We start from the raw sequence: 279,493 nt of genomic DNA on the forward strand, positions 1-279,493 counted from the left end.
AGTCCTGCCATTCCCCGTATTACCCTGGTTGCCCGTCTTTGAACCCTCTCCAGCTCCACTATATCTTTCTTGTACACTGGTGCCCAGTACTGTACACAGTATTCTATGGGTGGTCTGACTAGTGATTTGTACAGCGGTAGAATTATTTCCTTATCGTGGGCATCTATGGCCCTATTGATGCACCCAATGATTTTGCCTAACAGCAGCTGCCCGACACTGGTCACTACAACTAAATTTACTGTTAACTAAGACTCCTAAGTCGTTTTCCACATCATTCCCCCCCCCCCCCACCCCATAACTTAACGCACCATGACATACATTTACGCTCTGTCATGACCGCGAGCACCGAAGAGGTGCTCGTGTCATGCACGGCAGGTCCTGGCTGTTATCAGCAGTCAGGGACCCGCCGGTAATGGCAGACATCAGCGATCGTGCTGATGTCCGCTAATAACACCTCAGATGCCGTGATTAATACAGATCACGGCATTTGAGGCAGTGCGGTACTTTAAATGGATGATCGGATCGACTGCAGCCCTGCCGCGAGGATCCGATCTACGAGCATGGCGGCCGGAGGTCCCCTCACCTGCCTCCGGCCGTCTCCAGGGGTCTTCTGCTCTGGTCTGAGATCGAGCAGACCAGAGCAGAAGATAGCCCATAACACTGATCAGTGCTATTCTCTATGCATAGCACTAAACAGTATTAGCAATCAAATAATTGCTATAAATATTCCCCTATGGGGACATAAAAGGTAAAAATAATAATAATTTAAAAATCCCCTCCCCCAATAAAAAATGTAAATTGGCCCTTTTTCCCCAGTTTACCCCCAAAAAGCGTAAAAATAAAATAAAAAAATTAATAAACAAAGTCCAAACTATCAAACTATATTGTTAATTATCCCCTACGGTGAATGGCGTGAACGTAAAAAAAAAAAAAAGTATGTCTAAGCGCCAGAGTACCCCTTTAAACTCACTGACTTATAAAAGCTGATCAGGTTAGTATGACCGGACCATTTCCTCAGTCATACATTTATTTTCATTGAGATACTTCAGTATAGCCTCTCTTAGAACGCCCTCAATTTACACACAATGGAGGTTAAACGAACAGGCATAAAATTCCTGTTGAACGCTTTTTGAATATTGGCATCACAGAAAAAAAAACAAAAAACTTTAAAACAAAAAAGGAAATTAAAATGATGTGTTGTGACTTTGTTCCTCTAACCTTAAGAGGAAAAAGGGAACAGAAACAAGAAGCATGCTGTAGTTTTAAACATGGTTAAAGAGAAGCAAACTAACGACTAAAAAAAAAAAAAAAAAAAAAAAAAATTAGCATTTGTATTTGTGATCCACTGACACATTAAGTTGTTCCCCAATGTCTTACCGTATTTAAAATGTGCACCATAAAAGTGTGCCTACAGTGTTTTTTTTCAAATACTAGTATGCAGCACTGTGCAATAATTGATCTAAATTACATTAATTTTAAATTCTGCACCTAAATGACTCGGCGTGAACAAGCAGATCTCCTGCGAAACGATTCGTCGCTCCTGGTCAGCTCTACGGAGCTGTTGCCCGCTCCCTCCTCCCTTCCGTTCTACCTGTATGTACAGCACGCATGAATAAACCCCGCTTTTCTTTAACACTTAACGTGGTGAGTGCTACGATTTTTTTCTATTTCATGTTGCTTGGATATACCTCTTTATTCCAGCCGCTGCGCATTCCAGCAGCTTGGTCCAGCCGGATTTCAAAGACATCCTTTTTTCCAATAATTGTACTGTATTTTTTCTTCATCGCAATATAATTTTTGCGCATTGGCATCCACTAACTCTTTTTGCTATTCAGTGCTGGTTTACTTTTTTCTATATACCCATCATTAGAGGTGCCATTCTCACTCCGCTTTTTGCTTTGCAATAGGAGATATAACTTCCCACTCAGTCTCCACAGCACCTGTCTCAACTGTGGGACGCAGAATAATGTCTACAGCACAGGGAATCGCACTGGAGATGGGTGATGTGGAGACTGAGGATGAAGCTCTGTCTTCTAAAGCATAGTAATATACTGCGGGAAGATGGGTGCTCCGAAAGCTATTTAGGTGCTAAAATCTAAATCAATTAAAAATCTAATCTACTAACATGTATGTCATAGGTCGGGTGAGGGAAATATTATGGTGCAGGCCCGCAAGTCAGGTCCACGTCATAACCGGCAGATGCCCACTAACGATGATTTTTGGAGAGGGGGGGGGGGGAATTAAAAAGGGTAAGAAAAAAAATTCTATTTTTTTTAAAATAGAAACTTCCCCCTATAAAAAAAAGACTGTAAAAGAAAAAAAATCTAATACACATTTGGTATCTTGGTGTGTGCAATTGTCCAATCTATTAAATAATCACATTCCTGATCCTGCACGGGCCAAAACATTTTTTGTCACGTCACATCCTGGAAAAAAAAATGGAATAAAAAAAGTGATAAAAAATTCAGACCTACACAACACGTGGTACCACTGAAATCTACAGCTCATGGCATAACAAAAAACCCTAAGGCCATGTTCACACTATGGAATTCTTGCGGGCTGAATTACGCGAGCGGAGGTTCCGCCTGGCGGCCACCGCCGGGTGTTCTTCGGCGTTAGAGCAGCGGGGCACTGAGCCGTCACCATTGACCGCTATGCAGTGCTCGCGGAATCCGCGCAAAGAATGAACATGTTCTTTCTTTGCGCGGAACAAATTCAGCGGCGGAATTGTCTGCTGCAGAAATTCCGAAGTGAACGGGTCCCATTCACACTAATGGTAACTTCACACCGCGGAATTCCGCGAGAATTCCGTAGTGTGAACATGGCCTAACACAGGGTGGAAAAATATAGGGGTTAACCCATGGTAATAAGTTTTTTTCTTTTTTTCAAGTTTCCTATTTTTTTTTTTACCATAATATTATAACAAAAATGATCCAACTCATCTGAATGGGTTGTTTCTGATGCACGTGCATGCATTTCTTCAAGCCTTAGTCAGATGAACAGGACAGATGGAGAAAGTATGCAACAAATCTGAAGCTTGTAAATTTACCCCAAAGCTTCTGGCACTTGTTTAGCAGATCAGTAGGACCCAAGTTCATGGAGTTTATTGATGCTACTTTATCATGTTTCTATGACACATAAGATAACTAAAAGGTGTTATTTTCCCTTGAAGCTTATTCACAGTTACGACATATACATTTTTAGTTTATGCTCCACTGGCAAGCTTAGTCCCTTCCACAGTATACAGTAAAGGTTTCATTCACATAGTGTTTGAAAGCTACATCATTGCAATGCCAGCAAAAAAGAGCTATTTCAATGTAGTTTTCTGGTCACATCAACATTTTCCCCTGGAGTTAAAAAGGATGGTAATCTACGCTTTTAAGTCCCCAAGTCATCAATTTAACGATAGTATCTGTAGGGTTCGTGAAGTTTATAAAACTTACACACCTAAAGATACTACCGTTACATAGATCACACTTTATTGTTTGAACAGAAGGAAAAGAAAAACAAACGTTTCATGGACTTCTCCACAGAAAGTGTGAATTTCCTGGGCACTACTGTTACAATAAATAAGGAAACAGACATCTGTGTACAGATCACCCACAGACCGATCAGGCTATCTAAACAAATCAAGTTTACATCCTTCCCACACTGAGAAAGGCATCAAATACAGCCAAACTGCCAGGGACCATTACTTCTGCTCCAACACTGGCGACAGAGACGTGCACCTACAAACGCTATCCGAGAAATTCAAACAAAAGGATACAAACCAAGGACCATTAGTCAGAAAATACACTAAGCTCGTCAACCACCACATGAACACCTAATACAATAGAAGAGAAACAAACATCCCATACACCACTCGTAGAAACATACAATCCTGCCCGTGAAGAAAATACCCAAAATTATAAAGGACCTGCAGCCGAAGAGGTGTTAAAAGAATCTTGGCCTTCAGACAACCACCCAATTTAAAAAAACAAAAGCTGGTTAACAGGAAATTACCTTCAGAAACAACACACAGACAATGGGACCAAACCATGCACCAAACCTCACTGTAAACTCTGCCAACCCATCTGCCTAAAGTCTGAGGTCACCCACAACAACAGGAGACGCAACATTAAATGGGTACTCTGGTGAAAACTGTTTTTTTTTTTTCATATCAACTGGCTCCAGAAAGTTAAACAGATTTGTAAATTACTTCTATTAAAAAAATCTTAATCCTTCCAGTAGTTATCAGCTGCTGAAGTTGACTTGTTCTTTTCTGTCTGACCACAGTGCTCTCTGCTGACACTTCTGTATGTCTCAGGAACTGTCCAGAGTAGGAGCAAATCCCCATAGCAAACCTCTCCTGCTCTGGACATTTCCTGAGACAGACAGAGGTGTCAGCAGAGAGCAGTGTGGTCAGATTGAAAAAACAACTCAGCTTCAGCAGCTGATAAGTACTAGAAGGATTAAGATCTTTTTAACAGAAGTAATTTACAAATCTGTTTAACTTTCTGGAGCCAGTTGATATGAAAATAAAAAGGTTTTTTTATTGGGGTACCCCTTTAACCTGTTCAGGACGTAAGGCGTATGCATACGCCCTGCATCCCGAATCCTTAAGGACGCAGGGCGTATGGATACGCCCAGGGGAATTCCGGTCCCAGCCGCTAGCCGGTTGGGGACCGGGATGCCTGCTGAAATCATTCAGCAGGCATCCCGGCACATCGCCAAGGGTGGTCCTGAGACCCCCCCCCCCCCAGGGAGGGAGTTAATGAGGGGAGCAGATCGGCCCAAAGGTCTTCTGTGTGTTTTAGGTAAGTGATACATTGTGTGTTAGGCTGCATTCACATCTCTTTTTTGCAATACGGTTCCCGTATAAGGTTTTTTGTAAAAAAAAAACGTATGTCTCAAAACCGGACTGAACCGTATACAACCGTGTCTGTACCGTATACCTCTGTACGATTTTAAACCATATATGATTTGAAAACGGATGTCCGGTTGCATACGGTTTAATAAGTTGTTTTTTGTTTAGTAGGCACACTACAGGTATACCAAGACTATAGGACACCGGCAAATGTGAATGGGACCAGAAGTTGACCTAGTTGTAGCACAAATTGCGTTTCTGTTGCTCTAATACTTAGATTAAATCATTAATAAAAATACAAATGAGTTAAAATACTGTTCAGAATTTGAAAAATAAATTTAATTTTGAAAATATAATTATTTTGGCAGCATATTTGCAAGGTAACAACTGAAAGGTCACATTATAAGATTCAAAGTTGTGCAATTTCCCAAAATTATTCAGTATGGACTCAGGCTGGCATAAATATACAAATCATGCCTGTCCATTCCCCAAGCAGCGATTCCTGCTTTCTTCTCGACCGCAGGAAATGCCATCAGCCAATCACTGGCCAAACTGGAGACCCACCTCGGCCAGCGACTGTCTGAGCGGTTATTTTCTACATCACCAAGAAACAGTGATCAGAAGGGACTATACACAATCAGCATAAATGTTGTGGGGGGAGAACAGGGCAAATAAGTATAATTTTTTTATTTTTTTTTATTTTTTTTTTTTTTACACTTTTGTGGCAGCCAAGAATAAAGATTTTATTTGTGCCTGACAACTCTTTTAATCTGATATATGGTAGCGACTACTGCTCAACCAATGTCCTTTCTCGCAGCAACAAATAAGTTGAGGTACGAATGGCAAGCGGCAAAGAGGAAGATGGATCACAGTGGAAATTTGGCTTGAAAACTTCAGGAGGAGGAGTAAGAACAAACTGCGCCACACTGGGCACCTTCAACAAGTTTAAAAGTTCTGTAGCACGTATTAGAATCTGTTCACTGTCTTCCTCTCCATATGTAGAGATCATGGCTGAACTTTGCACACATGACCTCATCTTGGATAAGTATAGAGAAACCCTTGGAATGAGATCCTGGCTGCGGGATGCCAGTTTGGCAAGTGTAGTCATAAGAGTTGTTATAACACGAGGAGAAGATATGGGTGCACTAGAGGAGCCACGGAGCTGTGTGATCTCAAACAGTAATGCTTCTAGGACCTCAAAGAACCTATTGATTTGTTCTACTGTGCATCTCTTGTCATAGGACACTGACAAATATTCTCCCATAGCCCAAACCACATGTGCAAATAATGGTTCCTTGCTCTGGATATTACCAACTGTACTTATAAAATCTAACAATTCTCGGGAGAGTTCTACAATAACAGAGGGGTATAGACGGCACAGGTAAGGAAGCTGAGCACCAAGAACACTCTGGACCTCAGTTCTGAATGAAGGGGAATCATACAAGAGACCACTGCGCTCCAGGAATGTTAGGACAACTTTGTTCATAAGAGGACCATTAGCAAATTTTAAAATAACACGGACATAGAGCTGAAGGAGGCATGGAACAACCTGGGAACATTGATAGACACGGGGAGAATTGTTCCTGTCTTCAAGTATCTGGTGAAGTTCAATCAACCCTACTGGAGGAGGCCCATTCCAAGCCTCACTGCGTAACATATATTGGAACAGAGGGCTGTAAAACGGATGACGATAGGCCTCGGTAGAACATGAGGGTAACACAGAAGGGTCTATGCTGTGCCTCTCTGCTGATGACCCAAGAAGCTGGACTTCCATTGCTGCTGTAAGGCATGGTAGATCCAGGAAAGCATGAAAAATCTCAACAGCAGAATCTGGAGTGATAAGCATAGGAAGAAGAGCTAAAAATTCTGCGATCAATGATGGAGCATTCCAAGCCAGAAGCTTCATGATACTGGGAAAGCTGCCTCTGAAAGCCTCCACATTCTCTGCCAAAAAGGAGCCATTAGTCGTGCAGAACCGGACAAACTGAAACACAAACAGAGGCTGGTGAAACATGTCAGAGGGCACCTTGGTGAAGAGATGTCTGTACACCGCCTCGGATTCCACTGCAGCAGCTTCACTATGGTTTAAATAGAACTGAGCAACTGGTAGGAGCACAGGGGATAGCGATGGATCAGCACAAACCCGAGCATGCAGGATCTTCATGAGAGACAATGTGCGGTACAGGAAGGCCCCATCCTGCTTACACAGAACGTCTATCAAAGAAACCGCCTCCACCAGAGAGGCCTTCTGCAGCTCCAAATCCCACTTCTTCAAGGGTTTTCGGTTGCATTGCTCAATAAGTCTCAGACAGTATTCAAAGCCCTTCTCTCTCAGGCGTTCCCTTGGAGGCAAGAAGCGACTTGACGTTGATGAAGCAGAGACCATGGAGACCACCGAACCCTCCACCTCAGATCTGTCTTCAGAGCCGGCATTACCACACGTCCCATAATGGAGGAGCCACTGCCGCAGGGCAGAGAAGCCCTGGATATTCATCCACTGGTCCTCAGTATAGTTGGGACTGTGGTTGAGCACAGTGAAGAAGTCTGTGGCAATGGCGCCATCCACCTCAGTGATCAGGCTTGGCTGCTTCACCCGGGGGCTGGAGAAGAAGCTGGCAGGGGCAGGGGAGCCCACCTGTGGTATGGTGGCATAGCGCAGCCAGTCTGTCAGCTTCTTGTTGACAATGTTGACATGTTCTTCCTGCAAGCTCTCAGCACAGACACCAACTACCCTCAGCAGTGCCGGGAGAAGGGCTCTCAGGCTGTGGCCCTCAGGGGTCCGCATCTCCAAAGTCCGGCTAATACGTGGTCCTAGCTCCATAACGTCACAGGGAGAGGCCTGGGCCAGGAGGATGGAGAACAAGGGGCCACATGGCTGCTGTGTAGTGCCCCAAGATACAGTCACCAGTGGGGAGGGACACAGGAGGCACAAGATGGCAGCACACAGCGTCTGCACCTGAGCTGAAGTCTGCGGGCTATTCACAGCTTCTTGTAGCTGCACCACCAGGGCAGGATCCACACTGCGGCGCCCCCTACTGGCAGAGAGGATAAGGTGCAGTCTCCGCAGACTATCTAAACTTTCGCCGTCCGCGCTGAGCAGCTGACTCCGGGTACGTGAGCAAAACTTCTCCAGCTCCCCATCACCGAGCTCCCGGGCCTGCCGAAGCAGACTTTCCGCCGCTGAGCTGAACATCACCCCTTACTCCAGGTCTGTGCCGTTCTGCTTCCTTGTTTGCACATAAAGCTGTACAGTTTGACAGGAAGTGACGTTGGGTCTAAACAACCAATGAGCTCCGGTCTGCTCTAGACGCGCCAAATCTGTCACGTGGGGAGTGTTGTTATTGCGGGGCCGCCGTCTTCTTGTCATCCCTGTCTCTATCCTGTAGCCATCACCATGCCCGGCCTGCTGGACAGCTGCGAGCGACACTTCAGCACCTCCGACCTGTACAACGTCCTGGGAGTGAGGAGGACGGCGGGAGAAGCGGAGATCCGCCGGGGTTACCACAAAACCTCCCTCAAAGTGCACCCCGACCGGGTCACCGAGGAGGAGAAGGAGGAGGCCACGGTCAAGTTCCAGGTGAGTCACGGGAGGACGGAGGGAGAAAACGTGGGAGAGATTTATCAAAGCGTGTTCCCAAAACGGCGGAGCAGCTGTCTATAGCAACCAATCAGGTTCCAGCTTTATACATAAAAAGGCTTAGTTATTGTACTAGGTATAACAAGGCCCATGTGACCCATATAGATTATCAATAAGAGATATAATGCACAGATAAAATCCTACATTACCACCTTCTGAATAGACCCATATAGAATGCCATATAGTGGACTGTTATCAGCACTGATCACAAGGTAAAGATGAACCAGTTTACACCATAAAGTCTATTTACACAGAAAATCACTGTTTATGACTAATAATTCTAAAAAGAAAACAAAGTCTGCTCCCCACCATCAGTCTGAATAAGGTGTAATCTTATCAATGGAGTAACCCGCAAGCGCAAGTAATCTGGAAGCACGGATGGTTGTGATCTCTATCCCATGCTGGTAATGAACACTGGTGAGCAAAATGTGAATCCAGCTCCAAAAAAATAAAGTGAAAGATAAAAACTACAAAACCTTAATATTATGCATTAAAAACTTGGTAGGGACGGCAACATGTCACATAAGATACGTGAAATGCCGGCGTGTTTCTGACTAGATATTAGCCCTTAAAGGACAACTGTAGTGGAACACTTTTATATATTCCCGTGCCTCAAAAATAAACAAAGTAAACTTCCTACGAGCCCACATTGGTCCGGCAGTGCTGAGCTCATTCCACTTCCTGGGGACGCCGCAGAGCTGTCGGCGTATCACCAGCCACAGCAATGTCCCGCCCCGGCCTGTGATAGGCTGAGCCCACTGCCATGTAAAAAGCTCTGGCCGGCCTCTTACATGACAGTGGGCTCAGCCTATCACAGGCCAGGGCAGGACATCGCTGTGGCTGGTGATACGCCGACGGCTCTGCGGCGTCCCCGTCCCCAGGAAGTGGAATGAGCTCAGCACATATTTTTTGCTCAGTGTCTAATAATTATAGTGGTTCATATACGGTGGGAAATGTTCTGCAAAAATAAAGCTATAGCACCATATATTTTTCAAGCATAATCGGCACATTAGAAGAACTTCTGCCCCTAATGGACCTGTAACAGAAACTGTTCTCAATACTGTGCACCTCACTGCAACACAGTATGTCTTATTAAATAAGCACTCCTGTGTGTGTGTGTGTTTTTAACCCTATGTGCCCGGGCTGCCAAGCGAAACAAAACAAACTTTAACTCCCCTTCCTATGTTCCCCCGTTGCGCTTATATCGATGTCCCGTTTTCCGACCTACAGGAAGCGCAAGAAATCGTGGACCGAAGAGTCACATGACTCTCAGCGTATCACCGGCCGCAGGGAGACATTGCTGTGGCCAGTGATTCGCAGAGCGTCACGTGACTCTTCGACTTACAGGAAGCGCAAGAAGTCGGGAATTGAAGAACGGGACATCGATATCAGCGAAAGGGGGAATGTAAGAAGGTGAGTTAAAGTTTGTATTGTTTCACTTGGCAGCCCGGGCACATAGGGTTAAAGAAAACACACCGGAGTACTTCATTAATGTTCTCCTGTCAACTTCAACCCCATAGAGTGCTTGCTTTATAGCAGTGGTGTCCAAACTTTGGCCCTCTGGATGTTGCAAAACTACAATGCCTAGAATGCCAACGGCTGTCAGGGCATGCTGGGAGTTGTAGTTTTGCAACATCTGGAGGGCCACAGTTTGGACGCCACTGCTTTATAGCCTTACTGCGCACCACGGCATACATGTCCTCTAGGTGTCAAAGGGTCCTGATGATTGTATATGGGACCAGTTCAAATCAGTGCATATAATTTATTTTTTATTCCTCTGACCTAAAATGTTATCTTTCTCAATACAGGTACTTGGAAAAGTATATTCAGTTCTAAGTGACAAGGAGCAAAGAGCTTTGTATGATGAGCAGGGAATTGTGGATGAAGAGTCGGACACAATCTCCAGAGACATGGACTGGCAAGATTACTGGGGCCTGGTGTTTAAGAAGGTATTGTTAGATGTATTTACATGTCCCCATGTAAATGTCACTCTTAGGTTAGGTTCACACTGCAGAATCTCCGTGCAGAAATTTTCCGCCCGAAGATTCAAAGTGGAGCCAGCCTCCAATAGACTGCAATGTGTTCTGCGAGCATTTCCGCCTGAAGAATGAGCAACGCCATTCTTCAGGTGGAAATTTTGTAGCAGATTTTCCGTTCACAAATTCCGAAGTGTGAACTTGTGAACAGAAACCCATTCACTATACTATACATTTTGGTAGGCAGAATTTCTGCCTGCAATTTCAAAGTGGAATTGTAGGCAGAAATTCCGTAGTGTGAACCTAGCCTTATAGTGATGCATTTACGGCATCATTATACTAAACTACATGATTAGCTGCAGTACTCAGACCTGTCATTAGGTGGCAGTACACTTTTTTTTTACACACATGGGTAACACTGTCATGGGACCCTCTACATATAATAAGCCTAGTTATTTAAAATGACAAAGCCTATACCAAAATAATAGACAGTAGAGATACCTAATAGTAACAAATGGTTCGGTATAAATAGGGTAAATGTTATACAGTCATGGCCAGAAGTGTTGGCACCCCTGAAATTTTTCAAGAAAATGAACACATGCTTTGCTATACACGTTTATTCCCTTTCTGTGTATTGGAACTAAACCAAAAAAGAGGAAAAAATCTAATTGGACATAATGTCACACCAAACGGGGGGGGGGGGGGGCGGCGCCGCCCTTCCAATAAGAGAGACCTGGAGCAGTTTGCAAAGGAAGAGTGGTCCAACATTCCGGCTGAGAGGTGTAAGAAGCTTATTGATGGTTATAGGAAGCCACTGATTTCAGTTATTTTTTTTTCCAAAGGGTGTGCAACCAAATATTAAGTTAAGGGTGCCAATAATTTTGTCCAGCCCATTTTTGGAGTTTGGTGTGACATTATGTCCAATTAGCTTTTTTTTTTTTTTTTTTTTTTTTCCCCTCCCTTTTTTTGGTTTTAGTTCCAATACACACAAAGGGAATAAACATGTGTATAGCAAAACATGTGTTACTGCAATCCTTTTCTGTGAGAAATACTTCATTTTCTAAACATTTTCAGGGGTGCCAACATTTACGGCCATGACTGTAAAATGGTGAGTGAACTAGTCATTCATCCATTCTTTGACTAATGAATAGGGGAACTTTATCATTAGTGGTAGAGCTATTTTGTAGCCTATATGAGGTGCAAATTTGAACAAAAATTATTTGCGCAAAACTTCTGTGCCTTTTTACATGGTGTAGTTGTAAGTGCTTTAATATAACGTGTTGGAGTAGAACTTTATCTAGACGGGATATGCAGTGGTAATGTATTTAAGAACTGCACCTTTCAACATTTAGGAGCAGTTTTTTTGTGTGAAGTATGTAATTTATGCGCAAATCTATCATTGGGCTGGCTTACAGTGCTTTCAGCAACAATTTTGCATGACACCTTTGAACTTGCCGCCAAATTTATTATACAGTGGTCCCTCAACATACGATGGTAATTCGTTCCAAAGGAGCCATCGTTTGTCGAATCCATCGTATGTTGAGGGATTCGTGCAATGTAAAGTATAGGAAGCTGTACTCACCTGTCCCCACCGCTCGAGATGGTGTCCCCGCCGCTCCCGATGGTGATCCCGGGCCTCCGCTGGGCTCTCCGCTGTCTTCTCCGGTCCTCTTTTTGTCTTCTCCGGTCCTCTTTTTGTCTTCTCCGGTCCTCTTTTTGTCTTCTCCGGTCCTCTTCTGTCTTCCGCAAGGCCTTACTGGGCCTGTGTAGCGACATCATTACGCTGCTGCGTACGCCATTCCTATTGGATGGCGTGCGCAGCAGCGTATTGACGTCATCGGAGAGGGCCGAGAAGACACCGGAAGACCAACGCTGGACCCGGAGGGCACCCCCGGAGCATCGTGGAGGGGTAAGTAATACTTACCGCACCACACGGGGAACATTAACCTGCTATCCGGCAGCAGCTTAAGCATTTGGCGCTGCCGGATAGCACTTAATGCGATGGCCCCGACATAAAAAAGCATCGTATGTCGATGCTGACATCGACATGGGATGGCCTCTGAGAGGCCATCGTATGTCGATTTCATCATATGTCGGGGCCATCGTAGGTCGGGGGGGTCACTGTACTGTGTGTACCTTTTGTAAACTAAATCTTTAAAACTACAAACAGTGCGGAAAATCACATCATTGAATGAATTCCCCTTACAGCATAGGGGATACTGCTGAATATTGAATGTTATATGCCTGTTTGAAGGGATGCCTCTCTAGGGCACATCTTACTCCTTAAGGACCAAGCCCATTTTGGCTTTAACCCCTTAAGGACAGAGGGTTTTTCAGTTTTTGCATTTTCGTTTTTTCCTCATCCCCTTCCAAAAATTAACACTTTCAATTTTGCACCTAAAACTACTACTTTCTAATGACATAAGTAATTTTACCCCAAAATCTATGGCGAAACGGATTTTTTTTTTATATAGGTTTGATTTTGTCGTACTTCTGGGAAAAATCATAACTACATGCAGGAAAATGTATACGTTTAAAATTGTCATCTTCTCACACCTATAACTTTTTATCTTTCCATGTACGGGGCGCCATTTTCTGCACCGTGATCTGAAGTTTTTAGCGTTACCATTATGTTTTGATCACTTTTTATTCGGAATTTGGAATTTTTTTGCGCGTACGCCATTGACCATGCTGTTTAATTAGCGATATATATATATATACACACAGACAAAGAAGAAGTCAGCCAGCACTTTAGTTGATACCAAACTATTATATGGACCTGGCCTACAGGTGCACGCTACTAGGCTAGATATACAGCAACAGAAGAATGCAGCAGCACACTGCCAGCACAAAGATATAGGTGCAACATGAATATGCAGTTAAAACATGGAGAGCTATACAGCTATGGTGTAATAGATGCAAATGTGAAACTATGAAATAGTGAGCCTCACTATTTCATAGTTTCACATTTGCATCTATTACACCATAGCTGTATAGCTCTCCATGTTTTAACTGCATATTCATGTTGCACCTATATCTTTGTGCTGGCAGTGTGCTGCTGCATTCTTCTGTTGCTGTATATGTGTGTGTGTGTGTGTGTGTGTGTGTGTGTGTATGTATATATATAATATATATATATATATATATATATATATATATATATATATATATATATATATATATATATATATATATATATATATATATATAATAATTTTTTTTTATAGTTCGGACATTTATGCACACGGCGATACCACATGTGTTTTTATTTACAGGTTTTTTTGTATGGGAACAGGGGGGTGATTCAAACTTATTAGGGAAGGGGTTAAATGATTAACTTTTTTTTTTTTTTTGCAGTGTTATAGCTCCCATAGGGGGCTAGAACACTGCACACATGATCTTTTACACTGATCCCTGCAAAGCCATAGCTTTGCATTGATCAGTGTTATCGGCGGTTGATAACTCAAGCCTGGATTTCAGGCTCGGAGCAATTTCTTTAAATTTTTTTTCCCTCCTTTTTAAAATCCATAACTTTTTTTTTTTAATCTACAGACCAATATGAGGGCTTGTTTTTTGCGCAAACAATTGTACTTTGTAATGACATCTTTCATTTTACCATAAACTGTACAGTGCAACCAAAATATTTGCAGGCAGAAATTTATAAGAGAATTGCAATTTTGCAATTTTTTTTGGGGGGACGGACAACTACTCTGGACAGTTTGAGACAAGCAGAGGTGTCAGCAGAGAGCACTGTTGTCCGACAGAAAAGAACATCTCAACGTCAGCAGCTGATAAGTAGTAGGATTGAGATCTTTCAATAGAAGTAATTTACAAATCTAATACACGGGTGCACGCTGCTGTGGCAAATAGAGTATACAAAAAAAAAAAAAGGTTGCTGCAGCACTCTTGGTCAAAAAATGGAGGCTCTTAGCGCACTTTTTGATCAAAACATGTCCCCCCCCCCCCCCCCATCCACCATGCGGAGGTGGCCTCATTTCGGATCGGACCCTAACACACATTCTGAGCCTAACACTTACCTCTGCTGGGCATATAGCCTCTGACTGGCCTAATACACAGGTGCATGCTGCTGTGGCAAATACAGAGTATACAAAAAGAAGGTTGCAGCAGCACACTTGGTCAAAAAAAATGGAGGCTCTTAGCGCACTTTTTGATCAAAACGTGTGTTCCACCACGTGGAGGTGGCCTCATTTCGGATGTATTTGTTGTATACTCTGTATTTGCCACAGCAGCGTGCACCCGTGTTTTAGGTAGTTGTGCTGGCTTTTTTTTTTTTTGTGCAACTTAGGGGGAATGGCACCCTCTAGCCGTGCACCACTCCCCTTTTTCACAGGAGGTATTTTAAATTGATAATGGATCCAGCAGGTCACCCAGTCAGAGGCTATATGCCCAGCAGAGGTGAGTGTTAGGCTCAGAATGTGTGTTAGGGTCCCATCCGAAATGAGGCCACCTCTGCATGGTGGATGGGTGGACACGTTTTGATCAAAAAGTGTGCTAAGAGCCTCAATGTTTTTTTTTGACCAAGAGTGCTGCTGCAACCTTCTTTTTTTTTTTTTTTCTTTTTTTTTTGTATAATTTACAAATCTGTTTACCTTTTCGGAGCCAGTTGATGTTTAAAAAAAAAAAAAATTTTCCCGGAATACCCCTTTTATGTCTGAGTGTTCTAGGTATTGTTTTCCAGAGAAGTGGTGCAGCACGAGCAGAGTTTTGGAGACTGAAGTGAGAGGTCTGGATTTTGGAAAATGTTAGTTTCAGATCATTAGCAGAGCGGAGAGCATGTGTAGGAGGATAGACAAAAATCTAGGAAGGTGCAGCTCTGTGGAGAGCTTTGAGGAGAGGAAGATTCGTTTGACTGTGGCATTGAGGATGGACTGGAGAAAAGAGTCTGGGCCCAAGACGTCACACTGCAGCTCAGCCTAGAATTGGCTGAGGTGGAACATCGCAGTGTCTGGCAACTGGTTGAGCAACAGTATGACATGTTGACCACCAGCAATACTGAACCGGAGGATGGGAGCAGTGATACTGGGTCCCCGAAGGAATGGCTGGAGTTAAGTCCAGGATTTTGTTTTATATGCTGGCAGCCTGGGAGAGAGAAAAAAAAATCCACACCGAATAACCCCTTTAAGACCAATGGAGCCGAGACTGCTGTGAAGTTGGTGATTTACAGTGTCCGATGCTGCAGAGAGATCCAGAAGAATTCTTACAGAGAAATTGCCTTAAGGTTTAGAAGATTTGGCTGTCAAGAGACTTTTCTGTGGAGTGTAGGAAGCGGAATCCGTACTTCAAGAGGTTTCAAGAAGCAAGTTCTCAGAGAGATAGCAGATTAGGTGGAAATGGACCAGGTCTTCCGGGCGATTAGAGATAAAGAGAGATTATTCTAAAACATATCAGACTAATTTGCAAGGCCTGCAGTTTTTATGTTGCCCGCAGGTTAGACAGTGTAAAACACATGATAGGTTGCCTTTAAGAGATTGACAGCAGGGGAGAGAGACTGGATAAGGAATAGGGTCACTAGTGCTGGTAGTGGGTTGAGAGGAGGAGAGAAGTAGTAAAATGAAACCTATATAAGTATTGTCCTACAAAATGACGATAAGGTATCATTTTTACCGAAAAGGGCACTGCGTAGAAATGGAAGCCCCCAAAAGTTACAAAATGTGTTTTGTTTTTTTTGCCGCAGATTGTTCTAAAATAAGTGATGTAATTACAAAGTACAATTGACGCAAAAAACAAGCCCTTATATAGGTCTGTAGGTGCAAATTTGAAAGGGTTATCATTTTTAGGAGAGGAGGAAAAAAGTGCAAAAACGAAAATTGGCCTCATCCTTAAGGTCAAAATGGGCATCTTCCCCAAGGGGTTAATGGCTGTTCTCGTCTGGGTGCAACGGCAATGCGAAAGTAGCCTGTCAAGTGTATACCCTTCCTTGTGTGTGGGAGAGTCAGTAAGCTGCAAGGTTAAGAGGGTTATCCAGGAAAAAAACTTATTTTTCTATATCAACTGGCTCCAGAAAGTTACAGATTTTGTAAATTAATTCTATTAAAAAATCTGAATCCTTTCATAATTTGAGCTGCTGAAGTTGAGTTGTTCTTTTCTAAGTGCTCTGATGAGACCTGTCTCAGAACTGTCCAGAGTAGAAGCAACTCCCCATAGCAAACCTCTTCTACTCTGTGTAGTTCCCGAGACAAGCAGAGATGTCAGCAGAACGCACTGTTGCCAGACAGAAAACAATCATTCTTCTTCAGCAGCTAATAATTATTGGAAGGATTAAGATTTTTTTAATAGAAGTAATTTACAAATCTGTTTAACTTTCTGGAGCCAGTTGATATAAAAATTTTTTTTTTCCTGGAATACCCATAATGACCACGGACATAAATGTATGTCCTGGTTTGGCGGTACATCGCGCACCAGGACGTACATTTACGTCCAGTGTGGCCGCGAGCATCGGAGCGATCCCGCGGATGTCCCCCATTAACCCCTCGGATGCCGTGATCAGTACAGATCACGGCATCTGCGGCAATGCGCATGTTAAAATAGATCGGATCGCCCGCAGCGCTGCTGCAGTGATCCGATCATTTGTAATGGCTGACGGAGGTCCCCTCACCTGCCTCAGTCTGTCTACCGGCGTCTCCTGCTCTGGTCTGAGATCGAGCAGACCAGAGAAGATCACCGATAATACTGAGCAGTGCTATGCCCTATGCATAGCACTGAACAGTATTAGCAATCAAATGATTGCTATAGATAGTCCCCTATGGGGACATAAGTGTGGAAAATAAGTTGAAAAATTTAAAAATAAAAAGTAAAACAATGTGAAAAAACCCCTCCCCCAATTAAAATGAAATTTCCATTTTACCCCTAAAAAGGATAATTACATGATTAAATACACATTTGGTATTACCGCGTGCATAAATGTCCGAACTATCAAAATATAATGTTGTTGATCCCGTACGGTGAGCGACGTAAACGTTTAAAAAAAAGTCCAAAAATGCAGCTTTTTTGTCCCATTTTATTCCCTAAAAAACTAATAAAAAAAAATCAAAGTTTTATATATGAAAATGTGGTATCGGTAAAAAGAACAGATGACGGTGCAAAAAAAAAATGAGCCCTCATACCACCCAATATACGGAAAAATGAAAGCTATAGGTGGTCAAAATGTGAGATTTTAGATTACTGATTTCGTACAGAGTTTTTTAGAATTTTTATTTTTTGATTTTTGCGGTACATAATAAAGAACACATGTCATTTTTACCATAAAGTGTACTGTGTGAAAATGAAACCCTCCAAAATGTGCAAAATTGTGATTTTCTTTTAAATTTCTTCCCTAAAAATTTTTTGGGGTTCGCCGTACATTTTATGGTAAAATGAGAGGTTTCATTACAAAGTACAATTGGTCACACAAAACAACAAGCCCTTATATGGGTCTGTAGATGGAAATATAAAAGTTATGGATTTTAGAAGGAGAGAAGGAAAAAAACAAAAACGCAAAAATAAAATTGGCCTGGTCCTTAAGGGGTTAAAGATAGAAGTCTACGATGCAGATGTGAAAATTGGGGTGTCAATGGGGATAGTAAAATTACCCATGATGAGTTTGTGTTTGAGGATAGGAAATGAGGAAGCCGGGTGGCAAAATGATAAAAAAAAACTTTTAAGGTGAGCCAGGGGATCGATAGAGGCCTGCTACACTGAGAGGAAATGGGAAAGAGGAAAAGGAGAGTAAGGATAATGAAGGAATAACCTGGAAAGTGCAGTGTGGGGAAAGAAGAGCTAGGGGTATGGGAGAAGTAGAGACAACCCTAAGAGCAACAGGAAAAGTGGGTTGTTGCCATATTTCTGTGAAAGCTAGCAGGTTAAAGGGGTACTCCGCTGGAAAACACTTTCTTTAAATCAACTGGTGCCAGAAAGTTAAACAAACTTGTAAATTACTTCTATTAAAAAATCTTAATCCTTCCAGTATTTATCAGCTGCTATTTGCTCAACAGGAAGTTTTCTTCTTTTTTTAATTTCCTTTGTCTGATCACAGTGCTCTCTGCTGACACCTCTGTCCATATAAGGAACTGTCCAGAGTACAAGCAAATCCCCATAGCAAACCTCTCCTGCTCTGGACAGTTCCTGATATGGACAGAGGTGTCAGCAAAGAGCACTGTGCTCAGACTGAAAAGAACTCCAGAGCACTGTGGTCAGACAGAAAGGTCATTTAAAAAGAAAATAACTTCCTGTGGAGCAAATACCAGCTGATAAGTACTGGAAGGAGTAAGATTTTTAAATAGAAGTAATTTACAAATCTGTTTAATTTTCTGGCACCAGTTGATAAAGTTTTCCAGTGGAGTACCCCTTTAAGAGATTTGGTGATAATCCCCATGTATTGATATTATACCCCTATTCTTATCAGAAAGCAGTCAGATATGTTACTGATCATATGTAACCATAATACTTCATCCATAATCCCCATGTAGAAAAATAACTACACCCCTATTATCAGAAACCAGTCAGATATGTTATTTGATTTATGTAACCATGGAATTCCTCCCAAAACCCCCATTAAAAAATAAATAAATAAATCCCTTGTTTCACTAAGAAATCAGAAATCTAGCCTTACAAATGTATTGACATATATATATATATATATATATATATATATATATATATATATATATATATATATATTATATACACACACACACACACACACACACACACACACACACACACACACACACACACACACATACGTACGTGTGGGGAAAAAAAAACTACTTGTCCAAGGGACTAAAGCGGAACACAATCTACTTGTCCCTCAAGAAAATCCACTTGTCCTGGTAGATGAAATAATTTCTACCAAAATAGTCTGATTCACCCCACTAGACCACCAGGGATGGATATAAGGTTCCTTTAGACACTGCTGTCAACTTAGACAGAGGTGATCTAATGGTTTAATAGCGGCCACAGTGATCGCAGCATGCCAGGATATTAGCGGAGGGAGAGCTGTAGATAGCTCCTTATACACCCGAGGCAAGCCGTGCATCCGTAGGGCTCTTGGTCGGCGGGCGAGTATGAAGGGGCGGGATTCTGGGGGTGCAATTTAGTGCGGGTGGCCAGAAACCACTAAAAATACATAAAATTAGATAGCACAACTGGCAGCAGCACTTGTCAGTCTGCCCCTGTACAAAACATACATGCATACACATATCATACATACACACATACATACACCGGCCACTGCCCCCTATATTATGTTACATACATACATCATACATAGACACATCATACATACACTCCGGTCACTGCCCCCTATATTATACATTACATACATACATCATACATACAGACGACACATACATACATCTGCCGCTGCCCCCCCCCCACATCATACATTACATACACACATCACACATATACCATACACACATCATATATACACATACACTCACACCATATACACCATACATATGCACACATCATACATTACATACATTACACAGACACCATACACACATCATATACACATGACACATACACCATACATATGCACACATCATACATACACCTGCCGCTGGCCCTCCCAAATCATACATTACATACACACATCACACATACAGACACCATACCGACATCATATATACACAGACATCATACATATGTACACATCATACATACACCCGCCGCTGATACCCCCCCCCCCCCCCAAATCATACATTACATACATATACAACCACCCTTCCCGCCGCCTGCTTGCTCGGCCTCCTCACCTGAGCCGGTGTGAGGTGAAATCCCCAGCCCGTGCAGTGCAGCCTCCTCACACACATCCTCTCCCCGCTCTGTATTTTCCCTGTGAATACTTGAAACCTCCCCGTGATAAATGAGGTCCTGTGTAGACAGAGCAGGGGGAAGGGTGAGGCTGTGTGTGGGGGAGGGAGGAGCTGTGTACGTCCTCATTCTCCCCCTGTCTTCTTGTATTATGCAGTGCTGCGCTCTCCATCCTCTGGGAGGGGGGGATGAGGGGGCGTGGCTTAATCATCTCCTGCAGACGGTGACCTTGGGCTCTGCCCTCACACCGGCTGGGGGGCTCTGAGCAGCGGCCCCCGGCTACTGAAATCAGCTGGGGGCCGCCACTGCCCCCTCCATACACTCTGAGCGCCGGTGGGAGGTGCAGACTTGTATCCGCTCCTGCACCTCACAGCGGCATTAAAGAAAAATAAGGGAGAAGTCTCTGTCCCTGCTAGCCCGATACAGGGCTAAATCTATGAACAATTCACCTGCCCCGCGCCCAAAACTACTTGTCCCAGGCGTCGGGCGATAGGATTTCCACATCCCTGATATATATATTTTTGTTCCTTTTTATACATCTGTATATTCACCAGCAAAAAATAATTTTGCAACAGTTTATTGCAAATTAGTATCAAGCACTGCAGAACATACTTTGTTTTCAAGAGTCAATAGTTTCTGTGATAGTGCTGAGTACTGCAGCTAATCATCTGAATATGCAGTTTGTCCCTTTACAGTTCCTTCTTCCTCTACTGGTTATCTTTGTATGACTCTTTAGTAAAGTTGTCTACTTTATGTATGTTTTTACATGTATCATTCTCTAGAGCAGTGGTCTCCAACCTGCGGACCTCCACATGTTGTGCAAAACTACAACTCCCAGCATGCTGGGAGTTTAGTTTTGCAACATCTGGAGGTACGCAGGTTGAAGACCACTGCTCTAGAATTTAGATTTTTATATTGTACTTTTGCATTACTGTATACTCATCAAGAAGATTTATCAAAACCTCTGAGGAAAAGTTAACCAGTTGCTGAAAGCAACCAATCAGATTGCTTTTCATTTTTCAGAGGCCCTTTTCAAAAGTGATCTGGTTGCCATGGGCATAAATCTCCCTTTATGGTTACTGAAACATGTGTATGTATGTGTATATGTATGTATGTATGTGTGTATGTATATATATATATATATATATATATGGATATATATATGTGTATATATATATATATATATATATATATAATATATATATATTTTTTTTTTTTTACTTAAAGGCTTACAACAACACTGCTTGAATCGAGAGTTGCATTACATATTGTACATCTTTTATTTTATTTTTTTCTCTAGATAACTGTAGAAGAGATAAAAGCATACGAAAAGAAATATAAAGGGTCAGAGGAGGAAAGAGCTGATATAATACAAGCATATATGGACTTTGAAGGAGACATGGATGAAATCATGGGTTCTGTTACACTAGCTGTCATTGAAGATGAGCCAAGGATAAGGGGTACTATTGAAAAAGCTATTAAAACAAAAGAGGTTCCAGCTTATGATGCCTTTGTGAAAGAATCTAAAAAGAAGCGTGAACGGCGCAAGAAAAGGGTGAGACAATATGCCACATGGTTGCGTAGATGGAGGTGGTTACGTTTCCTCCTACATGATTAGGCTTTTAAATATGTTGTCCATTACTTGCTGAACTTCTACAATTCTGCAGAATTTACCATCAAGTGAGACTTTAGTAAATTAAAGCATTTTAGTGTTTTTTTTTTTTTTTTTTTTTTTAAGAAAGTCAGCTTATGACTGTATCTTCTGAAAAATGGTGCCTCTTCTGCAAGTAGCAGATGTCAGGACTGCAGAAGTCACTTGTCACATTCTTGCTTTGGACTACACAATATGGGGCAGCCAGTGTAGTCAAATGCAACTTGCACCAGTGTTGTATGATACAGCTGTACACAAAATTGCAGTTCAGTAGACTGCTGTAACGTGTTGTTTTTGCTAAAGCTTGGGAATGGCACCAATTTGGAAGAAACATTGAATTGTTAATCTTTAGGCCTGTGTGACGACCTCCTATAAAGTCTGGATACGCTGTAATAACTTCATTAATTTATTGTTTCAATCCTTTATGATTCTGATTTTAATTTTAAATTTTTTTTTTTTTTGTATTAAGAATTTTATTAAGGTTCTCAAGATAAACATATCATCAAAAAATCTAAGACAATATAGATTAGACAAGTAGCATGGAAATCCAATGCAACGAACAATATAAACATCTAAGTTCCTCATAACACATTACAGATGCAACATGCCTGCAAGGACCCATGACAACTGAGAGCGTCAAACCAAAGCGGCGTACCATGTCATAGGCTCCTGTGAATGCTCGGAGATAGGATATTTATCATTATCGGTATCTGCTAGGCTGTGTAGAACATTATCACATCCTATAACCACATATCCCACTCCGTAGAACTGGGCGGTATACCGGTTCATACCGAATACCCAAATTTTTGTGCTGCACGATATAAATTTTTCCCATACCGCAATACCGGTTTGGCCCCTCAGGAATGAATGAATTATCAATCCAGCGCTGCGCTGTCCTCACATTGGGGAACTAATCATATGTGACCCGCGAGCGCTGTTCTGCTCCCCCCAATTAATGATCAGCCCAGCGGGGTACTACTCACATAGGTAACCCGCAAGTACTGCCCTCCTCCTCTTTGTTGCGGGCCGCCGGTGCTGGAACTCTATACTGTACGCCAGTGGTCTCCAACCTGCGGACCTACAGATGTTGCAAAACTACAACTCCTAGCATGCCCGGAAAGCAAATGGCTGTCCTGGCATGCTGGGAGTTGTAATTTTGCAACAGCTGGAGGTCCGCAGGTTTGAGACCACTGCTGTACGCTGTATCCGTATGCCCGAGCTGCAAAAGATAAACAAAATAAACTTTTACTTTCCTACGTCGGCCTCACGCTGTTCCTGGGGACTGGAACGTCCCAGAGCCGCCAGCCTATCACCGGCCGCAGCGATGTCCCGCCCCGGCCAGTGATAGGCTGAGCCCACTGTCATGTAAGAAGCCGGCTTCTTACATGACAGCGGGCTCAGCCTATCACTAGCCGGGGGGGACATCGCTCCGGCTGGTGATAGGCTGACGGCTCTCAGACGTTCCAGTCCCCAGGAACAGCGTGAGGCCGACGTAGGAAAGTAAAAGTTTATTTTGTTCATCTTTTGCAGCTCGGGCATAGGGATACAGCGTACAGCAGTGGTCTCAAACCTGTGGACCTCCAGCTGTGTTGGGAGTTGTAGTTTTGCAACATCTGGATGTCCGCAGGTTGGAGACCACTGGCGGACAGTATAGAGTTCCAGCGCCGGTGGCCCGCAACAAAGAGGAGGAGGGCAGTACTTGCGGGTGACATATGTGAGTAGTACCCCCCTGGGCTGATCATTAATTGGGGTGGGAGCAGAACAGCGCTGGTGGGTAACATGATTTGGGGGGAGGGGGGGGAAGAAATACCATGGAACCGCCATAAGTTACAAAAATACTGTGATACACATATTTGGTCATACCGCCCCGCTCTACCCCTCCGGGGTCTGCTGTTAAACACAGGCATATAGAGCACTTCAGGAACAATAACGCTCAAGTAGGGGGGTGAGGAGGGAGGAAAAGGGAAGGAAAGGGAGAAAGTGCATGAGTGGGAGGGGGAGGAAGAGTAGATAGAAAGAGCGAGCAAGAGGGAAACTGGGGGGGGGGGGGAGAAAGGACAGCAATCAAAAGGGGTTAGTGCAGGAAGATATGGCTACAGACATTATGCTGCAATCACAGTAGTATTGAGCGAACTGACCTTTAGGAGGGAGACGCGGACGGGACCCTCGGGCGCAGCCGTAGAGAATGGCATCAAGGATCACATGTCTCCGAGAGTTCAGGAGGTGGGGGCACTATTCGATTCGGGGTGAATGGTTCTAAATTCATCAGTATCAGTGAAGGCAAGCCAGGGACCCCAAATAAGGTGGTGTTTTTCTACTTGGTTTCTGGAGTCAGCAATAAGTTCCTCCATTTTATGTAGGTGAGATATTTTTTCAAGGAACCAGGATGTGATTGAGGACGGGGTAGTTGATTTCCAGAGCCTAGGTATACTCGTACGCGCCGCCTGAATCATGAATCCCGTCAGCCTTGCAGCCCATTTAGGAAGGCCTGGGGGGAGTATCGTTGGAAGCAATGGGGCAGGTGCTTTGGGGAGACGGATGTTTGTGTATCGTGTCCAGAACCTGGGACCAAAAGAGGTCCAGTCTTGGGCATGTCACCCATATATGTGAGAGCGTACCACCTGACTCACCGCATCTCCAGCAGGTGTCAGGAATTCCAGGATAAAATTTAGCCAGCAGGGTAGAGACACGGTACCACCTGGATAACAGTTTGTAGTTGGTTTCCTAGGCTGTAGTAGAAATCGATAATTTATGACACCAGCGCATTGCCACCGCCCACTCTCCATCCTCAAGTTCTGTCCCCAACTCTCTCTCCCAGCCACATCTGAAGGGAAGAGGCTCAGATCTTAACCCCTTAAGGACACATGACGTACTGGAACGTCATGTGTCCACTCCCGATCTATAACGCGGGGCCACGGCGGGTTGGGCCCGGCCTCTAACAACGGCCGGGACCCGTGGCTAACCCTTTAGACGCAGTGTTCAAAGTTGAACGCCGCGTCTAAAGTGAAACTGAAAGCATGCCGGTTAGCTCAATGGGCTGTTCGGGATAGCCGCGGCGAAATCGCGGCATCCCGAACAGCTTACAGGACAGCGGGAGGGTCCCTACCTGCCTCCTCGCTGTCCGATCGCCGAATGACTGCTCAGTGTCTGAGATCTAGGCATGAGCAGTCAAGCGGCAGAATCATCGATCACTGGTTTCCTATGAGAAACTAGTGATCAATGTAAAAGATCAGTGTGTGCAGTGTTATAGGTCCCTATGGGAGCTATAACACTGCAAAAAAAAAGTTAGAAAAAAAGTGAATAAACATCATTTAACACCTCCCCTATTAAAAGTTTGAATCAACCCCCTTTTCCCATAAAAAAAAAAAAAAAACACCGTGTAAATAAAAATAAACATATAGGGTATCGCCGCGTGCGGAAATGTCCGAATTATAAAAATATATAGTTAATTAAACCACACGGTCAATGGCGTGCGCGCAAAAAAAGTTCTAAAGTCCAAAATAGTGCATTTTTGGTCACTTTTTATATCATGAAAAAATGAATAAAAAGGCGATCAATAAGTCCTATCAATGCAAAAATGGTACCGTTAAAAACTTCAGATCACGGCGCAAAAAATGAGCCCTCATACCGCCCCATACATGGAAAAATAAGTTATAGGGATCAGAAATGACAATTTTAAACGTATTAATTTTCCTGCATGAAGTTATGATTTTTTACAGAAGTGCGACAAAATCAAACCTATACAAGTAGGGTATCATTTAACCGTATGGACGTACAGAATAAATATCAGGTGTCATTTTTACCGAAAAATGTACTACGTAGAAACGGAAGCCCCCAAAAGTTACAAAATGGCGTTTTTTTTTTCAATTTTGTCTCTCAATGATTTTTTTTTTTTCCGTTTCACCGTAGATTTTTGGGCACAATGACTGACGTCCTTACAAAGTAGAATTGGTGGCGCAAAAAATAAGTGGAGTGAGTGTCTGTTATATCTGACAGGGGCTTTAGAGAGGTCGAGGTCAAGAGGTTTAGAAATGTGGGGCCCGTATTCTTTTTAAGTCCAAGGAAGGAGGACCCGGCAAAAGCGGGTGCAAAAAGAGAATTGTGGAATATAGGGGTCAGTGGTCCATCAGGTGTGAAAAGATTAAGGCTGGGTAGGTAGGTACGTTTGATGTGGAGTAGAGTGGCTATCGCAGGATTGTGTGTACTTAGAGCCTTCACTGGGGGGGGGTTACATTTACGAGCATAGTATATTGCCGAGAAGGCACGCAGCGTATTATCCCTTGCCTCCCTACCGCGTATGAAACCCACTTGGTCCGGGTGAACCAGGGCACTCGTGAACAGCCAGTCGGTTCGCCAGCAATTTAGCAAAGATTTTAGTGTCGATGTTCAGGAGTGAAATGGGTCTGTAGTTTTGGCATAATGTTGTGTCCTTACAGTCTTTGGGGATTACTGTAATATAGGCTCTGAGGAAGGAGTCAGGTATTGAGGTAGAGTCTGAAATGGAGTTAAAGGCTGTCAGCAGTGTGGGGGAAAGTTCTGTCCGGAGCGCCTTGTAGAACTTAGCCGTATAACCATCCGGGCCCGGGGATTTCCCAGCCGGGAGATTTGAGATAACTATTTCAAGCTCCTCCGGAGAGAACGGCTCCTCTAGGGCAGAAATTGCGTCTGCAGAAAGAGCGGGGAGCGCCGTAGAGGCAATATATTGAGTTAGGGAGGGCTTATCTGTAGAGGAGGGAGGTGGAAGGTTGTAGAGGGAAGAGTAGTATTGCCGAAATTATGATTCTGATTTTCATCGTAATTGTGAATTTGACTTTAACTCTGGCAAGTGAAGGAGGCAGTGGAATGGCTGTGACCAGGGAGCGGGAGATGGGGAGCTGCTACTCTGCATGAAGCCCTAAAAGAGCTAGAAGAAAAATAACATCTTAATATACAGCAGGGGAAATAAGTTATTAACATGTCAGCATTTTTCTTACTAAATATTTATACAAAGGGGATATTGACATGACCTTTTCACCAGAGATAATCAACCCAAATAATCCATACATAAAGGAAACCAAAACAAATAAGCTTGGAAATTATGTATATTGTAAAATGACACGGAAAAAGTGTGGAACACACTTAGGCTGCATTCACACTTCTTTTTTACATTACAGGTGCCGGTCGGCTCATTTTTGACCCATATGCAGTTTCCTGACCGGATCTAAAACCGTAGTAAAACCGGATACGGGTCAAAAGAATGAGCAGACTGGAGTCACCGTTTGACTCCGGTCAGCTCATTTAAAGTAAATGGAGTTCAGCGCTGGTCCGGTTAGGGTACAGGAGAGCCCGGTTTGCCCCTCCCCCAGCCGGATCCGGCACCCGTAATGTAAAAACTAAGTGTGAATGCAGCCTTACTGATATTTAATACTCTGTACAAAAGTTTTTGTTGGTAATGACAGCTTCAAGACTCCTCCGGTATACAGAAGCTAGTCTCGTGCATTGCTTTGTCCCATTCTTCCACACAGTCTTTAAATCTTAGGTTCTGTGGGCCTCTATAAATCATGATGTTCATTTCTTATAGATTTTCAATGGGATTTAAGTCGGGTGATTTGGCTGGGCCTTTCTAGCAGCTTTTTACATTTCCTTGACTGTGTGTGGGATCACGGTGTTGCTGAATTGTCCACCCTTGTTTCATTTTCATCATCCTGGTAGACAGCAGCAGATTTTTGTCTGTCATTTTACCCATTCATCCTTCAATTATGTGCAGTTTTCCAGTAACTGAGTTGCTGAAAAGCAGCCCCGCACCATCATGTTCCCACCTCCAAACTTCACTTAGTATGGTCTTTTTAAGGTGATGTGCAGTGCAATTTCACATCCATACATGGTGTGTATTATGGCATCCAATAGTTCCATTTTGCCCTCAGACACTATGGGGGAGATTTATCAAAACCTGTGCAGAGGAAAAGTTGCCCATAGCAACCAATCAGCTTGCTTCTTTCATTTTTAACATGGCCTCTGCAAAATGAAAGAAGCAATCTGGTTGCTATGGGCAACATTTCCCTGGCTTTTCCAAATGTTGTGCAGCAAACTTTAAACAAGCTTTAACATGCGTTTTATTTAGCAATGGAGTTTTGTGTGGTGAGCGTGCATACAGGCCATGGCAGTGGAGTGCATTACTTAGTTTTCTTTCTTTTTGTTCAATACTTTTTTCCTTGTCATTTCACATTCTACATAATTTCTGAGCTTCTTTTGTTTTGGTCTCTTTTTGTATGTATGGATTAATAAGGTTGTAACCAACAACTGGTGAAAACTGTGTCATTAGCGCCTTTAGAAATATATTTTGTGACAAAAATGGTGACGTGTTCAATACTTATTTCTTTAACTAATTAAAAAAAACATACTATAACTGTAGAAATAGGCTTTACATGCTGAAGTTGCTGGCAGGCATTGAAACAGGATGTTTCCTGAGGTCAGTCCAGGTGTGTAAAGGTTCAATGCTCCCAGTTTTTAGGGAAACTACAGCCTAAGCAGGAGATGAAGAGGGCAGGCAAGTGCGTTTTCCAGAACTGATTGACTAACCGGCGAGCCTCCAGTGCCTATGGGATGACTGAGGAGGGTGATGAAGGTTTTATAATCTACACCGCATGCTGTCTGCATTACTGATATGCTCTGTGTAATGACTACAGATACCTAGGCTCATACACTGCCTGTTCATAGCATGTTTCACCATTTTTGCAGCAGAGCGGAGTTTGTCCTTTCACACTTCTATTAATGTGATGTTTTTTTTCATGATGATTATTGCAGCCCATACCGAATTCAGCCCTGCTACATATGTGCTGTAATGAAGTTTTAAGTTATTGCCGTCTTGATATAAATATATTGTAGGTAAACTGACAGGCTGTTCACCCGCACTATAACTAACTGGGTTAAGCTCTTTAGTGCGCAATGAAGGTGGGATCCAGCTTGCTGAGCTTCCTTGCCTCCGTTCTCTATGCTGCACTAGGCACGTCCATAATATGCATAATTTTTTCTTCACTCACGTCCTAGTACGCACTAAAGAGATTTAGCATTATAGCAACGGCCATATCTTCGACTCGGCCAATATCAGTAATTGATGATTTTCTTTTTTTTCTTTTATTATACCACCTTCACCTGTACCATAACCCAGTGTATTAGGTTTAGTTCGGTGAACAGCTTGTCAGTTCTCTTTTAAAGGTGAATGCTGTCTGTCTGCACCCCTAATGTGCTTTAAAAATCTTATTATTTGAGGGTCTGACTGCTAGTTCTCTCAGGTCCTAAAACCTGTTGGCCTGTTCTATGCTCTGTCTTGGCATGCTGGGAGTTGTAGTTTAGCAACAGCTGGAGTCTCCCTGTCTGGGAGGACACTGCCAGAAGGGTCTGTTCACATTATACAAAACTTATGTGTACAGAGCCTCACACCCTTACCAGCCAGGCTCTCGTCTGTAGCTCCGCCCCTAATGACGTCATCACTAGGGGCAGGGCTACACTGACCCAGCCAAGACTGGAGGGAGGTAAAGGGACTTCATGTTCTGTATACACTATATACAGCTATTCATAGATAGCTGTATATAATGTATACTGCCCAAAGGGTTAACCTACACTGTCCAGCAGTGCAAGTTTACTCTTTCCTTGCTGGGCTGGCACATAGCACACAGTTCAGCAAGGGGTTAAGTGAGCAAGCAATGTGTAAGTTCTTGCTGGGCAGTAGATAAACGACTATCTACTGCTCAGCATCAGCTGTTCTCCCAGCTCTGTAGCCATGGATACAGCTGAGTCCCGAAATTCACATCAGGATGATCTCAACAGCTATCAGGAACGACACTTGCTGCGATCTGTCCCTTACTGCAGGTACTACTGCTCCCAACATGGAGCACACTCTCCTCCATGCTGGGTGCTGTAGTATCTGTACTAATAGACAGATGGCCCGGTTGTCACTTCTGACACCCGTTGTGGTCTATTAACCCCTTAAGGACAAGCCCATTTTCACCTTACAGTACTACCAAAGGCCACGCGCCTTGCGCTTTGAAAAAGCCAGACAATGGCGAAATACCCCATTATAAAAACTGCACCCCTCAACGTATTCAAAATGACAATCAGTAAGTGTTCAGGGATGTGGAAATTCGGAGCGGATGCAAGTCTCCACCTCACACCGGCGCTCAGTGTGTATGGAGTGGGCGGTGGCCCCCAGCTGACCGCAGAGCCCGAGGTCGCACGTTCGCATTACATAATTGAGCCACGCCCCCTTATCTAATCCTCCCGGAGGATGGAGGACGCAGCTACACATAACACAAGAAGACAGGAGGAGAGAAAGGGTGTCCACAGCTCGGCACACAGCTCCTCCCCTCCCCCACACACAGCTCCTCCCCTCCCCCCGCACACAGCTCTATCCCTCCCCCTCCCCCTGCTCTTTCTTCACAGGACCTAATCCACCACGGGGAGGCTGCATGTTTGCACGGGGAAAACACAGAGCAGGGGGAGGGGAGAGAGGAGAGGACGTCCGGTGTGAGGTGAGATTTTCAAACCCATGTAACCTCACACCGGCCGGGACTACAGCTCTGATGTCCACTCATGGCAGCTCAGGTGAGGAGGCAGAGAATACAGGCGGCGACAGGAAGGGTGGTTGTATATGTAGGGTGTGAGTGTATGTGTGATGTGTGTGTATAATGTCTGTGTGTGATGTGTATGGAATGGTTAATGTGTGTATGATGTGTGCGTAATGTATAATGTGTGTATGATGTCTGTGTGTGATGTGTATGTAATGTATAATCTGTGTATGATGTCTGTGTTTCTGTATGTGATGTATGATGTGGGGTGGGCAGCGGTGTATGTATGATGTGTGTGTGATGTCTGTATGATGTCTGTATGATGTCTGTATGATGTCTGTGTGATGTCTGTGATGTGTGTATGTAATATATGATGTGGGGGGGGGGCAGTGGTGGGTGTATGTATATGTATGGTGTGAGTGTATATGTGTATCTATGATGTGTGTATGTGATGTATGATGTGGGGGGGGGCAGCGGTGGGTGTATGTATATGTATGGTGTGTATGTGTGATGTGTGTGTATATGTATGGTGTGTATGTGTGATGTGTGTATGTAATGTATGATGTGTGTAAGTATATGATGTGGGGGGGCAGCGGTGGGTGTATGTATGATGTGTGCATATGTATGGTGTGTATGTATGGTGTGTATGTATGGTGTGTATGTATGGTGTGTATGTATGGTGTAAGTGGATGTGTGATGTGTGTATGTATGTGATGTATGATGTGGGGAGGGGGGGCAGCGGTGGGTGTATGTATGAGGTGTGTATATGTATGGTGTGAGTGTATTTGTGTATGATGTATCTGTGATGTGTGTATGTAATGTATGATGTGTGTGGGGGGGGGGGGGGGGGCACTGCCGCCGCCAGTTGTGCCATCTAATTTTATTTATTTTTAGTGGTTTCTGGTCACCCGCACTGAATTGCACCACCAGAATGCCGCCCCCTTCATACTCACCCGCCGACCAAGAGCCCCACGGATGCACGAAAACACACCCGAACCAAAACTACAACTCCCAGCATGTTGCGCCATAACCTAAACTGTAGAACTATAAAGTGCAACATGCTGGGAGTTGTAGTTTTGGTTCGGGTCAGCTGCAGAGCAATAGGCTGCATCAGGGCATGCTGGGTGTTGTAGTTACTAACTGTAATTCCCAGTATTCTTTGACACAGACTATGGCTCTGCAGATGACACAGAACAAAACTACAACTCCCAGCATGTTACACAATAACCTTAACTGTACTACTATACAGTGCAACATGCTGCAACACCCACACAACCATAGGCGGTATCAGGGCATGCTGGGAGTTGTAGTTATCTAGTAACTTCCAGCATTTTCTGACACAAAATGCACCAAATAAACAGGAGAAGCAGAACACCCCCCAGTAACACATAAGTCCCTATGAAGACTGAAAAATAGTTTTAAAATATTTTAAAAAGTGCGTATACATGTGAATAAGCCCCTTTCCTAATAAAAGTTTCCAATTTTCTTTAAATAAAAATAATGTACAAAAATAAACAAGTGGTATCGCTGCATGTGGAAATGTCCAGACTATTAAAATATGATGTTAGTTAAACCGTACGGTGAACGGTGTAAATGTAAAAATAGTCCAGAATTGCTCATTTTTGGTCACTTCATATTAGAAATTTTTTTATGGTGATCAAAAAGTTACATCTAGACTTTTCTGGGCTTACCTCGGGTGTAAGAGGATCTACAGCTCTCCGGCCGCTAATAGCCTGGCATACTGCGATCACCTATTAAACCATTAGATCATCGCTGTCTAAGTTGATAGCAGTGTCTAAAGGATCTTATATCCATCCCTGGTGGTCAAGTGGGGGGGGGGGGATCAGACTATTTTGGTTGAAATTATTCTGTCTACCAGGACAAGTGGATTTTCTTGAGGGACAAGTAGATTGTGTTCCGCTTTAGTCCCTTGGACAAGTAGTTTTTTTTTTAAATTTCCACACCCCTGGTGTTAACCCTTTAGGTATTTCACAGGAATAGCAGCAAAGTGAAGGAGAAAATTCCAAATCTGCATTTTTTTTTACACTAGTATGTTCTTGTAGACCCAGTTTTTGAATCTTTATAAGGGGTTAAAGTAGAGAAATCTCTCCCAAAATGTGTAACCCAATTTCTGTCGAGTAAGGAAATGCCTCATATGTGTATGTCAAGTGTTCGGCGGTCGCAGTAGAGGGCTCAGAAGGGAATGAGCGACTATGGGATTTTGGAGAGTGAATTTTTCTGAAATGGTTTTTGGGGGGCATGTCCCATTTAGGAAGCCCCTATGGTGCCAGAACAGCAAAAAAAAAACTCACATGGAATACTATTTTGGAAACTGCACCCTTCGAGGAATGTAACAAGGGGTCCAGTGAGCCTTAACACCCCACAGGTGTTTGACGACATTTCGTTAAAGTCGGATGTGTAAATGAAATTTTTTTTTCACTGAAATGCAATTTTTTTTCCCCAAACTTACCATTTTTACAAGAGGTAATAGGAGACCATGCCCCCCAAAATTTGTAACCCCGTTTCTTCTGTGTATGGAAATGCCCCATATGTGGATGTAAAGTGCTCTGTGGGCGAACTACAATGCTCAGAAGAGAAGGAGCGCCATTGGGATTTTGGAGAGAGAATGTTTGGAATGAAGGTCGGGGGTCATGTGCTTTACAAAGCCCCCCGTGGTGCCAGAACAGTGGACCCCCCCCCCCCCCCACATGTTGCCCTATTTCTTTAACTACACCCTTCAAGGAATGTAATAAGGGGTGCAGTGAGCATTTACACCCCACTGGCCTTTGACAGATCTTTGGAACAGTGGGCTGTGCAAATGAAAAATTAGATTTTTCATTTTTGCGGACAACTGTTCAAAAAATCTGTCAGACACCTGTGGGGCGTAAATAAAACCTCCAGCTGTTGCAAAACTACCACAACCAGCATGCCCTTTGGCTGTCTGTGCATGCTGGGGGTTGAAGTTATGTAACAGCTGAAGGCACACTGGTTGCAAAATACAGTTTGTTACTTAACTCTGTGTTTTGCAACCAGTGTGCCTCCAGCTGTTGCAGAACTACAACTCCCTGCATGTACAGTCTCAGTGCATGCTGGGAGTTGTAGTTTGAAACAGCTGGAGACACACTGGTTGCGAAACACTGAGTTAGGTAACAAACCCCACGGCACAGTGGTCTCCAAACTGTGGGCCTCCAGATGTTGCAAAACTACAACTCCCAGCCTTTGGCTGTCTGGGCTTGCCGGGAGTTGTAGTTTGACAACTCCTGGAACGCAGCAGTGAAGATCACTTACCGCTGATCTTCACAGCTCTGTCCGCCACTGCCTCCGCCGGTCCCGTGCTGTCTGTCCGGTACCGCCGCGGGTCCCGCTGCGATCGCTGGTCCCGGGACCCTCTGCCATCTTACCCACCCCACCCCCACCCCCGCTCTGCCCCGAGATACAGGGGCGGGGCAGAGCGGGGATTTCCTTTAACCTCCCGCCCCCCTCCTGCCATTGGTCGCTAGTCCTAACGACCAATGGCAGGGGTTTAGGAGCGAGGTGGCAGCTGAGACCCGATCAGCCCGGAACCCCGCAAGTCCTTGTCATTAGTCAGTCACTAACTGACTGACTAATGACAATGATCTGCAGCAGGGGACCAGTCTGGTCCCCAGCTGCATAGTGTCATCGGTCAGCTGTCCAGGACAGCTGAGATGACGTTTCTATCACCATGCCAACGGACATGGTGATAGAAAATGTATTGGACGTGTATACACGTCCATTTGCGGGAAGGGGTTAGGGACCAGGCCAATTTTATTTTTGCCCTTTCGTTTTTTCCTCCTCGCCTTCTAAAATCCATAATTCTTTTATATTTCCATCTACAGACCCATATAAGGGCTTGTATTTTGCGTGACCAATTGTACTTTGTAATGAAACCTCTCATTTTACCATAAAATGTACAGCGAACCCCAAAAATTTTTTTTTTTTTTTTTTTTTTTTTTTTTAGGGAGGAAATTTAAATGAAAGCCACAATTTTGCACATTTTGGAGGGTTTTGTTTTCACACTGTACACTTTACGGTAAAAATGACATGTGCTCTTTACTCTGTGGGTCAATACGATTAAAATGATACCCATGGCTAGATACTTTTATATTTTTGTACCGCTTAAAAAAAATCTAAAACTTCATGTACAAAATCAGTAATCTAAAATCGCCCTATTTTGACCACCTAAACTTTTTTCATCTTTCCGTATATAGGGCGGTATGAGGGCTAATTTTTTGCGCTGTCATCTGTACTTTTTATTGGTACCACATTTGCATATATAAAACTTTTTTATCTTTTTATTTTTTTTTTTATTTTTTTTATAAAATGTGACAAAAGCAGCATTTTTGGACTTTAAAAAAAAATTTTGTTTACGCTGTTCACCGTACAGGATCATTAACATTATATTTTGATAGTTCAGACATTTACGCATGCGGCAATACCAAATGGTTATAAAAAAAAAAAATTTAGCTTTTTGGGGGTAAAATGGGAAAAACTGACAATTTTCATTTTTTGGGGGGAGGGGATTTTATTCCTTTTTTTTTTTTTTCTAAATGTATTTATTTATTTTTTTTACACTTTATATGTCCCCATAGGGGACTATCTATAGCAATCATTTGATTGCTAATACTGTTCAGTGCTATACATAGGACATAGCACTGATCTCAGACCAGAGCAGGAGACGCCGGGAGATGGACGGAGGCAGGTGAGGGGACCTTCGTCTGCCATTACAGATGATCGGATCGCCGCGGCAGCGCTGCGGGCGATCCGATCATCTATTTTATCGTGCGCATTGCCGCAGATGCCGTAATCTGTACAGATCACGGCATCTGAGGGGTTAATGGCGGACATCCGGGTGATCGCGGATGTCGGCCATTACTGGCGGGTCCCCGGCTGCTGATAGCAGCCGGGACCTGCCTTGTATGACCCGAGCACCGCTCTGATGCTCGCGGCCTTACACAGGATGTAAATGTACGTCCTGGTGCGTGAAGTACCGCCAAACCAGGACGTACATTTACGTCCGTGGTCGTTAAGAGGTTAATGCAGGTGCTACAGCTCCCAGAATGGAGCAGAGTGTGCTCCATGTTGGGAGTAGTTGTACCTGCAGTTAGGGTCAGATCACAGCGTGTCACTGACACCTGCTGCGATCATCTGGTATAAGCTATAGAAGCGGGTGGCAGCCGCACTTGTCTGGTCCCCTGCCTGCACTATACTCCGCTGTGATGTGAGGTTCTCTTCACATCACAGATTCGTATATGCCGCTGAGAGTTGTGAGTGGCCAACACTGTCTGGCCAATCGCAGCTCTCAGGAAATGAAATGAAGAGAACTTCACATCACAGCAGAGTATAGTGCGGGCAGTGGAGCGGAGAAGTGCGGCCGGCTTCTATAGCTTATACCAGAGGATCGCAGCGGGTGTTAGAAATGACACCTGCTGCGATCTGTTAGCACAGGTACTACTCCCAGTCTGTTCCATGCTGGGAGTAGTAGTACTACCCAAAAAAAAGTAAAAAACACACATTTTATTAAACATATATTTAAAATACATTTACTAATAAGTTTTACAAAATTATATTTTTATAATTAAATGGCCCCTTCATACATTTTTTTTATATATTTTTTTTTTATATTGTTGGCTAGATTTTTTAGTTCTCTGCCCGTCCACATAAATTGATTCCTGTTTAAAAATTAATACATTTTTGTTCTAAAAATAAATTTTGTTAAATACTATTTTTTTCCATTGCTACTGTATCTTATTATTTTTTAATGGTTCCCTATGAAATGTAACAAGTCTCTCCATCACTTTTTTGGATTGCTAAAGTCCAAAAAAAGAATAAAAAAAATGCCAAAGTTAAAACCCACATGGCATTTTTCTTTGCGTTTTTTCACTCCCATAGACTTCTATGGGAGGAAAATGCCAAGATTTTCCCGGGGGAAAAAATGCCATACTCTGAATTTGAGAACGTTTTTGAAAACCAGCTTCTGAGCCCAAAAGAGCTGAAAAACGCTCAAAGGATTTAAAAAATAAAAATAAAAAAAAGCCAAAATGAAAAAACGCCAAGTGGATCTGGGATTTTGCAGTTCACTATTGACTTGCTAGCTGCCATGGCGTTTTTTCATGAAAAACCTCAGAGATTAGTGCAGCCTCCTAAAGGCTAGAAATCCACTATTAGCGGACAATAAAGTGTCCCTGTCATTTCAAAATACTCTTGACATGTCAGATGAGCAGATAAAAATGTCCCATGTAAATGAACTTCTTTATTTTAGGCTCACGAAGAAGCTGCAGAAGCTGAAGCAATGAAGGAGGAATTTGGGCTGGGTGATGGGGAGAATGACTTAAAAGCTTTAATTCAAGTAAGAAAGCCTCCATATCTTCAGAACTGTTACAATTACATACCTTATTTTTACCCTCTTCTCCCCCCGATTGTTTCTCCTTTCAGAAAAGACAGCAGAATAGAGAGAAGAGCATTGATGACTTCATGGCACAACTGGAAGCAAAATACTGCACCAATACCAAAAAGGGAGGAAAAAAGTCAGCAGCATCAAAAAGAGGAAAAAAATGACCTGATGAATGAAAGCATCAAGATAGACCATTCCCTGTGTTCTGTTACCAATATTAAATGGCAGCTTTGTAAAGGGACCTGATGACCTCCACGTTTTCTATGGTCAGCAAATATCTACAGTAAATATAATTATTTTGCTGATGTAGCTACTATTCCCAGTACATATAGAGAAGTTATGAGGACACAATTTCATTATAGCGCTTGTTTCTTAAATTGCACTTTTTTTTTTTTTTACTGGTTCTGGTATAGATGTAGCCTTGACTGGTTCCTGTGGCGTCTACAGACAGAACTTTGGTTTTAGTCAAAGAAACTGTCTCCTAAATGTTTTGCTGTGTTCCCTTTTTAGTTTGTACAGACAGTTCAATAAAATAGGTAAACTGAATGTTGAAGAGTTTTATTTTCTTACAGAGCTTTGTATCCTTTCCAGGTCCATTAGTACAAATCATTTGGCATATATAGTGCAAAGGTAGTTAGCCATGGCAGCCAATCAGATTTTTAGCCATTGTATGAGGCTATTTAGAAAATGAAAGCAGTGACCTGATTGGTTACCATGGGCAAATACTACACAAGACTTTGCGTTAATATTGGAAACTCACTCCCAGTATTAGTAGTTGCGTACAGTAGCCCAGATTTACTATTGCAAATGTGCCAATATTTTAACAGTGCCAATTAAGAATCTTTATTCACATGAAGTGAAGGATAAAATTGCAGCAATCTTTCAGGGATGAATCAGCAGGACGCTACAAACGCTGAGCTCAGTATGACAGCTGTTTCACCCGCATGCGCAGGCTTCGTCAGACCACACCTACCGGTGACGCTTGTTCTGCTATATACCTCACAGGAGAACGACGACATCGGTCCGGTGTTTACAGTTAATCATGTGACTTAAAAACAAAGTGGATTAAAACAATTATACCAAATTCATATAGCAAAAAATATTATTGTATAGTAGATAGACGGCCTATAAAAAGATACCTAGGTCGATCTTATTGATTCCTAATTTATCTTGTGTCATAGTACGGAATATCCAAATGGCTTCGGCACGTATCTATACAATCTTTAATAATTTTATATGTTGGATCACCCAAGGGGGGCCCTCTGCTTAGGGCTGGGTGGTATACCAGTTCATACCGAATACCGAAGTTTTTGTCCTGAACGATATGAATTTTAACCCATACCGCAATACCGGTTTGGCCCCCTCCCCCTCGGGAATGAATGATCAGCTCTGCGCTGTCCCCCCCCCCCCCCCCCCCCCCAAATTATCAGCCCATCACCCGCAAGCGCTGCCCTCCTGGTCCTTCTGTTTGTTGCGGGGCGCTGGAGCTCTATACTGTGTGGTATCCCTATGCCCGGGCTGCAAAAAATAAACTTTAACTCCCCTCCCATTGGTCCGGTATCGGCCTCACGTCTGAGAGCCGTAAGCCTATCACCGGCCACAGCGATGTTCCGCCTCGGCCGGTGATAGGTTGAGCGCACTGTCATGTAAGAAGCCGGCTTCTTACATGACAGTGCGCTCAGCCTATCACAGGCCGAGGTGGAACATCGCTGTGGCCGGTGATAGGCTTACGGCTCTCAGACGTTCCCGTCCCCAGAAAGCAGGGGAGGTGAGTTAAAGTTTCTGTTTATCTTTTGCAGCCCGGGCATAGGGATACCACACAGTATAGAGTGTCAGCGCCGGCGGCCCGCAACAAACAGGAGGGTGTGGAGGGCAGCGCTTGCGGGTGATTTGTGAGTATTTACCCCGATGGGGACAGCGCTGAGCTGATAATTAATTTGGGGGGGGAATACCGTTATGTACCGTGGAACCGCCAAGTTGCATACCGTGATACACACATTTGGTCATACCGCCCAGCCCTACCTCTGCCTGACCTTAGTGAATAAATATGCTCTTGGAAACGAGTGCATACGGTGTGTGGTGCTACCCACATAGAATCGCATGTGAGTGCATAAACAACAAAGTGCGTGCGACAGCATATAAAATCATTGACAATGGCATCTATACCTCCTATTTTATGGTGAATATCTGCATATCTGTGGGCACCATTTACAATCACCGCACCTGTGATTGCCCTTGAGAGTAGAACTTTGGAGCCAATCTTTCTTCCTATTTGAATACTTCTAGTAAGGATGTCCCCTATGTCTGGTACACATATGAAAGTAATAATGGGTTTATTCTAACTAATATTGCTGAGAACAGGATCTTTTTTTAATAAGGTACCAACTGTTTTGAATTGTACTAGACAAAAAGGATTTTTGAGGCTCAAGGTCTTTGGATAAGGAACAAACTTGTTGGTTAAGATATATGAAATATTTATTAATTAATTACTATCAACTGATAGTCCGGGATCACAGGGCCCTTGTAAGTCCACGGAATCAGAAGATTCATAAAAGATATAAAATCATAACATTCATATGTATATTCATAAAAATAAAATTATATATATCTATAGATGTATAAGACCACTGAAAAGGATAGCAGCTATTTCAAATCGGCACTCTGGATAGTATTTGTCCACATTATCCACATACAAATACTATCCAGAGTGCCGATTTGAAATAGCTGCTATCCTTTTCAGTGGTCTTATACATCTATAGATAAATATATTTTTATTTTTATGAATTTACATATGAATTTTATGATTTTATATCTTTTATGAATCTTCTGATTCCGTGGATTTACAAGGGCCCTGTGATCCCGGACTATCAGTTGATAGTAATTAATTAATAAATATTTAATATATCTTAACCAACAAGTGTGTTCCTTATCCAAAGACCTTGAGCCTCAAAAATCCTTTTTGTCTAGTACTCCCTTTTCAGACACCTTGGGTACAGGTGTTAGTTTGAGTTGCCCGGGTCATTGTAGTGAAACTTTCCGCAGGAGCCTCTCCGCTCTTCTTCTATATTGTTTTGAATTGTATGTCTAATGATATTTGAAGTTGGACTGTGTGTAAAAGAAAAACAATCTAGAATTGGGGTTATCTTGTAATGTGGTTTTATTTCTGGATACACGGGATCTAGATAAAAGATTTCTGTTTTGGTTATTAGCTCTATTATATGCTTTGTCTAGGACTGCCTGAAAATACCCTCTATCCAATAAGCGTTTTGTGAGGTCAACAGCTTGTTGCTCAGATGCGGCCTGAGTTTTTTTTTTTTTTTTTTAAGTATTTATGAATTTTACATAACAAGCAAAACACTGTACAAACGAGACCTGCCAGGGCAATCATAAAGACCCCAGAGAAACTGCCCAACACACTGACACACAGGAACCCTAGACCACCAATTGAGGGTAAAATATCAAACACCTTTACTGAGAAGAGCGAACACGTTTAGAGGGGACAACTGACTCTCCGAATATCAACCATGGGAAAAAAAGAACAGAAGCGGCGCTAATAGTGCAGTTAATCCCAGATATGGGAGGCTGGTAAGTATGTAAGTGTAAATTTGCTCACCTTGGTATGTTGTGTGGGCAGGCACAACACTCTTTAGCGCTTGTGGAAAAAAATTCCAATGTTGTGAGGCAGCCGGCTGTCGGTCCCACTGTGGCAGCGGTGCGAATGCAGAGAGAGCTGGAGAGAGGGAGGAGCCTGGCAGGGCTGACCTCTCTGGACCAGGAGGAAAAATCCAATTATTGGCTCTAAGGGCGACCTCCAGATGGGTAAATCAGTGCCGTCTTTATTATGTCCTTGCTGTAAACTGCCATCCTTGACAACGCATTTCAAAAGTTACACCTTCTTCTTCAGGTCCAGTTCCATGTGTTACATAATGCACACTATATATACACTGAGATAAAAATAAAAGAAAAACGGCAGGAGAGGGGCCAGTGGTGACATCACATGGCCCTGTGGCTCCCCTCCCAGTGCCATTCTGCTGGTGGTTCACTGTATAGCATTCTTAACACCATTTCCCCCCCCATTGAAATGAATAGGCTGGTTAGAGCATATGTACTTGCTATGGTTGAGCACCGATGTTTAGAAGCAGGGTGCACGGCTGTAGTCCGTATGGGGGGCCACATGAGGGGGATACAGAGTATATAATGTTACAATGTAGTTACACAGAGGCAATGAAAACAGAGATTGTTACTGTGCATGCAGGGTAATACAAGAAATAGTCAGTAAATTGCAGCAGAGGGTAGTGTTTGAGGCAGTGGATGTGAATGGAAGACATGAAGAAATTTCCAGTGTTTCTGTTAATACATTTTATAAATATTGGGTTGTTGATGCGGTTGGATTGGTGTGAAATTGCAGTTGCCAGTTGTGATGTTAGATTATCAACCTGATTTTTGGTGATGCATATCTGCTCCTTATGTTTTGCATACACATAGGGATAAACATGATGGTAGGGTAGAGAGGGATGGACGTTGGTTGGTTGGTTTGGGAGATGGGGGGGCGGGTTCAAATCAGTTCAGTAGCTTTGTGGGGTCCGTGGGGCTGGAGTGTGCCCAATTTGAATATCCAATACGTCATGTCTTCCATTCACATACACTACCCTCTGCTGCCATCTACTGACTATTTCTTGTATTACCCTGCATGCACACAGTGTAACAATCTCTGTTTTCATTGCCTCTGTGTAACTACATTGTAACGTTATATACTCTTGGGAAGATTTATCAAAACCTGTCCAGAGGAAAAGTTGTCCATAGCAACCAATCAGATAGCTTTTTTCATTTTTAGGAAGGCCTGTGAAAAATGAAAGAAGCGATCTGATTGGTTGCTATGGGCAACTTTCCTCTGCACTGGTTTTGCTAAATCTCCCCCTGTATCCCCCACGTGACATCTTTGCTTGTTTTCCCTCGCCAATTGACACACTTCTGCCTGTCTCAATTAACCCCTTAAGGACTGAGCCCTTTTTCGCAATTCTGACCACCGTCGCTTTACGAATTAATAACTCAAACACTTTTACCGAATATTCTGATTCTGAGATTGTTTTTTCGTGGTATATTATACTTTATTCTACTAATTTTCGGCGATACTTGCATCCTTTTTTGGTGAAAAATCCCAAAATTTCATGAAAATTTAGCATTTTTCTAACTTTGAAGCTCTCTACTTGTAAGGAAAATGGATATTCCCAATAAATTTTATTTTTATTCACAAATACAATATGTCCACTTCATGTTGGCATCATAAAATGGAGATATTTTTGCTTCTTAAAAAAATTAGAGGGCTTCAAAGTAGAGCAGCAATTTTCAAAAACCATGAAAATTGCTAAATCTGAACGGACAGATGTTACAGAACTACAACTCCCAGCATGCCTGGGCAGTCTAGGCACGCTGAGAGTTGTAGTTTGGCAACATCTGGAGGGCTACCGTTTGGGCGCCTCAGCTGGGGACGTGAAGAACAGTGTATTCGCTCCATCCACTACACGATGGCTAGCTGGAAACAGCATGACATATCGATATCCTTTCGTACAGACGTGCAGTCGCTCTTAAGTAAACTTAATCCGCTGCTTACATAGCTCCTCAGAGAAATCAGGGTAGAAGGCAACTTTACTGTCATTAAAGCGCACCTCCTCTTTAATGCGGACAGCTCACAGGATAGCCTCCCGATCTTTGAAGTGAAGTCGTTTTGCCAGAAACTGTCTCAGAGGAGCTCCAGGAGGAGGAGAGGGCTACCTGGCACCCTATGTGCCTTCTCCACAGTGAAGTATGTTGAGAAGGTATCAGCCGGCAGAATGTTCTTCAGCCACGACTCCAAGAACGCCACAGGATCCAAACCATCCGCTTTTTTGGTAAGGCCCACCAGGTGAATATTATTGCGCCTGAGATGATTTTCCATGTCATTGGCACGATCAAGGACACTCCGAACTTGCCGCTGTAGGGAAGCCATCTGCTCCAGCATAGGCTGAAGAGTATCCTCAACCGTCGAGATCCAACGCTCGACCTCCTCAGTACGCTCCCGTATTTTTTGCGTCTTGTGGCGAAGAATCACAAACTTGTCTAAGTTCATCCACCTTAGAGACCATCAAAGTCTGGCAGGAGGTGAAAGCTGCTAGTAATTCTGTGAACTTCTGGTCAATGGAGGCAGCAGTACAAGCAGTAGGGTGAGAAGAACAGTCTCGTCCAGAGCTAAGAGAGCCAGAAAACGTGGAGGGAGAAGGTTCCGGAGACTCCTGGCCCAGCGCCTCTGGAGGCCTGGAGAATTGACTGAGAGCCTGGGCCGCATGAGCAGAAACCTTGGTAACAAGAGGCGTAGGTACACAAGAATCCCTTCTAGAGTGGCCGCTAGCATGAGAATAACCCTCATGCGAGGACACCTCATCCTCCATGGTGTGCCTGGCAGCCTCAGTGGCTGGTTTAGATTTCTTTCTGTTTCTAGAGCCTCCGATGATGACAAGTAGTAACATAAGGGATAGTCACTGGGCACACCACAGTCATAGTCCTTTCATGAGACTCAGTAGTACACACTGACAGGTGGCCGCAGATGGGATATTTACAGCACATATGTTCTTCTTAGTAAAGCACCACAAGTCACAGCAGTAGTCACAGACGAGTAGTAGTAAAAGGAAGCTGTAGAGCACACGCCACAGGAGAATGCCGGGCAGGTGTAGTACCAGAAGGCTCAGCAGTACATGCTGACAGACAGCAGCGGATGGGATATTCAGAGCACACGGCACAAATGCAGTCAGCTCAGGTATAGCGCCACAAGTCGCAGTAGTACTCGCGGTCAAGCGTCAGCAGACGGGATATTCACAGCGCACACCACAGACTCAGTCCTTTAAAGGTGGAGCACCAGAAGTCACAGCAGCACTTGTGGACAGGCAGCGGTAGATATCATATTCCCAGCACACACCACAGATGCAGTCCTTTCAGAAGTAGCACCACAAGTCACAGCAGCACCCCCAGGCAAGCGGCAGCAGATGGGATATTCAGAGCGCACACCACAGATGCAGTCCTTTCAGGTGTAGCGCCACAAGTCTCAGCAGTACTCACGGCCAGACGGCAGCTGATGGGATATTCACAGCGTACACCACATATGACGGCTTCTTAGCTGGAGCACCACAATTCTCAGCAGTATGCAGTAGTATTCAGCTGTAGAGGGATGGCAAACAGCTGCACTCCAGCAGGTAATATTAGGAGGCAGAGTACCAGAGGGCCCAGCAAGCCCAGTCAGCAGTACAGAGTCCCTCAGGAGTGGATCACCTCTCAAACAGAGGGCAGCTGTCAGTGGCTACAACAAGTGACACCAGTGTGGCACCACAAAGTCCAGTAGCTCACACAGTGCTCCGGTATAGCAGACAGCTCTGGCAAGCCAGGTCCTAACTGAATAGGTCTCCGTCCCGCTCCGACCACTCAGCTTGCCATGCAGGCCACGCCCCCCTGGCCTGAGTACTATTGATCCTCCGGAGTCTCATGTACTGTCCATATGGGATTGCTTTTTTATTTTTATATGTGTTGACTGCGGTGGGCTTCCTGTAACAAACCATCTGCAACTCATCATTTTGCATCTTAAAAAGAACATCCAAAAATTCCAATTCAATACTACTCGTTTTAAACGTGAAATGCTAATTCATATTGTTGCTATTAAAGTAATTCATAAACAAAATGAAGTCTGTCTCTGGTCCTGTCCATGTAATTAACACGTCATCAGCAAATCTTAAACATTGTTAGAAATATAGCTACGATATGGATTGAGTTTGGAAAAGATACATTTGGTTACATATAAGTTTGCTAGTGTACAGGCCACCGGTGTGCCCATGGCCACTCCACTCCTCTGAATGTACCATATGTCGTTAAATTGGAATACATTATTTCACAGGACCAGAGACAAGGCTTCAGTAACAAAATCAATGCATTCAGAACTTCTATCAGCAACTCCCTAATGCCCTGGATAGCAAAACTTGGTTAATGTTAGTGAAAAGACTTTCGACATCGATCGATGCTAAAATGCTACCCGTCTTCCATTTAATAGTACTAATAACATTCAAAAACTTGTTTGTATCTTTTACAAGGACTACAGTGCAAAGGTACTGCTCTATCCCCGTATCCTGGCTTCTGTGCTGCAGACCGGCAGGGTGGCGTTCCCTTCCACGTGCAATCAGTAGAAAACGGAAGATGTCCAGCACCAGGAAGGCAGGTAAAAACTTGTTTATTGAGGTACAAAAGTAACAAACAGCATATCGAGGAGCGTAGAGCCTACGCGTTTCAGGCTAAAGAGCCCTTAGTCATGGCATAAAAACTTTACAGCACTGTGTCCTTTTATAATAAAACACATTAGAATCACATGATCTGAGCAGCAAAGTGGTGGATCATCTAAAAAATCCGGCATGGAATTGATCACAAAATACTATGACTGTTATACATAGATAGACATGGTGTTCAATACACGAGTATACAAGAAAACCACAAAATTCAATTGCACTAATACTTTTAGTTTCACAAGCAAAATTGTAGTCTGGCTAAATAGATAGACCATATTAACTAGTTACTTCCATTATTAAAACGTTAGTATAAGGTCTTGTCTCAAATTTAACCCATGAGGCTCTCTCGTGCCTAACATGAATATCCAGAACGATTCCCTGTTGAGAACCATCCTCCTTAGATCTCCACCCCGTCTCGGTTTTCTGACTTTTTCTATGCCCATAATTTGTAGTGTACTCGTGTTGCCTCCATGAACATCCCTGAAATGTCTGGACAACGCAGAAATATTACTATTAAATGACAAAATATTCCTTGCATCAGATATGTGCCTGCGTATCCGAGTTTTCAGGGAGTTCATGGTGCAACCTACATACTGGCATTGACAAGATGTGCAGGACGCTAGGTAAACAACACTTTTTGTATTGCAATTGACATAATCCTTCAAAACAAAAGTTTTAGTATTTGAATATGATTTAAATTCCTTGTTAACCTGCATGTAACTGCAAGTGATACAGACATTGTGCCCACACTTCCAGTTACCTGCATGAACCAACCAGTTCGTGTTACGCCGAGCGCTCCGGGTCCCCGCTCCTCCCCGGAGCGCTCGCTACACTCTCGCTACTGCAGCGCTCCGGTCAGATCCACTGACCCGGTGCGCTGCGATCCTGCCTCCAGCCGGGATGCGATTCGCGATGCGGGTGGCGCCCGCTCGCGATGCGCACCCCGGCTCCCGTACCTGACTCGCTCTCCGTCGGTCCTGTCTCGGCGCGCGCGGCCTCGCTCCCTAGGGCGCGCGCGCGCCGGGTCTCTGCGATTTAAAGGGCCACTGCGCCGCTGATTGGCGCAAGTGGTTCTAATTAGTGTGTTCACCTGTGCACTCCCTATGTATACCTCACTTCCCCTGCACTCCCTCGCCGGATCTTGTTGCCATTGTGCCAGTGAAAGCGTTTCCTTGTGTGTTCCTAGCCTGTGTTCCAGACCTCCTGCCGTTGCCCCTGACTACGATCCTTGCTGCCTGCCCCGACCTTCTGCTACGTCCGACCTTGCTTCTGTCTACTCCCTTGTACCGCGCCTATCTTCAGCAGTCAGAGAGGTTGAGCCGTTGCTAGTGGATACGACCTGGTCACTACCGCCGCAGCAAGACCATCCCGCTTTGCGGCGGGCTCTGGTGAATACCAGTAGTAACTTAGAACCGGTCCACTAGCACGGTCCACGCCAATCCCTCTCTGGCACAGAGGATCCACCTCCTGCCAGCCGGCATCGTGACAGTAGATCCGGCCATGGATCCCGCTGAAGTTCCTCTGCCAGTTGTCGCCGACCTCACCACGGTGGTCGCCCAGCAGTCACAACAGATAGCGCAACAAGGCCACCAGCTGTCTCAACTGACCGTGATGCTACAGCAGCTACTACCACAGCTTCAGCAATCATCTCCTCCGCCAGCTCCTGCACCTCCTCCGCCAGCTCCTGCACCTCCTCCGCAGCGAGTGGCCGCTTCAGGCCTACGACTATCCTTGCCGGATAAATTTGATGGGGACTCTAAATTTTGCCGTGGCTTTCTTTCTCAATGTTCCCTGCACTTGGAGATGATGTCGGACCAGTTTCCTACTGAAAGGTCTAAGGTGGCTTTCGTAGTCAGCCTTCTGTCTGGAAAAGCTCTGTCATGGGCCACACCGCTCTGGGACCGCAATGACCCCGTCACTGCCTCTGTACACTCCTTCTTCTCGGAAATTCGAAGTGTCTTTGAGGAACCTGCCCGAGCCTCTTCTGCTGAGACTGCCCTGTTGAACCTGGTCCAGGGTAATTCTTCCGTTGGCGAGTACGCCGTACAATTCCGTACTCTTGCTTCAGAACTATCCTGGAATAATGAGGCCCTCTGCGCGACCTTTAAAAAAGGCCTATCCAGCAACATTAAAGATGTTCTGGCCGCACGAGAAATCCCTGCTAACCTACATGAACTCATTCATCTAGCCACTCGCATTGACATGCGTTTTTCCGAAAGGCGTCAGGAGCTCCGCCAGGATTGTTCGCACAAGGCGTTTTTTCTCCCCGGCTCCTCTCTCCTCTGGTCCCCTGCAATCCGTTCCTGTGCCTCCCGCCGTGGAGGCTATGCAGGTCGACCGGTCTCGCCTGACACCTCAAGAGAGGACACGACGCCGCATGGAGAATCTCTGCCTGTACTGTGCCGGTACCGAACACTTCCTGAAGGATTGTCCTATCCGTCCTCCCCGCCTGGAAAGACGTACGCTGACTCCGCACAAAGGTGAGACAGTCCTTGATGTCAACTCTGCTTCTCCACGTCTTACTGTGCCTGTGCGGATATCTGCCCCTACCTTCTCCTTCTCTACTATGGCCTTCTTGGATTCCGGATCTGCAGGAAATTTTATTTTGGCCTCTCTCATCAACAGGTTCAACATCCCGGTGACCAGTCTCGCCAGACCCCTCTACATCAATTGTGTTAACAATGAAAGATTGGACTGTACCATACGTTTCCGCACGGAGCCCCTCCTAATGTGCATCGGACCTCATCACGAAAAAATTGAGTTTTTGGTCCTCCCCAATTGCACTTCCGAAATTCTCCTTGGACTACCCTGGCTTCAACACCATTCCCCAACCCTGGATTGGTCCACTGGGGAGATCAAGAGTTGGGGTACCTCTTGTTTCAAGGACTGCCTTAAACCGGTTCCCAGTACTCCTTGCCGTGACCCTGTGGTTCCCCCTGTAACCGGTCTCCCTAAGGCCTATATGGACTTTGCGGATGTATTTTGCAAAAAACAAGCTGAGACTCTACCTCCTCACAGGCCTTATGACTGTCCTATTGACCTCCTCCCGGGCACTACTCCACCCCGGGGCAGAATTTATCCTCTCTCCGCCCCAGAGACTCTTGCTATGTCTGAGTACATCCAGGAAAATTTAAAAAAGGGCTTTATCCGTAAATCCTCCTCTCCTGCCGGAGCCGGATTTTTCTTTGTGTCCAAAAAAGATGGCTCCCTACGTCCTTGCATTGACTACCGCGGTCTTAATAAAATCACGGTAAAGAACCGCTACCCTCTACCTCTCATCTCTGAACTCTTTGATCGCCTCCAAGGTGCCCACATCTTTACCAAACTGGACTTAAGAGGTGCTTATAATCTCATCCGCATCAGAGAGGGGGATGAATGGAAAACGGCATTTAACACTAGAGATGGACACTTTGAGTATCTGGTCATGCCCTTTGGCCTGTGCAACGCCCCTGCCGTCTTCCAAGACTTTGTTAATGAAATTTTTCGTGATCTCTTATATTCCTGTGTTGTTGTGTATCTGGACGATATCCTGATTTTTTCTGCCAACCTAGAAGAACACCGCCAGCATGTCCGCATGGTTCTTCAGAGACTTCGTGACAATCAACTTTATGCCAAAATGGAGAAATGTCTGTTTGAATGTCAATCTCTTCCTTTCCTAGGATACTTGGTCTCTGGCCAGGGACTACAAATGGATCCAGACAAACTCTCTGCCGTCTTAGATTGGCCACGCCCCTCCGGACTCCGTGCTATCCAACGTTTTTTGGGGTTCGCCAATTATTACAGACAATTTATTCCACATTTTTCCACCATTGTGGCTCCTATCGTGGCTTTAACCAAAAAGAATGCCAATCCTAAGTCATGGCCTCCTCAAGCGGAAGACGCCTTTAAACAGCTCAAGTCTGCCTTTTCTTTGGCTCCCGTGCTCTCCAGACCTGACCCATCTAAACCCTTCCTATTGGAGGTTGATGCCTCCTCAGTAGGAGCTGGAGCGGTCCTTCTACAAAAAAATTCTTCCGGGCATGCTGTTACTTGTGGTTTTTTTTTCTAGGACCTTCTCTCCGGCGGAGAGGAACTACTCCATCGGGGATCGAGAGCTACTAGCCATTAAATTAGCACTTGAGGAATGGAGGCATCTGCTGGAGGGATCAAGATTTCCAGTTATTATTTACACCGATCACAAGAACCTCTCCTATCTCCAGTCTGCCCAACGGCTGAATCCTCGCCAGGCCAGGTGGTCTCTGTTCTTTGCCCGATTTAATTTTGAAATTCACTTTCGGCCTGCCGATAAGAACATTAGGGCCGATGCTCTCTCTCGTTCCTCGGATGCCTCGGAAGTAGAGGGGACTGAGGTTAAAAAAACGACCTACTAAAGTCTTTTCACAACAATTCCAGAATAAATGGGATACAGCTTTATCTGAGTGCTCTCAAAAATTGATCTCCTATATCATGGAGGAAGAAGAGCTGGAGCTAAAAGCTATCGAAACTGAGATGCGAGATGTGAAAAGTAAACTTGAACCATTCCAAAACAACGATAACTATAAAGTGTTGGAACTAAAAGTTACACAAAAAACTACAGAATTGGAAAATAAAATCATGGACATTAAAAAAGGAAAATTCAACCGAGACACCCTGGATTATCAGAAAGATGAAATATACACATGGGCTATGCATAAAACATCGGACTATGAACACAATGCACCAAAATCCATTTTGAGAAATGGGAATAAGAAGAGGAGTTACCGGAAGAAAAACTGCAAGGTAAAACGCAGAGTGAGGTTTACCGATGTGGATAGCACCCAGGAAATATCCTCATCAAATGAAAGCTTGTCTACCTCGTCCCGGAAATCCAATCCAACCACATCTGGTGTTAATCGCGAGCAATTGGGGTTTCGTCACGCAAACGTACACGGAGAGGAGGAAGGAAGTGTGGATGCAAGCGGCTATGCCCTCCGGTCAAAGACACCGCACAAAAAGTGAGTGAAACCGTACTGAATCTCTCTGCATCTATCATCACCTCTGCACAATTATCTGCCCTCAGTAAGGGACTTAACTATGTTCCAACGTGTGACTTTAACCTGTTTGCCACTATACTGGATGTAAACAGGTGGGCACGGAAATTGACTTTGCGCAAACATTTTTCCCTTATACCTAAATCTCCAAGATATGAGCCGGACACGGACATTCACAGTGATGATACACATGTTTATGAGGGTGTAGTTGGCAATGATGTTGGTGCGTGTGTTGATTTTGCTGATCAAAGAAATATACTTACATTAAGAGCATTGAACATTGAATCGTCTACATTTTGTGATGAGGGACAAGGAGTCACTACTTGTAATAGGGATTTCTATCCTGTAGCGTCACGCCCTCCTGCCCTGGACAGATTTCAGGAACTAGTGGAAAAAGATTTAGTGGAATTACACGAAGAGGTTAAAAGTAGAAAAAATACACATGGTTCCAATCTGTCCAGGGCAGAAAAAGCAGCCGTACAGGAATTAAAAAACAACAAAAATGTGATCATCCGGAATTCAGATAAAGGTGGATGTATAGTGGTTTTAGATGTGGGTCTGTATGAGAAATTAAATATGAATATGTTATCAGACCAATCCACATACAGGCAGCTCAAAGGTGATCCTACTAGTAGTTGTCAGGCTGCATTAAACAGATTATTGGAGGAAGGTCTCCAAATGGGTATCTTGGATAACAAAATGAAGGAATATTTGATGGTCAGGAATCCTGTCACCCCGGTCTTCCACTCTCTCCCCAAGGTCCACAAAGGGTTTTTTCCACCTCCCCTTCGCCCTATTGTGGCAGGCATTGGATCTCTTGGGGAGAGACTGGGGGACTGGGTTGACAGTTATTTACAACCCCTCACTAAGGTCACACCCAGCTATATCAGGGATACTAAACATGTCTTACAGGTAATGGAGGGTATTAGGTGGGATTCCGCATGTGCATGGGCCACATGTGATGTGATCTCCCTTTATCCATCCATTCCCTGGCCAGAGGGCATTGGAGCGTTGGCAAAACACATGGATACATATAGCCGATACTCCCCTGGTTTGAAGGAATTTATTTTAATGGCCACGGAATTTTTGTTGAAAAATAATTACTTTATGTTTGATGGCCGATTCTTTCTTCAAACCAGGGGAGCATCGATGGGGGCAAAATACTCCCCATCTTTTGCCAATATTTTTATGAGCCAGTGGGAAGAGGAGGTGATCTTTTCAAACAATAATCCATACCAAAAACGGATAAAATGGATGGGGAGATATATAGACGATCTCATTTTTGTGTGGGAAGGTTCGGAATTGGAGTTTAAAGAGTTTGTACAATACATTAATTATAACAATCTGAACCTTTCCTTCACCTACAATTTTTCACAGAGAAGCATATCCTTTTTGGATGTGTGTTTTTCTGTGGAAAACAATGAGATTGTGGTGGCCCCCTATAGAAAGGAGAACACGGGAAATTCAATCCTACAAGCTACATCGTGCCATCCCCAACATGTTCTCCGCAACATCCCCTATGGGGAATGGTGCAGATTAAGACGTAACTGTAGCAAACAAGAAACGTTTATACATGAATCGGATCTGCTCTTTAATAGATTACGGGAAAGAGGATATCACCCGGAGACACTCAACAAGGCTAGAAATAGAGGGGCCAAATTGGATAGACAGGATCTTATTGCACATAGTACAAAAGATAAGGAACAAACAACGAGACAGGACAGGGCTCATCCCCCTTTCTTTATCACACAGTATAGCAAACAATTTCATAAAATCAGTAATATCATTGAGAAAAATGTACCTATACTGCATCAAGACACTGTGTTATATAATCTTTTACAGGACAACTTCAAAATGGTGTCCAAAAGAGGTCCCTCTTTGGGATCCATTCTATCACCTAGTATGTTTTGTGGTGCTGACAACAAACACACGGGTACGAACTGGTTGGTTCATGCAGGTAACTGGAAGTGTGGGCACAATGTCTGTATCACTTGCAGTTACATGCAGGTTAACAAGGAATTTAAATCATATTCAAATACTAAAACTTTTGTTTTGAAGGATTATGTTAATTGCAATACAAAAAGTGTTGTTTACCTAGCGTCCTGCACATCTTGTCAATGCCAGTATGTAGGTTGCACCATGAACTCCCTGAACACTCGGATACGCAGGCACATATCTGATGCAAGGAATATTTTGTCATTTAATAGTAATATTTCTGCGTTGTCCAGACATTTCAGGGATGTTCATGGAGGCAACACGAGTACACTACAAATTATGGGCATAGAAAAAGTCAGAAAACCGAGACGGGGTGGAGATCTAAGGAGGATGGTTCTCAACAGGGAATCGTTCTGGATATTCATGTTAGGCACGAGAGAGCCTCATGGGTTAAATTTGAGACAAGACCTTATACTAACGTTTTAATAATGGAAGTAACTAGTTAATATGGTCTATCTATTTAGCCAGACTACAATTTTGCTTGTGAAACTAAAAGTATTAGTGCAATTGAATTTTGTGGTTTTCTTGTATACTCGTGTATTGAACACCATGTCTATGTATGTATAACAGTCATAGTATTTTGTGATCAATTCCATGCCGGATTTTTTAGATGATCCACCACTTTGCTGCTCAGATCATGTGATTCTAATGTGTTTTATTATAAAAGGACACAGTGCTGTAAAGTTTTTATGCCATGACTAAGGGCTCTTTAGCCTGAAACGCGTAGGCTCTACGCTCCTCGATATGCTGTTTGTTACTTTTGTACCTCAATAAACAAGTTTTTACCTGCCTTCCTGGTGCTGGACATCTTCCGTTTTTTACAAGGACTGGTATCTCTGTCAATGTACCGGGAGAGCAGTTCCATTAGAGACCCCACCCCGGAGACAATGGCTCTTCCGGGTGGGGTCTGCAATGTTTAATGTACTTTGGGCAAAAAGTACCACTGAGGAAATTTAGGGTTAATTGGAAATAATTTTGTTGCAGTGGCATTGGAGATAACTTCCCTTTCCACGCTCCTCCTCAAAAATGACTGTAATTGTGCTGATATTTTTTTCATAGGGTTACTAGCGAGTTGTTCACAATTAATTTGGTTCAATAACTGGCAGAGGGCTTCCTTAACATAGTACTCTTCTGTCATGAGTACTATGTCGCCTCCTTTATCAGATTTTTTTATGATTACATTTTTCTGAGACTTTAGCCAGGTAAGTGCTTTTTTCTCTTTGGGCGTGAAGTTAGGTTTGTCAACCGGGTATTTTTTTGCTCTGACATCCACCATATTCCTCCAAATACCCGGTTGACAAACCTAACTTCACACCCAAAGAGAAAAAGGCACTTACCTGGCTAAAGTCGGATAAAGGAGGCAACATAGTACTCCTGACAGAAGAGTACTATGTTAAGGAAGCACTCCTCCAGTTATCAAACCAAATTAATTATAAACAACTCGCTAGTATCCATATGAAAATCTATTAGCACAATAACAGCCTTTTTTGAGGAGAGCGTTGAAAGGGGAGTTATCTCCAATGCCACTGCGACAAAATTATTTCCAATTAACCCTAAATTTTCTCAGTGGTATTTTTTGCCCAAAGTACATAAAACATTGCAGACCCCACCCGGGAGACACATTACCTGTAAACACCGGACCAATGACATTATCCTGTGAGGTATATAGCGGAACAAGCGTCACCCGCAGTTGTGGTCTGACGAAGCCCGTGCATGCAGGTGAAACAGCTGTCTCAGCGTTTGAAGCGTCCTGCCGATTCATCCCTGAAAGATTTTTGCTATTTTATCCTGCACTTCACGTGAATAAAGGTAAAAGTCTGCAAAACTGACAAACATGGTGAGTGCTTCCATATGTAAAAAAAAGAAAATGGCAGCAGCACACTTGGTCAACTGCTTCCATATATCTTCTTGTGCAGAAGGCAAGCCAAAGCTACACCCTTGTTTCTGTAGCCTTATACAGTTTTAAGCGGAGCGTATTGTCCAGCTCTCATAGTTGTAAACTGTAGGTACATCTACATGGTGTAGTTTTTTTTTCTTCCTGAAAAACTAATTTTTTGCCTAGTTACAGTGAAAGGCCAGCCAAAGCTATCCACATGTTTCTGTAGCCTTATACAGTTTGTAGTGGAGCGCATAGTCCTCCGCTCATAAGTTTAAACTGTACATACAGCTATGTGGTGCAGGTTTTTTTTTCTCCCTGAAAAACTAATTTTGGCCTAGTTACTGTGGAAGCCCAGCCAAAAGCTACTCACTTGTTTCTGTAGCCTTTTACAGTTTGTAGTGGAGCGCATAGTCCACCTCTCATAAGTTTGCTCATTCCAATTACCAGGCTCTCTCATTGTGCTGCCATGTAATCTCCTCATGCTGCTGGGACGTTATACTTGTGAATCTATTCAACATCTTCTATTTAAATGTAAAAAAAAAATCTATGTAATCTTTTCAAGACTGAGACCCCATGGTCGTCGTCATACATTACCTCTGGAATTACCACAAGAATCAAATGAAACAGGTTGGAGCGATAACAATGAACCATAAATGATTAAATTAAATATTTGCAGTTCCATACAGAGTAAGGACAGTCGAAAAAGGGGGGGGGGGGGGGTGTCGCTGAGAGGCACATCCAGACGCTGTGCGGCAATGATTCTAATAGCGATGCCTGTAATCTGCATGTCCTACTGAATAACAGTATTATTTCACTAACACAGCACATTCCCTATGCGTATTACAACAGGGCATTTGAATCTCTCTGTATCCCAGAAATAGCGGTTTTTAATAGCGATTCCCCGTGAATAAATTTGGACCAAACCAAATTATTTTATTTTTTCATTTGATTCGGCCGAATTCTCCGAAAAAATTCGCTCATCTCTATCCACCTCTTACATTTTTGTGAATATTTTAATATTTAATGTGATAACACTAAAGAAATGAAACTCACTGCAACTGCTACACTAAGTAGTGAGTGCATGGCCTGTATTATAAGCCCACACAGCCATTAATGTCTAAACCTTGGCAATAAAAGTTAGTACACCCCTAAATGGAAATGTCCTTATTGGGCCCAATTAGCCATTTTCCCTCCCCGGTGTTACAAGGTCTCAGATGTGCATGGAGGACAGGTGTCTTAAATTTGGTGTTACTGGAGCGTGGCGAGGCGCCGAAGAAGATGGCCGCGCGGTACTAGAGCTCCGTCACCACTAGGTCCTCTGCCCTGCTGAATAAGCCCTGACCGCCGCCAGCTTTATGGGGGAATCCTCTCTGAGGTCGTCTAGAAGACCCCCTGCTGCTACACACCCGTCCCCCAGCGGTATTCGTAAGTTCCTCTGCCTGTCTCCGGCCCCTGGTCCCACCGGCCTGCACGCCGGCGAGAGTCCCGCCTACAGCTTGCACTCCCAGCCGGGACCTCCGGCAAATCCCTGGGTGTCTGCTGAGCATGAATGGCTGCGTGTGCACCCGCACCTGAACCCCTCTGCTCCTCACCTTCCTGCTCCGGCCGCTCCGGTGTCCTCCGGTCCTGTGGTGAGGGATCTACGTGCGCAGCTTAAGGAGCTGGCTGCAGCAGAGGAAGCCCTGAATTCAGCGCAGTATCCTGTGAGCGATCAGGTACGGACCGCTGCCCCTGTGATACCGCTGTGCTCTCCTCCTCCCCTCACTGATTCCCCTGCCCAGGCTCTCTGTGCCCCCTGCCTCTCTCCACACCTGCTGTGCCCTCACTATAAAGGGCCCCTGGATGCTCTCCAGACCACCTGAGCCTCATCCCCCCTTCCATTAGAACTGCCTACCTCCCCTGCTGCTCAGGGATCCCTGGGTGCCTCTCTGGATCTCCTGCTGGCCTCTAAGGATTGGGCCTCTCCCCCTTCCCTCCCAGCTCCTGGGGACTCTGTGGACATTTCTGCCTCCAAACCTCCTAGGGTACAACACCTGCCTGTGGATCCCTCTGTACCTGCACCCCTGGCAGCTGCGGTATCTCCTGCACCGATGCCTGGTGCCCATTCATCCCCAGATGGAGGGGGATCACCGTCCTGGGACGGTGTGCTGTGTGAGTGTCTGATTTAGCATAGCTAGAATCATGATGAATTGTATAAAGAATAGTAATGGCTCTTGTTCTCTATGAAACTATAAATATAAGGGTTACTTAAGTTCAGAGCAACAAGTTCTGGGACTTATCTGCACATGAGGAGGATGGATGGTGATTGGTTTAACAGTACTGATCCCACGCCACCCCTTCTGGTAAACAACTACTGGGCATGCGTGATATGTCACACTTATATAACATGTTGTGTAAAAAAGCGCATAACCGTAAGGGCGCACAAACAAGACTTAACCCTAACTAGTAGCACATGTGATCACCATGTCCAATTATTGAGCATATACGGGACAAAAATTCTGGAAACTCCCCGAATCAATGGGATTTCCAGCCACAGCGGACGCATTGTGTGGTGCAGACATAGACGGGTACCTCCTACGATCGATGATGAGTCCCCCGATCACGGAGTGATGATCCAATATCCGGTAAATGTATTGATTCTTACTTCCATGATTCATTGTTTATTTTTCATTATGTTTAGATTTTTAGCAAATAGGTAAATAAAATATGTCTTATGCTTAGAAGTGTGCCTGTTTTGTATAACAGTGTGCGTTTTGAGGAATTTCAAACTAGTTAGCAAGACAGACGGTCTATCTGGCATGGATCTGGAGTCCTCGGGTCATCCTGCTCCTACACCGAAACCCTTTGACTTCTCCCAGCTTTTATCGCATATCCCTTCTAAAGAGGATTTTCGCTCCTTAATTGCTGAAGTCAGGGACGCCAGTCGAGTGGAAATTGCCTTCATCCGTCAGGACTTCCAACATGTTTCTGACCGGGTTGAGACTTTGGAGGAGTCCCATGATTCTACCAGGGACTATGTTGCTCAACTCCAGTCCACAGTGGCTGCTCAGTCGGAATTCCTTAGGGACATGCATAACCATCTAGAGGATCTCGACAACTGGTGCCGTCGCCATAATATCCGTGTGCGAGGCATCCCTGAGGCCACTCGGGATGAAGATCTCCCTGTTACGCTAGAGGCTATTTTTAACCTTCTCCTGGGCGAATCCCCACCCCTCCAGATCAAGCTGAATAGGGCACACCGTGCCCTTCACCCCAGGCCATCCAACGGCCCTCCTAGGGATGCCATCTGGTACGTTAATGACTTTCAACTTAGGGAGGCTATCATGGCTAAGGTGCGCACCCAGTGGAATTTTGACTTTGATGGGGCCCCTATCCAATTGTATCAAGATCTTTCATGGATCACCCTCCGGAAGAGGCGCATGCTCCAACCGCTTTTGGCTGTCCATCACATCCCTTATCACTGGAACTTCCCTTTTGCCCTACAGGCTCGCAAGGATGGATGCTCTGCTGTTTTGCGTTGCCCTGGACATTCCTGCTCCTCAAGTAATGGACTGGGGCCTCTCCCCTCCCCCTCCACCACTCCCTCCTGTGTGGCAGCTATTCCGCTGCCGACGGTCTGGGGGGAATAAGAAGGCAACCCCTCCTGGCAGACTTTGTACTCCTCCTGTACCTCCATGACCTGAGTACTGGATGCCTGCTGGTGTCTACCTACTGCTTGCGGACTATGATGTTTTTTGGTGTTACTCCTAAACTGCCCTCATTGTTATTGTAGTTTCTAAGTTACTGGGCAGTTGTGGTTTTCCTATATCCTTGCTTCTGCTGGTTATGGCAGTCCTTTTTTTTTCTTGCTGCCTTAGGCATGACCTCGTGGGGAGGTCTTTTTCTGAGCTGGTTTTATCTTCCCAGATGGTGTCTTCTCATCTCCCTACTGAGGCCTTCCCAAATGCTGTGATGCTCTTACAGTGCCTAAGCACTCCGGTACTGTTTCCGGTCCGTGCCTCCTCTTTGACACTGCGGTCAATGGTTTATTCCTTAATTTGTTGTTTCTTTGTACTTTTTCTTTATCTGTCTTGTTGTATGTCTTGTTTCCCCATTTCCCTCTGTGTCCCCCCCCCCTCTCCCTCTTTCTCTTTTAGGCTCCTGGAGACATCTGTGCTTCCTCCTGACTCTTGTTCTCTTGCATGGGACTCATGGTCTTGGGACTCCCTCTGCCGCATTTGGGTGAGTGCATTCTCCACATTGGCTTCCTTGTCCCCCTGTATTCTTGGCCATGGCTAAATGTGTCTCTCTGAATTTTAAGGGCCTCAACTCTCCCCCTAAGAGGCGCCTCCAGCAACGGGAGTTGGTTACGCAGAGGGCGGACATACATGGTGGGCCATTTATATGGATTCACCTTAATAAAATGGGAATGGGTGGTGATATTAACTTCCTGTTTGTGGCACATTAATATATGTGAGGGGGGGGGGAAACTTTTCAAGATGGGTGGTGACCATGGCAGCCATTTTGAAGTCGGCCATTTTGAATCCAAATTTAGTTTTTTCAATAGGAAGAGGGTCATGTGACACATCAAACTTATTGGGAATTTCACAAGAAAAACACTGGTGTGCTTGATTTTAATGTAACTTTATTCTTTCATGTGTTATTTACAAGTTTCTCTTTGTTTACAGCCATTGACATGTCATCGAGGTTAACACGTGAGGAGCAGATAGAAATTGTGTTGATGTCTGGTGAACACAGTAACCGGGTCATTGCAGCAGATTTCAATGCAAGACACCCTACGAGACCACCCATCTCCCATGCAACAGTTAGCAAACTGCTTGCTAAGTTTTGTGAAACTGGTTCAGTGTTGGATTTGCCAAAATGTGGACGCATGAAATCTGTCACTAATGAAGAAACATCAGTGGCTGTCCTAGCTTCATTCAGCAAGAGCCCACAGCGTAGCACTCGCCGCATGTCCCTGGAGAGTGGCATTAGTCAAACATCCCTTCGGCGGATATTAGCTACTCACAAATGGCACCCTTACAAACTCCAGCTACTGCAGCATCTCAACGAGGTGACCCAGATCGGCGCACTGAATTTGCAGAATGGGCAAAATAAAAATTGGAACAGGACCCTCAGTTTACGCAGAAGATTTTGTTCAGTGATGAGGCAAACTTTTATGTGAATAGTGAAGTTAACAAAACCACCGCTATTGGTCTGACACTAACCCATATTGGATAGATCCCTCCAAGACTGTTGGAACACAAAAATTTATGGTATGGTGTGGTATATGGGGTACAAAGATAGTGGGGCCATTCTTCATCAATGGAAACCTCAAGGCCACTGGATATGCAAAATTGCTACATGATGATGTGTTTCCCTCTTTATGCACTGAAGCTGGCACGTTCCCTGAGTTTTTCCAGCAAAATAGTGCACCACCACATTATGGGTGTCAGGTCCGAGCATTCCTAGATGAACAGTTTCCTGGAAAGTGGATTGGTTGTCGTGGGCCAGTTGAATGGCCCCCAAGGTCTCTTGATCTGACCCCCTTAGACTTTTATCTTTGGGGTCATCTGAAGGCAATTGTCTATGCTGTGAAGATACGAGATGTGCAGCACCTGAAACTACGGATACTGGAAGCCTGTGCTAGCATTTCTCCTGCGGTGTTGCTATCAGTGTGTGTAAAGTGGGAGTAGAGGGTTGCATTGACAATCCAACACAATGGCAGCACATTGAACACATTTTATAAGTGGTCAGAAACTTGTAAATAACTCATGAAAGAATAAAGTTACGTTAAAACCAAACAAATCATAGTTTTTTGTGTGAAATTCTCTATAAGTTTGATGTGTCACATGACCCTCTTCCTATTGAAAAAACAAAAGTTGGATTCAAAATGGCCAACTTCAAAATGGCTGCCATGGTCACCACCCATCTTGAAAAGTTTCCCCCCTCACATATACTAATGTGCCACAAACAGGAAGTTAATATCACCAACCATTCCCATTTTATTAAGGTATATCCATATAAATGGCCCACCCTGTAGTTTTTCTTCAGGAGACACATTTTGACCATTCTGGCTCCTTTCAATTCCTACATCATCTCTATCCGCTTGCCTTTTCGGCCTCTTCGGGTAAGAAAAAGGCTGGAGTGCCAATCTCCAGATCTTGCCCTGTCCAGGTCTCCTCCTCCTATCTTGATCCCCATGGGCGGTATGTGGTGGTGGAGGGCTCCTTGGGTGGTAAACCTCTGCATCTGTGTAATGTATGTGCCCCTAATACGCCTCAGATCCCCTTTTTACGTCGGGTCCTTGCGCGGTTACATAAATACTCGCCATCGACTTGGCTTTTTGGCTGCAACTTAAACCTTATTTTCTCCCCTTCCATGGACCGTCACTCTGCCCTGGGTAGCCCTGCCCCAATCCCCTCCCCCCGCCTGCTCGGTTGTGTCTCGCTTCCTTGTTCCGACGGCTGATTCGCTCCTCTTCCCTGTACGACTTACGGCGGATCAACCACCCTACTGATAAGTCGTTCTCGTTTTATTCTCACCCGCATAAGCTACACACTCGCATAGACTATTTTTTTTGGTAATTTGCCCATGGTGAGCATTCTTTCTTCTGCTTCCCTAGACTCTATTTCTTGGTCTGATCATAGTCCGGTGCTCCTGTCATTTTCACCTTTCTCTTCCTTTCCTCGGCGCTGCCACTGGCGTCTCAATGGCTCTTTGCTTAAGTCTCTGCCCTCCCGGGACTCGATCCAGGCCTCTATAGCTGAATACTTTTCTCTCAAACAGGGGTCCATCTCCTCTCAAGCAGTCCTCTGGGAGGCTCATAAATCGGTCATCCGAGGGCACTGTATTGCCCTGGGCTCCCATTTGAAACGCAATGCCTTGGCCCGGTCCCAGGAGTTGCGGACACGAATTTTCACACTAGAGGCGGACTTGCTTGCTACTCCCTCCCTTTCGGTCCTGAGGTGTATGGTTGCAGCTCGTGCCCAACAGAGTGACCTTGCTCTCCATAAAGTGGAGCGGCAGCTTCTTTACGCCAAACAACGGATTTATGAGAAGGGTAATAAAGCCCACTCACTCTTGGCTAGACGTTTGAGGGACCGTACCGCTGCCCAGATGCCCTCGGCTCTGAAGGATCCTTCGGGTAATCTTCACTATCACCCTGATGCTATTTCTCGTCTTTTCACGGACTACTATTCCAAACTTTACTCTCTTCCTTCCCAGCTCCCCTCGGATCACGGGGAACAGGACTCCCTACTGGATTCCTTTCTTTCGTAATGCCATCTCCCTTCCCTTACTTCCACTGATCGGGCTACTCTTAACGCTCCGATCACGCTGGAAGAGGTGACGGAAGTTCTTAATTGTTACCTTCGGGATGTTCCCCGGGACCTGATTGCTTTACTTACCTGTATTAAAAAACCTTCTCTGCTTTGCTTCTTCCCCATTTTGTTTCTCTCTTTAATTCTCTTTTTGGGGGGGAGGGGATCCCACAGTCTTCTCTACATTCCCTGCTTACCCTTATTCCCAAGCCGGGAAAGGACCTGCATGACTGTTCTAGCTATAGGCCTATTGCCTTGCTGGACACTGACCTCAAGCCGTTCTCTAAAGTCTTGGCAGCCAGTCTCGGTTGTCTCCTCCCATCCCTCATACATAAGGACCAGGTGGGCTTCATACATTGCAGACGGGGGGGGGGGGGGATGATAATACGAGACGGTGATTGATTTAATAGACTTGGTTAATCGACGGTCCGAACAGGCTGTTGTCCTTAGTTTGGATGCTGAAAAGGCCTTTGATAGGCTAGGCTGGCTTTTTCTTTTTGCCACTCTCCGAAAATGTGGGATTATGGGTGCCTTCCTTATAGCACTGCGGAGTCTCTATTCTTCCCCCACGGCCTCTCTTAAGCTTCCTCATGCCTCTTCTGCACCTTTCCCTATATATAATGGTACTAGACAGGGATGTCCGCTGTCCCCTCTGATCTTTGCTCTATGCATCGAACCCCTTGCTGCTATGATCCGTGGGTGTACGGACATCTCAGGCGTTACTCTTCATGATAGGGAATTTAAAATTTGCCTTTTTGCTGATGTTCTTCTTACTCTCACCAATCCTATACTTTCTCTACTTAGCCTTTATCGAGTGTTGCGCTCTTATGGTACTGTTTCTGGCTACAAGGTTAACCTCTCTAAAACTGAAGTTCTGCTTTTGAATCTCCCGCCTCCCGTCTGCTAAACTCAGGGCTGCCTTCTCCTTTCAATGGTCCCCTTCTGCTATTGCTTATCTTGGTGTCCGTCTTACTTCCAGCTACTCTTCTCTTTACTCTACTAACTCTAACCCCCTGTTCCAACAGTTGCGTGCGCTCATGGACAATTGGCGTTCTCAGTATATTTCTTTTTTCGGGCATATAGCGGCGGTCAAGATGACTATACTCCCAAAGTTGCTCTACTTTTTCGAGACGCTTACAGTACAGGTACCATTGGCCGCTCTGAAGGCTTTTCACTACGCTATTTTTCACTTTATTTGGGATAGTAAGATGTCGGTAATGCTAGCGGGTCGGGATATGGGGGGGGTCTATCGGTACTGGATGTCACTAAGTACTATTGGGCCGCCCATCTACGCCATCTTCCTGCCTGGACAACGTATCGTGCTTATAGTCGCTGGATGGAACTGGAGAAGCTGTGGTTAGCTCCGATCCACCCTAATACATTTCTCTGCAGTCGCTCCCCCCCCCCGCTGCCTCCATCGGGCCCCTTACTAGGCCCTATGTCCTTCTCTCGATATGTCTGGGAGTACGGCTCTAGGAAATTTCAGCTTTTCACCCGTGTTTCTCCTCTGCAATCTTTTCTTTATCATCCGACCTTCCCCCCGGGTCTCACTTCTCCTATGGTCAGGGAATGTGGGGGGTGCTAGAGGGCTTTTCTGTTGGGCGGACTTGAGTCGTTGGGAGGAGGCCTTGAACACCACTATCGCCCTTCCCCAGTGGCGGATTATTTGGCAGAGTGCTTCCCGGGCTTCCATTTGTACAACTTATAAGGAAACGCAATATAAGATGTTAATGGGCTGGTTAATGGCCTCTACTAAATAGATTGAACCCCAGTATCCCGCCTCAATGTTGGCGCAGTGGTGTGGGGTTGGGAACGGTTTATCACATTTTCTGTTCCTGTCCTCTAATTGTTCCCTATTGGAAAATGGTGAAGCGACTGGTGGGGGGGGTGTGCTGTGGCGTTCAGGTCCCTTTAGACCCTCAGGTAAAGAACGAAAAGAGAGAAACAGTAAATATACCAAAGAAGCCCTTACAGCTCTTTATAAAAATGGTCTTAGCAGCCAAAACTCTTATTGCTAAGCACTGAAAGTCCCTCTTTCCTTCATCTGAGATGGATCTCATAGCAAGAATTCGGGAGATACGTTCTCTCGAGTCCCTTACCGCCTCCCTTAACAATGTCCTGCCCCTCTTTCTGTCAGTCTGGGAGCCCTGGGATAGGTTTGTGGATCGACAGCCTCCTTAGCTTTTTCTTTCATTCCATCTCATTCCCCCCTCCTGTCTTGTGCATTGTTCTTCAGTAGTTATGTATATATCCTCGTCTTAGTATGTTTTATCGTGTGGTGGCCTGTTGTATGTACGAGCCCGACGGTGGGCCTTTTTGGAGTTGTCCAGGTGATTGCCATAATTCTTTGTTTTGCTAAACTCATTAACTGCCAATCTCCTGGACCTGGTTTAGACTTATGCTGTTATTTGCACTTTCTTTGTGTTCTCTTGTTGCTATATTTTTTGTGTTTGAAAACTTTAATAAAAATTTACAGTTAAATAAAAAATAAAAAAATTTGGTGTTACTGCTCTCACAATCTCTCTGGTGACTAGTAGTTCCACATTAAAGGGGTACTCCGCCCCTAGACATTTTATCCCCTATCCAAAGGATAGGGGATAAGATGTATGATCGCGGGGGGGCCTGCCGCTGGGGAACCCAAGATCTCTCCTGCAGCACCCCTTTTTTTCAGGTGCACAGAGCGAGGATCGCTCTGTTACTGATGATGGGCGATGCAGGGGACGGAGTATCATGATGTCGCAGCTCCACCCCTCGTGACATCACGCCCCGCCCCCTCAATGCAAGTCTGTGGGAGGGGATTAGATGTCTAGGGGCGGAGTACCCCTTTAAACCCTCATGGCAAAGAGCTCTGAGGATTTAAAAAAAAATTAAAGGGTTTCTCTGCATAAAGGTGGCCTAGGCAATAAGAAGATTGTCAAGACCCTGAAACTGAGCTGCAGCACAGTGACCAGGACCCATGCAGGGGTTTCACAGAACAGGTTGCGTATTGGTTGACCAAAGAAGTAAAGTACACATGCTCAGCGTCATATCCAGAGGTTGTCTATCGGAAGTAAACGTATTACAGAGGTTAAAGGGGTAAAGGGTCAGACTTTGCTAAGGGGGGAGGGGAAGACTGATGATCCATTAGTCCAATTCTCAGAACATGCCAGCAGCACACAGAAGATGGGGTACTCTGCTGGAAAACATTTTTTTTTAAATCAACTGGTGCCAGAACGTTAAACAGATTTGTAAATTACTTCTATTATAAAATCTTAATCCTTCTAGTAGCTTCTGTATACCCCACAGGAAGTTCTTTTCTTTCTGAATTTCCTTTCAGTCTGCCCACAGTGCTCTCTGCTGACACCTATGTCCATTTTAGGAACTGCCCGGAGCAAATCCTCATAGCAAACCTCTCCTACGCTGGACAGTTCCTGACATGGACAGATGTGCCAGCAGAGAGCACTGTGGTCAGACAGAAAAGAAATTAAAAAAGAAAAGAACTTCCTGTGGAGCATACAGAAGCTGATAAGTACTGGAATTAATTTACAAATCTGTTTAACTTTCTGCCATCAGTTGATTTAAAAAAAAATATGTTCTCCAGTGGAGTACCCCTTTAAAGTACAGACTCTTGTCTAGAAATGCTCCCAGTTTAGGGAATAAAATCAATATTCATAGGTAAAACCTGTATGGATTTGGATTTACTCATGTAAAAAGAAGTGAAGTGCAGTTCTGCTTTAAAGCTCCCATTAAAGTTGGTGGAAAAAGCTGTGCAGATAATCTACATAAAATCAGCACCAAAAGCCCCACAACAAATTCCATTTTAATTTTGACATTGTATTTTCAGCATGGGTTTAGTTTTTTTGCTGTAAAAATAAAAAATAAAAATACAGACTGGAATGTAGCAAATTGTAAATAAAAGACAAGTCACATATCCTGTATTGTACAATGAATTATAAAGTATTTATTATATCTGTAAAAATACATATTTACACAAAGGCTGCAAAAGCCTTCAATGAACAAAACCTACATACATTTGTATATTGCACTGGCTGACTTCTTACTACTGCCCTGAAAAGGTTCTGATGACTCTGTGGTGAGAACGGAGAGCATAGTTATACGTACAGTGTCCATACAGCATACAGCTGGATTTCTGGGACTGCATTACAGCATTAGATAAATGGTAAACTACAATGATGCCTACACATGTTAATAGTACAGTCAACTCTAGTTTTTAGTACAGTTCAGTTTCCAACAGAAGGCTTTGGGCACATCAGAAGTATTGATCAGTGGCATTTCCCAGTGTACATGATCATATATCCTGTAGGATGGGGACACAGCCTTAAAGGGGTATTCTGGCTTTATACATCTTATCCACTATCCAAAGGATAGGGGATAAGATGTATGATTGCAGGGGTCTGTGTCGGGCACTGCCTCTGAAAAGGGGATGTGACGTCATGGCCACGCCCCCTCCATTCATGTCTATGGGAGGGGGCGTGATGCCCCTCCCATAGACATGAATGGAGGGGGCGTGGCCATAACATCCTCGTCTCGGAGGCAGCTCCCGTCACAGAATGCGGCAGGACCCCTGTGATTATACATCTTATAAGATGTATAAAGCCGGAATACCCCTTGAAAACGAGGATGAATAAAAAAGAACGTTGATCCATCTAATTTAGTGCAATTGATCCCAGCAGAGTTTTGGGGATTTTTGTTTGTGACTTTGGTACTTAGCTGTGCTTGAAAAAAACATAGCTTAGGAAAATGCTGAAACGAAGATGAAGTTTTGTCTTGATATTGTGGAGATTCTTATACATGCAGCTATAAAGTAAACTGGCAGAATGCTTGCAATACGTTACTTACTGATAAACCCTGTCACCGGTCTAACTTTACAAACATTTGCTTCTCCTTCAAGTACTGTATAGGCAAGTGAGAACATCCATCCATTCCTGATGCTCGTTGTTAGCTGAGGAGTGTGGTCACAAAAGGTACCAACAAACTGTTAATTGTGATCGAATGTATTACAAAACCCACACATTAGTCTTTGACATTGTCCTTATAGGCTGAACTTAAAGTCCATGTCTGCTTCTGGTAAGAGGTCCACCTCGACTATGTGACTTCATCATAAAAAGCAGTGGGGTTCCTTAACACAGAAAAAAAAAAAGATTAAATTGGATTTGTCATTTCAACATACTCAGCATAAATCAATAGCACTATAAGAAAATGTTATATACAAGTGGTCCCTCAACATACAATGGTAATTCGTTCCAAAGGAGCCATCATTTGTTGAATCCATCGTATGTTGAGGGATTCGTGCAATGTAAAGTATAGGAAGCTGTACTCACCTGTCCCCGCCGCTCGCGATGGTGTCCCCGCCGCTCCCGATGGTGACCCCGGGCCTCCACTGGGCTCTCCTGGTCATCTCCGGTCCTCCGCTGTCTTCTCCGGTCCTCTGCTGTCTTCCGCAAGGCCTTACTGGGCCTGCGTAGTGTCGTCATTACGCCGCTGCGTAAGCCATTCCTATTGGATGATGTGCGCAGCAGCGTATTGACGTCATCGGAGAGGGCCGAGAAGACACCAGAAGACCAGTGCTGGACCCGGAGGGCACCCCGGAGCATCGTGGAGGGGTAAGTAATACTCACCGCACCACACGGGGAACATTAAGCTGCTATCCGGCAGCAGCTTAAGCATTTTGCGCTGCCGGATAGCACTTAATGCTGACATCCACATGCGATGGCCTCTGAGAGGCCATCGTATGTCAATTTGATCATATGTCGGGGCCATCGTAGGTCGGGGGGGTCACTGTATCTTGCTATTTATCTTCTCCTCCACTCTGCTTTAAGCAGGGATCATTTAGTCTCAATTCATTGCTAAAAAATTTTTGGGGGAGATGGATTAAAATCTCACTGAAGGATCTGGTAACATGTTGCCCATAGACATCTATTGAGAGGGGAGGGGAAAAAAGGAGAATGATGGAGGAGAATGAATTACGAGATCAGCTAAGGAAAAGTAGAGAAAGCCTGCAAAAGGAAAAACTGGTGAAAAAATGCCATAATGCTTTCCATCATCCGATGCCTACAGGCAGGGTTTGGGGTGAAAATAAGCCCTGCACTTACTCCTCCGCCTTAAGTTCTGCGTACACTGTGCATACTGAGTTAAAGTTTGACTTTTTAAAAGTAGTACAGTAATAAAAAAAACTAAATTGTCTGGGGTTTTTAATAGTTTTGACCCCCAGAATAAAGAGAACATGTCATTTTTACCATAAAGTGCACTGTATAAAAACAAACCCCCTGTCCCTATATACCATGACTCAAGGACCTTTGACCGGAAACACGTCGGTATGTTTTGGGGGGTTTTCCACGCTGTACCCACTTTTGATGTCCGAATGTGCTTTCTTAAACCTGCCTTCTATGTATGGATTTCTAAATGGATTACAATACAAGACAAACGTTTTAATCAGTGTCAGCTGAACACTCCCTTTTTCTCGTTGTTCATTTGAGGATTTCTGGGCCTGTTACTCTCAGGTGAGCTGAAATCACTTTTTAAGTTTTCCACTATAAATACGGGCATATCAAATGACACTAAATACACTTTCTTTTACAAGAAAAACATGTTCTTTAGTAAAACTAATGTTTTGATAGTGATCCTTTGGCCATTATTAAGGATTTAAAGGTGTTATCCAGTCAAAGAGCAGCACCCACATTCTATGCAGGGCTGCATCTCCAGTCTCAGAAAGCTCTTTGTTTCCAGGACTGGAGATGTGACGTAATGCCTCGCCCCTCGTGATGTCACGCCACACCCCCTACATACATGTCTATGGGAGGGGGCATGACAGCCATGAATGGAGGGGATTCATGTCCAAGCTGACCAAGGTAGCGCTTCAATGCCATGATTCCGCCATTTCAGCTAAAGAAACTCCAAAACGCATCATGTTTGGGTGTTTGGGTAATAAAAATTACTCAAAGGATATTCTGCTTTGCCTGCTTGGTGGATTGCGCCAAAAATCCGGTAATATTTTTCTTCTATCCTTAAATATCATGATTCATAAGAAAAAGAGTGTCATTTTATGCCCCTAGAGACATGGGGCACCATTGTGCATGAAGATACAGACTCCAGTCTATGTACATCCCCGACAAATTTACTCGCTGCTCAGAACACTGGATGATGCTTTAGTCATTGAAACCTGAACATCAAGCATAATCCTTACAAATAACGAAAATACACAAAAAGACATTTTGTTTTGTTAATCTTGTTTTTGCTAACCAAATCAAACTATTTATTTTAATGAAATTCTATTCTATCTTTCAGCAAAATTTAAGTTTTAGCACACTTTTATGGTGTTACTGTATCTTCATGTCACAAGGGTTGTGAAGTGTTACCTTGGCCAGGACACAGTTCAGACATGAATCCAATAAATTATGGGCAGTTCTAACATGAGAAATAATAAAACTGATGGAAGAACATATCTCAGCTGGAGCACGCAATGCCTGTATAACTAAACACTGTAAGGAACTTTGTTCATCGTATGCCCAAATGGGTTTAATCCTTAATATTGGCCAATGGGTAATTTACAAAACATTATTTTACTAATTTTTCGATAAGACTTAGTAAAACAATGTGTATTCGATTGTGTTCGATAAGACTTGTAAAACATTGTGTATTTAATGTTATTGTTCATGCTTTTATTGTCATGCAAGGCAAAACAACAGTCACAATGCATTTTTTTTTTAAACGTTTCTATTTTGGCCAACACTATAGTATGTTTATATTCTTTAGTTCTCATAGAGCAAATACAGTGCAGAGATCGTGACTGTACTGACCTGAGTGTTGATCATCTCTGTCCTCTTTCTTCTCATTTATGGATTGGCCCCATTGTAAAGAACTGGCAGAGGAGCTGGCAATACTTAAACCAATACCAGTTACTCCAATACTAATGGAATCTATAGGCAGAAGAAGAACAGAACCACATTATTATAAACAAGTGATCTATAGTAGCTTCATGAGCTAGAGCAGGGGGCCGCTCTGGTGGACTAAAACTGTCCACGGATTTAAATGGACTGAATATACTACTTCATTTCCCTGCAGAGGGGTGACATGCTGTCTGCTCAAAAGGGACTAGCTGAACCCACAATGATCAGATGGCTGCCGTAGTGAATAATGATATTTTAAAATATTGGCAGCTACTGTAGTATCTGTAATTCCTACTTGTGACTTTTATTGGTTTTGCTAATACTATAGTGTTATCTACAGATCTGACCCAACAGGAGACAATGTGACACTCGCTTTCCTAGCAGAACACTTTGGTTTAGCAATTGGAGGGGGACACAGCGGTCCACAACAACTTCTTTAGGGTAACCAATTCAGTATAGAACAGTGTTAAGCCTAGAGAAATCTGAATTTTTTTTTACACTACCTATTCCTTCAGAACTTCTTCTGTAGCGAAGTGGATGTGACTGTTCAGAAATAACAAAGGATCTTCCCATTTGATCATCTGGCTATGGAAACAAATAACATGTTACCGCCTGTTGACAAGGAAAATGTTTAAAAGGATGGAAACACGGCAATGGCAGAACATCATAGGCACGACATGCACATGTTTATAAAAGGACACACATGCAGACAACTTAATGGACTCCAAAATGCAAAAGGTATGACCATCAGCCAGTGAAAACATTATCAACTCTACCCATAATCCATATAAAAATTATGAAAAGATCACAAATTTTCATGTCCAGTAAAAATGTGACCTGACAAGTGCTAGATTATCAAATATGTATCACTAGTCAAGGAAAAATCTATAAAATTTACAGTGATCATACATTTATACATCTTTTGTGTCAGAACATTTAATACCGTATATACTCGAGTATTAGCCATTCTGAATATAAGCCGAGGCCCCTAATTTCACCCCAAAAACCTAGGAAAAGTTATTGACTCGACTATAATCCTAGGGTGGGAAATACATCATTCCCCCCATGTCATCATCCCCCCCTGTCATCAACCAGACCCCCATCATCATCACCGTGTCATTATCACCCCGTCATTATCCCCCTCCATCATCACCGTCTGTCAATCCCTCCGTCATCATCCAGACCCCCCTTTTGTTTTCTATTCACCTCCCCAGTTGTTGCTTTCTCGGTGGGAAGGAAGGGTGAGCTGGTCCGGGCTGTCCATCTTCGGCCATCTATGCTGCAGGGACCGTCTGATGGGGAGGGTTAGTCATTCCGGGCTGTCCATCTTCACCGGGAGGCCCTCTTCTCCGCTCCGTGACGTCTCTGCGCATGAACGTCCCTGCACGGTGGCGTCAATGCAACGTCACTAGTTTGGGGCCGGCCCGGAGTGGAGAAGAGGGCCTCCCGGTGAAGATGGACAGCCCCGAACGACTAACCCTCCCCACCGGACGGTCCCTGCAGCATAGGTGGCCGAAGATGGATGGCCTGGCCCATCCCCTCACAGCTAAGCCAGCTAAGTTTTTGTTCACTCGACTATAAGCCGAGGGGGGCGTTTTCAGCACGAAAAATCATGCTGAAAAACTCGGCTTATAATCGAGTTTATAAATATGGTAGTTAAAGTCTATATTAAAGGGGTATTGTCATTTGAAGAAGTTCTATCTCAGCTTGTTATTTTCTATCCTGTGGATAAGAGATATCTTCTTCAGATGGAATGACCCCTTTAGGGCCTATTTACACACACAGTCTCCTGCACATATTTGATACACAGGATTTATGAAGCTGCAGATTTAACCTGTTCAGGACGGAGGGCGTATCCATACGCCCTCCATCTCGAGTCCTTAAGGACTGAGGGCATATGGATACGCCTGTGGGAATTCCGGTCCCCGCCGCTAGCCAGTTGGGGACCGGATCGGGATGCCTGCTGAAATCATTCAGCAGGCACCCCGGCACATCGCCCAGGGGGGTCCTGAGACCCCCCCATGTCGGCGATCAGAGAAAATCGCATGTCAATTCAGACATGTGATTTTCTCCAATTCCGGGCTGATCGGGTCTCTGGTGACCCGATCACCTGGAATGTCGGGCAGAATGGGGGGGGGGGAGAAGATGGAGTCCTGTACCTGAGGAGAAGATGCATGGGGCCCAGCGATCATTGCAGACATCCAGCGGAGATCACGGCTCAGGTAGGGAATCGACAGTGGGGGGGAGAAATTAAAGTGAAAGTAATGTGATCTTTACTGTGGCAACCACTAGGAAGGCCGGACTGCAACTCCCAGCATGCCCAGACAGCCAAAGGCTGTCTGGGCATGCTGGGAGTTGTAGTTTTGCAACGTCTGGAGGGTCACAGTTTGGTGACCACTGTTACAGTGGTGCCCAAACGGGAGTTGTAGTTCTGTAACATCTGTCCCTTCAGATTTAGCAATTTTCATGAATTTTTTGAAAATTGCTGCTCTACTTTGAAGCCCTCTAATTTTTTCAAAAAGTAAAAATATGTCCATTTTAGGATGCCAACATAAAGTGGACATATTGTATTTGTGAATAAAAATAAAATGTATTGTGAATATCCATTTTTCTTACAAGTAGAGCTTCAAAGTTAGAAAAATGCTAAATTTTCATGAAATTTTGGGATTTTTCACCAAAAAAGGATGCAAGTAACGCCGAAAATGTACCACCAAAATAAAGTAGAATATGTCACGAAAAAACAATCTCAGAATCAGAATATTCGGTAAAAGCTTTTTCGCGTTATTATTTCGTAAAGCGACGGTGGTCAGAATTGCGAAAAAGGGCTCAGTCTTTATAGGAGTAGTCTGGCGCGCACTTTTCTCATTTTATCCCGTCCGAGCTGCAAAATAAAAGAAAACACACTCTCTCTTACCTGCCAACGAGCCCCCGGAGCTCCGGTACACTCCGGTACAGGTGTTCGGTCCCGGGCTGTATTCTTCTTACTTCCTGTTAGCCCGGCACGTCACACGGAGCTTCAGCCTATCACCTGCCGAGACGGGACATCGCTGCGGCCGGTGATAGGCTGAAGCTCCGTGTGACGTGCCGGGCTAACAGGAAGTAAGAAGAATACAGCCCGGGGACCGAACACCTGTACCGGAGTGTACCGGAGCTCCGGGGGCTCTTTGGCAGGTAAGAGAGAGTTTGTTTTCTTTTATTTTGCAGCCCGGACGGGATAAAATGAGAAAAGTGTGCGCCGGTTTACTCCTTTAAGGTGAAAAAGGGCTGCGTCCTTAAGGGGTTAAAGGTGTGTTCATTTAATTTACATTAAAATCTGCAGATTTAAATCCTGCGCATCAAATATGTGCAGGATACTGTACTTGTAAATAGACCCTTAAGGTACATTCACATGTACAGGATCTGCAGAAGATTTGATGCAGCAGATTTGAAGCGGTGTTCAATCATTTAGTGCAGCCTCACATTTACAGCAGATTCTGTGTGACTACACCTCCCTGTGCAGTAAACACATACTTACCTTCCCTCCAGGTATCAGATCTTCAAGCCCCCACTCATGTACTATTCTTTCTGCAATGACATCCTGGTGCCTGCTCAGCCACTCACAGAGCAGGGAGCAGGGGAGTCATCAACAAAAGACAGAACAGGATCAGAGCAGGAACTGGAAGATCTGATAGCCGCAAAGCTAAAAAAGCAGGGAAGGTAAATATGCAGTATTTTATTGTTTTTCTGCACAGGGAGGCATATACAGTGATCCCTCAACTTACAATGGCCTCAACATACAATAGTTTCAACATACAATGGTCTTTTCTGGACTATTGTAACTTGAAACCAGACTCAACATACAATGCTATGGAATCTGCAAAACGTGTCAATGGCTGGAAGAACCGACCAATCAGAATGGCCATTCACTGGTAAAACCCCTGTATTACTGAAGTGCAGGCACTGACTGGTGTCTGATAGCGCCCCCTACAGTACAGGGAGGTATTACATGTTCTGTACTCTTTACCTGGGTCAGAGTTAGCTGCTCCTTTGGACACCAGGTGAGGGTGACTCCATTTTCCTTTTTTTAAGGACATTGCGTGTTCTGTATAGGATCCTGAAGAAGCTTCTGTCTTCTACATAGACCAGTGTTTCCCAAAGAGGGTGCCTCCAGCTGTTGCAAAACTACAACTCCCAGCATGCCCGGACAGCCTTCGGCTGTCCGGGCATGCTGGGAGTTGTAGTTTTGCAACAGCTGGAGGCACCCTCTTTGGGAAACACTGAAATAGACAGTGATTTACAGCTCCCAGCAGATCTTTCTTACTTTTATATGTAAGGATTTGCTTTATCTCTATTAGTTATCTACTTAATTTTCTTTAATCCTCACTTTTTCCTATTTTTGGATGACATTTTGGGGCTTCAGAACCAATTACCAGGTTTCCATAGAGTTATGGTCTCAACATACAATGGTCTCAACATACAATGGTCGTCCTGGAACCAATTAATATTGTAACTTGAGGGATCACTGTACATAACTTTTAATTTCCCTGGAAAACCCCTTTTAATATCCACATCAAAAGTGATAGCAAGAATTCTGTTGATTCTTTACTTGTAATCTGTGGGGTATCTGAATTCTGCAGACAAACTTAAAGGAGTAGTGCAGTAAAAAATAACTTCTAGATCAGTTAATGATCGCGTGGGGTCTGAACGCTGGGACCCTCCGCAATCTCCTGAGCATGGCCCCAGCAGTCTGCTGTTCCAACCATCGCAGGAAGCTTCGGCAACACTCCCCCTTCATGTATCTCTATGGGATACATGGAGGGGGAGTGTCGGCCGCCGCTCCATGGGGGGGGGGGGGGGTCGGCACGCCCCCTTACAGCAGACTGCTGGGGCCCAGTTCAGGAGATCGCAGGGGTCCCAGCGGTCGGACCCCCGCAATCTATAACTTATCCCCTATCCTTTAGATAGGGGATAAGTTATCTTTCACTACAGAACTCCTTAAACAGCTTAGATCTAACTGTGCATGTGAGCTCCCATGATGGTAAGAGTAACAGGAAAAGAACAGAAAGTTTAGCTTAGCTTTCAGAACAGCAGATAAACTTATGTATTATTAAAATGTAGCAAAAAAGAATAAGAACAGTGGTTTGCAAACATCAGTACGTAACATTGTTTTTTAGGGTTTAAACGTTGATGGCCTATCCGGGCCAACAAAAGCGCTATGGTCGCCCATGTTGCTATGCTGGGTACAGCAGCTCACTCACATTTAGATGAATTGCACAGAGATGCAATAACCAATACAAATTTGGACATTTGCGTGGCTGTGTCTATTGTCGCAACTCTAATTTAGCTGAATTTGAAGACATGGCCACATGGAGAAAAGCAGCACTGTTATTAGCCTATACTCATCTGGTCAGTCATAATAGAATGGGGTCAGATCCTCACAAACAGACATTGATAACACAGAAAACTATTTATTGTTTACATCATCAGCCATGCACGAAACCCAGACAAACAGTTGTGGTAGCCTTACACATCAGAAAAAGGTTGGTCTAATGCTCTTATCGAGGGGGCATCTGACAATGTCATGTGTATGGAGGCTTATCAACTATACCCTAATGGCAGAAGAAAGGGATCAGCAGTTGCTTATTGTTATTCAGTTCCTTCTCCTACTGATATAAACACGCACTTGTGGATGAGCTGTGCTTCCATGGAGTTGGGAGAAAGTGCCGTCAACCAAACTAGCAAGTGTACAGCCAGTTCTAGTGGACTATATTGTTGGACCCTGAATAAACATAAGGGTTTCCCAACTATGAGAAAATATGTGTCTTTAGGGTCATATACTGATCACAATAGTTATACAGTAATAAGAAGTAAAAATATAAGATGTAATGTAAAAATCTAAGTGTAAAGAAGGCAAAACAATCATGAATAGTCACAAATACACAGATGGAGTGAGTTTAAATGTTATATACATTTTGTAACCATTTTATTGTTCCAATGCATCTAAGGTACCGTATATACTCGAGTATAAGCCGACCCGATTTTAAGCCGAGGCCCCTAATTTCACCCTAAAAACCAAGGAAAAGTTATTGACTCAACTATAAGCCTAGGGTGGGAAATACATCATCCAGACCCCCGTCATCATCACCCAGTCATCATTCCCACCGCCTGTCAATCCCTTCAGTGGTCTTCAACCTGCGGATGCTGTCCGGGAATGCTGGGAGTTGTAGTTTTGAAACATCTGGAAGTCCTCATGTTGAAGACCACTGCGGCCTCCGTCATCATCCAGACCCCCCTTTAATTTTCTACTCGCCTCCCCTTGGTGGGAAGGAAGGGTGAGCTGGTATGGGCCATCTATGCTGCAGGGACCGTCTGGTGGGGAGGGTTAGTCGTTCCGCGCTGTCCATTTTCACCGGGAGGCCCTCTTCTCCGCTCCTGGCCCGGAATAGTGACGTTGCCTTGACGACGCACAGGGATTTTCATGCGCAGGGACGTCCCTGTGCGTCGTCGTCAAGGCAACGTCACTAGTCCGGGTCTGGAGCGGAGAAGAGGGCCTCCCGGTGAAAATGGACAGCCCGGAACGACTAACCCTCACCACCGTACGGCCCCTGCAACATAGATGGCCCGGACCAGCTCACCCTTCCTTCCCACCAAGGGGAGGTGAGTAGAAAATTAAAGGTCTGGATGATGACGAAGGCCGCAGCGGTCTTCAACCTGCGGACCTCCAGCCGATGGCTGTCCAGGCATGCTGGGAGTTGTAGTTTTGCAACAGCTGGAGGTCCGCAGGTTGAAGACTACTGAAAGGGATTGACAGGCGGAGAGTTCACTCGAGTATTAGCTGGGGGGGCGTTTTCAGCACAAAAAAATCGTGCTGAAAAACTAGGCTTATACTCGAGTATATACGGTAAAACAAATGAAGCAACTTTTTAGATAGAACAGAAATCCTACTTTATTGTGTACGTCAATGACAACTGCTGCAATCCTGTGGTACTCCGATGTGCCACCTCATATGTCTGTAGATTAGCAATGGGAAAGAGGGAATAACACATAACTGCAGGGTCAGACTATACACAAGATTTGTTTGTAGTCAGTAACCGTGAAGACATATAGGTCTGCATAACAGCTGTATACATTTTTATTTTAAAATCAAGGTTGTTTGCATGAATATTTTTTATTTTAGATGCATTGGCGCAATAAAACTGTGGCAAAAGTGTATATACCTTTTAAAATGAAACCAGACAATGCTGCACATGACAGTATCACACGGTATTGTACTCACATGCCTGTGCAGCATACCTAAGAGAACTTGCTGCTATACTTGACCACTTATTGTGTCACAAATCAATTTAAACCATCTGTAGAAGTAAAATAATTCAGGGGCTTAAAAGAACTGAACTTACAGCAGGCGCACAGTAAAAATCTTAACATCAATAGTAATGTGACATAACAGACTCTAATGTAACATCCATCTGGCTTTTACAATACCTAACGGACATGGTATTATGGCATTTGTTAAAGGGTACCTCTCATCAAATACACTTTTGATATATTTTAGATTAATGAATGTTGAATAACTTTCCAATAGCATGTCAATGAAAAATATGCTTCTTTCTATTGTATTTTTCCCGATCAGTCCTGTCAGCAAGCATTTCTGACCCATGCTGGAGTCCTAAACACTCAGAGCTGCCAGCCTGCTTTGTTCACAGCCAAACAGGCTGTGAACAAAGCAGGCTAGCAGCTCTGAGTGTTCTCCTTTGTGAACAAAGCAGACTGGCAGCTTGTAGTGTTTAGGACTCCAGCATGAGTCTGAATTGCTTGCTGCCAGGACTGGTAGGGAGACCCCTAGTGGTTATTTCTTCAAAGTGGAAAATTAAATAGAAAGAAGCATATTTTTTAATAACATGCAATTGTAAAGTTATTCTGCATACATTAATGTATAATATATGAAAAGTTTTTTTGATGAGAGGTACCCTTTAAAAAAAAAAAAAATGATTACCTTGAAATCAATGGGTAGCAACATTGGTAAGCTGCCTACCCATCATTTTTCCAGCGAGGACACATGAACATTCAACAAGGCTGAATGATGATGTTTATGGGAGATCTGGAAAGATAGCTAACAGCTTTTGAAGGTGTATGTCTACCTTTATACCGTGAAATAACATAGGGTAGCTTTCAAAAGTGTGAGGTTTTCTTAAAGGGGTTATCCAGGATAAAAAACATGGAAACTTTCTTCCAAAATCACCACCACACCTGTCCTCAGGTTGTGTGCGGTATTACAACTTGGATAAATAATAAACTATTCACACCTTCCAGCTAACACAACTATCAAATAAACATAGTTTCCCGTTTCTTAAATCACATCACATTTCTGCATATCCAACATTAAAATCTAGCTTAAACTAGTTATGAAAAATTTGTGTAGCTAACAGAGCTCTTATTAAAGGAGACCAATGTAGCAGGTTGGCACATATATACAAAAAGGCTGAAGATAGGAAAATCTAACAAATACTAGCTGTCCAGGCCCCTTATACTACAGCAGCAAATGGAAATAGGTTGGACAACATTTAGTATATTCATTTTGTAGCCTTCTTGAATTCAGAATAAATATACTAAATATATCTACTAACCTATTTCCATTTACTGCTTAAATGGGCCCTGTCAGATTCAAACAATTTTTATATGTTGTACATCTTGGCAAAACATTAAAGGGGTATTCCAGGCAAAAACTTTTTTATATATATCCACCACTGGCTCCAGAAAGTTAAACAGATTTATAAATTACTTCTATTAAAAAATCTTAATCCTTTCAGTACTTATGAGCTTCTGAAGTTAAGGTTGTTCTTTTCTGTCTAAGTGCTCTCTGATGACACCTGTCTCGGGAAACGCCCAGTTTAGAAGAGGTTTGCTATAGGGATTTGCTTCTAAACTGGGCGTTTCCCGAGACAGGTGTCATCAGAGAGGATTTAGACAGAAAAGAACAACCTTTACTTCAGAAGCTCATAAGTACTGAAATGAGTTTTTTCATACGTCACATGCCGCCGGCCCGATGGTCGCCTGTAATCAGTCCCGGAGCGAACACGCTCCGGAGACTGATTACAAACGGGGTGCCGCGTGCATAATCCCGGGGGTCCCCAGCGGCGGGACTCCCACGATCAGGCATCTTATCCCCTATCCTTTGGATAGGGGAAAAGATGTGTAAGCACCGGAGAACCCCTTTAATATTTTGCCAAGATGTACAACATAAAGTTTTTGTATCTGACGGTGCCCATTTAAGTATAAGGGGCCTAGATGAAATATTTCCTTTTAAAAAAAAAGAAACATTAAAACACCAGTAGTACGCAGAGTTTCGCATGTGTAAGTCATATGTCTTGTAGAATGTATATTCTACAAGATATATTTAGATAAGATGTTAATTTCAATATAAAAAAGAAGCCCTTTCCCCTACCTTCTAAGAGGTTATGGAAATCAAAAAAGAATTGCAGCTTTCTTCCAGAAACAGCGCCAGAGTTGAAGCAGAGTTGTAATACCACACACAGCAACATTTAACCCCTTAAAGGGGTACTCCCCTGGAGAACATTTTTTTTAATCACCTGGTACTAGAAAGTTAAACAAATTTGTAAATTACTTTTATTTAAAAATCTTGATCCTTCCAGTACTTATCAGCTGCTAAATGTTCCACAGGAAGTTCTTTTCTTTTTGAATTTCCTTTCTGTCTGACCACAGTGCTCTATGCTGACACCTCTGTCCGTATCAGGAACTGTCTGGAGCAGGATAGGTTTGCTATGGGGATTTGCTCCTACTCTGGACAATTCCTAAAATGAACAGAGGTGTCAGCAGAGAGCACTGTGGTCAGACAGAAGGGAAATTCAAAAAGAAAAGAGCTTCCTCTGGAACATACAGCAGCTGATAAGTATTGGATGGGTTAAGATTTTTTAAACAGGAGTAATTTACAAGAATTTTTTTTTTCCAGTGGAGTACCCATTTAAGGACCAAGCCCATTTTGACCTTAAGGACCAGGCTAATCTTCGTTTTTGCACTTTAGTTTTTTCTTCCTCCCCTTCTAAAAGTCATAACGCTTTCAATTTTGCACCTACAGATCTTCTGACCCCTATAACTTTTAAAATTTTCTGTTTACAGGGATGTATGAGGGCTCATTTAGTGGTCTGTAGTTTTTAATCGGAACCATTTGTGTTTTGATGGGACTTTTTGATTGCTTTTTAATAAATTTTATATGAAGTTCAAACTTTTATAAGGAAGGGGTTAAGCAGAGGACCGATAGGATGGCAAGGAGGCAGGTAAGGGCCCTTCCGCCATCCTCTCAGCTGATCGGGACATCGAGGTTTTCCCTGCATTGGTCCCAATCAGCTCCGCTGAGCTGCCAGAATCATTTTACTTTCGTTTTAGATGCCGCAATAAACTTTGATCACGGTGTCTAAAGATTTAATGCCGGGCATCGGCCCGATTGGCGCTGTCCGGCATTAACCCTGGGTCCTGGCTGCTGATAGCAGTCAATACCCACCAGGTTTGATGCGTGCTCAGCCCGTGAGCATGCTTCACACCCCGGTAACGGGACCAGGGCGACCTTGGTCCTCAAGTACCAGGACACAAGGGTGTACCTGTACCCCCTTGGTCCCCAAGAGGTGAAAGGGGTTATCCACCATGAGGTGATTTTAGTATGTACCTGTCAGACAGTAATGGACATGCTTAGGAAGGATCTGTGCTTTTCTTGGGGCTAAATGGCTCTATTGTGAGATTACCATAACACTGTGGCTATCTTTTTGTGAACTGGGTATTTCCTGTTGGAGTTTGTTCTCTCAAACTACACATCCCATAGTTCCTTTCTTTGTAAGTGTCAGGTCACTTCCCTCCCTCCCACATATCAGCCACCTCACCCATATTGAAACACAAATGAGTTGCATTCCACTTAAAAGACCAGTGATTTCTAACCAGGGTGCCTACAGCTGTTGCAAAATGATCTCTATCTCACCCAGCGGTCCCTCCACCTATTAAAACAGGACAGGCTCCCTTTGCACACCTGACTAGTGAGGTCATGTCTCAACGCACTGCAACCTAGGAAAAACCAGAGACATGAGTAATTTTGTATGCTGTTAAAAATAAATATTAGGGCGAAAATCACAGAAGAATTACGAGACCACCGTCACCGTACAGACACTATGTAATGAACTACACTAAGTTTACAGCTCCTGTGGCATAGTGATATGAAAAAATTCCTGGAATACCCCTTTAAAAAGACCAACATTACAATAGAAAAAAAGATTTAATTAAAACATTTGTTTGCAAACAAACTTATAACAACATGTAATGTCAAGGCAGATCAGACCATCAATAGTTACCGTTTGTCTCTGCGATCCGGGCAGGTTTTGGTATTCTGTATCTGTAGTACCAATTGGTGGAAGGAGATTATTTCGGTTAAAGGGAACAGGAGAGCAGGGCATCTGGTCATTTGCAGTCTGACTATTCTCACCAAAAGACAAAAAATCTTGTCTCAGTTAACAAGTACATTACAAATGACAGGCAGGCTTACCAGCAGAATTACATACAAGAATCTGAAGTGTAGTGTAGAATTATTCAGAAATAATTGTTCTTTCTGCTGCCCCTGGGCAGATGTCACTGCATGTACGGTGGACTTATTGTTGAGTTAAATGAGAGATGTAAAAATCCTTATATAGTTAGCTCCCCTAATGGTGGCTTGAGACCGCCAGAATCATTATTGAATCTATATAGAATAAAAGGAGTTAAAATATATTTACAGTTTCCTGCCTTATTTCACATTTATTGACCCATGCATTAGCCTTGAAGGAAACCTGGCATCCGTTTCATGCTGCTTAAACCACAGGCAGAATTAAACACTGACAGGATCCCTCTGAATGATCGATCTCTCCCTATACCCAACTAGGGAGAGATCTATCAATCAAGGAAAGATGGATCCGTCTGGGTTTGGAGAGGTTTAGTTATTCACAGCCGGCTTTATAACTAGGATTCCTCTGAGAGTGGGTAATACATCATTGTACATAGATAGTCAGTCACCATCAAACTGATGACAGGTTTCCTATAACCACTAGGAATATTAAGTGTTAATCCCTAAACCACAATAGCCCCAGAGGTATATTCAAGGGATAGTCATGCACCCACTAACTTATCCCCTATCCACAGAGCAATGTACGCTGCCACCTCCACTGGCTCTATAGAAAATTATTGGAACAGCAGTGCGCTTGATCGTCTCACTGCTCTATATAGTTGAAAGAGTCATGAACCCATTCAGGAGATCAGGGATAAGTTAATGGGGGCTGGAATACCCCTTTAATCCATAACTACCCAGTTTCACTATGGATATGTCTATTAACCCCTTCATTACCCTAGACCACCAAAGAAATTGGGTATTACACATTAAAACCACCCTAAGAGCAACAGGAACATTACAGGAATACAATAAAGGAATCACTAAGCCATAAACCATCCAATAAAAAAAAACAACTGTTATGCATTCATCTTTGATAAATGAAGTATAAATTAGACTTACAGTCGTGTTCCTCTGATGACTTCTTCCATCTTTGGTGTTCCTGACCTAGAGGGATTGTTATTGATGGGATGGAGTGTACGGGGAGGATTCCGTCTTCTTGCAGAAGGAACATTGTGAGACAGTGATGAGGAGCTGTGCTCCAGTGAGCGGCCTGGCCTTGGTTTCCCAGAGATCAGTGCAGCAGACGTTGGTCTCATAGGTGATTTATCATCGGAATCTCTTAAGGACAGGAAAAAAGTTTCTTTGGTCAGGTTTAAGCAACATCTAGTTATAGTGATCTATGCACTGTCCTGGACCCCAGCGATCAGTGTTTCTATTCCATGCAGCCCTACCATCAAAATGGTTTCCATTAAAACTGATAGTATGAAGATTTATGTCCATCACCGTGTCTTTATGTACTGTAAAGTCAATTTATTTTCCTAAGTAAAATAATATAAATCATATAAGTGTAATGTAAATATAAGAAAGGCAGTGTTTGTCACACTGCACAATATTCTAGACAGAAAAAAACCACAATGCTCCCTAAAATAAGTTGAAACTGAAAAAAAGTAATAAATAAAAATTTACAGAAAAATTAACTGATGGAAATCAGACATTGCTTTTAGATTGTGGTTCAACAGAATCATTAAAAAAAACTAAATATTAAACTGGTCTGAACAAAAATGATGAGACAAAGAAAAGGAGGATTATGTTTTAACAATAACGCTGTGTCAGTGACCCAGCTTGGTTAGCTATTCACGTGCCCAAGCTGCAGCAGGGCATCGGAACTAACTAGGTAGAAAAGCCTCAACACGAGTCTGTATGACAGACAGCTAACAAATTAAAGGGGTACTCCGGTGAAAACCTTTTTTCTTTTAAATCAACTGGTGGCAGAAAGTTAAACATATTTGTAAATTACTTCTATTAAAAAATCTTAATCCTTCCTGTAATTATTAGCTGCTGAATACTACAGAGGAAATTCTTTTCTTTTTGGAATGCTCTCTGATGACATCACGAGCACAGTTCTCTCTGCTGACATTATTATAATAATAATAACGCTTTATTTATTGTTGTCCTTAGTGGGATTTGAAGCCAAGTCCCCAGCACTGCAAGGCAGCAGTGCTAACCACTGAGCCACCATGCTGCCCTTAGCATACATCTGCTATGCATGGTTGCTAAAATGGACAGAGATGTCAGCAGAGAGCACTGTGCTTGTGATGTCATCAGTGTTCCAAAAAGAAAGGAATTTCCTCTGTAGCATTCAGCAGCTAATAAGTACTGGAAGGATTAAGATTTTTTAATAGAAGTAATTTACAAATATGTTTAAAGAGTACCTGTCATCATCTAAACTTTCCCTGATCCCCCTTCCCATCTGTCCCTTTCTCTAACTATGCCTATCCCTGTGTTTATTGAGGTTTAAAACGCTGTGGAAATACCTTTTTTTATCCCTCTTCATTAGCTCAGGAACAGTCTTTCTGAGGGGTGGAAGGAGGCGGGTCCTGGCAGGTATGATGTCACATGAAGCTTGGCTGGGACTCTGCTTCTGCCAGTCTTCCTGTATGCTGCTTTCCCTCTGCAGCAGTGTTTCCCAACCAGGGCACCTCCAGCTGTTGCAAAACTACAACTCCCAGCATGCCCAGGCAGCCAACAGCTGTCCGGGCATGCTGGGAGTTGTAGTTTTGCATCAGCTGGAGGCACCCTGGTTGGGAAACACTGCTCTGCAGTGTGCATACAGACTAAGTACAGGGGAGGGACGGCAGCCTGTCTCTCTCTCTCCTGTGTCTCTCTGCACTAAAAAGTCAATGCTGAGAACCAGGGGCTGAGGGAGCAATTACTAGAGGCAGTGATTAAGATGAATGTCAGGGGGGGGGGGGGGGGGCACAGAGCAGGGAGTGCAGTGAGATAATACAATATATAAGATAACGTGTGGTGAGGGGCAGGGAGAACACAGAGCAGGGGGGGAGGGGGAGGTGACTGGCTGTTATATGAGAGGCATGTGCAGGCTTGTAGCTCACAGGCTGGGAGCGAGTCCTGAGCTGAGAGTACTGAACTTCCGGTGGAAGGACCAGAGCCCTTCAGCATTAGTCCTAAAAGCTGTACACTTACTATGAAAAGAATAGGATGCTGCTTGCAGACCAGGCATAGAAGAGTGACCCCTAGTGGCCAAAAGTATAAAATGAAAAAACTGGTATAAATATTAATATTTTTTAATGAAGATATATTACAATATCTCTTCATTAATGATTATGAACAACATATTAAAAGTTTTTGTTGATGACAGGTACTCTTTAACTTTCTGCCACCAGTTGATTTAAAAGAAAAAAGGTTTTCACCGGAGTACCCCTTTAATAGCAGGGAACTAGCTGAGCCCAGCGTTTAGATTTTAAAACACCACTGCCATCTTGTGGCAACAAATGTGAATTACACAAGACAATTAAAGGGGTTCTCCGGTGATTAAACATCTTATCCCCTATCCAAAGGATAGGGGATAAGATGCCTGATCGCGGGAGTCCCCGGGATCCCCGGGATCATGCACACGGCACCCCGTTTGTAATCAGTCCCCGGAGCTATCACGCCCCCTCCCGTAGGCTTGTATTGAGGGGCGGAGCGTGACGTCACACTCCGACGCAGGTGTGACGTCACACGCCGCCCGCACTGTAGTTCAGTTTCAGATTTCTAGACAACTGCTTAGAAGAACCCATGGTGCTGATTGTTGGGGCAAGGTCAGATGAGTCTGGGCATTTAAAACCTTTGAGATTGACATCACCTGGTCTTCCCAGATGATGACTGAGAACAATCCATGACACTGGCAGGTCTCAGCTTTGCAAAGGGGGCAGTGCATGCTATAAATTCTGCAGGGTGCCCAAACTTTTGCAGATGCCACTTTTTTGTTTTCTGTTATTTTGAAAGTGTAAATGATGGAAATAAAATCTAACTTTTGTTGACATATTATAAGAATGTCTAATCTGTAATTTGATGCCTTTTGGAGATTTTTCCATCTTTCCTTGGCTTCTTTATGCACATTAATACAAATTTTTACCTGGGGTGCCCAAACTTTTGATCCTCACTGTATTGCAGTGATACAAGAAGAAGTGGTGGGAGACCCTAATAACTGGTGACACAGGAACAGCACTGACTTCTAAGGGTAAGTATATTGTAAAGGTTATGTTTGTTTAGATTTAAAGCACATATGGAAGTAGGGCTCAAAGCTAAAAACATCTTTATGGAAGTACCAAACATGAAAAAATAAAGAACACTGGAACTAAGGGTCCATTGAGGTAAGAAGACTGCTGGTCAATAAAAGTGCCAATCTATCCGATCTCTGTTCATTAAAATAAGCCTTATAGAATATCAATAATATCATGCAGGCAAAGCCACATGGATGATCACAAGATCATTTGTAATACTGGCCTGTGTTAAAAGCCCTCATGGACAGCATGTATATCAGTGTTTCCCATCCAGGGTGCTTCCAGCTGTAGCAAAACTACAATTCCCAGCATGCCCAAACAGCCAAAGGCTGTCTGGGCATGTTGGGAGTTGTAGTTTCGCAACAGCTGGAGGCACCCTGGTTGGGAAACACTGATGTATATGATAGATGAAAGTTTACATTATCTTATCATACTCACAAAACTTTCTCCATCAGATGTAAGTTCCTTTGCTGTAATGGTATTCCATGAATCAACATTAAGTCGCTCAGGTTCCGTTGATTCATAATACTTCCTACTTGAGAACGGTTGGCCTACAAAAAGATCCAAGTAACCATTTAGTCCTAATAAGACTCAAATGTGTTCTTGTAGCAGACTATACCAGTGCTAGTTTAAAGCAAATTTCTAGTTATTATCACTTTATTATGTTTAGGCCCAAAATTCTGTGAATCTTTATATCTTTATAGCAGTAGAAGCTCTAAATACCCATCCATAGACACAGACTTTCAACATGCTGTCTTCTTTTGTCCGCCGCTAGAGGAGACTGCCCATTGTTATATTACTGAGATAAATGTATGCAACAGTATGCAGTAAGCTTCTAAGCTCCCTCCACTGGTTGCTGTAGGCCAAATTTCTTGAATAAGCTTATATATATTCAAAGGGGTACTCCCGTGGAACTGGTGCCAGAAAGTTAAACAGATTTGTAAATTACTTCTATTAAAAAATCTTAATCCTTCCAGTACTTATTAGCTGCTGAATACTACAGAGAAAACTGTTTTCTTTTTGGAACACAGAGCTCTCTGCTGACATCATGACCACAGTGCTCTCTGCTGACATCTCTGTCCATTTTAAGAACTGTCCAGAGTAGGAGAAAATCCCCATAGCAAACATATGCTGCTCTGGACAGTTCCCAAAATGGACAGAGATGTCAGCAGAGAGCACTGTGGTCATGATGTCAGCAGAGAGCTCTGTGTTCCAAAAAGAAAGCCATTTCCTCTGTAGTATACAGACCCTAAAAAGTAATGGAAATATTACGATTTTTTAATAGAAGTAATTTACAAACCTGTTTAAATTTCTTGCACCAGTTGATTTAAAAAAAAATAATAAAAATTCCACGGGAGTACCCCTTTAAGAAATTTGGAGCTCTTTATAAGTAAACCAGGACGTCTGACATATATAGATTGAATTTTTTTTAATTAAAAAGTGGATATTTACTTTGAAGGTGCCACTCCAGAACATTAGAAAAACTAATATATCTGGAAAATAATGAGTCTGTACATGGGTAGATTTTCCTCTCTTTTTGTTCTTGGGGAGGAGATTGCATTTTTTTGCACTACCACAGTTTTTAAAGGGTACTCCACTGGCCAGCATTCGGGACATTTAGGTAAGTCGCCAAGCCCCCTCCCACAGATGTGCATTGAGGGGGCGTGACCAACCCCCACAGCGTTCAGAACAAAATGTTCAGAATGCTGGCCAGTGGAGTACCCCTTTAGGATGTAAAAACAGATAGCATAGATAGAATAAGAACAGAAGAGCGTAGCGGGTAATAGACTAATGGTCAGGATACAAAGGAAAAAACTACAAAATAAGGAGCTTTTTTACACTTACCGTAAAATCTTTTTCTCAGAAGCTCCATTGGGGGACACAGGAACCGTGGGTATATCTTGCTGCCACTAGGAGGCTGACACTAGGCATACAAAAAAAGAAGTCGGCCCCTCCCAGCAGGGTATACCCCACCTCCTGTCTTAGAGACACTCAGTTGTAGTCCCAAAGCAATAGGAGGAACCGAAAAATACAGAGTCCAGAGGGCGCCCTGTCAAAAACAACGAAACAACCAACTGACAGGCGACTGACTTTCAGAACACAACTAACAACACAGGGTGGGAGCTGTGTCCCCCAGTGGAGCTTCTGAGAAAAAGATTTTACGGTAAGTGTAAAAAATCTCCTTTTCTCATTCAGCTCCATTGGGGGACACAGGAACCGTTGGACATACCAAAGCAGTCCCCGGGGGTGGGAAAACTATGTAACCCAGAATCAAGCAGACAGTCGAACCACCGCTGCCTGCAAAACCTTACGCCCGAAAGAGGTGTCAGCGGATGCAGAAAGTGTGCACTTGGTAAAACTTGGTGAATGTGTGCACCGAAGACCAAGTCGCCGCCTTACACACCTGTAGGGCCGAAGCCTTGTTAAAGACCGCCCAAGAGGCCCCCACAGAGCGAGTGGAGTGAGCCGTAACCCGGAAGGGAGGATCCTTCCCCTTGGAACGGTATGCTTCAGACATGGCGGACCAGATCAATCTGGAGATGGTAGCCTTAGAAGCCGGCAGACCCTTGCGCCGGCCCTCCGGAAGGACAAACAGCGACTCCGACCGTCGTAAATAAGAAGTGGCCTTGAGGTAGACTTGCAAGGCTCGCACCACATCCAGATTGTGGAGAGAACGCTCCTTAGGATGAGATGGAGCAGGGCAGAAGGAAGGGAGAACGATATCCTCGTTCAGATGAAAAGACGAAACCACCTTCAGTTGAAAAGAAGGAACCGGCCGAAGTACTGCCTTGTCCTGATGGAGAATCAGGAAGGTTGACAAGAAAGAGCTGCCAATTCCGACACCCGATGGATCGAGGTCACAGCAACCAAAAAGGCGACCTTCCAGGAATGGAACCGAAGAGAAATATCCCGGATAGGTTCGAACGGGGCAGATTGCAGGCACTGAGGACCAGGTTCAAGTCCCAAGGGGGAGTAGGAGACCTGACGGCAGGAATCTCTTGAGCCACTCCTTGAAGGAAGGTGTGAACCGAGGAATCAGAAGCCAGATTCCACTGAAAAAGAACAGAGAGCGCCAACACTTGACCCTTGAGAGAGCTAAGGGCCAGGCGCGTCTCAAGACCCGACTGTAAAAACGCCAGAAGGTTCGGTAGAGAGAAACGAACCGGTGAAAGAGCATGGGCCTCACACCACCGAAAATAAGCCCGCCAAGTCCTATGGTAGATCCTAGCCGAGGACCGCTTACGCGCCTTGAGCATAGGGCAACGACCCTAGATGAAAAACCGCGAGCCTTCAATACCGCGGTTTCAACCGCCACGCCGTCAAACACAGTGGCTGTGAATTGGGGTGGCAAAAGAGGACCCTGAGACAGAAGATCGAGGCGATCTGGCAGTCCGAATGGAACGTCCGCCACGAGTCGAACCACGTCGGCGTACCAAGATCGGCGAGGCCAATCCGGAGCCACTAGGATGGCCTGTACGCTTTCCGCCTTGAGTTTCCTGAGCACTCGTGGAAGGAGGGGAATCGGCGGAAACAGGTACAGAAGAGTGACCAAGGAATGACGAGGCTCGCATCCGTCGTAAGAACCAGCCAGTTTAATGGGAGAAATGAGCGGCCGCTCTGAAGGAGGGGAGAGTGGAGCCACCAAAGAAGAGACTGGCGAGCCGAGGTGGGCAGGCAGATCTGATGGTCCGAGGACAGAGGGGATCCGTCCCACAGAGACAGAATAGCTCACTGAAGCGGACGGCAACGGAACTGTGCAAACGGAACCGCCGTGATGGCCGCCACCATCCTGCCCAGTACTGCCATGCATGTCCGAACGGACACTGGATAAGGGCGTCTTAAGAGACGAACACCTGACAACAGGGCACTCCGTTTGTCCGGAGGGAGGAAGATTCGGGCGCTCTCGGTGTCGAACCGGAGGCCCAGAAAGACCAGATATCGGGAGGGAGAAAGGTTGGATTTCTCCTCGTTGATCAGCCACCCGAAGCTGCTTAGGGTCAGCAGAGTGATGTGGAGACTCTCCTCATTCTGGATCCGGGACGGGGCCTTGATAAGCAAGTCGTCCAGGTAAGGAAGGACAGACACACCCCGGGACCTGAGAATGGCCATGACAACCGCCAGGACCTTGGTAAAAACCCGGGGGACTGTAGCCAGGCCGAAGTGCAGAGCCACAAATTGAAAGTGACCCTGCGGAACGGCAAAACGCAGAAAACGTTGATGAGGAGGAAAAATCGGAATGTGAAGATACGCATCCCGAATGTCCACTGAAGACAGGAATTCGTCCTGATCCATGGATGCCACGATCGACCGCAGGGACTCCATACAGAAGTGGCGAAGGCGAAGATGCCGATTGAGAAGCTTTAGGTCCAAAATCGGACGGACTGAATCCTCCTTTTTGGGCACCACAAAGAGGTTTGAGTAGAAACCGCTGAAACTGTCTTGGGGCGGGACAGGCACGATAACACCCTGATGCAGCAGAGTGCGGATGGCAGAATGAAAACCTTTTGCCAGAGTAGGTGAACGAGGAGGCCGGGATCGAAAAAAACGATCCCGGGGAAAAGAAGCGAACTCGATTCGGTAACCATCGGAGATGACGTCCTGAACCCAGAGTCCTGGACTTGTGCCAACCAAAAGTCCCGAAAAAGAAGTAAACGACCGCCCACCCAGGACGGAGTCCCAGGTGGGGGCGCCCCTTCAGGTCAAGGCGGGTTTACGGGTTCCTGATTTAGCGGGAAATCGGTTGGAGGGATTATACTGCTTCCAGGAGGAGCAAAGTTTGAAGGACAGGCCCTACCTACCTTGCGAGGGGCTCGATTTTTCCTGGCGCCCTTCACCCAAGGTGCGAAAAGGACCGAAAAGAGGTTGACTTACGAAACCCCCCACGAGCTGCAGTGTTGCGAGCCTTGTTCTGGGGAAGCAAAGAACTTTTACCTCCTGTAGCCTCAGAGATGATGTCATCTAGTCGCTTTCCAAAAAGGCGACCGCCAGTAAAGGCCATAGCCGTCAGAGATTTCTTGGAAGCCGAATCGGCGTTCCAAGCTTTGAGCCACATAGAACGCTGAATGGCTACCAGGTTGCCAGACGCGACAGCCGCACAGCGAGCAGACTCCAACGAAATCTGGCATAAATATTCGCCTGCGTCCGACACCTGACGGGCAATATCAGCCAGATCGTCCGGGGAGGCGCCGGACAACAGACCGTGACGAAGCTGAGAAGCCCAGACCACTAAGGCCTTCGCCACCCAAGTGGAAGAAAAAGCCGGAAGCAGGGAGGATCCCACAGCTTCAAAAGCGTATTTGGCCAAATTTTCTACCCGCTTGTCCGCTGGATCCTTAAAGGAAGCGGCATCCGCCAACGGTAGAGTGGTGGATTTGGACAAACGGGAGACCGGAGAACAGTCCATTTAGATATAAGGTCGTGAGGGAATGGACACAGAGTCAGTTTTTTAGAGCCTTGGAAGCACTTCTCTGGAAGTTTCCAGGCTGTCTCCAGAAGCACATCAAACTCCTTATGAGACTGGAAGTACTTAGGAGAGCAAGGAGTGCGGGCAAAGGAGACCTCAGGAGCAGGGTCCGAGGGTCCAGGGTCCTGTAGACACTAGGCCATCCACCAAGTTAGACATGGAGGACAGTTCCTCAGAATCCGAATGAGGTTCTGCCAGTTCACCCGGGGATCGGGAATGGGTAGTGGAGGCTCCTGATCTGGGTGACCGGGATCTAGACTGGCGGTTCGGAGAACGGCCCCTAGGAGAGCGGTCGCGTGACCAGGAACGCCGCCTAGTAGCGGAAGATCTGGAGCGCGAGCGGCACCTATGATCAGGAGAGGAGTCAGGATACAAGACCCATGGGCGTCTTTGGGAGCGCCTGCGGTCCGAAGAGGCTGAACTCGCTTCCCAAGAAGGATGCAGGGAAGACTGCTTTAAGGCTGTAGCCACATCCTTGGAAGCCTGCGTCAGGTCTGAAATAGTCTGGGAGAGGGAAGCCACCCAAACCGGTGTCGGTTCAGGAGCCACGGTCCCCGAAGGAGCGTCTTGGGTGGGGGTAGTAGGGCGTGAGGAAGAGCAGGCAGAACAAGTAGGCACAGCCGAAGCCCCCGAAAATTTAACCCTACACACTGTGCAAGCATAGTAAGTGACCAAAGCAGGGGCCGCCTGTCTGAGGGAAGGTTCTAAGCTGGGGGCAGACATTGCCAAGTACAGCCAATTAGTGACAGAAGAATTGGAATGAGCTCACCCAGGTTCCTGGACGTCCCCACACCCACGGATATAGGACAGCCGGCTGGAATGGATCCCACAGGAGCAGCATGCAGCAGCGTGTGAAGGAGTGAGGTAGGCTCCAGTCACGTGACCCGAAGGAGGAGAAGGAGGAGCTACCATTTGCGCGCTTGCACGGGAGAGGCTGAGACAGCCTGTATCCTGATAGGCTGAATCAGCCCTCTCTGTGCTGGCGCCAAGAGTTGGCGCTCAGAGAGCGTGAAGAAGGGGTGGAGCTACACTCGGCCGGGACCAGGCTGAAGCCGCGGAGTAAAGTGTCGGCATGGTACCTGGCCGAGATGGACGCGCAGAAGTTGGTAGCTGTCACCCTCTGCTGGGACGGCTGCCTGATCAGAGGATTGTCCGCGGCGCTGCAACCCAGCCGGGACCAGTGCAGATGCTGACAAGCAGCGGCCTGGTCCCGGTCATCATGCGCCGGAGAAGCCCGCATTGGAGAACGCCCGCAGGGCGGAGCTAACTCCGGCCGGGACCAGACCGGAGCCGCGCGCTAAATTAGCGTCCCGGCCACGCGCGCCGCCCTGACATGGAAGAACCGGCAGCCGCCGCCACTGCAGGAGCGGCAGCCGGACTCTGTATGGCACACACTCTCTGGGGGGTCTGCAGCTGACTCACTATGTGTGAGGAGCTGCAACCCCCAGACGAAAACGCACTGTGATCAAAGTTACTACTGTCCCTACCCCACTTATAAGGGGTCCCCCCCCCAATAAAGACTGCCTCCCCTTTGGTAAGCCCTATACAGAAGAGGGAGAGGGGATTAGGGGCGTAAGGAACTTACCTGAACATGGAGGTATACTTACCTCCAGAAGGTCTGTCCCCAGAAGTCTTCACCAGACTAAGCCTGCTGCATCATGCCAGGCTTCTTGAAGCGGGGCGAGCAGAGGCAAAAGGTGACCCGGACCCAAGGTACAACCTGGTGCTGGCCGGTGGCGAGGAAGGGTTAACGATCCATACACTATGGTACCGTGCCCTTCAGTCGCATGTGGGGAAACAGGCAGCGCCATGCTCCTGTTGCCCCTACCTAGAAAAATAAAAAAGAAGAAAAAGTCTAAACACTAACACTAAAAAATAATAAAGACCAGACCTGGAGCAATCCAGATCCGTGTTGCCTCCTATGACACTAAGCTAAAACTGAGTGTCTCTAAGACAGGAGGTTAGGTATACCCTGCTGGGAGGGGCCGATTTCTTTTTTTGTATGCCTAGTGTCGGCCTCCTAGTGGCAGCAAGATATACCCATGGTTCCTGTGTCCCCCAATGGAGCTGAATGAGAAAAGTAATTTTAGGATTAAAAATGTGTCTATAAAGTAAAGTACAAAACCCTGCTACCAACTGAGATACTGAGCTGGATCACAGATTTCTGCTATTTGTTAGTTAGTAGAGAGGGAAGTAGTCCAGCGAGGTCAGGAAATGCAAAACTTTTCTTCTTAGTAAAAAGCACATACACAGACTGAGTGGCAACACCACACTATACACCAATGCATTTGGACTACGAGTCAATGGAAAGGCGTTGGTGTATAGGATAATGTTGCTGCTCAGTCTGTATATGTGCTTTTCATTGAGATTTGAGCAGAACATTTGTAGTAAAGTGTGGTGCTGGATCTAACATTCTTTTGTGCCATCCATCAGGTAACTTGTTTAGACAAAACTGCAGTCATAGATATCCATTACACCCTGAACAAGTGTTACAAGTATTGATGCACTTAGCTTTCCTGGGTGCCTGATCAGATGCTCAAAAATGGCTTTCATACACTGCTTAAAGGGGTTATCCAGGAAAAAAAGAGTATATATATATATATATATATATATATATATATATATATACTGGCTCCAGAAAGTTAAACAGATTTGTAAATTACTTCTATTAAAAAATCTTAATCCTTTCAGTATTTATGATCTGATGAAGTTGAGTTGTTCTTTTCTGTCCAAGTGCTCTCTGATGACACGTGTCTCGGGAACCGCCCATTTTAGAAGCAAATCCTCATAGCAAACCTCATCTACTCTGTGCAGTTCCCGAGACAAGCAGAGATGTTAGCAGAGAACACTGTTGCCAAACAGAAAACAACAACTCAACTTCAGCAGCTGATAATTATTGAAAGGATTACGATTTTTTTTTTATAGAAGTAATTTACAATTCTGTTTAACTTTCTGGAGCCAGTTGATATACAAAAAAAAAGTTTTTCCCTGGAATACCCCTTTAAGTGTTACTTACCCCTATATACTATTGCATCTAACTCCTTTTGAGGCCTCGGTCTTAGATTCTGCTAAAATAACCGGACAAAAAAAGCAAGCATGGTAGAAAGAGCGTTGTGGTCAGCTCACCCAGTACGACCCACCGCAGCGCGGACCGATGTGGACCTCACCAGAAGTATATTTAAAGAAAAGAATGGAAGTCTAGCGCGGTATTCCAGAGCAATTTGTGCAATTTATTTACATGAAGCACGCGTTTCGGACGGTAGTGCCTGGCTTTACTCATACGCATGAGTTAGGCCAGGCACGACCGAACGAAAAGCATTACCACCACGCATCTTTGTTGTACTGTGTGCTCCATGTAAATAAACTGCACAAATTGCTCTGGAATACTGCGCTAGACTTAAAAAGAAAGCTGTATTTTTTGGCCAGTTAAGATCCACTGAAAATAAAATCAATGGGGTCTGTCGGGCACTGCTGTGTAGTGCACCAGCTGGCTTTATTTACTGCTGCTGTATGAAATCTGTTTCGAAGGCCCCTAACAGAGCCTATGACACAAATGAGAACCTAACCTTAAATAAAAACCTGCAAAACCAGACTATTTGGGTGGGATTATTTAACCATCTTGGGTACGTTCACACGTACAGGATCCTGCGCAGATTTGATGCACAGGATTTGTAATTGCCGATTAGAAGCTGTGCTCAGTCATTTAGTTTACAAGGAAATCTGCAGCAGAAAATCCTGCGCATCAAATCTGCGTATGTGTGAACGTACCCTAATGTGTATGTTCACAGCATGAATGATGGATTTTATTCCATTATTCCCCTATGACTGGGTTTCCCAACCAGGGTGCCTCCAGTTGTTGCAAAACTACAACTCCCAACATGCCTGTTGGGAGTTGTAGTTTTGCAACGGCTGGAGGCACCCCGGCTTGGAAACAGTGCCCTACGAGGTAAGTTCTCTTAGAGATGTCTGTAACTGCCTTCTCTTCATTTCCCTATTAAAATAAACACACAACTCAAGGATGTCGACCAACAAGTGTTTCATGTGTATGGCCATTTTAAGGCTTAGACGTCCTTACCAGATTAGGGGAGATGGGGGGGATTTTAGAATGTGAGACAGGAGGTAGAACCAATGGATGACGCTGAAGAGGAGCATAGGGGTTGAGCGTTTCTAATCTTGTAGTTTTAATGGCTATATCCTGTCTGTCGTCATCTGAAAAAAATAAGACAATTACAGTTACAATGTGGGTATAAGATCAAGTCATTATATTAAGATGTAATACTAGAATAAGATTACATTTCAAAATACATATAATTCTAGAATACATCATTTTAAATAAAACAACAGTCATCCATCTGCATAGACAAAAAACATGTCTGTCCTTTGCTCCCTCCTTCATCTGCCACATTTGCAAAAAATTTAATACATTGCAAAAAATAAAATAAAAATAAAAAAAAAACACTGCGGATCTGTTGCGGGTTTTCTGCAACTGATTTACAACTGAATTTAAATGGGTACTCCCGTGGAAAACTTTTTTTTTTTTTTTTTTATATTATCAACTGTTGTCAGAAAGTTAAACAGATTTGTAAATTACTTCTATTAAAAATATTAATCCTTCTAGGGGGCTATATACTACAGGGGAAATGCTTTTCTTTTTGGATTTATCTTCTGTCACAACCACAGTGCTCTCTGCTGACTTCTGCTGTCCATTTTAGGAACTGCCCAGAGTCGGAGAAAATCCCCATAGCAAACATATGCTGCTCAGGACAATTCCTAAAATGGACAGCAGAGGTCAGCAGAGAGCACTGTGGTCATGACAGAAGAAAAATCCAAAAAGAAAAGCATTTTTTCTGTAGTATACAGCCCCCAAAAAGTACTGGAAGGATTAAGATTTTTTTTAATAGAAGTAATTTACAAATCTGTTTAACTTTCTGGCACCAGTTGATTAAAAAAAAAAAAAAAAAAGGTTTCCACGGGAGTACACCTTAAATATAAAGTGATTTGTCTCATGCAAAAACACTGCACATTTTCTGCAACTGATCTGCAGCAGATTCACAGCAAATCTGCAGCATGTGGCCATACCCTTTATATGTAGGATCTCCTTGTGTTAACCCACTCTAGCAAAGACATTCCCTAATAGGCCACTATTTGGACTGCTCATTTTAGAAGCAGAATCATACAATTTCTTTACACTTTTTTTTCTCTCCCATTCAAGTCAATTAGACTCTGGTTGCTCTCACCAGTGATGGATTCCTCCCAGTGTCGACAAATGAGTTCCTCCAGACATGCCACTGTTTCCTTCCACACATCATCAAAGAGACAAGCCAGCACTGCCTCTTTTTTACAGTACTGTGGAGAGATTGGGGGGTAGCCCATCTTTAAGCTGTCCAGGGACATCGCTCTGTTCCACTCAAAGAATTCATCATCCCTAAAATGTAAAATTACAATCTGCAAAAGTGTAGTTTCTTTTGGAAATGTCACATTGTAAAGAAATCATTTTTTTCTTCTGTTTCTTTTATTACAGCAACTGTAAGGCCACATTTTTCAATTTGTAATATTGATGGAAGTCCTAGCAAGGCTGTGGTTCTAATAACCTTAAAAGGGGTACTCCCCTGGAAATAATTGTTTTTAAATCAACTGGTGCCAGAAAGTTAAACAGATTTGTAAATTACTTCTATTAAAAAATCTTAATCCTTCCGGTACTTATCAGCTGCTGTATGCTCCACAGGAAGTTCTTTTCTTTTTGAATTTCCGTTCTGTCTGACCACAGTGCTCTCTGCTGACAATTCTGTCCATTTTAGGGACTGTCCGGAGCAGGATAGGTTTGCTATGGGGATTTGCTCCTACTCTGGACAGTTCCTAAAATAGACAAAGGTGTCAGCAGAGAGCACTGTGATCAGACAGAAAGGAAATTCATTTAAAAAAAAGAACTTCCTCTGGAACATACAGCAGCTGATAAGTACTGGAAGGGTTAAGATTTTTTAATAGAAATAATTTACAAATCTGTTTGTACCTTTCTGGCACCAGTTGATTTAAAAAAAATGTTTTCCAGTGGAGTACCTGGAAAACTTTCTTTTTTTAAATGAACTGGTGCCAGAAACTTAAACAGATTTGTAAATTATTTCAGTACTTTTTAGCAGCTGTATGCTACAGAGGAAAATCTTTATTTTTTGAATTTCTTTTTTGTGTTGTCCACAGTGCTCTCTGCTGACACCTGATGCCCGTATCAGGAACTGTCCAGAGCAGGAGAAAATCCCAATAGCAAACTTATGCTGCTCTGGACAGTTCCTGACAAGGACAGAGGTGTCAGCAGAGAGCACTGTGGACAATACAAAAAAGAAATTCAAAAAGTAAAGAATTTCCTCTATAGCATACAGCTGCTAAAAAGTACTGAAAGGATTAAGATTATTTAATAGAAGTAATTTACAAATCTGTTTAACTTTCTGGCACCAGTTCATTTAAAAACAAAAAAGTTTTCCACCGGAGTACCCCTTTAAGAATCCCTATGAAGCTGCCAATTCAGGTGATCAGAATGTGCCCTGTTATGCTCTGTTCAAAGGCTGATATTTTTTATTTACTCCCATTTTTTTTTAACAGCTTTATTATTTAAAGCTTGTACTGCTATATTGTTTGCTTTAAATGCTCATTTAAAAAGGAAAAAGGAAGGAAATTACACAGGAAAAATATTTTCTATTTTTTATGTTATTTTCCAAGGTACTTTGCTCAATGAACAGTAACCACATACAAAATCTTTTATTCCCCAGTACATTGCAATGCCAAATATGTGTAAGTTGCATAACCTATGACTTGTTACAGGCTAAACCCTTGTTCAGATGAAAGGTGTCCCTCCTGGTTTCCATATATGTGCATGCTTAGTTTTAGGAAGAGGGGGATAATCTGCAGCCAGACACATTAGTCAGTGGCTTATCTTCCATCAGAATTAGGGATCAGGCGTGTTCAATTCTTCTTAATATCATCTGTAATGGGAGTGTAAGCACATCCCACATACAGAAGATAGTGTGGTTGGAAATGGTTAAAGGGGTACTCCGGTGAAAACCTTTTTTCTTTTAAATCAACTGGTGGCAGAAAGTTAAACATATTTGTAAATCACTTCTATTAAAAAATCTTAATCCTTCCAGTACTTATTAGCTGCTGAATGCTACAGAGGAAATTCCTTTCTTTTTGGAACACTGATGACATCACGAGCACAGTGCTCTCTGCTGACATCTCTGTCCATTTTAGCAACCATGCATAGCAGATGTATGCTAAGGGCAGCATGGTGGCTCACTGGTTAGCTCTGCTGCCTTGCAGTGCTGGGGACTTGGGTTCAAATCCCACTAAGGACAACAATAAATAAAGCATTATTATTATGATAATAACGTCAGCAGAGAGAACTGTGCTCGTGATGTCATCAGAGAGCATTCCAAAAAGAAAAGAATTTCCTCTGTAGTATTCAGCAGCTAATAAGTACAGGAAGGATTAAGATTTTTTTAATAGAAGTAATTTACAAATATGTTTAACTTTCTGCCATCAGTTGATTTAAAGAAAAAAGGTTTTCACCGGAGTACCACTTTAAAATCTCTTTGGAGCAGGATGTACCTGTCTTAGAAATGTTGAAAAACTATTTTCTACATGATCTGATTCTTGGCAGGTCCTCACATTGTGCTAAATATAGGACTATGTTAATCCACAATCAGCTTCATCTCTGTCTTTTGTTCTTTTTATATAATGGGGGTTTCCCATCCTCATCGTTTTTTCTAGGCTTGGTAAAAATATTCTTGGTACAAGGTGTGTTCACTGGCCTGATGCAAGGATTTTTGCCATCCTTGGCAAAACCTCATTTTTCCACTCACTTGGTCTCACCCCTTTTTGCACCGTCCATTTTTTTGATAATAGCAGCCGTCACCTACCGTCTATGAAATAAGAACGACTTCTGCAGTCACTTCATAGACTGTTCAAGCTCCATGACGTAAATATACATCATTCTACATTAAAGTGGTATTCCAGGCCAAAAAAATTTTTTTATATATCAACTGGCTCCGGAAAGTTAAACAGATTTGTAAATTACTTCTATTAAAAAATCTCAATCCTTCCAATAGTTATTAGCTTCTGAAGTTGAGTTGTTGTTTTCTGTCTAACTGCTCTCTGATGACTCACGTCCCGGGAGCTGTCCAGTTCCTATGGGGATATTCTCCCATCATGCACAGCTCCCGGGACGTGACATCATCATTGAGCAGTTAGACAGAAAACTTCAGAAGCTAATAACTATTGGAAGGATTAAGATTTTTTAATAGAAGTAATTTACAAATCTGTTTAACTTTCCGGAGCCAGTTGATATATATAAAAAAAGGTTTTGCCTGGAATACCCCTTTAATGAATATCTGTCCATGATACAAATATAGGTGAAGGGACACGAACATTCACCAATGACCATCACGATTCTCTAGTTTTAAAGTAAACGTATTGATAAACAGTCAATGTCAATCGATGGCACAACCACATAGACCAGTGGTCTCAAACCTGCGGACCTCCAGATGTTGCAAAACTACAACTCCCAGCATGCCCGGACAGCCAACAGCTGTCCGGGCATGCTTGGAGTTGTAGTTTTGCAACATCTGGAGGTCCGCAGGTTGAAGACCACTGACATAGACCCTTCCGACAAAAGGATAAACTTGGTCATTCAGGAATTTCAATTTCCACAGTGGAATCAAGTCCGCCATGTGCATAGATGGGAGTTTGCTGCAAGTGAAATTCTGTTAGTAATAAATCAGACCAGAATTTCCATTATGCATCATATCGCCAATTGATATAGGCAGTATATGTATTATCTCTCCAGCCAGAAATTCTGCTAAGTGCATGGGCCCTTAGGCTATGTTCCCACTTGCCAGGTTTTTCTTTTTTTTTGGGGGGGGGGGGGGGGAGGGGGGGGGGGGGGAATTGTCACTGCAGTTATTTAGCCAAAGCCAAAAGTGTATTCATAAAGAATGGAAGTTTTCTTCTTGCTTATGGATCCACTTCTGTGAGAAACACAGCCTTAAGGGTTGTCTGAAGAAAAGGAACAACCTGTGTATGGTATCAAAAAGTATAATAAAGCAAATTACTAATATAATGTTATTAGCATAGTGCACAGATTTTCCATTATCAGCTGAGCTGTCTGGCTTGTAGCTGTGATGTCCTGCGAAACTCTCTGAATACAGTCTATGCCCTCCTCCTCTCCTGTCTGCTCAGGGAGAGACCATTGATATAAAAAAAGGGGAGCTCATAGTACTGCTTATTAAATTTTCCCCACAAAACAGTGCTTACTACTGCCTTATCTGAGAAAAGCTTCCTGATGTCTTAAAATGAGCAGTAATATGAGCTCCCCTTTTCATATCAAGTGTCTCTCCTTGAGCAGATAAATGTGTATATGTTAGGGTGATTGCTTCAACTTAATGCCGATATCAAGCAGCCTGTGCTAGTCCATACAGCAAATAAACATAAACCCTGACTTCAACTAACCGAATGGTCTTCTAGTCTCCATTGCATATTGGAAGTCTATGGATACTTTTACTACATACACTGGGAGATTTCCAGGCACATTCAGCAAATGGGCACCAAAAACGCAATATGTAAACTGGATTAGATGTGGCTATCCAGTCAGGACAACTCTCTGTAAGCTAAACACATAAACAACAGAGAATAATCTATTTAAAGGGGTTATCCAGGAAAAAACTTTTTTTTATAAATCAACTGGCTCCAAAAAGTTAAACAGATTTGCAAATTACTTCTATTAAAAAATCTTAATCCTTTAAGTACTTATGAGCTTCTGAAGTTAAGGTTGTTCTTTTCTGTCTAAGTGCTCTCTGATCACACGTGTCTCGGGAACTGCCCAGTTTAGAAGCAAATCCCCATAGCAAACCTCTTCTAAACTGGGTGGTTCCCGAGACACGTGTCATCAGAGAGCACTTAGACAGAAAAGAACAACCTTAACTTCAGAGGCTCATAAGTACTGAAAGGATTAAGATTTTTTTAATAGAAGTAATTTACAAATCTGTTTAACTTTCTAGAGCTAGTTGATATATATAAAAAAAAAGTTTTTTCCTGAATAACCCCTTAAACTCTTGTCCTGAGTTTTCTAAAATGTAATTGTAGTTTAAATGTTTCAGCCTGTAGCGACACAGAATCGTCTTCACTGGACATATTTGTAGACATATTAGATCTGTACAGGGATGTGAATACGAACATTGTAAACAAGTTATTTTCAAAAGTCAAGAAATTGAAATACAAAGTATAATAGAAATAGCAGTAAAATTATTTATATTTGATTTACATAAAACGGGAAACACATTTATTTAATTAAACTCCTCTATTCTAGCAGGTTACTTACATACCAAAATAAAAATACTAATGCCAAATGCACTTCTTCTTCTTCACCTACATTACGGTATCTTATTCTGATAACTACTCACTTATTTCGGCAGTCAAAAGCCAAATATTCCTCCATTGTACCGTCTGACATGATAACCCCTTCATTATCTTCATCCTCATTCTCTTCAGCATAGAGAGAAAAAGACCCCGGGGCAGAGGTGTCACTATGGGTGGAGAGAGGAAACTTTGTACCAAAAATACCCAACCTGGAATACACAAAATACATATATCAGAAATGTAGACATGCAGGAGCAGAGGGATCATTGTATGATGTCACAATTCAGAGAAAATACTAAATATATCAGATTGATATGTTATCATACTAGAATAACAATAAAAGTGTACATTTGCTACATTATTTTAATGAGAAGTTTTATTGAGCATTTTACTGTACCCAACAAAAAACAGCTAAATAAACATATCCCTCCCTACCTTTTCAAATTGGCTATTATTTACATATATCCGATGAATAGGGTGCTCCAATATAACAAAAAAAAAAATAATAATATATATATATATATATATATATATATATATATATATATATATATATATAAAATAACAAATTACTCACCTGTTTGCTGCATGCCTTAAAGGGGTATTCCAGGAAAAAACTTTTTTTTATATATTAACTGGCTCCAGAAAGTTAAACAGATTTGTAAATTACTTCCATTAAAAAATCTTAATCCTTTCAGAACTTATGAGCTTCTGAAGTTAAGGTTGTTCTTTTCTGTCTAAGTGCTCTCTGAGGACACGTGTCTCGGGAAACGCCCAGTTTAGAAGAGGTTTGCTATGGGGATTTGCTTCTAAACTGGGCATTTCCCGAGACACGAGTCATCAGAGAGCACTTAGACAGAAAAGAGCAACTCAACTTCAGAAGCTCATAAGTACTGAAACGATTAAGATTTTTTAATAGAAGTCATTTACAAATCTGTTTAACTTTCTGGAGCCAGTTGATATATAAAAAAAAGTTTTGGCCTGGAATACCCCTTTAACTTATGGGATAAAACACATATAACCCTAACTTAACCCATACACATTTATTTCTCCCTCATAGGATAATTTGACCGCAAAGTACTTGCCAAGGCGAGTGGATATTAATAAAAATCCTCTTGTTTTATTACTCTTATTGCACTCTATACGTATCATAGCATACATATAGACTGCAATAAGAGTAATAATAGGAGTGGATTTTTATCAATATCCACTCGGCTTGTCAAGTACTTTGCGGTCAAATTATCCTATGAGGGAGAAATAAATGTGTATTGTTAAGTTGGGGTTATGTGTTTTATCCCATAATTTAATAAAAATTTTATTTTAAACTGGTATGTCTCACTTCAGAATTTTGTAGTATAAGTTTTGCATCAAAGGTGGGGTCTGTGTATAGCCAAAATTTTTAAAATTCCATAGGTTAGTATTATGATATAATACAGATTGTCCTATCATGTGGACTGGTGGTCATAAGAACAATTAAACTCGGTTTCCATATACTGCTGTAGATAATACAAAACTTTTTACAAGCAATTTATACTTACTCACTGGACTCTTTTGTATGGGTGGCACTGAAGGGTATGGAGGCAGCAGTTTCAGAATGACTAGAGTACCAGCTGTATCCGTCAACGGCAGGTGGCACTACCTGTTTGCCTTGTACTCTGAAATTTGGACAGTCAAGCAACAGCTATTACCAAATGTTTTTCCATATTCAGTAATCAATCCAAATGGGTTGGATATTTTTAAAGTGTACGAACTCCAGCCCTTTCTTTAGATGTAGGGAAATACAGTTTACATTGTGCACGATTCCTATTGATTAGAAATGGGCTCAACACGAAACTCACTTGGCTTTACATGGTTGCCAAAGCCACTGTACGCTTAACATGGAATGTGTCTCTCCAAGCCGATCTGAAGAAAGGGTGGGAGTCCAAGCTTACAGGTATACTTTAGGAAGCTTAAGGACCCTTGACACATTGGGTTTGAGATAGAAAAAGATATTTTAGCACAGATTTTTGCTGCCACTGAGGAAAAAATTGGCTGTCTGAATGCCTAACTATTTCTGCAGATTCTACATGGGAAAGCTGAGAATAAACCCCACTGACAATGGGGCTAATCCTAGTGTGATCCATTGGCAGTGTGATCCAGGGATCAGTCTAAAAAGTTTAAAATTCTATGTTGATGAATTGTTAATCTATCTTTATTGCAGTTGGAGCTTTGTTTTTCTGGTACTGAGCTACTGGCACCTTCAGCAACCCGAAGGTTGGAAGCTTAGGAGCTTACTGCATATATATTAAAATCAATGGTAATACAGTAGCTTTCATGCTCCTTCTAGTAATAGTTGAAGAGAGCCAGCATGTTTTTAGAAATATATCCCCATGAGCTGAAGCTCTGTATTTGAAAATGGAGATTAAAGGGAATGTATCATCTATATTTTTATAAAATTTTTAGTGATGTTTTTTTTTCTAATTGTCCCATTTACTATCTATTATTATTATGAAATAATCATGTAATCCTGCAGTTTTCAGTCTAGCCATTAGGCCTTATAATAAACTGAGACTTTATGTCTCACTTTTCGGCAGTGTCCTTCCTATCATTACAGACAAGATTACAGTGAAAGGTGACACCAGCATAGATAAGACTGGTTCAACCACTGTTCAGAATAGCTAAAGATCAAAGGTCAGCCCCCCGTGGAATTAACCCATGGACAGGTCCCAGAGCATGCCTAGGAGATGCTCCCATTCACATAATTACGGTCTGGGTTAGTCTATTGTGTTTATGTCCAAGTCTCAAACTCATTTAAAGGAGTAGTCAAGTGCAAACTACTCCTCCTTCATCGTGCACGGGGCTGCAAAAAATAAAAATAAACTATCACTCACCTTCCTGCGTCCCCCTGGAGCGCCACTACAGCTGATCAGTCCTTCGATCCTGTCTTCTTCCTACTTCCGTGTGCAAGGATCATCACACGGAGCTCAGCCTATCACTGGCCGAGGCAGGACATTGCAGTGGCCGGTGATAGGCTGAGTGCAGTGCGACGATCTGTGCACACGGAAGTAATAAGAAGACAGGACCGAAGAACTGATCAGCTGTAGCGGCGCTCCAGGGGGACGCAGGAAGATGAGTCATAGTTTATTTTCATTTTTTTGCAGCCCGGACAGGACAAAGCAGGAATAGTCTGCAATAGACTACTCCTTTAAGGGACATTTGGAAATACTGCAGCAAAATGCAATGTGTAAATTTTGCTTCAAAAGGTTTTATTTCTCTTTGTTAACTATAAGTTTGCCACCTTATCTTTCTTGGATACATCACACACAGACAGGAGAGAGCACAGAGAAGTCCTATCAGACAGGAGAGAGCACAGAGGGGTACTATCAGACACAAGAGAGCACAGAGAAGTCCTATCAGACAGGAGAGAGCACAGAGGAGTACTATCAGACAGGAGAGAGCACAGAGGAGTCCTATCAGACAGGAGAGAGCACAGAGGAGTCCTATCAGACAGGAGAGAGCACAGAGAAGTACTATCAGACAGGAGAGAGCACAGAGGAGTACTATCAGACAGGAGAGATCACAGAGGAGTACTATCAGACAGGAGAGAGCACAGAGGAGTACTATCAGACAGGAGAGAGCACAGAGGAGTCCTATTAGACAGGAGAGAGCACAGAGGAGTACTATCAGACAGGAGAGAGCACAGAGGAGTGCGATCAGACAGGAGAGAGCACAGAGAAGTACTATCAGACAGGAGAGAGCACAGAGGAGTCCTATCAGACATGAGAGAGCACAGAGAAGTACTATCAGACAGGAGAGAGCACAGAGGAGTCCTATCAGACAGGAGAGAGAACTATCAGACAGGAGAGAGGACAGAGGAGTACTATCAGACAGGAGAGAGCACAGAGGAGTCCTATCAGACAGGGGAGAGCACAGAGAAGTACTATCAGACAGGAGAGAGCACAGAGGAGTCCTATCAGACAGGAGAGCACAGAGAAGTACGATCCGACAGGAGAGAGCACAGAGGAGTGCTATCAGACAGGAGTAAGCACAGAGGAGTGCTATCAGAAAGGAGAGAGCACAGAGGAGTCCTATCAGAAAGGAGAGAGCACAGAGGAGTCCTATCAGACAGGAGAGATCGCAGTGGAGTCCTATCAAACAGGAGAGAGCACAGAGGAGTGCTACCAGACAGGAGAGAGCACAGAGGAGTGTTACCAGAAAGGAGAGAGTACAGAGGAGTGCTATCAGACAGGAGGGAGCACAGAGGAGTGCTATCAGACAGGAGAGAGTGCAGAGGAGTACTATCAGACAGGAGAGAGCACAGAGGAGTCCTATTAGACAGGAGAGAGCATAGAGGAGTACTATCAGACAGGAGAGAACACAGAGGAGTGCTATCAGACAGGAGAGAGCACTATCAGACAGGAGAGAGGACAGAGGAGTACTATCAGACAGGAGAGAGCACAGAGAAGTAATATCAGACAGGAGAGAGCACAAAGAAGTCCTACCAGACATGAGAGAGCACAGAGGAGTCCCATCAGACAGGAGAGAGCAGAGAGGAGTCCTATCATACAGGAGAGAGGACAGAGGAGTCCTATCATACAGGAGAGAGGACAGAGGAGTCCTATCAGATAGTAGAGAGCACAGAGGAGTGCTATCAGACAGGAGAGTGCACAGAGGAGTGCTATCAGACAGGAGAGTGCACAGAGGAGTGCTATCAGACAGGAGAGTGCACAGAGGAGTGCTATCAGACAGGAGAGAGCACAGAGGAGTACTATCAGACAGGAGAGAGCACAGCAGAGTACTATCAGACAGGAGAAAGCACAGAGGAGTACTATCAGACAGGAGAGAGCACATAGGAGTATTATCAGACAGGAGAGAGCACAGAGGAGTCCTATCAGACAGGAGAAATCACAGAGGAATACTATCAGACAGGAGAGAGCATAGAGGAGTGCTATCAGACAGGAGACAGCACAGAGGATTGCTAGCCCACCCTCACTTTCTGGACTTTGTCCATGCCTGTGCTTCAGCTTGGACAAAGTAATGATTTTATAAACATCTAAAAAGTTTTTTTTCTGACAGTGCCCATTTTTCTTACAAGCACATACATTTTCTAGCACAATGTAGTCAGATTTTTATTTATTATTGTTGATTTGTTTCCTAAATGTAAAATAAAAGCAACATGTTTAATGATAACCTATGAAGAAAATGTTTTTGTACCATAATAGGTACAAAGCCAGAATAATGAAATTGCTTTTCAAAAGCTATCAGTAAGTGATATACCGCAGATGGGGGAAGGATGATGTCCATTGCTGGCACTCTTCCTGCAGACCTTCCACCAGGGTACTGGCTTTTTGCTCATACAGCAACTCATCAATTTGCTTAAATATCTTCTGCACTTGTCTTGTTGCAGCCTTGTCAAACTCCTACAACAGAACATATGATTAGAGCTCCAGTGCAGCACCATAGCTTTATCACTGTGCGGTTTACAGCATAATAAATAGTAGCCTTAAAAATTAAGTTCTCCACATTAAACGGTATATGGTTGAGTCATCATTCATGAGTACGACAACCCTAAAAAGGTCATCCAATTTGCCCATAACTGCATGATGTTTTCAATAGTCCCTTGTAGAAAATAAAGGGGAAGCCCCATATTTTTACTTTCCATCCTCTATCCAAGGATAGGGGATAAGTAACTAATCACAGGAGATCTGACTGCTGCAACCCCCTGCATGGTACCCTGGCTCTCCTCATGTACAGAGCAGAGGTTGACACGCTCCATATATGCATACTAATGAAAAGTCAGAGATACTCGAATACAGCGCTTGTCTATCTCTGGCTCTCCCATAGAGATGCATGGGGCAAGTCGCCACCCCACCCCCCCCAGATGAATCTTTATTTATGGTACAATTTGGGGTGAAATGTTTTAGCACTCTATGGATTGTCCAGATCTTGCTTAGGCATAATTGTTGATAATATCTGTAGTGGGGTAAAAGGAACACTATGCCCCTGAAGGTGTAATGTGATGGGAGATAACCTAAAAATGATACACTCGGTACACACAAAGGTTTTATTTCTTACATCAAAGCCCCAAGATAAAACTGAGCTGTTGTCCGTCGACAGGCCGGTGCAACTCTGAAACACTGACCATGAAACCTCCGTGTCATTCCTTGGGAATCCTGAATTTTCCGAAACATCTGAGATGCTGAAAATACGAATACAACAGGTTTATATTGTTGCATTATGATATACATTCACAACTTTTATTTAGTCCAAAGTAATTATTCTCAGATACATTAATTCACAATTTAATAATGCATGAATTCATAATAAATACATTCTCTGGGCACTAGTCTTGAGGCGGACCCGTCTGTAGATCATAAATAGTATTTGCCCATAAAGGGAGGCATATTATCAGCAACAGTACTCAGAATGTGCCATTTAACATGTGACATCACATCCTTCCTCACATGAAGCATTTTTTCCCCATTTCATAGTTAAACTGTACTGCATATTGCTGTCATTTTATATGGTTTTGTGATATCCTGCAGATTGTTGTGAATTTATAGGTATTTATACCCAAGATAGTTATCGTATAAAACGGATATTGCAAATATGTGTGAAATTAAACGCTAATGTTATTTCCATGGTTCATGATTATAGGTTTTGTTGTTTTTTTAATTAACATTTGTATCTGCATTTTATTAGTCTGTGAGCAATGGATAATTGGCTATAAAAGACATTTAACATTTTAATGTTGCCTTGCAGCACTGAGGTCCTAGATTTAAATCCCACCATGGGCAAAATCTGAAACGAGTTTCTATGTTCTCCCTATGTTTGCGTGGCTTGCCTTCAGGTACTTTGGTTTCCTGATACACTCCAAAATGTGAATTTTGATTGTGAGCCCCAATGAGGACAGGAACTAATTTAAGTGAGCAGTGTGCAGTGCTGCGGAATCTTTGTGAGCTATATAAATAAATAATTATAATAATTATATTATTATTATTAATAATAATAATGCTTCTTATCTGAACCACATTTTAGTTCTCTTTCACACTGCCATTGGGCCACGCTATGAGGAGCTCCGTAGGCAATTCCATCAAAACAAAGGGAGTTCAGTGGAGATAAAAATAGTGCATGCACTATTTTTTTCTCCAATAAACTACAGGATCGCCAACAGACCCCATTCAAGTCAAAGGGATCCGACGGGACATGGTGGAGTCAGTTGTGCTCCAACCCGTTGAGGGGCCGTCTGGCGCAAAAAATAAATAAAAAAAATAGCCAAACAGACCGGAGCACAACGGCAATGTGAACATTGCCTAAACAAGCATGGGATAATGATTTATATATATTTTTTTTTACTAAGTAATTCACTTATATCGTCTCTGGATGCTGCTGAAATGAGATGACAGCATTCCAGACCCTCCTCTACAAACAGATACTGAGCAGAAGAAAAGAACTGGCTGCAATGGTAAGCTTGTACTTTATGTGATGAAACACATACCTATGTTGCTGATAATAAAGACATGTATTGCCTATTAAAACACTATTTTAGGAAACTGCTAATTATCCACTTCCATATATTTTCATCATTGATCCTATGTAGCATTTGTGACTGCTGTATTGACTCATAAAGGGGTACTCCGGTAAAAAAACATATATTTTTTTTTTTAAATCAACTGGAGCCAGAAAGTTCAACAGATTTGTAAATTACTTGTATTTAAAAATCTTAATCCTTCCAGTACTTAACAGCTGCTGAATACTACAGAGAAAGTTGTACAGTTCTTTTCAGTCTGACCACAGTGCTCTCCGCTGACACCTCTGTCCAAATCAGGAACTGTCCTGACACGAACAGAGGTGTCAGCAGAGAGCACTGTGGTCAGACAGAAAAGAAATTCAAAAGGAAAAGAACTTACTGTGCATAATACAGCAGCTGATAAGCACTGGAAGGATTAAGATTTTTAAATAGAAGTAATTTACAAATCTATTTAACTTTCTGGCACCAGTTCATTTTAAAAAAGATTGTTTTCCACCGGAGTACCCATGAAGAGTTATCCACAGTCCGTCCCATATATTATATACCTTTCACACTCGGAAGCCTCGTCATATTTGTGACCGACAAGAGAGCCAGGAAATCCTTCTCCTTTGTCTGGATGGGGACGGTTTTCTGCAGCTTCAGAAAGGGTCTGAATACTAGAGAGAGAAAGATTTCTGAGCCGATAATGATATTGTACTTTCATCTCATGTGATCCTCCTGCATTATATTTGAATATGTCTGGTGACATGTTTCTGCCTATCATCTGAGGGATGATCTATTATAATGCCCTGTATAGTTTCTAACATGATTTTTTGTTTTTTTGTTTACCGTATAAACTCGAGTATAAGCCGAGTTCTTCAGCACGATTTTTCGTGCTGAAAATGCCCCCCTCGGCTTATACTCGAGTAAACTCTCTGCCTGTCAATCCCTTCCCTTCGTCATCATCCAGACCCCCCTTTAGTTTTCTATCACCTCCCCTCGGTGGGAAGGAAGGGTGAGCTGGTCCGGGCCATCTATGCTGCAGGGACCGTCCGGTGGGGAGGGTTAGTCGTTCCGTGCTGTCCATTTTTACCGCAAGGCCCTCTTCTCCGCTCCGGGTTGGACCCAGCCTAGTGATGTTGCCTTGACAACGACGCACAGGGACATCTGTGCGCAGCAGACGTACCTGCGCATGAACGTCCCTGTTCGTCGTCATTAAGGCAACGTCACTAGTCCGAGGCCGGAGCGGAGGACCTCCCGGTGAAAATGGACAGCCCGGAACGACTAACCCTCCCCACCGGACAGTCTGTGCAGCATAGACGGCCCGAACCAGGTCACCCTTCCTTCCCACCGAGGGGAGGTGAGTAGAAAACTTAATGGATGATGACAAAGGCCGCAGTGGTCTTCAACCTGCGGACCTCCAGATGTTTTGATGATTGACAGGCGGTGATGATGAAGGGGGGGGATGATGATGGGGGTCTGGATGATGACAGGGGGGGATGATGACAGGGTGATGATGATGGGGGTGATGATAACAGGGTCATGTTGACAGGGTGATGTTGACGGGAGTGTTAATGACGGGGGGATGAGGACATGGAGAGATGATGTATTTCCCACCCTAGGTTTATAATCGAGTCAACAACTTTTCCTGGGTGTTTGGGATGAAATTAGGGGCCTCGGCTTATATTCGGGTCGGCTTATACTCGAGTATATGGTAATTTGTTGTGAAGGATGGAGTGTGTGTGTGTGTGTGGGGGGGGGGGGGGGTGTTCTGTGTGGGTGGGATGGGTTTTCTGGGTTTATGTCTTTCAGTTTTTCTTTGTTTTTGTATGATGTATGTTTTATTTAAAAAAAAGAAAAGTTTCATAAAAAATTTCTGATTTAATGAAAAAAAAAAGAGAAAGAACAATAACAATGTGATGAACACACATATATAGGAGGTTTGCATTCATGTAGATGGACACAGGACTTACATCTGTGATGTCTGCGATACTGGTTTCCTTTTGTATCTGGAAATCATCCTAGTACACGTCACTGTGACATTTCTTCCCGATATCTTCTGTCAACAAAAATGTTATTATTAGGATATTGTCCGGATCATGTAGACACCCTGACTAGGACATGTGAATGACAATTCTGTACATCTGAGCCAAGTATACCAGTGTGCCTCCAGATGTTGCAAAACTACAACTCCCAGCATGCCCGGACAGCCAATGGCTGTCCGGGCATGCTGGGCGTTCTAGTTTTGCAACAGCTGAAGGCACACTGGTTGGAAAACACTGCTGTATATATCATGACTCTATAAAGCAAATACAAAACACAACAGATACATCTGGGATACATGAGGATTTCACACTCCAATGTGGAACTAGACTCAAGTGAGCACATACCCTTTAAAGGGGTACTCCAGTGGAAAACTTTTCTTTTTTTAATGAACTGGTGCCAGAAAGTTAAACAGATTTGTAAATTACTTCTATTAAAAAATCTTAATCCTTCCAGTACTTATTAGCTGCTGAATACTGCAGCAGAAATTATTTTCTTTTTGGAACACAGCTCTCTGCCAACACCTCTGTTCATTTAAGGAACTGTCCAGAGTAGGAGAAAATCCCCACAGCAAACATATACTGCTCTGGACAGTTCCTAAATTGTCAGAGATGTCAGCAGAGAGAGCTGTGGTCATGATGTCAGCAGAGAGCACTGTGGTCATGATGTCAGCAGAGAGCTCTGTGTTCCAAAAAGAAAATAATTTCCTCTGTAGTATTCAGCAGGAGTAAGATTTTTTTAATAGAAGTAATTTACAAATCTGTTTAACTTTCTGGCGCCAGTTGATTAAAAAAAAAAAAAAAAGTTTTCCACCGGAGTACCCCTTTAAGCCTTGTTCACACAGTTATAATCTGCACTTCATTTTGACACAGAATTTTCATTAAAAAAAACATTGTTCCTTGTTTCCGGTGGGAAATTCCACACTGAAAACCACACTGAAAAACCTTCAAGTGTTTAAAAAAAATAAAAATAAAACAAACACATTGCTTTGCATTTCTACATAGATATCAACGGGCGCTTTTAAAATATTAATTGTGGCTTCTAAGACATGAATTTTCCATGCAGATCTTATCTGTGGGAACATACTGTAATACACGTTCATTATTCGTACCAATGCCAAGATCATACCCCAGCAAGGGCCATAACAGTGCCCAGATAACAGTGCCCAGGTAACAGTGCCCAGATAACAGTGCCCAGGTAACAGTGCCCAGATAACAGTGCCCAGGTAACAGTGCCAAGATAACAGTGCCCAGGTAACAGTGCCCAGGTAACAGTGCCAAGATAACAGTGCCCAGGTAACAGTGCCCGGGTAACAGTGCCCGGGTAACAGTGCCCGGGTAACAGTGCCCAGGTAACAGTGCCCAGGTAACAGTGCCCAGGCAACAGTGCCCAGGCAACAGTGCCCAGGTAACAGTGCCCAGGTAACAGTGCCCAGATAACAGTGCCCAGATAACAGTGCCCAGGTAGCAATGCCCAGGTAACAGTGCCCAGGTAACAGTGCCCAGGTAACAGTGCCCAGATAACAGTGCCCAGGTAACAGTGCCCAGGTAACAGTGCCCAGGTAACAGAGCCCAGGTAACAGAGCCCAGGTAACAGAGCCCAGGTAACAGTGCCCAGGTAACAGTGCCCAGGGAACCGTGCCAGTCCCACCTAAAGCCTACCAATAATGTATACAGTACTGCCACAGAATAGGGAACCAAAACAACTACTTAACACGTTCAGCCTACTGGTAGAGAATCCTGTGACTTGTGGTTCTACAGAGGTTCCGAGCCAGTGCTCCTCCGCTCAGTTTTTATGATATCACTCCTGAATACTTTGCTCTCTACACTTACGCTAACCACTACCCTGCCGCGATCGCCTTCAGCCCCTTAGTTCACACCTGCGGTATAGAGGCTTGCGGTTCTCAGCAGTCAGGCCGCCGTAAGGACGCTCTGTAGTCGTCATGACTCCCGCTTACGTCACTGCGGCTGCGACAACCTCCTGTCACATGTTCCCGCTGTAGGCGCTGAATGGTGACGTCACTCTCATCCTGGATTCACTGGAAGTTTGACAGAACTGTTTATTTTGGACATAAAGAAACGGAGGACTGTTCACACTGAGGTATCCGGTAAAATTACAGGGGATTCTTATATACCTGATCACATACAGAGGGGGTGAGCTCACACTGACTTATATACCTGATCACATACAGAGGGGTGAGCTCACACTGACTTATATACCTGATCACATACAGAGGGGTGAGCTCACACTGACTTATATTCTTATATACCTGATCACATACAGAGGGGTGAGCTCACACTGACTTATATTCTTATATACCTGATCACATACAAAGGGGTGAGCTCACACTGACTTATATTCTTATATACCTGATCACATACAGAGGGGTGAGCTCACACTGACCTATATTCTTATATACCTGATCACATACAGAGGGGTGAGCTCACACTGACTTATATTCTTATATACCTGATCACATACAGAGGGGTGAGCTCACACTGACTTATATTCTTATATACCTGATCACATACAGAGGGGTGAGTTCACACTGACTTATATTCTTATATACCTGATCACATACAGAGGGGTGAGCTCACACTGACTTATATTCTTATATACCTGATCACATACCGAGGGGTGAGCTCACACTGACTTATATTCTTATATACCTTATCACATACAGAGGGGTGAGCTCACACTGACTTATATTATATTCTTATATACCTGATCACATACAGAGGGGTGAGCTCACACTGACTTATATACCTGATCACATACAGAGGGGTGAGCTCACACTGACTTATATTCTTATATACCTGATCACATACAGAGGGGTGAGCTCACACTGACTTATATTCTTATATACCTGATCACATACAGAGGGGTGTGCTCACACTGACTTATATTCTTATATACCTGATCACATACAGAGGGGTGAGCTCACACTGACTTATATTCTTATATACCTGATCACATACAGAGGGGTGAGCTCACACTGACTTATATTCTTATATACCTGATCACATACAGAGGGGTGAGCTCACACTGACTTATATTCTTATATACCTGATCACATACAGAGGGGTGAGCTCACACTGACTTATATATTCTTATATACCTGATCACATACAGAGGGGTGAGCTCACACTGACTTATATTCTTATATACCTGATCACATACAAAGGGGTGAGCTCACACTGACTTATATTCTTATATACCTGATCACATACAGAGGGGTGAGCTCACACTGACCTATATTCTTATATACCTGATCACATACAGAGGGGTGAGCTCACACTGACTTATATTCTTATATACCTGATCACATACAGAGGGGTGAGCTCACACTGACTTATATTCTTATATACCTGATCACATACAGAGGGGTGAGTTCACACTGACTTATATTCTTATATACCTGATCACATACAGAGGGGTGAGCTCACACTGACTTATATTCTTATATACCTGATCACATACCGAGGGGTGAGCTCACACTGACTTATATTCTTATATACCTTATCACATACAGAGGGGTGAGCTCACACTGACTTATATTATATTCTTATATACCTGATCACATACAGAGGGGTGAGCTCACACTGACTTATATACCTGATCACATACAGAGGGGTGAGCTCACACTGACTTATATTCTTATATACCTGATCACATACAGAGGGGTGTGCTCACACTGACTTATATTCTTATATACCTGATCACATACAGAGGGGTGAGCTCACACTGACTTATATTCTTATATACCTGATCACATACAGAGGGGTGAGCTCACACTGACTTATATTCTTATATACCTGATCACATACAGAGGGGTGAGCTCACACTGACTTATATTATATTCTTATATACCTGGTCACATACAGAGGGGTGTGCTCACACTGACTTATATTCTTATATACCTGATCACATACAGAGGGGTGTGCTCACACTGACTTATATTCTTATATACCTGATCACATACAGAGGGGTGAGCTCACACTGACTTATATTCTTATATACCTGATCACATACAGAGGGGTGTGCTCACACTGACTTATATTCTTATATACCTGATCACATACAGAGGGTTGTGCTCACTCTGACTTATATTGTTATATACCTGATCACATACAGAGGGGTGAGCTCACACTGACCTATATTCTTATATACCTGATCACATACAGAGGGGTGAGCTCACACTGACTTATATTCTTATATACCTGATCACATACAGAGGGGTGAGCTCACACTGACTTATATTCTTATATACCTGATCACATACAGAGGGGTGAGCTCACACTGACTTATATTATATTCTTATATACCTGGTCACATACAGAGGGGTGAGCTCACACTGACCTATATTCTTATATACCTGATCACATACAGAGGGGTGAGCTCACACTGACTTATATTCTTATATACCTGATCACATACAGAGGGGTGAGCTCACACTGACTTATATTCTTATATACCTGATCACATACAGAGGGGTGAGTTCACACTGACTTATATTCTTATATACCTGATCACATACAGAGGGGTGAGCTCACACTGACTTATATTCTTATATACCTGATCACATACAGAGGGGTGAGCTCACACTGACTTATATTCTTATATACCTGATCACATACAGAGGGGTGAGCTCACACTGACTTATATTCTTATATACCTGATCACATACAGAGGGGTGAGCTCACACTGACTTATATTCTTATATACCTGATCACATACAGAGGGGTGAGCTCACACTGACTTATATTCTTATATACCTGATCACATACAGAGGGGTGAGCTCACACTGACTTATATTCTTATATACCTGATCACATACAGAGGGGTGAGCTCACACTGACTTATATTCTTATATACCTGATCACATACAGAGGGGTGTGTTCACACTGACTTATATTCTTATATACCTGATCACATACAGAGGGATGAGCTCACAGTGACTTATATTCTTATATACCTGATCACATACAGAGGGGTGAGCTCACACTGACTTATATTCTTATATACCTGATCACATACAGAGGGGTGAGCTCACACTGACTTATATTCTTATATACCTGATCACATACAGAGGGGTGAGCTCACACTGACTTATATTCTTATATACCTGATCACATACAGAGGGGTGTGCTCACACTGACTTATACTCTTATATACCTGATCACATACAGAGGGGTGAGTTCACACTGACTTATATTCTTATACCTGATCACATACAGAGGGGTGAGCTCACACTGACTTATATACCTGATCACATACAGAGGGGTGAGCTCACACTGACTTATATTCTTATATACCTGATCACATACAAAGGGGTGAGCTCACACTGACTTATATTCTTATATACCTGATCACATACAGAGGGGTGTGCTCACACTGACTTATATTCTTATATACCTTATCACATATGGAGGGGTGAGCTCACACTGACTTATGTTCTATATACCTGGTCACTAACAGGTTCACTTACCTATTCAGTCTCTGCCAGGATGTGACTGTACTGGAAACAGATGGGGCCTACATGTGTCAGCAGAGAGCACTGTGGTCAGACAGAAAAGAAATCCAAAAAGAAAAGAATTTCCTCTGTAGTATACAGCCGCTAATAAGTACTGAAAGGATTAAGATTTTTTTTAATACAAGTAATTTACAAATCTGTTTAACTTTCTGGCAGCAGTTGCTTAAAAAAAAAAAGTTTTCCACTTGAATACTCCTTTAATGCTAACTGTCCTGAAGCTCTAATCGCTGAAGTGCCAACCTCTTTGATGCCAACATACTTAAGTTGTTGGTCTAGAGCAGCGAAAGTTTTTTTTTTATTATTATTTAAAAAAAAAAAAGAAAAGTTTTCCACCAGAGTACCCATTAAGACTCATGTTCCTTTTAATCTTAGAAACCTTTTCACACCATGGAGAAGCAGAGGAAAATGATGGTTGTGGAAGATTTTGTGGAATATCATCTTTATCTGGTATCCAATGAGCCAAGAGACCCTGCAAAGCTCAAACAGGTTTTGCAGCAGTACATAGAAGAGATACTTGCTAAACTCGCTCCCTTACTGGCAGACTACATATGGCAAAACCAAGCTTTCACTCTCAAGTATAAATCCAGTAAAGGTAAGAAATAATCGCACACGAGACCACACTTCATACTTTTATATGTTTATATGTTAAACTGGCAGAGTCACTGGTAGAGAAGGACCTGGGTGTTCTTGTAGATCACAGACTACAGAATAGCATGCAATGTCAGGCTGCTGCTTCCAAGGCCGGCAGGATATTGTCATGTATAAAAAGAGTCAGTTCTCCCCATCTAAGAGAGCTGGGCCACCAGGGAAAAGAGCTAATATAGCACCTCAGGGAGCAGGAGCTCATCACCTACGCGGCCATCTTCCTTTTTATAATTATTAATTATTATTTATATAATTATATGTAATTATTAATTACAATGACATCGTCCTTCACAATTACATTAAATACATACATACATTATTGTCCAGGCCATATGCCTCCGCAAATTACAATTTGAAGTATCTTTGATTTCTGATAGAAGACCTCTGTAAATTTATGGATTTTTGGTAAATTAGGGATACTCAGCCTTTTTCTGCCTACTGTATTATACATATTACTGATGTCCCTGTCCTCAGCTCGTCTCTGACCCCCGCAATTATTCATGGCAGCACATCTAAATGCCCGAAAAAAATTAATTAAATAAATGGGGCTAAAAAAGTGAAGTGGAAATAAAAAAAAATTATGATTTAGAACGAAAACTAGAAAAAAAAATATGAAATGCACTCCTCATTCATTTTTAATATTGAGCAATGAATTTTCTGGTCCCTGCTACTCCTGAAAATTGAAAAACAAACAAAAAAAAATGTTAATGTAAATTTTGAAACAGGAATCAATTTATGTGGGCGGGCAGGGACCTAAAATAATAAAAATGTAGAAAGGGGTCATTTAAATGTAAAAATAATATATTTTTTATAATAATTTTTTTACATTTTTTTATTAGTAACTAGCTGAGTACCCGGCGTTGCCCGGTTTTTCCTTCCTCATCCTTGTTGGGGAGGAAAATCAACAAAGGAGGAAGATTTTGACTTCATATCCCATCCCCCATGTATTGTTGTCATATCCCAACTCCATATTCCGTCCTCATATCCCGTCCTCATGCCCCGTCCTCCTATCCCGCCGTCCTCCTATCCCGCCGTCCTCCTATCCCGCCGTCCTCCTATCCCGCCGTCCTCCTATCCCGCCGTCCTCCTATCCCGCCGTCCTCCTATCCTGCCGACCTCCTATCCCGTCTTCCTATCCCGTCCTCCTATCCCCACCTCCTATCCCATCCTCCTATCTCAACCCCCTATTCCGTCCTCCTATCTCCACCTCCTATCCTGACCTCCTATCTCAACCTCCTATCTCAACCTCCTATCTCAACCTCCTATCTCAACCTCCTATCCCGTCCTCCTATCTCGACCTCCTATCCTGACCTCCTATCCCGTCCTCCTATCTCCCCTTCCTATCTCCACCTCATATCCCGACCTCCTAACTCGATCGCATATCCCGACCCCTCTATCGCTGAGGCTGGTTATTAACCCTTTGGATCGCCGCTGTCAAAGGGACATGCGGATGCTTGCTCTCTGGTGGGCTAGTGGGGTGGGTCGCCTTCCCCCCCGCAGCGTGATCGCGGGGGGGGGGGGGGGGCGAAGAGATCCACTATAGAGGTTGCCGGAGGGCTTACCTCAGCTTCCCTGGTTTCTGTGGCTCTGTCATTGATAGAGCCTGGCTGTACTACGCTCTATCAATGGAGCGCAGAGCACACAGATCAATGGAGTTCAATAGAACTCTATTTATCTGTATGAGGACTCTAATGATTCCTCCTAAAAGTCTAATAAAGTGTAAAAAAAAAAAAAACATTTATAAAGAAAAAAACATTTATAAAAATAAAAAGTTTAAAAGACACACATTAACCCCTTCCATGTTAAGTTCAAATCACGCTCCTTTCCTATATAAAAACATGTAAACATATTTAGTATCGTAATTGTACGAACTATTAAAATATAACATTATGTATCCCATACGGTAAATGACGTAAATGTAAAAAAAAATACCAAACCACAGAATTTCAATTTTTATAATATCCCCCCCCCCTAAACGAAAAGTTAAAAAGTGATTAAAAAGTCATACAGCCTGGTATGCAGAAAAAAAATGACAAAAAGCTACAGGGGTCAAAAAATGGTAATTAAATATATTTTTTTAAATTAGTAAAACGTGACGGAAACTACACAAATCTGGTATTGCTGTAATCAGTCCGGCCTAAAGTATCAAAATAACATGCTATCTCAACTACAAGGTTAATGGTGTAGAAAAGAAAACCACCAATTTAGCAAAATCATCTGTTACTATTTCAATTTCACTTCACCGATTAGAGATATATATATATATATATATATATATATATAATTATTATATATTTTTTGGGGTTCGGTGAATATGTTATTGAAAATTAAAAGACATCATTATAGTAGGTAGTTATGGCTATTATAGGGCGAAGAGGAAAAAATTTGTGTGTAAAAGTGAAAATTGGCCCGGACAAGTGAATCGTCAGGAGGTACAAGTAGATTTTGCTCCGTTTTAGTCCCGTGGACAAGTAGTTTTTTATTAAATTTCCACACCCCTGTGTTTAATAAAGTGTGTGTGTGTTTCACTTTTTTCCTCTCTATTTTTAACATTTTTTAGGTAGTACTACTACTCCCATCATGGAACACACTGTTCCATGATGGGAGCTGTAGTACGTGTACTAATAGACAGATTGCCATGGGTGTCACTCTTGACACCCGATGCGATTGTCCTATCTATTGCGATTGTCCTATCTTTTTCCTGCGCTCGCATTTCTGCACTATACTCCGGCCAACCAGTGATGTCAATGGAATTTACATCACTTATCCATATTTCCCACAGAGAGCTGTGATTGGCCAGATTTTTCCAGCCAATCACATCTCTGCGGGAAATATGAATAATAGGTATATATACGGCATATACTCGTACTACAGTGAGACCAGAGAAGAGCGGCCGGCCGCCTGCCCACCCACATCTATACATTATACAGGACGATCGCATCAGGTGTCAGAAGTGACACCCACTGTGATCTGTCTATTAATGCAGGTACTACAGCTCCCAGCATGGAGCAGAGCATGCTCCATGTTGGGAGCAGTAGTACCTGCAGTTGATGACAGATCACAGCGGGTGTCACTCCTGACACTCGATGCAGAAAGCCGCCCGCATCTATACATTATACAGGACGATTGCAGCGGGTGTCAGGAGTGACACCCGGGGCGATCTGTCTATTAGCACAGGTACTACTACTACCATCATGGAACAGTGAAACACACACTTTATTAAACACATTATTAAAATACATTACTAATAAAAATTTGCAGATAATTTATTCGGATCAAATCGATTTTTTTTTCTCTATTGGCTCCATTGGGGGACACAGACCGTGGGTGTATCTTGCTCTCTCTAGGGGGTGTGACACTATGGTGATAAAAAAAAGTCAGCTCCTCCCAGCAGGATATACCCGCCTTCAGGCTCTGAGCTAGTCAGTTTAAGCTTAGTGTCTGAAGGAGGTGGACGTGGTCTGGGTTGCTCCAGACCAGGTCTTCTAATTTTTTGTTTTCCTAGTTAGGGACGTGTTAGTTTTTTAAAAATTCCTTTTCTTTTCTGTTTTCAGGTGGTGACTCAGGGACTGCGGTTCCCCGTTTCCCCATTGCGAGTGTGGGGGCACAGACATTGCGTATATGCGCTGTTAACCCCCCCACGCCAATGGTCAGCGCTTGGGTGGTACCTCACGGGTCCGGGTCCCCCTATTTCCCTGCTCACCTCGCTCGCGCATAGCTGCTAGGTGTGATGCAGGTAACTAAAGCTGACTGAAGACTTCACTGAAGACTCCATTAGGTAAGTTCTTCTGACTGAGGTAAGTACTTTCCCCCTTTTCTACATAGGTACGGACTCGCAACAGCTGGAGACCCCCTGTTTTAGCCACCTTCTGTTTTTTGGGGCTAGCTTTCAGGGGCTGCACTTTATTTTTGGGGGAGCAGTGTCACCATGAAGGGACACCGCGGCGCTTTGCGGCAGTGCCTTATCGCGGCTTATAGCCGCGGCGCTGCTATGAGCCGGGCGCTTTCAGTGCCGGCTTCTTTCTTTTCCCCGTCAGTTTCTGCCGGCGTTGGCCGCCCGCTCTATTCCACCGAGCGGTCGGGACAAGGTGCGGTCGGGACAAGGAGCGGGTGCCATGACAGTTCTCTTCCGCGGTCTGTAGCTCCGCCCAAGGGCTAGGGAGCGCTCAGAGGCGAGAAGCAGCCTCCAATCAGCGCCGTGGGCGCGAATTTCAGTGGGAAGGGGTCAGTTAGCTAGTGCCTTGCTTCAGGCACGCCCCCTTTTCCTATTGGCTGACCTGTTTCTCTCTCTAGCTGCACAGAGCGAGTCTCCTCACTGCAGCTGACAGGGGACACAGACTAGGGTGAGAAAGTTCCTATCTCCCTTCTTTTCCCTCATTATGTCCATACCCAGAGCTGTTCCTCCCTCTAAACAGAGACCTGGAACTTCAGTGACTTACTATCTCTGTAAGCACTGTAATACCAAAATGTCTGGCTCTGCTGAGCCCACTTTTTCTGCCTGCTCCACTGCTCCCCCTGATGCCCCTTCGGTTCCGGTGGATCCAGCCGCTCCCCCAGCCTGGGTTTCTTCCCTGCCCAGTATATGGCTGACTTTAAAAAAGTCTCCCGCTCGGTGGCTGAGGCCTCCCGGGAAGTGGTGTCCGCCTTGAAGGGGTCTTCCCTGTGCAGGACCTCTGGAAGGGCTCGTTCCTCGTCTCCACATACTTCACGCTCTCACAAGCGTCCTAGGGGTGCCTCGTCTGACTCTTCCAATGAGTCTTCAGGTAGACGTGAGCGTTCCCCTCGTGGGTCCCGCCCCCCCCCCCCCCCCCCGTCATCTGGGCACAAACGTCGCTCCTCCAGAGGACGTTCTCGGATTCGCCGCTCTGCCACTCCAGAGCCGCGTTCTCGGTCAGAGTTGCCCCCCTCCAGGACCTCCTCTACTCATTCTCATTCCCCTGGTGAACTGGTGGACGAGGCTTCCGAGCCGGCATCTGACTCAGAGGACCGCCCGGACTCAATTGCAACGGTTATTTCTTTGGTTACAGCCCTAAGAGACACCTTTCACTTAGAGGAACCAGGATCTTCAGATGTCAATCCAGGAGTATCCTTTCATCGTGCTAAGCCAGCACCTCAGAAGTTCAGCTCTCACGCTGACTTTGACGACATTCTGGAAACCGCATGGAAACATCCAGACAAGAGGTTCCCGGGAATTAAGACAATTCAAGATCGTTATCCATTTGACAAGGTCTCCCTCAGTGGACCCACCAGTTTCCCGGATCAATAAGGCGACTACACTGCCTCTGGCAGATGCCGCTGCCTTCAAGGATATTTCTGCTTTGGCTCTTCAATGCTCTAAAGCCGGGGATTTTCTGTGTGCAGCTTCCATGCAGGCAGCCCGTTGTTCTGCCTATGCTGTGGGTCATCTAGCGTCTCTCCGCCGCTCTATGTGGCTTAAGGCTTGGAATGCGGATGCTGCTTCCAAAAGATCTCTCACTGAGCTTCCCTTTACGGGTGGCCGTCTTTTTGGCAAATGCCTTGATGAGATTATCTCCGAGGCAATGGGAGATAAGAGTACCTTGTTACCTCAAAATAAGGCTCACCTACTTGCCATAGGAAGGCCTTTTCCTTTCGGTCCTTTCGGACCTCCAGCTCCAACAAGGGATCCGGGCAGGCGCCCTCGCGGGACAAAAATGCTCCCTCGTTCCGGGCTCGCCAGTCTTGGAAGTTGGACTCCAACCGGTCCGGCCGTTTTGCGCCCAAATCAGGCAACCGCAAGCCCACTTCTGAATGAAGTGAGGCCCCCACCCACGGTTTCTTCTCGGGTAGGAGGTCGTCTCTTACTTTTTCAAGACATTTTGACCTCTCACATTCAAGACTCTTGGGTCAGGGACGTAGTGTCCAACGGTTACCGGATCGAATTTGCATCCCTTCCGAGGGATCGCTTTTTTCAATCCCGGGCCCCCCGGTCTCCTCCTCTGGAGAAGCAGTTTCGAGTGGCTCTCCAGTCTCTGCTTCTCCAGGGGGTTATCGTTTCTGTTCCACCAGGGGAACGTTTTCGGGGTTTCTATTCAAATCTTTTTGTGGTCCCCAAGAAGGACGGTTCTATGCATCCAATTTTGGACCTCAAGCGTCTCAATCTTCATCTTCTCATCTGCCACTTCCGAATGAATGGAATCTCTCCGTTCGGTAGTGGCATCCCTGGAACAAGGGGAGTTCCTTTCATCAGTGGACATCAAGGATGCCTACCTCCATGTGCCAATATTTCCGAGCCATCATCGGTACCTCCGCTTTGCGGTTCCGGAGGGGCACTTTCAATTTGTAGCCCTCCCCTTCAGTCTAGTCACGGCTCCTCGGGTCTTTACAAAGGTCCCTGCACCTGTGATGGGCATGTTACGGTCGAGGGGAATCTCGGTGATACCCTATCTGGACGACCTTCTCATCAAGGCTCCAACCAGGGCCCAGACTCTGGAGAATCTGGACATCACTCTCCACACTCTGACTCGCTTCGGGTGGATGGTCAACCAGGACAAGTCAGTCCTCCGTCCTTCCCAGTCTCTAACCTTTCTGAGATTTCTCTTCGACACGGCCTCTGCCTGAATTTGTCTTCCGCCGGACAAGCGTCTGGCGCTCTGGTCGGGGGTCCACTCCCTTCAGACCCAGGTATCAGTCTCCATCCGCACTTGTATGGAAGTCCTGGGTCGGATGGTGGCAACTATGGAGGCCGTACCTTTTGCCCAGTTTCATTACCGCCCCCTCCAACTGGCGATTCTCTCTCGGTGCAACAGGTCTCCTCTGTCCCTCGATCGTCAGATTGTTCTCCCTCTCAGGGTCCATCAGTCTCTGCTCTGGTGGCTCCGCTCCCCCCTTCTTCTCCAAGGGCGGTCGTTTCTTCCCCTTCACTGGCAGGTTGTTACAACGGATGCCAGCCTGTCGGGCTGGGGCGGCGTGTTCAGGTATTGGACGGTTCAGGGACTCTGGTCCCCCCCCAGGAGACCCTTCTTCCGATAAACATATTGGAATTACGGGCGATTTGTCTTTGTCTTCTTCATTGTGAGTCCCATCTTCAGTCCCGTCCTGTCCGTGTTCAGTTGGACAATGCCACGGCCGTGGCGTACATAAATCGTCAGGGCGGCACTCGCAGCTCCGCAGCCATGGCCGATGTGACCAAGATTCTCTCCTGGGCGGAGAGCAAGGTTCCGGCCATTTCGGCGATTCACATCCCGGGGGTGCTCAACTGGGAAGCGGACGAGTGGTCACTAAATCCAGAGGTCTTCACGCACCTCTGGGGCCTTCCGGACGTGGACCTCTTCGCGTCCCGGCACAATCGGAAGATTCTTCCGTTTGTGTCCAAGTCCCGGGACCCTCAGGCTCTGGCCGTGGATGCCCTAGTGATTCCTTGGGCGGGGTTTACCATACCCTATCTGTTCCCTCCTATTCCGCTTCTTCCCAGGGTGCTGAGGAAGCTCAAGGGAGAGGGCGTCCCCGCCTTTCAGGTAGCTCCAGATTGGCCCCGAAGGTCGTGGTACGCCGACGTAGTCAGGCTCCTGGACGACGCTACACTGCGCCTTCCGCTCCGTCCGGACCTACTCTCTCAGGGTCCTCTTTGCCACCCCAATTTACAGTCGCTGCATTTGACGGTGTGGCGGTTGAGACCGCGGTTTTGAGGGCCCACGGGTTCTCTTCCCAAGTCATTCGCACCATGCTCAAGGCTCGTAAGCCCTCCTCTGCAAGGATTTACCACCGTACTTGGAGGTCTTACTTTCATTGGTGTGAAGCACAAGACTTCTCCCCGGTGACCTTCTCTGTTCCCCGTCTTCTCTCCTTTTTGCAGTCGGGGTTGGAACTAGGGTTGTCTCTCAGTTCCCTTAAAGGTCAGGTTTTGGCCCTTACTGTTCTTTTCCAGTGGCCCCTGGCGCCTTCTAATCCTCATGTCCGAACCTTCCTGCAAGGAGTGGCGCACGCTGTTCCTCCTTATCGGTCTCCCTCTCCTCCTTGGGACTTGAATTTGGTCCTGAGTGCCCTCCAGGGTGCACCCTTTGAGCCCCTTAGAGAGGTGTCTCTCCAACATCTTTCTTGGAAAATGGCGTTTCTGGTGACTATCACCTCCATCCGGAGGGTGTCTGAATTTGCAGCTCTTTCATGCCGTTCTCCGTTTCTGGTGATCCACCAGGACAAGGTTGTTTTCCGGCCAGACCCTTCCTTTTACCTAAGGTGGTCTTGGCCTTTCATCTCAATGAGGACATTGTCCTCCCGTCATTTTGCCCGGCTCTTTCTAATCCTAGGGAGTGCTTACTGCACAAGCTGGACGTGGTTCGGGCTGTTCGGGCTTATCTCTCCCTCACTTCTTCGTTTCCTCAGTGTGATTCCTTTTTCATCCTTACGGAGGGTCGTCGCAAGGGACAACCTGCTTCCAAGGCCACCATTTCTAGGTGGATTCGGTCTACCATTTCGGAAACCTATCGCTTTAAGGGGAAGATTCCTCCTTTCAGGGTTGTGGCTCATTCCACACGTTCTGTTGGGGCATCCTGGGCTCTCCAGAATAGAGCCTCGGCCTCGCAGATTTGCAAGGCGGCTACCTGGTCATCTTTGCACACCTTCTCGAGGTTTTATCGGGTTCATACTTTCGCATCGGATGATGCTACCCTGGGGCGTAAGGTGTTGCAGGCGGCAGTGGATCAGATGTCTGCCTGATTTCTTATCTGCCCACCCAAGGGATGGCTTTGGTACGTCCCACTGTCAGTGTCCCCCAATGGAGCCGATAGAGAAAAGGAGATTTTTTTAACACTTACCGTAAAATCTCTTTCTCGAAGGATCCATTGGGGGACACAGCTCCCACCCTTTTTGGGGTTTTTCCTTGGTTCTCTGTCCGAGGGTGTGTTCAGTTATGTTTTTTCTTCTGGTTCTCGGGCAGTTTTGGGTTTTTCCTTGACCTATTGGTCTTCTCCTATTGCTCTGGAACTTAAACTGACTAACTCAGAGCCTGAAGGCAGGTGTTTCCTGCTGGGAGGAGCTGACTTTTTTATCACCATAGTGTCACACCTCCTAGAGACAGCAGGATACACCCACTGTCTGTGTCCCCCAATGGATCCTTCGAGAAAGAGATTTTACGGTAAGTGTTAAAAAATCTCCTTTTTTTTAATTCGGCGAATCGGCCGAATCGAATTTTTCAAAAATTCGCTCATCTTTAATCTTGGAGATAACTATGCAACTTTCTCTGAGTGATACACATTGGCATTAATAGCTTTATTTGCTTCATGGGGTCTATAGGACTCCTAAAGCAGGGATGTGGAAATCCTATCGTCAGACGCCCAAGACATGCAGTTCTGGGCGCCAGACAGGTGAATTTTTCAGGCCTCTAGCAGGGTGTATGGAGCGGGCTCCGTACTCGAGTACGTCCCACCCCCTGACGGCCTCCAGCTGATTTCAGTAGCTGGGGACTGTCGCTAATAGCGGGCGATCTGCTGCAGAGGTAGCTGGAGGGCTTACCTCTCCTTCTCTGGTGTCCATGGCTCTCATTCATAGAGCCTGGCTGGACCAGGCTTTATCAATGGAGCGCAGAGCAAACATATCAATGGAGTTCAATAGAACTGCAGTGATCTGTATGAGGAATCTTATGATTCCTCCTAAAAGTCCCCTAAATGTAAAAAAAAAAGTTGAGTGATAGTTTAAAAGACACACATTAACCCCTTCCATATTAAAAGTTCAATTCACTCCCATTTTCCTATATAAAAAACATGTAAACATAATAAAAATAAAGATATTTGGTATCGCTGAGTGCGTAATTGTCGAAAGCATTAAAATATAACATTATATATCCCGTACGGTAATTAATTAAAAACTTAGATCAATACCAAAATGGTTCTGATACAAACAACTGATTATGGCGCAAAAAATAAGCCATCATACAGCATGGTATACCAAAAAATAAAAGTTACAGGGGTCAGAAAATGGCAATAAGTAAAATGTGATGGAAACAATACAAACTTAGTACATTTGGTATTGCTGTAATCAGGCCAACCTAAAGTATCAAAATATGGCATAAAAAAGAAAACCACCAAATTTGCTGTCTTTTTTTTATTTCAATTTCACCTCAGCAATATATATATTTTTTTGTTTCGGAGCATATGTTGTATAAATTACAAAGTACAATCGGTCCTGCAAAAAACAAGTCCTCATATGGGTCTGTAGATGGAAAAGAGTTATGGTTATTCTTGGGCAAAGAGGAAAAAACGGGAGTGCAAAAACTAAAATTGGCCTGGACAAGTGGATTGTCGTGAGGGACAAGTATATTGTGCTCTCGTTTTAGTCCCTTGGGCAAGTGGTTTTTTTTGTTGTTGTTTTTTTTAACTTCCACGCCCCTGTAAACGTATGTATGATAGAGAGGTAAGGACAGAATCTTATACATGTGATGTGATCTTGAACCACCCTGGAATGCTTTTGAAGGGGTCTATGGACATAATGGCCCTGATATACTACAATATTGTAAACCTGACATGTTTTGTCGGGTTGTGCACCAGAAATTCTGTCTGCGCCAGAATGGGCAACAGAATTTGCACCAGAATCGAAAAAAAAAAACAACTAGCTCTCCATTTTACTGGGAAAACCTGAAAAGGGGGCGTGGTCACGTACAAGGGGCATGTCCAGACATTTTCACAAAATCCCAACATATTTACTAAGGTTTCCACATAAAATGAAGTGGATTTCAGCTGAGGAAAACCCCACAGATCAGAGCATGTGTAAAAAAAAAAAAAAAAAAAAAAAAAAAAAAAAAAGCAAAATGTAGGGAAAAGGGCAAAATCTAGGGAAACCTTAGTAAATACTGTGGAAAAAAAATTGTAGGGAATTAAGACCCACAAAGAAACCTACACAACACTCTTAGTAAATGAGGGCCAGTGTTGTGGGTGTATCAGGTCTCCATTGATCTTTCTCCTCTGGTTTGTGTATTAACCTATTGGAAGATTTGAATGTAACTGATCAGTATAAAGTGGGGGTGCTAGAATGCTGTTAATGATATGTATTTAAAGGGGTATTCTGGCCATAGACAACGTATCCTCTATCCAAAGGATAGGGGACAAGATGTGTGATTGCAGGGGGCCACCACGCAGCTCCCGCATTCTATGCCAGGTTTCTGCTCCAGTCTTGGAAACCTTTGTATTTCCGGGACTGGAGACGTGACGTCACGCCACGCCCCATTGTATGACCAGAATACCCCTTTAATTGCGCTGCATTGGCTGGATGGGGCTCTACCAGCAGTTGCTTAATAGCCAGAATAGTTGGCTAGTTAATATAGATAAGGGTATTTAGGGTAAACGTAAATCCCTGCACAAATGTGAAAAGTGGGAGGTGGGGATTCGGGTGTTGCTTCCATAGGATTACAGATATTTTAGCTTGTTACCCCTGTTCTGTTTTTCTTTTTTTTTTTTCCTTTCCTTTAGTTGAGTGATAAGATCCTCCTCTACATAGGATTCTTTCTGAGCCTCTTTCTTTACACATTTTTTGTGCATATGTTAGTGTATATATTTGGCTATTGCATATGCCTGGGAACTTGTACTGGTAAAGTGTAGCATGGGCCAGTACAGGCATTAACTGGATAGGATCTCAGCCATTGGACATAAACAAGAATGTTTATATTCACTGCAATCCATTTGAGGACAGATTCACATGTTTTTTCCATGTATTTGTTTTGAAAAGTATTTTGTAATATAATTTTTTTTTAAATTATTTGTATTTTGCAATTGAATACAAATGTAATGCAACTACATACCATGTCTGATTGTTTTTAGTGGAAAATATGCACTATTGTTTACATGTTGCATTTTTTTACAATTTTTCAGTGTGAAAAAAAGAATCCACTTGTAAATCATGTAGATTTCCGAAGAGATTCTGCCTTGAAGTACACATGTATTTCTCTGTGGATTTTCTTTACTGAAAACATTTACTAGCTTTATGCTCTGTGAATAAGCTGCTTGTGGTATGATTGTCTTTACTATTTGTTATTGTACATTGCTATATTTCCTTTTGATTAGGTGATGTTCCAGCCCATATTGAAGGACTAACACATTTTGGTGATAACATAGAAGATGAGTGGTTTATAGTTTACCTGATCCAACAGATCACAAAGGACTTCCCAGAACTAGCTGCCAGGTATGGTGATCCCTGCGACATCTTTATAATGGGACTGCACTCCTAGTAAATGCATGATATGAAGACAGAGGAACACCATGGAAAAAGTACCATTTATTAGTTCAGACGTTTGGTTATTTGGAATTAGACATTTTATAATGCTGAAATTCCATCAGATATACACTTGCACACGTTTTTACCTTTTTGTCTTCAATAAAGTTGTATTTACGTATACACTTCCATATAGAGAATTAGTTACATAACACTATATATATTAGGCTGAGCCCCACTTTTTTCTTTGTTGTTACATAACACTACTAGCTGCAAAGTTTTCTCGAGTTGTGGACTGAAATGCGTTTGGTTGTCTTTACTTCCATTCAGTCAGATGACTGCTAAGGTAGGCTACCAGAAACTACTCTTCTGTGTATAGTGCCACCTGTGAGTGCAGCCCTGCTATTGTAAACCCGACATGTTTTGTGGGGTTGTGCGCCAGATTCTGACGCATTACGCCAAAAATTCTGTGCCGGAAAATGCACCAGAATTGAAAAAAACCCGACCAACTCTCCATTTTACTGAGAGAACCCGAAAAAGGGGTGTGGCCATCAGGGCTACCGAAAAGGGGTGTGGCCCCGACATTTTCAGGTTTTCACAGAAAATAGGCCTCATTTACTAAGAGTGTTGGGTGTTTACTAGTGTGAAATGTTGTTTCAGACTTGCAGGATTTCCCTCTTTACTATGGGATCACAGATTTACAAGTCGGAAACATTTTCTGACCAGCTTTTTCTAGGTGGAAATTTCCAGCCTTTTATTCACAGGATTTTCTGTGAATTCAATAGTAAATCGGTCGGGTTGTGAAAGCTCACCCCATTTTTGGACCAGCCATGCCCCCTTTGCGACCACACCCCCTTTTAGGCTTTTCACAATGCAGTGTCGGGTTATTGGATTTTCCTGATGCACACTGTCGCAAAGTGTCTCAGACACTATGCAACAAAAAAACTTGGAAAAACCAGACAAAAATTAGTGGATTTTAGCTTAGTAAATGAGGGCCAACGTGGTGGATTTGAGCTCTGAAAAACCCCACAGATCAGAGCATGTGTAAAATAAATAAAAACGATAAGCGAAATGTAGGGAAAGCTTTGTAAATATGTGGGGAAAAAAAATGTAGGGAGTTAAAACCCACAAAGAAAACCACACAACACTCTTAGTAAATCAGGGCCACTATGTTTGTTCGTCCTGTCCTTTCACCATGTTGATGTATTAGTAGACCTGTCATCTAACTGGTTCCACCATTTTTGTAGTATTATTAAAACAGATTCTTCTAGTTAGTGATTGCCACCATAAATAAATATGCACACATATGCAGTCATTGTCTGAAGTTTTTATGCCTCTTCCTTGTTTATTACAGTGTTGAAGACAATGATGGAGAGTTTCTGTTGATAGAGGCCGCCGATTTCTTGCCCAGGTGGCTTAAGCCAGAGAATAGCTCTAATCGGGTAGGTACATTTTTTTATGTTCAACCCCTTTAGTCATTTTCATACACTAAAGCCCTATAGGTACCCTTTAAAGGAAATCGGTCACCAGTGTCGCCTGCACTAACCTTTTGGTACCGACGGATAGTGCAGGTGACACTGATTACAACAGCACTTACTTTGTCCCGTTTCGTGGCGGGGATCTCCGGTAATCTTGGCCATTAGCTCCAGCTCCGGACACCTTACTTGGGGAATGGGCAGAGCTTAGTGACATCACCACTGCTGTGAGACCCAGCAGAGAGCAGTAACGTCTGGGGCATGGGCGGAGCTTAGTGACATCACCACTGCTGCTCCCTGCCAAGGACCGCAGTTACAGAACAGCAGCGGTGACGTCACTAATCTCCACGCGTGCCTCAAGCCGGGTGCCTGGAGTGGAGCTATTGGCCAAGATTACCGAAGATCCCCGGCACGGGACGAGATGAGTACCATTGTCATCAGTGTCACCCGCACTACCTGTCCATACCGACAGGTTAGTGCAGGTGAACACTGGTGACAGATTTCCTTTAATGGGTTTAAATGTACCCAGAATGTGCGATAAAAAATAAAAAAAAATACATATCTCCTTCGATTACCACCACAGCCTCCAGTATCAGCTGCACTTCCTGGAGCTGGAGACTGTACGTCACATCGCTGTTCATCCAATCTCTGACTACAACGGTGTACTGCCTTTTGGCCATGTGATGTGCAGTCTGCAGCTCCTTGAAGTGCTGCAAACAATGGGCGCCAATAACAGAGAATGGACAGGAGGTAGATTATGGCTTTTCTTTGTTTTATTACACATTCTGGGTACAATGCTGAAAAGAAAAAAAGATTTTGCTGGGAAACCCCTTTAACACGACACAGTAGATTTACAATTTATAACCCAAATATGGGAACCAAACCCGGCCAGCCATACAACACTGCAGAGATTCTGTTGAGTTTCCCTGATTTTGTTTCACCAGGTCTTTTTCTATCATGGAAAGCTGTGCCTCATACCAGTGCAGCAAGATGAGGGAGATCTGCCAGATCCAGCATCCAATATGAACATATCACAAGCCCTCATGTTACTCTCTGCACATCCAGAGGCCTTTACAGCAACAGAGTCCATAACTAAAGCTATTGAGCGGAGAATTAAAGGGTAAAAAAAAAATCATAATTATATCTATGTTTAGTTTTATTTGTCTTGTTCTGTTGATATTTTACACCATATGGACTTTTGGGGGGATATATCATGAGAGCAGATTTTTGCGCAGTGCTTAACTTTTTGTGCAAGCGCATGCGTTCTCAGTTGCTACACAGAATTCATCACGTGGTGCCCATCAATTCATACATTTTGTGCAAATGACAGGAAGCAAAAACATGGTGCATTTACACACTGTTTATGTTTCCGTTTATTGTATATGTTTTTTTGGGGGAAAAAACATACGTTAAGAGATGCTAAAAGTGGAGGCTGCTGTATGCCATCAATTTTACATTATAAAAAAAGACCATAACATATGTTTTTTTTTTTGTACACAATAGCATAGTTGACTACAAAAACATTGTTGAAATGCAGTCTATAAAGGATTATTTAGTCAAAATAAAGTGCAGAATATCATTGTTTGTTACATTAAAGCATTTTTTTTTATTGAATAACTTATCAGGCTTCTATAGTCATCATTACGAGCTAGTTGTAGGTAAGCAATGAAGGAAAATGTATGTTAATAAAAGAATCACTTGAAGAAACCAAATATTAGAAAAAAGCAGCACCCAATAGAAACATAACTTTAACAAATCATTTAGAATGCACCAACAATCCAACCTTATTGGTCTTATGAAAAACATGCAAGTGCTACTGCCATTCTGGCAGACTCACTGCACTACAACTCCCAGCATCACCACGCAGCCTTCAGCTGTCTGGGCATGCTGGGAGTTGTGGTCCCATCAGCTTAACTACAACTCCCAGCATGCCTGGGCAGTCTTTAGCTGTCTGGGGATGCTGGGAGTTGTAGTCCTTTTGCTGTCTAATCTAAGCTAAACTACAACTCCCAGCATGCCCTGGCAGCCTTCAGCTGTCTGGGCATGCTGGGATTTGTGGTCCCATCATTTCACTACAACTCCCAGCATGCCCGGGCAGCCTTCAGCTGTCTGGGCATGCTGGGAGTTGTTGTCCCTTTGCTGTCTAATCTAAGCTAAACTACAACTCCCAGCATGTCTGGGCAGCCTTTAGCTATCTGGGCATGCTGGGAGTTGTAGTCCTAAACTACAACTCCCAGCATGCCTGGGCAGCCTTTAGCTGTCTGGGCATGCTGGGAGTTGTAGTCCCTTTGCTGTCTAAGCTAAGCTAAACTACAACTCCCAGCATGCCTGGGCAGCCTTTAGCTGTCTGGGCATGCTGGGAGTTTTAGTTCTTTTGCTGTCTAATCTAAGCTAAACTACAACTCCCAGCATACCCTGGCAGCCTTTAGCTGTATGGGCATGCTGGGAGTTGTTGTCCTAAACTACAACTCCCATGCTGGGAGTTGTGGTGCCTAACCCCCTTTCACTTTTAATACTAAACTATACTAAATTACAACCTACACTAATGTACGGCTACGCTACCTACCTACGCTATTTGCGTAGTGCTGCGTATGCGTAGTACTACTTTAGCTGCGCCCGCTGCTCTACTTTCTGTTCCCCGTTCCCTGAGAGTTAACAGGGGACGGGAAGCAGAGCAGCGGGCGGGGAGGCAAGCGGTTGTCAGCGCTATCGGGCATAGGGATCCCGATAGCGCTGTCGAGTGATCGCGCTGGCGGGTGACAAGCTGATAACGCCACTATCGGGCGTAGGGATCCCGATAGCGGTGGCGAACGAGCGCGCAGCTGATAATGCCGCTATCGGGCATAGGGATCCCGATAGCGGTGGCGAACGAGCACGCTGGCGGGTGACAATGAAACAGTAAAAGTATTAGCTTCTGTGGCCCGATACTGCTCTCGGAATCTGGCCACAAAGGCCATGAGAGCTCCGTGCAGCTTCGGGCTATCATAGGGAGAGATCCTCTCCCTGTGATAGCCCAAGCGAGACTGCCGTGAGCTGCGATGCCTGATGATTAAATATGTCACGTGACACTCGCATCCCCCCCCCCCCGCAGTAACCAATGGTTGGGGGGTGGTGTGCGAGGGTCAGCCTATAGAATGTAATGGAGGCGGAGCGCTTGAGCAGGGAAAACTGCTGAGTCACTACATCAAAATCTATGGCAAATCACAATCTACGGCACTGCACCGACACTCACCATAATTCTTCAGCTTTTTCTTTATTAGAAAATTATACTCACATATTACAAAGCAGGTAGATGCAAACAGGGGGGCACCACAAGGCTACAGCAACCGCTTCACCATTTGCGAAACAGCTGCTGTAGCCTTATGGTACCCCCTGTTAAATTTGTGAGTATCATTTTCTAATAAAGAAGAAGCTGAAGAATTATGGTGAGTGTCGGCTATTTCAATCTTCATGAAAAATTTGGTGATAAATTGGTAGTCATTTATTCGGTAATTGATATTTTTCAGGTACCCCGAACAAATTAAGGATTCCTTCCATCGAGCCCATTGTTTTGTTCCTGCTGAGATTGTCGTTGTATTAAAGGAGCGTCCACAGTTGGTTTCAGCAGCAGTCCAAGCATTTTATCTCCGAGACCCTATTGACATAAAATCCTGTCGCACATTTCGTCATTTTAAACCTGAAAGGCGTTTGTTGACATCGGTAAGAACGCTTCGCTCATTCTATGTTATGCTTCATTTATACATTTATCTCATTGCCCACCATGCTTCAGACATACTTTCATACGTTAGTACTGAATAATTGGAAATATCTTTCATTTATAGGTGACTTTTACAAAGTGTCTATATGCTCAGCTCAGTCAGCAGAAGTTCCATCCTGACAAGCGCAGCGGATACACCGTTCCTGCTCTCTCACATCCTAAGTACAAAGCACATGAGCTGGGAATGAAGCTGGTATAAAGTCTTTATGTTATTTTAATTTTGAGCAATGGAAATAAGAAGAGTACCTTGAACTGATCTAACTCATGTAGCTGTTTACATTACTATAGGTTTTCTCACCTAGGATCACCTATGTGCAGTATAGATGATAAATAGTAGATTAATGGGGGGGCTTCCTGTAGGAAAAATCAACATGTATGCTAGACTATCGCTTCAAACTGGTCTACCATCCTGGTAGAGAGGAACAGGGGTCCACCTAGCCTGTGGGTAAGATATAAAAAAAATTTGGATCCTAAAACACAAATCAAAAATTGGTCCGCACATCTGACCTGTCACTATATTCATGTGGCCCAAACCATGAGCAACATGAAACACTGACCTTCAGACTTAAAGGGGTACTCTGCTGCTCAGCGTTTGGAACAATTGCAATTGTTCCGAATGTTGGAGCGGGCGCCAGGAGCGTGTGACGTCATAGCCCTGCCCCCCTTGACGTCACGTCCCACCCCCTCAATGCAAGTCTATGGGAGGGGAGGGACGTCATGAGGGGCGGGGCTATGACATCACAAGCTCCCGGTGCCGACTCCAGCGTTCAGAAAAGTTTGCTCCAAATGCTGGGCAGCGGAGTACCCCTTTAATGGGAACCATGCCAATTTTATATGATGCTCAGAGCTCAAGTGTCAAGAAGGCTGTGTTGAGCCGCAACATTCATGTCTCCTCTTTATATTCCTGTTCCTGCCTTGGCTGATTGACATACAGGGCTCAGTGCTGGAAGCCAAACCCTGTACATCAATCAATACATCAGGGCAGGGAGGGGTGGGGGAGGGAGAAAGTGTGTTGCCGCAGCTTGGCACCACCTCCTTGACAATTGTGTTTTCAGCATAATCTAAAACCAAAAGATTTTCTTTTAACACATGATGCACACTGAACAGCTGGGCCTTTTCAGAATAAGCATAGACTTATCTTTGGCCTTGAATCGGGCTCCGCAAGATTGTGACGATCAACCAGTCACGACCGATAGATCTCTCTCTGTACACAAATAGGGAGGGATCTGTTAATCTGAGAAGGGGATCACCCTGATGACTTGGGGCTCCATTCCTGGGCAAGTTACAGTGATGATTACTCTAAAATGGTACAGTCATTCATAGTGACTTATATTATTGTGATAAGGACGCCTGTCAGTATTTCATACTGCCTATGGTTTAGGGAGGATGAAACTTACAAAACGTTCCTTTTAATTGTGACAGGTAAAGTTCTTATATTTTATGTGTTTCTGATCCTCATTATTTCTATGGAGACAGTGGATGGAAAGAAATACTGTTCTTATCTAGAAGCAGAAAACTGCCACAGGTTCAAGTGTATTCAGCTTCATTTCACTCTTCGTAAACAATGCTCATAAAAAATATATTGGAAATATTCTCATTATAGTATATATTTCCCTCTATTATACACTTGTGAGATGATATTGCAAATTGTTACGGTGTCCACTTTTTCAGACTGTAGGGGCCCATGCATACTACTGGTATTCAGCTCGGAATTAATTCAGTTCAGACTCTAATCTTGATGGGATTCTGCTGCTCAGTGTACACCAGGGCTCAGGTCCTGCAGGAACGCATAGGAAAGGTGTTCCTGCACTTTTTCCATGACCGGAACACTGTTCCCATTAGCAGGAGTCCTGCAGGAGTTCCCACAGTTTTTTCCCCAGGACTTGACCCCTGGTGTACACTATGGAAGTTCCATTGCGGAACCTTTAATGCAGATCTGGATTCCGCCCATAAAATAACCTTGTTTATTATTTAGGAGAAATCCGCCTGGAAAAGCTCATTAGTCAAGGGGACTTTTATTTCAGCTCTTATTTCTGCTAAATAAATTTCATGTGAAATAAGTGCTGATTTCGTACAGAAATTTCTTGTTGAATTTCCATAGTGTGCAGGGGCCCTAATGAGAATAGATGGGAGAGTCATTAAAATTTGTAGATACGAAAGAAAGGACTTCAGAGAAAGACAGGATCACACACCGCTGATCGGAACAGGAGAAGCAGAGCCACGGAACCTTCAGGTAAGTAACTTTATTGATCCAGCATGTAACGCGTTTCTCTGCACATGTGCAGCTTCATCAGGAATATCACATGGGTAAAATACACCTGGTTATATTCCGGATAGTGTTAACCCTTTAGTAGAAAAATTTGTTACAGCTTGGTCACAAAAAACATGCCAATGACTGACACATCACATTAAGATCACAATGAACAAGAACATAATAATATAACAACATATACTTGAAAGGGACCATATACTCTATAAAAATGCAAGATCTCAAAGAACAGTAGTGAAAAATCTGTCACTTTAAAAAAAAAATCTGATAATCTGACCCCTATTGAGAGAACTGCTATCAAAACCTTGCAGGATAATGGCAAAATTATTATTCATCCTGTTTCCCCCCAAACTTCATAAGAATTTTATGAATTCCCTTGGACACGCTATTATTTCCGGTATTGGTTCCATCACTACTAATTTGTCCAATTTTATAGATCTGTTTTTTTACAGCCTTATGTGTCAAAACTTCCCTCATATTTCAGAGATTCTGCTCAGATTATAGATGAATTAAATAATTTACCATTACCCTTTGATATTCATTTTTCATTTTTTACGTTGGCTGTATGCTCCCTCTATTCGAATATCGACACTGATCGTGGCCTTGCAGCAATGCACAAAACATTTATTGAAGACAGCACTTTTGGTGAAAATCTGTCAGATTTTTTACTTGAATCTATTGAGTTTATTTTAAAACTTAATGCTTTAGTTTTAATGGTATTGTTTATAGACAGACCAGGGGCTGTGCCATGGGGACTCGATTCGCCCCCAGTTATTATGGCACAGACCCCTGTTTTAGTTCTTTTGTATATTTTTTTCCCGTCGTTATATTGACGATCTTTTCATTATATGGCTTGGTACAGAATCTGAAGCCAGAGATTTTTCTAGGGAATTGAGTTGCAATACATAGGAATTGCAGTTTACTATGCATTTCTCATCAGTATCTATTAAATTTTTAGATTTCAAGATTTTTAAAACCCTTACTGGGCATATATCTACGAAAACATTTTTATCTGTTGACGTGAACAGTTTTTTTTTTTTACATTTCAACAGTGCTCACTACCCTAGTTGGCTTAAGGGAGTACCATATGGGCAGCATTTGCGTATATGCAGAAACTGCAGTTCTGATACTCATTTTGAAAAGCAAGTTGCAATTCTGAGAACACGTTTTTGTGAGAAAGGATACCCCCGAGCTTTGTTAACAGGTGCTTATAAGAGAGTAAAACACAGGAAACAATCGGAATTAACAACAGTAAAAAGTAAGAAAGATAGAGAAAAAATAGCAGGAAATACTGATCAGAATTTTCGGTATAATTTTGTAGCCAATTTTAATAGTGAGGTGACTCTGATTAAGAAGATATTACAGAAAAATCTGGTGCCAGAATTTCCCATGATCACCTTCCGACGTTCCAAAAACTTGCAAAATCTTATTGCTCCTAGTAGGCTAAAAATTGTAAACACAGTTCAAACGAGGTGTGGATGCGTCCTGTGTGAGAAAATCGGATGTCTATGCTGTGACCTTATTCCCCTTCCTATTATCAGTTTCACATCTACATAGACCAAAAGAACATTCCCAATTAAAGGTGTTTACTCCTGTGATACGACCTATGCTATCTATTTATTACATTGTGGCTGTAATTTACAGTATGTCGGCCGTACTGTTCAAACAGTACAGGCACGCATGAACAAACATAGATTTAATATCAAACACAAATTCATGTTCCATAGTGTAAAACACAAAGAGAAAAAGAAACACAGCCGCACATCCACCATTTGTAATTTGATCTACTTGCTTCTCAGCATAAATTCAAAACTAACAGGTTGTTAGTATACATTTTGATCAAAAAGTACAAGCCCATACGCCACATCATGGCCACCTATTTAGATGGGTCCCTAACCTAACACTGGCATAGTGCCGGGCGGCAACCACCACCACTGCGACACCATGCCCACAAGGGGAATAACCCATTGGCCTGGCAGCCCCACTGCTGCCCGACCAAGCCCCTGGCTCCGGGCCACTCCAACCCACAGACAAAGCACCACAGTAACAATGATCGCCGCAGAGCACCACACCAGTGTGAACACCTACCATGTGCTCCCTGTTTGAGGGTTGGGAGAATGTTAGGAGGAAACCCTTATGCAGTCTCCTGCTGATTAAAATCGCCTGGGCTGAATGGGTGGAGCAGAGTGCTGGCTATGAAAGAGGAGGAGAGACTACAATTGTAAAACACAAAGAGAAAAAGAAACACAGCCGCACATCCACAATTTGTATTTTGATCTACAGGTTGCAGGAGACTGCATATGGGTTTCCTCCTAGCTTTCTCCCAGTCCTCTGGCAAGAATTACTTGGTAGGTGTTCACAGTGGTGTGGTGCTCTGCGGTGGTGGTTGTTACTGTGTTGCTTTGTCTGTGGGGTGGAGTTGCCCAGAACCAGGGGCTTGGTTGTGCAGTAGTGGGGCTGCCTGGCCACTGGGTTGCTCCCCCCTGTGGGTCTGGTGTCGCGGTGGCAGTGGCTGCTGCCCGGCGCTACGCCAGTGTTGGATTAGGGGCCCACTCGGAATAGGTGGCCTTAACGTGGCGAGTGGGCTTGTACTCGCCATGTCAGTGAGCTTGTATACTAACAATCTGTTAGTTTTTGAATTTATGCTCAGAAGCAAATAGATCAAAATACAAATTGTGGATGTGCTACTATGTTTCTGTTTCTCTATTTTTGTTTTATAAATGCTCCACAGTGTGTCTCGAAATTTTTCTGTGATACATCAGGGCTGCCCAGATACCTTGAGATTGACAATTCTTGAATAATTTCCTTTGTAAGTGCATAATAGATATCAGCATCTTATAAACTTTGAGCCTTTCTGTATACATAAGCTGGGAACATTGGTTCCCCAGGGTTTAAACAAAACAATTGTTAATGTTTGTTTTTATGCCGAATTTCCTTTTATTGTGTGCACCTTTTTCTATGCACCTGTCTATGGGTTATCTTGCGAAAAGATTTGTGCGTCTTTATATCCATATATTTTTTTGTATTTTGTATTTTTTTCCATTTTATTTTTATCATATTGTTTTGAGTGGGCTGTATAGTATAATCGTGGCATTATTTAGTCTTTCTTCTGATAATATGTGAAATGTTATTATTCTGGAGCACATATTGTGCTGTTCTTTGAGATATTGCATTTTTAGAGTATATGGTCCCTTTTAAGTATATGGTTTATTTAGTTATTGTTTGTTGTGATCTTAATATGATGTCATTGATTGGCATGTTTTTTGTAAACAAGCTGTAACAAATTTTTCTACTAAAGGGTTAACACTATCCAGTATATCACCAGGTGTGTTTTACCCATGTGATATGCCTGATGAAGCTGCACAGCGAAACGCGTTGCATGCTGGATCAATAATGTTACTGACCTGAAAGTTCCATGGCTCTGCTTTTCTTGTTCCGATCAGCGCCGGGTGATCCTGTCTGTCTCTGAAGTCCTTTCTTTTGTATCTACATCTTGATAGGACGGCTGCAGATGGAACTTATCTACGTGCTCTTCCCATTGTTGTGTATGTTACACAACCAACTTTGGTAAGCAGCTGTCTTCCTCCTCTCCCCCCCCCCCCTTGGGATTACTTGGAGTCCTGCACATGAGAGCGCCTTCTCCCCTTTCTTGCTTCTCAGATTAAAATTTGTAGGAAAGGTTAACCAGTTTCTAAGAGCAACCAATCAGATCGCTTTTTTCATTTTTCAGAGTTCTTTTTAAAAAGGAAAGAAGAATTCTGATTGATTGCTATTGGCAACTGCTCCACTTTTCCTCTGCATGGGTTTTGATATCTCCACAAGAGGTTTTGGAAATGTCTCTTTATAAATTTTCTGTTGTTTTATTGTTTTTTGACTTTCCTCATTGATCTGTTTTTCCATCAGGCACATGGTTTTGAGATCTTGTGCAGCAAGTGTACTGGGTCTGACGCATTGGCTACAAGGCATCCTTCACAGAGCCCGCTCTGGACTGGATTTTTAAGCAACTTGAAAAAGAATGATTTCTTTAAGGTAAGACAAGTTAAATTATGTATCCATATTAAATCACTACAGTGCATTTACTACATGTGTCTGGTAAGCATCATCTTCATCCAATACAAAACAATATAAAAGATAAGCCAATATGCCTTTTCTCTGTACTATGAGTCTTTGTTTTGATGACTGGTGTTCATGATATCCAGGCGCTCATAGCTTTCTTGTAACTATGACAGAAAGCGGCCATTGCCTGGTATACTGGTGTGCTTGGTCTGTTAAGGGAGGTGGTAAGTGTCAAAGTAACATCCAAGTGAATGCTAGAATGCCAGCAGAACATTGCATGCCTAGACCAGGGGTCTCCAAACTTTTCAGTATAAGGACCACATAGTATATTTTTCACACATGTTTGAGGGCCAAAGTAAGAATACATATACTCCCACCATCGTCTATTTGCCTCCTGCAAATTCATATTATCTTCTAACACTTTTTTTTCCAGCCCCAATTGTAGCTCTGCTCCACTCTCTTGTTCTCCCACACCATGTCTCCCGTTGCGCCGTGCACTCACCACCATGACATGGAGTCCCATGGTAGAGCATGTGACCGATACACGCCACTCTGTCTCTACAATGCAGGGGGCAGAGAGATATGTATTGTTCACATGGCTCCTTCATAAGACTCCATGCAATGGACGGGCAACATACAGCGGGGAAGTGACATATTGTTGGGTGACGTTGGTGATATGGGGTCTTGGCATTCCCCAGGTTAGTGGCACCCGCAGCAGACCTCCCGCTCCTCTCCTGACGTAAGATCTGCAGGCTAGGAAAAAGCTTCTGGCGGGTGACCGGAAGTGGCCCGTGGACCATAGTTTTAAGACCCCTGGCCTAGACTATTAAAGTGCCCCAGGTAAGCAACACATTCACTTAGCCGTCCACATGATGCTGGGTGAAGAAAACAGATTACATTTATATATATATATATATATATATATATATATATATCAGATAAAGGGTTGCAGAAAAAGCATTTGTACTTGTATGGAGGTAAACCCGTTGCTTTATAGGGTTCTTAAATATAACCCATCATTCTAACAGTTCCGCGAGCGGAGATTCCGCCTTTCGGCCGCCGCCGAAAATACTACGGCGCTAGGGCCACAGGGCACTGAGCCGTCATCATTGACGGCTATGCAGTGCTCGCGGACTTCCGCGCAAAGAATGAACATGTTCTTTCTTTGCGCGGAACAATTTCAGTAGCGGAATTGTCCGCCGCGGAAATTCCGCAGTGTGAATGGGTCTCGTGGAGACCCATTCACACTAATGTTAAGTTCACACCCCGGAATTCCGTGGGAATTCCGTAGTGTGAACGCACCCTTATAATAGAGAAAGGTGCAGAATAATAAACAACTGTATCTGCTGGAGCATTCACAAATCAAACTTGTGCAGAACTGGTACAGTGTTACACCGAGTGCAGGGTCTGAGTTGGTTGTGCATGACACAGTGATTCCTTTTTTTTTTTATGCCCCCTTCAAATCTGCACTTGGCATAACAGTGGGTATATGCATTGCCTGATGGACCATATAATATTTATGAAAATAAAAAATGTTTATAAATAAAAATGGTTTCTTAAAAATGGTCATACATATCTAAATGTAACGATCTTTTAAGTTTAAGAAATACCTTGTTATTCTGTGATGTTTCGCGTTTGTATCTACTTTTTTTTTTTTTTTTTTGTGGTTACTGAGACCCCCAATAATTAGTAAACTTATAGGGGGAATTTATCATTAAAGGGGTACTCCGTTGGAAACTTTTTATTTTTATTTTTTATCAACTGGTGCCAGAAAGTTAAACAGATTTGTAAATTACTAAAAAAAAAAAATCTTAATCCTTCCAGTACTTTTAGCTGCTGAATACTACAGAGGAATTCTTTTCTTTTTGGAACACAGAGCTCTCTGCTGACATCATGACCACAGTGCTCTCTGCTGACATCTCTGTCCATTTTAAGAACTGTCCAGAGTAGGAGAAAATCCCCATAGCAAACATATGCTGCTCTGGGCAGTTCCTAAAATGGACAGAGGTGTCAGCAGAGAGCACTGTGGTCATGATGTCAGCAGAGAGCACTGTGTTCCAAAAAGAAAAGAATTTCCAATGTAGTATTCAGCAGCTAATAAGTACTGGAAGGATTAAGATTTTTCAATAGAAGTAATTTACAAATCTGTTTAACTTTCTGGCACCAGTTGATGTAAAAGAAAAAAAAAGTTTTCCACTGGAGTACCCCTTTCAGTTTGGTAGTTTTTGAGAGTGTACATGGGTCATTTTACTACTGTGTTGTGGAGTGCGCAGAATGTATGATATTGGTTTTATCTTCTCCAAAAGCCATCAGCCCTATACAAAATATACTTTTGTGTTCTTGCATCATTATCTTTCATTCCATGTCTGCAGCTTATAACATGCAGATGAGCTGACATTCACTTTAAAGTATATAAAATATAGCACACAAATAATAAAAAAAAACACCAAATTAAATAAAAATATGAACTTGCCTATCTAGCACCAAACAGTACACAGATAAAATGTGTATATGTACACATATCATGATACACCATGATTGTGAATCCTGGAATTTTTACACTTAAAGGGGTTTCCAGTATTTTACTTCTACCCCTATCCAAAGCGCTGTACTCATGTATGTCCGGCTCTCCCATAAAGATGCATGGAGAGATACACTTATCCTATATGCTGGACTACCCATTTAAATTTCACAAAAACAACATGATAAAGTCTTTGTACTCTACAACATAGCCGTGAACTAAACCTTATACACTTTCAAAAACACTCAAACTGCATGACACAGTTTCTCAATAGACTTTCTAGAAATCTGTACATGGCCCATTCTGCCTTATGAGGAGAATGGAAACAAACTTCTTCTGTCTTCTAGTTTTACCGATCGGCAGGGATCTTAGCACCTGGACCCTCACCAATCTAAACTTCTGACATATCAGAAGTTTGTTTAAATGATAGTTCCTCCTTTATACATTATCAATGACTCTGTTTTACTTTTAGGGTGAATTAGAGGGATCAGCACAATATTGTGAACTTATGAAGAAAGCTGAGATTTACTTCCAGCAGTCAGTATTCAAGTCAGAGAGGTAAGAGGTTTACAAAAACAAATGGAAAAGAAATGATCTGATAATATGGAATCTTTTGGGACTAGACAGAGGCCAGATTATCAACTGTGACAGGGCAGATACGAATCCAGCATACAACTATTCTGCCCCCAGGAAGTCTATGGTAGCAGAAGATCATGGGGAAGTCCCTGGACATGGACTGTTGTATTATGATGTGCTTTGGGGTATTTTCCCTGATAACACTAACACTTGCTACCTGCACAGATAACAGCTGATTGTTGTGTGTCCCCTGTCATCACGTTATCATCTGTCTAGCTAATAGTTTGTCTAAAGCTTCCCTGCTTCCCTCCCACTACACCCTAGTGTCTATACTGCAAAATAGAATCCAAACGAGATTGCACTCACCATCCACGGACTTTATTCAACAGAGTGTAGGCATGTATGGGAGGCAGGGGCACACCGGTGTATCCCTGCCTCCTCCTGTACATGCCTACACTCTGTTGAATAAAGTCTGTGGATGGTGAGTGCAATCTCGTTTGGATTCTATTTTGCTTTATTTTGTTGCTCACGCTGAGGTGCACCGCCAACATCCACACTTTGCCTCGTCTGCACTTACAGCATTCCCCGCTCCAAAATACTGCCCTAGTCCTGCAAGTGCCGGATCCCTATCACTCCGGTTTCCAGTGTCTATACTTGGATTCAGCAAGTGAGAGTGCTAAAGAACACATGAGATAATAGAGATTACACCCAAGATTTATTTGACTTTACCTAGTTCAGCAAACCTGAGTCCTGGTGAAGAAGTCCTGAGGTTACTTAGCACCCTGACTGTTAAAATGGATGAGCTGAAGAAAGAAGAAGATCATCTCTCTCCAGATGAAGGTAAATCTTAAAGGAGTTATACATTACCAAAAAACGTATCTCCTATCTGCAGGAATAAGTGATAGGTGTCAGATTCCGGGGGGGGGGGTCTGACGGCTGGGACCCCCCTGCGATCTCCTGCTCAGCGCCCCGGCTCTCTGCATAATTGCCGTGTGTGACCACAGTTAAAAGCAGTGACCGACATCCCCTCCATGCATCTCATCCCTAACGTTGTTTCTCCGGCTCTCTTATAGAGATGCATGTCGGCCATAGCTTAGTGCTGTGGTCACACACTGCACTGAGTTCACTTACCGTGCTCCGTGCTGTCGCTCCTATACTGCAGCCAGCCATGGCAGGCAGTAGTGAAGGGGTGCAGATAATACTGACCAATGCTATGCTATGGCATAGCATTGATCAGTGTATGCAATCTAGAGATTGTATGTAATAGTCCCCTATGGGGACTAAAAAATAGTGGGGGAAAATGTGGGGGGAAAAAAGAAACAAATAATTAAATAATAATAAATGTGAATTAATCCCTAATAAAAGTTTGGATCACCCCCTTTTCAAAAAATGTAAATACATTTTTTTTTTCTTTTATAAAATAGCCCTTCCTCTACTAAAAACTAAAGACACACCCATTTTTCCTATTTAAGAAAGAGCTTAAAAATAACCTTAAAAAAACCCTGTCGCGTGACATTGAAAAAAGGTATCGCTAATTGGTATCGGCGAGTACCTAAAAGAAAAAAGTATTGGTACTCGGGACATCCCTACATAGAATAGAGGAAGATATCCTGACGCCAAGGGCACACTGGAGGTGGGGGGGACATCAGTTTCACACAGCAACCGTGCTCCCTCCTGTCCCCCCCTCAACCTTTGTTTTAGAGCACCCCTAGCATCTGGATATCCTCCCCTATTCTGTGTTTTTATGCTTTAAAGAAATCTATGAGACCTCTGTAGATAAGTGCTGCCTATCTCTTCTGATGATCAATTGTGATGTACCTGGTGCCGTGATCTGTGATGTTTGGCATTAGCCACAGATCCTAGCTATGACGCACGCTCAGCTGCTGAGTGCGCTGCATAGTTTGGTAGCGTGTAAAGGGCACCTCCATGATACCTGACAGCGGGGGTCCTGCCAACAGGTATCGGATAAGGTATTGGGGACATTTGCACAAGTACAAGTACTCATGCAAATGTCCAGTATTGGTCCCAATACCAGTATCAGTATATCCCTAATTCTATGTTTTATGCTTTTAAATAAAGCTATAAGACTTCTGCAGATCAAGCAAGTGTCACCTATCTCTTCTGATGATCAATAACTATATGCATCACTAGTCCAGTCTATTGTTTCTGTTTGCCACAAAGAAAATATTCTGTCGTTTTTGCTACTAGGAGTACAGACCTGTAGCTGTACTCTAGCGTATTCAGCGGACAGATCAGTTTAAAGTAGTTTCAACTTTAAGGAACCTGTATTTATTTATTAAGGAACTATGTTCCAGATTTTTTATATATATATATATATATATATATATATATATATATATATATATATATATATATTACAACTTCCCTCTCCATCTAGCTAATGTGGTTCCATAGACTGGGTTGAAGATTAGGGATGTCCCAATACTGATACTAGTATCAGGGCCGATACCCAGCATTTGCATGGTATCGGGGACTTGTTTAATGTCCCCGATACCATGTCCAATCCCTGCTGCAGTGTGGCCATCCTCTCCTTAATGCCCCGCTCCTCTGCCCTGTTCTCCCGTCCGCATCATGGCGTTCTATGGAGGAGCATGTGGCACACACGTCACTCCACCTCCTCCACTGTGCAGAGTCTAACGCTACGGAGGAAGCAGAGTGACATGTATGTCCCATGCTCCTCCATAGGGCGCCATGATGCGGACGGGAGAACAGGGAAGCAGAGCGGCAACACCCGAGAGGGGACTGCCGCAGGTGAGCAACTACCAGTGGCACTACCGAGGGTGGTGGCTTGCTGTGTACAAGAGGGGGGGGGGGGTGTTATGTACAACTGGGGGCCTTCCGTCGACAAGGGGGGGGGGGTGCTGTGGACAAGGGGAGCCTGCTGTCTACAAGGGGGGGGGACGCTGTCTCCAAGGGGGTGTGTGAGGGCTGTGTGTGTGTGCTTGGTGCAACTACTTCAGCACCTTATATGCGGCTGTCTGCCGTGGCGCTGTTCGGGCCGGGCGCTTCCAGCAACGGCTTAGGCTGGGTTCACACTACGTTTTCTCCCATACGGGAGCGCATACGGCAGGGGGGAGCTAAAACCTCGCGCTCCCGTATGCCTTCGTATGCGCTCCCGTATGTCATTCATTTCAATGAGCCGGCCAGAGTGAAACGTTCGGTCCGGTAGGCTCATTTTTGCGCCGTATGCGCTTTAACAACCGGACCTAAAACTGTGGTCAACCACGATTTGAGGTCCGGTCGTGAAAGCGCATACGGCGCAAAAATGAGCCGACCGGACCGAATGTTTCACTCCGGCCGGCTCATTGAAATGAATGACATACGGGAGCGCATACGAAGGCATACGGGAGCGCGAGGTTTTAGCTCCCCCCTGCCGTATGCGCTCCCGTATGGGAGAAAACGTAGTGTGAACCCACCCTTACTTTCGTTTTCCCTCAGCGCCTTATCCGCGGCTTACAGCCGCTGCGCCGATTCGAGCCAGGCACTTCTGCGCCGGCTTACTTTCACTTTACTTTCACTTTAGGCCGCCCGCTCTGTTCCCCCGATCACTATGCGGACTGGACATGGCGCTCGGGACAAGGAGCGGGTGCCATTACAGTCCTTCTCGGCCGGTCTTAGCTCCGCCCACAGGGCTGGGAGCTTCCAGGGGCGCGAAGCAGCCCCCAATCAGCGCCGTGGGCGCGATTTTCACAATGTTGGGGGGGTGCCTTACTTCAGGCACGCCCCTCCCTTTCTATTTTCTGGTCTTTTTTAGTCTTCTTAGCTGCATGGAGTGAGTTCTCACTGCAGCTGACAGGGGACACAGACCAGGGTGAGAAGGCTAATACCTCTCTCCATCTCTTTTTCCACCATTATGTCCGCTCCCAGAGCTGTTCCTCCCTCTAGTCAGAAACCTGGAACATCAGTAACTTATTATTTTTGTAAGCACTGTAATACCAAGATGTCTGGTTCTGCTGAGCCCCCTTGCCCTGCCTGCTCCACTGCTCCCCCAGACCCCCTGATGCCCTTTCGGTCCCGGTAGGTTCAGCCGCTCACCACCCTGGGTTTCTCCCTGACCCAGTATATGGCTGACTTGACCCAAGTCTCCCGTTCGGTGGCTGAGGCCTCCTGGGTAGTGGTGTCCGCCCTGAAGGGGTCTTCCCTGCGCGGGCCCTCTGAGAGGGCCCGCTCCTCGTTCATGCTTCACGCTCTTACAAGCGTAATAGGGGTGCCTCGTCTGACTCTTCAATTGAGTTTTCAGATAGACGTGGGCGTTCCCCTCGTGGGTCCCGCCCCCCTGTCATCTGGGCACGAACATTGCTCCTCCTGAGGACGTTCTCGGATTCGCCGCTCTGCCACGCCAGAGCTGCGTATCCGGTCAGGGTCACTCCCCTCCAGGACTGCCTCTACTCATTCACTTCCCCTGGTGAACTGGTGGACGAGGCTTCCGAGCCGGCATCTGGCTCAGAGGACCGCTTGGACTCAATTGCAACGGTGAATTAATTGGTGACAGCCATAAGCCCTTCACCTAGAGGACCCAGGATCTTCGAATGTCTATCCAGAAGTATCCTTTCATCGTGCTAAGCCAGCACCTCAATGGTGCAGCTCTCACGCTGACTTTGACTACATTCTGGAATCTGCATGGAAACATCCAGACAAGAGGTTCCTGGGAATCAAGACAATCCAAGAACGTTATCCATTTGTCAAGGACCTTGTCGCTAAGGTGGTTTCCCCTCCCTCAGCGGATCCACCAATCTCCCGGATCTCTAGGGCGACTACACTGCCTCTGGCAGTTAACCGCTGCCTTCAAGGATCCCACAGACAAGAAGGTAGAATCCTTAGCGAGGTTTGCTTCTGAGGCAGCTGGCTCTTCTCTTCTTCCCATCTTCGCCTTGACAAGGCCCTGTCGGAGTGGTGCCAAAAGCTCCATCAGGATATCTTAGCGGGATCCCCCCATCAGAGGATCTATCTGCTCTGGCTCTCCAATGCTCTAAAGCTGGGGACTTTCTGTGCGCAGCTTCCACGTAGTCAGCCCGTTGTTCTGCCTTTGCTGTGGGTCACCTAGCGGCTCTCCGCCGCTTTATGTGGCTTAAAGCTTGGAATGCGGATGCCGCTTCCAAAAGGTCTCTCTCTGAGCTTCCCTTTACGTGTGGCAGTCTTTTTGACGACCGCCTCTAAGAGATTATCTCCGTGGCAACTAGAGGTAAGAGTTCCTTCTTACCTCAAAATAAGGCTCGCCCTTCTTTCCAATGGAAGTCCTTTTTCCTTTCGGTCATTTCGGACCTCTGGTTCCAGCTAAGGGTCCGGGCAGGCACCCTGGCGGGACAAGAAGGCTCCCTCGTGTCGGGCACGCCCGGCTTGCAAGTCGGACTCAAGTCGGACTTGCAACCGCTCCGGCCGTTTTGTGCCCAAATCGGGCAACCGCAAGCCCACTTCTGCTGAAGTGAGGACCCCACCCGTGTTTTCTTTCGGGTGGGAGGTCGTCTCTTGTTTTCCGAGACATCTGGACTTCACACATTCAGGACTCTGGGGTCAGGGATGTGGTGTCCAACGGTTACTGGATCGAATTTGCCTCCCTTACGAGGAATCTCGTTTTTCGATCCCGGGCCCCCCGGTCTCCCCCTCTGGCGAAGCAATTTCGAACGGCTCTCCAGTCTCTGCTTCTCCAGGGGGTTATCGTCCCCATTCCTCCAGGGGAACGTTTTTCGGGGCTCTATTCAGATTTTTTTGTGGTCCCCAAGATGGACGGTTCTGTACGACCAATCCAACCGTCACCTTCTCATCCATCACTTCAGAATGAAATCTCTCCGTTCGGGGGGTGGTGTCCCTGGAACAAGGGGAGTTACCTTCATCGGTGGACATCAAGGATGCCTACCTCCATGTGCCAGTATTTCCGGGCCATCATTGGTACCTCCGCTTGCGGTTCCGGAGAGGCACTTTCAATTCGTGGCCCTCCCCTTTGGTTTGGCCACGGCTCCTCTGGTCCTTACGAAGATCCTTGCGCCAGTGTTGGGCCTGTTTGGTCGAGGGGAATATCGGTAATATCCTATCTGGACGACCCTCTCATCAAGGTTCCAACCAGAGCCCAGACTCTGGAGAATCTGGACATCACTCTCCACTCTCTGACTCGCTTCGGGTGGATGGTCAACTGGGACAAGTCAGTCTTCTGTCCAACCCAGTCTCTAACCTTCATGGGACTTCGATTCGATGGCCTCTGCCCGCATTTGTCTTCCGCCGGACAAACGTCTGGCGCTCTGGTCGGGGGTCCGCTCCCTTCGGATCCAGTTGTCAGTCTCCATCTGCACAGTATGGACGTCCTGGGTCGGGTGGTGGCAACTATGGAGGCCGTACCCTTTGCCCAGTTTCATTACCGCCCCCTTCAACTGGCGATTCTCTCTCGATGGAATAGGTCTCCTCTGTCCCTCGATCGTCAGATTGTTCTCCCTCGCAGGGTCAGTCAGTCTCTGCTCTGGTGGCTCCGCTCCCCCCCTTCTTCTCCAAGGGCGGTCCTTTCTTCCCCTTCTCTGGCAGGTTGTTACACCGGTTGCCAGCCTGTCGGGCTGGGGCGGCGTGTTCAGGGATTGAACGGTCCAGGGACTCTGGTCTCCCCTGGAGACCCCCTTTTTCCGATAAACATATTGGAATAACGGGCGATTCTTCTTTGTCTTCTTCATTGGGAGTCCCGTATTCAGTCTCGTCCTGTCCGCATTCAGTCAGACAACGCCACGGCCTTGGCGTACATAATCGACACACATTCCGGGAGTGTTCAACTGGGAAGCGGACTTCCTCAGTTGGTCCTCACTCGACCCCGGCAAGTGGTCTTTTCATCCAGAGGTCTTCGCGCAGCTCTGCGACCTCTGGGGCCTTCCGGACGTGGACCTCTTTTCGTTCCAGCACAATCGGAAGATCCTTCCGTTTGTGTCCAAGTTCCGGGACCCTCAGGCTCTGGACGTGGATGCCCTAGTGATTCCTTGGGTGGGGTTCGCCCTACCTTATCTGTTCCCTCCTCTTCCGCTCCTTCCTAGGGTGCTGAGTAAGCTCAAGGCAGAGGACGTCCTCGCCTTTCTGGTAGCTCCAGATTGGCCCCGAAGGTCGTGGTACGCCGACGTAGTCAGGAGAGCGCTCCTCTGCGCCTTCCGCTCCGCCCGGTCCTACTCTCTCGGGGTCCTCTTGCCACCCCAATTTACAGTCACTGCATTGGTTGGCGTGGTGGTTGAAACCGCAGTTTTGAGGGCCTGCGGGTTCTCTTCCCAAGTCATTCACACCATGCTCTAGGTTCGTAAGCCCTCCTCCGCACGAATTTACCACCGTACTTGGCGGGTTTTATTTTCGTTGGTGTGAAGCTCAAGACTTCTCCCCAGTGACCTTCTCGGTTCCCCGTCTTCTCTCCTTTTTTTGCAGTCGGGGTTTGAACTGGGGTTGTCTCTCAGTTCCCTTAAAGGTCAGGTTTCGGCCCCTGGTTTCTATTCTCATGTCCGGACCTTCATGCAAGGAGTGGCGCATGCTGCACCTCCTTATCGGTCACCTTCTCCCCCTTGGGACTTGAACTTGGTTCTGAGTGCCCTCCAGGGTGAACCCTTTGAGCCCCTTAGAGAGGTGTCTCTCCGCCTCCTTTCTTGGAAAGTGGCGTTTCTTGTTGCTATCACCTCCATCTGGAGGGTGTCTGAACTGGCAGTTCTTTCCTGCTGTTCTCCATTTCTGGTGATCCACCAGGACAGGTAGTTTTCCGGCCAATTCCTTCCTTTTTGCGTAAGGTGGTCTCGGTCTTTCATCTCAATGAGGACGTTGTCCTCCCGTCCTTTTGTCCAGCTCCTTCTCATCCTAAGGAGCCTTTACTACGCAAGCTGGATGTAGTTTGGGCTGTTCGGTTTTATCTCTCCATCACTTCTTCGTTTCGTCAGTGTGATTCCTTTTGTCTTCCTTACAGAAGGTCGTCGCAAGGGACAACCTGCTTCAAAGGCCACCATTTCTCGGTGGATTCGGTCCGCCATTGCGGAAGCCTATCGCTGTAGGGGGAAGATTCCTCCTTTCAGGGTTGTGGCTCATTCCACATGTTTTGTTGGGCTTCCTGGGCTCTCCAGAATAGAGCTTCGGCCTCGCGGATTTGCAGGGCGACTACCTGGTCGTCTTTGCACACTCTCTCTCTCGGTTTTTCCGAGTTCATACTTTCGCATCAGCTGATGCTAGTCTGGGTAGTAAAGTGTTGCAGGCGGCAGTGGATCGGCCATCTGCCTGACTATTTATCTGCCCACCCAAGGGACGGCTTTGATATGTCCCACGGTCTGTGTCCCCCAATGAAGCCGATAGAGAAAAGGAGATTTTTTAACACTTACCGTGAAATCTCTTTCTCGAAGGATCCATTGGGGGACACAGCTCCTGCCCTTTTTGTTTTTTTTCCTTTGGTTCTCTGTCCGAGGGTGTGTTCTGTTGTGTTTTTTCTTCTGGTTCTCAGACAGTTTTGGGGTTTTTCTTTGCCCTATTGGTCTCCTCCTATTGCTCTGGAACTTAAACTGAATAGCTCAGAGCCTGAAGGCGGGTATATCCTGCTGGGAGGAGCTGACTTTTTTTTGTTACCATAGTGTCACACCTCCTAGAGACAGCAAGATACACCCACGGTCTGTGTCCCCCAATGGATCCTTCGAGAAAGAGATTTTACGGTAAGTGTTAAAAAATCTCCTTATTCTGGCCAATGGAGAAGAGAGAAATCTTGGCTCATACTACAGCAGCCGCCTCCATTGCACACAACAAGGAACCCAAATATCGGTACGGTAAGCAGCGCCAGAAACCGGGTCACCCTGATGTCAGATTCCCTTTAAAATAAAAGTGCTCATAATTTATATCAGCGAGTACTAGAATTAAAGTATCAGTACTCATACTCGGTCTTAAAAAATGGTATCGGGACATCCCTATTGAAGATGGCTTCCCAATAGTATCGGAAGCTTTTTATTGCACTATAGCTCCTTACTCGTATGCATTTCTTCACACTACTTAATGGATCAGCTCATCTTTTGGGACCTTTTTATTGGGATAGGACACGGGATGGTTTTAACTGGGTAACTTTCCTCATAATGATTAGCATACAAGAATGACAAATATAGTGATTATAAGAAGAATACCTGACTTATAGTGTAACACACTTGTGTGTTTAAAGATGACAGCTGGCTGGACTTGTCACCAGAAAAGTTGGAGCAGATCTTGCAGAATGCTGCTGGTTCAAAGGAACTTGGTGCTGAGAATGAGGAGCAATACAACTTGTCTGAAGTGACTGACAGCATGAAGGCATTTATCGCAAAAGTGTCTTCACACGAAGGAGCAGAGATGCCTTGGTTAGTATATTTATTAAATATTCCTTACAAGTTATTCTCCCATGAAAGATAGTAGACATGGAATGGCACTTTTATAGTGTAGCTGAATTATTCTATAACAAGTAAAAGCTATTCGCTAATAAATAAATGTTATCCAAGTTCAGAGGGACCATAGACAAGTCACACTGGGACTAAAGATGTGGCTGTGGTTGTATATATCAGTATCTTGTTAAAAAGGTATGTTGATGTATACTCAAGCATACTCCTGTCAGACCCATCCAGTTTAATGGCCGCATATCAGTGTGTGGCATATGTTTTTATATTGTTTGAAGTAACATAACTACTGGGCAGAGCCCCTGCTGTCTTTGGATCATCCTAGACTCTGACCTTTCTTTTACACCCTATATTCAGTCATTTGCGTGCTTTTGTCACCTGTATTTCAAAAACATCTCCAGAATCTTCCTCCTTTCATTCTGTTAATACAGCTCTGATTTATTCTTTTCTTGTTTACTGTAACTCTTTACTAATCAGTCTGCCCTTCTTTAATACTAAATGCAGCAGCCAGACTCCTCTTCCTCTCCCATACCAAAACACCTCCGCAGGTAGAGATTTCAACTGCAACTGTTTACTAGCAAGTGTAAACCGTAATAACTTGGGTCTGCCCCCTTCTGCTGGAACCACACTATCTTTCCCTGAAACCATGCCCATTCTACGAGTGTGGTGCATAATGGAGAAAAATCACAAAAATAGCACGCAGCTCGACTATGTTTAGATAAGTAAACTGAATGGGTCAACTGCAAGTACACTTCAGTATACGTTTGCATCCATTTTTGACAGAATACTATCACACATGGACTTAATAAATGCAGTGTGAACCCAGCTTTACAGAGCATCTTTTAATCCTATTTTTTAAGGCTGGTGCTATGTACAGACCTATATTACTGGACAGGTTTGAGCCACTCTTAATAATATTGGTGCATGCTTTTTCTTTTGTACCATATGCAGGAATCCTGCAGAAGCACCAATCACATTTGATGTTGATTCTTTCACAAGTGCTTTGGAAAAAATCCTTGGTAAGTTTTCTTTTATTGGGTTATTATTATATTGTTTGTTGTATGCATAGCATAGATCAGATAAAGCCCAATGTTAAATTACTAAATATTTTACTTAGTATCAATAAGCTGTAGTGCTTTTTGGCTAACAACCATAAAAACTAGTTGAGAAATGTCTTTTAGGGTGCATGTATCAAATAATTATGTATCCTTCCGGTAGAAGGCTTATTTCTTTTAAATCTAAATACTTAATAACAAATTCAAAATGAAAATTGAAAATATATCTGACTGTCAGGCCATTTATATAATGTAGATAATAACATGTATTGTCCCTGCAGCTTTTGCCATTTTGTCTCTGTGCAAAGACAAAATGAAGAAAGTGTGGGTAGGAGCATGTCACATAGCCTTAGTGTACAGAGCCCCGCTTGTCCTCAGGGCGCAGAGCCCCGCTTGTCCAGAGCGCGCAGAGCCCCGCTTGTCCAGAGCGCGCAGAGCCCCGCTTGTCCAGAGCGCGCAGAGCCCCGCTTGTCCTCAGCGCGCAGAGCCCCGCATGTCCTCAGCGCGCAGAACCCCGCTTGTCCTCAGCGCGCAGAACCCCGCTTGTCCTCAGCGCGCAGAACCCCGCTTGTCCTCAGCGCGCAGAACCCCGCTTGTCCTCAGCGCGCAGAGCCCCGCTTGTCCTCAGCGCGCAGAGCCCCGCTTGTCCTCAGCGCGCAGAGCCCCGCTTGTCCTCAGCGCGCAGAGCCCCGCTTGTCCTCAGCGCACAGAGGACAAAAAAAAACACAGGTACATTTTAAGAGGACACTATGCTCAGTCAATTCATTCCACAGGTCCCAGTCCAGAGGAACTTGATTCTGATGATCTAGACTTGGAAGAAGAATTTGAGTTACTGAACAGTGATGATGACGACTTGGATGAAGATCAGGCAACACCAGATGCCCTACAAAGCCTACAATCTTACATGGACTTAATGGACAGAGAACTGGCACATACACATATTGGCAAAAGCTTCACCAAGAAAAAAAATATGGTAAGGGTTCAATCAGTCAGGTAGCATGTATATTCATGTATAGAGGTCACTATTAAAGATTAGTTCTAATTTTCCTTTTTTTCCCCAAGCAGGGAGGAGTCCATCAAAAGACCAGTAAAGCTGATGAAAGTAGCTACGAGGAAGAGGTGAATGCCGACCAGTCTGATTTGGCTGCAGTTGATGTGGACTTAAATTTGGTCACAAATATTCTTGAATCCTTTAGCTCTCAATCTGGTCTGGCTGGACCAGCTTCCAATTTATTACAAAGTATGGGTGTGCACCTTCCTGACAATACTGACCAGGAGACAGAAGATAGAACTGAACCGCACTAAAATAAACCCAAGGTCTCTGAGATCACCAATATGGTACTTTCCTTTGTATTACACATTACATATCTGCTAATTCCGGATTTAAGTGGATTCTGTGCTCTGCAAGATTGATGGCAAAATCCTAGTGTATGCCATAGAAATGTGATCCATCCACTGGGACCCCAACCAATTACAAAAATGTGATTTCCCTAGGCAAAGAGCCATGTCAGTGTATTGCAGCATAGACCATTCAACTACAGTGGATTAAGACCAATGATATATTAAAGCCAAATCCTCGATATGCTAGCAATCTTGAAAATTACACATTTTCTATATTATTATTGTCTACAAAGTCAATCAAGAAGTGAAAGTCATGTGTTTCCTCCTATGTTAAACTGCACTTACTGGTGGCCTGAGCGGAAACATGGAACAGACTTCTGACAATTAATGTACCGCCCAAGGAAATGCTAGATTTACAGTTCGGTGGTATATTTTCTGTAGGCAACAGTATTTTCTGTTTATTTGGTTTCTTATTGTTTGTATGACATAGCACATTTATATATCCTGGGTTTTAGTTCCCCTCTACACAGGTAGCTGATCCTTATGATAATAACAGATGTTTTATTTATGCACATGCATGGATAATGTTGTTCAGAGGCTATCCATAATGCTTGAAAGCAGTTAATCAACAATGGTCTTTATAATGTTTTCAGTGCCTTAAACAGTGGAGACACACAGCATATCAGTGGTACCAATCATATAGTTATAGTAAGAAAACAATTGCTAATACAGGGGTGTGTGGAACACTAGGATAGAATATACAACAGAGCCTGATGTGGCATGCTATATTTGTAGTATTTAGGTTTGTTTTGTGCCTAAATTGCTGAAACATTCTGGATCTATATGTGTGTATATATATATGTGTGTATACACTGACATTATTTGTGACGGTTTACTTTTTTAATGTATATTTTTTGTAAATGTACTTTTCATGATGAAGAAAAGTTATCAAAATGTTCTACAATAAACAATTGAAGATATTTATCATAAAGTTCTGCTTGGTTCATATAATATATGATAACTGGCAGTCCTTAATGGTATAGTCCAGCTGTTATATAAGGGACCAAACCATAAGTCACTCCCTCTTTCTTTGCTGCTTTGTCAAAGGTAAATACTGCTCAATTTTCTCCCAGTCACTTACCACATATAGTTTATTCATTTATTTTATTAATTTCATACATAATTCATTATCCATTTATTTCATCAGATATATTTCATTATCTATTAATTTATTCATACATTATTTAGTCCATTTCATATATATACACTTAGTTCATCCATAGTAGAATACATTTTTCCACCCATATTGAATTATTTTCTTCATTATCATTATAGATTATCATAATTTTCCCTGGTTTCGGTACATTGCCGGCAACCAGTCACTTCATTTTTCTCTCAGACACGGTCTCTCCCGTTCTAAGCTGAATTTCCCGCTCTCTAATCACCTCAGCATCTTCGCGGCATCTCCTGTCAGCGCAGGCTTCTCCTCTGCAGCGGTGCCGAACGGAGCTGTATCTCCACTACAGAGTATCTCCTCACCTATATCTCGTTCCTATTCTATTGCTGTATCCCTTTCCTAGCTTATATATTTGGTGTATTAGTATATATATGTATTTATATATACATAAATATATGTATGGAGATATATTGAGACGCATCACTCACTGTGTATGACATCTTTCAGTCATTATCTGCTGCATATATCACCACTTCTGTATTAATTCATTACTAATTCATAATTAATGTATTATTAATTCATAATACTATTAGTTAATTCCTTATTATTACTCATGATTCATTATTATTATACATGATTAATTGTTATTAATATATACTAAATTCATATATTATAATTTTTATAATTCATTTTATTTATATATTTACATTAGTTTACTAATTCATATTTATTAATTCATATATTAAATTAATATTTATTTTTCAATCTATTAATTTATCTACCATATTTTCCGGCAGATAAGACGACCCCCCCAACTTCTACAGTTAAAATATAGAGTTTGGGATATACTTGTATAAGACTACCCCTCCGGGATGTATGGTACCTTACCAGTGATTGGCTGCTTGGATTGGTCAGCTCTCCCTGCCTACCCAGCCCTCCTTGTCTCCCCAGCCTTCCCTGTCTGGAAAGGCTATCAGAGTGGTACATGCCTCTTTCACCCATCTGGCCCGGCCTTGTATCTTATTACTGTACCTCCTTCTCTGCCTCTCTAATCTCGCAAATGCGCACCAGCGCCGCCTGTCAGATTTCGCACATGCGCACCTGCGCTGCCTCAGATCTCGCACCTGTGCAGTGTCACTGCAGTCCTCAGGAGCGAGATCTGAGAGGCAGAGAAAGAGGTAAGGCAATATGATATATACAAGGACGGGCCGGATGGGCGAAAGATGTGTGTGTTTCTGGGCACAGCGCCGCTCTCTCTCTATCCATACCTTGGGGGTCCCAGCCTATAAGACGACACCAGGCGTATAAGACTTTGGTAAAGTATTTGGCAAAATCAGGGAAAACCCCCAAAAAGGTAGATAGATCCTTTCGTACAGTACAAGATAGATTTTTAGACCTATGTCCTTTGACCAAAATACTAGACTTAACAGAGGAAGCATCCTCATCTGGTAATCCGGTAGATTTAACAGTACTGAGAGGTTGGGCCCAAAGGGCTATATGTCTGTTTGTAAATGCAAATTCATCCCTTTGTATTGAACACAAAAGGGCAATACTTATAAAACTTGACCCTCAATTAGTAGATCTGGCCTCATCTGAACCCAATGTTTCTACAGATGGCTCTTTTATTAAAGAGATTAATAAGTACGTAGAACTTCTCTCTACGTTAGATAAAGCCCAATCCTCATTAAAAAAAAAGTTGTTTCAGGGCCGTGTTTTTTGGAAGGGCCGGGAAAAGAAGGGGTCGATTTTCCCGCCATCAGTCCTGTGAAGGACATACAGAGGCCCCTCCCTTCCTCCCCAAGACCAGACAGATATTCACATCCATCAACCTCATATACACCAACACCATTCTTTCCTATCAGAGGTCAGCACTGGAGGGCAAGATGTTCCAGAGGATTTAAAAAATCAACACCCTCTACAGGTGAGTGCATATCTTCAACATTCTTCCTCTATACCCTTGGGAGGAAGAATAATACATTTTTTCCACATCTGGTCTATGATAACATCAGATTCTTGGATCCTCAGTACAGTTCAGCGTTATCAAATAGATTTTGTTTACCCTCCAGTTCAATACCAGAGTCCACAGCCAATGATATTTTCATATCAAATATCAAAAACTCATTAAAAAGGAAATCAAGGAACTATGTTCCAAGGGCGCAATAACTCCAGTACCTCTGAATTCCCCAGGTTTCTAGTGAAAAAGAAAGATGGAGGTCACAGACCTGTGATGAATCTAAAAAGCCTCAACAATTGTGTTTGTTATCAACACTTCAAAATGGAGGGTATCCATCTATTAAGAGATTTATTACTACCAAATGATTGGTTAGCAAAGAGAGACCTAAAAGACGCCTATCTCATGGTGCCTATGCACCCAATATCACAACCTTACCTCCAATTTTTATGGAAGGGTCACAAATGGCAGTTCACCAGTCTGCCTTTCGGTTTGTCCTCAGCCACATTAACCCCTTAAGGACACATGACGTTCTCATACGTCTCCATTTCCGAGTCCTTAAGGACACATGACGTATGAGAACGTCATGTGTTTTACCGGCCCCCCGCAACCATCTGGAGCGGAGCCGGTCCCCGATGCCTGCTGAAATCGTTCAGCAGGCATCGGGGCATATCGTCCAGGGGGGTCATTATGACCCCCCATGTCGGCGATGGCCGCAGATCGCTGGACAATTCAGTCCAGCGATCTGCGGCGGATTCCGGGTCAATCGGGTCTCCAGTGACCCGGAATTATTGGCTGATCGGGGCCGTCAGAGACGGCCCCGAACAGCCAGAGCCAGCAGGGGTGAGGTGGCACTGGTGCCACCTCACGATCGCCCTGATTCGTCGGACGGATTACCGGCCGACCAATCAGGGCGCCTGCTGCGGGTGTCACTCCCGCAACCCGCTCCGCCCCTCTTCCGGAGGACGTGAGCGGGTGCGGGACGTGCACCCCGGGTGCTGGGGACCCCGATCCCCGGCGCCCCTGTTGGGATCGGGGCCCCAGGAGCAGCGGCGGCGGCAGAGACGACGAGGGACTGACCTGGTGCGGCGAGGATCGTTGGAGGTGAGTGACAGCCTCCTGCTGTTGCTTAGCAACAGCTCCCAGCATGCAAAAAGGGCATGCTGGGAGCTGTAGTTATGCAACAGCAGGAGGCAGACCACCACAACTCCCATCATGCCCTTATGGGCATGCTGGGACTTGTAGTTTTGCAACAGCTGGAGGCACATTCTTTCTATGGAAAAGTGTACCTTCAGCTGTTGTGTAACTACAACTCCCAGCTTGCACAATCAGCTAAAGTGCATGCTGGGAGTTGTAGTAGTGCATCTGGTGGTTGCATAACTACAACTCCCAGCATGCCCGTTGGCTGTCGGTGACTGCTGAGATTTGTAGTTTTGCAACAGCTGAAGGCACACTGAGTTAAGTAGTAAACCAGTGTGTCTCCAGCTATTGCATAACTACAATCCCCAGCATCCCCAGCCAAAGTAGTATGCCTCCAGCTGTTGCATAACTACAACACCCAGCATGCCCTTCCGCTGTCCGTACATGCTGGGGGTTGTAGCTTTTGCAACAGCTGAAGGCACAGTGGTTGCAAAACACTGAGTTTGTTACCAAACTCGGTGTTTCACAACCAGTGTGCCTCCAGCTGTTGCAAAACTACAACTCCCAGCATGCACTGATAGACCGTACATGCTGGGAGTTGTAGTTTTGCAACAGCTGGATGTTCCCCCCCCAATGTGAACGTACAGGGTACACTCACATGGGCGGAGGATTACGGTTAGTATCCGGCTGCAAGTTTGAGGTGCGGCAAAATTTCTGCCGCAGCTCAAACTGCCAGCGAGAAACTACTGTGAACCCCCCGCCCGTGTGATTGTACCCTAAAAACACTACACTACACTAACACACAATAAAATAAAAAGTAAAAAACACTACATATACACATACCCCTACACAGCCCCCCTCCCCAATAAAAATGAAAATGTCTGGTACGCCACTGTTTCCAAAACGGAGCCTCCAGCGGTTGCAAAACTACAACTCCCAGCATGCACTGATAGACCGTACATGCTGGGAGTTGTAGTTTTGCAACAGCTGGATGTTCCCCCCCCCCCCCCAATGTGAACGTACAGGGTACACTCACATGGGCGGAGGATTACAGTAAGTATCCGGCTGCAAGTTTGAGCTGCGTCAAATTTTCTGCCGTAGCTCAAACTGCCAGCGAGAAACTACTGTGAACCCCCGCCCATGCGACTGTACCCTAAAAACACTACACTACACTAACACAAAATAAAATAAAAAGTAAAAAACACTACATATACACATACCCCTATACAACCCCCCTCCCCAATAAAAATGAAAAACGTCTGGTACGCCACTGTTTCCAAAACGGAGCCTCCAGCTGTTGCAAAACAACTACTCCCAGTATTGCCAGATAGCCGTTGACTGTCCAGGCATGCTGGGAGTTTTACAACAGCTGGAGGCACCCTGTTTGGGAATCACTGGCGTAGTATACCCCTATGTCCACCCCTATGCAAGTCCCTAATTTAGGCCTCAAATGCGCATGGCGCTCTCACTTTGGAGCCCTGTCGTATTTCAAGGCAACAGTTTAGGGCCACATATGGGGTATCGCCGTACTCGGGAGAAATTGGGCTTCAAATTTTGGGGGGTATTTTCTGCTATTACCCTTTTAAAAAATGTAAAATTTTTGGGAAAACAAGCATTTTAGGTAAAAAAAATATATTTTTTTTTACATATGCAAAAGTCGTGAAACACCTGTAGGGTATTAAGGTTCAAATTACCCCTTGTTACGTTCCCCAAGGGGTATAGTTTCCAAAATGGTATGCCATGTGTTTTTTTTTTGCTGTCCTGGCACCATAGGGGGTTCCTAAATGCGGCATGCCCCCAGAGCAAAATTTGCTTTCAAAAAGCCAAATGTGACTCCTTCTCTTCTGAGACCTGTAGTGCGCCAGCAGAGCACTTTTCACCCCCATATGGGGTGTTTTCTGAATCGGGAGAAATTGGGCTTCAAATTTTGGGGGGTATTTTCCGCTATTACCCTTTTTAAAAATGTAAACATTTTGGGAAAACAAGCATTTTAGGTAAAAAAAAATTTTTTTTTTTACATATGCAAAAGTCGTGAAACACCTGTAGGGCATTAAGGTTCACGTTACACCTTGTTACGTTCCCCGAGGGGTCTAGTTTCCAAAATGGTATGCCATGTGTTTTTTTTTTGCTGTTCTGGCACCATAGGGGCTTCCTAAATGCGGCATGCCCCCAGAGCAAAATTTGCTTTCAAAAAGCCAAATGTGACTCCTTCTCTTCTGAGACCTGTAGTGCACCAGCAGAGCACTTTTCACCCCCATGCGAGGTGTTTTCTGTATCGAGAGAAATTGGGCTTCAAATTTTGGGGGGTATTTTCTGCTATTACCCTTTTTAAAAATGTAAAATTTTTGGGAAACCAAGCATTTTAGGTAAAAAAAATATATATTTTTTTTACATATGCAAAAGTCGTGAATCACCTGTGGGGTATTAAGGTTCACTTTACCCCTTGTTACGTTCCCTGAGGGGTCTAGTTTCCAAAATGGTATGCCATGTGTTTTTTTTTTTGCTGTCCTGGCACCATAGGGGCTTCCTAAATGCGGCATGCCCCCCAAAAACCATTTGTCGCTCCTTCCCTTCTGAGCCCTCTACTGCGCCCGCCGAACAATTAACATAGACATATGAGGTATGTGCTTACTCGAGAGAAATTGGGTTTCAAATACAAGTAAAAATTTTCTCCTTTTTATCCCTTGCAAAAATTCAAAAATTGGATCTACTAGAACATGCGAGTGTAAAAAATGAAGATTTTGAATTTTCTCCTTCACTTTGCTGCTATTCCTGTGAAACACCTAAAGGGTTAATACACTTACTGAATGTTTTTTTGAATACTTTAGGGGGTGTAGTTTTTATAATGGGGTCTTTTATGGGGTATTTCTAATATGAAGACCCTTCAAATCCACTTCAAAACTGAACTGGTCCCTGAAAAATAGTGAGTTTGAAAATTTTGTGAAAAATTTCAAAATTGCTACTGAACTTTGAAGCCCTATGGTGTCTTCCAAAAGTAAAAACTCATAAATTTTATGATGCAAACATAAAGTAGACATATTGTTTATGTGAACCCAAAAAAAATATATTTTGAATATCCATTTTCCTTACAAGCAGAGAGCTTCAAAGTTAGAAAAATGCTAAATTTTCATTTTTTTCATCAAATTTTGGGATTTTTCACCAAGAAAGGATGCAAGTTACCATTAAATTTTACCACTAAGTTAAAGTAGAATATGTCACGAAAAAACAATCTCGGAATCAGAATGATAACTAAAAGCATTCCAGAGTTATTAATGTTTAAAGTGACAGTGGTCAGAATTGCAAAAAACGCTCCGGTCCTTAAGGTATAAAATGGCCTGGTCCTTAAGGGGTTAAGGGCTTGAGGAATTTGTCTAATAATATACCTGGACGACATTCTTATCATGGGTGAATCTTTGGATCTGACCCATTTACATATACATTGGCCAATTACTCTGCTCTCCAATGTAGGTCTCCTCAATTACAAAAAATCAGTATTAGTACCTTCAAGGGAGCTAGAATTTGTAGGATTCCTAATAAACACTCAATCAGCTATTCTGGCTTCCATCCAAGAAACTAAAAACAATTCGCAGAGAGATCCGATCAGTTTTGAACAAACAGTTGGTCTCTCTACGAACTATAGCCGTCTAGTTGGATTCCCCTCAGCATCAATTCAAGCCTTTTTTCCCTGCACCTCTACATTACAGGGCTCTCCAACGTCTCAAAGCCCAACATTTGAGACGGGTTAGGCTATTCAGACGTCTTACCCCAGACACCAAAGAGGAACTTTTATGGTGGCTCAATCATATCCAAGCCTGGAATGGGAAAACAATCTTCAATGTATCCCCAGATTTAATCATAGAGTCCGATGCCAGCCAACTAGGTTGGGGAGCTCGACGTGGCCCTCTTTCAACAGGAGGGAAATGGTCAGAAAAGGAATCTTCACTACACATCAATTGCCTGGAACTTCTTGCGGGATCCTTTTGCCCTCAAAAGTTTTGCCAGACACAAATCAAATTGCTGTATTCTTCTGCGGATGGACAACATTTCCGCAGTTCAATATGTCAATCAATTAGGAGGCACCAAATCAAAATTATTAACCAACATCGCTAAAGAATTCTGGCATTTCTGTCTGGCCAAAGATATTATCCTGAAGGCAGACTATATCCCAGGGTTGTCCAATTCCATAGCAGACTGGAACTCTCGATATTTAACCCCTTAAGTTTTTAAAAATAACCCTTTAAATTTTCCACCTAAAAAGCCATATTATGGCTTATTTTTTGCGCCACCAATTCTACTTTGCAGTGACATTAGTCATTTTACCCAAAAATCCACGGCGAAATGGAAAAAAAAAAATAATTGTGTGACAAAATTAAAGAAAAAACGCTATTTTGTAACTTTTGGGGCTTCCGTTTCTACACAGTGCATTTTTCGGTAAAAATTACACCTTATCTTTATTTTGTAGGTCCATACGGTTAAAATGATACCCTACTTATATAGGTTTGATTTTGTCGTACTTCTGGAAAAAATCATAACTACATGCATGAAAATTTATACGTTTAAAATTGTCATCTTCTGACCCCTATAACTTTTTTATTTTTCCGCGTATGGGGCGGTATGAGTGTTAATTGTTTGCGCCATTATCCGAAGTTTTTAGCGGTGCCATTTTTGTATTGATTAGACTTTTTGATCGCTTTTTATTCATTTTTTCATTATATAAAAAGTGACCAAAAATACGCTATTTGAATTTTTTTTCGCACGTACGCCATTGACCGTGCGGTTTAATTAATGATATATTTTTATAATTCGGACATTTCCGCACGCGGCGATACCACATATGTTTATTTTTATTTACACAAATTTTTTTTAAATGCGAAAAGGGGGGTGATTCAAACTTTTATTAGGGAAGGGGTTAAATGATCTTTATTCACTTTTTTTCCACTTTTTTTTTTTTTTTTTTTTGCTCCCATTGGGGGCTATAACACTGCCCTCACTGATCTTTTACATTGATCAACGGTTTCTCATAGGAAACCATTGATCGATGATTCTGCTGCTTGACTGCTCATGCCTGGATCTCAGGCACTGAGCATTCATTCGGTGATCAGACATCAGTAGGCAGGTAAGGGGACCCTCCTGCTGTCCTACAGCTGTTGGGGACGCTTCGGCAGTCCCGAACAGCCCCGAGCAAACCAGCATTAGTTTACTTTCACTTTAGACACGGCGTTCAACTTTGAACGCCGCGTCTAAAGGGTAAATAGCACGCAGCACCGCGTTCAGTGCCACACGCTATTAGCCACGAGTCTTGTCAGACCCACTATGGCCCCGGTACAGGTATGCCCTCCGTCCCCAACAGGTTAATAAAATCTATATTTTCTGTCACCAAGGATAGGAAAATCTATTCTGCATTATTAAATGATCATAGTAAAGTATATAACATTTGCTTTTAGAGATAGTGAACTAGCAAAAATGAACCTTTCCAATAAGTGAATTACCTATCATGAAGCAACATTTAAACCAAAACTATTGTTTATGAAACACAATTTTTTTTTTATTAGATTAACCTTAGAGCCATTGTTGCTGTTATTTTGCCCCTGAGAGTCCCCTCCCTGGTACTCGACTATTTTTTATTCTCTTCATTTCAGGGGACAGGACCAGAGTTGGGCTGTTACTTCTCCCCTTACTTTTCTGGCCAGTCACCATAAAACACAACACATATTCCTCACTGCTATGCAATGACAGAGCACTAGTAATAGTGCACAGAAAATGCTTAAACTGGGCTGAAGATTTACACAGTTCAATATTATAGATGGAAAGAGAAGATTGAAGGAGAAAGGGTTACTGATACACTGGTTTTTTTTGTAAGGTGCTATGTAAGCAGATACAAGAGAAACAGCAGGACAGCACTTAATAAACTGGCAGTATGGTGGGGAAAGATTTATACAGTACACTACTTCATATCGCGTGTGGGGAGAGAAAGAGTTACCAATGCACTTGCTTTGCAAGGTGCTATGAGCAGAAAGAAAAGTAACAGCAGCAGCAAAGCAAGTGAAAGGTTTCATTAACCCCCTAATGACTCATTCAGCCCCAAATCATTCAGCAGGCATCCCGTGACAATGCCTGGGGGTTCCTGATCCATGGTTTGCAGCAATTCCTGGCTGATAAGGTTTCTGGTGACCCGATAGCCCGGAAAATAGGGATGATCGGAGCTGTCAAAGACAACCCCGATCATCCTAAAGGATAGGAGTGAAGTGGCAGGGATGCCACCTCCTCCTATCCCCTGCGATTGTCCGATCTGGAATGACCGTCGAATCGCAGGACGCTGGAAGCCGGGACAGAGCGGGGTAAGATGACGGCAACAGCCGGAGGCACATGGGTTGGGAAACACTGAGTTAGGAAACAGACAGTGGTGCGGAAACACTGCGGTAGTCTGTTACCTAACTCAGTGTTTCCCAATCCCAACCAGTGTGCCTCTAGCTGTTGCATAACCACACCTCCCAGCATGCACAGTCTGCAGGCACCCTGTTTGGGGAAAACTGACATACAGTATTTTTGGTGGAGGAGCCAAGTATAACGCTTGCATCCGGGTACACCCCAATGGAAATCCCTAATTTAGGCCTCAAATGCGCATGGCGCTCTCTCACTTTTGGAGCCCTGTCGTATTTCAAGACAACAGTTTAGGGCCACACATGGGGTATCTCGGTACTCGAGAGAAATTGCGCTACAAATTTTTGGTGGCTTTTTCTCCTTTTACCCCTTATGAAAAGGTAAAGTTGGGGTCTACACCATCATGTTAGCATACAATAAGTTAATGGGTTTGTTATTTTAGTCTATAGATCTTGCCCGCTTCAGGTCTCCTCTTCCTTCCTTGATCCTTGTGGTGGTATCCTAGGGGTGTGTCACTCCTGCTCTGTAATCTTTATGCTCCTAATACTTCTCAGATTCCGTTCCTCTGTAGGGTACTTGCTAAACTTCATAAATATCCCCCTTCTGCCTGGCTTCTTGGGGGAGACTTTGATCTTATTTTCTCTTCTTCTCTGGGCCAACACTCCCTAGCTGCTGCCCCTCCTGCTTCCGCTCAATCGCGCTTGGCCTCGCTTTTTCGACGGGTCATCAGGCTTAGTCTTTGTACGATCTCTGGCAGAATAACCCCACAACGGATTGCTCTTTTAGCTTCTGCTCCCATCCCCATAAATTGCATACGTGTATTGACTATTTTTACGGTAATCTTCCCATGGTGCGCATGCTCTTAAATGCCTCTCTTGAGCCAATCTCATGGTCTGATCACTGCCCTGTTCTCCTTTCTTTTTCCTCTTCCCCTCTTTTCTTTGTAGCTGTCACTGGCGTCTTAATGACTCTTTACTTAAGTCCTTGCCCTCCTGGGAATCGATCCAGACATGCCTGACTGAATATTTTGCTAACAATGAAGGATAGGTTACCACCCGGCCGTTTTCTGGGAAGCTTAAAAGTCAGTCGTCAGGGGGCATTGTATAGCTCTGGGTGCACGACCTAAACGTGATGCTCTGGCTCGATCCCTTGATCTTAAGGCGCAAATTGCCCGACTGGAAACCCTTTTACTGTCCTCTCTCGGTGCTGAGGCGATTGGTGGCAGCCCGGGCTCAATTGGGTGACCTTGCTCTCCGTCATGTTGAGCGACAATTGTTGTATGCTAAGCAGCGTTTCTACGAAAAAGGGTAAAAAGGCTTGATCGAGCGGTCGCCCAGTCTCCTTCAGCTCTGAAAGACTCTTCGGGTGTTTTTCATTCTCACCCAGTTGATATTTCCCACCTTCTAGTTGACTATTAATCTGGTCTTTATTCTCTTCCTTCTCAGCTTCCCTTTGACCTGGTGAAGCGTGCAGCAGACCTGGATGCTTATTTCTCTCGAAGTGGCGTGCCGACTTTGTCGGGGGCGGACCGTGAGGTTCTTAATGCTCCCATTACTAGTGCGGAGCTCCAAGATGTCCTCAAATCTCTTCCTACTGGTTGCTCCCCCGGCCCAGACGGATTTACATATTTATATTATAAGACTTACTCTTCTATCCTTGTACCTTAACTTGTTTCTCTCTTTAACTCTTTCTTGGGGGGTGATATCCCGCAGTCCTTTTTACACTCTTTAATTACTCTGATACCTAAACCCTGTAAAGATCCTCACAATTGCTCCAGTTATAGACCCACTGCTCTTCTCAACTCTGACCTGAAACAGTTTTCTAAGGTTTTAGCTATCCGCCTTTGCTCCTTCCTCCCCTCCCTTATCCATAAGGACCAGGTTGGGTTGATACCTTGCTGTCAGGGAGGTGATAATACTAGAAGAGTGGTGGGTCTTGTTGATTTGATCAATCGGAAGTCGGAACAGGCGTTTATTCTCAGTTTAGACGCAGAAAAGGCCTTTGAAAGGCTGGGTTGACCGTTCTTTTTGCCATTCTCCAAAAGTTTGGTATCAGAGGTAATTTTCTTACTGCACTGCGGGGTCTTTATTCCTCTCCTACTGCCTCTCTTAAACTGCCTCATGCCCCCTCTCCTATTTTCCCTCAGTTTAAAAGTACTCGTCAGGGTTGTCCGTTATCCCCCCGATTTTCACATTATGTATTGAACCTCTTGCTGCTATGATCCGGGGGGATCGGAATATTACAGGCATCTCCCTTAACCTCTTCAGGACCAAGGACGTATGAGTACGTCCTTGGTCCCACTCCCGTGATATAACGCGTGGTCCCACGGTGACCCCGCATCATATCACGGCGGGCCCGGCGTCCTAGTGAAGCCGGGACCCGCCGCTAATAGCTGCGGCACTGATCACGGTGCAACGCGCTATTAACCCCTTAGCCGCGCGCTCAAAGCTGAGCCACGCGGCTAAAAGTGAAAGTAAAAAGTGCCGGTTAGCTCAGTGGGCTGTTCGGGATAGCCGCAGCAAAATCGCGGCATCCCGAACAGCTTACAGGACAGCCGGAGGGTCCCTACCTGCCTCCTCGCTGTCCGATCGCCGAATGACTGCTCAGTGCCTGAGATCCAGGCATGTGCAGTCAAGTGGCAGAATCATCGATCACTGGTTTCCTATGAGAAACCATTGATCAATGTAAAAGATCAGTGTGTGCATTGTTATAGGTCCCTATGGGAGCTATAACAAAGCAAAAAAAAAGTGAATAAAGATCATTTAACCCCTCCCCTATTAAAAGTTTGAATCACCCCCCTTTTCCCATAAAAAAAAAAAACACAGTGTAAATAAAAATAAACATATATGGTATCGCCGCGTGCGGAAATGTCCGAGTTATAAAAAATATATTGTTAATTAAACCGTACGGTCAATGGCGTACGCGCAAAAAAATTCCAAAGTCCAAAATAGTGCATTTTTGGTCACTTTTTATATCATGAAAAAATAAATAATAAGCGATCAATAAGTCCTATAAATGCAAAAATGGTACTGTTAAAAACTTCAGATCACGGCGCAAAAAAATGCCCCATACCGCCCCATACGTGGAAAAATAAAAAAGTTTTAGGGGTCAGAAGATGACAATTTTAAACGTATTAATTTTCCTGCATGAAGTTATGATTTTTTCCAGAAGTACGACAAAATCAAACCTATATAAGTAGGGGATCATTTTAATCATATAAACCTATAGAAAAAAGAGAAGGTGTCATTTTTACCGAAAAATGTACTACGTAGAAACGGAAGCCCCCAAAAGTTACAAAACAGCGGTTTTTTTTTCAATTTTGTCTCACAATTATTATGTTTTTCCGTTTCACCGTAGTTTTTTTGGCAAAATGACTGACGTCATTACAAAGTAGAATTGGTGGCGCAAAAAATAAGCCATGATATGGATTTTTAGGTGCAAAATTGAAAGTTATGATTTTTTAAAGGCAAGGAGCAAAAAATGAAAGTGCAAAAACAGAAAAAAAAACAGTCCTTAAGGGGTTAATGATAGGGAATTTAAGATTTGACAGTTTGCTGACGATGTTTTGCTTACCCTCTCTCGTCCTTTGCTTTTCTCTTGCTAGTCTCTACAAGGTACTTCAAGCTTATGGGGTGGTTTCTGGTTATAAAGTTAATCTCTGAAAAACTGCAGCGCTACCTTTGAATCTTCCCCTGCCTCTGTTTACCCTCTTGCATGCTAACTATTCTTTTAAGTGGTCAGCCCTGCGATTAAGTACCTTGGAGTTCTCATTACCTCTCACTATTCTTCTCTCAATTCCACTCATTTCTTTCCCCTTTTCCGTGAACTTAGGGCCCTAATGGAGAAATCGCAGTCACAGTATATCCAATTTTTTGGCCCTATTGCAGCGGTTAAAATGATGATTCTTCCTAAGTTGCTGTATTTTTTCGAGATGCTGACAGTTTGTGTACCGCTATCTGCCCTTCGCTCTTTTCAGTCGGCCATTTTTTGGTTTATCTGGGATCGGAAGAGGCACCATCTCCCAATGTCGGTCATGATGGCTAGTAGATCTATGAGGAGTTTAGCGGTTCCTGATGTGACGAAATACTACTGGGCAGCTCATTTGCGCCATCTTGCAGCGTGGTCTACGTACCATGCGTTTAGTCGCTGGATGGAGCTGGAGAAACTATGGTTAGCCCCAGTAAATCCCAATACTCTCCTCTGGTGTGTCCCACTGCCTGCTGTCTCCTTTGTTGGGTCCCATGTCTTTTTCTAAGTATGTTTGGGGATATTGCTCTAGGAAGTTTAAACTATTTTCTCCCTCTTCTCCTATGCGGTCTTTTCTCTATAATCCGAATTTACCTTCTGGCTTGTCCTCCATGGTGCTAGAATGGGGCTCCCAGGGCCTCTTCTGTTGGGCTGATGTAGTTGACCCCCTGTCACACTCACTCTTGTCTTTTGAACAGCTAGTAACTCATTGGGACCTTCTAAACAGTTTAACTTTTTGCAGCTACAGCATTTTATGTCCTCCACGCTTGGATCTGTGGTAGTTTCCCAGTCTACCAGCTTTGAAAGATTAGGCCGTGGTGGACCACAGACGAGGGGGCTCCTTTCTGATATCTACTCCCTTCTTCTTCATCCCCTGGATAACGATCCTCCTTCGCACCTCTATATGGGTCGCTGGGAAGCTGTCTTGAATATTACTATCACTTTACCTCAATGGCGTGTCATTTGGGAACGGGCTTCCAAGGCCTCAATTTGCACTGCTTACAAGGAGACCCAATACAAAATGCTTATGGGGTGGTATCATACCCTGGAGTTACTGAATAAGCTGAACCCTGATATACCCCCCCCCCCCCCCTCAGTGCTGGTGCAATGTTTACTGTCTGATGTCTTGGGTGTTTCTGTTCCCTTGGATCCCTACTATCAGACAAGAGAGCCAAGAGCCGTTCAGAGTGAGATGAGCTATGATTAGCTAAGGCTGCACACACACCCCTTCAGCACTCCAGACTGCATTTCCTGATTTTGTACTTCTTCCAGGCCAGCAGGAGTCCAAAGTCTGTGCAAGAGAAAGGGGGAAATGTGCTCTGGACAAGTAGGGAGACACCCAGTGGCAGCCTTTTTTTTAAACACAAATAAAACATAGAAAACTTCATTTATTTTTAAGCAAAGTACATTAGTGTCACGCACCTGAATGTGGGCTGTCACGAAACTTGATGCGGATCCTCTACCTGTGTGGCTGATGAATCGGACCGTATCGGGGAGCGGAGTCTAAGGTGCCGCTGGTCTTCACCAGTGCCCACCGCAAAGCAAGATTGATTTGCTGCGGCCGGCTCGACCACACAGGTAACTGGGCAAAGCGGGGTACCAGAGGATGAGGCAGAAGCGTAGGATGAGGCAGAAGGTCTAGGCAGGGGGCAAGGGTTCGGAGTTAAGACACGTAGCAGGAAGGTCTGGAAACACAGATAGGCAAAATAGACAATGGGATCCGTCAGGGGGGCGTGGGAGGTGCAAAAAACTTATAACATGATTACAGGTGGATACACTAATTATGTGTGCACTGGCCCTTTAAATTTCAAAGCTCCGGCCTGCGCGTACCATAAGGGACGGGGACGCGCGTGCCGGGGTTGAGAGGAAGCAGCAGCAGGAGTGGAGCAAGGTAAGGGACGGGACGGCATTCGCATGCGGGGGCGCGTCTCGGAATGCAAATCCCGGCCCCGCCGGGAGTCGGGGACGCTGCGCTCACGGCCGGTGACAGAGGCCGGAGCGAAAGTGTGTTACAATTAGAGTACACCATAAGGAATTAAATAGCAAACATTTTTTTAATGACAGTGTCCATTAAAAGCTAGTTTGTTTTTTTTTTGTTTTTTTTTTAATGGGCACTGTCATATATAAAAACTTTTTATGTTGTACATCTTGACAACATTTTCATATGAAGTATATTAGAAAAGATAATGTTTTATCAAATTTTATCAAACAGGAGAGAGCACATAGGAGTACCATCAGACAGGAGAGAGCACATAGGAGTCATATCAGACAGGAGAGTATATATGGAATAAAGAACAGAAGAAAAAGAGCAGGTGCTCTCCAAGTGCAGCAATTTCCAATAAAAATGATAGCGGAATAGAAAGCTAGAAATTAACCAAATGGAGCAAAGGATGGTGAGATTGCAAACTCACCTCTTGGTGTTGAACTACAGGCACAACACTGTTAAAGGGGTACTCCGGTGAAAAACTTTTTTTTTTCAAATCAACTGGTGCCAGAAAGTTAAACAGATTTGTAAATTACTTCTATTAAAAAATCTTAATCCTTCCTGTACTTTTTAGCTGTTGAATACTACAGCGGAAATTATTTTCTTTTTGAAACACAGAGCTGTCTGCTGACATCATGAGCACAGTGCTCTCTGCTGACATCTCTGTCCATTTTAGCATATGTTTGCTATGGGGATTTCCTTTTACTCTGGACAGTTCCGAAAATGGACAGAGCCCTGTGCTCATGATGTCAGCAGAGAGCTCTGTGTTTCAAACGTTAAATCATTTCCACTATAGTATTCAGCAGCTAATAAGTAAAGGAAGGATTAAGATTTTTTAATAGAAGTAATTTACAAATCTGTTTAACTTTCTGGCACCAGTTGATTAAAAATAAAAAGTTTTTCACCGAAGTACCCCTTTAAGTGCATGGATGAGTGTATTAACTCAGGTAGAATCCTCGTGGCAGCCTTGCGTCCTTTTCCCGGTCATCTGTGATGTCAGTCAAGTGTATGGAGAGGAGTTCAGGGTTTTCCACTCACTGGTTAGGATCGCGGTTTGGCACCTCAGAGTAGCTGTCCTTTTACAAATGCACGGAGGGCGGCAGAAGTATATCCAAACAGGTTTATTGGAATAAAAGCATAAAATGGAAAACGCGTTTTGCGAGGAACCCCTCACTTCGTCAGGTCTGGAGTACCATCACATTGTGGAAACAAATAATAATAATTAAAAAAGCGTGGGTAGGAGCCCTATGTAGGGCCTTTTGAGATTAACCCAGGAGATTTTTCAGATATACGCAATAACTGACAGTTGAGTATAATGTAAGCAATATTTTTGCACTTGTTTACCTAGATATCTTTACTGCCTGTTTTTTTTTTTTATTATTATTTCCTTGGAATTTTATTTTGGCTAACACATTGTCCTACTATATATCTTGTGTTATTCTACCTTTATATTGGAAAAACCTTAGTAAAAATTTACAGTTAAAAAAACGGGGAGTGACGTCATAGTGAAGCCGAAAGCATGTACGCTGTCATACAAATATGTACATTTATGTTTTATAGCGGAAATAACAGATCAAAATCAAAAGGTGGGCATTTGCAGTACTACAATTGATATTTTAGATAAGACAATGCAACATAACATTTTAACAGCTCTGTGTGTGTATTATTGTGTGCGTGTGTGTGTATTATTGTGTGTCTGTCTGCGTGTGTAACAATGTACAGAAATTATCATTCATATCAGTGCCTTCTCACATTGGGGTGTACAATAACATTTTCTAATCCTACACATACTCACACATTAAATAGAATGCCAATGAACTTAACAGTATGTTTTCAGGAAAACTGGAGTACCCAGTGGACAGCCACATGTATACAACCTCCATGCAAAAAGTGCTCTTAGTTAAATCTCAAAACACCTGCATGGCAAGTAACAGTGCCAACCACTAAGCCACCATGCTGTTTAAGTAGGCAGAAACAGAGATCTGTATTAGACTGACTTCACACCACGGTTGCAGTGCACGGCTGCCGGATCTGTCTGGGGGAAATCCGTGCACTCCCGTACCCCAAGCCAGACCGGCACCGAACTCCATTGACTTTACTGAGCCGACTGGAGTCAAACAATGACTTCGGTCGGCTCATTTATGCCCTGTATCCGATTTTGTGACCGAACCTAAAACCGTAGGATAACATGTTTCCAACTAAGTACCCCTTTAAAGGGGTACTCCAGTGGAAAACTTTGTTTTTTATTAACTGGTGCCAGAAAGTTTAACAGATTTGTAAATTACTTTTATTAAAAATCTTAATCCTAAATCTTAATCCTTCCAGTACTTATTAGCTTCTGAATACTACAGAGGAAATTCTTTTTTTTTTGGAACACAGAGCTCTCTGTCCATTTTAAGAACTGTCCAGAGTAGGAGAAAATACCCATAGCAAACATATGCTGCTCTGGTCAGTTCCTAAAATGGACAGAGATGTCAGCAGAGAGCACTGTGTTCCAAAAATAAAAGAATTTCCTCTGTAGTATTCAGCAGCTAATAAGTACTGGAAGGATTAAGATTTTTTTAATAGAAGTAATTTGCAAATCTATTTAACTTCCTGGCACCAGTTGATTTAAAAAAAAAAAAAAAGTTTTCCACCGGAGTACCCCTTTAACTTCATGTAACAGAATTTCCTAGCTGAATTTTTCCTTAGGATTCTGCATTGTAATTCCGTGGGGATATAGTTTTATAAAGATCAACTTCATCTTGCCTCTGCAGTAAAAAAATAAAGTGAAAAGCCACCCCGCCCATTCTCATAACAATTCCTTCACTTCTGATCATTGATTTGTTAGAATGATTAAATCCATTTCACTTGACTGAATCGCACTAAAATAATCCAGAGTAAATAGATGTGAATGAGCTTGAGGATTCCTGCCAGTAATAAATATTCTACTGACAGAGCAGTGTTCTGTCCCAGACTCATTCATCTACAGTAAATTGCTGCTGATGCTGTTTAAGCTTTGGAATGGAAACATCAGCTGGATTTCTAGTGATAAGCTTATATACAGTATACTCACCACAGTGCTGTATTATGCGGAATCTAATTATAGTAGTAGCACTACAACTCCTAAATAACATGGGAGGCGGATCTATTGGGGGGTAAAGAGTATGGCTGTATACAAGGAGTCCAGTACTATACATACAGTATACATATATGTGTGTGTGTGTGTGTGTGAGAAATATGAAGTTACCAACAGTAAACAATAGACAGTGTTTTACTTTTTCCATTGTAGGTCATGTTATTGTACTAACAAGTAAGGATATGTCTGCATGATCCAGATCTGCTATGGACTAGCTGCAGAAAATCTGCAGTTTTCCTGCACCAGAACCCACCAAAATATCAGTGTAATTAAAATCTAATGCAGATCAGTTGTAAAAATCCCTGGCAGATCTGCATCATGTGAACATACCCTATATGGACATATTGCCACACGTGTATAAAATCCAACATCTACAAATGCAGTCTATGTTTACCAATAGAGATGAGCGAAGTTACAGTGATTCGATTCGTCATGAACTTCTCGGCTCGGCAGAGTCTCCTAGGACTGTATCCACCTTTTCCAGCCCACCGGAGCACCTGAAAGCTGAACTAAATTATGCAGGCTAACGTCAGCAACTGCCGAGCTGAGAAGTTCGTGACAAATCGAATCACTGTAACTTCGCTCGTCTCCATTTACCAACATTTGTGAAAGAATAGGTCTTCCAAAAATGTTCACTGAATTCCAGCATAGTACAGGAATAGGATGCCACTGAAAAAAGTGGAAGCATTTAGGAACCACTGTAACTCAGCTCGAAAATGGAAACACATAGCGTTAGAGTTTGTGCTGACTTTCATTAAAGGGGTATTCCAGGCAAAAACTTTTTTTATATATCAACTGGCTCCGGAAAGTTAAACAGATTTGTAAATTACTTCTATTAAAAAATCTTAATCCTTCCAATAGTTATTAGCTTCTGAAGTTTTCTGTCTAACTGCTCAATGATGATGTCACGTCCCCGGAGCTGTGCATGATGGGAAAATATCCCCATAGGAGCTGCACAGCTCCTGGAACGTGAGTCATCAGAAAGCAGTTAGACAGAAAAGAGCAACTCAACTTCAGAAGCTAATAACTATTGGAAGGATTACGATTTTTTAATAGAAGTAATTCACAAATCTGTTTAACTTTCCGGAGCCAGTTGATATATAAAAAAAAGTTTTGGCCTGGAATACCCCTTTAACCCCTTAAAGGACATCTGTAGTGCAATATAACTTATCCCCTATCCGAAGGATAGGGGATAAGTTATATTGGTCAACATTAGTGTCTGACCTTACAAATGTTCTTATGGATAATTGGGCAAAAAATGCCACAGACACAGTCCAAAATAGTGTATAATGTCTTCCCAGAAGAGAGGAAGCTGCATAATAACACCTATGGGTTTTGAATAGGATATCCTAAAAGCTCCTATAGGTGTAATGTGTAGTCGTCCTAATACTTTTGTCCATATATCTTACAGTGGGGATCAAAAGTTTGGGCACCCCAGGTAAAAATATGTATTAAATTGCATAAAGAAGCCAAAGAAAAATCTCCAAAAGGCATCAAATTACAAATTAGACATTCTTATAATATGTCAACAAAAGTTAGATTTTATTTCCGTCATTTACACTTTCAGCATAACAGAAAACAAAAAATGGCGTCTGCAAAAGTTTTGGCACCCTGCAGAATTTATAGCATGCACTGCCCCCTTTGCAAAGCTGAGACCTGCCAGTGTCATGAATTGTTCTCAATCATCATCTGGGAAGACCAGGTGATGTCAATCTCAAAGGTTTTAAATGCCCAGACTCATCTGACCTTGCCCCAACAATCAGCACCAAGGGTTCTTCTAAGCAGTTGTCTAGAAATCTGAAACTGAAAATAGTTGACGCTCACAAAGCTGGAGAAGGCTATAAGAAGATAGCAAAACGTTTTCAGATGTCAATATCCTCTGTTCGGAATGTAATTAAGAAATGGCAGTCATCAGGAACAGTGGAAGTTAAAGCAAGATCTGGAAGACCAAGAAAAATATCAGACAGAACAGCTCCCATGATTGTGAGAAAAACAATTCAAAACCCACGTTTGACTGCACAATCCCTCCAGAAAGATCTGGCAGACACTTGGAGCCATCAGAAGAAAACCTCTTCTACGTCCTCACCACAAAAATCAGCATTTGAACTTTGCAAATGAACATATAGACAAGCCTGATTCATTTTGGAAACAAGTTCTGTGGACCGATGAGGTTAAAATTGAACTTTTTGGCCGGAATGAGCAAAGGTACGTTTGGAGAAGAAGGGGAACAGAATTTAATGAAAAGAACCTCTGTCCAACTGTTAAGCATGGGGGTGGATCAATCATGCTTTGGGGTTGTATTGCAGCCAGTGGCACAGGTAACATCTCACGAGTAGAAGGAAAAATGGATTCAATAAAATTTCAGCAAATTTTGGATGCTAACTTGATGCCATCTGTGAAAAAGCTGAAGTTAAAGAGAGGATGGCTTCTATGATCCTAAACACACCTCGAAATCCACGGGGGATTACATCAAGAGGCATAAAATGAAAGTTTTGCCATGGCCTTCACTATCTCCTGACCTCAACATAATTGAAAATCTATGGATAGACCTTAAAAGAGCAGTGAGTGACAGACAGCCCAGAGATCTCAAAGAACTGGAAGACTTTTGTAATGAAGAATGGGCAAAGATACGTCATACAAGAATTAAAAGGCTCTTGGCTGGCTACAAAAAGCGTTTACAAGCTGTGTACTTGCCAAAGGGGGCAGTACAAGATATTAACTCTGCAGGGTGCCCAAACTTTTGCAAATGCCATTTTTTGTTTTCTGTTATTTTGAAAATGCAAATGATGGAAATAAAATCTAACTTTTGTTGACATATTATAAGAATGTCTAATCTGTAATTTGATGCCTTTTGGAGATTTTTCCATCTTTCCTTAGCTTCTTTATGCACATTAATACAAATTTTTACCTGGGGTGCCCAAACTTTTTATCCTCACTGTATGTAGGATAAGTCAGTCCTGAGGGATAAGCATTGAAATCTAGTATTCTATACATTAAAGTGAAATATAAACAGCCGGAAAGATCAATCTATAAATCTCCCCTAAAAGTGTCCCGATCCCCTCTGGCCTATTTTCGGCTGCCAGAGGTATGTAACACCTGGAGTTAAGTTTTCAGTGTAGCCTAATAGGCTATGCAGTTTGTGCAACTCCCATTAATGACAATGGGAGCCACTTCCAGTTTTCGGCTTACTGACTACCTCTGACAGCTCCAAAAAGACTAGAGGGAGCTAGAAAGCCAGTAGAGATACATCTTTAAAAAAACAACAACAACAACATATTTTTTACCTTTTAAGTCATTTAATAATATATTATGTTTTTGAGCCTCCATTGTCTTGGTTAGCACCTATTTCAGTTCTAAAATGCAAAATACAGCAGTCGGTACAATTAAAAATGTTCAGGGTTTACATCATGTACAGGTATTTCTAAATACAAACATAATAAAGAATAAAAGTAATATAATACGCAATAAAATATTAGTTTAGCACCAAATAATCCAGAGCATAAAGAATAGCACCAGTGTCTATCCTATTTTAATCCACAGAGATAACTTCTAATGCCAGTAATGTTAGTAAAGATCAGCACTTTCTAAACTGGGAGGAGACTTATTGTCTGGTGATGAGCTGCATGAGAGGTATTTGGTATTGCATTGCAGTGTTTAGCGCTACTAGAAAGGTATTTTACACTGATGCGGAATTCTGTGGTGTTTGGCACTGATAAAGAGGTATTTTCTGCTGCACTGTAATGCTGGAGAGGTATTTTGTACTGCACAGTGATATTTTGCGGTACTAGAAAGGTATTTTACACTGATGCGGAATTCTGTGGTGTTTGGCACTGATAAAGAGGTATTTTGTGCTGCACTGTAATGCTGGAGAGGTATTTTGTACTGCACAGTGACATTTTGCGGTACTGGAAAGGTATTTAGTGATGGACTGTTGTGATTGATGCTACTGAAGAGTTATGCTGTACTGTTGTATTTGTTTGTCACTGCTAGACAGGTATGTTGTGTACAGTTGGAAGTAACATGGTCAATACAGGTTGGCATTTGGCTCTATTGTTGGTATTGCTGGCTAGTGAAAAACTACCTGTGTTAATTAAATTAAAAATGGGCAAACTCATGAGTATCTGTGAGACAAAAGAACTGTACTGTTCACTTCAAAAATCTGATCGTCCGAAAGCGATGAAACATGGAAATTATCCCCGACCTTGCAATCTTTAATGCATATTGCTATATACTGTACTGTATTTATACTGTACAATATAGTGATATTGTGCATATCATGTTTCCAGGTGAAATTTTATAAAAAGGTCACAGATATCTTTCAGCTGGATACACCAGCCCAGACAGCCACATATGTAAAATACTGTCTTGTGGCATGCTGTATAAATATTATAAAAGACAGACAACAGTAGGAAAGTAGGTAATGCAACTGCAGTAATAAAAATCTCACTAATTTGTTCTGGACACTGCTGTATAAAATGTAAAGGCCCAATATGGTTTACAGTTGTCTGAATGAGTGAAACTTTCACTTGTGGTGCCTATGTAGTGTTATTTTGTACATGCGTACAGGCATTTTTTTCAAGGCCTACAGAAAAGCCTATGGGAAAAATGGCAGACAAAACAGCATACCCAGAGAAAGCTGTGTTTGAAAAAAAATAAATAAAAAAAAGGCCAATGACCCCACCCCCAACACAAAATGCCACAAAATACTTTGTACGTAGACTGTAGACTTCAGTGTAACATCTAGCCACACCATTTTGTCAAAATAACTTCAAACAAAAGTATAATGAACTGGGTTGTTTTTAAACTTTTTATATGTTGTTACTAATGAAAATGAAACACCTTTTGTAATGTGGTTGTTAATTTTTTTTTTTTTATATTTAATAAAGAAAACGGCTCCAGAAAATCCCACCACTAGGGGTCCCCATATCTACTGGGACACTAACCTGTCCTGTGGCAGCATCAGGCTTGTCCATGAGTCATGGAAAAGAGATGACTCATGGACTAGGCTGTATGAGCCGACACACCAATCACCTCCCACCACCATAAGGGAGGGACACACCCACTACTGATGAGAGGATTTCTAACACTGTGAGCTAATGAAAAGAGGGACTTTTATAATAAATATAGGTGATAGATGCATAAAAATGAGATGTACATGGTCAGGATAAGGTACCGAGTGACATATTATATTTATTTTTTTTTTTTTTGGGGGGGGGGGGGGGACCTGACAGGTACGCTTTAATTGAGTGTTTTGACACAGAATGTAATTCGGGTTAGTTCTATTCCATAGAGGTAATCCATTTGCTACCTTGCAAATGCATATATCATGCATAATATGCACAAATAAGTGATGTGTATTTGATCTCTACATCAAAAAAAATATGGGCCACAGTTTACTATGGGACATATATTGCACATTGTTTTTAATGTGTATTTTACCACATAATAAAAGTATATAAGGTACATTTCTGATTTAGTCTTCTCCTCCAGGATCTAAAATTTTGCTGAGAAACCAGCCCACAACAATGTAGTGATACATCAGGTCTATAGGCTTCCTGTCCTGGTCACCGGTAAGGTTTAATAAAATGTTACTATAAAATGCTTTCAATAACCAAATATGCAAATAATAATTAATAGGCTTATTCAATCCCAGGATATGGTAACACCCAAGCTACTTACACTTCAATGAGTGCATTTTAATATATTATAATTATTATTATAATTATATAATGACATGTTAGGTAATGCTAAATGTTGTTCGATATTCTTGCATGTTAAAGGGGTATTCCAGGATTTTTTTTTATTTGACAATGCTACAGTGGCTGTAATTAGTGTAGTTCATAATATAGTGTCTGCACCTGTGTGTGACGGTTTTCTCACAATTCTTCTGTGATTTTCACTCCAATATTTATTTTTAGCAGCATACAAAATGACTGTTGTCTCAGATTTTTCCCAGGTTGCAATGCGGCCGAGACCTGACTCACTAGTCAGCTGATGACAGGGAGCCTGTCTGCTTCAATGGGTGGAGCGATCGCTTGGTTGGAGAGAGATCAATCTGCAACTAATGCAACATCTGTAGGCACCCTGAATTGAAACACACAGGTATTTTGAATGGATGCAGCTCATTTATGTTTCAATGGGTGGGGTAGCTGATGTGTGGGAGGGAGGAAGATGAAATTATGGGATTTGTAATAGGGATCGACCGATATCGATTTTTCAGGGCCGATACCGATAATCTGTGGAGGTTAGGGCCGATAGCTTATACCGATATTCCGGTATAAATTATCGGAAATACCAGTTCACAAAAAGCTAGCCACTATGTTATGTTAATCACATGACATAGCCATTTAGCCCCAAGACAAGGGCAGATCCTTCCTAAGCATGTGCATTACTGTCTGCCAGGTACATACTAAAATCACCTTATGGTGGAAAACCCCTTTAACTTTGTAGAGCTTTCTGTTCTTGTACCCATTCCTGTATGAGCTGATGAGCTATGGCAAACTTCGGAGGCAGCCAGACTGGCAAAGTACCGTCTGGTAATTTAGAAGGCATCATCTTCACTTGTAGTGCTTCAATCACCTCTTCCAATGTAAACCATCGGGCATCTTCTATCTCTGCTCTGTTGATCTCAAGCTGTAGAAAAAAATGTTATACACACACTGAGTCCTCGATGTTTGACAAGTTCTAGAGCAATCTAGCACAAACATTCTACCATTGTAGTATGTCCGTTTCCATTCCAACTTGTAATAAATAAATAAAAATTTTTAATTTACTTCCTCTGATCTTTACTGTAGTCACATGTGTCAATTGTAAATAAGAAATAGATGTAAAATCATGCAGTCATCCAACAAGAAATGGTGATATAACAAGTAATTCACTCAATGACATATCCTCATTAAAAAAAGGCATATAATTCTTACTTTGTCATCCTTGACTGTAGCCTGGCATGCCAACATCAGTGAACTGGTAGGAAATGGCCAGTGCTGGGACCCCGAATATCTGATAGTATCCACCACCAAACCAACTTCTTCTGCTACTTCTCTCCGAACTGTTTCTTCCAGCATCTCCCCTGAACAGAGCCATTGAACAGTGACATTTCTGTTTTTCAGAGGAAGACATCTTGGAAATACACTATATAAATACTTTGCACAAATCAGTCTGGCTCTTTTTCTGCTCCTCCTAAGCATATTGTACACAAAAAATGCACAAGTCCATCCCAAGGTCATTGAAGTATCAATGTACAGCTGCTCATGAAAGTTTATGGAGTGGGGAGCTGTAAGTGGCTGAACAGTGACAAAAGATACAGCAGTGTGTTGTTCCCCACCACTGCTGGACTCACATATCTACTCAATACTGCTCTATAATGTCCTTGCTGCTGTTTCTGAGAGTATGGGGAGGATCTGAGATGATGCATGGGGATCAGGATGTCTTTTTCTGTGTGTCTGCAGCGTATGGGAGACATTATAGCAACTACTCTCTACTGACTAATTCAGAGACAACTCTAAATTAGAGCTGGAGCCTGCAGGTGTAAAAACTAGTGTAAAATGCCATATACAAGTTATATAATGCCTAGAAATAGCGCTACTCCTCATGTACACACACATAACAGTGTATCCTTAAAATTTACAAATTTAAAAAAGATAATCCAACTCCCATGACTTGCTGTCTTTTTAAAAATGGATCAATAAAGCATTAAAGATTTTATTTTGTCTAGGAGCTGGATTTTTTCTGTTTATCTATGATATTGCCTAATTGATTCAGAGGCGTTCCATGGTATACTAAGCCATACTAAGCACTGGGCACTGGAAGTAGGTAAGCAGGGGTACCTTGCTTTTTCTGTATCTTAACAATTTACCTGAAACTGCATATATGCTTTTAGGCCACTGCAATTTTTACAGTATTCCGAGCAAATCATATTTAACAAAAACTGAGAATAAGTCATACATACAGTGGACAAATTCAGCTACTGGACAGTTGACTTTGCTGGGAGACATTGTTATTATCCAAATGCCCAAATAGTAAAATCAAAACCGAATGACCATGGATTCAGGAGTTTGTCTGGCGCAGAGAGGAACCATCAGGCAGCCAAGTAAAATCAATGGATTTATTAAATGCAACGCGTTTCGCTGCGCATGCGCAGCTTCATCAGGCATAACAAGAAAAGGCTGGTAACAGATATATATATACCTCCAGGAATTAACCATTAGAGTACTTTTTGAAAGAGTTGTTGCATAAAATTACATATCCACATATGGATGTGACAATATATAAAAAATATAGAAAAATATAAATAAATATAATTAGACAGACAACAATCACAAAAATAAAACAATAATGTAAAAGCACAATGAATTCACATAAACATATATATATAATATAATTATCGCATGTGGTGTGAATATACCCCACATGCGACTTAAGCAATCACACCGCTTGGTCACCGGTGCGGCATTCAACAACGCAAGTTGAATATTATTTCAAAATATATAGTATAGAAAAATATGGACCTATAAGATGCTATGTGTGTTAGTTCAAAGAGCAAAAAATTTAATTGTATATCGCTGCATTATCTAAGTGAGTAATGACAGTACAAATAATGTAAAATGAACAGTGCGGTATTACAAATCGCAACTGACCAGAGGGTGACATGTGAACACTACTTAAAAAAGAAGTGGGGAAAATGAACTAGAATAACTAGTGCGGTATTGAATACAGCACCCGGCCAAAACGCAGGGTGTGAATACTCGTAGAAGGATCAAAATTTACAGACAACAAAAAATAAATAAAAAATACAGAGGTTTCTGTATGCAAAAAAGAAAAGAAGAAAAGAAAGAAAAGAACCTGGATAATAAAGCATAAATGATAATAGATAAACAGTGGGACGCTCCAGGATGAACAGCACAGAAGGAACAACGAAAAAAACGGGTAAAGATGTAATATTTTGGAGATTAATCCATTAGAAGAAATGAAATATTATAGACCCTAATTTATCAGATTATTTAACTGTATCGATACATTCATTAACCCCTTAAGGACCGGAGGTTTTTCCGTTTTTGCATTTTCGTTTTTTGCTCCTTGCCTTTAAAAAATCATAACTCTTTCAAATTTACACCTAAAAATCCATATGATGGCTTATTTTTTGCGCCACCAATTCTACTTTGTAATGACGTCAGTCATTTTGCCCAAAAATCTATGGTGAAGCGGGAAAAAAATCATTGTGCGACAAAATTGAAAAAAAAACGCTGTTTTGTAACTTTTGGGGGCTTCCATTTCTACGTAGTACATTTTTCGGTAAAAATGACACCTGATATGTATTCTGTAGGTCCATACGATTAAAATGATACCCTACTTATATAGGTTTGATTTTGTCGGACTTCTGGGAAAAATCATAACTACATGCAGGAAAATTAATACGTTTAAAATTGTCATCTTCTGACCCCTATAACTTTTTTATTTTTCCGTGTATGGGGTGGTATGAGGGCTCATTTTTTGCGCCGTGATCTGAAGTTTTTAACGGTACCATTTTTGCATTGATAGGACTTATTGATCTTTTTATTCATTTTTAAATGACATAAAAAGTGACCAAAAATGCACTATTTTGGACTTTGGATTTTTTTTGCGCGCACGCCATTGACCGAGCGGTTTAATTAATGATATATTTTTATAATTCGGACATTTCCGCACGCGGTGATACCACATATGTTTATTTTTATTTACACTGTGTTTTTTTTTTATTGGAAAAGTGGGGTGATTTAAACTTTTAATAGGGGAGGAGTTAAATGATCTTTATTCACTTTTTTTTTTCACTTTTTTTTTGCAGTGTTATAGGTCCCATAGGGACCTATAACACTGCACACACTGATCTTCTATGTTGATCACTGGTTTCTCATAAGAAACCAGTGATCAACGATTCTGCCGCATGACTGCTCATGCCTGGATCTCAGGCACTGAGCAGTCATTCGGCGATCGGACAGCGAGGAGGCAGGAAGGGGCCCTCCCGCTGTCCTGTCAGCTGTTCGGGATGCCGCGATTAGCCGCGGCTATCCCGAACAGCCCGACTGAGCTAGCCGGGAACTTTCACTTTCACTTTTAGCCGCGCGGCTCAGCTTTGAGCGCGCGGCTAAATGGTTAATAGCGAGCGGCGCCGCGATCGGCGCTGCACGCTATTAGAGGCGGGTCCCGGCTTCACTATGACGCCGGGCCCGCCATGATATGACGCGGGGTTACTGTGTAACCCCGCGTTATATCAGAAGAGCAGGACCAAGGACGTACCGGTACGTCCTTGGTCCTTAAGGGGTTAAAACCTTGAGGGTGCAAAGTATGTAATTTGTGAATCCAGAAGTATTCACGATTATTTAATCTTTGTATTCTGTTAGGTTAAAACATGTTTTATGTTCCATCTGTGCTTGTTCATCCTGGAGCGTACAGTTTGTGTGGTGCGGCTGACATATTGGCGGTCGCAACCACAGGTTAATAGATAAATAGCAAAAGTGGTGTCGCAATTTAATGAATCTTTTATTTTAAATGTTTGTTGTGTGAAATAAGAAGAAAAAGTGTCAGTTTGAATGATCCATACACAGCAAAGGCAGCGACTTTTTTTACAGGGGAAACAGTATGGTTTAAAGGAACGGATATTCTGTGGTGTCAGATGTTCGGAAAATCTACTGGGGGCTAACAAATTGCTAAGATTTTTAGAACGTCTGTAAGTGACATTGGGAACTGCCGCACCGGTGACCAAGCGGTGTGATTGCTTAAAGGACATCTGCAGTGCTGGGCAAAAAAACTTTTTTTTACCTCATTTAATAGGTCTTTGAAAGACCTTTCCAACGATGTCTCCCCCATCAAAATTGGCCCAGTCGTTCTCCCGTTATCAGCACATGAATTACGGAGGAGAAGTGAAAATAAAACTACATCTCCCATCATGCCTTGTGCTTACTTCCTGTAAGCTGCTGCCCTCCCCCTGTTCTATCCCCCCGAGCAAATTATTATATTGTAACGCCCACATCTCCCTCCCCTATGCATACACCCTCCCCTTCTGCTCATCTCCCCCTCCCCATGCTGCTCCTGTCCAGTGATGAAGCAGCTGCCTCACTGTAGTGTGGACACTGGAGAGTGGATAGTGAAAGTAAAAATGGTTAAAAAAAAAACATAATTGTTTGTCTATAAAACTGTCCTGATATTGGTCCCTCCATCTTTTTCACAACTACAACTCCAAGCATGCCCAGTTATTTTATATGCTGTTCGGGCATGTTGGGAATTCCAGTGGTGCCTCCAGCTGTTGCAAGACTACAAATCCCAGCATGCCGTGTCAGCTTTCTGCTGTTTGAGTGTATAAAGGAGTTGTAGTTCACCAACACCTCTATTGTATCTCTGTAGTCTCCTGGGAGTTGTAGTACACCAACACCTCTATTGTATCTCTGTAGTCTCCTGGGGGTTGTAGTTCACCAACACCTATATTGTATCTCTGTAGTCTCCTGGGAGTTGTAGTTCACCAACACCTCTATTGTATCTCTGTAGTCTCCTGGGGGTTGTAGTTCACCAACACCTCTATTGTATCTCTGTAGTCTCCTGGGAGTTGTAGTTCACCAACACCTCTATTGTATCTCTGTAGTCTCCTGGGAGTTGTAGTTCACCAACACCTCTATTTTATCTCTGTAGTCTCCTGGGGGTTGTAGTTCACCAACACCTCTATTGTATGAGTAATCTCCTGGGAGTTGTAGTTCACCAACACCTCTATTGTATCTCTGTAGTCTCCTGGGAGTTGTAGTTCACCAACACCTCTATTGTATCTCTGTAGTCTCCTGGGAGTTGTAGTTCACCAACACCTCTATTTTATCTCTGTAGTCTCCTGGGGGTTGTAGTTCACCAACACCTCTATTGTATGAGTAGTCTCCTGGGAGTTGTAGTTCACCAACACCTCTATTGTATCTCTGTAGTCTCCTGGGAGTTGTAGTTCCCCAACACCTATATTGTATCTCTGTAGTCTCCTGGCTGGGAGTTGTAGTTCACCAACACCTGTATTGTATCTCTGTAGTCTCCTGGGAGTTGTAGTTCACCAACACCTCTATTGTATCTCTGTAGTCTCCTGGGAGTTGTAGTTCATACACCAGTGTTTCCCAACCAGGGTGCCTCCAGATGTTGCAAAACTACTACTCCCAGCATTCCCTGGATGGGAAACACTGGCATACACATACACACACACACACTTGTCATTCAGTAGTCCCCCCCTCACACACAGAATCATCTCCAGTATGATATTTATTCCCTGTATACACCACCAGCCCGTGCAGTGTAATATGTCTCCTTCACACACACGTCCTCCCCTCCCTGCTCTGTGGTTTGCTCTGTGTTTCCCCCATGAAAACTTGAATCCTCCCGGTGATAAGTGAGGTCCTATGTAGACAGAGCAGGGGAGGGGGGAGGAGCTGTGGACGTCCTCATTCTCCCCCTGCTTGAATCTTACAGATAGGGGCGTTTCTGAGGATGAGCCTATGGCTGCCTCAGAAAGCACCCGCTCATGCATATGCATAAGCAGGGAGGACCTGACAGAGGCTAGGGGGGGGAGCACAAACACTGCTGGGAGGAAGAGATCTCCGTCCCCAAGATGGCGGCTGCAATGTAATGAATAGGGGACGGACGCAGGACTACTGGGCTATGCTGGCAACTCTAATATCTCAGAAACGGCTGCATATAGGTAAAAAGAACTAATTGACTGAATTGTATAACTTTTGTTTGGGGAACATTTGGGCAGGGATTTTTGACCACTATAGTTGTCCTTTAAGTCGCATGTGGGGTATATTCACACCACATGCGATAATTATATTATATATATATATGTTTATGTGAATTCATTGTGCTTTTACATTATTGTTTTATTTTTGTGATTGTTGTCTGTCTATTTATATTTATTTATATTTTTCTATATTTTTTATATATTGTCACATCCATATGTGGATATGTAATTTTATGCAACAACTCTTTCAAAAAGTACTCTAATGGTTAATTCCTGGAGGTATATATATCTGTTACCAGCCTTCTCTTGTTATGCCTGATGAAGCTGCGCATGCGCAGCGAAACGCGTTGCATTTAATAAATCCATTGATTTTACTTGGCTGCCTGATGGTTCCTCTCTGCGCCAGACAAACTCCTGAATCCATGGTCATTCGGTTTTGATTTTACTTTTACCCAGGAGGGCTGCAGTGGACCTTCTTCTACATTTCTTCTGCATTTTACCTTGTTGTGTGTGGGCGCACAACCAACTTTGGTAAGCGGCTTGGGAATTACCGTCCCCTACCCCCACTAACAAGATCTGCTGATCCCGCACATGAGGCGCCTTCCTCCCTCTCTCTAAATGCCCAAATAGGGAATAAGTAACTGGGTAATCTTTCTGAAAACAAATCTTTGATGCAAATGTGCACCAAAGTCTTATTTTAAGGGACTGAATTATCATTGGCTTTATAATACATCATACCTTAACAAACAGGAGAACTTCAGGGGAGGCCAGTCCTCCCCTCTCTGTAACGACAGCAAAATATGGCTAGTTCTCCATAAAGGGGGAGATTTATCAAAACCTGTTGTGATCACTCGCTCTTGCATACAGGTGCGGCACGGAAACAGGGTTTTCAAATCAAAGTTCAGTGTTTTATTCACACGTGGCACACAGCAAACAGTCTTAAATGCCGAACAAAGGAAAAAGTAACAGAAAGTCCACATGTATTCCTTAGGTGTTTGTCCACACCTGAGTTCATGGCATGCGGCATCAAGCAAGTCTTTTCCAGGCCTGCAGGCAGACTGTTCACCAGCTTCCAAACTCTCAGGGACCATCTCCACTCTCAACTCTCTCTGGTAGTGTGAGCTGCAACTAGCAAATCCCCCTCAGCTGGTGAGGCAGCCTAGCTTTAAGGCCAACAAAAGACGGCCTGGATTGTGGGGAATGGCCCCCATCTTACACTTGACCATCCCCAGTAAGAGCCGTCCCGGATTGGCCTTCCAGCCATACTACGGCCACAGTGTCAGTCTGCATCGCAGCACAGACCCTGAATAAATACCGGCTCTTACTTCCACAAGGCCAGGAGCCTTGATGACACATATCGCCCATCAACCACCATGTCTTTCACCTTCTCACACTGTGTAGAAGAAAAGATGACCAGTTGCCCCATAACTACTAATCAGATCGCTTCTTTCATTATTCATTATTCTTTCATTATTCAGAGGCCTTTAAAAAAATTAAAGAAGCAATCTGTGGTATGGGCCACTGGTCAACTTTTCCTCTACACAGGTTTTGATAAATCTTCCCCAATGAATTTTGACAGCCTATATAGTAAAATATGAATACAAATTGTCCCAAGACTCGATGAATTGCTTTAGATTGTAGCTAACAAGTATGGGCATCTGCCTCTCAATGTCGCTAGGAAAAACTAAAAGTTAAAGCACTGCTCAGTTGTGTAAATTGCTTGTCACTACACTACTGAGCCGTGCGTCAGTGTCTACTGTCATCTAACGGCAGTCACATGATCAGGTTAGCTGACAGTTAGGCTAGTTTCACACGTCGGAATTTCCGTGCAGGATTGAGCTTGGAATGTCAGCATGAAAATTCTGCTGCACCACAGTCCTGTTGAATTTAACAGGATTCTGCTGCACTGTGCACACAGTGGAATTTCTGTGCCAGATGTTTCCGGCAGGGAAATTACGATTGAGACAGCCCATTCCTGTGCGGTCCTAGCCAGCGCCCCCAAAGTGTACGGAATGTCCGCACAAGATTCTCAGTGCGGATATTCCGACGTGTGAACATAGCCTTAAGGGGGTATTTCAGTAAAAAAACATTTTTTTTTTTTTATCAACTGGCACCAGAAAGTCAAACAGATTTGTAAATTACTTCTATTAAAAAATCTTAATCCTTCCAGTACTTATCAGCAGCTGAAGTTGAGTTGTTCTTTTCTGTCTGACAACAGTGCTCTTTGCTGACACCTCTGTCTGTCTCAGGAACTGTCCAGAGCAGGAGAGGTTTGCTATGGGGATTTGCTCCTACTCTGGATAGTTCCTGAAACAGACAGAGGTGTCAGCAGAGAGCACTGTTGTCAGACAGAAAAGAACAACTGAACTTCAGAAGCTGATAAGTACTAGAAGGATTAAGATTTTTTAATAGAAGTAATTTCCAAATCTGTTTAATTTTCTATGAAAAACTATTTTTTACTAGAATACCCCTTTAAACTGTGGTTTAGTGTAATGCAGTGGTATCAAACTGTGGCTCTCCAGATGTTGCAAAACTTCAACTCCCAGCATGTCCGGACAGCCAACGGCTGTCCGGCCATGCTGGGAATTGAAGTTTTGCAACATCTGGAGGGCCACAGTTTTAGACCACTGGTGTAATGAATGGTTGTTAAATACTATGTATAGATACTAACAGGCCTATTTAACAAGGTAAACAATCTCTTGTTTGCTTTTAAACACAAACAAGTGATGGGTCAATCAGCTAAATGTCCTAGCTATACAAAAGCGGTATGTACTGTGCTTACCAATTTCACAGAAACCTGCAAGTGCGGTATACATCCCAGCTGGAAAGTGCTCCTGGTGAGCAAGCAAGCATCGGTTTCCGCTAGATAAAAGTGTGATAACCACTGGCGAAATCTAGTAGATGTAAAAATAGATGGTTAGACTCACAAACAGAGATGAGCAGATATAAAATAAGTTTGGATGACTTGTTTTGTCTGAGAAAAAAAAGTAGTGGAAAGTCAAAGTGGTCGGTGCTATCGGAACACACTGATTGTAGCCCTACTTTTTTAGGCAAAACAAAGGCTTGTTAGTAAAATCTAGATGAATCTGAACTTCCTGTGTACTCGCTCATCTCTACCTATAGCATTGCTGAAAGTAGGTCTATATTCCACATGCTAAAAATAAAAGTGAGTTTAAGGTGATTGAGTCCATTCAACAAGTCATATAGTAGGGATCAAACCTACATTCACAGCTTGATATACATCTGGGAAGACAAGCCCATAAACTGTATGTTGTGTAGAGATTACACAATATATATCACTAACTTATAATCTATTAAAACCCCTTAAAGGGGTTCTCCACTGCCCTGTCTTCCGAAGCTCCGCTCGCAGCGTCCAGAAGTTTATTACTCCGGACGCAGTGTGCGGGCTTCCGTGTTCGAGGCCGCCCCATCGTGACGTCACGCCCGCCCCTTCGTGACGTCACACCCGCCCCCTCAACGAAAATCTATGGGAAGGGGGCGTGACAGCGGTCGCGCCCCCTTCCCATAGACTTTTGTTGAGGGGGCGGGCGTAACGTCACGAGGGGGCGGCATCGAACATGGAAGCCCGCACACAACGTCCGAAGTAATAAACTTCCAGACGCTGCGAGCGGAACTCCGGAAGACAGGGCAGTGGAGAACCCCTTTAACGACCACAGATTTACATCCATGGCCGGCTTCCGTTATGTGAAGCGTGCTCAGGAGCTGAGTGTGCTTCGTACCTGCTGGGTCCCGGTTGATATCAGCAACCAGGACCAGAGGCTTATACCGGACATCGCCAATCGGGCTGATGTCCGGTATTAACCCTTTAGATGTCGCAATCAAAGTTGATCGCGGCATCCAAACTGGAAGAAAATACTGCGGATTAGCTCAGCGGAGCTGTTTGGGAACGCCGCGGTGAAATCACAGTGTCCCGAACAGCTGAGATGACAGCAGGAGGCGCCTTACATTGCTCCTCACAGTCCTGTCATCGCTCCATTGCTCCAAGACTGAGATCCAGGATGAAGCAATCGAGCACAGATTACACTGAAAAATGCTATGCTATGGCATAGCTATTGTTCAGTGTATGCAATCAAAGGATTGCATGTAATAGTCCCCTATGGGGGGCTAAAAAAGTGTAAAGAAAAGTTTTTAAAAAAAGTGAATAAATGTGATTTAACCCCTTCCTGGATATAAGTTTGACTCACCACCCTTTTCCCATTTAAAAAAAAATATATGTAAACAAAAATAAAAATAAACATATGTGATATTGCCACGTGCATAAATGTAAATGAACTATAAAAATATAATGTTAATTAAACCGTATGGTCAATGACGTACACGTAAAAAAATTCCATAGTCCAAATTTGTGTATTTTTGTTCACTTTGTATACCCTAAAAAAAAAATCTCTAAAAAGCGATCAAAAAGTCCCATCAAAACAATCGAGGTACCAATAAAAAAAAATTAGCCCATACCGCCCCGTATAAGGAAAAATTTAAAAGTAATAGGGGTCAAAAGATATAAATTAAGTAACCTTGTAACCGTATGGACCTACAGAATAAATATATGGTGTCATTTTTATCAAAAAATGCACTTTGTAGAGTCGGAAGCCCCCAAAATGTACAAAATAGCGTTTTTTTTCCAATCTTGTCCCACAAATATTTTTTTTCTGATTTCGCCATAAATTTTTGGGTGAAATGATTCATGTCATTACAAAGTACATTTGGTGGTGCAAAAAACAAGCGCTCATATGAGTCTGTAGGTGAAAAATTTTAAACCTTTAGATTTTTAGGTGAGGTGGAAAATACAAAAGTGCAAAAACGAAAAAACCTGTGGGTTTAAGTAGCTTTTTCCAAGCCAAATGTTGACAGTGATAAACTACAGTAGTCTTTCTCCTGCTAGACATATTCTGCCTGGGACCAAAACCACTGTCAGCACATGCAAAATACAATAAAATACTTATAATAAAATTCTTATCCCATTGATTTCAATGGGATTCTTCTGCACTGTGCACACGCGACAGATTTCCGCGACAGATGTTTCTTTTAAGTCACCTGTGGGTAGTAAATGATTCCATTAGAATGGCACACACGCTTACTTCCCGACACATTTTTTTGTGTTGGCTCCCCTGATTTGCTGCAGTATTGATGACAATCATGCCAACGTAAAAGGGATTGTGCCTACAACAGAGAAACACAAGGTAAAGAAGATGTAAATCCTATGCAATATATTATATATGTTTATATAAAGCTTTGTTGCAGATATGGGCTTTAGTTCACATTTTGCTATGACTAACATGCATTGTAAAGTCTTATTCTTGTATATTGAATGCCTAGGGATTTGTTCTCTCACAGATACGTTATGCAATACATTGATATTGAGATACCCTTCTTGACCTTTTTGTGCAGTTTTACAGAAGTCTTCTCATAGATTTGGAGCATAGATAATTCTTTCCTCTCCATTATAGTGGTCCTTGTCATTTACTCATGTTTTCCCCCATCCTATATACTCAGGGAATCCAACATGCGGCCCGGATGCGAACATGGAGGTGCGGCCCGCTGGAGATCTTCGCACTAGCACATCAGACCGTCTTAGCATTCCCAGCATGATGGTCTAGCTTTGCCCACCAGCATGGCCGCAGTAAGCGTGAAGAGGTCTCACGCGGGACCAGTCACTGGTCAAGGACACTACATATGATGTGACATCATGTGCGTTATCCTGCCCTGCACAGTGCTCCTAAGTGGCTGATCCAAAACAAAGAACAACAGCAAAGGGCAGCTAGAATGGAAGCTTGAAAATCGCGCTGCCACTCATTAAAGGAAAATCCAGATGGAGAAAGTCTAAGGTAAGGGTTTTATTCAAACACAAATAACTACACGCAACGCGTTTCTGGGCGACTGCCCTTTCATCAGGCGTGACATAAAACAAATGAACTAACAATAAATAAACCTCAAACACCAAGCATCATGGTAAAACACAAAGCATCATGTTTTGTGTTCGAGGTTTATTTATTGTTAGTTCATTTGTTTTATGGCACGCCTGATGAAAGGGCAGGCGTGTAGACCCTTACCTTGGAGTTCCTCCAATTGGATTATCTGGAGTGGCAGCACGATCTTCAAGCTTCCGTTCCAGCTTCTCTTTGATTTTATTCTTTGTTTTGGATCTGTCTTTGTGCCAGGATTGACGGCGTGGGAAGCCGCAGAAGCCACTCTTGGTCTCTGTCATGCATTTGTGAGCGTTGTGCCTACTCATTGCACAATGCTGTCAGGTGAGTGTGACACTCACCCTTGGATCATTCTTGGATTCAGTGAAAACTATTGGTACACACATGGGAGCGCTTTTGTGTTTTGTTTGCTAAGTGGCTGAGGAAGGCAGAATCAGTGCGCAGTGACTGTGTGAGAAGCTACTACCCTCTGCAAGCACCAGCAAGTGAGTCACCAAGTTTATGAACAATAAACTTTAAATGGGCAGTTTCAGATCCAAAAGCTTTTTGTTACTGATGAAAATGATAGACCTTTTGTAATATGGTTGTTTAAAAAATTTGGAATATTTAATTTTAAAAACGGCCCCTGAAAATCCCACCACTAGGGGTCACCATACACCCTGGGACACTAACTAGTCCTGCAGCAGCATCAGGCTTGTCCATGAGTAATGGACAAGAAATGACTCATGGACGAGGCTGCATGAGCAGACACACCAATCACCTCCCACCACCACAAGGGAGGAACACGCTCCCTTCCCCTATGAGGATTCCTAACACTGTGAGCTAATGAAAAGAGGTATTTTTATAATAAATATAGATGTTAGAGGCATTAAAATGAGATGTAAATAGTCAGGATTAGGTACTGAGTAACATATTAATTAATGTTTTTTGTGGGATCTGATAGGTACACTTTAAAAATGACCATATCCTTTTTTTTTTTAAGTGAGTGCCCTAATAATCCTATTTTACCCAACAGAAGACAGTCCTATATATGTACAGTATTCGGTAATGTGCTATGTAAATCCAAATACAATAAATTAAATGGGTGGACTACAGTCCCCAGAAATATTATCAAAGTTAGGATTATGTAGTTTAAAAAAATATCTCTGAGGGACAACCTAATAACTATGTACAATAAACAGAGATTTCTCCCATGATCTACCGTATTTTTACCTAGGGCTGTATCTATAACAAGGGGGCAGCCTCTATATCTAGAGGAAAGAAGGTTTCTACACACCACAGACAGGGGTTCTTCACTGTAAAAACAGTGAGACTATAGAAGTTTTCTTGGTGAGCTCACCAGGGGCCTGGTAAATTTTTGGAGTGTAAAATCACTAAATTATTGCCAGATTTGAAGTCTGGGGGAAACTTTTTCCTAGGATAAGGAAAGGGGGTTTGCCTTTCTCTGGATAACATTTCAGTATAACAGACTGAACTGAACAGACGCATATCTTTTTTTAGCCTTACAGTCTATGTTACCGAACAAACTATGCTCTGCAAAATCTGCAGCATGCCCTCACAGATTTCTCAATTTAAGAATGGATTTTCGGTGATCTTGCACTCATCTTAGAATACAAGCAAACATCTATTCTATGGTGTATTTGTAATATCTTACATGTTTGAAAACATGTTGTGCAAAAATAGCCCAACCTCAAGGATAGTAGTTTAAAGAGGCACTGTCATTGTTGAAAACTTTTCATATATTGCAGGACTGGTTATAATATGACTTTTCACAATATACACCTGTTAAAAAATTTTTACATTTTCATCTGAAATTAAATCTCAAAATAGCCACTACTAGGGGTCGCCTGTCTTTTAGCCAGACAGATTAGTCTAGATTTTGCAGCATACTGGATACAGGCCATAAAGCATACCGGTATCAAGTATAGGAGATTTCTATTGAGTGTATGCGTGGGCACGCACTGACTGTGAACAAGCAAAAGGAGTGCGCTCACACAGGCAGTCGCCCCCCCCCCCCTCTCCCTCACTGCCTTCAGACATGCATCAAGGTCAGTTCCCAATTCAGCCCCCTGCAGAGTGCATTGAGAGGCCTTACCTGGTATGTTGCCACTGTGTAAACTACTAAATATGTCCTTTGCTTATGTGGAGCTGGCCCTGGAGGATCGTCACTGCTCCGGCCGCGATTCCTGCTTTCTCTGTATTACAGACAATGGTGCAATGGTCTGCACATACCCCCACCTGTATAGGAATGTTCCTACACACACTGTAAAGAAGACAGACTGACATGCCCCCTCCAGCCAGCACAATGAAAAGGTTACTCACCAGCATATAAATGCTTGTATCTCTGGATATATAGGTCCGAGACACATAAAAATGATATGCACATGATCAGGATTGGGTACTGAGTAACATATCACGTTTGTTCCTTTTTTTGCACTATGAGCGTACCGCTTTAAAAAAATAAAAAATAAAAAAAAGGTTAAAAAATATTTTCAAGACCGTGCTTTAATTAAACAAATATTTTATTAGATGTGTATGTTTTTAATTGCGTATATTCCTCACACAGGGCCCTTGTGGGAGGAAAAATAAATGGCAAATATAACATAAAATATGCAGTGATAAAATCAATGTAAAAAATTGACCGTATAAAAAACAAACAGTGAATTATTAAATTCAGCTACTGGACGTCCGGATACTAAACAGTCTGTGTATGGTGAAATAATGTTGGCTGAATGTCCATAAAAGTTATTGCAGTAGTGATTGAATATTACCCATTCCTGGTGATGGTATCGTGCTGTGATGTTTAAGTCCATGCAATGCTCCCGCTGGTTAGTAAGCGCTGGCAGGCGCTGAATGTGGCTGATTCAGACTGCGCTGGACCCGATGTTTTGCCACACAGTAACACTCCTTGTGGCAAAACATCGGGTCCAGTGCAGTCTGGATCAGCCACATTCAGCGCCTGCCAGCGGTTACTAACCAGCGGGAGCATTGCATGGACTTAAAGGGGTATTCCAGCCAAAAAACTTTTTTTTATATATCAACTGGCTCTGGAAAGTTAAACAGATTTGTAAATTACTTCTATTAAAAAATCTTAATCCTTCCAATAGTTATTAGCTTCTGAAGTTTTCTGTCTAACTGCTCGATGATGATGTCACGTCCCGGGAGCTGTGCATGATGGGGAAAATATCCCCATAGGAGCTGCACAGCTCCTGGGACGTGAGTCATCAGAAAGCAGTTAGATAGAAAACAGCAACTCAACTTCAGAAGCTAATAACTATTGGAAGGATTAAGATTTTTTAATAGAAGTAATTTACAATTCTGTTTAACTTTCCGGAGCCAGTTGATATATATAAAAAAAGTTTTGGCCTGGAATACCCCTTTAAACATCACAGCACGATACCATCACCAAGATCGGGTAATATTTAATCACTACTGCAACCAACATTATTTCCCCATACACAGACTGTTTAGTATCCGGACGTCCAGTAGCTGAATTTGGTAATTGACTGTATGTTTTATATGGTAAATTTTTTACATTGATTTTATCACTTCATATTTTATGTTATATTTGCCATTTATTTTTCCTCCCACAAGGGCCCTGTGTGAGGAATATACGCAATTAAAATCTTATACATCTAATAAAATATCTGTTTAATTGAAGCTTTTTTTTTCTCAAACTACTATCCTTGAGGTTTGGGCTATTTTTGCACAATATATATAGATTATTTCATCACTTTGGGTATAAGTGATTGCCCCGATACCTCGGACAGTAGTAAATTGTGAGCTGCACCAACCCCTTTTTTTCTTCTTATGTTTGAAAACATATTACTTATTAAAGCTTTAAATTATTTGGGCAGTGATGAGACCACGATGTGTCAAATAGATGTTCAAGTACTGTCAGACCTTTTCAGTGCAGAGAAGCTTTATGGGCACTGTAATCCATGGTTGTTAGGTTGTATTTATATCACTTACCACCCCAACAGATGTGTATGATGTAAATGCTTTGAAACTTTTTGCACTGGTCTTTTTTTTTTTTTTTAAATGTACAGCCTCTAGCAATACTCTTTACTCGCTTGTAGATTGTGTCTGTCAAACCTGATTATGGCCATTATATGTGAGAAGGCAACAGAGAACTCATACAAGTCTGGGCAAGAGGAAAATACATCCCATGTGCAACCTCTCCCAAGATATCTGCTCTGGGCAGTTCTATATATCTGTCCCATCAAGCCTTTCTGCCTAAGTAAAGAATGACACATTCAAGACACTGCTACAGTTTTCCTGGGGGCACATAAATGCCCCCCTCGTTGGGACTTGTAAAGCTATTTATCATACAGGTATGCTAACTGAGATGTGTCTGCTAACCTACTACCCTATAAAAGGAGAATGCACTCTCCATAGCCGCATGCTCTTTTAACATGATATAATGCACGTGGCAATGAAGGTGGATGGCTAATGCTTTTTCGCCTTCATTTTATCTAGACCCTTAACCCATTAAGGACTCAGGGTTTTTCCGTTTTTGCACTTTCGTTTTTTCCTCCTTACCTTTTAAAAATCATAACCCTTTCAATTTCCCACCTAAAAATCCATATTATGGCTTATTTTTTGCGTCACCAATTCTACTTTGCAGTGACATTAGTCATTTTACCCAAAAATTCACGACGAAAGGGAAAAAAAAAATCATTGTGCGACAAAATCGAAGAAAAAACGCCATTTTGTAACTTTTGGGGGCTTCCGTTTCTACGCAGTGCATATTTTGGTAAAAATGACACCTTATCATTATTCTGTAGGTCCACACGGTTAAAATGATACCCTACTTATATAGGTTTGATTTTGTCGCACTTCTGGAAAAAATCATAACTACATGCAGGAAAATGTATAAGTTTAAAAATGTCCTCTTCTGACCCCTATAACTTTTTCATTTTTCCACGTACAGGGCGGTATGAGGACTCATTTTTTGCGCCGTGATCTGAAGTTTTTATCGGTATAATATTTGTTTTGATCGGACTTTTTGATCACTTTTTATTCATTTTTTAATGGTATAAAAAGTGACCAAAATACGCTTTTTTGGACTTTGGAATTTTTTTGCGCGTACGCCATTGACCCTGCGGTTTAATTAATGATATATTTTTATAGTTCAGACATTTATGCACGCGGCGATACCACATATGTTTATTTTTATTTACACTGTTTTATTTTTTTTATGGGAAAAGGGGGGTGATTCAAACTTTTATTAGGGAAGGGGTTAAATGATCTTTATTAACCCTTTTTTTTACTTTTTTTTTGCAGTGTTATAGGTCCCATAGGGACCTATAACACTGCACACACTGATCTCCTATGCTGATCACTGGCGTGTATTAACACACCTGTGATCAGTGTTATCGGCGCTTGACTGCTCCTGCCTGGATCTCAGGCACGGAGCAGTCATTCGTCGATCTGACACCGAGGAGGCAGGTAAGGGCCCTCCCAGTGTCCTGTAAGCTGTTCGGGATGCCGCGATTTCACCGCGGCGGTCCCGAACAGCCCGACTGACTAGTCGGGATACTTTCACTTTAGAAGCGGCGGTAAATATACGTCCTGCGTCGTTAAAGGGGTACTCCGGTGGAAAACTTTTTTTTTTTTTATTATTAACTGGTGCCAGAAAGTTAAACAGATTTGTAAATTACTTCTATTAAAAAATTCTTACTCCTTCCAGTACTTATTAACTGCTGAATACTACAACGGAAATTCTTTTCTTTTTGAAACACAGAGCTGTCTGCTGACATCACGAGCACAGTGCTCTCTGCTGACATCTTTGTCCACTTTAGGAACTGTCCAGAGCAGCATATGTTTGCTATGGGGATTTTCTCCTACTCTGGAGAGTTCCTAAAATGGACAGAGATGTCAGCAGAGAGCACTGTGCTCATGATGTCAGCAGACAGCTCTGTGTTTCAAATGGAAAAGAATTTCCACTGTGGTATTCAGCAGCTAATATGTACAGGAAGGATTAAGATTTTTTAACAGAAGTAATTTACAAATCTGTTTAACTTTCTGGCACCAGTTGATTTAAAAAAAAAAAAAAAAGTTCTTCACTGGAGTACCCCTTTTAAAGAGTACCTCTCATGATCTTGTTACATTTTATAATCCTCCCAGTTCACTGCCCCCATCATGATAAACTGACCCCTGCCTTTATTTTTATTCTTTTTTAGTTTTCTAACTTGATTTTGCTTTGTATTTTCTGCTCAGTCTCAGTCAGATTGACAGACAGGGAAGGGGCGTTACCCAGCATGTGTGACATCATCTGAAGCCATACAGGAGAGACCTTCCTCCCTCACTCTGCTACACACAGCCCGCAGCAGTTCAGTGTGTGAGAGGAGCTATGATTGGCTAAGGCTGCACACACCTCCCTCAGCACTCCAGACTGCATTTCCTGATTTTGGACTTCTAAAATCAGGTCAGCAGGAGCAGAAGTCAAAAGTCTGTGCAAGAGATAGGGGGAAATGTGCTCTGTACAAGTAGGGAGACACCTAGTGGCAGCTTTTTAAAACACAAATAAAACATAGAAAGCTTCATTTTTTTTTAAACAAAGTACATTACAAAGATTTTTTTAAATTACCATAAGGAGTGCAATAGCAAACATTTGTTTTAGTGAGAGTGCCCATTTAAAGCAATTATATTGAGGAACAAGTATTTTTTGCAAAACAAGCAGGATCAAAAATAAAATAGAAATTAAAAAGAAAATACTATTCTAGTTCCATTTTGGCTTATATCAAGAGGAAAATAATCAAAAGAAAGTCATTGCCTGGTCCATAGTTTCAGAGCTGTAAACATTTTCATAGGCATTTTTCTTAGTTTTGGAAGCAGTCAGTGCACCAACACTAAAGTGTGTCCAAGAGATGAAAGCATCAAAAACATTGGGGGAGTACGTAGGGAAGAGGGATCCACATACTGTACCAAAGACCAAAATACTTGGAGTTGGTTAACACTCTCATACTCCGAAACACATGAGAAAGAAGAAATTGGTGCTTGTTTGCCCCTAATTCCTTTACATGAGGTGTAGGTGTATACTCAGCTCCCCATTTGTAGAACCTATGAGAAGGGAATCCCTACACATTTTCTTATATTATTCTGAAAGAGTAAATTTGCACCTAAAAGATCTGCTACAGGTTTGAAGTTCAATCACTTAATTACAGTACATTGATATCTGTATAGGTTGTAGGTAACTCTTCATATCTATATATATAAAACTCAATGGGTGTATGTATGTGTGTATGTTCCAGCATCACGTCCAAACCGCTGAAGATATTAACATGAAACTTGGCACACGTGTTACTTATATGTCACCAACAAACATAGGATAGATGATTTAACCCTTACTCACCCCCATTTGCCAGGGGTGGGGTTTATGTTTAAAGCCCCATAAAAGTCTATGGGAAATATATGTTACTGCATAACTTCCAAACGGCTGGAGATATTTCAATAATACTTGGTCACATGTTACTTATATGTCCACTTAAAATATAGGATAGTTAATTTAACCCTTAACTACCCCCATTTGTGAGGGTCGAGGTTTTTGTTTAAAGTCCCATGCAAATCAATGGAAAATGTATGTTCCCACATAACTTCTGTACGGCTGGAGATATTTCAATAACTAGTACATATATTACAGGTCGGGATGGGAGATCGGGATAGGAGGTCGGAATAGGAGGCCGGATTAGGAGGCGGCGATAGGAGGCCGGGGATAGGAGGTCAGGGTAGGAGGTCGGGATAGGAGGTCGGGATAGGAGGTCGGGATATGGGGTTGGGATATGACAACAATATATGAGGACGGGATATGAAGTCAAAAGCTTCCTCCTTTGTTTATTTTCCTGCCCAACAAGGATTAGGAAGGAAAAGCCGGGCAACGCCGGGTATTAAGCTAGTATATAATAAACCAAGACCCCGTTCACTAAAAACTAGTCCTCCATCACAAATTCTTCCTGCTTAATATATGGTCCATCATAGGCATACATGAGAAAGCCGTATAAGGGCCCATGCACACTATGGAATTTTACAAGTTGAATTCTGCATGCAAATTCTGGTACAGCATGCAGAATGCACACTAAGGAATTTCAGCGGCGCTAAAATTTATCTGCTGAAAGAATGTACATGTTTATTCTTTTGGTGGAAAGCCAAGCAGAATGCATTGTCGGCTATGGGGACCGGCAATATCCCCGTGGCTGGCCTCGGAATCTTTGTCTGGAGAAACAGCATAGTCTGCATAGACCTTAAGTGAGCAACCTCAAGTTAGAGCTATTTAACACTTACTTTTCCTTTAATACATACAAGTTGGGAAGCTGCAATTTTCCAGAATGTTGTTTATGTGTAATGTATGAATAAAACACACACAATAAAGAAAAAAGGCTTCCTAATGGTAATACCTTACATATCAGAGATCCATCTTCTCCATCTATTTGCAAAGCAGCTTTCCTTAGGTCTGTGAATTTCCCTGTAAATTTTTCTTCAATGGCAGACTTTTCAAAAGACCCTAGAAAATAAAATGAAGTCTAAGAATGATCATATTATTAAATGTGTGGCTTTTTTTTGCTGCTGTCCATACTGTAAGCCTAAATGTCTATGGAGCTCTTAAAAGGAGACAAATATGGTTCAAAGGTACACGTAGGCCTTAAAGTGCAACTGTCATGAACTCCGGGCTATATAACCTACACACAGCCTTTGTACTGTGTGCAGATGGTGTGTACAGTACCATTTTTACCTTATTTCTGCCGGCTTTTATCACCCCAAAAATGCTTTTGATCGCAGTCACACACAGTCGTATAGGCGTGGCGCGAGGTACGCTATGCCCCGCCGCCATGCCCACCTCCCCATAGGTCAACGCTGGGACCGCTGTGTGATTGACACACAGTGCCCAGCACATGTGCCCCTCAGCTAACGTGCGAGCCAAAAACAAGTTTATTCAGATATGCACCGTTTAAAATGTATGTACTGTACTCCGTGCGCGCTATCCTCTTGCTTCTTTTTTCTTCTCTCCTGCAAACGCGCACAGAGAAGGCAGGCGGTGGGAGTGAGAACTTGCCTGGATAACATACGCCACGGCGCTTGATTGCGAGCTGAGGGGCGCATGCACTGGGACCTGTGTGTCAGTCACACAGCGGTCCCAGCGCTGACCTATGGGGAGGTGGGTGTGGTGGCGGCGGGGCATACCGCACCTGCCACGCCTATACGACTGTGTGTAGCTGCGATCAAAAGCATTTTTGAGGGTGATAAAAGCCTGCAGAAATAAGGTAAAAACTGTACTGTACACACCATCTGCACACAGTACAAAGGCTGTGCGTAGGTTAAATAGCCTGGAGTTCATGACAGTTGCGCTTTAAAAAATAACAGGAATAAACATCTAGTCTGAGTGGTTTTGCCATTACGCCACACCCCCTCCATTCACGTCTCCAGTCCTGGAAACAAAGAGGTTTCCGACACTGGAGACGCAGCTCCGCATAGAATGCAGGTGCTGCACGGAGATAGCGGGGGTCCCAGCGGTGGGCCCCCCATGATCAGACATCTTATCCCCTATCCTTTGGAATACCCCTTTTATTTTTATAGATTAAAAATGAACTTACCAAGATCCAGAGCAAACTGGGCAATAGATGAATTAGTGCAACCGACCAAAACTGAGTCTTCTAAGTTTATCCTTTCTTCTCCACAACTTCTGAGGACCTGCAGTAAATCTAAGATCCAATAAGAAGATATTACTAAAACAATGTATGACTATAACAATTTCCACTGAAGCTTTACAAATATATAACATATTTACAGTGAAACCTCTTTAAGCTGACCATCAAATATTTGCAAAAAATGTGTACTTCTCAAAGAAAAAAAGTATATAGAATGTAGGTTCAATGTCTAATGGAACCAGGAAGCACACAAATAATGGTAAAATCATGTCTAGAATAACCGGTATGCCCTGTCATTCCTGCTCCCCCAACAAGTTCCCAGCAATGTTATATATTTGTTCATGCAAACAGTATATAATATTAATAACCTTACAGAGTTTCCATAACCCATCATTTTGATCACCCTCCCCCCCAACAAAAAACAAAGGTCCACCTAAAAGTGTACAGTTCAGTTTTTGGTCTTTAGGTGTTATCAAGTCTCTAACTCACACATTCCATCACTCAAACTTCTTACAATATGGGGGAGATTTATCAAAACCTGTCCAGAGGAAAAGGCCTCTAACAAATGAAAGAAGCAACTCAGCATTTTTGTGTCTCTGGACAGGTTTTTATAAATCTCCCCCTATATTTCTATGTAACATATACAGTATCACGTTGACACAGTAAAGGGTACACATCTCTTGTATAACTTATTCCGATAAGATTAGAATAAAAAAATGACATCAAAAGTAATTAATAATTTCACCCTTACAACCAATACCACTTCATTTCTAGGGCCCGCATGGTATGCCCTTTCATTCCTAGTCCCATCCATGGCTTCTCATGTCATACCTGGACCCCATCATGGCTCCAATCTCATTCCTGGTCCCCATTCAGAGCTCCCCTTCTCATTCCTGATTCCCATCATGGCTATCCACCTTATTCTTGGTGCTGATCATAGCTCCTTATCTCATTCCTGGTCCCCAACATGGATCCTCCTCTCATTCTTGTTCCCCAACATAGCTCCCCCGCTTAATTCTAGTTGCAAGCATAGATGCCTACCTCACCCCTGATCCCCAGCACAGCAGATAGCTCACCCCTGATCTCTGTCATGGCGTCACGCCACACCCCACCGTCATGACGTCAAGCCACACCCCCTCAATGCAAGTCTATGAGAGGCTGCCACGCCCCCTCCCATAGACTTGCATTGAGGGGGCAAGGCATGATGTCACAAGGGACGTGGTCATGACGTCCCGACCCCGCAGCCCACACCCAGTGTTCTGAACAAAATGTTCCGGATGCTGGGGCAGTGGAGTACCCCTTTAAAGGGGTACTCCGCCCCTAGCATCTTATCCCCTATCCAAAGGGGGCGGAGATCCCAGGGGTCCCCAGTGGCAGGACCCCCGCAATCTGAAATCTTATCCCCTATTCTTTGGATAGGGGATAAGAAGCTATGGGCAGAGTACCCCTTTAATCCATGCATCTTAGTACAAATGCAAAGACAGGTAAGAGAAGCCTAAAAAAAAGCAGCCTATTGTTTTCCCCATCACTACAACACGTTCTACATACATCGTATCTTGTGCAGGATTTGGAGCTGCGGATTTGAAGCTGTGTTTAGTCAGTAAGCTTACATTTAAATCTGCAGCATAAAATCTTCAGCTTCAAATCTTGCACATCAAATGTGTGCGGGATACTATAATAGAATAGAATGAATAGACCCTTAGGGTAGGGTCACACGTAGTGTATATGCAGCGCATTTGAGGCTGCGTATTTCTATGCTAGCAAAGTCTATGGGAGTAATAAACACCCAATACAGAAATTTAGGTGCACTACTGTGGTAGATGTATACAGTGACATTGGCTAATCCCTCAACACTGATGTTAAAATTGAGACATTCGCCAGTGTATCCTTATATAAAGGACACACCAGAGCCCGCACACCAACGCCAAGGTTTCTCAGATGGCACGGGACCTAACGCTAACCTACCTGTGCGTAATAAGCAAAAACCAGGGGGCCAGTGGGCAGTCTATGGGAGTAATAAACACCCATTGAATTTGCTAGCACTGAAATACGCTTCATGTGACCCTACCCTTGAGGGAAAATACAACCATGTAAACGACACGTTAAAACATTATAATAGTGAAGCCAAGACCCAAACCAATATCCTAAATTACTGAGAAGCAAAATCCATTCATTGTGGCTCAAAGGAAATAACAGGAAATCTCACACACAAAATTCGACATTAAAGGCCATTGATATCAGAGGTGTTTGCTAAGAATTTTGTGTTACAGATTTTCAGTAGAACAGGACTCCAGTGCCTACAAGGATAGTTTTCCCTATAGAGCACTATGGCCCATTTGTGCAGGAAATCATTGTTACTTAAAGGGGTACTCCACCCCTAGACATCTTATCCCCTATCCCTGCAGCACCTGGCATTCGTTTAGAACACCAGCTGTGGCCTCGTGACGTCCCACCACGCCCCCTCAATGCAAATCTAGTGGAGGGGGTGTGGTGGCAGTCACGCCCTCTCCCATAGACTTGCAATGAGAGGGGGGCGTGATGTCACGAGGGGGCGTGGCCATGACATCATGAGCCTCTCGCGCTGCATCGCTAATCATCCAGCATGGAGAAAACTTTGCTCCGTGCATCGGATGACTGGAATGCTGCAGCAGAGATCGCAGGGAGTCCCAGCGGTGGGACCCCCGCGATCAGACATCTTATCCCCTATCCTTTGGATAAGGGATATGTCTTCTAGGGTGGAGTACCCCCTTTAAGAACAATAAGGAAATAAGAAAAATCTTATTTACCTGGACCACTGACTGCTGGTGCGTAGAAACTGCTTCCAGACTTTCCAACAAGCGGTGAAAGATTGTGAAATAGGTAGAAAGATCCAGATTTCAGAGCTTGGCGACAGGTTTCATCATTTTCTTTCAGTTCAAACAGAAAACTGAGAAGAGACATTACAACAACCTTAAAGTCCGGCATCACGGCATCACAGAAATATAGAAGACTTTTGGCAGAAAAAGATCACCGATTCATCTAGTCTTCCCTTTTTTTTAATCTTCTTTTTGTTGTTATATGAGGATAAATATATGTATATCCCAGGCATGCTTCAATTCACTTACTGAAGATTTACCAACCACAGCTGAAAGTTTGTTCTAAGCATTTACTACTCTTTTAGGGTACATTCACACAATCAAAACCTGCCGCTGCAGACTTACATCAAGGGAACAGTGTAGATTTTCTGCTGCATATTTTCTGGGGAAAATCTGCAACATACCCATTCTGTGTGTAAGTAGTCTAATAGTCCTAACTCTGAAAAGACTTATCAAAACCTGTGTAGAGGAAGAGTGGTGCAGTTGCCAATAGCAACCAATCAGATTGCTTCCTTTTTTTCAGAGGCCTTTTTAAAAATTAAAGAAGAGATCTGATTGGTTGCTACGGGGACCACTCTTTCTCTACACAGGTTTAGATAAATCTCCCCTATTTCTGCACATCATTTCCTACATTGTTCACAGGTTCAACCAAGGTGAATCTTTAAGGGATTATTTTTATTAAAAAGAAAAGTCATAACCTGGTTTAGTAAAACCAATAACAAAATGGTCTTCAATATAATAAGCATCAAATCAGTGCTGTACATTTTATTACCAAACATCTGTCACAATAGTGTCACAATTTTATAAATGTATGGAAGATTATGTTTGCAAATCCTTTAGGAAGACATTTCAGATTGGAACATTTACAATGTTTTTACAACATTTTATTCCAAAATACTATGTTATCTATCGTCATTTGTTCCTTGCGGGAAAGTTAGTATAAGCTGAGTGAAAACTGGGTGTTGATTACTGCTTGGCCGAGGTATTGATACATTTATAAAATGCGACTTTTCAAAATAGTGGCAAAGGGGGTAAAAAAGTAACATATTATTCATAATCTTTCCAAACCAACACTGGAATAAAAAAAATTACCATAATTCTAGACAGAAATAAAGTTCTTGCAGTGATGAATGTTGTGACAATAACAGTTAGAAATGGGCCACAACAGGTTAATAAATTAGCATACTGTTCACTTCGCTAAAACTGGCTAAAATGACACCTATTTTGATAAATGTGGGTCTATATGTTCTGATGTAGGAATATTAGGCTGGGTTCAACTGCATTTTGTGGTTTCGTTCCATTGGGGGACATGTTAAAACTTAGTGTGATTTTTATGCCACTTATTACCATGTTTCACCCAAATTTTTGGTTGCAAAATGCTATAAAACGTGGTGCAAATATCATACTACATTTTCAAAGTTTACAATAAAAAAAGCTAAAGTTTACATACGGTATGTACTCCATTTTTGCAAATGTAGACAAGGTGTCTGATTTAAGGGCAACTGTCATCAATTTTATAACCGCCACACTATTAGCATGATAGTACGTTTAATACGAAATGCAATGCAGCCATACATACTTTACATCACCGGCCCGATGTGAATTCACAGAGCTCGCTCCCGCTGTCTGACGCCTCCGTGCACAGTGCAGGGCGAGAGCGCTCACTCTGTGAATTCACATTGGGCCGATGATGTAAAGTTCCCTGCAAGCACGCCCAGGGCATCAGAAGCGCATCGGCTGAGGACTTCTGGATCTATGACACAGCGGTCCCAGAACTGACATAGGGAGGATAGGGGTGGCGGCAGCGGTGCATTGCGAACCTTCCAGCCACGCCTATCCAACTGTTGCTGACCACAATCTAAAATAATTTTCAGACTAATAAACTATGGAAAAGAGCAGCCAAAGATATGGCTGCATTGTATTTCTTATTAACAGTACTATCTTGTTAATAGTGTGGGGGTTATAAAATTGGTGACCGTTGCGCTTTAAAGGGGTATTCCAGGCGAAAACTTTTTTATATAAATCAACTGGCTCCAGAAAGTTAAACAGATTTGTAAATTACTTCTATTAAAAAATCTTAATCCTTTCAGTACTTATGAGCTTCTGAAGTTAAGGTTGTTCTTTTCTGTCTAAGTCCTCTCTGATGACACCTGTCTCGGGAAACGCCCAGTTTAGAAGCAAATCCCCATAGCAAACCTCTTCTAAACTGGGCGTTTCCCGAGACAGGAGTCATCAGAGAGGACTTAGACAGAAAAGAAGAACCTTAAAGGGGTACTCCGCCCCTAGACATCTTATCCCCTATCAAAAGGATAGGGGATAAGATGTCAGATCCCCGCTGCGGCACTGCGCTATCATTACAGCACAGAGCGAGTTCACTCTGTGCGTAATGACGGGCGATACAGGGGACGGAGCCGCGTGACATCATGGCTCCGCCCATCGTGACATCACGGCCCATCCCCTTAATGCAAGTTTATGGCAGGGGGCGTGACAACCGCCGCGCCCCCTCCCATAGACTTGTATTGAAAGGGGCGGGCCGTGATGTCACGAGGGGCGGAGCCGTGACGCAACGATGCTCCAGCCCCTGTATTGCGCGTCATTACGTGCAGAGCGAACTCGCTCTGTGCTGTAATGATAGCCGGGTGCCGCAGCGGGGAACCCGGGGCTCCCCAGCAGCGGCACCGCGGCGATCTGACATCTCATCCCCTATCCTTTGGATAGGGGATAAGATGTCTAGGGGCGGAGTACCCCTTTAACTTCAGAAGCTCATAAGTACTGAAAGGATTAAGATTTTTTAATAGAAGTAATTTACAAATCGTTTTAACTTTCTGGAGCCAGTTGATATATATAAAAAAGTTTTTGCCTGGAATACCCCTTTAACTCTTTCACATTTTTTTTTTTTTTTTGCTCCCTCTTTTTCCCCTATTTCTTTTCTAAGATTATTTGATTAAATATTGTCCATGCCTAAGGGGCATTGCTTTGTGTGTTATACAGCATGTCTGTTGAAGTGCCCAATGTGCAGTTGATGAGAAGGTTATAGAATGGCAATCCAAGCTACAAGATCACCAAAGGTGCAGATAGCCCACTTATTGTTCTGGAACCTATGTGTAATGGGGAATTTACTAAGACTGGCGTTTTATGAACTATGTATTTGGCTATCCATGTGCCTGTGGCCTGTGCCTCTGCTGTAAATTATAGTTAATCCACTTAGCTACAGAAGGCTCCGTCTCTCCCTCTAAGCCTTGCATTACTTTTCAGAAAATTGCTGCCAGCAATGCAGAATTGAAGATAGTTGCGCATTTATGTGCAAAATGAGGCTTTCATAAAAATATTGAGGCATACAGAGCTTCATGTATTTCCCTATAGCTTTTCGTGACATTTTGTGGCTTGTAAAAAATGCCATGAAAGAAGCAAGCTGATTGGTTGCTATGGGCAACTGGGCAAGAATTCCTCTGCACAGGTTTTGATAAATCTCCCCCATAGTGTCAGGAAAAAATGATGCCATATAATTAGAGCATGTTCATGTTACATTGTACCCAAAATGCACTCCAATAATGAAGAAAGACACCACAAACACCTGGTCGCAGCATTTTTTTTTATTTTTTTTTTGGCCCAAAAAATTGAAAAAAAAAATCCAGAAAAAACAAACAAACACAGTGTCAAATTAGCATAAGTAGAAGCAGTATGTTCGGCACTGCTATCAAATTCACTTCACAGTATCTAGATAGCAAAGACAAATACAGAGGGCACAATCAGACTCCTCCATGTATATAGTTTGGGAAAACGTAAATCCTAACGAACAGGACAGCAGCCGGTTAACTGAAAAAAAGTGTGCTACTACGGGGTGCGAAGCTTAAAATAGATGAAGCAAAAATGCCAAATACAGTATAAGAAAAGAAGCTTGCATTCACCGCCCCTGTAGACTTTTTCATACGGTCAGTCCGTTCCGGCAGGGAGACTTCATAGATGCGGGGTGCTCAGAGGCAAACAGACGTTTTCGCACAGTAGGTGTGTGCTTCTTCCGGCCTCTCTGAGGCCGGAAGAAGCACACACCTACTGTGCGAAAACGGCTGTTTGCCTCTGAGCACCCCGCATCTATGAAGTCTCCCTGCTGGAACAGACTGACCGTATGAAAAAGTGAGGGGGTGGGGGGGAGGGGGCAAAGAGGAGGAGGGAGAGGAGAGGGGAAATGGGAAGAGGTGGGAATCAGATAACAGAGGTGAGCAAAAAAGAGAGATTAGACCATAGAGTAAAAATTATATGAATTTAATGAAAAAAATTTGATAAAATACAAAAAGGGTAGATGTAAGCTGGAGGGGGGTAAAGCAGGGCCCTTGCGATTCCCCTTCAAAAATGAAAAATAAGATATAATAAATAGGATAAATTTAATATATATATATATATATATATATATATATATATATATATATATATATAAGAAGGATGTTGCTTTCAAATACAGAAGAGTATAGTGGTGCTCTGACTCCAAAGTAATCCAAAACCGCAATATCATAGAAATAAAGATTGTCGGCACTCACCACATCTTCATCACAATTCTTCTTTCATAATACTCACGAATACATTTGTGGGGAGGACAAATAGCCCAAAGTACAGCAAGGCTACAGCAGACGTGTCGCACTGTGCGAAATCTTTATTTTATTTGTATGATATTACGGTGTCAAAATAGCATTCTTCTAGTTTCTGCAATATTCAGTTGTGTTCCGGGGTACTTGCTCCTATGTAAATGCACCTTATCATTGTGAAATATCCTTCGGATTATTTTCACATACCACAAACTTATTACATTATGCAAACCAGAGGCTGTAAAGTACCAAAAATAAGTCTTCTGCATCTCCTGCCAAAAACCATTGCACTCAACCAACCACCTCCTGAATTTACTTTTCCACTTGAAAGCAGCTGAAAAAGGAAGGTTACACCCTACAGCATAAACTTTACTCAAATACTGCACATGCCGAAAAGAGAAGAAAGCCTTTATGTAGTTTTTCCTTATCATGTACCCAGGTTTATCAATCAGCCTGAAATCCTGATTGTCGTTTTTTTTTTCCCCACAGCAACCAATCACAGCTCAGCTTTCATATCTTAACGAGCTCTTGTAAAGTTAAAGCTGAGCTGTGATTGGTTACTGTGGGAAAAAACAGACAATCAGGGTTTCAGGCCTGATTGATAAATAGGGGCCATTACTAGGGAGATTTTTCAAAACCTGTGCAAAGGAAAAGTGTTGCCCAAAGCAACCAATCAGATTGCTGCTTAAATTTTTAAAAAGGCCTTCTTAAAAATAAAAGAAGCAATCTGATTGGCTGCTATAGGCAACTGCCCCATGTTTCCTCCACATTAGTTTTGCTAAATCTCCCCCTATGCATAAAAGTGTATTTTTACAGTGAAGAAAGGGTAAACCCATCTTTTTTATTTCAATCCTCCTACAGTGCATTTGGAAAGTCTTCAGACTCTTTTATATTCTGTTATGTTGCGGCCTTGTGCAAAAAAAAAAATAATCTAGCTCTTTCCCATCATTCTGCAAACTGAAAACTGAATTTAAGAAATCTTTGCAAATTTATAAAAAAAAATAAAAGGAAAAACTAAAAATTTCTCGTGTACATAAGTATTCAGACCCTTTGCTATGACACCCTTGATTACCTGTGGTAAATTCAGTTGATTGGACATGACTTGGAAAGACACAACCCTGTCTATATAAGGCCAATGCATATCAGAGCGAAAACCAAGCCATGAGATGGAAAAACTGCTTAGAGACAAGATTGTATGAAGGCACAGATCTGGTACAAATTAACATCTCTTTCACTAAAAGTTCCCAAAAGCCCCTAAAGTGGTGGAGGTAGTGGTGGGGAGAGACCAGGAGGGATTCAGGTCAGGAAGAATGGTCCACGACAATATCCACCAGGTATATGAGGCAATCCAGAGTGGATCCCGGGGCCCCCGCTCCATTCTGCCACTGGATGCTACCAAAGCCTTTGACAGGGTGGAGTGGGATACCTTTGGGAAGTTTTGAGGAAGGTGGGGTGGGCCCGAGATTTTTGAGTTATATTCAGTTATTGTATACTGTCCGGAGGCGAGTGTAGTGGTGGATGGAATTCCCTCCTACCAGTTTAAACTTAGTAGAGGAACAAGACAGGGCTGCCCCTTCTCACCCTCTCTATTTTTAATTTATATTGAACTTCTAGCGGCTTGGATAAGAGATAACAATTTCTATGAGGGATTTGGAGTAAACGGAGAAATAAATAAGATTTTGCTATTTGCAGATGATGTCCTCCTTTTTGTAACTAACCCACAAGAAAAAATACACCGGATTATGAAGCTGTTCGATGTATTTGCCCCTTTATCTGGGTTGGAGATAAATTGGAGTAAATCTACTATGCTCCCCCTAGATGAAGATATGGGGGAGATGGTGGGAAGATTATCCTTGCTAAAAAAAACTGAATGTTTCCCCTACTTAGTAAAAATAGCAGCCACAAACGATAGGTTTGTGACTAACAATATACGCCCTTTATTAAATAGTCTAGTGAAGAGAGTAGAAGTATGGATTAAAATGCCTTTCTCGATGTCAGAAAGGATGGCGATAGTAAAGATGGTGGTTCTCCCACAGATCCTGTTTTTCCTTAGTGCCTCGCCAATGTGGATCGGCAAGGGGTGGTTCCGGAAGATAGAAGTGATACTGGGTAGATTGTTATGGGGAAGAAAAAGGGTCCGTTTGAAGTACAGATATTTTATGGCCCCTGGAGATAGGGGGGGATTGGACATGCCCAACTTTCTTGTTTATTACTTGGCCGCGCAGTTGGTACGAGTCGTGAATTGGAGGAACTCTAGATACCTGGAGAAGATTGTAGTAGATAAGGAGAACGAGAACATATATGATGTGTTGGAATTGGATGACTATGAAGAGAATGGTTCAAATAGCACGGTGTTATTGCACAAATTTAGAAAAGTATGGGAAAGGTTAAAGGAAGAATTACATATAGAAAATAGTTTTGGGTTTACACCTTTATGGGCTAATAATAAATTTAAAGAATTGGTTGATTGTGAGTCAACTTTTTGGGATAGTAAGGGTATAAAACGACAGGAACAAATATTTGATAAAGGACAACTTGTCTCATTTGATTACATAAAAAGGGTGTATAATATTAATGACAATGATTGGCTGTATTATTGGCAGGTTAGTCATGCAGTCCATAACATGATAGATAAAGAGGTATATGTAACACAGAAACACAATTTTATAGAAGCACTAATTCAAATAGAGCACTTTAAAAAAAAAAGGAATATCAATTTTGTATAAGAAATTAAATAAGATTATTGGAATAAGGGGGATTGATAGAATTAAAGAAAAATGGTCTCGGATAGTGGGTACTGTTTCTGAAGATGATTGAGACAGTATGGCCCAAAATATAAGTAAGGTTTCTCGTAATATGGAACATAAAATCACACAATTTAAGATATTACACAGGACCCACTACTCTGCGCTTCATTTATATAGGATGGGGGTGAAGATTACGTCACAATGTGTTAAATGTGGCCTGGATGAAGCAGATTATCTACATAGTTTTTGGTCGTATGAGAAGATATCGGCTTTCTGGGAATCTGTAATAAAAGAGGCAGAAATTAAAATCCCCGTGAAGATACCTCGTACGATAGAGTTTATACTGTTAGGAGCTATTGGTAATATGGGGAAATACGAGTGCTTGTTACATCGTATTCTGTTCTTCGCTAGATTGATCATACTAAGGAATTGGATATCCCCTAAAGAACTGCAGATAGAGGAATGGAAGGAAGGGTTAAAAACCATGAAAGATAAGGAGTTTAGATGGACGAGGAGTAAGCAGGGTCAAAGAGAATGTAGAAAGATTTGGAATATATGGTAGACTTGAATCTAAATTTTTTTTTATTTTTTTTTTTTTCTCTCTCTGTGCCAGAATGTGGGGTGGGGGTGGGGGGGTATTAATAATGAGTAGGTATACTTCTCAGATGTAAACAAGTATAAGTATGGCTATATGGCCTCTTTTTTTTTTGATTGGTGTTGTTATGTATACCTGAATTGTATACTGTAGTTTTGAAAATTTTATATTTAAAAGAAATAAAAGATATTAAAAAAAATTTTTTTTTAAAGTTCCCAAAAGCACAGTGCCCTTCATAATTCTTTAAATGGAAAAAGTTTGGAACAACCAGAACTCTTCCTAGAGCTTGCTGTACCATTAAACTAAGAAATCGGGGGAGAAAAGCCTTGTTAAGAGAGGTGACCAAGAGCCCAATGGTCAATCTGGCTGAGCTCCAAAGATCCTGCATGGAGATGGGAGAAAGTTCAGGCCATCACTGCAGCACTCCACTAATCTGGGCTTTATGGCACAGTGGCCAAAAATAAGCCTTTACTCAGTAAAAGACACATGAAACCCACCTAGAATTTGCAACAAAAAAAAAACACATGTTAAGGGTCTATTCACACGTACAGTATTCTGTGCAGATTTGATGCGCAGGATTTTCTGTTGCAGATTTCAATGTAAACTAAATAACTGAACACAGCTTGAAATCATGCGCATCAAATCTGCGCGGAATACTGTACGTGTGGATAGACCCTAAAGGGGTACTCCGTCCCTAGACATTTTATCCCCTATCCAAAGGATAGGGGATAAGATGTCTGATTGTGGGGTCCCGCAGCTGTGACCCCCGCATGAACGTCATGAACACGCCCCTCGTGACCCACGCCCCCTCAATGCAAGTCTATAGGAGGGGGCGTGACAGACGCCACGCCCCCTCCCATAGACTTGCATTGAGGGGGCGTGGTGTGAAGTCACGAGGGGCATGGTTGTGACATCACGACCCCCGCCGCCCCCTCCAAGCATTCGGAATAAAATGTTCAGAGCGTTGGGGCAGCGGAGTCCCCCTTTAAGGACTCTCAGACTGAGAGAAACAGGATTCTCTGGTCTGATAAAACCAAGATTAAACTTTTTGGCCTCAATTCTGTGTCTGAAGGAAGCTAGGCACTGCTCATCACCTTCCCAATAACAGATTGTGCTGGCAGCATCATGCTGCTTTGGGGGGTTTTCAGCAGCTGGGATAAGGAAACTAATAAGGGTAGAGGCAACGCTTTTTATTTTAGTACAAGGCCACAACATAACAAAATGTAAAAAAAAAAAATTAAAGGGTCTAAAATGGAAAAAAAAAAATTTAAATGTCTTTCCCAATGCACTATACAGCCTCTCCAAAAAAAGCCTATTAAAACATAGTATTATTTTATGTAGTTTTCAGTATGTCGGGTTTGTCTGTGACTTGGAGAAGTATCTTCCAGGCCAGAGCTCAGCTGACCATAGGAAGAGAGTGAGGTTGTCAGTTACATATTATCATTTTCTGCCACTCCCTTACACTGTGTAATTATGTTCTGAAATGCATAAGAAAAGCAAAGAATTGTCAAAAATAGCTGCATATGACCAGATTTCCAAGCCGAGTCGTTTTACTCTGTTACATGGCATCTTCCTCTCTTGACTGAAGAAAGATCTCTGTTGAAATTCCTGGGACTTTTAAATAGAGAATGTGTTTGCTTAAGGGATTAAATAAAAGTAGGAATGTAAACATAAAAATATGTGTGCCGTAACCATAAATCCAGCGCACACAACCTGCTCTGAATATTTAAAGTGTACCTGTCATTTCAGGTAATTTTTCAGGGAAAGTTGTTATGTGTACATGAAGATTTTTACCAGTTTTCCTCTCTGCAGGCTACATTGTGATTTTGTCCCCATGCTAGGTCTTCCCTGTTTTTTTTTTGGCCTATATCATGCACACATAACATCACTAGTCATACAGTGCCATTTGTTTTTTTCCAGAGCAGCTGCATCCATGTGTTTTAATACTCTAATTTGGTCATGTGATCACAAGTCTGACTCTCCAAATTTTCCAGTGCCTAATGGTTACAACAGGATGTTAGACTTTCCGTGGACCTCAGGATTACATTATAGCCTACCATATTCCCTCCCACTAGCTCCCAGACCCCTTCCAGCTCCATATGCTATCTCTATGGGATCAGTATATCAAGTAGTTATACTCCTCCTTTTCTAGCTTTATCTGTATACTGCTGCTGCTATCTCTATGGGGTTAGGATATATAGAAGTTATGCATCTCCCCTTTAGCTCTATCTGTATACTGCTGCTGCTATCTCTATATGATCAGGATATATAGTAGTTATACACCTCCCCTCAAGCTCTATCTGTATACAGCTGCTATCTCTACGTGATCAGGATATTTAGTAGTTATACTCCTCCTCCTCTATCGCTATAGGATCAGGAAATATAGAAGTTATACATCTCCCATTCAGCTCTATCTGTATACTGCTGCTCCTATCTTTGTGTGATCTGAATATTTAGTAGTTTTTTTTTTTTAAGGATATATAGTAGTTATAAACCTCCCCTCCAGCTCTATCTGTATACTGCTGCTATCTCTATGTGATCAGGATATTTAGTAGTTATACTCCTCCCCCTCCAGATCTATCTGTATACTGCCATTGTTATCTCAATGGGATCAGGATATATAGTAGCTATACACCTCCACTCCAGCTATATCTGTATATTTCACTGCTACTATCAGTATGGGATTAGGAAATAAAGTAGTTATGCAACTCCAATGAGGCTGTTGTTCACACATTGCAGCTTTTTTCCTTTAAATCAAAGCAAAAATGAAGATTGTGCCGCAATTGTGCAAAATATGGTAAAAAAAACACATTTTTACTATGATTTTGGATACCTGCTGCAAAAGCAGCTAAATACAGTAAACATTTGTGAAAAAATGTGTGAACACAGCGTGATAACATTAAATCTTTATAAAACACCTTATTGCATGTGATATGGGTCAAATAACTTTCTCCTTGTGGCAATATTTCTCTCAAAAACTCACTTTAAAGGGGTACTCCGCCCCTAAACATCTTATCCCCTATCGCTGGGGACCCCCGCAATCTCAGCTGCGGCACCCCACACATCCGGTGCAGTGAGCGAACAGCGCTCCTTCCGGATGATTGACGATGCAGGGCGGAGGCTTGTGACATCACGGCCACGCCCCCTCAATGCAAGTCTATAAGAGGGGCCGGGCGTCACGCCCCCTCCGATAGACTTGCATTGAGGGGGCATGAACCTGACATCACATGCCTCCAGCTCTGCACTCGACACTCTAAACGAACGCCGGGTGGAGCAGGGAGATCGTCGGGGTCCCCAGCGGCAGGACCCCTGAAATCAGACAACTTATCCCCTATCCAAAGGATAGGGATAAGATGTCTAGGGGTGGAGTAGCCCTTTAAGCCCTGAAATGTTTACTAAATGTTGTCATTCACAAACAGAGGTCTTGAAAATGGTAAGGAATTGAAACAGAGTATTTTTGTTACTTGTTATATTACACTTACACTTTTATTGTCATTATAATATTACAATTATTTGGCTGTAGTTACATAAAACTGAAGCAAAATCAGTGGGTGTTATCGTAATGCAAGCTGACGTACCGTGTCTGTTTAACGTAGGAAGAGCAATGCCTGACAGAACGGGCTGCATGCCTAACAGCAGCACTAAGCATTTTCTAGAGTAGGAAGATACCTAAACAACAAAAGCAAAATGAAGATTAAAATTTCTATATAAATCCATTTTTTTTTGCTGGAATACAGTGCATTCAGAAAGTCTTCAGACCCTCCCACTCTTTTTCAATTTTTTATTGCGGCCTTGTGCTAAAAAGAAATCAAGTTTCCCCCATCATTCTGCTCTGAATACCCCACGATTAGGGTATTGAGAGCAGAATGATGGGGGAAATTTTGGCATATTTATTAAAAAAAGGAAAAAGAATATTTAGCATGGACATAAGTATTCAGACCCTTTACTATACAATTTGAAATTTAGCTCTGGCTTCTCCCATTTCTCTTGATCATCTCTGAGATGTTTCTACACCTTGACTGATGTCACCTGTAAATTCAGTGGATTAAACAAGATTTGGAAAGACACAGCCCTGTCTATATAAGGTGTCACAGCTGACAATGTACAGTACATAAAGCAAAACCAGGCCATGAGATAGAAAGAACTGCCTGTAGAGCTCGCATACAGCAATGTACGACGGCACATATCAGGAGTAGGGTAAAGAAAAGTTCTACTGCACTGAATGTTCCCAAAAGCAGAGTGACCTCCATAATTCTTAAAGCGTACCTGTCATAGTGCAAAAAAAAAAAAAAAGGGATATGTTACTCAGTACCTAATCCTGATCACATACATGTCATTTTTATGTGTCTAGGACCTATATATCCCTAACAAATAGCATTTGTATGTTGCTCACTTGCTTTGTGTTGTTGCATTCTGGAGGGGGCGTGTCCGTCTCTCTCCCTCACTGTGGATGACTCATCTGGAAGCAGCCTGGCAGTCTTCAAATCACTGCACTATGTAACCCTTTATTTTCTGGGCAGTCTGAAAATCACTGCACTCTGTAACCCTTTCTTCTCTGGGCAGTCAGCAAATCAATGCACAGTAGTTTTTATGCATACATTTTCTATCTGTTCCCAGTAAAGCTGGATGCTAATCAACTACGTGTGTCATTCAGCTTTCACAGACTCCTGAATGTGATCAGCTTCTTTGTCATTCAGGAGTCAGAGAAAGAGAAAGCTTTGGCTGTTCAAGCATACTGGGAGTTGTAGTTTTGCATTGCAACAGCTTAAGATGCAGTGTTTATAACGCACTGTGTTAGAGCAGTGTTGCCATTAGCTGTTGCAAAACTACAACTCCCAGCATGCCCACACATCCTTTGTAGTTTTGCAAGAGCTGGAAGCACACAGCTGGAGAATACACAACTCTAAAACTGAGTTTTACAAAGATTGTACTCCCAACTGTTGCAAAACTACAACTCCCAGCATGCCCACACATCCTTTGTTTGTAGTTTTGCTAGAGCTGGAGGCACACAGCTCTAAAACCGAGTTTTACAAAGATTGTACCCCAACTGTTGCAAAACAGTTGTAGTTTCGGAACAGCTGAAGTCTGGAGTGGTGCAATGGTGATCTCCAATACTGGATACAAACGCATTTTACGGCCAATATCCAGTATGCTGAAAAATACAGAGCAATCTGTCAGCATAAAGATAGAAGACGCCTAGTGGTGGCTATTTTGATTTTAGATTTTTTTTGTAAAATTGAATTTTTATAAAATAAATGTAAAAAAAAGTCATCTTATCAGTAGTACTACAAAATATAAAAAGTTTTTCATAATGACAGTGCCTCTTTAAATGGAAGAAGTTTGGAACAACCAGGGCTCCCTATTCTCACATACAGTATTCTGCGCAGATTTGATACGCAGGATTTCAAGCTGTGTTCAGTCATTCAGTTTACATTAAAATCTGCAGCAGAAAATCCTACGCATCAAATCTGCTTAAAATACTGTACGTGTGACTAGACCATTAACAGGATCTGCATAGAACAGGGGTTCTCAACCAGGGGTATGCCAAGGGTTATGCGGGGGTTAGGCAATTTGCTGACAAATACCGGCCATGCATTGGCCAGTATTTGTAAGCGCAGAGCGGGGATTGGACATTGTGGTAGCTCACTATATTGTACTGCGGCCACGGCCGCTTTTCGTGAGCTGCAATGGCTGCCCAGCCAGACGTGTGACGTCCCTGACAACGTGCGGAGGTGCCGGTACAGAGCAGAAGGACATCATCCATCAGTGCGGAATCTGACTCCCGACGAACGGGATAGACACAGGCCTTGTAAGGATGTTATACTAAGTGTAACACCGCTGTATGGGAGGGTGTTATAGTATGTACTCATATATTGGCCCAGGGGTATCGGAGTGGGGAATAATGGCACAAGGAGATTAAGATGGAGGGGGGAATAATGGCACAAGGGAATTAAGTATCGCATTAGAAAGGTAAGCACACGCCATTATGAAATTAAGTACTTTTATGACTTATTTTGTCCGCGGGTACCCCTTGCGCATAAGTTCCGCGCGTGAGGGGTAACCACGGACATACGTTCACCCTTTGGGGGTACAGTGGCGAAAAAGGTTGAGAACCACTGGCATAGAAGAATGTCAGAAAATCCCCAAACCCAAGTGTGCAAACCTTGTGGAATCATACAAAAGTAGACCAGAGGCTGTAATTCCTGCCAAAGGTGCTTCAACTATGTACTGAGTAAAGGGTCTGAATACTTTTGTCAATGCAATATTTAAGTTTTTCTGTTTTAATAAATTAGCAAAGATTTCTAACATTCTGTTCTTTTTTATTTTAGCAAAAGGCCCCAACATAACAAAATGTGAAAAAAGTTGAAAGGACATTTACTATTCTGAATTCATAGAAAGGAATGTGTAAATCCACATAGTAAAACATCTAACCAGCTAATCACTGGCTGCAACGTTGACCCGTGATTGGATGAGCAGGCATTTCCTTATATAAAGATGGGACCAGGAAGTGGAGAACCGCAGGGAAGTAGTGAGTATAGGGAGGACAGCAGCAGTAGGTTGAGCTGGTAAGTATTTTTTTTTAACCCACTTAAAACATAAATATATGTTGGACTTTCCCTTTATGGTTAGGACTCTTCATTGGCTATTCCAAAACAAATATTTTTTAACTATTCTTTTGCTGACTGACTTGTGCGCTTTATATTATTGTTTGCTGAATCACGTCACTTTAGCTTGAGGTCATAGACTCCTGCCCTTACATTCTCCTGTAAAATGTGTTGACATACTGAAATACTTGCAAAGTCACTGTTCCCCCAATGACCACAAGGTGTCCAAGCCCTGAACTAAGCATCTCCAAATCATAATGCTCCCTCCAATATACTTCACAGTTGGGATGAGGTGGGACAACCTCTTTAATGTGCAAAGCAAGTCCACATTTCTAATCTCATCAATCAGAATCCCGTAACACAGAGGTTCACCTTCTTTTCCTTCAAGCATTGTAAGTGTTTCTCTACGCAGCTAGTGGCCTGGAGCAATACAGTGCAAGGAAGAAGCTAACGGTACTGCAGGGTCTTTAGTCGTATGATAAAAGTCACTAATGTTATGGTATATCCTAATGATATGCATAACAATTTAAAATGGGAATACCATTTGCCTCTTTACTTTGTTAGACAGAAAATGCTGGCAAAGTTGATTTAAATGGATTTTTCCAGCTTAAAAAGTAATTCCAGCACCTGATTAAAAAAAAGTTAAATAACAAACAAGTTGCTACTTATTAAAGGGGTTATCCAGGAAAAAAACTTTTTTTATATATCAACTGGCTTCAGAAAGTTAAACAGATTTGTAAATACTTTACTTTCTATTAAAAAATCTTAAAGGGGTTATCCACCATAAGATGATTTTAGTACGTACCTGGCAGACAGTAATGCACATGCTTAGGAAGGATCTGCGCTTGTCTTGGGGCTAAATGGCTACGTCATGGGATTACCATAATATTGTGGCTAGCTTTTTGTGAACTTGTATTTCCTGTTTAACTTAAGTTTTTTTGACTACAAATCCCACAATTCCATTTTCCTCCCTCCCACACATCAGCCACCCCACCCATTGAAACAAAAGACCTGTGGTTTTCAATCAGGGTGTCTACAGCTGTGGCATTAGTTGCAGATTGATCCCTCCCCCCATTGAAGTAGACAGGCTCCCTGTCATCAGGTGACTAGTGAGACAGGTCTCGGCCGCATTGCAAGCTGGGAAAAATCCGAGACAACAGTCATTTTGTTTGCTGGTACAAATAAATAGTAGGGTGAAAATCACAGAAGAATTGTGAGAAAACCGTCACACACAGGTACTGACACTATATTATGAACTACACTAACTACAGCCTCTGTAGCATAGTCAAATTAAAAAAAATCCTGGAATACCCCTTTAATCCTTTCAATAATTATCAGCTGCTGAAGTTGAGTTGTTGTTTTCTGTCTGGCAACAGTGCTCTCTGCTGACATCTCTGCTTGTCTCGGGAACTGCACAGAGTAGAATAGGTTTGCTATGGGGATTTGCTTCTAAACTGGGCGGTTCCCAAGACACGTGTCATCAGAGAGCACTTAGACAGAAAAGAATAACTCAACTTCAGAAGCTCATAAGTACTGAAAGGATGAAGATTTTTTAATAGAAGTAATTTACAAATCTGTTTAACTTTCTAGAGCCAGTGGATATATAAAAAAAAGTTTTTTTTCCCTGGATAACCCCTTTAATAACTAATACCCCATTCACATCCATGTTTCTAGGCTCTGTCACAGTTATACAGTGAGAAAAAAAAAGAAAGTATTGCGACCTATACCGCTACGCTACATGTCTGCAGTTGAGCCATAGGGTTGAAAAAACAAACAGAGCCTACTTGAGACTACATTAAATGTATACCAATGTATACCGCCATAAAACTGATCAAACTGTGTCAAAAATATGTTATTTTTAACTCTATTTAACCCCATGGTCTATATTGAAATACTTTGTTGATGGCATCATACTAGTGATGTGCAAGTAATAGAAGCCCTGATCTCGCATAGTGTAACCTTCCAGAATAGAGTGCACAAAATGTACTGTAAAGGCCTAGTTTCCATAATTCCATTGTATCTCTCGTGATTCTACTTGTCTTTATCCACACTTAGAACTCACCAATATGAAGTGTGCATCTGCAATTTTCAATGCTCTGCTTGCCAGCCATGTAGTAATGGTCTACATTTTTCATTTCACAAATGGAAAGCAGATGTTCCCATCTGGAAATGCCTAATACCAGGACAATCCGTCTCTAACAAGCTAACACCAGCATAATCCTTTTTACCAATCTAGGCGCAACTTTGTGTTTTTCCATGTACGAAAAAATGTAATCTAGCTCATAATAGAACAACAAACAATCCTTTCAGCACAATGTCATTGGGAAATCTACCACAATCATTTCCATTTTTCTTCATCAGCAAAATCTCCATAATATAGTTTTTTTATACTTGGTACATTTAGGGGACAATAATTCATTCATGCATTGGTTGCCTTCCCAAAAATAAAATAATTAAGAACTATAGATCTGTACTTGTTGCTTCGATCCTATATCTGTTAAAGGGAACGTGTCACGTTTTACCCTATACAACAAGTGGCCTATTTACCCTATATAATACTATGTTTCCTACCTTGCCTGGATGTCTGCTGGTACATCTAGAAATGTGGACAAAAACTTTAACAATTTGCCCATAGCAGCCATTTACGGCTCAGCTTTCATTTTACCAGAGCTCCTTAAAGGGGTACTCCGGTGGAAAACATTTTATTATTTTTTTTTTAAATCAACTGGTGGCAGAAAATTAAACAGATTTGTAAATTACTTCTATTAAAAAATCCTAACCCTTCCAGTACTTATCAGCTGCTGTATACTCCACCGGAAGTTCTTTTTTTTTTTTTTATTTATTTTCTGTCTGACCTCAGTGCTCTTTGCTGACACCTCTGTCCATGTCATGAAATGTCTAGCGTTTGCTATGGGGATTTGCTCCTGCTCTGGACAGTTCCTGAGACAGACAGAGGTGTCAGCAGAGAGCACTGTGGTCAGACAGAAAGGAAATTCAAAAAGAAAATAACTTCCTCTGTAGCATACAGCAGCTGGTAAGTGTCACGATCCCGGCTGGTAGGAGGTGGATCCTCTGTGCCAGAGAGGGATTGGCGAGGACCGTGCTAGTGGACCGGTTCTAAGTCACTACTGGTTTTCACCAGAGCCCGCCGCAAAGCGGGATGGTCTTGCTGCGGCGGTAGTGACCAGGTCGTATCCACTAGCAACGGCTCAACCTCTCTGACTGCTGAAGATAGGCGCGGTACAAGGGAGTAGACAGAAGCAAGGTCGGACGTAGCAGAAGGTCGGGGCAGGCAGCAAGGATCGTAGTCAGGGGCAACGGCAGGAGGTCAGGAACACGGGCTAGGAACAAACAAGGGAACGCTTTCACTAGGCACAAGGGCAACAAGATCCGGCAAGGGAGTGCATGGGAGGAGGTCAGATATAGTCAGGGACCAGGTGGAAGCCAATTAAGCTAATTGGGAAGATTGGACCAGGCACCATCATTGGTGCACTGGCCCTTTAAATCGCAGAGGCCCGGCGCGCGCGCGCCCTAGGGAGCGGGGCCGCGCGCGCCGGGACAGGACCGACGGAGAGCGAGTCAGGTACGGGAGCCGGGGTGCGCATCGCGAGCGGGCGCCACCCGCATCGCGAATCGCATCCCGGCTGGAGGCGGTACCGCAGCGCACCCGGTCAGTGGATCTGACCGGGGCGCTGCAGCAACGAGGATGAGGCGAGCGCTCCGGGGAGGAACGGGGACCCGGAGCGCTCGGCGTAACAGTACCCCCCCCCCTTGAGTCTCCCCCTCTTCTTGGGTCCAAAGAACCTGAGGATCAAAAACACAATTCTTTCGTGTCCGATGCACATTAGGAGGGGTTCCGTGCGGTAACGCACGGCACAGTCCAATCTTTCATTGTTAACACAATTGATGTAGAGGGGTCTGGCGAGACTGGTCACAGGGATGTTGAACCTGTTGATAAGAGAGGCCAAAAAAAAATTTCCTGCAGATCCGGAATCCAAGAAGGCCATAGTAGAGAAGGAGAAGGTAGAGGCAGATATCCGCACAGGCACAGTAAGGCGTGGAGAAGCAGAGTTGACATCAAGAACTGTGTCACCTTTGTGCGGAGTCAGCGTACGTCTTTCCAGGCGGGGAGGACGGATAGGACAATCCTTCAGGAAGTGTTCGGTACCGGCATAGTACAGGCAAAGATTCTCCATGCGGCGTCGTGTCCTCTCTTGAGGTGTCAAGCGAGACCGGTCAACTTGCATAGCCTCCACGGCGGGAGGCACAGGAACGGTTTGCAGAGGACCAGAGGAGAGAGGAACCGGGGAGAAAAAACGCCTCGTGCGAACAAAGTCCATATCCAGGCGGAGCTCCAGACGCCATCCGGAAAAACGCATGTCAATGCGAGTGGCAAGATGAATGAGTTCATGTAGGTTAGCAGGAGTTTCTCGTGCGGCCAGAACATCTTTAATGTTGCTGGATAGGCCTTTTTTAAAGGTCGCGCAGAGAGCCTCACTATTCCAGGACAACTCGGAAGCAAGAGCACGGAACTGAATGGCGTACTCGCCAACGGAAGAAACACCCTGGGCCAGGTTCAGCAGGGCAGTCTCGGCAGAAGAAGCTCGGGCAGGCTCCTCGAAGACACCACGGACCTCAGCGAAGAAGGACTGGACTGTGGCAGGATCATTGCGGTCCCAGAGTGGTGTGGCCCCAGACAAGGCCTTTCCAGAAAGGAGACCACGGGAGAGTCTAGAGTCCTCATCAAATTTGTCCGGCAGGGACAAGCAGGGGTTAGGAGCGGCCGGTTGCTGCGGAGGAGTTGCAGGAGCCGGCGGAGGAGATGGTTGTTGCAGCTGCTGTGTCTGTGACTGAAGTTGCTGTATCTGCGGCAGCAGCTGCTGTATCTGTGACTGAAGTTGCAGTGTCACGGTGGTCAAGTATGCCAGCTGGTGATTTCGTTGGGCAATCTGTCGGGCTTGCTGGGCGACCAGTCGGGCTTGCTGGGCGACCAGTGTGGGGAGGTCGGCGACAACTGGCAGAGGAACTTCAGCGGAATCCATGGCCGGATCTACTGTCACGATCCCGGCTGGTAGGAGGTGGATCCTCTGTGCCAGAGAGGGATTGGCGAGGACCGTGCTAGTGGACCGGTTCTAAGTCACTACTGGTTTTCACCAGAGCCCGCCGCAAAGCGGGATGGTCTTGCTGCGGCGGTAGTGACCAGGTCGTATCCACTAGCAACGGCTCAACCTCTCTGACTGCTGAAGATAGGCGCGGTACAAGGGAGTAGACAGAAGCAAGGTCGGACGTAGCAGAAGGTCGGGGCAGGCAGCAAGGATCGTAGTCAGGGGCAACGGCAGGAGGTCAGGAACACGGGCTAGGAACAAACAAGGGAACGCTTTCACTAGGCACAAGGGCAACAAGATCCGGCAAGGGAGTGCATGGGAGGAGGTCAGATATAGTCAGGGACCAGGTGGAAGCCAATTAAGCTAATTGGGAAGATTGGACCAGGCACCATCATTGGTGCACTGGCCCTTTAAATCGCAGAGGCCCGGCGCGCGCGCGCCCTAGGGAGCGGGGCCGCGCGCGCCGGGACAGGACCGACGGAGAGCGAGTCAGGTACGGGAGCCGGGGTGCGCATCGCGAGCGGGCGCCACCCGCATCGCGAATCGCATCCCGGCTGGAGGCGGTACCGCAGCGCACCCGGTCAGTGGATCTGACCGGGGCGCTGCAGCAACGAGGATGAGGCGAGCGCTCCGGGGAGGAACGGGGACCCGGAGCGCTCGGCGTAACAGTAAGTACTGGAAGGATTAAGATTTTTTTATAGAAGTAATTTACAAATCTGTGTAACTTTCTGGCACCAGCTGATTTAAAAAAATAGTTTTCCACCAGTGTACCCTTTTAAGATATAAAACATGAGCTGTGATTGGTTGCTTGAGAAAATCACCCCAGTTTCTGTCTCTACAGATTGATAATTCAGGGCAAGTATGTATATGAGGCTGAAGTAGTCAGCTGGGCGTGCAGTTGCTGAAGTAGTCCTGGCTCCCCAGGCTGTAATCACTCCTATACTGGCTCAAAAAAGGCCTATCCAGGTATGATTGAGCAGCTGAGTATGTCTGGATAGGCATGATAAGAGCCTGAATATGTGTGATTACAGCCCGGGGAGCCTTGACTACTTCAATAAGCAGAAAGTCTGTTGAATACTTGAGCCTCATTGACATTCATAAATTCGCTTTAAGGGCTCGTTCACACAAGCAGATTTTGCTGTGGATTTTAGAGCGGATTTTCAGCTGCATATTTTTTTGCTGGCAAATCAATGATGAAATAAGGCACAGAAAATAAGCAGCTGAAAATAAGCAGCAGAAAATAAAAGCTCAGAGCAGATCCGCTGTGGAAAATCCGCACAAAAATGTGCTTGTGTGAACGAGCCCTAAGGGCAGGGTACATGTAGCACATCCGCAGTGTAAACGAGCGGTAACACAGGGCTACCGTGCCACAGCCCTGTGTGTGCACTGTGCAATAAGGTTTGGAGGCAGGCACAGCGTGCCAACGTAACTGTGATGTGCAGGCCCACCTCCAAACCTTACTGCACACACAGGGCTGCAGTGGGGTAGCAGAATTTGCAGCGTGTTTCCCTATTTCCTGCGGGTGGGCTACGTGTAACCCTACCCTTAGGATGTGCACACGTATGCAGCCAGGTTATACTGTTATTTTTTTCCTTTCCCCCTCAAAGATTTCATTTTGTTTAGTAAAATGTATTGTTAATGTTATGGGCACTGTAAGGCTAGGTTATCAAAAACTGGGGTGAAAATACATGTTTTTATTGGGAAAGGAGCATTTATTTTATTTTTATTACACTTTATAAATTAATTGAAAAACCTTTTATTTTTATACTTTTTACCTGTTATACTATGCTGGAGTACATCTGTACTGCAGCACAGTATAACTGTCAGTATCACACTGACATGCAGCCTGTGCGATACAGCCTATGGCTGGACCTCACAGGCTGCCGTACTAGGCAGAGAGCTGTCATGGCAACCAACGGAACCCCACAATCGTATAGTGGGATCGCCTTTGATGAACAGGGGGAGCCTCCTTCCCCTGTCAATCCCATAAATGCCATGAGTAGTTCTCAGTTTATGGGGTTAATGCTGCCGAGACCGTGGTGGGGCTGCGGTTGTGATTGACAGCCAGGTCCCGCCGGCGATCTCTTGCAGCTCATCATGGTGAGCAGGATATATCTAGTATGTATGCATACATCCAGTTGGGCAAACAAGTAGGAAACTGGGACGAATGCATATGTCCTGTGGCAGGAAGGAGTTAAGTTGCCACTGCGGTTTTTGAGTCAAAGCCAGAAGTGGATCCAGCTGGTAGGAGAAGTATAAATCCTTTCTTTATATGTTTTTTCTTTTGAACACAACTTCTGGCTTTGGCTCAAACACTGCAGTATAAGTTTAACAAATGGCACTGGTGTGGTGCTGTGCGGCGTCCGTTGCTGCCGTGGCGCCGTGTCTGCGGGGGGGGGGGGGGGGGGGTGCGGCCCATAGACTGGTTTGAGTGGCATTGGGTCTGCCAGTGGGTCGTTTCCCCCCCGTGGGCACTGGTGTCGCGGCAGTGGTGGTCGCCGCCCAGTGCTACGCCATTTTATGCTAGGGACGTTAGGGACCCACTCTGAATAGGTGGCCTTGACGTGGCGAGTGGGCTTGTACTTTTTGATCAAAAATGTATACTAACAACCTGTTAGTTTTTGATATTATGCTGAGAAGCAATCAGATCATTATACAAGATTGTAGATGTGCACCATGTCTGTTTTCTACCCGAATTCACACTGTGTTTTTTTTTTTTTTTTTTGAACATGTGTCTGCACTCTTCCCCACCCCCTCAGCCCAACCCTATATAAGTAGTAGTTAGCTACACAAGGGCCATTTCTTTCCTAGCAGCCTCCCAGTCTGACTGGGAGAGCTTGGTAAGTGAGCTATTACACCTTGTTCACACTGGTGTGGTGCTGTGCGGCGTCCGTTGCTGCCGTGGCGCCGTGTCTGTGGGGGGGTGCGGCCCATAGACTGGTTTGAGTGGCATTGGGGCCGCTCTGCTAGTGGGTCGTTCCCCCCCTGTGGGCACTGGTGTCGCGGCGGTGGTGGTCGCCGCCCAGTGCTACACCATTTTATGCTAGGGATGTTAGGGACCCACTCTAAATAGGTGGCCTTGACGTGGCGAGTGGGCTTGTACTTTTTGATCAAAAATGTATACTAACAACCTGTTAGTTTTTGATATTATGCTGAGAAGCAATCAGATCATTATACAAGATTGTAGATGTGCGACCATGCCTGTTTTCTACCCGAATTCATAAGTTTAACAAATAACATCAGAAAAAAAAACTGTGTGGAAACCTGGTCTAAACATGGCAAGAACCTGGCATTTTAAAAGGGGTGTGTAGACCTTTTATATCCACTGTATATTATTTTTAGAAATACATTGCTCCCTCAAGTTACAATGGCCTTAGGTTACAATATTTTCTTGACCACTGTAACCTGAATCTATTCTCAACATACAATGCCACAGATGGCCCAATTCAATTACACATTTGATATTTTGGATGATCTGACCAATCGGCATTTCACTGGTAAAACCCCTGTATTATTGAAGAGCATGGACTGATTTGCAGTCTAGTAGGGCTTACCTATAGTATAGAGTGGTACTCTACTGCTCTTTACATGTGCCACTAGATACTCCTTGGGACACCAGGTGAGGGTGGCTCCATTTTTTTCTTGGGTATATTGTGCACACTGTACAGCAGCGGTACTCAACTGGCGGACCGCGGTCCAGATCCGGACCGCAGCCGCCAGTCAGCCGGACCTCCAGCCAGTTCAGGGAACTGACCAGAGGTGGCAGCTGCTGTCCTGGCATTCATATGTATCTGTGTCTTTTAGACACCGATACAAATGAATAGCTGAGCACTGCCGGAGCGAGGGAACAATGTGCTCCCTGCCCAGCCAGCGCTTCTCCTATGATGCAAACGGCACGATTAGAGCAGTGCCGAGACCTGGGACAGAGAAGCAGCAGGACCGGGCTGTCTAAAAGTGAAAATAAGAATGATGCAGGGGGGGGGGGGGGGGGTTGTTAGGGCAGAAGGGGATTAAGGGGTCTGGGGGGGGGCATAAAAGTGATAAGAATGATGCAGGGATCTTATGGGTGTTAGGGCAGAAGGGGATAAAGTTGTCTGGGAGGGCATAAAGGTGAAAATAAGAATGATGCAGGGGTCTTGGTGGGGTGGTTGTTAGGGCAGAAGGGGATAAAGGGGTCATGGGGGGGCATAAAGGTGAAAATAAGAATGATGCAGGGGTGTTAGGGCTGATGGGGATAAAGGGGTCTGGGGGCATAAAAGTGAAAATAAGAATGATGCAGGGGTCTTGGTGGGGTGGTTGTTAGGGCAGAAGGGGATAAAGGGGTCTGGGGGGCATAAAGGTGAAAATAAGAATGATGCAGGGGTGTTAGGGCAGAAGGGGATAAAGGGGTCATGGGGGGCATAAAGGTGAGAATAAGAATGATGCAGGGGTGTTAGGGAAGATGGGGATAAAGGGGCCTGGGGGGCATAAAAGTGAAAATAAGAATGATGCAGGGGTCTTGGTGGGTGGTTGTTCAGGCAGAAGGGGATAAAGGGGTCTGGGGGGGGGCATAAAAGTGAAAATAAGAATTATGCAGGGGTCTTGGGGGTGTTAAGGCAGAAGGGGGTAAAGGGGTCTGGGAAGCAGAAAAGTGTAAATAAGAATAATGCAGGGATCTTGGGGGGGCGGGGTGGTGGTGTTAGGGCAGAAGGGGATAAAGGGGTCTGGGGGGAAGAAAAGTGCAAAGAAGAATGATGTAGGGGTCTTTGGGGTGGGGGATATTAGGGCAGAAGGAGACATTGGGGTCTGGGGGGAGGGGGCAGAAAAGTTTAAAGAAGAATGTTGCAGGGGTCTTGGCAGGTAGGGAGTGTAAGGGTAGTAGGGGATAGAGGCGTCTGGGGGGGACAGAAAAGTATGAAGAAGGATGATGCAGGGGACTTGGGGGGCAGAGGAGTCTGGATGAGGACTTAGGGGTAAGAGGAGTCTGGGGGGATCTGAAGGAGGGGGGAAAGATGGGTCTGGAAGAGGACCTAGGGGTCTGGGGGACTTAAGGCCCATCCACATTAAGGACATTCCTCTGCCAGAAATCTGCTTGCAGCAGAGTCCAAATATTTTCAATGGGTTTCTGCTGCTCTGTGTATACTGTGGAATCGCCACAGTGGAATTCCCCCAGCAGAATGGACGTAAACCCCAAGAATGAACATGTTTGTTCTTTGGGTGGATGTTCATTCTGCTGGTGGAATTCCGTCGGACTGCTTTGTCATCTATAGAGATGGCGCACATCCGTGCAGTCCTACCGGCTTCAGCAGTGGCTGCAGCAAGCGAACATTCCACTGACTAAATGTCCACAGTGTGAAGAAGCCCTTAGGGGTCTGCAGGAGGAGGGAAAAATTGGTCTGGAAGGAGTACAGGGGTGGGATTCTGACAAACAGAGGAAACAGTGTCTGGCAGTATAATTTTTAGGGGTCAAGATGTCGGACAGGGTTATAATGATTATTGTTGTTATACAGAGGATAAGGATCTGCTAACAAAGTAACCAATGATGTGCAGGCATCAGACTCTGCAGAGAAGATGGAGCTGAAAGAAGACAAGGACCAGATGAAGAAGAAAAGTAAAGACAATAGAGAAAATGTCTCCTGTGAGTCATTATACAATTGTGTATTCTCCTGACTGTCCCATCAGAGCTGGAGTCACTGGTAATTTCAGTAGTGATGATGGGTGACGCTGTACCCCAATCTGCGGCTCTCCAACTGTTACAAAACTACAACTCCCATAATGCCTGGAGCTTTGCAGGCATGATGGGAGTTGTAGCTGTGCAACAGAGCCACTTAAACCAAGGTGATTTTAATGGGTGTCTGACTTCTGCGACACCCACCGTAAAAAAAAAATGGGCTGCATAGTCTAATATGCCCGGGCCTATTTTGGCTCCCAGTCCGGCCCTGGAAGTATGTGTATTACAAGAATTTCCCAACCTTTATCTCTACAGTTGTTTCAAAACTACAGCTCCTATCATGCTCTTCTGTCTGCATGATGGCAGTTGTAGTTTTCCAACATCTGGAGAGTTCATATGAGGGGGTGGGCACCTCATTCATTGTTTTAAGGGACACAGAGGTATAATTGGCTTCAGGGCACAGTGGCAATATATTCGGAGGCCCAGCATGTGGTAGTTTTATATTCAGGGGCACAGTGTGAGTCAGCATTATAATCAGGGGCACAAATTAAGGCAGTATTATACTCATGGACAGGTGTGTGGCAGTATTATATCAGGGGCATAGTGTTTGACAGCATTCTATTTAGGTATACAGCATGCGGCAGTATTATCTTTAGGGGCACAGTGTGTTGCAGTATTATACCAGGGGCACAGTGTGTGGCAGTATTATACCAGGGGCACAGTGTGTGGCAGTATTATACCAGGGGCATAGTGTTTGACAGCATTCTATTTAGGTATACAGCATGCGGCAGTATTATCTTTAGGGGCACAGTGTGTGGCAGTATTATACCAGGGGCACAGTGTGTCGCAGTATTATACCAGGGGCATAGAGTGTGGCAGTATACCAGTGGCATAGAGTGTGGCAGTATTATATCAGGGGCATAGTGTGTGGCAGTATTATATCAGGGGCATAGTGTGTGGCAGTATTATATCAGGGGCATAGTGTGTGGCAGTATAATATCAGGGGCATAGTGTGTGGCAGTATTATATCAGGGGCATAGTGTGTGGAAGTATTATATCAGGGGCATAGTATGTGGCAGTATTATATCAGGGGCATAGTGTGTGGCAGTATTATATCAGGGGCATAGTGTGAGGCAGTATTATATCAGGGGCATAGTGTGTGGCAGTATTATATCAAGGGCATAGTGTGTGGCAGTATTATATCAGGGGCATAGTGTGTGGCAGTATTATATCAGGGGCATAGTGTGTGGCAGTATTATATCAGGGGCATAGTGTTTGACAGCATTATATCAGGGGCATAGTGTTTGACAGCATTCTATTTAGGTATACAGCATGCGGCAGTATTATCTTTAGGGGCACAGTGTGTGGCAGTATTATACCGGGGGCACAGTGTGTGGCAGTTGAAGAACGATTATGACTTATTAAGTACTAATTATGTTGTACAACAGGCACTGTCTATTTCTGGAATGGCACTGTGGCCGCTAGGTGTGAACCAGGTTTTAGCATTTAGCTCGGACCTTCACCGGATGGCAGACCTGGAAAAGCGGACCCTTATTAAAAGCAGTTTAGTACCCCTGCTGTACAGGATCCTGAAGAAGCACCTGACCTCTATGTATAAAGTGACTTAAAGGGGTATTCCGGCCTTATACATCTTATCCCCTATCCAAAGGATAGGGGATAAGATGTATGATCGCAGGGGTCTCGCCGCTGGGGACCCAAGCGATCTCGTGCCGGGTGCTGCCTCCATGACGGAGACGTGACGTCATGGTCACACCCCTTAGTGATGTCACACCACGCCCCCTCCATTCATGTCTATGGGAGGATGCATGATGGCCGTCACACCCCCTCCAATAGGCATGAATGGAGTGGGCGTGGCGTGACACGGGGGTCCCCAGCAGCGGGACCCCTGTGATCATCCATCCTAACCCCTATCCTTTGGATAGGGGATAAGATGTATGAAGCTGGAATACCCCTTTAAAGCTTCTAGCAACTATTTCTGACTGACTATAATGATTATCATGTCATTTTTTATTATTTTAGGTTGATGGTTTGAAGACTTTGAAACCAATTACTAGTGTTCCATAGAGTTATTGGGGGAGATTTATCAAAACCTATACAGAAGCGATCTGATTGGTTGCTATGGGCAACTCCGCAACTTTTCCTCTGGACAGGTTTTGATAAATGTCCCTTATTGTCTCAAGATATAATGTTTTCAACATATAATGGAGGTCCTGGAACCAAAGGAGTTGATTATGATTCATTCTTGTAAAAACAGCACCACTCCTGTTCACAAGTTGTGTCTGGCATTGAACTGAATGGGACTGACCTGCAGTACTACAGAGGACCTGTGGACTGGAGTTGTGGCAGTAAAAAAAAAAAAAAAAAAAGAAGCAGCATTTTTCTGATCCTGGACAACCCCTTTAAGGGTAGGGTCACACATAACAGATCTGCTGCATCCGCCGGTGACTTGACCCTATAGTGTGCCTCCTGCTGTTCCCCGGCAGAAAAAGGGATACGTTTTATATACTGGACTACTTTATTAATATTGTAACTTGAGAGACTATTGCAATTTCTCCTGAAAGGGGATTCATGATTTTATAGGTATCCATGACAATAAAATACCCATGCTATTCTCATGAATGAAGTTTTCCTATGTGATCAACTTTCAAGTGCTATAATCATGGTGGCATTTGCCAATGTCAGTGCCAGCACTGGCTACATATAACCTGGTTCTTAGCAATGAGGGATTAGTTCAGAACTTCACAATAACTCCCATTGGCTCTATGAAGGTGAGGTGTATGGGCAGATGTTTTTAGCCCAGGGGCAGATGGTGTTAACCCCTAAATGTTCGTGATGCCCGAAGGTAGCTCCGCTATCCCTAGGTTAGGCAGGGTAATAATAGTCCAAGACCAGGTCAGGGTTAACGGTAGCTTTTCTGAGGTAGACAGATGGTAATAGTCTTTACAGCTAGGCCAGGATCCCAGAGAGGTGGCCAGTAACACAGAAGGGACCTTGCAGCTTGCAGGGACTTGCAGTGTTTGGACAGACTTCAACTCAGCCACGCTGACTATAATAGACTTGACTATAGACTTGACCGTAGGTAGTGACAGCAGACATAGATGACTTGACTTACTAACATGTGGCTGTAGGTGGCTTGAGCCCTCCAGATGTGCTGGACACTGGCTCTGAGATGTCTGGTCTTTACTATATCTCAGCAGGAGTCATAAGAGATAAGAGAGAGATTGTAATGGCTGCCCCTCTTATAAAGGGGGCTGAGCAATAAGCCCATAGGTCAAGCTGCAGGTCACCTGGTTAGCTGGTGCTCCCTGGGTAACAAACATGTGAAAACAACATCATGTGACTATCTCAAAGGTCCTTAAAGGTCCTTTATACCTAACACATCTAATATACAGATAACATAATGGGCAAAGACACTGCAGGAGAGCCCCTAGGACACAGAGGGACTCAACCTGACAGGGCCTAAGTGCTGTACGGGACTATATCACGTACTGGGACATCATATATAAATATATATACACACACACAGTATATGCATAGTGTATGTGGATAGCATTTGCGTTCACCACTTTTTTGGTGTATGGAAACCACAGCGGCTTAACAGGATGCTCCCTTGTTTTACGTTTGACCCCCTTCTTTTTTCTTTACAATTGTGTGGCCAAAACCTAACACAGATGTGGGTTTTCCTGATGGGATCTGCACACAGGATCTGTACTTTTACAGCCTCTGACCACCTGCACAAACAACAGGCACTTGTTGTTATTTGTATATACAATCACACAGCAATGTCACTGGAAAACCACATTAACATAAAGCTTTAGCCTGGTCTGTGAACTACAGGAACCGAATGTCAAGCAGACAAGGATATGGAAATCTAAACTTACAATACCGCAGTGTTCCTTTTGTAGGGTACGTTCACACGTATGCAGATTTGATGCACAGGATTTTCTGCTGCAGATTTCAATGTAAACTAAATGACTGAGCACAGCTTCTAATCTGCAGTTACAAATCTGCACAGGATCCCGTATGTGTGAACGCACCCTTAAAGGGGTACTCCGGTGAAAACCTTTTTTCTTTTAAATCAACTGGTGGCAGAAAGTTAAACATATTTGTAAATTACTTCTATTAAAAAATCTTAATCCTTCCTGTACTTATTAGCTGCTGAATACTACAGAGGAAATTCTTTTCTTTTTGGAATGCTCTCTGATGACATCACGAGCACAGTTCTCTCTGCTGATGTTATTATAATAATAATAATAATAATAATAATAACACTTTATTTATTGTTGTCCTTAGTGGGATTTGAACCATGCTGCCCTTAGCATACTGCTATGCATCTGCTCTGCATGGTTGCTAAAATGGACAGAGATGTCAGCAGAGAGCACTGTGCTCGTGATGTCATCAGTGTTCCAAAAAGAAAGGAATTTCCTCTGTAGCATTCAGCAGCTAATAAGTACTGGAAGGATTAAGATTTTTTAATAGAAGTCATTTACAAATCTGTTTAACTTTCTGCCACCAGTCGATTTAAAAAAAAAAAAAAAAAAAGGTTTTCACCGGAGAACCCCTTTAAAAGTATGAGTGTGGCCAGTACTGACTGAATCAGCCGGCACTAGGACAGTACAAACATTACTGTTACTACAGGCGGCAATATATTCTAGGCGGATTCTGCAGATAGATTTGACCGAGATCAAAAACTCTTCTGCGTAAATTCTGCAATGTGCATCGTGCAGGGGAATTCTATTGACAGCAATGCCAGCAACCACATCAAAGTCAATGGAGATTTTAATAGAGATATCACATATTCTTTTTACATGATCATCTGTGCATTTTCTGCATTATAAACCACACTTTTATAGGCCATGTGAACACGACCACCGACTTCAATGTGGAGTGTTTAAAAAAAAAAAAAAAATGACATTACTTTTCAGAGATGTTCAACGTGGAAGCTCACATTGACATCAATGGGAGCTTGAAAAAAAGAAAACACCTGAGAAGCCACATTTTGAGAACATACCCATATAAGGCTTTTTTTCACATTGCCTCTTGCAATTTCCATCCAATGTACACATCAATTACTCAAGGTATACCTCAGAGCAGTGTTTCCCAAACAGGATGCCTCCAGCTGTTGCAAAACTACCACTCCCAGCATGCCCGGACAGCCTTTGGCTGTCCGGGCATGCAGGGAGTGGTAGTTTTGCAACAGCTGGAGGCACCTTAGGTGGGAAACAATGCCTCAGAGGGATACCTCTCACAAATGTCACTAGGTGGTCTCCATCATACACAGACTCCCATAAACATATACTATGCAATATAAATCCATAAATCAATAAATGTAAACCCTGACATATGAAGCTCTTTTGGCCTCCACTGGATAATAGGGGGTTTATGGACACATGGGCCCTCATTTACTAAGAGTGGAGTGTAGGTTACTTTGTGGGTTTTAATTCCCTATAATTTATTTTCCATGGTATTTACTAAGGTTTCCCTACATTTTCCACTTTCCCTACACTAAGCTTTTTTTTTTACACATGCTCTGATCTGTCTGGTTTTCCTCAGCTCAAATCCACCACATTTTATGTGGAAACCTTAGTAAATATGTTGGGTTTTTGTGAAACTGTCGGGAACACGCCTCTTTTCGGAGACCACGCCCCCTTTCCATAGCAGTCACGCCCCTTTTTGTGTTTTCTTAGCAAAATGGAGAGCTGGTCGGGTTTTTTTCAATTCTGGCGCAGATTCTGGCGCAGACAGAATTTCTGGCGCAATGCGACAGAATCTGGCGCACAACCCGACAAAACATGTCGGGTTTGCAATAGTAAATGAGGGCCATGGAGGGACTGCGGAAGGTCAAGGCAGACAGTCACTAAGGAAGAGTAGTGCTGGCTCTGGAGGACTCTGTAGAGGAGAGTTACATAGTAAATGCACCTGGTCACAAGTTTAAAGAGTACCTGTCACCAAATAAAACTTTTAATATAGTGTTCCTTGTGTAATTAGCACAGAAAATTAAAGCTCCACAGATTCTCACAGAAAGCTGCACAGACTGACAGCTGCCGGAGAGCCTCACAGACTGAAACATACACAGAGCCTGAGGTCTTCTATTCATCATAGCTCTGCAACTATGTTAGGGTGGAAGTGGTCCCCCAGTAGGCTTCATTGCTTGTCATGCCTGCTGGGGAATGCCCACTGTCTCCTGCTGGGAGAATGCACTATGTGAGCAAGAATAAAGGTATGATACAGAGCTTTTTAAAGCTCGGAATTTTTTTTAAGGGTTGGAGGAGTGTTAGGAGTAGTTAGGGAACATAGCCTGAGGTCGTTTAGAACAGTTTATTTGGTGACAGATACTTTTTAACCAAATGTAGCGGGACTTAGGTCAAATCCTAATTTAATGTATTGGCCTTCGATTAGTTTACTCTGGCCAAAATAGTTCCATTTTCAAAGTGTCCAGGTTGCCTGGAGAAGTCCAGTATAACAGACTCAGGACTGATAGAACTGTATGCCTCTCTTCCAGGCAACCAGAGCACTTTGTAAGTGGTCATTCATTAGAAAGATGTTGCTAGCTAACTTCCCCCAGCTTATCACCAAGATTCCAGAACAGCATCAACGGATAAGAGATGTATCTTACTTGTGAACAGGGATGAGGTGCTGAGACAACCATTTTTAACCTTTTAAGGATGCTGGGCGTATGCATACGCTCTGCATCCCGAGTCCTCAAGGACGTGGGCCGTATGCATACGCCCGTGGGAATTCCGGTCCCCGCCGCTAGCCGGTTGGGGACCGGACCGGGATGCCTGCTGAAATCATTCAGCAGGCATCCCGACACATCGCCGAGGGGGGTCCTGAGACCCCCCCATGTCAGCGATCGCAGAAAATCGCACGTCAATTCAGACATGCGATTTTCTGCTATTCCCGGCTGATCGGGTCTCTGGTGACCCGATCACCCGGAAAATAGGGATGATCGGAGCTGTCAGTGACAGCCCTGATCATCCTGAGGGATAGGAGCGAGGTCAAAGGCTGTCTGGGTATGCTGGGAGTTGTAGTTTTGCAACATCTGGAGGGTCACAGTTTGGAGACCACTGTTACAGTGGTGCCCAAACGGTAGCCCTCCAGATGTTGCCAAACTACAACTCTCAGCATGCCTAGACTGCCCTGCCATGCTGGGAGTTGTAGTTCTGTAACATCTGTCCCTTCAGATTTTGCAATTTTCATGAAATTTTTGAAAATTGCTGCTCTACTTTGAAGCCCTCAAATTTTTTCAAAAAGTAAAAATATGTCCATTTTATGATTCCAACATCAAGTGGACATATTGTATTTGTGAATAAAAATAACATTTATTTGGAATATCCATTTTCCTAACAAGCAGAGAGCTTCAAAGTTAGAAAAATTCTAAATTTTCATGAAATTTGGGGATTTTGCACCAAAAAAGGATGCCAAGTAATGCCGAAAATTTACCACCAAAATAAAGTAGAATATGTCACGAAAAAATTGTAGAATAAAAAACATACAATAGTTGTAGGCTGGATGATTCAGTTCTCAAGCAGCAGGCCATCCTTCCTGCCTCACACATGGGTCAGGGTACAGATAGACTAGCAGCTCCATATTCCTCTAATTCATTCTGTAGCTGATAACAGAATGTATATATGGCTCCATTCACCTCACATATTTTAAATGTATGTGCTATCTGTGCAAGGAACAGACCAAATGGGGCCTTAGCATTTTATATTTTGAAACTTTATTTAAAAAAAAAAAAAAAAGTTAGGAGCCAGGATGCCTTACGTCACGCAACATGATGTCACATGATCAGTCATTTGCGTCCCACTCATGTCATGATCATTAGTGTACCCCCGTGTCACGATCATTAGTGTCCCTCTAATCTCCCCTCATGTGTCCCGATCAGATCTTTAGTGTCCCCTGATCTCCCCTCATGTGTCATGGTCATCAGTATCTCCTGATCTCCCCTCATGCGTCACGATCATTAGTGTCCCCTGATCTCCCCTCATGTGTCACAATCATTAGTGTCCCCTGATCTTCCCTCATGTGTCACAATCATCAGGTTCCCCTGATATCCTATCATGTGTCATGATCATCAGTGTCCCCTGATCTCCCCTCATGTGTCACGATCATTAGTGTCTCCTGATCTCCCCTCATGTGTCACGATCTTTAGTCTCCCCCTCATCTCCCCTCATGTGTCATGATAAATTAGTGTCCTCTCGTGCGTCACCATCATTAGTGTCCCCCTCATGTGTCACGATCATTAGTGTCCCACTTATTTCCCCTCCTGTGTCCCGATCAAATCATTAGTGTCCCCTGATCTCCCCTCATGTGTCACAATCATCAGGTTCCCCTGATCTCCTATCATGTGTCACGATCATTAGTGTCTCCTGATCGCCCCTCATGTGTCATGATCATCAATGTCTCCTGATCTCCCCTCGTGTCACGATCATTAGTGTCCCCTGATCTCCCCTCATGTGTCACGATCATCAGTGTCCCCTGATCTCCCCTCATGTGTCACGATCATTAGTGTCCCCTGATCTCCCCTCCTGTGTCACGATCATTAGTGTCCCCTGATCTCCCCTCATGTGTCACGATCATTAGTGTCCCCTGGTCTCCCCTCATGTGTCACGATCATTAGTGTCCCCTGGTCTCCCCTCATGTGTCACGATCATTAGTGTCCCCTGATCTCCCCTCATGTGTCACGATCATTAGTGTCCCCTGGTCTCCCCTCATGTGTCACGAATCATTAGTGTCCCCGTGATCTTCCCTCATGTGTCACGATCATTAATGTCCCCGTGAACTCCCCTCATGTGTCACGATCATTAATGTCCCCATGATCTCCCCTCATGTGTCACGATCATTAGTGTCCCCTGATCTCCCCTCATGTGTCACGATCATTAGTGTCCCCTGATCTCCTCTCATGTGTCACGATCTTTAGAGTCCCCCTCATCTCCCCTCATGTGTTATGATAATTAGTGTCCTCTCATGTGTCACCATCATTAGTGTCCCCCTCATGTGTCAGCATCATTGTCCCACTTATCTCCCCTCATGTGTAATGATTAGTCTCCCCCTCATGTGTCCCCCCCTAATCTCCCCTCATGTGTAATGATTAGTCTCCCCTCATGTGTCACGATAATTAGTGTCCACTCATGTTTCACCTTCATTAATCACTATCCTTAGTTTCCCCCTCATCTTTTTAGAAAATAATAAAAATGTTTTACTTACCTCTGCCTCCATTTTCACGCTGAGCCACAATTCTACCTCTGGTGTCGCTCCAGTGTTACATAAGAACCGGATATCACCGATTGGCTGCGGCCATCACCTGAAGTCCCCCGCTCATGTAACACTGTAGTGCTGACCATAGGTAGAAGGGAATCAGCACAGGAAAGGAGGCAAAGGTAAGTAAAACTGTTTTGTTTTATTAAAAGTAAATCAAATTGACAAATCCTAATGGAAAGGGCTGACAAAAATCTAGGTGCCACCACGGAATTCTTAGTCGCCATGGGGACCTGGGATTTGTCCTGGCCCATACATAATGAGCACAGGGCCTACCCAGTCTAGAAAGCCGCAACTATTTCACCCCTCATGCGCCATTTTGATACATATGGCGCATATGCACAATATGCAGTGTCTAATATAGTTATGATGACTATCCCCCAATTTATCTATATTTAGCTAGGACCTACAAACAGTGTTTCCCAACCAGGGTGCCTCAAAGTGTTGCAAAACTACAACTCCCAGCATGCCCGGACAGCCAAAGGCTGTCCGGGCATGCTGGGAGTTGTAGTTTTGCAACACCCTGAGGCACCCTGGTTGGGAAACACTAAACTACACCATAGGAGTTCAACATAGCACTGCTAAGCTTCAATGCGAATGGGATTTTGTTTGCTTTGTTCGCATTGCCACAACCAGTTCATAGAAATATAGAACGAGAGCGCACGAATCACGATAACACCGGGTCCCTGCAGGACCTGTCACTTACTTTCACTTTTGAAGATCAATGTTCAGCACCAACCACGGTTCGGACAGGCGCTCACTAAGAGGGAACTATGGGAAATGTAGTCACTGTGCGCGCGCCACAAACTAGGAACCAACGGGAAAAGTTATGGGTTAACAACTACATTTCCCACAAGCCCATTTCGGAACTCCCCCGCCGGTTTTTTCAAAACGTCACCAGTTAGTAAGAGGGCATCATGGGAAATATAGTTTCCGGGGTCATACAAGCTGCTGCTGATTCTTTAGTCATGGTTTCCTCCCTGTACATGTAAGGGACTATGGGGGAGTTTATCAAAACTTGTGCAAAGGAAAAGTTGTCCAGTTGCGCATAGCAACCAATCAGATCGCTTCTTTCATTTTTAACAAGGCCTCTGCAAAATGAAAGAAGGGATCTGATTGGTTGCTATGGGCAACTTTTCCTTTGCACAGGTTTTGATAATTCTCCCCCAGTGGATCTATAGAAGCATTCCACTTCTGTTACTGATATTATTCCGCTATTACTCCATCAGCAGACATTGCTGTACTATGCAGGCCAGTGTCCAGATGTTGCAAAACTACAACTCCCATCATGCCCGGACAGCAAACCGCAGAATTTGATTATACCGAAAGAAGATGGACAGCGCTAAAAAATATATCCCCTATCTGCAGGATAGGGGATAAATGTCTGATTGCGTGGGGTCTGACTGCTGGGACCCTCCACGATGTCCCGTACAGGGCCCAGGCTCTGCTCGAGCGAGTTTCGTACCCAGCAGGTCAGCTGGTAAACCCCCCCCCCCCCCCTCCATTCATCTCTATAGGAGAGGCGGAGACACATGGACACTGACTCCACCGTTTCCCATAGAGATGAATGGAGGGGGTGCGTTTCTACCAGCTGACGTGCTGGGTGTGAAAATTGACATCCTTCAGCAGAGACGGGGCCCCATACGGGAGATCGCAGGGGTCCAAGCGGTTGGACCCCCCGAGATCAGACATTTATCCCCTAACTTCCGGATAGGGGATACATTTCTTACTGCTGGAAATCTTGATTCATTGGTCAAAGGGACTTTTATTGTCCACGCTTGTTTCCACTGTAAAATTCTATGCAAAATAAACGCTGAATCCACAAGGAATTTCTGCCCTGTGAACATAGCCTTACTTAACCTGTAAGGATGTGATGATGTCATCGTAGGTGCTCTGCAGGTCCAGTAGGAGCTATGGGACCACACTCACAGCAGTCTGACATTTTTCTAAAGCAGTTCCGGGGGCTCCTCTTAGGGATGGGGTTTGCCCTCCAAATGGTGGCCCTGTTTCCAGCCCTGTTGTTGTTGTTTTTTTTTCATGTTGTTATGTTGTGATGCTAAAATTTAAATTCAAGTTGTCCACCATCACTCTTCACTCAATACCCCATAATGACAAAGGGAAAACATAATGTTACAAATCTTTGGTAATTTATTAAAGGAAAACTGTCAGCTTTCTCCCCCGCACTAACCAGCGGTACTGGCTGCTAGTGCGGGGGACGCTGATCAGTTTGATGCTTACCGTGTCCAGATCCGCCATGCCGTTTGGCTGTAATTTTCTATCTGGCCAGGCAAACTGGCACTCTGACGTCAGTGCCACTGGCCGCAGCGCCACCCAGAAAGCTGACAGTTTTCCTTTAAAAAGGGAAAAACTAAAATTTAGCATGTACATAAGTATTCAGACCCTTTACTCAGTAGTGGAAATAGCTTTGGTAGTGATTACAGCCTTTAGTCTTCTAGGGGATGATGCCACAAGGTTTGCACACCTGGATTTGAGGATTTTTTTTATCGTTCTTCTTTGCAGATCCTATCAAGCTCTGTCAGGTTGGATGGGGACCATTGGTGGCAGCCAATTTCATGTTTCTTGGTAGCTGTTCAATTGTGTTCAAGTTAACGCTCTGGCTGGGCCACTCAAAGACATTCACAAAGTTGTCCCAAAGCCTCTCCTGTATAATCTTAGCTTTTTGCTTAGGGTCGTATTGGAAGATGAACCTTCAGCCCAGTCTGAGGTCCAGAGCACTCAGGATAAGGTTTTCATTAAAAATAATTATGTGCTTTGCCAAAATGTCCCAGCTGCTGAAAAACACCCCCAATAGCATAATGCTGCCGCCACGTTTCACTGTAGCGATGGTATTGTGCAGATGATGAGCAGTGCCTGATTTCCTCCAGACGTGATGTTTAGAATTGAGAAACTTCGATCTTAAATGGTCACTCTCATTAAAACAAATTTTTGCTATTGCACTCCTTATGGTAAATAAAAAATATTTCTAATATACCGTATTTTTCGCCGTATAAGACGCACTTTTTCTTCCCCAAAGCTGGGGGGAAAAAGTCGGTGCGTCTTATACGGCGAATACACCTCTATCGCGGCGGTCCCTGCGGCCATCAACGGCTGGGACCCGCGGCTAATACAGGACATCACCGATCGCGGTGATGCCCTGTATTAACCCTTCAGACGCGGCGATCAAAGCTGACCGCCGCGTCTGGAGGGAAAGTGACACTAACCCGGCTGTTCAGTCGGGCTGTTTGGGACCGCCGCGATTTCACCGCGGCGGTCCCGAACAGCCCGACAGAATAGCCGGGTTAGTGCTTACAGGACACCGGGGGGGACCTTACCTGCCTCCTCGGTGTCTTCTCCGTTCAGGGATCCCCTGTATGCCGGCGCTCTCCTTCCTCGTCATCACGTCGTCGCGTACGTGCGTCGGCGTGCGTAACGACGTGATGGCGGCGACGGAGAGCGAGGATACCCGGCCGGCAGCAGAGACGTTCCGGAGCGACGGGGACACAGCGACAACGATGGAGCGACATCCAGGGCAGCGGTGACAGGTCCGGAGCAGCGGGGACACGTGAGTATTACCTCCTCCTGCAGTGGTCTTCAATCTGCGGACCTCCAGATGTTGCAAAACTACAACTCCCAGCATGCCCGGACAGCCAACGGCTGTCCGGGCATGCTGGGAGTTGTAGTTTTGCAACATCTGGAGGTCCGCAGGTTGAAGACCACTATTGGGTTCAAAATCTTTATCTTTATTTTTTTAGATTTTGCCCCTAAAAATAGGGTGCGTCTTATACGCCGGTGCGTCCTATAGGACGAAAAATACGGTACTTTGTTTTTAAAAAAATGAAGTTTTCTATGTTTTATTTGTGCTTAAAAAGGCTCAAGAGCACATTTTCCCCCATCTTATACACAGACTTTGGACCGAAGCCCAAACACAGGAAGTGCAGCCTGGAGTGCTGAGGGGGGTCCAACCAACAGCATATGGCAGTTACGTGCGAGGAGCTATGATTGGATGAAGGAAAGGCTTCTTTCTGGCCACTACCCTGCTGTACTAATGGTTGACCTTCTGTAAGTTTCTCCTATCTGCACACAGTATCTTTGGAGCTCATCCAGAGTGACCATTCTGTGGTGGGGTGTTGAAGTATGTAGCAGGGTCTGGTGGTATTAACCCCTTAAGGACCAGGAGTTTTTCCAATTTTGCACTTTCATTTTTTCCTCCTTACCTTTAAAAAATCTTAACTCTTTCAATTTTGCACCTAAAAATCCATATGATGGCTTATTTTTTGCACCACCAATTCTACTTTGCAATGACATCAGTCATTTTACCCAAAAATCTACGGCGAAACGGAAAAAAAAATCTTGGGGGCTTCTGTTTCTACGCAGTACGTTTTTCAGTAAAAATGACACCTTCTCTTTATTCTGTAGGCCCATACAGTTAAAATGATACCTACTTATATAGGTTTGATTTTGTCGTACTTCTGAAAAAAATCATAACTACATGCAGGAAAATTTATACGTTTAAAATTGTCATCTTCTGACCCCTATAACTTTTTCATTTTTTCGCATATGGGGCGGTATGAGGGCTAATTTTTTTCGCCGTGATCTGAAATTTTAGCAGTAACATTTGTGTATTGATCGGAATTGTTGATCACTTATTATTCATTTTTTCATGATATAAAAAGTTACCAAAAATACACTATTTTGGTCTTTGGAATTTTTGCGCGTACGCCATTGACTGTGCGGTTTAATTAATGATATATTTTTATAATTCGGACATTTCCGCACGCGGCGATACCACATATGTTTATTTTTATTTTTATTTACACTGTTTTTTTTTTTAAATGGGAAAAGGGGGGGGGGGATTCAAACTTTCATTAGGGAAGGTATTAAATGATATTTATTCATTTTTTTTGTCCACTTTTTTTTTTGCAGTGTTATAGCTCCCATAGGGGGCTATAACACTGCACACACTGATTTTTTACATTGATCACTGGTTTCTCATAGGAAACCATTGATCAATAATTCTGCCGCTTGACTGCTCATGCCTGGATCTCAGGCACTGAGCAGTCATTCGGCGATCGGACACAGGAGGCAGGTAAGGGGACCCTCCTCATGTCCTACAGCTGTTTGGGATGCCGCGATTTCGCCAAGGCGATCCTGAACAGCCCCCTGAGCTAACCGGCAGTCATTTACTTTCACTTTAGACGCCGAGTCTAAAGGGTTAATAGCGCGCGACACTGCGATCAGTGCTGCACGCTATTAGCCACGGGTCCCGGCCTCCAACAACCGGGCCCGACCCGCTATGACGCGGGGCCACGTCATGGCCCCGCGTTATAGAAAGGGAAAGGACTCAGGACGTACCTGTACAAGGGGTTAACCCTGGGGGCAAGATGTGGTTAACCCCTTAGTGTTCCTGACGCCAGTATGTGGTTGTTCCGGTATGGTGACCGCCGTCAACATACCAAAAAACTGTTTGTAATAAAGGAATGTCCATAGCAAGCATTCTGAATAAACTGGAACTTTTACTTGAAATGCTTAGGGAACAGTCTTTACAATTATGCAGTTCCTTCAGAGGCAACCGGGTTACAGGATACCCTGCAGGCTTGCTTGGACTTTTAGTTATTGAGATATTTAGGCAGGCCACTGTGCTACTAATATATTCCTTAGCTGAGTAGTAGTCACTGGATTTGTAGAGAGAAATGTAACTCACATTTTAGAAGTGGCTGCTGGACTTTAGGTTTTGGCCTAGATGAGATGGATTTGCAGTATACAGGTCTTTATGCTTGCTTTAGATCCAGGAGATAAGAAAGCTAACTGAGAGACTATAGCCCCTTATATACTAAAGCCCATTGGTTGCTAATGCCTGGGGTTCCTGTGCAAATGGAACTCTGGGTATATCACATGACAGTAGGTCACATGACCAAGGAAGGTCCTATACATGTTATACAAACTGTACAACTTTATACACAAGAACAATATGTATACAATATAGATATACAGTGCATTCAGATAAGACAGTGAAGGGTGAGCAAAGGGTGAGCCCTGCAGGAGAGCCCTATGGACTCAAGGGACTCTTCCTGAGGGGACTTAGGGAGGGTACAGGACTAGGTCCTGTTCCGGGATACCACAATTCAGTTCTTGATCACTTCCTTTGCCAAGGCTCTTCTTCCCTGATAACTTAGTTTGGTGGGGTGGCCAGCTCTAGAAGAGTCCTTGAACAAATGTTTTTGTATCCTTTTTCAGATTAGTGCCTCCAGACAATCCTGTCTCTGAACTCTATAGGCAGCTCTTTCAACCTCACTGCTTATTTTTTTGCTCAGATATGCATTGACAGGGCTGTGTCTTTCCAAATCTTGTAAAATCATCTTAATTTACCACAGGTGACTCCAATCAAGGTGCAGAAACATCTTAGAGGTGATCAAGAGAAATGGAAGGAGCCAGAGGGCATAAAGTTCTCTTTGTCGGGCCTTTAGCTTCTCCATCAAGTCGGCTATTTCGGCCTCCTGATGGGCCCTTTCCCTCTGTGCCTTAGGGACCGGTGGAAGGGGCTTCCCAGACAGGGGTTGAAGAACATCATGCATGTACTGGATCAAATCAGGTTCATCCCCAAAGACCCATTGGGGCCATTTTGGTTAGTGCGGTGGTGCACTCTGAAAAGCGGACAAGGGTACTTCTAGCTCAGGGCTGGTGGAGGAAGAGAAAGTAGCCTCTGATGGTGTACTTACAGAGGACTCCTCCGTCGGGATCTCAGCCCACGAACCCCATGTCTGGTGGCGAGGGGACAATCTCACCGGTGAAGGAGCTCCAGGTGTCCCTGCGGTTTCCCCTGGAGGAGCATCCGGCCAGCCGTCGTCATCGTCGGGCAGGGGGGGGAAGATTGCAGGCCCCCTCTTCATCCAGCAACAACCGCTGCAGACGGTCGGCAAGGTCGTGGAACAGTTGGGCTGCGACCACCGCAACTTTCCGGTGCCATCTTGGGGCACAAGCCACGTGGAACACTGCTCTCCGCCATGTCTGTACCTTCCGGCTCTCTCTTGTGCAGACTGAAGAGGTCGCTGTGCAGGGCTCCTTTTATATTGGGTTCTCCAAAATGGCTACCGTCATCGGTGCAGCCCCGACTTACGGTCCCCCCAGAAACAACAACTGTGAATTTAATTTAATCCCTTTCGGCTGCGATACACTCACTGGTGCAGAGCGGGCTTTCTTTGCGCGCTTTTCCGGCAGTGGGTTAACTCTTGCATTGCTGACCAGACCAGAGGATCGTAGCATACATTCACTTCTCACTTTACACATCTCTACAGCAATTACATTTTCATCTCCCCCCCTTACTTTTCGCGTGTGCTCTCTGCATTCGGCACCATACACAAAATTCCGTACTCTTAGATGGTGCTCCGTAACATATTGATACAGTCTTTTACACAGGGGGAGTACACTTTACTTGGTGGCAACAGCTGTAGGCACCAGTGGCGTAGTGTGGGTTGTCAGCACCCGGGGCAAGGCAAGTAATTTGCGCCCCCTAACCCGTGGATTTTAGCACTCGAGTCTCTTCCACTAGATTAGTTAAAGAAACCCTTACCCCCTAAGCACATGTATTGTTTGTTATGAAAATACTGATGTAATTAAAGTAAAATGGATCTAAATACAAGTTTATTTTCAAACACTTTATTGAGTGCGAACATGCACTACACATTCTCCACATTTTCAGCAGGTCTATGAATACAAATCTACAAATGTAATAACCTAGCATGGGCCATGCTATTATATGTCGTCTCACAACCATCGTAAACGACAAAAAATATCAAGAACAAAAACTAAACATCAAAATGGAACCATACCCTGGAGATGATCCAAGGCACATGACTTTGGGTATTATAAGTAAGCGGCAAATGTCGGGGGGCATTGTATGTGCATTATATGGGCACATGACAGCACATGACAGGGGCCCCTGTCATGTGCCCCCACATATATTGCCCCCTGACATGTGCCCCTCACATATAATGCCCCCCTGTCATGTGCCCCCACATATAATGCCCCCCTGACATGTGACCCTGACTTATAATGTCCCCTGTCCTGTGCCCCTCACATATAATGCCCCATGTCTTGTGGCCCTCACATATAATGCCCCCCTGACATGTGCCCCTCACATATAATGCCCCCTGAGGGGGCAGGACAGGGGGCATTATATGTGAAGGGCATATGTCAGGGGGGGCATTATATGTTAGGGGCACAGGACATGGGGTATTATATATGAGGGGCACATGACAGGGGGGGGGGTCCTGTCATGTGCCCCCACATATAATGCCCCCCTGACATGTGCCCCTTACTCATCATTTGCCCCTCTCACTTATAATTTGCTCCCCCCTCCCCTTTCTCACGCCCGTCACCTTTTTCCCACACTGCGGCTGCTCCATTCCTGCAGTCAGTGAGAGCCACAGGGACGTGATCTCTGGGCGCCGGCGCGATGATGTGATGTCATCGTGCCGGCCTGCTGTGATTGGCTCTCACTGACTACAGGAATGGAGCAGCCGCGGTGTGTGATAGCAAGGTGACGGGCGTGAGAAAGGGGTGGTGGAGCGGGACAGCCAACAGCTCCCGCTCCACCATGCGATAGTTCAGGAAGAGGGGCAACAATCTCGGGGGGGACAATTGCCCCGTTGCCCCCCCCCTGGATCCGCCACTGCCTCCACAGTGGGCGGCGACCCGGCGGCTCGGATCCGCACAGCCAGCACTGCAGAGCGAGTGAGTGAGCCAGGCAGGGGCAGAGAGCTGCGCTGTTTGCCAAAAAGCTATGTGATAGCCTGGGGGAGTAGGGTATGGGGAGTGTAGCTGTGCGGGGACTAAAGGGTGCTTGTTAACCCTTGCTATTCGTGACGCCAGGGTGAGGGCTCCTCAGTAACGCTTGTCTTACCGCCACCCTTCTCAAGAGCGATAGGGAGGAAGATAATAATAGAATGTCCACAGCCATGTCCACGCATACGCCATTGACCGTGCAGTTTAATTAACAATATATTTTTATAGTTCGGACATTTCCGCACGCGGTGATACCACATGTGTTTATTTTTTATTTACACAGTTTTTTTTTATGGGAAAAGGGGTGTGAATCAAACTTTTATTAGGGAAGGGGTTAAATGACCTTTGTTAACTTTTTTTTTTTCACTTTTTTTTTGCAGTGCTATAGCTCTCATAGGGACATATAGCACTGCACACACTGATCTCTTATGCTGATCCCTGCAAAGCCATACTTTGCATGGATTAGCGAGATAGGGGCTCAATTGCTCAAGCCTAAGGGGTAAGGGGGTCTCCGCTCGCGTCCTAGCTGATCGGGACATCGCGATTTTATCGCGATGTCCCGATCAGCCCGACTGAGCTACCGGGAAGCGTTTACTTTCACTTTCAGACGCGATGGTCAACTTTGATCGCCGCGTCTGAAGGGTTAATAGCGAGCGGCACAACGATTGGTGCCGCACGCTATTAGCCCAGGGTCCCGGCTGCTAGTCATGACTAGCAGCCGGGACCGACCCGGTGTGATGCGGGGTCACGGCGTGACCCCGTTTTAAACACCGGTACAGCGCTCAGGGCGTACAGGTACGCCCTGAGTCCTTAAGAGGTTAAGAAAAAACTGTATAAGTTTTTAACTTTTCACTCCATTATCAATAAAGTTTCACTTGTTCACCGTATGGTGAAAACCGGATGGAACCGTATGCACATATGGTTCTGTACGGTTCCGATTGACTCCCATGTTAAAAAATAAACATATACGGTTTAATACTGTTTTTCACCCGGACCAAAAACCGTGGAAGTCCGCGGTTTTCTGTCCGGAAAAAAAAAAGTTAAGAACCGTATGGTTTGAAAAACAGAGACAACCGTATAAATTATGGTGCATACAGTTTTGAATGGGAAGTCTATGGGCGCGGTTTTCTGTACGGTTGCATACGTATTTTTTTTTTACTAAGCCGTATGTCGAAACTGTATAGCAAAATCGTGATGTGAACCCACCCTTAGTCTCTTTTTTGGTAGTATTTAGGAAGGGTATAGGTTCTCTGACATATACCTCCACAATAGAGCTATGACTAATGCTATAGTGACTTAGATAGTGGTTTATTTGATCTAAGGACCAAAAAAGGGAAAAGTAAGAAATGTTTTGCTATTGTTTGAATGGGGTTTTCTGGGACTTTTCAATAAACTAGCATTGCATTGAGTTTTGTGGGTATTGCATGTTTTATATACACTTTCATTTCTTATTTTCAGCATTTCTTGTGCTGGGTCACATGGCCCCTCTGCCTGTAACTTCTATTTCCTGTGATGTCACATTCACTCTGATGTCCTGTTCCTTCCAGTGAACATGATGTCATAGGCTGAGTGTTCAGGTGGGTGAGGGTAGGGATCATCGGCTGGCTGGCATTCAAAATGGATTTTGAATGGATTTTGGAGTTTAGATTGTGAGCCCCATTGGGGACAGGAAACAATGTAAGGGTACATGCACACCACGTTTTTGCTATACAGTTCCCATATACGGTTTTAAGTTAAAAACCATATGGAACTGTATAGAAAACTGTATGCATTGACTTAACATTGTAAACCGTATGTCAAACGCATCATCTGGTTTAGTCCGTTTTGCATCTTATACGGTTTCGTCCGTTTTTTTACCCATACCCAAAACCGCAGTCTACTGCGTTTTTTGGTCCGGGTGAAAAACTGCTAAACCGTATATGTGTTTTTTTTTAACATGGGAGTCAGTGGTAACCGTACAGAACCGTATGTGCGTACGGTTCCATCCAGTTTTCTCATACGGTTTTTGACATTGCACAGTTTTTTTTCTTGGAATTTCAATCAAACAAGTGAAACTTTATTTAAAATGGATTTTTTATTTAAAATTTTTTAAATTTTATTTAAATTTATTTAAAATTATTTAAAATTTATTTAAAATTTTTCAAACCGTATATGAGTTAAAATTTGGAAACAGGAAGTGAAGCATGTAAATGTGATTTCGGACGTGGTAATGTGTGTATTAACAGGGACAGGGGACAGGGGAAATAATGACTCCAACGCAAGGTTACGATTAACTGGTATGCTTTACTGAGGTAGACAGGGTTTTAAAGTCCATACAGCTCAGATAGGTACTAAGGAGATGCAGGGTGAACTGGGAAGCTTATCGGCTTGCTGGGACTTGTAGTTGCAATTGTATAGACTGATGCAGCCAGGCTTGAATTTAGTAATTGGCCGACTTGACTTGACTGACTACTTGGATTGGACTGGACTTCAGCAGAATCCCCACTATGTTTAGGTCCTACCGTTGGCTTTGACTTTCACCCATGGTGCAGGCGTTAACCTGAAGTAGATGCGTGGTTGCTGGACTAGGCCTCAGGCCTCCTTCAGGAACACTCCACAGACTCCTCAGACTTCTCTTCTCTGTGCCTCAGCAAAGACTGAGAGCTGAACCCTGACCTCACTATATAAGGGGGTATAGCTGGGCGGTATGACCAAAAATGTGTATCACCGTATTTTTGTAAATTATGGCGGTTCCGCGGTACTTAACGGTATTTACCCCCCCCATCATCATGTGACCCGTGAGCGCTTCACTTTGCCCCCCCCCCCCCCAAATAATTATCAGCCGCTGTGCTGTACAGTACTGTACTATCCTGAGCCCGGGCTTCAGAAATAAACAAAATAAACTTTAACTCACCTTCTTGCTACGTCCCCCGTTGCTCCGGAACCGGACTCACGGTCCCTCCGCTGATCTTGCTGCTTCCTGGGGATGGGAACGTCACAGAGCCATAAGCCTATTACCTGCTGCAGCGATGTCCTGCCTCGGCCGGTTATAGGCTGAGCGCACTGTCATGTAAGGAGCCAGCCAGCTGCTTACATTACAGTGTGCTCAGCCTATGAAGAAGCAACGGGGGAACGTAGGAAGATGGTGAGTTAAAGTTTTATTTTGTTTATTTCTGAAGCCCGGGCTCAGGATAGTACAGTACAGTACAGTGCAGCGGCTGATAATTATTTTGGGGGGAGAGAAGCGCTTGCGGGTCACATATGATTAGTCCCCCGATACAGCGCAATTTGAAGGGGGTATACCGGTATTGCGGTATAGGAAAAATTCATATCATGCAGGAAAAAATGTCGGTATTCGGTATGAACCGGTATACCGCCCAGCACTATAAGGGGGTCAGTTTAGGGAGATCCCATTGGGTAGATAAGTCACCTGTTCTCCTTGCATATTACCCTTAACAACAAAGGTTCCTTAGCAACATAGATTTAGGGTAACAGTGCATATAAAATACATTATATTAACTCCTATATAACATGACATTAGTGAGTACAATATAAATATACAGGGCACAACTGCACATAGCTGTAACATTGCAGGACAATGAAAAGAATTTAAAAAAAGGTACATGGGGAGATTTATATAGACATCTGCAATACAGCTGGATGTTTTTTACATGTTCATTTTGATCCTGGAAAACCCCTTTAACCCCTTAAGGACTCAGCCCATTTTTACGTTTTTGTTTTTTCCTCCTTGCCTTCTAAAAATCATAACTCATTTATATTTTCACCCACAGACTAGTATGGAAGCTTGTTTTTTTGTGCGACCAGTTGTCCTTTGTAATGACATCATTCATTTTACCATAAGATGTATGGCACAACCAAAAAAGTACTATTTGTGTGGGGAAATTCATAAGAAAACCGTTTCGTTTTCATTCTGTACACTTTACGGTAAAGTTGACCTGTTTTCTTTATTCTGTGGGTCAATACAGTTAAAATGATACCCATGATAACATACTTTTCTATTATTATGCTGCTTAAAAAAAATTGCAAACTTTTTAACCAAATTAGTGCGTTTAAAATCCCTCTATTTTGCTGAGCTATAACTTTTTATTAATTTTTCCGTATAAGTGGCGGTATGAGGGCTAATTTTTTTTTCATACCACATTTGCATATATATAAATCTTTTAATATATTTTTTATCAGTTTTTTTGGGAATGAATAATTTTGGACTTTTTTTGTTTTTACGTTCACGCCGTTCACACTTTTTGGGGGTAAAATGGGGAAAACTGACAATTTAAATTTTTATTGGGGGAGGGGATTTTTCAAATTTTTTTTTACTTTTTTTTTTTACTTTTTTTTTTACACTTTGATAGTCCCCATAGGGGATGTAAATGTACATACTGGTGCGTTACGTACCACCGCACCAGGACATACAGTTATGTCCTGTGTCGTTAGGGGGTTAATCACAGTCTATGAACAACAGTTGAATATGTGGTTGGACAATCACTTATGTTTTGTGGCATTGAGGCAGGTTTGAGGGCAATGAAAGGGTGTTTTCCAAGACCTTTATCCTAGGTGAGCTATCAGAGATGCTCATCAGGTGTCCAATTAATGCGGCCAGCAGAATTATGGGAAGTCTGCATATAAGGAAAGGAAACATAATAGTCTGGGTTCTCCCCAGAAGACAGCAAGGTGGCTGTGGGGGGAGGAAGGGGTCCTTGTGAGGAGCACACAGCCAGGCGCTGTGAGTGACCCCCACAACAGTGAAGTGGACAGACAAGGAGTCTTAGCACACACAGCAAGAGGCTACAAACGCTGTGTGTGAACAGTGAGTAAAGGTTGCAGGAAACTTGTGCAGTGGTAAAGCTAGTCTCCACCAGCATAAAATGGATAGAGAGGGAAGTGTTTAATGTGTAGTTAGTGACTGGAAGGTCTAGGATTTTGTTTGTTCCTGTGTTATGTTTTTTAGTTATCCTGCAACCTATCTAATAATCTAGTACTTTTTAGCTGCTGAATACTACAGAGGAAATTCTTTTCTTTTTGGAACACAGAGCTCTCTGCTGACATCATGACCACAGTGCTCTCTGCTGACATCTATGTCCATTTTAAGAACTGTCCAGAGTAGAAGAAAATCCCCATAGCTGCTCTGGACTGTTCCTAAAATGGACAGAGAGCGCTGTGGTCATGATGTCAGCAGAGAGCACTGTGTTCCAAAAAGAAAAAAATTTCCTCTGTAGTATTCAGCAGCTAAAAAGTACTAGAAGGATTAAGATTTTTTAATAGAAGTAATTTACAAATCTGTTTAACTTTCTGGCACCAGTTGATAAAAAAATAAAAATTAAAAATTGTTTTCCAGCGGAGTACCCCTTTAACCCCTTAAGGACGAGCACCATAAATGTATGGCGCAGCTAAGAAGTACTTAAGTACATTTATGGCGCAGCTTTCGTGGATCACCGCATCTCCGGACGCAGTGATCGGAACGGGATGACTGCTGATATCTATCAGCAGCCATCCCGGCATATCGCCCAGGGGGTCCTTAGACACCCCCCCATGTCGGCGATCGCGGCAAATCCCGGTCAATTCATGCTGGGAGTTGTAGCAGTGTGCCTCCAGCTTTTGCAAAACTACAACTCTCAGCATGCCCTTCGACTGTCAATACATGCTGACACATTGGTTGTGAAACAGAGTTTGTTACCTAACTCTGTGTTACGCAACCAGTGTTCCTCCAGTTGTTGCAAAAATACAACTCCCAGCATGCACTGAGAGACTGTACATGCTGGGAGTTGTAGTTTTGCAACAGCTGGAAGCACACTGGTTGTGAAACACTGAGTTAAGTCACAAACGCTCAGTGTTTTGCAACCAATGTGCCTCCAGCTGTTGCATAACTACAACTCCCAGCATGTATGGTCTGTCAGTGCATGCTGAAACTCCCAGCTCAAACTCCCAGCTCAAACTCACTGTAAACCCAACCGTGTCAATGTACCCTAAAAACACTACACTACAATACACTACACCTACACAAAATAAAAAGTAAAACACTACATATACACATACCCCTACACAGTCCGCCCCCCCCAATAAAAAAAAAAAACTTCTTGTATGGCAATGTTTCAGAAACAGAGCCTCCAGCTGTTGAAAAACAACAACTCCCAGTATTGCCGGACAGCCACTGACTGTCCAGGCATGCCGGGAGTTTTGCAACAGCTGGAGACATCCTGTTTGGGAAACACTGCCGTGGGGTATTTTTGTGGCGTATTCAAATCCCCAATTTAGGCCTCAAATGTGCATGGCGCTCTCTCACTTTGGAGCCCTGTCGTATTTCAAGGAAACAGTTTAGGGCCACATAAGGGGTATCTTCGTACTCGGGAGAATTTGCGTTACAAATTTTGGGGGGCTTTTTCTCCTTTTACCCCTTAATTTTTACAAGCGGTAAAGGGAAAAAAGACCCCCAAAATTTGTAACGCAATTTCTCCTGAATACAGAAATGCCCCATATGTGGGCGTAAAATGTTCTGCGGACTCTCAACAAGGCTTAGGAGTGAGAGCGCACTGTACATTTGAGGACTAAATTGGTGATTTGCATAGGGGTGGCTGATTTTACAGCGGTTCTGACATAAACGCAAAACAATAAATACCCAGATGTGACCACATTTTGGAAACTACACCCCTCACGGAATGTAACAAGGGGTATAGTGAGCCTTAACACCCCACAGGTGTTTGACAATTTTTTTTTTAAGTTGGATGGGAAAATGAAAAAAAAATTTTTTTTTTAACTAAAATGTTACTCTACATTTTTCATTTTCACAAGGGAGAATAGGAAAAAAGCCCCCCAAAATTTGTAGCCCCATTTCTTCTGAGTAAGAACATAGGGGGGAATTTATCATTATTTGTCTATTGTAGACACAGTTCTACCCCTTTACACTGCTTGTCTATTGTACACTCTGCTCAGAATTTGCTAAGGCTGTACACTCCTTTGATAAATCTTGTGCAAATATAGAATCGCCCCCCCCCCCCCTCGCTCTACCATGCACTCTTCTCTACCTCACAGGAAAAGTGGATGTAGGGGTTTTTGTTCTATTGCTTTGAGGTCGGATTCCATTGAGGTTTTTTGTCCATCAGCAAAAATGCCAGAAAAACTGTCCCAGCTTTTTTCTGTGTTTTGTCAGTTTTTCTTGTGTTTTTTTACTAGCGTTTTTGCTGGTGTGTGGAAACAAAAAAATGTACTAAACTTTTTGTATTTTTTTTCTTTGAAATTTAGATACCTGAATGCGGAGGACTATGTCAGATTTGGTGGATTGCGACAATGAACAGCGTTTTTTTTTTTTAAATGTCAATAAAAGGGTTAACGAGGGCTGTGGGGGGGGAATGTTTTTTTTATAAAAATGTTTTTTCAATGTGTTGTGTCTTTTATAATTGAATTTTCAGGCTTAGTAGTGGAAGGTGTCTAGTAGACAGAATCCATTACCAAGCCAGGGCTTAGCATTATCCCCCAAAACAGCTAGCGCTAACCTCCAAATATTACCCCGGTACCCACCGCCGGGAAGAGCCGGTATCAACAGGCCCGGAGTATCAAAAATGGTGCTCCTGGGCCTAGGCGGTAACAGGCTGGCATTATTTAGGCTGGGGAGGGCCAGTAACAATGGGCCTCGCCCACCCTGGTAACGTCAGGCTGTTGCTGCTTGGTTGGTATCTGGCGGGTACTGTTAAAATGAAGGAACCACACCCTTTTTTTTATTTATTTATAAAAAATTAAAAAACGCATAGGGTTCCCCCTATTTTCAGTATCAGCCAGATACCAACCAAGCAGCAACAGCCTGACGTTACCAGGGTGGTTGAGGACCATTGTTACTGGCCCTCCCCAGCCTAAATAACGCTAGCCTGTTACCGCCTAGGCCCAGGAGCGCCATTTTTGACGCTCCGGGCCTGTTGGTATCGGCTCTTCCCAGCACCCCTGTGGCGGTGGGTACCGGGGTAATAATTGGGGGTTAGCGCTAGCTGTTTTTGGGGCTTAACGCTAAGCCCCGGCCTAGTAATGGATTCCGTCTATAAGACAGCTTACACTACTAACCCTGAAAATTCAAAAAAAAATTATTTAAAAAAACACTCCCCCACAGCCCACGTCAACCAATTTATTGGAAAAAAAAACGCTGGTTATCGTCGAAGTCCACCGAATCCGACGTAGTCCTCCACATTCACGTATCTGAAATGAGAAGAAAAGAAAAACAAGAGATATGGGTTAGTACATTTTTTGCGCTCTCCCCTGGGAAGAGCGCACATATTGCAGTGTGTTCCTAAACAGGGAGCCTCCAATTGTTGCTAAACTACAACTCCCTTCATGGGGGGGCTGTAGTTAAGCAACAGCTGGAGGCACACTGGTTGCAAAACACTGAGAGTTTGTTACTTAACTCAGTGTTTCCCAACCCGTGCACCTTCAGCTGTTGCAAAACTACAACTCCCAGCATGTACAGTTTGTCAGTGCATGCTGGGAGTTATAGTTTTGCAACAGCTGGAGGCGCACAGGTAGGGAAACACTGAGTTAGGAAACAGACAATGTTTCCCAACCAGTGTGCCTCCAGTTGTTGCAAAACTACAACTCCCAGCATGCCCAGGCAGCCGAAGGGCATGCTGAGAGTTGTAGTTTTGCAACAACTGGAGGAGAACAGTTTGGAGACCACTGTGTAGTGGTGTCCAAACCGTAGTCCTCCAGATGTTGCAAAACTACAACTCTCAGCATGTCCAGACTGCCAAGGCATGCTGGGAATTGTAGTTCGGCAACATCTGAAGGACCAATGTTACAAAACTACAACTCCCAGCATGCCTGGACTGTCTGGGCATGCTGGGAGTTGTAGTTTTGCAACATCTCGAAGAGCACAGATTGGAGACAGTACAGTGGTCTCCAAACTGCGGCCCTCCAGATGTTGCAAAACTACAACTCCCAGCATGCCCAGACAGCCAAAGAGCTTCACTGCTGCATCTCATGCAGATGCCGCCGCTTCCACTTACCCGCCGCCGCCAACACGTGTTCCTCCAGCTGTTCGGTAAGTGCTGCGGTCCCCACCGCAGCTCTCTGCATCATCTTCCCCTGCTGTGCCCGGACTTCTAGCTGCGGGCAGAGCAGGGGAAATGAACTTTACCCCCCAGTCAGCTCATTCACTGTGATTGGTCCACAGGGACCAATCACAGTGATCGCTGACCAGGACCATCGACAGATGGTCCTGGGGGGTGTTGTAGAAGTTGTCCCCTGCTGGAAACAGCGGGGCTTCTGCCAGTTAACCCGTGCAATGCCGCGCATCGCCGGGTTAACTGAATGCCATTTATAAACACGGATCGCAGCAGATATCCAGAATGATCTGCTGCAATCCGCATTTAAATTAAAAAGCCAGTAGTACATGTGGCTACATCGCGCTGCCACCGGCTTCTATATACACTGTCATAATTCATAATCCCCGCTGGGAGACGGGAGCTCTGATTGGTGATAGCTATTGACCAATCAGAGCTCTCCTCTCCCGGCGGGGGCGATTATGAATTATGACAGTGTACTGTATATAGAAGCCGGTGGCAGCGGGATGTAGCCGCATGTAGCACCGGCTTTTACAGTTAATAAATGCGGATCGCAGCGGGTCTCTGGAGAATGACCCGGTGCGATATGCACCTCAGCCCCTGGACTACAACTCCCATCATGGGCAGAGTCTGTCTATGATGGGAGTAGTAGTTCAAAATGTCCCGCAGCCGGGGGATGTGCAAGTGCCATCCCTCAGCAGCGCTGCGGTACTACAACTACTCCCATCATGGGACAGACTCTGTCCCATGATGGGAGTAGTAGTCCAAGGGCAGAGGGGCAGATCGCAGCAGATCATTCTCCAGAGACCTGCTGCGATCCTCATTTATTAACTATAGAAGCCGGCGGTACATCAGGCTACACTGCACTGCCCGCCAGCTCCTATATACAGCTCTTATAATTCATAATCCTCGCTGGGAGAGGGGAGCTCTGATTGCTTAATAGCTATTCACCAATCATAGCTCCCCTCTCCCGGCGGCGGGGATTTTGAATTATGACAGTGTATACAGGAGCCGGTGACAGCGCAGTGTAGCGCTTGTACCGCCGACTTTTATAGTTAATAAATACGGATCGCAGCGGGTCTCTAGAGAAGGACCGGGTGTGATCTGCACCTCAGCCCCTGGACTACAACTCCCATCATGGGCAGAGTCTGTCCCATGATGGGAGTAGCAGTCCCGTGCCAAAATAGACACTTTTGGTACGTGTCTTCCGAGGTGGTGTATATTTGCGCAAGAAAATGCTGTTTGCGCATTTTTTTGGCGCAAAAAAAAAACAAGGCAGTTAGTGAATTGATTCTACAGTAGAAAATGCTCTATTGTAGAATTATCCGTAGACAAGGGGATGAAAAGTTGTATCAAAATTTGCACAAAAAAAAGATGCAAAAAAACACTTGCGCTTTTTTTTGCGCAAAAAAATAGACACAAAATAGCTCTATATACAATGATAAATTCCCCCCATACCCCCTATGTGGATGTAAAGTGCTCTGGGGGCAAACTACAATGCTCAGAAGAGAAGGAGCGCCATTGGGATTTTGGCGAGAGAATGTGTCCGAAATTGAAGGCTATGTGTGTTTACAAAGCCCCCATAGTGCCAGAACAGTAGACCCCCCCCCCCACATGTGACCCCATTTTGGAAACTAGACCCCTCATGTAATGTAATTAGGGGTACAGTGAGCATTTACACCCCACAGGTGTCTGACAGATTTTTGGAACATTTAAAATTTAATTTTTCATTTGCACAGCCCACTGTTCTAAAGATCTGTCAAACGCCGGTGGGGTGTAAATGTTCACTGCACCCCTTATTAAATTCTGTAAGGGGTAGTTTCCAAAATGGGGTCACATGTGGGGGGGGGGTCCACTGTTCTGGCACCACGGGGTCTCTGTAAAAGCACATGGCCCCCAACTTCTTTTCCAACCAAATTCTCTCACCAAACGCTCAATGGTGCTCCTTCTCTTCTGAGCATTGTAGTTCGCCCGCAGAGCACTTTACATCCACAAATGGGGTATTTCTATACTCAGAAGAAATGGGGTTACACATTTTGGGAAGCTTTTTCTCCAATTACCCCTTGTGAATGCTGAAACATCAGCATTTTTGTGAAAAAAAATCTAATTTTTCATTTTCCTGTGCAACTTTAGCGGAAATTTGTCAAACACATGTAGGGTGTTCAGGCTCACTGTACCCCTTGTTACGTTATTTGAGGGGTGTAGTTTCAAAAATAGTATGCCATGGTTTTTTTTTTTTTTGCTGTTCTGGCACCATAGGGGCTTCCTAAATGCGACATGCCCCTCAAAAACCATTTCAGCAAAATTTGCTTTTCAAAAGCCAAATGTGACTTCTTCTCTTCTGAGCATTGTAGTGCACCAGCAGTGCAATTGACGTCCACACATGGGGTATTTCCATACTCAGAAGAGATGGGGTTACAAATTTTGGGTGGCATTTTCTCCTATAACCCCTTGCAAAAATTTTTAATTTGGGGGAAAACCAGCATTTTAGTGAAAAAAATAATTCCTTTACACATCCGACTTTAACAAAAAGTCCTCAAACACCTGTGGGGTGTTAAGGCTCACTGGACCCCTTGTTATGTTCCTCGAGGGGTGTAGTTTCCAAAATAGTATGCCATGTTGTTGTATTTTTGCTGTTCTGGCACCATAGGGGCTTCCAAAATGTGACATGCCCCCCAAAAACCATTTCAGAAAGACTTACTCTCCAAAATCCCATTGTCGCTCCTTCCCTTCTGAGCCTTGTAGTGCACCCACAGAGCACTTTACATCCACATATGAGGTCTTTCCTTACTCGAGAGAAATTGGGTTACAAATTTTGGGGGGCTTTTTCTCCTTTTACCCCTTATAAAATTTCAAAAACTGGGTCTACAACAACACTAGAGTGTAAAAAATGAAGATTTAGAATTTTCTCCTACATATTACTGCTATTCCTATGAAACACCTAAAGGGTTATCACACTTTCTGAATGTCATTTTGAATACTCTGGGGGGTGCAGTTTTTATAATGGGGTTATTTATGGGGTATTTCTAATATGAAGACCCCTGAAATCCACTTCAAAACTGAACTGGTCCCTGAAAAATTCCGATTTTGAATTTTTTTTGAAAAATTGGAAAATTGCTGCTGAACTTTGAAGCCCTCTGATGTCTTCCAAAAGTAAAAATATGTCAACTTTATGATGCAAATATAAAGTAGACATATTGTATATGTGAATCAATATATAATTTATTTGGAATATCCATTTTCCATACAAACAGAGAGTTTCAAAGTTAGAAAAATGCTAAATTTTCAAAATTTTCATGAAATTTGGGGATTTTTCACCAAGAAAGGATGCAAGTAATCGGTAAAAGCATCCCAAAGTTATTAATGCATAAAGTGATAGTGGTCAGAATTGTAAAAAAGGGCTGCATCCTTAAGGTGAAAAAGGGCTCAGTCCTTAAGGGGTTAAAGGGAAGCCTCTTGAAGTTGTGGAGAATGTCTTAAAAGTCCTACAAATGGGTGATACAGGCTTGGTTGGCAACCAGCAAAGTTCAGGCAGTGGTCATACCATTGACAGAAGAAGACAAAGGCCTGGCGAATCTGCCTTGTCCGCACCTACTGTCCATAGCACTGCGCAGACCAAGATGAAGAAGCTGGCGTTGATAATTAATGAAGCCAGCAGAATTCTGGGAAGTCTGCATATAAGTAAAGGAAACATAATAGTCTGGGCTCTCCCTAGAAGACAGCAAGGTGGCTGAGGGGGGAGGCAGGGGTCTTTGTGAGAACACAGCCAGTCACTTTGAGTGACCCCCACAACAGTGAAGTGGACAGACAAGGAGTCTTAGCACACACAGCAAGAAACTACAAATGCTGTGTGTAAACAGTGAGTAAAGTTTGCAGGAAACTTGTGTTTTAAGCTGGTGGAGACTAGCTTACCAGTGGATAGAGGTGGAAGTGTTTAATGTGTAGTTAGTGACTGGACAGTCTAGGATTTTGTTTGTTCCTGTGTTATGTTTTTTATTTATCCTGCAACCTATATAAAAAGCTGGGAAGGAGCAAGACTTGCATAAAGAACTGTTGTTTGCCTGCTGAATGAAGTAGAAATGTGTCCTGTGGGTGATCCCAGAGCTAACCCCAGAGGGAAATCCTTACAGTTTGCATAGATCCACAGCATCTCTGCCTTCTAAATGTAAGATAGATTGGATTTTTACAATGTATAAATGAATACATTATGGATTATGAACAATTCTAAAATTGCAGCTTAGTCTGGCTATGATAAAATGTGCAAGATGGCCGCCACTTTTCTAAATCTGATTCAATTCAGTATTTTTTAGATATTCTTGAGTAAAGGGGCAGCCCAGTTGGGCCTTAAAGGGGTACTCCCACCGTAGACATTTTATCCCCTATCCAACGGATAGGGGATAAGATGTCTGATCGCGGGCATCACGCCGCTGAGGACCCCCGCATTATTGCATGCGTTATCCACCTGGTTTTTCACCGGAACCGCCTGAGGGTCTGAGTCGCGACTCCGGGAACGGAAGTCCGTGACGTCAGGACTCTGCCCCCGTGTGACGTCACGCTCGTCCCCTCAATGCAAGTGTATGGGAGGGGGCATGAAAAACCAGGTGGGTGCCGCATGCAATAATGCGGGGGTCCCCAGCGGCGACCCCCGCGATCAGACATCTTATCCCTTAGCCTTACAGGATGTAATGTACGTCCTTGTGCGTTAAGTACCAACGCACCAGGATGTACATTTACGTCCTGTGTCCTTAACCCCTTAAGGACCCGGGCTTTTTCCGTTTTTTCATTTTCAATTTTTCCTCCTTAACTTTAAAAAATCCTAACTCTTAAAAATTTTCACCTAAAATTATATATAATGGCTTAATTTTTGCATCACTAACTCTACTTTGTAATGACATTAGTCATTTTACCCAAAAATCTACTGTGAAACGGGAAAAAAACACTATTTTGTAAGTTTTGGGGGCTTCTGTTTTTACGCAGTATATTTTTGTCAAAAATGATACCTTATATTTATTCTGTAGGTCCATACGGTTAAAATTATACCCTACTTGTATAGGTTTGAATTTGTATCACTTCCGGAAAAAAATCATGAATACATGCAGGAAAATGTATACGTTTAAAATGGTCATCTTTTGACCCCTATAACTTTTTTATTTTTCTGTGTTCAGGGCGCTTTGAGGACTCATTTTTGCGCCGTCATCTGAAGTTTTTATCAGTACCATTTTTGTTCTGATCAGACTTTTTGATCACTTTTTATTCACTTTTTTTGTGGTATAAAAAGTGATCAAAAATGCGCTATTTTGGACATTGGAATTTTTTTGCGCGTACGCCATTGAACGAGCGGTTTAAAAAGCGGTATATTTTTATAATTCGGACATTTCCGCACGCGGTGATACCACATATGTTTATTTTTATTATTATTTACATAATGTTTTTTTTTTTTTTGGAAATGCCGGGTGATTCAAACTTTTATTAGGGGAAGGGATAATTGAAAGGGTTAATGATTTTTTTACACTTTTCTTATGCAATATTATAGCTCCTATAGGGGGCTATAACATTGCATGTACTGATCTTTTACACTGATTGATCCATCTCCATAGGAATGGATCAATCAGTGTTTTCGGCGATTGAATGCTCAAGCCTGGATCTCAGGCTTGAAGCATTCATTCGGCGATCGGACAGCACAGGAGAAGGTAAGAAGACCTCCTCCTCTGCTACAGCTGTTCGGGATGCCGCGATTATACCGCGGCGATCCCGAACAGCTCCCTGAGCTAGCCGGGCACTTTTACTTTTGTTTTTAGCCGGGGGATAGGGGATAAGATGTTTTTAGGGAAACTCTAGCTTTTAAACACTAAAAACTGTTTGTCTGATCACGAAGGGGGAGGGGGCGACCTCTAGTCTAGAGTTGAGGCGGGGCCTCAAATTTCCCACTGCGTAGCCCATTTATTCTCTATTAGAGTGCAGGAGATAACTGGGTATATTCTACCCTTCCATAGAGAATGCATGGAGCACATGTTGACCCCGCAGTGAGATTTGAGGCCCTTATTAAGCAATTCAGGGGTCCAAGATGTCAGACCCATTGCGATCAGACACTTATCCCCTATCTTGTGGATAGAATATACGTTTTTAAATGCTGGGATACTCCTTCAAAGCAACATTTACACAGACTGGATTATTTTTTGTTGCGTTTTAAGCTAAAATAGAAATGGTGTAAAAACTTTTAAATGCTTTTGGAGTTGGACACTCCAAAGTGAATCAACTTTAATGCAGACCATGCTTCAGAATGGTAAATCCATGCACAAACCTAGACTGCCTATGTAAGGCTTCTTTCACACTGCCGTTGTTCCCCATCGGAAAATGGACGTAAAGCTCTTTTTTTTTTTTAACGCCTTTAACGACTGTTATCCGAACAGGGGCACACTGGGCAACAACGGGGCCTGACAGATCCCATTTCCTATTATGGGGTCTATCAGGTGCCGTTGTTTTTTAATGGGAGTAGCGGGAGAAAAAGACATTGCATGATATATTTTTTCTCCCGCTATTCTCCCCTGTTTTCCTGACGGCCGTTGCATTTTGTTCAAACAGCAGTGTGAAAGTAGCCTAACAGATGGTGCCAGGATATACAGTTTAAAAAAATTTCCTCCTACACACTGGACTCCGATCCTCTTATAGACAGCCCCATACACTGTACATCAATTTTCTACAGATCTAGTATGTACGATAGTAACCGAGTTATCTCAATGTGTTGAACGTATATACAACGCCCATACGACAGAGCTCCAGCCTCTCTGTTCAATAGTTCATGATTAGACACACGTGTATAGGGCACAATTCCAGCTGACACGCCGGCAACAAAGATTTAGGTGAGTGTACACATGAATGTTGTGACTCACTGTTTAGTAGAAAGTTTCTTTCTGATTTATTCAAGTATATTCAGGTAATTCGTTGTCTCGCAGGACATCAGGTTAGCAGCATTGTATGCAAGCAGCAAAGGTGGAAACAAGCTCCGTGCTTCCTTCAGTCATGGCCCAACGTTTCAGGGGCAAGCCCCCTTAGTCATGCGCAGTGACTGACCGGAACATGAGCGATTAAATAGAAGTCTTGCAGCTGAAAACATTAACCCTTTAGAGAATTCAATATTATGCGCATAAATATTTATAACTTGGGTACAGCTGTAAAACTACTATAGAAATACATTAAAATTACAACATTCATTCATCCCTCTAAGTGTGTGTCCAGTTCTGTTATCCAGAACGTTTCTCGCTGTAGCAACCGTTTGCAGTTTAGGTCTTCATTGGTCTGAATAGGGACCTGCTCTAACGCTTGCCATCTAAGTTCAGAAATTTGGTGTTCTGCCTCTTTAAAATGCCGGGCTACGGTGGTTTCTCCATACTTAGTAGGAACGCTATCTGCTAGGTCCTGAACGGTTTTTTGTAACATTTTTCTAATGGCAGACTTGTGTTCAGTAATTCTAGTTTTTACATTTCTTGAAGTTTGTCCTACATACCCTTTGCCACACGGGCATTTTAGCAAATAAACGACATTGTCAGAATTGCAAGTATAAAAGCCTTTGCTTTTAATTTTATTGCCTTTACTTGGATGGGTGACATTGTCCCCTTTAATGACATTATTACAATTAGAGCACGAAAGGCAAGGGTATGTGCCATACTTCTTAGCAGCCAAAAAGATTTGTCTATCTTTTTTCTTTTTAACGATGTCACTCTTAATTAGTTGGTCTCCAATAGATTTACCTTTTTTTATGTACATACATAGGTACTGCACTAAACAGATGTCCGTATTTTTCATCATTTCTCAATAATCCCCAATACTTTTGAATTGTATTTTTCACCATCTTACTCCTTTTATCATATGTACCTACATATAAAATCTGTTTCTTATCCTTCTCTTTTTTGATCGATCTAGTCCTAAGTTGTTCCCTTGTTAGTTTCACAATAAATTTATTTGCAATTTGCTCGCTGTTTTTTTCAAATTCTATGTCTGTACTTGTTATATGGCGAGCTCTTATGAACTGACTCCAGAGTAGACTATTGAAGATGTTGAGAGCATGATAACTATTCTTATGTTACATATTATTCCGATCAGTCGTTTTTTTTATATAATGTAGTGGAACAGCTAGTCCCTGTCTTTGTCACCTCTACATCTAAAAAATGTATCCTAGATTTGTCATAGGTAAGTGTAATTTTTATACTCTCATGTACCTGATTTAATTGACTAAAAAATTTTAGCAATGATTCTTCTGTATCATGCCATAACATGAACACGTCGTCGACGTAGTGAACCCACGTCGACGACGGGTCCAATAATCCGGTGGAAAAAACATATTGGTCTTCAAACTTGGACATGAATAAATTAGCTAGAGATGGAGCCATTGAGGACCCCATTGAAACTCCATGTTTTTGAAGATAAAACTCCGTATCGAATCTGAAATAATTTTTTGTAAGTGCCATTTCTAGAATTGTCATCAAAAAAGCTAGCATTCTATTACTTAGCATGGGATCATTCGCTAAAACTTCTCTAATGCACTCGAATCCTTCCTCTTGGGGGATATTGGTGTATAAGCTTTGTATATCTAAAGTGCATAAATAGGTGACCTCTTGGAAGTTATTTTTTTCCAAACGCGACAAAAAATCCGTAGTATCAAGTAGACACCTAGGTAGTTTTTTTTACTTCTTTCTGCAAATAACTGTCCACAAGGATCGCCAGAGGCTGTAACAGGTAGCCCGGGCGCCCTGGAGGCCTCTCGCGGTCCTTGTGGACTTTAGGTAAAGTGTACAGCACTGGAACTCTGGGATAGTCCACTGTAAGCGATCTGGCCAGTTTTTTTTAGAAATAATACCGTCTTCCATATTCTGCCTAACAAAAGCATCAACTGTACTCTTAAACTCACATGTAGGATCTTTTTTTAATCTTACGTACACCTTATCATCAGATAATTGATTATAAATTTCTGTCATATAATCTGACCTATTCATCACTACTATGGCCCCTCCCTTGTCCGTTCTCTTTATGACAAGGGAGGGGTCATTTTTGAGCGACTGTAGTGCTGAATATTCGGCTTTGTTCAGATTAGACTTCATGGGGTGTCCTGCCATTGATTTTCTACTTCTTTGATTACTGTGTTTTTAAATACCTCTAGACTGTCATTATTAATGGGAGGATCATAGGAGGAACTTTTTCTGAGAGACAGTGGAACATCGTCATAACCTCCTCTTTTTCTTAATGAACGATTTATATCGAAAAGAAACATTCGCATTCGAACATTCCTACAGAACTTATAGAATTCTACTTTGAATTCAAATTTGGACTTTTCATTTAGAGGCACATAGTTCAGTCCCTTATTTAATAAACTGAGTTCTTCATGCGATAGTGTCCTATCGTAAATGTTAATGACTAAATTATTCACTTCTTCTTTTGTTTCTTTTTCTATGTTGACTCGTCGTCTTCTTCTTTTTCTGATTGTGAGGATGTCCCCCTGTCGTCTCTCCTATATCTGTGGATGTTGGATCTTTCTTCTTTGCAGTCTTCCCGCGACCTAAAAAACGGGATGGTTCTTGTCCTGAGCGGGTATTCATACGTTGCGGTTTCTTGTTGTCCATATCTGAATTCTCTGTAGAAGAGGCATTACTGTAGTAATTTTTTTGTTGTCTTATAGTCTGCTGTTGCTGGCGTTCTTCGGCCCATGTATATACATGATTGGGCAGATAATCACGCATATCGCGTTCAAACTTTTGCAATTTACTTTGCAAGGTGGAAGTTTTCAATTTTTCCATTTCAAAGTTTAATTCACTTTTAATCTGCTCGAGCTCTGTTTCAGATTTTATTTCTTTAAGTTTCGTTTCCATTTCTTTTATTTCTTTTTTAAGTGGGTCTATGGCCATTTGTAGATGCTGCACAGTTAATAGCATAAGATCTAATGAATGTCTATTGTTCATAGCGTACCACTTTTGATGGAAAACCGCATCATCTGGTAGTAAGTTAGGAGTCAATTTACACCTCAATCCTCTTGGTATGCGTTTTACTTTCAAATATTCGGTTAACGTTGAGGCATGAAAAGACAAACTAATTTCTTTTTAGGTAAGTGTTTGCAGTTTTTAACATAATCAACTTTGCACTGTTCTCTTATAGTTGAAAATGAGAAACCCGCATAGGTAGCTTGAGCGAGAATGTCATTGCGCTCATGCTCGGAAAATGAAAACACTTCTGCTGCATTATCGGTCATGTGACATATGTCTGAAAAATACATTTTCTCTATAACTCGAGGTTATCTGGACACTGTAGATCTAGTATGTATGATAGTAACCGAGTTATCTCAATGTGTTGAACGTATATACAACGTAGATTTAGGTGAGTGTACACATGAATGTTGTGACTCACTGTTTAGTAGAAAGTTTCTTTCCGATTTATTCAAGTCGACCGCTTCTCAACTCAATCTCCAAATCGCATATTCACGCTATATCCTGGTCCGACCACGCCCCTATTTCAATTACTCTACAGGAGACGTTCTCCTCCCCGCGTGCCTCCTTGTGGCGTGCCAGCCCATATGTCATTTCTCATCCCACATACAAGCCCCGCCTAGCCGAGGATATATCATCTTTTTTTGCTACTAATATTGGGTCGGTGTCCAACGCCGCCACGATGTGGTGTGCATTCAAGGCCACAATTAGAGGGTCTCTTTTAAGCCAAGCGGCCCACCACAGATGTCAGACGAGGGAGAAACGATTGTCTATGCAATTGGAGCTTGCAGATCTACATAGGAAAAATAAGTTAGCTTCTACTCCTGACCTCACTGCACGTATATCAGTCCTTACTGGTAAACTACACAAGTTGGATTTATACAAGTATGATTTGGCGCTGCGCCGCCTTAAACTTAATTCCTATTGGTGTGCCAACAAGCCAGGCAGGGTCCTCGCTAGACAGGTTAAGGTACAGGAGGCGAGAAGCCGTATAGCCTATCTACAATTGCCTACGGGCACCAGGGTGTTTGATCCTCAGGGCATCTCTGATGCCTTTGCTTCTTACTACACCATGCTGTACAATCTTTCCACTTCTGAACCCAACTGCCTTCCTACCCCTACTTCTATCACTTCCTTTCTTGACTCAATCTCCTTGCCCTCCCTCTCTGATTCTGATCTGTCCGCTTTGTCTCTCCCCTTCACTCTTTCAGAGGTGCTTGGTGCGATCGGGACGTTGAAGTGTACCAAGGCTCCGGGCCCTGATGGATTGATTAACGAGCTTTATAAAACACATGGCCCAATTATTGCCCCCCACCTCACCACTGTCTTTAATTTTATAGCTTCTACGGGATCGATCCCGTCAGAAATGTTAGACGCCACAATAGTGACACTCCCTAAACCCGGAAAGTCTCCCACTGAACCTGCTAATTTTCGACCAATTTCGTTCCTCAATACGGATCTTAAATTATACTCCAAATTGTGGGCGATACGCATAGCTAACATCCTTCCGTCTCTGGTGCATGCTGACCAGGTCGGCTTTGTGAAGGGACGGCAGGCCTCGGATGGCACTAGGAGGGTGCTGAATATCTTAGCAGCTGCTCACCGCGGTCGGGCGCCTTCTCTGCTCCTCTCTTTGGACGCGGAGAAGGCGTTCGACCGGGTCCACTGGGGATACTTGAGAGCTGTACTGTCCAAATTTGGCTTCCCCTGTCCTGCTATTGCGGCAATCATGGCCCTCTATTCATCGCCATCCGCGAGGGTTTTTACGTCGGGCGCCCTGTCCTCCCCGTTTGCCATCACTAACGGCACCCGACAGGGGTGTCCCCTCTCTCCTGTTTTATTCACCCTTGTGATGGAGCCGTTTGCCGAACATGTCCGATGCCATCCTTTAATTCCGGGTGTTGAGGTGGGGTACCCACAAAAAAAGTCTCTTCGCCGATGACGTCCTGATCGCACTGACTCATCCTTCCTCCTCTTTACCCCATGTAATGTCCCTCATAGCCGACTTTAGTGCTGCTAGCATGTACAAGCTTAATGTGTCGAAATCGACTGTTCTCCCTCTTCAGCTGAGTGCACCTTCTATTCTGTCCCTCTCCCAACGGTTCTCTTTTAATTGGGCTTCTCCTGGTATTACCTATCTGGGTATCTTTCTCACTCCCTCTCCTTCTGACTTGGTCTCCTCTAACCTCTCCTCCCTTTCCACACAGCTGGCCCGAGACACTAAAGCATATTCTCGCTTTCCTCTTTCCTGGTGCGGCCGCATTGCTGTGGCCAAGATGTTCCTCTTGCCTTCTATCCTTTATCTATTTCGCACTTTACCTGTCAGGTTCCCCCTCTCCTCTATTAAGAGACTTCAATCCCTTCTGATGAGGTTTATCTGGCAGGGGTCTAGGGCGAGGGTTTCAGCTAGATTACTGTTTCTACCTACAAATATGGGGGGCTTGGGATGTCCAGATCTGCTTAACTATTATAGAGCGGCTCATTTGGTCTACTTGCAGCAGTGGTGGAGGGGGGATTCAGATGCCCGTTGGGTGGCTATGGAAAAAGAGATTGTGGGTGTGCCCTCTCTTCGATGCCTCCTGTGGTCAGTGGCGATTACCCGTAAGACTGTGGACACTCTTAGTCCCACAATCTCCGCTTCTCTGCATATCTGGCTCTTTATTCTGTCCTCTAAGTTGCTATCTCTTGTCTCCTTCCAGTCTACTCCGTTCTCTGTTTTATCTCTTCTCCTCCCGCATACTTCCTTCTCAAATTGGATCGATAGTGGGGTTACATGTTTGGGTGATGTCTCACCCCAGGGCTCCCTAGGCACATTTGAGTTCATTAGGTCCAAGTACGACATACCAGCTGGGGACTTTTTTAAATTTTTGCAGCTACGTCATTTTATTTCATACCATAAGTGGCCTTCTGAGTTAACTCCTAGACCGTATGATGCCTTTTTCCTCCAACACTCTGGTGCCAAGGGCGGAATATCGATCTCCTATAAAGCGTTACAGTCCTCCTTGGCACCGGAGTCATTCTCATTTCAAGCTGCCTGGGAGCGGGATCTGGGTATTTCTATTACTGCAGAGCAGTGGCATGATCTCTATAGTATACCACTACACCTTTCTAAATGTAGCACTCACCTAGAGTCTGCCCGTAAAATGCTATACAGGTGGTATTATACCCCCGAACGTTTGTCTCATATTTACAACACTGTTAACCCTACATGCTGGAGGTGTGGTGATCAAGTAGGCTCGTTTTTACATGTGTGGTGGACCTGTCCTTTGATTGCCTCTTTCTGGGATTCCATATACGCATTTATCTCCACAATCTTACCCCATCCCCCCGTGAAAGATCCAGGCATGGCATTGCTCGCACTCAATTTGAAGGATTTACCTGCGGACTCCCAAACCATTCTTTTTCATATTTTTTCTGCTGCACGGACTTCCATAGCAGCTCTCTGGAAATCCAGGGAGGTTCCAGATGTTCCTGAGGTGAGGGCAAGGGTGGAATACTCTTGCTCCATGGAGAATCTTATAGCCAACCGTACTGGACGTGAGCTACAATTCCTTATAAGATGGGACTATTGGAGGAACTCCCGAGACCCTGATGGTATAATGGCATCTTAGGGCGGTGTGAATCACCTGCACAGATCTTCTTTACGATTTTTACCTATGCCTCACCAAATGTCCTTTTTAACTTGTGGTGCATACCCGTTAACATCCCCCATTCTTTGTTGTGCACTATACTGTTGTTGTTACGCCGAGCGCTCCGGGTCCCCGCTCCTCCCCGGAGCGCTCGCTACACTCTCCTCACTGCAGCGCTCCAGTCAGATCCACTGACCCGAGGCGCTGCGATACCGCCTCCAGCCGGGATGCGATTCGCGATGCGGGTAGCGCCCGCTCGCGATGCGCACCCCGGCTCCCGTACCTGACTCGCTCTCCGTCGGTCCTGTCCCGACGCGCGCGGCCCCGCTCCCTAGGGCGCGCGCGCGCCGGGTCTTCGCGATTTAAAGGGCCACTGCGCCGCTGATTGGCGCAGTGGTTCCAATTAGTGTGATCACCTGTGCACTTCCCTATATCACCTCACTCCCCCTGCACTTCCTTGCCGGATCTTGTTGCCATCGTGCCAGTGAAAGCGTTTCCTTGTGTGTTCCTAGCCTGTGTTCCAGACCTCCTGCCGTTGCCCCTGACTACGATCCTTGCTGCCTGCCCCGACCTTCTGCTACGTCCGACCTTGCTTCTGTCTACTCCCTTGTACCGCGCCTATCTTCAGCAGCCAGAGAGGTTGAGCCGTTGCTAGTGGATACGACCTGGTCACTACCGCCGCAGCAAGACCATCCCGCTTTGCGGCGGGCTCTGGTGAAAACCAGTAGTGACTTAGAACCGATCCACTAGCACGGTCCACGCCAATCCCTCTCTGGCACAGAGGATCCACTACCTGCCAGCCGGCATCGTGACAGTAGATCCGGCCATGGATCCCGCTGAAGTTCCTCTGCCAGTTGTCGCTGACCTCACCACGGTGGTCGCCCAGCAGTCACAACAGATAGCGCAACAAGGCCAACAGCTGTCTCAACTGACCGTTATGCTACAGCAGTTACTACCACAGCTTCAGCAATCATCTCCTCCGCCAGCTCCTGCACCTCCTCCGCAGCGAGTGGCCGCTTCTGGTCTACGACTATCCTTGCCGGATAAATTTGATGGGGACTCTAAGTTTTGCCGTGGCTTTCTTTCCCAATGTTCCCTGCACTTGGAGATGATGTCGGACCAGTTTCCCACTGAAAGGTCTAAGGTGGCTTTTGTAGTCAGCCTTCTGTCTGGAAAAGCCCTGTCTTGGGCCACACCGCTCTGGGACCGCAATGACCCCGTCACTGCCTCTGTACACTCCTTCTTCTCGGAAATTCGAAGTGTCTTTGAGGAACCTGCCCGAGCCTCTTCTGCTGAGACTGCCCTGTTGAACCTGGTCCAGGGTAATTCTTCCGTTGGCGAGTATGCCGTACAATTCCGTACTCTTGCTTCAGAATTATCCTGGAATAATGAGGCCCTCTGCGCGACCTTTAAAAAAGACCTATCCAGCAACATTAAAGATGTTCTGGCCGCACGAGAAATCCCTGCTAATCTACATGAACTCATTCACCTAGCCACTCGCATTGACATGCGTTTTTCCGAAAGGCGTCAGGAGCTCCGCCAGGATATGGACTCTGTTCGCACGAGGCGTTTCTTCTCCCCGGCTCCTCTCTCCTCTGGTCCCCTGCAATCTGTTCCTGTGCCTCCCGCCGTGGAGGCTATGCAGGTCGACCGGTCTCGCCTGACACCTCAAGAGAGGACACGACGCCGCATGGAGAATCTCTGCCTGTACTGTGCTAGTACCGAACACTTCCTGAAGGATTGTCCTATCCGTCCTCCCCGCCTGGAAAGACGTACGCTGACTCCGCACAAAGGTGAGACAGTCCTTGATGTCTACTCTGCTTCTCCACGTCTTACTGTGCCTGTGCGGATGTCTGCCTCTGCCTTCTCCTTCTCTGCTGTGGCCTTCTTGGACTCCGGATCTGCAGGAAATTTTATTTTGGCCTCTCTCGTCAACAGGTTCAACATCCCGGTGACCAGTCTCGCCAGACCCCTCTACATCAATTCTGTAAACAATGAAAGATTGGACTGTACCATACGTTTCCGCACGGAGCCCCTTCTAATGTGCATCGGACCTCATCACGAGAGGATTGAACTTTTGGTCCTCCCCAATTGCACTTCTGAAATTCTCCTTGGACTTCCCTGGCTTCAACTTCATTCCCCAACCCTGGATTGGTCCACTGGGGAGATCAAGAGTTGGGGGCCCTCTTGTTCCAAGGACTGCCTAAAACCGGTTCCCAGTAACCCTTGCCGTGACTCTGTGGTTCCTCCTGTAACCGGTCTCCCTAAGGCCTATATGGACTTTGCGGATGTTTTTTGCAAAAAACAAGCTGAGACTCTACCTCCTCACAGGCCTTATGATTGTCCTATCGACCTCCTCCCGGGCACTACTCCACCCCGGGGCAGAATTTATCCTCTGTCCGCCCCAGAGACTCTTGCCATGTCTGAATACGTCCAGGAAAATTTAAAAAAGGGCTTTATCCGTAAATCCTCCTCTCCTGCCGGAGCCGGATTTTTCTTTGTGTCCAAAAAAGATGGCTCTCTACGTCCTTGCATTGACTACCGCGGTCTTAATAAAATCACGGTTAAGAACCGCTACCCCCTACCCCTCATCTCTGAACTCTTTGATCGCCTCCAAGGTGCCCACATCTTTACCAAACTGGACTTAAGAGGTGCTTATAATCTCATCCGCATCAGAGAGGGGGATGAATGGAAAACGGCATTTAACACCAGAGATGGACACTTTGAGTATCTGGTCATGCCCTTTGGCCTGTGCAACGCCCCTGCCGTCTTCCAAGACTTTGTTAATGAAATTTTTCGTGATCTCTTATACTCCTGTGTTGTTGTATATCTGGACGATATCCTGATTTTTTCTGCCAATCTAGAAGAACACCGCCAGCATGTCCGTATGGTTCTTCAGAGACTTCGTGACAATCAACTCTATGCCAAAATAGAGAAATGTCTGTTTGAATGCCAATCTCTTCCTTTCCTAGGATACTTGGTCTCTGGCCAGGGACTACAAATGGATCCAGACAAACTCTCTGCCGTCTTAGATTGGCCACGCCCCTCCGGACTCCGTGCTATCCAACGTTTTTTGGGGTTCGCCAATTATTACAGGCAATTTATTCCACATTTTTCTACCGTTGTGGCTCCTATCGTGGCTTTAACCAAAAAAAATGCCGATCCCAAGTCTTGGCCTCCTCAAGCGGAAGACGCCTTTAAACGGCTCAAGTCTGCCTTTTCTTCGGCTCCCGTGCTCTCCAGACCTGACCCATCTAAACCCTTCCTATTGGAGGTTGATGCCTCCTCTGTGGGAGCTGGAGCTGTCCTTCTACAAAAAAATTCTTCCGGGCATGCTGTTACTTGTGGTTTTTTTTCTAGGACCTTCTCTCCGGCGGAGAGGAACTACTCCATCGGGGATCGAGAGCTTCTAGCCATTAAATTAGCACTTGAGGAATGGAGGCATCTGCTGGAGGGATCAAGATTTCCAGTTATTATTTACACCGATCACAAGAACCTCTCCTACCTCCAGTCTGCCCAACGGCTGAATCCTCGCCAGGCCAGGTGGTCTCTGTTCTTTGCCCGATTTAATTTTGAAATTCACTTTCGGCCTGCCGATAAGAACATTAGGGCCGATGCTCTCTCTCGTTCCTCGGATGCTTCTGAAGTTGAACTCTCTCCGCAACACATCATTCCTCCTGACTGCCTGATTTCCACTTCTCCAGCCTCCATCAGGCAAACTCCTCCAGGAAAGACCTTTGTTTCTCCACGCCAACGCCTCGGAATCCTCAAATGGGGTCACTCCTCCCATCTCGCAGGTCATGCGGGCATCAAGAAATCTGTGCAACTCATCTCTCGCTTCTATTGGTGGCCGACTCTGGAGACGGATGTTGTGGACTTTGTGCGAGCCTGCACTATCTGTGCCCGGGATAAGACTCCTCGCCAGAAGCCCGCTGGTTTTCTTCATCCTCTGCCTGTCCCCGAACAGCCTTGGTCTCTGATTGGTATGGATTTTATTACTGACTTACCCCCTTCCCGTGGCAACACTGTTATTTGGGTGGTCGTTGATCGATTCTCCAAAATGGCACATTTCATCCCTCTTCCTGGTCTTCCTTCAGCGCCTCATTTGGCTAAACAATTTTTTGTACACATTTTTCGTCTTCACGGGTTGCCCACGCAGATCGTCTCGGATAGAGGCGTCCAATTCGTGTCTAAATTCTGGAGGGCTCTCTGTAAACAACTCAAGATTAAATTAAATTTTTCTTCTGCATATCATCCTCAATCCAATGGACAAGTAGAAAGAATTAACCAGGTCTTGGGTGATTATTTACGACATTTTGTTTCCTCCCGCCAGGGTGACTGGGCAGATCTTCTACCATGGGCCGAATTCTCGTATAACTTCAGAGTCTCTGAATCTTCCTCCAAATCCCCATTTTTCGTGGTGTACGGCCGTCACCCTCTTCCCCCCCTCCCTACCCCCTTGCCCTCTGGTCTGCCCGCTGTGGATGAAATTTCTCGTGATCTTTCCATCATATGGAGAGAGACCCAAAATTCTCTCTTACAGGCTTCATCACGCATGAAGAAGTTCGCGGATAAGAAAAGAAGAGCTCCTCCCATTTTTTCCCCTGGAGACAAGGTATGGCTCTCCGCTAAATATGTCCGCTTCCGTGTCCCTAGCTATAAGTTGGGACCACGCTATCTTGGTCCTTTCAAAATTTTGTGCCAGATTAATCCTGTCTCTTACAAACTTCTTCTTCCTCCTTCTCTTCGTATTCCTAATGCCTTTCACGTTTCTCTTCTTAAACCACTTATCATTAACCGTTTCTCTCCCAAATCTGTTCCTCCCACTCCTGTTTCCGGCTCCTCGGACATCTTCTCCGTCAAAGAGATTCTGGCATCCAAAAAGGTCAGAGGGAAAACCTTTTTTTTAGTGGATTGGGAGGGTTGTGGTCCAGAAGAGAGATCCTGGGAACCTGAGGACAATATCCTAGACAAAAGTCTGCTCCTCAGGTTCTCAGGCTCTAAGAAGAGGGGGAGACCCAAGGGGGGGGGTACTGTTACGCCGAGCGCTCCGGGTCCCCGCTCCTCCCCGGAGCGCTCGCTACACTCTCCTCACTGCAGCGCTCCGGTCAGATCCACTGACCCGGGGCGCTGCGATACCGCCTCCAGCCGGGATGCGATTCGCGATGCGGGTAGCGCCCGCTCGCGATGCGCATCCCGGCTCCCGTACCTGACTCGCTCTCCGTCAGTCCTGTCCCGGCGCGCGCGGCCCCGCTCCCTAGGGCGCGCGCGCGCCGGGGTCTTTGCGATTTAAAGGGCCACTGCGCCGCTGATTGGCGCAGTGGTTCCAATTAGTGTTATCACCTGTGCACTTCCCTATATCACCTCACTTCCCCTGCACTTCCTTGCCGGATCTTGTTGCCATCGTGCCAGTGAAAGCGTTTCCTTGTGTGTTCCTAGCCTGTGTTCCAGACCTCCTGCCGTTGCCCCTGACTACGATCCTTGCTGCCTGCCCCGACCTTCTGCTACGTCCGACCTTGCTTCTGTCTACTCCCTTGTACCGCGCCTATCTTCAGCAGCCAGAGAGGTTGAGCCGTTGCTAGTGGATACGACCTGGTCACTACCGCCGCAGCAAGACCATCCCGCTTTGCGGCGGGCTCTGGTGAAAACCAGTAGTGACTTAGAACCGATCCACTAGCACGGTCCACGCCAATCCCTCTCTGGCACAGAGGATCCACTACCTGCCAGCCGGCATCGTGACAGTTGTGTATTTTGGTGTACCTTATGACCTATTGTCTTTCCCCATATCCTTATTATTTTCTTTTGCTTTCCTCCCCCCCCCCCCCCTCGCTTCCCTTATCCTTGTTGTTCCTTGTTCTTATTTTCATTATTGTGCTGTTTTTGTTTTTATTAAAATCTGATAAATAAACGTTTGGATAAAAAATAGAAGTCTTGCAGCTGAAAACATTAACCCTTTAGAATACCCGCTCAGGACAAGAACAATAATTTAGTCATTAACATTTACGATAGGACACTATCGCATGAAGAACTCAGTTTATTAAATAAGGGACTGAATTATGTGCCTCTACATGAAAAGTCCAAATTTGAATTCAAAGTAGAATTCTATAAGTTCTGTAGGAATGTTCGAATGCAAATGTTTCTTTTCGATATAAATCGTTTATTAGGAAAAAGAGGAGGTTATGACGATGTTCCACTGTCTCTCAGAAAAAGTTCCTCCTATGATCCTCCCATTAATAATGACAGTCTAGAGGTATTTAAAAACACAGTAATCAAAGAAGTAGAAAATCAATGGCAGGACACCCCATACATAAAGTCTAATCTGAACAAAGCCGAATATTCAGCACTACAGTCGCTCAAAAATGACCCCTCCCTTGTCATAAAGAGAACGGACAAGGGAGGGGCCATAGTAGTGATGAATAGGTCAGATTATATGACAGAAATTTATAATCAATTATCTGAAGATAAGGTGTACGTAAGATTAAAAAAAGATCCTACATGTGAGTTTAAGAGTACAGTTGATGCTTTTATTAGGCAGAATATGGAAGACGGTATTATTTCTGAAAAACTGGCCAGATAGCTTACAGTGGACTATCCCAGAGTTCCAGTGCTGTACACTTTACCTAAAGTCCATAAGGACCGCGAGAGGCCTCCGGGGCGCCCGATCGTATCGGGATCGGGCTCCCTGTTACAGCCTCTGGCGATCCTTGTGGACAGTTATTTGCAGAAAGAAGTAAAAAAAACTACCTAGATGTCTACTTGATACTACGGATTTTTCGTCACGTTTGGAAAAAATTAACTTCTAAGAGGTCACCTATTTATGTACTTTAGATATACAAAGCTTATGTCACGATTCGGCTGGCTGGAGGTGGATCCTCTGTGCCAGAGAGGGATTGGCGTGGACCGTGTTGGTGGACCGGTTCTAAGTTGCTACTGGTATTCACCAGAGCCCGTCGCAAAGCGGGATGGTCTTGCAGCGTCGGTAGCAACCAGGTCGTATCCACCAGCAACGGCTCAACCTCTCTGACTGATGAAGATAAGCGCGGTACAAGGGAGTAGACAAGAGCAAGGTCGGACGTAGCAGAAGGTCAGGGCAGGCAGCAAGGATCGTAGTCAGGGGCAACGGCAGGAGGTCTGGAACACAGGCTAGGAACACACAAGTAAACGCTTTCACTGGCATGATGGCAACAAGATCCGGCGAGGGAGTGCAGGGGAAGTGAGGTATAAGTAGGGAGTGCACAGGTGATGACACTGATTAGGCCTGCTGCGCCAATCAGTGGCCCTTTAAATTGCAGAGACCCGGCGCGCGCGCGCCCTAAGGAGCGGGGCCGCGCGCGCCGGGACAACACAGACGGGGAACGGGTCAGGTACGGGAGCCGGGATGCGCATCGCGAGCGGGCGCATCCCGCGTCGCGAATCGCATCCCGGCTGGGAGTAATATCGCAGCGCACCCGGTCAGCAGGTCTGACCGGGGCGCTGCGAATGAGAGGACGCTGCGAGCGCTCTGGGGAGGAGCGGGGACCCGGAGCGCTCGGCGTAACAGTACCCCCCCCTTGGGTCTCCCCCTCTTCTTGGAGCCTGAGAACCTGAGGATAAGACTTTTGTCTAGGATGTTGTCCTCAGGTTCCCAAGATCTCTCCTCTGGGCCACAATTCTCCCAGTCAACCAAGAAGAATTTTTTACCTCTGACTGTCTTGGAGGCTAGAATCTCCTTCACCGAGAAGACGTCAGAGGAACCGGAAACAGGAGTGGGAGAAACAACTTTGGGAGAG

At 43.8% G+C, this 279,493-nt stretch overlaps 5 protein-coding genes across 22 annotated transcripts; 2 read left to right on the plus strand and 3 right to left on the minus strand.

The window, feature by feature from the left end:
- Positions 1-5,088: 5,088 nt before the first annotated feature.
- AP5Z1 (adaptor related protein complex 5 subunit zeta 1) lies at positions 5,089-8,040 on the minus strand. The gene has a single exon (XM_056530427.1). The coding sequence runs from the start codon at positions 8,037-8,039 to the stop codon at positions 5,634-5,636; it is 2,406 nt and encodes an 801-aa protein (XP_056386402.1). The 5' UTR covers position 8,040; the 3' UTR covers positions 5,089-5,633.
- Positions 8,041-8,133: 93 nt separating this feature from the next.
- Positions 8,134-37,427, plus strand: DNAJC9 (DnaJ heat shock protein family (Hsp40) member C9). Its single transcript, XM_056530428.1, has 5 exons — positions 8,134-8,423; positions 10,292-10,432; positions 21,576-21,830; positions 36,750-36,836; positions 36,923-37,427. The coding sequence occupies exons 1-5, from the start codon at positions 8,241-8,243 to the stop codon at positions 37,043-37,045; spliced, it is 789 nt and encodes a 262-aa protein (XP_056386403.1). The 5' UTR covers positions 8,134-8,240; the 3' UTR covers positions 37,046-37,427.
- Positions 37,428-65,888: 28,461 nt separating this feature from the next.
- Positions 65,889-112,348, minus strand: FAM149B1 (family with sequence similarity 149 member B1). Of its 15 annotated transcripts, none has more exons than XM_056530435.1 (15): positions 112,209-112,343; positions 110,260-110,345; positions 108,853-108,963; positions 106,852-106,975; positions 106,054-106,196; positions 102,336-102,452; positions 100,842-101,006; positions 95,634-95,821; positions 94,472-94,605; positions 85,371-85,483; positions 81,766-81,984; positions 80,579-80,699; positions 69,752-69,833; positions 69,159-69,278; positions 65,889-66,481 (listed from the first exon to the last, which is right to left on the minus strand). In XM_056530435.1, the coding sequence occupies exons 2-15, from the start codon at positions 110,304-110,306 to the stop codon at positions 66,408-66,410; spliced, it is 1,758 nt and encodes a 585-aa protein (XP_056386410.1). In that variant the 5' UTR covers positions 110,307-110,345; positions 112,209-112,343; the 3' UTR covers positions 65,889-66,407. The 15 variants fall into 15 exon arrangements, 10 of the variants coding, with proteins under 10 accessions (XP_056386410.1, XP_056386406.1, XP_056386412.1 ...); XM_056530431.1 differs by having other exon boundaries at positions 108,853-108,981; XM_056530437.1 differs by having other exon boundaries at positions 110,260-110,342; positions 112,209-112,283.
- On the plus strand, positions 112,300-156,791 carry ECD (ecdysoneless cell cycle regulator). Of its 2 annotated transcripts, none has more exons than XM_056530429.1 (14): positions 112,300-112,429; positions 116,235-116,454; positions 128,516-128,633; positions 130,018-130,105; positions 131,083-131,258; positions 133,645-133,837; positions 133,960-134,088; positions 140,068-140,193; positions 143,214-143,299; positions 144,051-144,157; positions 152,469-152,643; positions 153,628-153,695; positions 154,505-154,704; positions 154,794-156,791. In XM_056530429.1, the coding sequence occupies exons 2-14, from the start codon at positions 116,250-116,252 to the stop codon at positions 155,034-155,036; spliced, it is 1,914 nt and encodes a 637-aa protein (XP_056386404.1). In that variant the 5' UTR covers positions 112,300-112,429; positions 116,235-116,249; the 3' UTR covers positions 155,037-156,791. The 2 variants fall into 2 exon arrangements, with proteins under 2 accessions (XP_056386404.1, XP_056386405.1); XM_056530430.1 differs by having other exon boundaries at positions 154,797-156,791.
- A 19,334-nt stretch (positions 156,792-176,125) lies between these two features.
- Positions 176,126-241,355, minus strand: NUDT13 (nudix hydrolase 13). Of its 3 annotated transcripts, XR_008846341.1 has the most exons (11): positions 241,015-241,355; positions 217,245-217,335; positions 205,676-205,815; positions 202,836-202,943; positions 201,642-201,748; positions 192,356-192,481; positions 190,086-190,197; positions 181,491-181,639; positions 180,990-181,203; positions 177,855-177,923; positions 176,126-176,509 (listed from the first exon to the last, which is right to left on the minus strand). XR_008846341.1 is itself a non-coding variant. In XM_056530445.1 (10 exons), exons 3-10 carry the CDS (start codon positions 217,313-217,315, stop codon positions 181,009-181,011), a joined length of 1,008 nt encoding a protein of 335 aa, XP_056386420.1. In that variant the 5' UTR covers positions 217,316-217,335; positions 241,015-241,115; positions 241,207-241,309; the 3' UTR covers positions 177,855-181,008. The 3 variants fall into 3 exon arrangements, 2 of the variants coding, with proteins under 2 accessions (XP_056386420.1, XP_056386419.1); XM_056530445.1 differs by lacking the exon at positions 176,126-176,509 and having other exon boundaries at positions 177,855-181,203; positions 241,015-241,115; positions 241,207-241,309; XM_056530444.1 differs by lacking the exon at positions 176,126-176,509 and having other exon boundaries at positions 177,855-181,203; positions 241,015-241,354.
- Positions 241,356-279,493: the final 38,138 nt, after the last annotated feature.

The sequence above is a fragment of the Hyla sarda genome, chromosome 7, assembly GCF_029499605.1.
Source record: "Hyla sarda isolate aHylSar1 chromosome 7, aHylSar1.hap1, whole genome shotgun sequence".
NCBI classification, from domain to species: Eukaryota; Metazoa; Chordata; class Amphibia; order Anura; family Hylidae; genus Hyla; species Hyla sarda.

Coding starts and splice junctions, on each gene's coding strand:
- AP5Z1 (XM_056530427.1), bottom strand. CDS start 8,039: ATGTTCAGCTCAGCGGCGGAAAGTCTGCTTCGGCAGGCCCGGGAGCTC.
- ECD (XM_056530429.1), top strand. CDS start 116,250: ATGGAGAAGCAGAGGAAAATGATGGTTGTGGAAGATTTTGTGGAATAT. Junction 143,300..144,050: donor TCAGTATTCAAGTCAGAGAG/GTAAGAGGTTTA, acceptor GACTTTACCTAG/TTCAGCAAACCTGAGTCCTG. Junction 144,158..152,468: donor TCATCTCTCTCCAGATGAAG/GTAAATCTTAAA, acceptor GTGTGTTTAAAG/ATGACAGCTGGCTGGACTTG.
- DNAJC9 (XM_056530428.1), top strand. CDS start 8,241: ATGCCCGGCCTGCTGGACAGCTGCGAGCGACACTTCAGCACCTCCGAC. Junction 21,831..36,749: donor GTGAACGGCGCAAGAAAAGG/GTGAGACAATAT, acceptor TCTTTATTTTAG/GCTCACGAAGAAGCTGCAGA. Junction 36,837..36,922: donor ACTTAAAAGCTTTAATTCAA/GTAAGAAAGCCT, acceptor TTCTCCTTTCAG/AAAAGACAGCAGAATAGAGA.
- FAM149B1 (XM_056530431.1), bottom strand. CDS start 110,306: ATGATTTCCAGATACAAAAGGAAACCAGTATCGCAGACATCACAGAT. Junction 108,982..110,259: donor GTATCGCAGACATCACAGAT/GTAAGTCCTGTG, acceptor TTATCGGCTCAG/AAATCTTTCTCTCTCTAGTA. Junction 94,606..95,633: donor CTGGGAGGAATCCATCACTG/GTGAGAGCAACC, acceptor TATTTTTTTCAG/ATGACGACAGACAGGATATA.
- NUDT13 (XM_056530444.1), bottom strand. CDS start 217,315: ATGCTTAGTGCTGCTGTTAGGCATGCAGCCCGTTCTGTCAGGCATTGC. Junction 201,749..202,835: donor CCAGTTTGCTCTGGATCTTG/GTAAGTTCATTT, acceptor TTTATTTTCTAG/GGTCTTTTGAAAAGTCTGCC. Junction 190,198..192,355: donor GAATCATTTACTACCCACAG/GTGACTTAAAAG, acceptor TACATCTACTAG/ATTTCGCCAGTGGTTATCAC.